This window comes from Pseudorca crassidens, chromosome 12, assembly GCF_039906515.1.
Source record: "Pseudorca crassidens isolate mPseCra1 chromosome 12, mPseCra1.hap1, whole genome shotgun sequence".
NCBI classification, from domain to species: Eukaryota; Metazoa; Chordata; class Mammalia; order Artiodactyla; family Delphinidae; genus Pseudorca; species Pseudorca crassidens.
The window spans coordinates 59,192,617-59,480,974 of NC_090307.1; the positions used below are offsets into that span (position 1 = coordinate 59,192,617).

Genomic DNA, 288,358 nt, shown 5'->3' on the forward strand with positions numbered 1-288,358 from the left:
AAGACTGGAATAAAGACACATACCTACTAGAGAATGGACTTGAGGATATGTGGAGGGGGAAGGGTAAGCTGTGACAAAGCAAGAGAGTGGCATGGACATATATACACTACCAAACGTAAAATAGATAGATAGTGGGAAGCAGCCGCATAGCACAGGGAGATCAGCTTGGTGCTTTGTGACCACCTAGAGGGGTGGGAGGGAGGGAGTCGCAAGAGGGAAGAGATATGGGAACATATGTATATGTATAACTGATTCACTTTGTTATAAAGCAGAAACTAACACACCACTGTAAAACAATTATACTCCGATAAAGATGTTAAAAAAAAAAGAGAGGTTCCCACTTCAAGGAAAAATACTTCAACTGAAATTATTTTTGCTAATAATGCAAGTCAAGCTTTCAAGTGAAAATGAGAATGGAAAACTTGTCTTTGCCACTGTAAGCTTTTCAGCTCTCTAACCCTTGAAGATTTTAAATATTGTGACATTAGTGGTTATACAAATGAAGGAGATTTTTTGGTATTGTATAATGAAATATGTCAGTGCTTAAAAGATCTGCGTAACCCAGTGAACGGTATTTTCCGAATGACCAATGCATAATATTACAATCATCACTTAAATCATAAGTGCAAGATACAAGTCAATGTACAATAATGTGATAGAGTGTGAGAAGTATGTTGATACGGCTTCAGAGTCCCCACATATCACGTGTGCAGTTTTGGTGTCATATTAAAGAATGCAAAAAATTTTGTGAAAAATATTCTTTCCTTTTCCAAGTATTTCTGTGTGAGACTTGATTTTCTTCATATACTTCAACCAAAATAAGGTATTGTAACAGATTGAATGCAAAAGCAGATATTAAAACTCATCTACCTTTCTATTATTCCAGACATTAAAGAGATTTTTGAAAATGTAAAACAATGCCAGTGTTTTCATCTTTCGGTTTTGGAAAATAGACCTATTTTTAATAAAAATATGCTGTGTATGTTAACGTAAATTGGATTTATTATTTAAAAATAGATGCATATTTTTAACATTTCTCCCTTTAAATTTCTAACAACATAAATATTAGTAGATATAACTGACATAAAACACCTCTCTTTGGGTCCTCAATTATTTTTAAGAGTGTGAAGAGGTCCTGAAACCAAAACATTTGAGAACCACTGGCTTGGGACTTACTCTGCACTTTACAAAACAGAACACCATGGACAGCTCCTACAGCCGCTTCAACACCACAGGAAATACCTAAGGTCTAGCACATAATAAAAAATGATAGAATTCCATGTGTTCACTCTATCAATCTTAAACATTGCAGGCCAGGACAAACTTTTCAGGGAGTTTTAGAAAAATATTTCAGAACTGAACTTAGGGAATATTTATTGCTACTGATCTGTTCCTTAAGTGGACATTAAATTTATTTTTATTTAAAATATCTCACTAAATGATCTAAAACTGCCAGAATGACACGTTAGGTGATAGCATGCTATATTGTTCATAAATATGAATAAAACGTAAATCGTGTTTAAAAGGCATAGTCATCTGGAAGAATAGTTTTATTTTAAAAAATGTACTGGAATTATAGGAACAGATGCACTAATTGCTCTTTAGTTGCTATGCAAATGTTTTTAGGGTAAATTTTATTGTTATATAAACCTATCTACTACTTGTAGCAGGTGCTTATTTTTTTTAAATTTAAAGCCCGCATCACTGTGTAAGAATGTGGAATGAAACAACATGCACCGTGATTGGATAGGACAGTTGTTAGTTGTAAAGTCAGGCACACTAATAAAAGCATCTAAAAATAACTACCCCAGAGCGCTTCCTTCCAAACTCTTCAAGCTGCTAAGAGTTTGCTGTTATCTCTAGATTAGAAATGGCTGTGATCATTCTGGTTTTTTAAAATGGCAACAATATCCCATTTCAGTAAATTCACTATTAATATTTTATTTTAAGCATTTCCCCCATATCATTAGATAAGACATATATGAGAAATTTCCAAATGTTGTTAGATAATTACCTCCAAAAAATTGCATCTAGTTCACTTTTTTGAATTACTAAGCTGATCTTCTGTGACCAAAACAAGTGAGATAAAAAAAAGAAAATATGGATAATATTAAGCAATTTTATTATACATGACCTTTCCAAATGTTGATCTCTTTGTTGACTTCTGGGGGTTGTAATAACCATCAAATTATATTTACATGTGAGTGAATAGAATGATATTGACATGGAGTGTATAAATATCTAAATATTGGCTTTTATGACAGTTCTAACATTGAAGCTTCAAAGATACACAGGAACAGGCTTTGGAAAAGAGGAACCAAATATACTGAGGTCATTTCCTTTTGGAATTACTCTGTTATCGCTGTGGGTTTCCCTTTAGTCACTGGAAAGACATTCATGTAATACTGAATAAAGATTTTCATAATGAGATCTCATGTTTTTAAACCATATTTCATCCAAAGAATCAAATCTAATCTTGAATGTTTACTAAACAATGTTCAAAATCGCTCCCTGAAGCAGAGAAACTTAACTCTTCTTACTTAATAGAAAGAAAACTAGAGATCATGAGACAACTGACAAGTACTTGCATTACGGTGTGTGCTCATTGCCATGCTAGGTAGATATTGCTAGGTTAACCCCTATATTGAACATATTCAATATTCATATATTGAATACATGACCCCAACCTGCATGAAACTTACATCTAGTTGAGCAGTAGATGAAAAACATAGAATAGAGACAACTTCCATCCTAAATCTGATTAAGAACACAGACAAGGAGGCAATCAATTTGGATTACTTTACACAGCTGAATAAGCTTTACAGACCGGGAATCCGAGTTCTGCAAGCATGTATTAAGTGGGGCAGGACATGGGAATTTAGAAGTAGACGGGATATCCACTCTGACCACTGAAACCTTAGAGTCTGGTGGGAAAGACAAAGCAATGCCTTCAATAGAATATTCTACAACTAACAGCAGACGAATGCAAAGGGGCCAGTTTGGGGTGTTGCCCATGATGCCTGGGTCAAGCCCTGAAGAATGAGTAAAAGTTAACCCATTAGAGAAAATGGGACAGAGGCTTCAGGCAGAGGGAGCAGCGTGGATAAAGTCGCAGAGGCGTGAGATGGGACTTAGTATGTAGAGAACAAGAAGTTATTTACTTTAGAATAAACGCAGGCAAAGGCTGATGCCACATCTACATCTGGCTGTGCAGGTAGTGGGCAGCGGGTCAATGAGGAATGGGGGTCAAGCTGGAGATGAATTTGGGTCAGGGCTGGGGGGACCAAGCCTTTGGAGGGTGACAGGGGACTCCTGGTGTCCTGAGCTCTCTTTGACCCAGTCACACCCTGCACTCACATCTACATAATATTCTAATTATTTCAGGATCTCGGTTGAGAAAACCTGAGACTAAATGTTCTTGCTGGTAGGAATGGGGGGACCACACAGAGGAGGACCCAGGAGCCACTTTTCCGGGTGGGACAAGTGCAAAGGCGGGGGGGCAGAGGTGGCTGCCTCAGTCTGAACTTCCCTAGGGATGAGGATACAGCCTGATGCTGTCCCTTGTACGTGAGAATAAGCAGAGCGAGCTTATTCGTGAGATGCTGGGATGCAAGAAAAATCATCTCATTTCAATAATGTCGAAGCTCAAGAATCCTGGTGTGAGGGTTCAAACTTGGTGCTTTGATTCGCGGTCTCTGGACTCCCGGGAAATTAAAACCTGAAACAGTTAAGGTCCCTCTGGGCCTGCTTCGGCCTAGTCTCTGGGTGCTTCAGAGCAGAACTTCCTGACGGGTACATGGGAGCAGGTGTGGTGTGAAATGCTGATTCTCCAATAGTCTCTCGTCTTCGGCCTGGATTATTGTGAAGGCCTCCTAAGGCCTCTTTCTGCTGCAATCCATGCCCCTTTGTAATCTGTGATGGTTCATTTTCTGTCAGCTTCACGGGCCGAAGGGAGGCCCAGGTAGCTGGTAAAACATTTCTGGGTGAGGATGTTTCTGGAAGAGATTAGCATTTGATTCAGTGGGCTGGGTAAAGACATGTGCCCTCACCAGTGTGGTGGGCATCACCTAAGCCACGTGGAGCCTAAAGAGAAATCAAGGTGAAGGGAGAGCGAATTTTCTCTCTCTGGAGCTGGAACGTCCATCTTCTTTTGCCCTCGGACACCAGAGCTCCTGCTTCTAAGGCCTTTGGTTTCTGGGGCTTAATACCAGCAGCCCTCTGGTTCTCAGGTCTTTGACCTCAGACTGGGAGTTACACCACCAGCTCTGCTGGTTCTCTGGCCTTGGAACTTAGAGAATGACACGCTGGCTCTCCTGGTTCTCCAGTTTGCAGACGGCAGGATGTGGGGCTTCCTGGCCTCCGTAACTGCCTGAGCCGGTTCCTGTAGTAATAAATGTCCTCTTCCACATACCCCTGTATGTCCGTCGCTTCTGTTTTTCTGGAGAACCTTGAGTAATACATGCTCTATCTTCAACTAGCAGAGAAAGTCATCCTTTAAATATATATATGTTTTATCCCCCCTCCGCTAACGCCCCGCATCAGCTTCTCACCCAGTTTAGAGGAAGTCCTCACAGGGGCCTACAGAGCTCTCTGTGGTCCGACCTCCGTTATGTCTCAGGTTTCATGTCATACTACTGCCTGCCATGGTTATTCGGCTCAATCTATGACTGTCATCAGCGTGTTTCTGGACCAAGCTGGACACACTCTTGTCTCACACTTTGCATATGTTCCTTATGTCGGCCTGGAACGCTCCTCCCACACAGCCTCATCTTTCCTGGGTCTTTGTCCAAATATCACCTTCTTGGTGAGGTCTTCCTTGACCATCCTATTCAAAATTGGCCAGCACCACCATTGCTAAATATCCCCCATTTTTTTTTCTCTGTATCATTTACTACCATATAAACATAATAAATATTTATTTTGTTTATTGTTTGTCTCCCCTGACTAGGATGTAAACTCCATGAGGGCAGGAATTTTTCATTATTGTTTTTGTTCAGCACTGACTCACTGGTATCTAGAACCTGACAAAGAATAAAAGATCAATAACTTTTTTTATATGAATAAGTAAATCTGACCTAATTGATATAAAAAGTTCAACTGGATTTTAAAATCCATTAACCTTATCACAAGAACTTAAAAATTACACTTGTCGGGCTTCCCTGGTGGCACAGTGGTTTAGAGTCTGCCTGACGATGCAGGGGACACGGGTTCGTGCCCCAGTCTGGGAGGATCCCACATGCTGTGGAGCGGCTGGGCCCGTGAGCCATGGCCGCTGAGCCTGCGCGTCCGGAGCCTGTGCTCCGCAACGGGAGAGGCCACAACAGCGAGAGGCCCGCGTACCGCAAGAAAAAAAAAAAAAAATTTACACTTGTCAATAGGAGAGCTGTTGCGATATTTAAATATAATATCCTTATAATATAAATTACATAAATTTAAATATAATAGCCTTATAAATTAAAAAACAAATTTCACAGTGGCTTTATTTATTTTCAAAATTTATTTATTTTTTTGGGCCACATGGCTTGTGGGATCTCAGTTCCCCAACGAGGGATTGAAACCGCACCCTCGGCAGTCAAAGCACTGAGTCCCAACCACTGGACTGCCAGGGAATTCCCGCCTTATAAATTTTGAATGATTGTAAAACCAATGACTGATACATTTTTCTTACCTATTGATTTAAAAAAAGGTTCTCATCAAGGGAGACTATTAGAATTTGAAGAAATCATCAATAAAATTTCTTGTTCAGGAATAACACGGAAACATTTCAAGCATACAGATATTAAAAAATACATTCATAGAAATATGAAACCATGTAGTTTATCACTAACACTGAAAATATTTAAAAATATTATTTAAAAATCAGAATTATTTCCCCTAATATACTGTCTTTACATTTTATCATGATTCTGTAAATAAAAAATATTTTTTTCACAAAGCTCTACAGACATCCTCAAATCCTTCCATCTTACCCCATTTGCCATGCAAAATTATATGTGATGTGTGCTATTAAGTAAATAAGGTAGGGATGCACTAACATAAAGGGCTCACCATCAATGTCCTGACGTGTGAATACAGGCTTGAGAGATGGGGACCCAATGTGTCTACACTCTAGGTCATGGGGTGGGCTGGGAAGCCTGTGGTGTTGAAGCTGAGAAGGTGGGTAGGCTCTGACTGTGCGTGGCCTTGAAGGCCACGATGAACAGTTCGGACTTTATTTTATGGGGGTAGAGCAAGTGGTGGCAAATGATGTTCAGAAAATATTAGACCATGTCTACAGCATTCCAAAGGCCAAATGATCTATCGACATCCTCACAGTGGTCATTATTTGCATAGAACGTGATTTTCATTTCATTGAGGCCATTTCATAGGTCTCACCCTTTCGGATTCAAGCCCAAATCCACTCCCTGCCCCTAGTCTATACCGTACCACCTCCTGCACGAAAATCAACCCGATAGAGACAGCTGTCTTCTACGTTTGTCAATTAGCCTTGACCACAGCCTGTTTAAACTTGGAGGGCCATGTACCCAGAAAGCCAAAGCTGCTTGTTCTTCTTGATAAAAGTATGAGAAGGTTCTCTTTGGGGAGGAAGGGGCTCCCATAAATTCTGCTGTGATTATCCAAGTATGGGAGATTTTGCTTCAGGAAAGAAGTGGCCCTTTCAAGCGGAGTCCAGGCCTCCACGATCAGGACATTAGCAGCTATTCCAAGAAAGGAGGCTAAAAGAGGGAGCTGCCAACCTCAGAAGCCCGGACGGCATCCTGCAGTTCCCTACACTGTAGCCGACCTGAGTTACCACCCCTGAAGGCAAGGAGTCTGTAAGCGTGGCCCTGTCAGGAATTAGAGAAAAGCGTTAGATTTCAGGTACTATAGAGGATGGCTAGGAATGCTGTCCCTTCCAAAAGACTGGAAAAGTTTCTAGGAAAAAGTAAGAGCTGGTGATGTCCAGGCTGAGCAGTCCTGATGAAAGACAAGGCACCTGGTGGAGGAGACGGGCCATCACCGGATTGAGCTGATTGATGACAAGCTGGCCAGTTGCAACCCTGAATCATCTAGGGTGGTCTCAGCGCATACATGAAATCAGAGTCAAAACCTCAATCTAGACAAATAGCAAAGTGATGATCTTGACATTGGGCCTCAAGATTCCGGGGCTGGATCATGTTGAAAGACTTGGGAGAACGGTGATGGCCCCATGGGTCCCCCCAGGTGTAAAGCTGCTTGGATTCTCTCCAGAATGCCTCTGGGCCCTTGATTCAACTCAGGTGGGCCGTCCTTCCTGTCCGGGAATCAGGATCAGATCTCATCAACTTCAGTGATCACTTCAATGGTTCAATAGACATACGTATGTCAGGCATTGCCTTTGCTGCTGTGAATGCAAAACATGATGTAGTGTGTGTCCTCTCAAAAATGGACTGCCTGGTGGGATTCTAGACTGCTGACTGAAGACCAGTGACCGATCCTGCTAGGGACATTGGAGCGGGAGGGGGGTGGTGAGCCCCGGGAGGGAATTGGCTCCATGTTCACTTTGAAGAGAGGTATTTTGAGCAGGATCTTGGCCACCTCCACGTGGGTGAGCTTGCCAACTTGTGGATTTGAGGCTTTCCTACGCCTGGGCAGCCGTGGTGACTGTACATAATCCAGACTTAGGGTCTAAAGGTGAACCCTGGTGATTAGAAGCTTGAGATTTGCTGATAAATAGCTTCTTTCCATTTATGCTTTGCAAAAAAACCCTCAGAGTTGAGCCACACTTCTTGAGTAGCAGTTCAGAGCTAACTGTTAACACCTTATCAACCAGAGATGTACCCAAACGTTGGCCAGAGACATTTCAATATTCACTTACATAACACATCGTCAGCCGCAGGCGTTAGTTTCTGCAAATATCCCCCAGTCAGTGGTTAAGAATTTGCCTTCCAATGCAGGGGACGCAGGTTCGATCCCTGGTTGGGGAACTGAGATCCCACATACCACAGAGCAACTAAGCCCACATGCTGCAAACTACAGAGCCCATGGGCTCTGGAGCCTGCACGCTGCAACTAGAGAGACGCCCTCGCGCCGCAACGAAGAGGCTGAGCACTGCAACTAAGACCTGATGCAGCCAAAAAAATAAAAATAAAAATACAGCCCAATACCTGAGGCTAATAAAAAAACACCTTGAAGTCATCACGCAGTACTAAGTCTGAGCTTTATGAAAGGCCAGACTCAGGGTAGCAGTTAGGCAGGATCCCCACACTGAGTCGGGAGGCAGCCAGCTAAGGGTCCTTCTGGTCCCAAAATACCTTGTTATCATTTGGCTGCTCAATACTGGATGACAGCTTTTCTGAAACCAAACTAGGTAGCATTCCCCAAATAAATTCAAGCCTCCTGACAAAACTGTTGAAAGCAGAGCAAAACGATCCCTGAAATATAGCAATGTCTTGCAACATTGCTGCAAATACCCTGGAAAGTGAAACGTTATATGAATCTGACAACATTTAAATTTAGAATGCATGTGACATGTGCGTGGGCTAAACCTCCATCAGGCAGAAGATGCCTAGGGAGACACTAAAATCTGGTACTGGTATTTTCTCTTCTTTGAGTTAGGAAAAGGAATTACACCACTGTTTGAATTACCTTGCATATGCAAAATTATATACTCTTAAAATACATGAGTACGCTAAGTTTGCATTTAAGATATCGTTTGGAAATGCACACAAACTTTCTCTGTGTAAAAAGGAATCAAATTTATAAATCTACAATGACCTAACTGAATGCAAAATGAAAACGTTGATGGGGGGACGAATTTTCATAGGCAAAAAAGAAAAAAAAGGTAATTGGGTGAGTTGGTTTATCAGGCCCTATCTCATTCCCAGAACCAGCTGGATAAGTCCATGAGTTATGTTTGTTGAATTCATTCTGAATTATGTTTGCTGTTAACCTCTTCCTTCCACTCACCCTATACCCATAGTATAGGTGGGGTGGGTGGGTTTTCCATCTCTTAGCAACAGTGCAAAAAAAGTGTTTCCACTTTAAACTAATTAATATGCTCCACCAACCCTGGGCTTCTCTTGTTAGGAGTTCATCCCTAATGTATCAAAATTTTGCTGATGTGAGAAGGAAGCCATTGATCCTTCCAATAGCGGGACCCCTGAAGGATGCCCAGCCTGCAGAGTGTACGTGGCTGGAAACTGTTTCTTTGACAACAGACTTAACAAAAGTAAGGGAAGGTTTGGCCTCATTAGTACCATTCTTTTTTTTTTTTTTAAAGCAAATAAAAAAGGCACCATCTCCTTTGCCTCCTTTGTCCTTCAGCATATTATTTCAGAAGTTCAAAAGGGTATGGAGGTGTTTTACCTTTAACTTGTCTTAATTCTTCAAAGTTACAGGTCTGCTTCAGTTCTTTAATATTTCATTTTCATAAACATGTTCTCAATTTAATTCAAAGGTGAAGGGAACTAGAACCTGGCTGGGACCTAGTATTGAGGGGCAGCATTCAGAAAGTTTATGACAAACCTAGACAGTAAAGAGGGGCCTCAGAGAGGTTCTGATGGTATTTAGAAGTGACAGCTTACGTAGGAAGCACAGAGTTGGAAGACCTAAGCTGCAAAGAACTAGGACAGTCGGTGGAGGTACAGGTACACATGCATGATTTCACTTATCTGGAGTATTCCTATCCATGGAAAATTATCCCCCCAACACACCCCTGGACAACTTAAGCTACGCGCTAGTTTTGTGTGGGTCACATTCAGTTCATCAGATAGCTCAACATCCCCACCCCTTAAGCCCTGCAGGTTACATTTAATTTGTAAGAAGTATGAAATACAGAACACAAGTTCCAAAAAACCAAAATGACGCAAAGGTTCTTGAACTTATAGGCCAGCGCACAGAACCCCACTTACGGGGGTAACTGCAGCGGAGTCAAGTATTAATGTTACTAAACCAGGTTCGTTTTGCCCAACGCCCAGCGAGCCAAACGCTGAGATGCTGAGCTTCGCAGCAGTGAGAGAGGGTTTATACACAAGGCAGCTGAGCACAGAGACGAGAAAAGAAAGCCTCATACCTGCCTCCCGGAAGTAAGGGCCTGGGGTGTTTACGGGATGAGCTGGCGTCTCGAGCGTGGGGAGCGTGGGGAGCGTGGGGGGCGTGGGGGGCGTGGGGAGAGCGGGGGCGTGGGGAGCGTGGGGAGCGTGGGGAGCGTGGGGGGCGTGGGGAGCGTGGGGAGCGTGGGGGGCGTGGGGGGCGTGGGGAGAGCGGGGGCGTGGGGAGCGTGGGGGGCGTGGGGAGCGTGGGGAGCGTGGGGAGCGTGGGGAGCGTGGGGGGCGTGGGGGAGCGTGGGGAGAGCGGGGAAAGGTGATGGGAAACAGGTGCGTCATCCTCGTTCTGCGCAGGCGCAGCTCAGCCACCGCCTCTGCTTGTTCAAATACCGAGGCGCTTGGCTCCATCTGAGGGTGGTTTTGAGCCCTCTGACGTCAAAAGGTCATCGAGCGGACATTCGCGCATGCCCAGATGGAGGGTCAGGGGTCCTATTCAGTTTTAACCAACTCAGCTCCAACTAGACACAGCTGATCCAAGTCCCTGGAAGACAACTTGGGCAAACGTCTCGTTGTTTATAAACTCCGTGCAGCTCGAGGACAAGCAGGTCTTTTCCAGCAACCATTAAAAGGACCTTGATTAGTGAAGGCAGGTTACAGATAAAATGGATTGAACTGGTGATTACCCACGATTTCATCACCGTGATGTAACCGTCAGGCAGAACATTTCTAGGAAAACATTCTGTTGCGAGATGCCAGGAGCACACTGCCCGCCACAATGGGAGTGGGGGGGGGGGGCCTTGCACTAGACCAGCGGGTGGTGGGCATGGAAATCCCTGGAGGGCCAGGCCAGAAGAACAGGGCCATGGGGTTGAAAAGCAGTGCCTCTTCCCTTCCTAGGGTTTGAATTTGCCTCTGGGCTCGGTTGGAAAGCCCTGCAGTACCTGAGCGGTGTCTGCCTGGGATGGGGCAGGAGGCAGCATCACAGACTGCTGCCGTTGGGCAGAGACATCATTGATAGCACCCGAGCATCCTAACTAGAAAGGCGCTGCTTACAGCTTGCCGGGCACTATTTGAATCGTTTTACATTGAAGTCATTCTCACAGCATATGACACTGCCATTTCTGTAGGTCAGAGCGGGTCACACATTGTCATTTGACATTGTTCAGATGAGCACTTTACCGACTCCACCTGAAGATGTGAAGGGAAGCTCTTAAATAACTGCCCAGCATCACAGAGCTACTAGGTGGCTGCACAGGTCAAGTGTTCTTGCAGGGACAAATGGCGCCCTCAGAAGAGCATGACGGAGACATTAAGGAAAGACTGTGTACAGATGGGGTTAAGTGAACTCAACAAGAATGGGGAAGCTTCTGGAAAAGCCATCCTAGAGGGGTGTGGTGGGCACCAGCAGATGGCTGGAGCTGTAAGCAAAGGGCTGAGGGGTGTGTGTGTGTGTGTACGTGTGTACGTACAGGAGGGGCGACTTATAAGTCACCTCTCATTGTGCATGGCCTTATAAATAGTGCTAACATTTTTCTTGTTTCATGTCAAAAAGGGCTGAAGTCAGGTGTTTATTCTTTATAACATATAGCACCTGTCAAAAAATTCTGTAGGAGCCATTCTGGGCACAGCAGGGCCATCTCATGGACCACGGCAAGGGAATGACAGCTAGATATTAGTCATGGGTTCTTAAATAACACCCACTTATCATCAACCCTTTATTAATGGGTACCCAACTGCCTGGCACACTCAGCTAGACTTCTGCCTCCCCTTGGTCTCCTGCTCCTGCCAGATCACGTGTAGGAGGAAGGGGGATGAAAAGCAAACACGCCAACACCAGAATTTTCAAAAGCCGTCTGCACGCAGAGCAGCCAGTCCTTGGTAAGTTTTTGGACTCTGCCCATAAAGCCCGACTTCCCTCTCAACCTTCCTACTTTACTCCGTCTCTTGCCAACCCTCCTGCCGCTCTGACTTGCTGTGTTTGTGTGCTCTTACCTGTGACTTTCACCTGGCCCCGGGCTCGCAGCATCCTCTGATTCCTGCCAGGTAACTCCAAGCGCAGACCCAGGCTATGCTGGCTGGTCCCTCTCGTCCCGGTACCCACCTTCCAACATGCTCCCTTCCTCCACCGACTCCCACCCACTAACCCTGATGGATGGAAAAAGTTCACTTTCTCAGAAATGACTAGAAGAAACCTGAGAAATGATTCCTACACAAGGAAGCCAAGCTGCCCCACCCTGAATGTTTGAGGATGTCATCAATCCTAAGGGTAATTTCACCTGCTTTAGAATCTAACCGAACATCCCAGCCAATACCAATGAGACCCAAAGCTGGCTAGATTTCCCCAGATGCTCCTGGTAATAGAGTTCTCTCCAAACAGTAGGGGGAATGTCATGCTTCAAATGGATCACCCCTGTATCTTTTTGTAGGAAACTCCCCTTCACCTTAAATTCAAGTTTTTAAAAATTCGAAGTACCTAATGTTTGCACTTTTCAGAAAGTCACGTAACAAACAGGCTGTTACAAGGAATTTATTCCAAAAAGTAACTTTCAGACTCTGAGGTCAGTGACGGCCATCTCCTTCACCTCCTGTCTCCACGACACTGTGTAGTGAGCAAAATAATATATGAAGGCTCTGAAACATGGAAAAATCCTTAAAGAGTGCTTTGAATTCTCAAAAGAGAAATTATTCACAGTATTATTGGCATTAAGTATGTTACACGGTATTGTCAGCCTTTAAACATTAAGTCATGTATCAAAGATATGGCAAAAACTCAGACTGTCTGTCCCACCTATTTCTGGTAATTGAGAGGTTTTATACAAAAAATTCCATTGAATTCTTAGTTCTCTCTTTTCAAAGAGTTCCGATAATTCTCCTTGTACTTGAAGAACATGCTCTTCTGTTTTTAAACTTTCCTTACATGGCAAGTTACCACTTCTGTAGATCTAGAATTATAAAGCTGGAAGAACTACTGGATAAGAAATTCAATCCAGCTCCAAGCTTCTTGCAGGGTATCCTAAGCCAGTCCCCAGAGCTGACATCTTTTGTATGTTTTGCTTTTCCTCACCATTTCTAGAGAGGAGATTCCCCACGACCTCCATCAACTGCTCCAAGTTACAAAAACCCTTTCTTCGCCCCCACCTTTCTCTTTACAGCCCTGACTTTGGACTTCAGCTGTGGCTCCTTCTGGGGGTGGGCACTGCAATCAGTAGCCCTTTGGTGACTCTTGGTCACTTGTACTGGCATTGTCACTCTGGGGGCATTTCCCTTAGACCTCTGATGGTATCCCTTGTCATTTAGGTTAACGTTTCCGCAGTTACCAGAGCAGAGGACAGAACTGGTAACAGACGGCTATTTGGAATCATGAAATGCCAGCCCGAGGAACCATTCCTGCATGAGAAGCTTCTAGCATTTCCTGTGTCCAGGTCCTCACCTTCCCACCACCTCCTTCGTCTGGTGTCCGGTGGACGCTCCACATCCTTTAAGGGTCGATCCCAATGTTGCATCTCCTATCCCACCCTGGAGAGGCTCTTTCTCCTTTGGGCTAATGGTCAATCACCACTATTACCCCTCCCATCACATCTATTGCATACTGATTTTTCTGTCTGCTTGCTCACCTCTTTACGAGCGTCCTTCTGAGTGGCCACGATTGGTTCTTCTCTAGTGTAGTTTATTTCAAGGCTTTCTGAGCCTATAGACCTGTCTTGGGTGATCATAACGATCTAATGCTGAAACACTGTGAGGTGGGGGGGCATCACTGCAATATTTTAAAAATCATTTTTGGTGCCTCTTTTGGAAACTTCCTACTTTTCTGTCACTGTGGTTATTCTTATCAATGTTTACAAAGCAATTCCTGATGCCCCTTAAACTTACAATTTCTTCGGCCGGAGTCGTTATTTCCAGCCTAACTACAGGTGGTACTAGCGATGCCTTCATGACGTTACCATAGTGCTTCTCTTAGGGTTCCTGGGGGCCACCCCCTCTGTATCTCTCAAGCTCCCAATACGTGGGGGAGATAATAGTATTGCCTTAGGCTTATTCAGCACTAGAAACATTCCTTATGTGACTCTGAAAACACTGTCTCAATAAATCTTCACAGTAATTTGTATGTGGATAAGTTAATTTCCTTTTCTAGAAGATGAATCACAATAGGTCAAGAAACTTGCCACCCAGCTGTTCTCCTAAATCAGTGCTCTTTCTACCAGGCCAGTAGTTGTCAAAGTGCCATCTCCAGATCCCTGGCATCACCAGCACCTGAGAACTTTCTAGAAACGCTCATTCTCAGGCCTTGCCCCAGACCTACTGAATCACTCACTGGGGGGCGTCCGTGTATTCCGACGTATGCTTGGGTCTCAGGGCCCCTTCACGAGGCCAGTGAGTCCCCATGCTGGCCGTCCGTGGCATTTGTCTGCAATCTCTCACAAAGTAGTAATGCTGGGTCCCACCTCCAGACCAATGAACTCAGACTCTCCGGAAGCTCAGACTTCGGTATCTTAAAAAAAAATCCCCAAGTGATTCTAATGGGCATTTAGGCTTAAGACCCACTGCTCTGGAGGACGCAGAGCCTGTGCTGCCCGTGAATTCCTTCTTAGTCCTTGGGAAGCCTCCCCAGGAAAGGTGTCGGACGTGACCCAACTCAAGCACACAAATGTTCTGTTATCACTTATCAACTCTCTCTCTATTCATACAAAAAGGGCCCATGCAAATATACAATCCCTCTACAGAAAATTAATATAGTTAACCCACTAATATGTGCACGCCCTTACACACACACACCTTACCTGACAAGTCACGCAAGAATCTTACGAACGTGCACGTGTAGGTTTTGGATTCATGCTGAACGTTGCGAGGCATTGTGCTGGCTGCCTCGTGGGCATGGTTTCATTGACAATATCAGCTGAATTCTCACCATAGGAAAGCATGAGGTCATCATAAACACGCGTTTCTTTTTTGCCCCTCTGAACAAAGTGAACATTGACCTGGATACAGGGAAGGATCCTAGCTAGGGTCACTCCCATTGCTTGAATCCTAACAAGAAAAAGATTTTTGCAGCTTCTGAATTCTCCCCAAGCAGAGAGCTATTTTTTTCTCAAGCAGAGGCAATTTGCTTTTCCTGAGATAAACTAGTTTGGATTCTCACGTACAGAATAAGGGATGCGCAGCGTGGAGGGGAGAGGGGGACAAATCAAGTCATTACATCAAACTGCCGTCTTCTATTTTACAAAGAACTTGTTCGTGTGTTCCTATTTGGTAAGGTACTTAGTCAAAGAACCGAAGGGTTTTCACCATAACAACCCTGGTAGTTGGCTACTGTTCTCTTTTTGAGTCAACCGAGGCTCAAATGCTTAAGGCACTGCCTTAAGGTGACAAAACTCATTACGTGGCAGCGACTGCTGAGTCCAGAGTTTATGGGTTTTGTTTTAGTTTTTGTTTTAGGCCATGCTTGCTTAAAGAAGACAGCGCTGGTGAGAGGTTTACGGAGAGAGAAGTAAAAGTTAAGCAAACCCAGAGAAGCGCTACCTTTCAATGATACTGTGGTAACACTTAAAGATTACTTGCATGGTATACTAAATTACTACCCTTAAAAAGCAAACGCACTGCTGAAACCAGTAATGTGCAAATCCAAGGCAAAGCTTATTCATTTGGAAAGATCTCACACAGAGTGTTACTATAAATAACTTTAATATCTGTAATAGAAACTCATCTATCACCATTCTAATTAGAATGTGACTAAAGAAATCAGTATTGAACAAAGGCGTTTGTAACATTTGGTGCGGGTAATAATGGCTTTGAAGTTCCAGGAAAAAGTCAGTTTTCCAAATTTCTCCTCATTTACATCTCACTCGGTTCCCAAATAAACTGCTTTTAAAAATATGTATAATGTGACAGACACTTGAAGAAACTGGAAAAGTAGAATCGCACAAAGAAGAAAACAAAAATCATGACATTTTCCCCTCAGAGAGAGAAAATCACTGCTACCATTTTGGTAGATGTCTCTGCATTTTCTGTGTCTAGATAAGCAATTTTGCCTACTTAGCACCATAATGTATAAACTGCTTTTCCCACTTTTACACTTATTAGGATTATTTCCTCTATCACGTTGGTATTCTACAATTTTGGGGGCTTGCACAGTATACTATCTTATGTAAATATCATTATTTATAAATTTTCCACTGTGCTGAATATTTAAACACTTTTCTATGAGCAACACTGCGTTCAACAGCCTTATACGTTAATTTCTGTAAAGCTCTGTGCCTTATTTAGGAAAAATTCCCAGAAGCGGATTTGCTAGGTCAAAGGTTTGTGAAATATTGAAGAATATATGTCTTAACTGATTCTACCGCAGACAAATTACCAACCTACAATCCTACCACAAGTGGCTTTTGCTTTACATCCTCCCAAAGCTTAGAATTACAATGATGTTTTGGCCAACTGACGGTTGGAAAATCATACTGCATTAAACTCTGCATTTCTTTATCATTGCTTGTCTTCGGGGATCATTTAGATTTTTTTTTTAACATCTTTATTAGAGTATAATTGCTTTACATTGTTGTCTTAGTTGCGGCTGTATAACAAAGTGAATCAGCTATAAGTATACATATATCCCCATATCTCCTCCCTCTTGAGCCTCCCTCCCAGCCTCCCCATCCCACCCCTCTAGGTGGTCACAAAGCACCGAGCTGATCTCCCTGTGCTATGCGGCTGCTTCCCACTAGCTATCTATTTTATGTTTGGTAGTGGATATATGTCCATGCCACTCTCTCACTTCATCCCAGCTTACCCTTCCCCCTCCCTGCGTCCTCAAGTCCATTCTCTACGTCTGCATCTTTATTCCTGTCTTGCCCCTAGGTTCTTCAGAACCATTTTTTTTTTAAGGTTCCATATATATGTGTTAGCATACGGTATTTGTTTTTCTCTTTCTGACTTACTTCACTCTGTATGACAGTCTCTAGGTCCATCCACCTCATACAAATAACTCAATTTCATTTCTTTTTATGGCTGAGTAATATTCCATTGTACATATGTGCCACATCTTCTTTATCCATTCATCTGTTTACAGACACTTAGGTTGCTTCCATGTCCTGGCTATTGTAAATAGAGCTGCAATGAACATTGTGGTACATGACTCTTTTTGAATTATGGTTTTCTCAGGGTATATGCCCAGTAGTGGGATTGCTGGGTCATATGGTAGTTCTATTTGTAGTTTTCTAAGGAACCTCCATACTGTTCTCTGTAGTGGCTGTATCAATTTACATTCCCACCAACAGTGCAAGAGGGTTCCCTTTTCTTCACACTCTCTCCAGCGTTTACTGTTTGTAGACTTTTTTGATGATGGCCATTCTGACCGGTGTAAGGTGATACCTCATTGTAGTTTTGATTTGCATTTCTCTAATGATTAGTGATGTTCAGCATCCTTTCATGTGTTAGTCGGCAATCTGTGTATCTTCTTTGGAGAAATGTCTACTTAGGTCTTCTGCCCATTTTTGGATTGGGTTGTTTGTTTTTTGATATTGAGCTGCCTGAGCTGCTTGTATATTTTGGAGATTAATCCTTTGTCAGCAAATATTTTCTCCCATTCTGAGGGTTGTCTTTTCCTCTTGTTTATGGCTTCCTTTACTGTGCAAAAGCTTTTACGTTTCATTAGGTACCATTTGTTAATTTTTGCTTTTATTTCCATTTCTCTAGGAGGTGGGTCAAAAAGGATCTTGCTGTGATTTATGTCACAGAGTATTCTGCCTATGTTTTCTTCTAAGAGTTTTATAGTGTCTGGCCTACATTTAGGTCTTTAATCCATTTTGAGTTTATTTTTGTGTATGGTGTTAGGGAGTGTTCTAATTTCATTCTTTTACATGTAGCTGTCCAGTTTTCCCAGTACCACTTACAGAAAAGGCTGTCTTTTCTCCATTGTATATTCTGGTCTCCTTTATCAAAGATAAGGTGGCCATATGTGCGTGGGTTTACCTCTGGGCTTTCTGTTCTGTTCCATTGATCTATATTTCTGTTCTTGTGCCAGTACCATACTGTCCTGATTAGCATAGCTTTGTAGTATACTCTGAAGTCAGGGAGCTTGATTCCTTCTGCTCTGTTTTTCTCTCTCAAGATTGCTTTGGCTATTGGGGGTCTTTTGTGTTTCCATACAAATTGTGAGCATTTTTGTTCTAGTTCTGTGAAAAATGCCATTGGTAGTTTGATAGGGATTGCATTGTATCTGTAGATTGCTATGGGTAGTACAGTCATTTTCACAATGTTGATTCTTCCAATCCAAGAACATGGTATATCTCTCCATCTGTTTGTATCTTCTTTAATTTCTTTCATCAGTGTCTTACAGTTTTCTGCATACAGGTCTTTTGTTTCCTTAGGTAGGTTTATTCCTAGGTATTTTATTCTTTTTGTTGCCATGGTAATTGGGAGTGTTTCCTTCTCTTTCAGATTTTCATCATTACTGTATAGGAATGCCAGAGATTTCTGTGCATCAATTTTGTACCCTGCTACTTTATCAAATTCAGTGATTAGCTCTAGTAGTTTTTTCTGGTAGCATCTATAGGATGGTCTATGTATAGTATCATGTCATCTGCAAACAATGACAGTTTTACTTCTTTTCCGATTTGGATTCCTTTTATTTTTCTTCTCCTACTGCTGTGGCTAAAACTTCCAAAATTATGTTGAATAATAGTGGCGAGAGTGGGCAAGATTGTCTTGTTCCTGATCTTAGTGGAAATGGTTTCACTTTTTCACCATTGAGGACGATGTTGGCTGTGGGTTTGTCATATATGGCCTTTATTATGTTGACATACATTCTCTCTATGCCTACTTTCTGGAGAGTTTTTAATCATAAATGGGTGTTGAATTTTGTCAAAAGCTTTTTCTGCATCTATTGAGATTATCATATGGTTTCTATCCTTCAATTTGTTAATATGGTGTATCACACTGATTGATTCGTGTATATTGAAGAATCCTTGCATTCCTGAGATAAACCCCACTTGATCATGCTGTATGATCCTTTTGATGTGCTGCTGGATTCTGTTTGCTAGTATTTTGTTGAGGATTTTTGCATCTATGTTCATCAGTGATATTGGCCTGTAGTTTTCTTTTTTTGTGACATCCTTGTCTGGTTTTGGTATCAGGGTGATGGTGGTCTCGTAGAATGAGTTTGGGAGTGTTCCTCCCTCTGCTATATTTTGGAAGAGTTTGAGAAGGAGAGGTGTTAGCTCTTCTCTAAATGTTTGATAGAATTTGCCTGTGAAGCCATTTGGTACTGGACTTTTGTTTGTTGGAAGATTTTTCATCACAGTTTCAATTTCAGTGCTTGTGATTGGTCTGTTCATATTTTCTATTTTTTCGTAGTTCAGTATTGGAAGGTTGTGCATTTCTAAGAATTTGTCCATTTCTTCCAGGTTGTCCATTTCATTGGCATATAGTTGCTTGTAGTAATCTCTTGGGATCCTTTGTATTTCTGTAGTGTCAGTTGTTACTTCTCCTTTTTCATTTCTAATTCTGTTGATTTGTGTCTTCCTCTTTTTCTTGATGAGTCTGGCTAATGGTTTATCAATTTTGTTTATCTTCTCAAAGAACCAGCGTTTAGTTTTATTGATCTTTGCTATCGTTTCCTTCATTTCTTTTCCATTTATTTCTGATCTGATCTTTATGATTTCTTTCCTTCTGCTAACTTTGGGTTTTTTTTTTTTTTTTGTTCTTTCTCTAATTGCTTTAAGTGTAAGGTTAGGTTGTTTGAGATTTTTCTTGTTTCTTGAGGTAGGATTGTATTGCTATAAACTTCCCTCTTAGAACTGCTTTTGTTGCACCCCATAGAATTTGGGTCATTGTGTTTTCATTGTCATTTGTTTCTAGGTGTTTTTTGATTTCCTCTTTGACTTCTTCAGTGACCTCTTGGTTATTTAGTAGTGTACTGTATAGCCTCCAAGTGTTTCTATTTTTTACCATTTTTTTCATATAATTGATATCTAGTCTCATAGTGTTGTGGTTGGAAGATACCTGATATGATTTCAATTTTCTTAAATTTACCAAGGCTTCATTTGTGACCCAAGATATGATCTATCAGGCTTCCCTGGTGGTGCAGTGGTTTAAAGTCTGCCTGCCAATGCAGGGGACACAGGTTCGTGCCCCAGTCTGGGAAGATCCCACATGCCACGGAGCGGCTGGGCCTGTGAGCCATGTCCGCTGAGCCTGCGCGTCTGGAGCCTGTGCTCCACAACAGGAGAGGCCACAACAGTGAGAGGCCGGCGTACAGAAAGAAAAAAAAAAAAAAAGATATGATCTATCATGGAGAATGTTCTATGAGCACTTGAGAAGAAAGTGTATTCTGTTGTTTTTGGATGGAACGTCCTATAAATATCAATTAAATCCATCTTGTTTAATGTGTCATTTAAAGGTTGTGTTTCCTTATTTATTTTGATTTTGGATGATCTGTCCATTGGTGAAAGTGGGGTGTTAAAGTCCCCTACTATTATTCTGTTACTGACAATTTCCCCTTTTATGGCTGTTAGCATTTGCTTTATGTATTGGGGTGTACCTATGTTGGGTGCATAAATATTTACAATTGTTATACCTTCTTCTTGGATTGATCCCTTGATCATTATGTAGTGTCCTTCGTTGTCTCTTGTAATACTCTTTATTTTAAAGTCTATTTTGTCTGACATGAGAATTGCTACTCCAGTTTGCTTTTGATTTCCATTTGCATGGAATATCTTTTTCCATTCCCTCACTTTCAGTCTTTACATGTCCCTATGTCTGAAGTGGGTCTCTTGTAGGCAGCATATATATGGGTCTTGTTTTTGTATCCATTCAGCCAGTGTACATCTTTTGGTTGGAGCATTTAATCCATTTACATTTAAGGCAGTTATCGATATGTATGTTCCTATTATCATTTTCTTAATTGTTTTGGGTTTGGTATTGTAGGTCTTTTCCTTCTCTTGTGTTTCTTTTAGCATTTGTTGTAGAGCTTGTTTGGTGGTGCTGAATTCTCTTAGCTTTTGCTTATCTGTAAACGTTTTAATTTCTCCATCGCATCTGAATGAGATCTTTGCTGAATAATCTTTTTTTGTAGGTTTTTCCCTTTCATCACTTTAAATATGTCCTGCCACTCCCTTCTGGCTTGCAGAGTTTCTGCTGAAAGATCAGCTGTTAACCTTATGGGGTTCCCTTGTATGTTATTTTTTGCTTTTCCCTTGCTGCTTTTAATATTTTTTCTTTGTATTTAATTTTTGATAGTTTGATTAATATGTGTCTTGGTGTGTTTCTCCTTGGATTTATCCTGTATGGGACTCTCTGTGCTTCCTGGAGTTGACTATTTCCTTTCCCATATTAGGGAAGTTTTCAACTATAATCTCTTCAAATATTTTCTCAGTCCCTTTCTTTTTCTCTTCTTCTTCTGGAACCCCTATAATTCGAATGTTGTTGCATTTAATGTTGTCCCAGAGGTCTCTGAGACTGTCCTCAATTCTTTTCATTCATTTTTCTTTATTCTGCTCTGCGGTAATTATTTCCACCATTTTATCTTCCAGGTCTCTTATCCGTTCTTCTGCCTCAGTTATTCTGCTATTGATTCCTCCTAGAGAATTTTTAATTTCATTTATTGTGCTGTTCATCATTGTTTGCTCTTTAGTTCTTCTAGGTTCTTGTTAAACGTTTCTTGTATTTTCTCCATTCTAGTTCCAGGATTTTGGATCATCTTTACTATCATTACCCTGAATTCTTTTTCAGGTAGACTGCCTGTTTCCTCTTCATTTGTTAGGTCTGGTGGGTTTTTATCTTGCTCCTTCAACTGCTGTGTATTTTTCTGTCTTCTCATTTTGCTTAACTTACTGTGTTTGGGGTCTCCTTTTCGCAGGCTGCAGGTTCATAGTTCCGGTTGTTTTTGGTGTCTGCCCCCAGTGGGTAAGGTTGCTTCAGTGGGTTGTGTAGGCTTCCTGGTGGAGGGGACTGGTGCCTGTGTTCTGGTGGAGGAGGCTGGATCTTCTCTTTCTGGTTGGCAGGACCGCATCCGGTGGTGTGTTTTGGGGTGTCTGTGAACTTATTATCATTTTAGGTAGCCTCTTTGCTAATGGGTGGGGTTGTGCTCCTGTCTTGCTGTTTGGCATGGGGCGTCTGGCACTGTAGCTTGCTCGTCTTTGAGTGGATCTGGGTCTTAGCATTGAGATGGAGACCTCTGGGAGAGCTCTCGCCAATTGATATTACGTGGGGCTTGGCGGTCTCTCGTAATCCAATGTCCTGAACTCGGCTCTCCCACCTCAGAGGCTCAGGCCTGATACCCGGCCAGAGTACCAAGACCCTGTCAGCCAAACGGCTTTGGAGACTGGTATCATGAACACTTACTGCATCATCCTTGTGTTCAATAGTCAAACATGAGGTGACTTGACTTAGCAAATGTCTTCTAAACTTCATGTTTTCAGTGTTGCCTGAGACATGACATTCATAATTATCTATCTCCCAAGCCTCCAGTAAAGACTCATAAGATGTATGGTAAATCCTTTTAATTAGTCAGTTTTCCTATCACATGCATGTCACGGCAAGGTGACTTAGATTTCAGTATTATTCAAAGAGAGTGCGTAAGCCGGAAATTCAGCCCCCAAATACTGTGGTTCCTCCTTGTTGCATGGGGTGCTGTGAAAATCCCCATGTTATCTTGGCTGATAAGCTCGCAATACAAGAACCTGTTCAATCTCTTAAAAGATTACATTTATCTCAAAGAAATGTGAGAGGCTATTGTGAGTGTGCACGCGTGTGTGTAACCACACTCGTGGGGAAGCATTAACTCCGACACTCTTCCTCAGAGTTAATCAGCTCTGATAAGAAGCGATTTGTCAAAATGAAATGTCATTTCTGAGAATACAATTTTACATGCACCAATGGCCTGCCACAAAAATGTATTTATAAAAAAATGGAATAACCCAGTTTTACTTAATGAGTAAATGCTCATTCAAACATGAGGCCGCCTCTGTGGCAAGGTCACAGCAGACACTTCTGACACAGGTTAATTTACTGGAGTGAGAAAGATAAAAGAGCATTTGTGGAGGTACAGCTAACCCTCGTTGGTAAGTTAGAGCAATTTTAGATCCCTGTTCTAGACTCCATGTTGATTTTTTAAAAATAGCTAGGATTGATCCTGACTTAGAAAATAATATAATAGATGTGCTAGAAGGAATGAAGGAAATGGATTAGAGTAATTGTTAAAAAAAAAAATGGACTGAACAATTCTATAAGTTGCATGATCTAACTCACTGTGTCCAGCAGGAGGGACATGGTGGTTCTGGGAAATCTGAAAGGAACAGGGAAGAGAGAATGGGAAAATTCTTCTGGGAGAGTGAAACTGCATGACATCTCCACATTATTAGCGCTGCCCTCATTTCTCTCGCTGGGGCAGTGATGTCTCAGCATCAGTGTAGCTCCATCCATTAATCGCAATACTGAGGAAGGAGCAGAAGCGTCCACACAGGCTGGGGCCTCACTACTGGGTTGAGCTCCATGCTGGCCGCAGTGGACAGAAAGCATGCAAGGAGGGCTCTTCCCTCGACTTGATAATTCACTCTATGACTCCAGAGAAAACATCATGAAGATTCTGAGGGCTTGGCAACTCCACAACGAATGTTTCTGCAGATCCCTGTGTGATTATCATGGAACTGCAGGCTATCAGTAGGCTGGACCACAAAGCCTTTAGGTTTGAACTTGTTTTTCTGCTCATTTGAGAGACCCACAAATTCCTGTTTTCTTATGACTCTAGACCTGAATCTTAGAGCAAACTAAGAAGCAAACATTTCTTTTCTGGGAGGCAAAGAGCTAGCTGTAGTAGAAATCTTCAGTTTCTGCAAGTGTAGTAACTAGGGTATTTTATTCACCTCACACAATGCAACAGTTTTCTGTATTAGTAGTAATGGCTAAAAACAAATGTTCTGAGATTACCTAAGAGTTTAGCAATAAGCACAAGCCAGTTTTATACATTAGTGGGATCTAGCTTTAAAACTGTTGGATTAGGGAATGTGAGATAGTGACTGATTAATCTCCAAATCTGAATTTTAAATTTGTTGGTGCTGTGAGCAGAACCGGTGACTTGCTTGTGATCAACGGACTATGGCAAAGGTAATGGGAAGCCCCTCCCTTGATTACGTTATGTTGTATAATACTCTGTGTTTTGCTAGCAGACTCACTCTAGGGTGTCCTCCTCCATTTCTGGCTTCAAAGAAGCAAGTGTCCAAGGGTCCTACACAACCACAAGAAGATGAATTCTGCAAACAACCAAAGAGAACTTAGAAGTGGATTCTCTGGGGCTTCCCTGGTGGCACAGTGGTTGGGAGTCCGCCTGCTGATGCAGGGGACGCGGGTTCGTGCCCCGGTCCGGGAGGATCCCACATGCCGCGGAGTGGCTGGGCCGGTGGGCCGTGGCCGCTGGGCCTGCGCGTCCGGGGCCTGTGCTCTGCAGCGGGAGAGGCCACAACGGTGAGAGGCCCACATACTGCAAAAAAAAAAAAAAAAAAAAAAGAAGAAGTGGATTCTTGGGACTTCCCTGGTGGTGTGGTGGTTAAGAATCTGCCTGCCAATGCAGAGGACATGGGTTTGATCCCTGGTCCGGAAAGATCCCACATGCCGCAGAGCAACTAAGCCTGTGCGCCACAACTACTGAGCCTGCACTCTAGAGCCCGTGAGCCACAACTACTGAAGCCTGTGCGCCTAGAGCCTGTGCTCTGCAACAAGAGAACCCACCGCAATGAGAAGCCTGTGCATCACAATGAAGAGTAGCCCCCGTTCTCTGCAACTAAAGCCCACGCACAGCAACGAACACCCAACGCAGCCAAAAATAAATTAAAAAAAAAAAAAAAAAAAAGAAGTGGATTCTTCCCCAGTCAAGCCTCCAGATGATACCCCAGGCCCAGCTGACACCTTGAATGGTAGCCTTACAGAGAGGACCCAGTAAAACCATGCCTGGACTCCTGACCCACAGAAACTGTGAGATAATATATGCATGCTGTTTTGTGCTGTTAATTTGTTACTAAAGCAGTGAAAAGAAGAAACAGATTTTGGTTCTAGAAATAGGACACTGCTGTCACAAACACCCAAGTATGTGGGAGTGGTTTGGAAAAATTCTGAGGAGCATAACAGAAGGAAAAGAAAGCTGAAAATGTGTAACTCCCTTGATAATGTAGAATTTTATAAAAATGAATGGGACTTCCCTGGTGGCACAGTGGTTAAGAATCCACCTGCCAATGCAAGGGACACGGGTTTCAGCCCTGGTCCGGGAAGATCTCACATGCTACGGAGCAACTAAGCCCGTGCGCCACAACTACTGAGTCTGCGCTCTAGAGCCCGTGAGCCACAAATACTGAGCCCACATGCCACAAGTACTGAAGCTCACATGCCTAGAGCCCATGCTCTGCAACAAGAGAAGCCATCCCAATGAGAAGCCTGCGCACCACAACGAAGAGTAGCCCCTGCTCGCCACAACTAGAGAAAGCCCACGCGTGGCAACGAAGAGCCAATGCAGCCAAAAATAAATAAATAAAAATAAATTTTTAAAAAAATTGTAAAAAAAAAAAAAAAAACCCAAGAAAGAATGAGCCCTCACTGCTGAGGACAGAGAAACCTGAAAACACTAGGTTTGGTAAACACGGCAAACATGGACAGCATGGTGACTATAATTAATAATAGAAATATATAGTATTATATATTTAAAACTTGCTGAGAGTAAACCTTAGAAGTTCTCATCACAAGAAAAAAAACTGTGACTATGTATGGTGACCGTGGTACCCAGCTTTATTGTGGTGATCATTTCAGAATATATACACAATATCAAATCATTATGTTGTACCGAGAAAATAATATATGTCAATTATACCTCAATAAAAATTTTAGAAAAATAAAAGAGTGAACTCTTTGGACACAAAGTAAGCATATCAGATGCAGGCATATCAATAAAGGGTTAATTTTCATATCAAAAAAGTGTTAATTTTTCTCAACACGTTTCTTTGCATTGGCTTTAAACACAATGAAAATGATGCTTCAGTTCCTAAAATGAACACTTAGTACTGACAGCAAGGACAAACTGAGAACTCCTTCAGAGATAAATGACAAGACTGACGCCCCTCAGTAAAACTCAGTAAAAGCTCTGTGGTCAAATCTAGTAATTTTCTGAGGAAGAATAATCCAGAAGTGAGGTAAGAAATGGCAGCGACTGCATTTAGGCGTTAGGTGGGCGGTTGGTAACAGAAAGGCTGATTCTTAGTCCCCGGCATGCGAGCAGCTGGATGTCAATGAGCTGCAGGAACACTCATCGCCCTGCAGACCCAGCTGCTAACCTGCTCGTCTCTGGAGAGGATGTGAGGCAGAGGTGTCTCTCTGGTAATTAAAAACCCCCAGAAACACTGGGATTAGAGCACAGCCTCTCTTCTAACAGAAAAACGAACACTTTGAAAATGAGATTCTGTGGTGCCAGTTGTGCTTTTCAAGGCCTGCACAGGCAACCCACCATTTATCTACACGTACTTTGTTCCCCATCTGTCTACACTTTTTATCCTGGAAAAAGACAGGCTTTCTCTACCCTGAAGATGAATGAGGCCTTTGATGGCATGCAAATGTTAGCTCTGGGCCAGACACGTACAATCCTGAAAGTAGTACACTTAGAGAATAAGAGGTTTAAATGCATTTACCATTTTTATTTTGCTATGCGGAAACATACATTCACCATGGCTGTGCGATGTGGTTGACAGTGAAATGGAGAATATAACTTTTTGAAGGCTATTTATAACTAAACACTAAATAGTTTTATTACAGTGGAAATTCTGTACAGTTTAAGGCTTGGCTCTGAACTAGACTGCAAATATGGACCAGATTTGGAAATAAAACACTTTTTTTCAAGTAAAAGAAGAAAAATCCATTAAAAAAAAATACAAGGACGAAGAAATGAAGAAAGAAAACAAAGCAACAGGAGCCCAACGGGTTTTCCCGGAGTGAAATTTCATCATACGGTGAACTAACAAAAATACAGGTCTTCTTTCCAAAATAATGACAATTTACATATTTAGGACTTGTTAGGGAACTCTGGGAGGCTTTCCAGACTGAACGCAGACCAAAGCGGACGACGGGGAAGAGATCACACTGATACGCTGAAGTCAGTACTACTTTCTAACGGTTAAATTAGATGACACAAAGCAGGATTGTGAGCGCTAAATATTTCCAGAGGATCGGAGAGTCGTTACTGCTGACAGGTGAGAGTAATAAACCAGAGGAAACAAGTACAAGATTCAAGTTATTTAATGAATAAACTCGGTTATTGGCACATCTAATCTGGGAAAAACCTGACACACGGGACTAGACAGCTTCTAGCAGTTTAGGGTAATCTTTGTTGATCTGTAAACAAAAGATCTGTCACCTAAGAAACTGCAATTTTGTTTAGACTTTAATAATAATCAGCTATGAAAGGCATGGATTGCTTTATGTGTTACATGAGATCACGGTTTCTACTGTTGGTTATGAACGTGCAGGTGTAGCTGAGAATTCAGACACTGTGTGAAACGTAAAAATGCTGCTTGTTTTGTAATTGTATCGTTGCTTCATGCAATGTCAGTTTAGTGAGCCTGACTCAGATTGCTTTATTATGGGAAGGTCTCTGCCAGCGTCTTTATTAAATGGTCAAGGTCAGTTCTTCTGGATTGAAATTGTCCATGGGCAGATGCAAATCAGTGGGTTAGAAGAGGAAACTCCACATAGACTCTGGGTTTTCTAATGGTTTGCGTGACTGGCTTCAGGTGCAGCCTAGGTTATTCCTGCAGAAGAGAGATTTGATCAGTTACTCGTCTGAAAACACCTGAGAGTTTCCCTCAGCTCGAGGTCATGGGAGAAGTATCTTGTACGGTTATGAAATGCTCTTTTTGACAAGATACTGTAAAATACCAGTGTACGCCACTGACAGGCTTTCTCTGAAATAACCACATCGTCACCCAAGTGGCTCAACTCGCTGAAGAGAACCTTCTTTTGGTTTTTTTTTTTTTTTGCTTTCTATCTTCCAAATTACCTTCTTAATTTGAATATAATGAGTGATGTTTATATTTTTTCCCTTTGAGAGAAGCCACTCATCAGTCAACATTAACCAACGTTAGAGAACGTACTTATTTCATTTATACATGTAAAGCATTTAAGAGACTTTTATCACATAACCAAGTGTGCAAGGAGCTGCATTCAGCATTCAAAGCCTTCCAGGGATGCTCAGGGCCCCTCGAGTTCTCGAGGGGCGGGTTAGTATGCATGACAAGTCTGTGCACACACAGAAGATGCTGTCTGCTCATGATGTCGGCCAAACAGTGGCTGGAAAGGCACGCGCTTTCTGGAGGAAAGCAGGACCACAAGACTGCATTTTTGCTTCCTCCTGAGACACGATACTACACTCGGGGAAAAAATCATCCCAAAGAATACAGGAAATAGATGACATCCACAATGAGAGTGAGTGCTCTGGTCTCAAATTGTAAAACAAAGCAAAAACAAAAACATAAACAGGCTAGCACCAAACACGGTGGAAGAGAAAGCTTACAATGGGATAACGCAGCCAACAGGAGAACAGGCTATATTTTATTTCCCTAGTATTTGGAACACGCGAATTGCACCTGTCAGAACAAAACCATCTTAGCTCTGATTAGGCTACATGGCAAGTGAAACCAGATCCGACCTTTCAAATGTGGATAATGGGAGGAGCACAGAGCATGCATTAAGAGGGAACATGCGCAGGACCAGGCAAGCAGACTCTGCTTCCTCCTTATCCTCTAACTGGCAGGGGAGGTAAAAAGTCCACAGTATGGAGCCTCCAAATATGAAAGAAAGCAGCAGCCGCAAACCAATTTTCCATCCTCTTGATACCCAGAGCCCTGCAAATGCCAGTGAGAGAAAAAGGAGTGGGAAGAGGCAGGGGGAGGGGGAGAGGGAAGCCCTGGGCCACATGCCAGCCGAGGCCAAGCCTAGAGAACCAGCGCCGCCTCTTACCTGGGCTCAATCCTCTCCATCTTCAGGGGTGATCTCTGTCTCTTTATGGACCACTACTTTGGTCACTGACATGTCAGGGTGCTGCTCTTTGGCCTCTTTAATTGCCTGAGCCAGTGCCTATCCCCAGGAAATCACAGAAGGGCAAAGACAAAAAGGAGGCGGGACGTGCAAGATCAGAGCCGGGTGGAGACTCGTGAGCAAGATCTATATACACAAGTTACAAATGGGATACAATGACTGCAAAGAGGGTCATATGCTGCATACTGCAAAGTTAATTCAGAAAACTGTTTAGACTACAGGCTGGACTAGAAGGACAGCTCTGGGAAGAGTACGACCAGCTAGTGTTTCTCTGTCTCCCTGCCGGGGTATCTACCCTCTGTCACACGCTACCTGGTCATGGTCAATGTCCGCGTCTCCCGTGATGACGATTCGCTTCTCGATTCTCGTCTCTGAAATGCCTCCTTTCACAGTCTGAAAGCGACACATAAGCATTATGAATTTGCCGTCACTGTTGACCGGGGGCAACGGCGGGAAATGCCGACACAGCTTTAAGCTGCGTCATTCATTCTTTAAGAACTGAAACAGAATCCTATGGCAGCTATTCACAATGGTTCACTTCAGAAGTGAAGCCAGAATAGAGTCCTTCGGGTTTTGGCTGGCTGGTGTTTCCGGAACATCTACCATATGCTATGCATTGGAGTTAAGGGTTATGCAAAGGGCATCGGAATGCATATTCTTAAACGGAACCTGGCATGTGAGGACAGATGTACCACAGATACAGCAGCCGTGAGAGCTCCAGTGCAGCTGCCTGGCATCCTGGTATTCACCTATCCGCTGGTGCGGCCCAACACAGAAGCTCTGAACGGATACCTTGCTGTATCCGTTCCCGCTCCACTTACTTTGGTGATGTGGGTGGTGGTCGTGGTGCCAGTGGTTTCAGATGTGATCGTCTGTGCGCTCATGAGCACACCTGGCTCCAAATCGGCACCAAGATCAACCTAAGCAAGCAAAGGGGAGACGCCACTTGAATATTGATGTCACCTCTCCAGACGGCTGCTGTCTTGGGTTAGGGCATGGCGATGAGTTAATTATCTGCACAATCACTGTGCTGCTCCATCAGCATCCGGGAGCTGCCACAGACTAGGGACCGAATCAAACTTGGCCACTGTTAACCCTCATTAAAAAGCTGGGACTTCAGAAATGTGAGCAGGGGCTGGCTGAGCTAGTGTTCTTCCTTATCTATGGCAGGGAGATAGATTTCTGAGCCCCTTTCTACATTTCAAGTTATGTGAAGACCTGCTTAAGTCACCTGCTCTTCCTTGATCGGTAATAAAATTACAATTACTGCACCGTTCTTGACAGAGACAGTTGGGTCCTCTGAGTCTCACAAATTAAATATCATGTAGTGACACTTAAATGCATGAAGCCATTCAAGGGGTAAAACAGGTGCCAGGGCTCTGGCCTTCATAGACTGTCTTACCTGTGATGATTCATATGTTATGGTTTTTGTTTCTGTGTGAACTACAGGCACTTCCTTGGTGGAAATTTCTAGCTTTACTCCTCCTGGTGAAACACTGCCAAAGCTGACGGTTTCTGTCTTCACAGTAGATGACTATACCAATGGGAAGCAGGCAGAGTGGCTATTAAATTTTGCAAACACATACCTTTGTTTTTTTCCCTCCCCTCTTGGTGGATATATATAAGCACAGGTTGGTATGAAATAAATGTTTACATTTTACGTGGAGGGCAGTTGGGGAATGAGGCACACAACAGATACATGTCAGTCTCCCAGAATTCATATGGAATGTTTCAGGTACAAGAAAATATTTCGAAGGAAATGGAAAAAACCCACTTTTTTATATTCCCTCTCCTCTATCTCATAAACTAATTTTAATAGATTAAAAAATCATAAATTAGCCTTTTATTGAAAAACTTCTTAGACAGAAGGAACAAGTAATAAGACATTGAACTACCACCCCTCACCCCGCCCCCATGTACTTCAGGAATTTCAATAAAAGAGAATAAAGAATAAATTCTAGCACTTGGTGCCTGGGCAAGCCTGGTTTTGGTCCTTCTGGATAAGTACACTGATCAGAAATAAATTTATCAAGTTTTCTAATATCTTGGCAGGCTATGCATCTCCCAGATTTATTGCCAGTTACGGTAATTGCAAAGAGAGTGGAAACCATTTCCTGGAACTTTAGATTGTGAATAATCATTATATGTGTTTGCATGGGACCCCAGACCAGCATGGAGACCCCATAATTGCCATGCAAAAAGGCAACCAGAGGAGAAACAAACTGCTCTTGGAAAAGGAAGAAAATTAAACCTAGCCCTGCCTTTATGCTTAACTAAATTTCAGGGACTTACTTCAGCACTAAAAGTAACATTAACCGCTAGTTACCTCAAAATGAGGTTTTTCTTCCGAAGCTTCAGAAACGTGGATGGCTGCACTCTGCTCCTCCTCTGGCTCTTGGGAAGCAGCTGCCATCTCTCCCTGCTCAAGGACAGCTTTGTCGGCCACCTCCCCTTTTTCCTCCTTCGCTCCCTCAGTCAGAGCAGAGACCTCCTTCCCTTTCACATCAGATACATCAGCAGATGCTGCCTGGGTCACAGCATCCATGTCATCTCCAGCTGCGTAAGAAGCATCCCCACTTGCATGCGCATTCATCACCTGTCTTTCCTCCACCAATGCCGTTTCCTGCACAACCTTCTGGGTGCTAAGTGGCTGGGGGTGCTGGGTTGTTTCCGTCTCTATTTTGCCAGACTCCATCTTGGTTTCCATTTTCTGCATGGAAAAAAAGTTGTGGTGTCAGTGTGACTTTCCACAAAGCAAAGGTCAGAAAGCAAAAAAAAAAAAAAAAAACAACAAAAGCAGCCACTCACCAGGGTACCTAAAGCCAGTACCAGTGCTTATAACCAGCAACGCTTAGAGAAAATATAAATTAGCTTTCATTCCCCCCACCAGAGTCTTTGATGCCTGCCCTCTGCCTGACACATAGCCTCGAACCTGTGCTGCTTCTTCGGATGTTGCAAAAGAAACGAGAGTGCAGTATAAAACGCAATTAAAAAACCAAAACAAAATCAAAGCATTGGAGCACATGCATATTGGTTTTGGCTGCTTCCTTAGACCTAACAGGTGACATAAAATGCTTTAAGAAATTAAATGCTGTTAAAACGTCTCAGCACGATTGCTTTCTGAACATCTGAAGTATGTTCTTGTAATGGAACTAAAGACATGTGATGCAAACATGGGACAGGCACAGAGGGGTGTAAGTGGAGACCCCTCTCAGGTGTTTAAAGCAAAGCCACTTGGATGCAACACACACACACCCCAAAAAGGCACAAAGAAAAGGCAAAGAGGCAGAGACAGAGACACTGAGGATGGAAACAGATGGCCACCTGCACCCAGCTTTGAGAAGTGGAAGTAACCCCTCCTATGAATTCTGTCGGTTTTCTCGCAGACTCTAATAAGCTGAAGATTTCAGAGCCATCCATGAGCTTTTCTCCAGAAGACTGTTTAGTCTGAGTGGACAGAGAAATGGAGAGTCAAGCACAGAGGTCGGGACACAGGAGGGCATGTACTCATTCACAGCTGGTTAGACAGAACTGTAGGCGCGGGACCCAGGGCAAGGGATGGAGGGATCTACAGACAGATTTGGAAACACATAGGGATGGGAAATCAACAGCAAATTGGGGTGAGCAGGGGCTCTGGTTTGGTAAAGCGGAGAGAGTTCCTGGGGTTAGGGCGGTGCTGGGTGAAGCGGATCCCTTCACCCGGCACCGGCACCTCAAGCCCCGGCAGCACCACCCCACCTCGGGGACAAGAGCTGGAAATAAAACGGCAGGTATCTCAATGCTCACGTCAGACCGCGGTAGTGACTTAACCATGAAAACAACAGAAAAGCTTGGGTTGGCGGCTCTCAACATAAGCCAAACAGCAAGAGAAATGGAAAGGCTCGGGGTGGAAGGGCTGCCTTGGCAAACGTCATGCTGGAATCGGAAACGGCGGCCCAAAGGCAGCACCGGTTACCACGACTTGGGACGTGGCCGACTCTGTGACAACGTATTGGGTGGTGGCGACGGTGATGGCCGGTTCCTGGGAGTATCTCCACTGGGACAGGCTCTTCCTGCGGGGACTGAAGGGCCCCACCTTCCAGGTCTCGGCCTCGGCCTCGGCCTCGGCCTCGGGCTCCGCTCTGCCCAGCCGCTCGCCCTCCAGACTGGCATCCCTCCCGGGCACGTGGCTTTTCTCAAGAGCATCATCCTCGGGGCTCTGCAGCCGGGACTCGGCTTCCCTGATGGGGGCCAGCGACTCCGACAGCCTCCGCTTTGGAGTGTGGACCTCAGGCCCCCTCCTGGTCCTGTCCTCGGTGAGGACTCCCAGGACCTCGAACTCTGCCAGGACACGGGGGGTCTTCGTGAGCTCGGCTAGCCCTGGCTCAAGAGGGGAGGGGGACACCACCTTCTCCCCTTCTTTGACTTTTCCTGTCATAGTGACAATTTTTCCAGACACGGTATCGTAGGACTTTCCGAGTGTGTATACTTTCTGTTTGTTCTCTTCCTTCAAGTGCATTTCTCGGGCCAAGTCTTCAAAGCTCTGCGCTTCAGTGGCGCTAGATCCTGACGAGTCGGCGGGGATGTCATCGGTTCTAGCGCTCACGGTCACCACCTTGTACGTCACAATCTTTTTCGAATCACCATCAACTACCTCAGTGGGTATTCTGTCTACAATAACCCAGTCCTCTGTGCCCTATATTTGGAATATAAAAGCTAAATTAGAAGTTCTGATGGTATCTCATTTCTAAAATAAGAATCCTTTAAGGCAATCAGGGTGAGAGCTACACTCAGGCCTGGGAGGTGACTGCACAGGGCTGGGGTTATTTTTATTAATTATGGCTACAATCTCTTCCCATCTGAAATTTATTAACTCTAACCTGCAACTTGGAATACGGTCTGCGTGTACACTCGCAATTTCAGATTTCTTGAAATACTTTGGTGGTAAATTTTGCAAAGACTATATCTGATCTTATGCTAAATGTCTGATCATTTTGTATGTCAAGATTAAACAACATTTTTGAAGCTGTTGTACAAGTTATTTAGCTTTACTTGTGTGGACATAGAAAAGACAGTTTTCCATGTGAAATAGAACACTGTGCTTCATATCTGTTGTTCTCACAAAGAACGTGCCAGCATTTCCACAAATTTCTGTGAAAACCATTTTCCATGTTTGTGAATTATACTTCCTTATATGGGAGGACGGAATCCACTCTAGCACTTATTATCCAATAAGTATTCAGTGCACCTGTGTTCCAGGCATTGTAATAAACTATTTCCCACTGTTAGGACACTGTCGGAGCCTCTTAGAAACAGGTCACAGTGGTCTGTACATTGTTCCGATTTTATTTACAACCGAAGTTCATCGTCTCAGGAGTTTCTTTGCCAGTTTCCTTAGTGTTAGTTCCAATAAGGCAGAAGAAATGCAAGTTATGAAACTTCTGTATTTGGGGAGCCTACCAGGACGTTAGGAGGTAACTAGTCTAACAGGTTACAGAGGGAAGAGAAACCAAGCCAGGAGCAAGGGAGCACCTTGGTTTACATTTTAAACTTGGACGTTTGCTACTTTCGTATTTATCCTAGCCTGAATCTAGAAACAGGTGGGCCTTAAGAAAAAGGAGTACAGATCCATCTATAGGCTGGTGCCGGATTAAACAAAATGAAGTGAAAAATAACCTCTAGGGTGGATGGGACAGTTTTCTGGAAAATGATTTGACGAGAGGTAACCACAGAGCCTCCTTCCTGAATTCTCTTTATCACACTCGGCTAGTGGGAAAACCAATAAAAGTTCAGAACTTTCAAAATCAGTCAAGGTCATCTAAATAAGCATCACTCTATGGGTGAAAGAGGTACTAAAAGGTCCAGTAATATCATTACAAAGTATAATCATAATGCTTCAATGACCACACACAGATATAATCACCTAGGAGCAAAAGCCACAAAGAAATGATAGCTAACGGATAACTAAATTAGTAACAAAATTCCCTACTTCCCTCCCCAGAATCTAAGCAAAAATGATATACCTACCTTAGTGGCAAACAAGGTAAATTTTAAAAAGAAAGGAAAAACTACAGACATTTTAATGACACTGAAATCTGAAGAGCAATTTCCTTCTGGAAAATTCCTTAATGTTTTTTACCTGAGACTCAAAGAATGGAGAGCTTCCTTGCTGCAAAAATAGAACCTTTTCAGAAATCTCTCTTTCTTCTTTGGTCTGTTTGAATAAAGGGGGTTGGGTTGGAGAAGAGGAAGCAGACAGTTTCCAAAAAGGCAAGTTAGGAAGAGAGTTCTTTTCTTGTGCTACACATATAATACTCATTCATTTTTTTTTTCTGAAGAAGTAAATTAGTGCCTATTAATTTGGAAAATGGTCGGAAGCCATCTCAACATTTAACAATTATTTCCAAGGAGTAACAGATTATGTTTTGAATCTCCGGTGTTTTTAGGATTCAAACATTTCTCATTTCTACAAACACAGAATATGCAAGAGTGGCATAAAGAGCTTTCTGGCATTTCAGTAGTGTTCATATGTCAGTGATCTGCAATACTGTAAAAGTGAGTATTAAAATGAAAATGTTAAGATTTAAAAAAAATTAAGTGAGGAATAAATTCTCACTTCCATGTCTGACAAATTCTTGATCATATTCCCTACTGAAGTGCCGCCTGATACAGAGAAAGGAAACACACGTGGGTCACTGCATTAGCTACTAATCTCAACAACCCAGTTATGCCCAGATTGATGTCTTTATTCCACAAATAAGCATAAGGTTATAGCTTTATTTGAACTTTTATAACATGGCAAATAATCCTGAAAAGTCAACTTCAGAATATCTTGGTGAAGAAATTAAGTATTTGAAGTCATGCTTGTCTTTAACATATAAAATTTAAAAGGACATTACGTACGTTATGTTAGAACAGTTTTTTTCCTTTCATCTTTTTATTGCTTCCTTTAGTATTAAACAGGCATAATTCAAGGGGCAATACGTTAGCTACCGAGCCTGTCTCTGTGTACAGCACACGACTGCATAGAATAGTGAACAAAAGGATATTTTGGTAAAGTCATCTAAAAATAATAATAGAAAAGTTCAAAGTTTCTAGACGAATGGAACTTTGAAAATAAACCCTCTTGTTGATGATAAGCAATATAATTTTATGAGAGGTATTTAAAATTCCTAGGTATGTATCTACAAAGCTATCAGTACTATATTTAATCGTTTGCCTGCAAGAGGTTATAGAGGAGCATCTGGAATGTTATCTGGAATGACCTGCTGACAGATTTTGATAGCATCGTCCTCATATGCTCCTTTTAAATGAGCAACAAATAAGACATTTCAAAGGGGGAAAAAAAAATCCCTGTCCTGTCCCATTTTGGAGAAAGATATTGCAAGAGACAAAATGTACCATGTGGAATCATTCAATGTGGATTTATTTTTTAAACTTTCAATCATAGCCTCTTTTATAAACAGAAATAAGAAACAGGAAGTCAAAATTATAGACACTTTTCAGAATACCACGGCTAGGCCTCTAATTATAATCACTGAACTAAATATTTTCCTACAATGAGAGCTTAAAAAAACAACAGCAGTAGTTTTCAGCATATCCTGTTATCTGACATCAACTAATTTTAAAAACGTCTGTGTCTGTAAGTAAAAATGTCCACACTGTCTGCATCCAGAACTGTGCATGTCCCATAATAACGGAAAAGGGTAACATAAGGGGATAGATGTTATCATTAAATCCTGTAGACTGTCAACCCCAATCCAGTGAGTTCTGCTAAAGTTAAGAGGTACTGATAAAGAAAAGCTGATAATCTAAACATTTACTAGGGGTTAAGACAGAGTCAGATGCACGCCCTGACTATTTCATTTAGTTCCTTAAACGTTCATGCCTGTGTCATAATTGGGACACAAGGCCCTACAGTGGCATGCAAAATTCACAGAGGTGTTACTTGCTCAGATGATTAAGGGTCTCTATGGAGCTGGGACTTTCGTTTCTGCTCGGGCCAGGGGTTCTCAAATTGGGCTGTGAATTAGAATTATGTGGAGAGCTTTTAAAAAGAGTAATGTGTGGGGTGCACCTCTGACTAATTAAATCAGATTCTGAGGTAGAACCCAGGCATCGGTATTTTATAAATCTTGTAGGTGACTGTAATACGCGTCTACAGTCACACCCCAGGGTCTGAATGGAAAGTCACAGAAGTCAGATTCACAGAATGGAGATAATTCTCTCTATCCATGAATAGATGATCCACAGTGAATGTGTATTTTGCCCAATTTAAGGCCCATCCAAGACCTGAATAGCAAAAGTAAAGCTGGACAAGAAAGCAGAAAAATGCATAAAGAGAGTGGATTCTAGTTACTTATGGCAGTTGTGTTCTATAAAGTTGCTGTGAACACTGAATTACTGAGTACTGAACCACAGCTCCTAGGGGAAAGACAGGGTCAGGTTCCTGGGAGCTTCTGGTCATGAAATTTTTGTCAACTGATCCATGCATAACCTTGTTTTATGTGTGTTTCTGTTTAAAGACCCCTTATTTAATATCTATTATTGATCCATTAACATCAAACTCACAGCCAGCAGCACTATAACTTATCCTGAACAAAGCGTATCTGACACACATATTTTCCTATAAGGCACATCTCAGCCTTCTTGTACTTGGGAACACTAGACAGCACTTCAGCACTATGCCTGGAGATCGTTTTAAATAGCAAAATCACCAACAAAAAACACAAAAAAGCAAAAATGTGGCACTAAACAGGCTGTTGCCTGTTCACCTTACCTGGGAAGGTGTGCCTTGAGCAATTTTTTTTTTTTAGGCCGTGACAGTGAGAGTCCCGCGCACCACGATTTAGAGTGGCCCCCGCTTGCCACAATTAGAGAAAGCCCTCGCACAGAAATGAAGACGCAACACAGCAAAAATAAATTAATTAATTAATAAACTCCTACCCCCAACATCTTCTTTAAAAAAAAAAAAAAATCAGGAGTCATCACATTTTTTTCAAAACAACATTGTATCACTGAGATTCCCCAAAAAATCCAACTAAGTGTGGCGTCACTGAATCAGTTTCTTTACCCTTCTGACACAAGCAATATTACTTTGAGAAGTCACTTTAAAAAATTAAGTTACATATTTTCTTTTAGAAATAATTGGACCTCTTTCTAAACTGGCCAATTATTGTTTAATTAATTTAAAGTGGGTCATATTAAATAAAAGGATAACATCAAATGAGTAATTTACTTAGAAAAACACCTCCCCTCTAAAATGAAAATCTTTTGTTTAGGTGTTTTTAAACAAACATGCTTTGTGTATGCCTAGCTGGCTGGGAGGATAAAATTATCTTTTGTGCTTTTCACAAAACCAATAACAAAAGCCAATATTAAGTTTTAATATAGAAATGAACAAGAATTTGGAGCATAAGAACTTGCCGGGCTGTTTCCAGGGCCCTCAAATGGAGGATAAACTGGGTGTCACCAAGGGCTCCGGGAGAAGGGTCAGATGGGAGCCCCAAGGCGAGGGAAGCGCGCATAGCCCTGACCTCCCAGAAGGGACCTCTCTTCCTCTGGGACCTGAAGCTCCTTGGAGCTGCTTTTTCAGAGCCCCTCTGATAACCAGGGTTATTAGCCAGCCTTGTTTTTAAGAAGCTCTTCTTTACATCTAGCAAGTCTCCCAATAATTTCCTCCCTTGCCGGTGGCAGTGGAGTCCTAAGGTACAGCTTCTGCTCACCACTCAGCAGACACTTGAAAGCAGTTACTAAGCCAGCTGCTGGTCTCCAGTCTACGTAACCAAACCACTTTGTGCTTCTGCAGAGGACGTCTTTCCTCCATCCTTTAATCCTTTTAAAACAGTCCTTTCTTAGGTCTACTGCAGTCTCTCTGCACCGACAGGGATAAGGCATCCACATCGAGGGTAAGTTCAGCGTATTCAAAGCATCACCTCTTAAGTTATTAACATTCTTTGGGGTCATCACCGTTATTCTCTAAGAATCAGAGCATTTAATAAGTGAAAACAATTTCTTTTACTAGTCTAATGACCTAGACTTCGACAGTCCCTTGTTTATTATCACCACCTTTAAACTTCTCCAAGCAACTACCCGAACTTCCATTCAAAGGGCTGCTACCTCGCGTGTCCCTGAGTGACAGCAGGGGAGGAGAGGCCTGACTTTTTCAGTGGCTATTTATTTTGTGTTTTTGTAACGTAATCCAGTATCTGCCATCTTCAGAGCCAGCACGTCCTTCCTTATTTCCAGCCCTCGTAGAAACAGGGTAAACCAAACTTGACCAGTTACAATAAAACTTATCTGACCATAACTCATAAGTGGCAGTCTTACTAATGCAGGAACTACAATATTTAAATCAATCAGGAAAATCTGAAATTTTTGTGTCTTGAAACTCAAACACTCTGAATGCAACCGATGTTTAACGGTACAGGAATACTTTGGTCACAGGACTTTTCATTTATTCTGCATAAAAAGGCCCTTTACAAAGTAATTCAAATGGTGATATACCTTGTCATTTTTTTTTAAGTGGGATTGGAACTGTCATGAACATCGTGATTGTGGTCACTTTAGATAAACAGCTTTCAAGGGAAGAAAGAAGTTAATATTATACTAGAAAGATGCCATTTTAAAAACTACTTCTTTTGAAAGACAGATAAAGTAAGATGATATGTAACAGCTGACAGTAAGATTAGTACCACTGCCACTGTGGGTCCCACACAATGGGAGCCTTGAAGTAACACCAGCTGAATCCACTATCTTGCTGTACATTTAAAGAGCGATTTCCAACATGGAAGACTTACTCAAAAAGACATTCTGGCCTTTACTTTCCCCATTAAAAACCAAATAAAAACTGATTATAAGTCATAATATAATATATATGTTTATATATATAAATCAGTTAAAATAAACAATTTTTAAAAATATATGTATATGCTATAAATAAAAATGAAATAAAAAACTGAGTATACCCGTAAAAACCTGGTGTAGTAGTCCCAGAGTAAAGTATGCCCTGAAATGTTATCAACTTCAGAACACTGTTTAGTCAAACATTAGACAATCTCAATAGGCATGCTCATCTTGCAACTGATGAGAAACAGTCATGAATTTTCAAGGCATTTCTTAAAGTAGCGGAAGTACATTCAGAAAAACTGTTGGTTCATTAATACAGTAGGTCAATGTCTCCCAGCTGTGAATCTAGAATAAGCAGATCTGAACCAGAGTTTCCTTGTTCGTTCCAAAGCACCACGGGATGCGATTACTCACTCCTTGGCCACCTAACATTGTACTGGCTATACACAGACAAGGGGTGAGATTCTCTACTCAGAATCCTGCCACATCCTTTCCCTGCAGACCCTGCAGAGGAGCGAGGCTAGTGGACAGAAGACAAGTGCAACCCAAAGCCTGAATACCGACCTCTTCAGGTACCAGCGGCTCGATCATGGGTGCCTCCTCCTGCCGGGCGGCTAGTCGCACGGGGGAGGTGGAAAGCCTCTTTTCCCATTCGTTCGTGATGGCAGTGTCTGTGGAGGTTTCTAAAAAGGTTCTTTTCAGCTCACTAATATTGGTCTGATGTTTCATCAGGTCATCTTGGGTTTTATCTAGCTCCTATATTCAGAACATAAAGAATCCAACAGTCAACGTTTTACGTTTGTTTTCCTTTCTGCGTGCTCTCTCTCGTTTTAAAAGTTAGGTCATTATCTCATTAGTAGTCAAAATAAAAGAATTCTGATCAGGGCTCATGACACTACCACAAACACTCTGGTGAAAATGTGATATTTCCGAGGGAAAACAAAATCTAGTTCACGCAAGCATAAAAATCAAAAGTTTCAAAGGTCGACTGTTAACAGTGTAATTCACATGTAACCAGAGAATTAAAATAAATACACACGGAGGAAAGGGGATCTACGTCTAGGAGAGAGGAAGGAATCAGAGGAAGCTGAGAAGTCAACCGCAGGTATTCACAGGTGAGGACACACCCTTCATGCATCATGGTACGAGCCCACAGGTTAAGCCACTAAAGGAAAACCAACACACACAAGCATGCACTGGTATATACCAATACCAACCTCTAACATAAGATTACTATGTTTGACATACACATTTTCACCCTTTATTCGCTTAATCAGACTATTCTGAAAAAAGTGGAGAAGAAAGGAAGGTAAGGGACATGATAGTCACATGAACAAGTGTCATCCTCCACACTGCACCAGCACACAGTCACCACCACAGAGCATGCTGCAAGATCTGGACACCACAGACAATGACTTATCACACGCTGGTTTCTGCTTTTGTGTTTGGTTTTGAATTTTCTACCTGTGCCTTGAGCTCTGCATCTTCCTCCTGGTCCGACTGCCAGCATCAAGAGAGAGTGGGAAATAAAGTCTTACCATGCCATCGACTCTAAGATGGAAGGATGGGTCTACATAAGCCAGCTACACGGGGGTGCTAGTTTGCTCTTATGTGAGAAGACATTTCTTTCTTATACATAAACCACAACGTTCTCACACACAAATTGTGAAGCTTAATAAGAAGACAGGAGCAAAAGATTCCTTGCCCCTTGGGTGTTTGACATTTTAACCCGGACACTTCCAAGCACGATGAGCCCACACGTGTGCTTGGGAGGACTTGGGAGGACAGCTAGGACTTGGCGGTCTGTCCTTAAAAGACGTTAGCAACGGTTCAGGAAGTGGGGGAAGCCGACATCGAAATTAAAATTCACAGAAACGGCTATGAATACCCAATGATGAGAGCTCCCTTGGAGTGTAGGAGTCCTCACAATAATCCTATGAGGTTAGCTATTATGATCCCCAGTTTGTAGACCAGAGAACTGAGGCACAAAGAACTTAACACAGAGGCTGGAGAACTGAGGCACAAAGAACTTAACACAGAGGTTCCCACATTAAAAAATTTCTTGGATCTTTGAATTTCTTGAACCCACCTACTTAAAAACAAATTTGGGAGAGGAGAGGGCTGATACGGATGGGGTAAGTGAGGAAATTAAATAGACTACCATCAACTACAAAAATCAACTATAAGACGTGGTCCAGAGTGAAATTATGGGTGACAAGTGGGTGATGCCAGAGCACATGGCCTTCAGCAAATGGATCACTTTGTCTGGGTCTCAATGGGGACCAGACTCTCTAACCTACACATCCCACCCTGCACTGCTGTTACACTGGCTCTGGAAAAAAGAGAAGGGGGAGCGTTTATAAGAAGCGTTAGAGGGCTGGAGGCATGCTGATTCTACAGAGGTGGTGGGTTCATAGCTCTTCATTTTATTTTTAAGCTTCATAACCTACCTATGTTATACGTCTTCGTTTGCATGCTTAAAATGTTGTATAACAAAGTTTAAAACTGCTAGAGAAATTTATAGTATTTTATTTTCTCATAGCTGAGTCATTTGTTTTTAACATCTTTATTGGAGTATAACTGCTTTACAATGCTGTGTTAGCTTCTGCTGTACAACAAAGTGAATCAGCTATATGTGTACATACATACCCTCCCTCTTGAGCCTCCCTCTCCCCCCCCCGCCCCATCCCATCCCTCTAGGTCGTCACAGAGCACGAAGCACAAAGCTGACCTCCCTGTGCTATGCAGCAGCTTCCCATCAGCTACCTATTTTACACATGGTAGTGTATATATGTTAATGCTACTCCCTCCAATACCGTATATTAACGCATACGGATGGAATCTAGAAAAATGGTACTGATGAACCTAGTGGCAGGGCAGGAATAGAGACGTAGAGAATGGACTTGTGGACACGGGGAGGGGGAGGGGAGGAGAGGCTGGGACGAATTAAGAGAAATTTAAAGTAGTAGTATTAAAATATTTTTCATTTACAGCATACCTTAGGATTACAATGAAATTTACTGAATGTATCAGTAGTTACATATAACTAATTCTTACAAAATTAAGATGCAATTGTTATATTTGGTATAGAAAATGATTACCCTATAATCAGTTTACATGTGACTGCTTAAAAGAACCAGTATGATAGTTTTACAGTATTATCTCTAAATTAAAAAATGATGACTTCCAAACTTTGAACTGAACTCTGGCATTTCCAAAGGAAGAAACAATTAAACTCCATTTTGAAATGTTTTTCTGAACATATTTTCAATGAAGTGATGTGTAGATACTACCTATAACATTTTTAGTTCTTCCTAAATACCCAACTAGAAAATATTGTTATGACTGGATAATGGAAAAAACAACCTAATGTTAAACACTATCACAAAGTAAAAAAAAAAATTCTGTTATTAGCACTTTAGGAAATGAACATCTTGACTTCCACTGCTATAGATAAATATTGTTTTTACAGAAATTTTAATTAGTTACTGGTAGAGAAGATTTAGAAAACAACGTAAGCCATACACATATTTAATGAACCCTAAAGAATTAACAAAGGATAAATAAGAGCATAGTATCACTGGTCAATGTGATAATTTTTTTTCCAATAAAGTACTGACAGTAATTTGTTCATTTTCTTTTCCTTGGAAAATTCATTTCTTTTGAGTGACCCAGACTACATCCAGGCTATGAAAAATGAGTTAAGAGAAGTAGTATAATGTTAACAAGCATTTTGACCATTTGGGATTTTAAATATATCTGTATCTAGTCAATAAGCTAATTACATAAATTGTACCACCCACCCCCAATTGTGGCTATCATGCGTAAACATTTGGGATAAGGGAATACATTTAAAAAAATATACACACTACTGCATATAAAATAGACAACTAATAAGGACCTACTGTATAGCACAGGGAACTCTACTCAATACTCTGTAATAACCTATATGGGAAAAGAATCTAAAAAAGAGCGGATATATGTGTATGTATAACTGGTTCACTTTGCTGTACACCTGAAACTAACACAACACTGTAAATCAACTCTACTCCAATAAAAATTTTTAAAAAGGTATTACCAATTTAGCCAAGGGTTCTCAAAATGTGACCCTGAAATGGATAGAGTCACTGTCACCTGGGAACTTGTTAGAAATGCAAATTCTCCAGTCCTACCCCAGACCTTCTTCTGAATGTGAAACAGGAGGATGGGCACCTCCAGATGACTCTGATGCAGGCCAGAGTCTGAGAACCACTGGTCTAGGCAGCAGAATATATTTAACTCCTACTGTTAAAAGGAGAATTTCTCTCCACCCTAAAAGGCAATATGCAAAGTTCCTAAAGGCAGAACCAGCATTTTTGTTAGGCAACGGGCGGCACCCACAGTGACTGTACCAACCTCAGTGGCGGTGGTTTCCCCATCAGCCGCGGTGTCTGTGCGCTCACTGTCGGTCTGTGGATCACAGAGGTGATCAGGTTCCAGGAGGAAGGCAGGAAGAGAAAACAAACCATCTCGTCAAGCGGGCAAGCCTGGGGCCTACAGTTCAGTCCCTTTTTCTGTGATCTGTATCGCACTACCTTCCCAACAAGAATGCAGGTTCAAACAAAAGCCAAAGAAAGGCCAGAGCTAGGTTCCATCAGCAGAGACACTCAGAGGAAGACCAGAGGCACACGGCCTGCGTAACCACAGGACGTGTATTAGCCAAGCTGACATGTCTGCTGCCATGTCATTCTTTCCCCCATTTTTAACTGAAACCCCTAGAAAGAGCTCCTAGAAATGTTTAATGCAAATAAAATTGCTGTTTATATATTTTAAAAAAAATTCTAGGAATAGGTCACATTTGAAAAGTAACTTAACATGTCAATTTAAATAAAAAACTACTATTAACAGTCACTGGACTTTCAGCCCCTCATTTACACCATTTTGGTAATTTGCATCCATCTGAGACCATCAGGCTGTCTGCATTACCTTTTGATTATAAAAAGCACATGCCAGTGACTCACAGGCATATGTTTTATATATGAAAAATGTAACTCAATTCTCAAGTAGGATTGCTAACTAGATATTTTTTAAGACTATATGTTGTTTATTTCGTCCCACCCTCCAATAGAAAGAGGTATAGAGAAGTATGTAATTAAATATCTTGTTCCAAAATAAACATTCAAATGAAGCAAATAATAGTAATGAAAAATAAGGAGAGGAGGAGGGAGAGAGACATCTACTTGGACACAAATAAAACAAAGCACAGCATTTGACAGAGCCTAGGTTTTCAAGGGAGAATTACAATAGTAATTTCAAGACTGATTTTTAATCTGTTTTTATAGCGGTTTATGATTTACAACAAAAACTCTTTTTTCTCTGGAGGAGAGATGAGCCACAGCCATTGAAATTGGGACATCTCAACGTCCTATATAATATTACCTGACTTTCCCTTCTCAACTCTCAAACTAGTCATTATTAAAAGTCCTTCGAGCAAAGTTGTGCGATTAGTAATTTGTCAACAAAAATCCATACTGGGGGCTGTAAGGTTGTGAATCTGTCTCTTAAAATAATCTCTCATTGCAAAGACCATGGATTACCAGCGGGAGGGCTGAGACAGTGCTCTTTATGTCTACATGACTCTGGCTGGGTTGAATTCTTGATCCTCTCCCAAACTTTCCTTTTCTATATTCCTAAAGGAAAAGGAGTTGGAACTCATGCTTGGCCTGTGCACCTGAGGTCTCCATCCTGGCAGACCTGTGCCTAAGAGGGAAATCCTTTTCAGTAGGTTGGTAAAGAAAGCATGCTGAGAGCTTTCATGACCCGACCACCTTGGCAACACCTGGAAGGGGGTGGCTATTAATTTTCTTATCAGGGTGATCACTGCTAGGGCATTAGCATGGCTTCACCAACTGACAGTCTAGGGCAAGGCCAGTTTGATTTAGGAAGAGAAGCAGGTGACTGTTCAAGGGTATGGGATAACCCGAGGAAACCTCAGGCTTTCAAGAACCAGTAAGAACGACTTGGGCTCAGTGCGCTAACTAGTTGTGTCAAAGGCCTCGAAAGTTCTTGAAAGTTTTTCTCCTCCTACTTTGATTATCTCCCTTATGGCTTTAGAATTCACTTCAGCAGCTTTCCAGGCATCTTGGCACTGGAATTACCGCCATGGTTAAGAATGAGGGGGTCTCAGGACAGACTGACATCAGCTCAAATCCTTGCTATTTATTTAACTCTGTGGCACAGGGGGCAGGTTTCATATTTTAATCCCAATTTCCTTCTTGGAAAATGGGGAAAACCATAGCCCTAACTGTATCAGGTAACAGATACTAAGTCTTTATGTGATGCCTGACACATACACACAGCTAAAAATGCCTATAAAAATCATAAATATTGATAGCAAAACGTTATTTCCTAAGTATTGCTATTATTTTTCCTAGCTATACACAAATAAATAGCAGCTTAGGCCATATCTAAACTCCCTCAATCCCCTACTCAGCACCTAGTCAGTCAGTCATTCAACAAACATAATGCCTGATCAATATACAGTTAATGACTGAAGTCTTAAAGGCTGAATAAAGCAGCTTTTATAGCAACTTTTATTTATATAATATCCTATGTCTAAGAAAAACTGCAAAATGTATGGCATGCCATGGACTATCATATAATGTGTTTACACCATCTAAAATGTTAAATCAAGTGATCAATCTTTTCCTCTAGACTTCATCAACCTCCTTTCTTGGTATTATCAAAAAATTCTTCACAAGTTGACACATAATTACGGTGAGCTAAATTCATCTTACGTCTCTGGACAGATGTCGATGATTTAGCATTCGGCCCCTCCTTATCTGACCAAAATTCTAGAAGGACAAATGAAAAAAAAAAAAAAGCTAACAGCTCTGTAGTTTGAAATGATTACAGCTCTCTGCACTGGGTTTCACTCTTGAGAAGGGCTGGGACTAATTAAGCCACTACCACACGTGACAGATGTAAGCAGTGATGATAAAATATTTAAAAAGAATTAGAGTCATTAGTGATTTTGCAAAACCAAAGTGACGGAGCTGAACCGTATGTTACAGAGTCACTCGGTTTAGCTGCCAAAGCGCTTGAGGCCCAGGGACTAAAACAGGCCGTGTCAACAAATGGCGCGTGTTTTTTGTTTTGTTTTTTTTTTTACCTGAATGACCTACATCTGAGTTCTCTAGCTCAGCTTGAACCAGAGCTCACAGCTCTTAACACATGGGGTTGAGACGACATTGAACAGATGGCCAAATACAAAGTCATGTGGCAGGAGAGCCGTCATGGGTGACCGAGGCTGGAGCGGAGGACAAGAAAGGCCGCCTCGGCCAGAGCTGGTTCACGGTCTCAGAGGAGGGTTTACATGTGGGGAACACCAGCCACGCGGCCTCCAGCTTGCGAGGAGTAACTGCTGTGATTTGTTTTGCTGATGTAATGCAGACATGCCCAAGTTGAACATTAATTTTCATGCACTGATTACAACAAGATGTACACCCTGGATTAGGCACAAGATCTGTGTGGTTTGCTACATAAAAGTTCAGTTATTTAAAATGCAGAGAAACATAAAATGGCAATCTTTTCGCCTTCTGTTAGCTTGATGCCTAGCTCCACTGCTAAAGGAACAAAGATGAGCAGGTTGGAAACCAGCTAATATTATAAACAGTTTTTGTAGATAATACTGCGTTCGTCATAACTGTAGGTTTGGACCTACGTTATTTGATTATGTTGCTACTATGAGAAACGGTGATATTCAAACCTAGGATTTAGAGTGGTTTTTCTCTTAAAATATTTTCCACGTACGAAAATAGTTACACATAGATAGATTTGGAGCTAAGTCACAGAGGATCCAAGAACCTTGCAAAGGGCTCTTAGGCAACATCAAATTGAAAAGCCTAAACTTTTCTTGGGAACGTCTTGGAGACCATTCCCACTTCTTTCCTGCTGCTGCAAAGAAAGTCATAATACCACTAAATATAGATACGTACCTCACAATGCTATCTACTCACAGGTGCAGCTCGGATTACCATTTCTAGCTGAGCATAGGACTGAATAGACTTTCCTCTTTTAGTGCTGCTTTGACTTTGCGATTTTCTTTTTGAATGCTAGGTGTATTGGGTTTGGCTCCTGACACAAAACCCTCCAGAACTGCTGGAGGAGCGGGGGGCAGGCGTAGGCAGGAGGGTGGGTCTCAGCCAGGGGCCTGCTGGCACTTCTGTTCTTTTTCCCTGCGTTCTATTTAAAGGCTGCACAGAGGGAAACCGCTGGGCTCTTCACAGGGTAATGGAGTGGAGGGAATGGGGAGCAATTAAGAGGAAACACTACCTGCTAGGATGTCACCTCCCCCAATGGCTCGGATGAGGGACGGGGGACTGACAGGCAGCCTGCTTTCACGGATGGAGGCTGAAGGCTCAAGTCCTTTCCTGGTCGCTAGCCGCAGAGGCCCATCCAGCTTCCCCAGCCTCACGCCGGAACTGAGAGAATGGGTGCCGCCCAACACATGCCTTGGCATTGCTCGTGTTCATGAAATCTCAGCCCATTTTTACAGCGTGTGGAAACCTAACAGGAGTCTTTCCTGATTGTGTTTGGAAACTGCTGTTTTCAACTGCCGCTCTTTCTGGTCCTGTTTCTGGCCCTGCCAATGACCAATGTCACGGAGCGTTTTAAACTGCTCAAGCCCCTCTTTCTGACCCAACACACCCACGGGATCGGGCTCCCCTCATGGAGTAACAATGACGGTCTGGTAATGACAATCAAAGAGCAGCGGGGGCATTTCAGATCTCCAGGGAGGAGAGGGAGGCATTTACAGTCTTGGAGAGCTGCCCCGAGGGTGGTGGTGCACCTCGACGGCGGTGCTCTCTACCGCCGCGCCCTGAGCATCTTTACCTGGTGCGCATCACCACTGTGCGTCATTACAGCAGGGTACATTTTGGTAACCTGCCGCCAATCTAGTTGAAAGTTACTCATCCGTCTTCTGTGTCATTCCCTTTATTGAATGAGAACTGAACAGAGCCTTTAAGTCGACCCTGAGTTCTTACGGAGCTAACGGGTTATTTATTTACAATTGGCTCACGGCTGAGTCCTTCCCCACCCGCTGGAGTCGGTGGGCTGGCAGTACGGTTCCGGGCCGGGCTCAGCCTGCTGCATCCACATGGTGTTGTGCCTAACCCCGGGGCCGGGTCGCACCCCCTGCACACAAAACCTCTGCACAGATTGGCACAGACGATAAATGAGGCTCTGAAAGTAGGACCACTATCGCAGCAGCCGTCTGAGACTGTTTCGGACCGCGGCCCCGAGCACGACAGGGACGTGTGTTCTATGCCGCGGTACACACCTCTTCCTCTGAACTGTCACTCGGGTCATTGTCTAGTGAGGCACTCAAGGAGGCCGCCTTGGGCTCCAGGCAGCAGAGGCACAGAGCCAGAGGGAAGGAGAGAGTGAGGGCGTATGGCACTGAGAAGGAGGCGGAGAGCAGGAAGAAGAAGATGAAGAGCACGCAGGGCACCAGAGAGGGCGAGCGGATGGGGAGGTAATGCCGCAAGCTCTGGGGCAGGAGGTGGCTCTCGGAAAGGTTGGGGAAGGACAGGTAGCCATCGTCATCCAGGAGAGAGGGGAAAGACTCGGGGAGTTGCAAGGAGAAGGAAAACAGCGTGGCCCCTCTGCCCGGCCGCTGTTTGCAGCTAAAAGCCACATCATGGTCCCCCAGGCACGGCTTCCCTCGGCCATCAGAGTCCGAGGCGGGCTCCCCGTGCAGGTGCCCGGGGTCTCTGGCCGGCTCGACCCCCGGCGGGGGGTGCCCGTTCTCCTTACACCTCCTGCGGAGCCCTGTGGGAGATGCAGGGGGAGAGCGGGCTGATGGGGGGGAGGGGGGACATGAGTCAGTGCCAAGCCCGGGTGACTGATGTGAGAGAGACAGCGAGAGAGACAGAAAGCAGCGAACAGAGGTGCAAAAGGACAAAAAGAAAACTGCAATTAGTTAATTTTCTTATGGGTACCGAGAAAAAAGTCGTCAAACAAGAATTTCAGCACTAGGGTTGTTGGTGAATTTTAAAGTATTCAAGCGGCATGCCAACGCTGCCACGAATGGCCATCGTCTTCCCATTAGACCCTCAAGTCAAACACAGGGTGGGCTTGAAAAAAAAATCAGAACCGAAGATATCTGTGGGTAATCTCAATGACTACGTTTCATATGATCCAAAACTTCTGTTTAGACCAACAACTCTAGAAATTTTTAGGATGCTGAGAGCAAATGTAACTCTCTGATAACTTAAAACCAAGACTTTCAATAACTTCTCCTAATCTCCAGCGACCAGATCTGTTACTAGGGTTCAGTTAGATTAAAATGACAATGAATCCAATTTTAGATTATTAAAACCAAAATCTCTAGCATTACTTTTCCTTGGTTAGTCAGTCATAGCCAAAGCAGGTGGGTTTCCAAATCACCAAGTTTCTGACCCCACTCCTACCCATAAGCAGCTCCAATTAGGGAATTCCACAATGAACTCCGCAGGAACCTTACCTCTCCATAAAGCACCGAGGCTCTTCTGAAAACGACTATGTTGGCCCCTTACCCATGATGTACACGGGGGAGCTTAAAGAAGGGTTTCAAACAAGCCAACTAGCAAAAAAGAACGTGTTTTCTTGTGATGTGGTTTACCAGCACTTACTTTGTATTACTTGTGGTCCGTAAATAATAGAAAGATACAATTTCCCCACCTTCCGGTTTTTCTTAGAGGAGCCGTAGGCTTAAGCCGCCTGGTTTGAGTCCTTAAGGGGACGATCAAGGCAGGCAACCCCACAATAGTGCTCCTGGGGAGGGGCATGCAGGCTTGTGCAGGGCAAGTAAGGTTCTTTACACCCTTCCTGGTCCCCGCAGTCTCCGTGACCACAGCCAGCTTTCTCTGCAGGTGGTGGAGGGATGCTGAGCGAGAGGGGTGGAAGAGACAAGCAAATGCCAAACAGGACCCAGGGCCAGCGTGGAAGCTGCTATAGCCGAGTTCAAGACAAGGTCACCTGGAGCCTGAAGATGACTGAACTTCTGCTCGCGTGTGTGTGTGTGTGTGTGTGTGTGTGTACTCACATGCGTGTTTCTGCCTAGTGTCCTGAGAGCATGGACATTATCTGGTCTGCTTTGTGACAGTAATCCAACCCTGACTTGGTAAATATAGAGACAGAGGGTAAGAAAATGCACAAATAAAATTATATCATGGATCTAGTAGAATGTAGAAGTGTCTCTTTTTCGGTATCAGACAAGTATGTCTTTTCCTAATACTCACATCTGACATTAAACACTGTGTCTTAAACAAGACGCTGCACAAATCTCACTGAGCTGAGAATAATGTACAAGTTACAAGCTGCCTTCTGCCCGTGGAGGCTGCCCCGTCACCTGGGGTGATCGTGAGTGGGGAAACACACCTCCTCTCAAAGGAATCTAGGGACCAGTCGCTTAAGAGCTATTTTCAGTAATACATTTTCATCTTGGTTAAAAAATAAGCGCCCTCTACGTTACTTTTTGAAGACAGAGAAGAATGAAATGACGGCTTAATCTTCCATGTTGCTGATTAGAGTGGTTTTTAGAGCGGCTTTTTTTAAAAAAATTAATTTTATTTATTTATTTTTTGGCTGTGTTGGGTCTTCGTTGTTACGCCAGGCTTTCTCTAGTAGTGGTGCGCGGGCTTCTCATCGCGGTGGCTTCCCTTGTTGCACAGCATGGGCTCTAGGCACGCGGGCTCCAGCAGTTGTGGCACGCGGGCTCAGTAGTTGTGGCTCATGGGCTCTAGAGCACAGGCTCAGTAGTTGTAGCTCACGGGCTTAGTTGCTCCGCGGCATGTGGGATCTTCCCGGACCAGGGCTTGAACCTGCGTCCCCTGCATTGGCAGGCAGATTCTTAACCACTGTGCCACCAGGGAAGCCCTAGAGTGGTTTTTAAAGACAGCTTTGCAGCGGGGGAGATGTAGACAGCCCTTCAGCTCCTTCAGCACAAGGCCTCAGCCACGACCTCTCAGAAGGCATCAGGGTCACAGTGCTGGCTTCTCAGAGGCTCCGACTCTAAGAGAACAGTCTTCTTGGTCTTTCTAATCTCCCATGGCATAAAAGGCACCCAGTGATGCTGGCTTAGGGCTCCATCTCACGTAAACAAATTGCTGATCTTTTAAAATCAAACAAAGTGGGAGTGGAGCGTTTATGGAGCAAACGACAAGTCATTTACTTTTATGGGGCACTTAATCATATTTACACAGCCCTCAGAATGGAGTGTTGGCCTGGGCGACTTTCAGAAATCATGGGACACATTGGCTTTTCAAGTATATCATCTTCTGATCGTGACCCAGTTAGAACCCGCCTTAAACGAAACGAGTGTAAAAACAAAATTCAGAACAAAGCGCATTTTAACAGCAAAAGTGATCCAAATATCCTTCCATTATGTCCTATCCTGTTTTTATTTTTGTGTTTGGCAAATAAATAATCTTACCCTAAAAAAGGATGATGGATTGGGTCATTGGGATAGTCTAACATAAACAGAATGATGATACGTTTGCCAATCTGCCCATTTAGAGGTCACTGTTAAATTCTTATCCAAAGGAGCATTTTTCTACAGAGCCCCAGCTGATTCTCTGCCCCGTACTCTGCATTTGAAGAGCCCACGTGCAAAAGAGCACTTCTGAATCAAATTTACCTAAGTTTTAGCATAACCTCTAAGTTATACGGCATTTTTATTCTGCTGTTTCCTTTCACTCTGTACTCTGTACATTCCAAGACCCACTCTTGTTTTTCCATTATTATTATGTATAAACCTCCCGGCATGTTCTTTGACTTTTAGGGAGCTGCTCTGCGACATACAAAATCCCGAACCAGAAGCAGGTTGTCTACATGTTTTTTGACTTTCATTTTCCTGGAAAGTTGCTTTATAGTGATGGACCTCCAGAAATAAACATAATATTTAAAAATAAATTGACTTTTGGATGAAATGAAGTGACCAAGTTCAATGAATAAAACACCCTGGAAAAATTACTGCCAAGTTCGCCCTCCGTCTTCCCTTGCAAACTTTGGCCTTAATATCCCTTTTCCAAAACACATCCACTGGCTACTCTGATGGTTAGGTTAAGATGATAAGACTGAGAGAGAGAAACAGTGGAAACTGTGTAAGTATGCAGGCTGTGGTCACTCAGCTACCGGCGGTCAGAAGAAGGGCAAAGCAGTTACTGTGCATCTAGACAAATACACAGCCCTGGGTAGGAGGATGGGGCCAGAAACAAAGAAAACAGCTTTAGTGACAGTTCTGAATTGTGAGCCCAAACAGAAAAGTGTAATTCACTACCAAACGTATTTCTAAGATCTACAGACAGGACAGCTGTCCTGAAAGTCTCACGTAGCACCTCAGTTGTTCAATAAGAATTTCCCGAAAGTTAGAAAGGGCTTTTGCAGAGGAAAAGTGTTGACAGAGGACATACTAATTTAAAAGTTGACAACATGAAGGTGACTAATGCTGAGATACGAATTAGCCTAAGTCTTATTCACATTCCTGGCTTACGTCCTCAGTCTTATTCAGGAGTTCTTTAGAGAGTGCACAGGTCGGGGAGACAGCGGGGAGATGTACCTTTCCCTCGGGCCGTACGGCAGCGACGGGTGTGGCTTCCTCGGCCTTTTGCCGTCTGTCGTCTTCCTCGCCCCGCTCCTCCTCTGCCTTTTTCTCCGGAGTCACAGTGGTGATCAAGTTGGTCTGAGAGATGCCCTTTGTTGTCATGTACTGGCCAGTACCAACCTCTGCAGCAGACACAGAATCCTTCATGTATATTTCATGGTTTTCATTCACTGATGCTAAAAGCAAATACAATTGGAGAAATAAAGACCAAAACAGTTAAGTCAGAAGACAGACGGACACCACCGATTGCTCCCGTTACAGCAAAAATCCCCCCATAAAATACCAGGTTTCTCTTCAAAAGACAGGTCAGCCCTGCAGGTACTCTCATCTAAGCAACGCCACAGATTCATCCTTCTGTTGTCACCCATAACTGCGTTTAAGTGTGATTTCAATGCTCGTCTCTCAAAGCCACCAGAATAATTTCCATCCACTTCTCAGGCTCTCTGGTGAGGATGTGTGTGAGGGTGGAGGTGAGAGGAAGGATGGGGGGCTGAGTGCCACCGAGGCTGTTACCCACAGAGTAACTGGCGGGGCACCAGCACCAGACACTTGGGGCAAGTTCCACAACTAACAGTAGACAGACAACTGCCCTAGTGCACTTGACTTTAAACAGAGCTTTGCAAGTGCCACTCATTAAGGAGCACTGAAATGTTTTTTTTAATTATTATTACTATTACTACCACTATTAGTGCTTGGAAAGTCTATCATTTCTACAATATAAAAGCTACATAAGTAATAATGAAAAGTAACCAGTTACTGGACAGAGATTATAGAATTCAGATGGTAACTCTGTTCAACTGAAGTGCAGAAATGTTTTAATTTCTACTGTGCTTTAAAAAGACTACCACGATATGCATACATTCATTCATCTCTAGTATTTTGGGAAAACAAGACAAACGCTGCTAATGAAATTCATGCAAGTGCAAAGCACGCAAACGTAAGAGAGAACACCCAGCCTTTCGTCCCAGCTAAAATGTCTCAGTGAAAGAGATGCTTAATTTAGTTAGACTTTTGAAATTTGGTACTCATTCTTTTAGGTTTTAGGTACCATAAAATTTACTGAAATTTAGAAAGGCTGCTTTTCAAATCGTAGGCAAAATTTAATCTGCTTTCATATTTTAGGAAGTTTAAAACATAAATGTAAGAAAAAGCTCTGAAATCCTTTGAATAATGAACCGTTTTACTAAAATACCTTCACTAAGATATTTTACATCTCTTACTGATGATGAAAAAGCTCATATGAGACACAGTTTCCTAAAAGGCTTGTTAGGCTGTTCTAACAGACGATGCAACCTTGCAAAAAGCAGTTTCTATTCCAACATGCAGCCATGGCCCCCCCGAGCAGCAGCTCAGAAAACATACGAGAATTGGCAGGACCCCAAGGAGTGAGAGACAACACATACTAACATCACTTTGGGGCAGGGAGAAAGAGACAGCATGGAATTAGTACATTGATTTCACAATTGTCTTCTGTCTTCTCAGCAATCATTATCACACAGAAGGTCACAAGGAAAACAACATTCACAACAAGTGTGTCCCCTTGGGTTCACATCGCAGGACAGAGTGGATGACATCCGGGAAAAAAAGCTGTGATTCCACACAAGCTCCTCCAGCACTGACTTAGAGAACACACACCAGTTTACACAGACTCTTCAAGGAAGAGGAGATGAGGCGCCGCCAAAAGAAAGTCATTGTCAATGTGAATTTTCCAGTATCTTAATCTGACTCAAAATGGTCCTAATAAACAGTTTTCCCCAAAAGTTTGGCTCTCAGAGATTCTAAAAACGGGACATTGTTATAGAAGGTAGAGAATGGTAAGACTGACTTCCTAGGCCAGCTCACAAAAGCCTAAAGAATGATTATCAATATACCTACTGAGATCATTATGATTACATCTGTAACAAGACTGCTTTCACCTACGTCTTATTCACTCTTCGCAACAACCTGTCAGAGGTGGCCTCGATCCCACCTTACAGATGACGACTAAAGCTGGGACCTGCAGACAGTACTTCATCCACCCACCGCTGTACAGAGAGACGGTCTGGACATCGGTCTGAACTTATCTACCTACGCTAGGCGAGCATTCTTCCCACTTCGGTAATATAATTTATAACAACGATACAGCACTAATAACACAATTTTTACTTCCTCTAAGTATCCCTTTGGGACAGTAAAGTCTTCTAAATCCGGCGATCCAGGGAGTTCGCTTCCCTACAAGCCACATCGGGGTTTGGCCAAATGGAAGGAAGAACTGAGGCTCCATGGTGAGTGGGCAGCAAAAAAGGCCAGGAGGGAGGTGATACCAGGCACCTGTAACTTTTATTTGTTTCTATTTATGCTTTTGCTTATTATTAAAACTGTACACATGCTAGAAACTTCTCTTTTTATGTGCCCAGGATAAGTCTCCTATAAAACATCTCACCCCCAAGGAGCTCTGGATTAGGAGGCAGAGGTCTGGCCACAGTCGTGCCCTGGTGTCTGGGGGGAATGGTTCTGGGGCCCCCGTGGATAACCAAAACCCACGGATGCTCAAGTCCCTTACACAAAATGGTGTACGTCGTACAATGAATACAGTTGGCCCTCGGTGTCTGTGGGTTTCACATCTACGGATATAGAGGTTCCGACTTTCCTACAGCTGCCATGTCTTGGAGCAGAAAGTACATCTGCATGTACCTCTGGACAGCCACAGAAGACTGCTCCACAAAACAAAAGCCTGCAAAAACCTCACTACTATGCCTTAAAAATGCTACTTAAGTGATGCAGTGACTCTCTCCCTGTGGTACTCACACATCTGACTTCACGGTACAGAATATTTACACAGCAACGCTCTCCCAGTCCAGCTGGTGTAGTAATTAATATTAACCAGGACAATTTCCTTAGAGCCCTTTGCTCTGTTATTTGAATGTCATCCTTTCTATCAGCTATTATTCACTGACTGATAAAAGTCACGTTCTATTCATAACATTTTTAAAGAAACAGAGATAAATCTAATGCACAGTTTTCTTTCGGAAACAAATCATCTAAAACCAACCTGATAATCATTTACCATCTGCTGAAAAGAGAAACAAATTACTTATAAGTATGTGATTGCTATATTTAGAATGAGAGCACCCTTCTCCAAATTCAGGGTGCCAGCTTATGAAAGCCACTTCATTCCCCAAGTACCATTCTTTTGTGTGATTTTATATAAACCCACCAAGAACAGACATAGGACTCCCACAGGCACCTTTTCTGGGGGGTTGGTTAAAATGTGCCACTCAGCCGAAGAGCAACGAGTGCTCTTCCTTTCATGCGATCGCAGAGCACCTGTGTCCATCAAAGGCTCGCGATGGTTTCTCGCTGCTCGGTAGCCACTAGCAATCATTAAGGGGAGCAGTGCCTACCTCCGTCCAAGCTGCGAGACATGGTATAACGTTTGCTGGACGAACGCTCGAAGTAAGGGGCCGGGCGGTCTATCAGTGCACTAGCTCTCCTGGTTTGGGCTTGTGTTCTGCCACTGTAACGAAACTTGGACCCCAAGGTAAGGAACTTCTTTGGAGGTGCTTCTGGTAACAACAGTCTGGAGATATTAAAGGAAAAACATCAGCAAGACTATTAAGCCACATACTAAGAAGGCTAACTTATCACTCTGTTCTGAAAGGTAAAGTGCTTTGTGTACTCAGGGTTGAACCCCCAACCTGCCATTCAGTGAACCTGGTTTTATAAGGAAAAAAAAATCACTTCACACAGTGTATATCAACTAGGGATGTTGTAGAGAGGCTAGAAGCACAACAGGGGTGGAGCTGGACTAGGTGAATTTGAACATCCTATGGAACTGGAGAGTCTGTGGTTCTACAAACCCAGAGAGCAATTAAGTAGGGGATGTTAGTGAAGAACAGTGACCATTTATTACTTTGTAGACACAAATCTGAGGGCTTTAGTACTTACTGGATGTGGGCAAAGGGGTGCATGGTATTGAAAAGCTACTGAAAGAGTAAGGAAGGGATTGGACATCTGAAGTGGATGTTCTAGAAAAATAATGAAAAACCTCTCAAGATAATGAAGGGGAGATGAGACAGATAAGTATCCAACAAATTAAGGAAAATCCTTCAAATTTCGTCGAAGTTCTTTTAGGATTTATCAAGAAATCTGGCGGCAACGAACTTGAAGGAATAGAAAGGATCTTGTGGTCACATTCTTCTTTCCAACAACCTCTTATCAGTGTAGGTGATTCCAACCATTCTACTTCTTCCTTAGGAAAGACCAAAGTGATCTCTACCCACCTGAAAAATGTATGGTGTTCCACACACACTTTCCACAAACGCTTGGCCGCTCTATGGTTGGGCAGCTTAAACCCAATGGTGCTTTCAAATTGTTCAAACTAAATTTAAAAGACATATTGAAGAGTAGAGTGAAGTTTGCAATCATAAATAACATGAAAGAAAATAATAGACAAAGTCAAAATACCACCCACAATTTTTTTCTTTACTCCCTAAATCAATTGCTATACACAGATTTCATGCTATACACATTCACTCGTTTAAAAAAATCTCCTATCTATCTCCTTAAAATGCTGCAGGTACAGACAACCACATTATGCATGTAGTAAAAGTTTCATGTACAAGGATGAATCTTATGAAAACTAAATGCAAAAAAAGAAGAATATTTGTATTCCTTCCAGAGACCAGTTTGTCCTGATCTGATTTCTAAGCCTAATCGTCATAGTTTCTCTCTGACATCATGACTTCAGCTGGAACGCAAAGAAATGAATAAAACAGCATTCTCAGGATGACATTTTCTCCTTGTATCTGGTCTGGAAATATGCGCATATCCTAGGTATTTGATGACTTGGTATCAGATACTGCTGATTTTATTTGTGCATTCTAATATAGATTATCATGTTAAATGCTAACGTCTCTCAATATTATACAGTCATCCCTCAGTATCCAAAGGGGATTGGTTCCAGGACCCCTGTGGATACCAAAACCTGTGAATGCTCAAATCCCTTACACAAAATAGCATACTATACACGCATATAACTTATGCAGCCCTCCCATATACTTTAAATCATCTCTAGACTACTTATAATGCCTAACACGATGTAAATGCCAGGTAAACAGTTGAAATACAATGTGAATGCTACGGAAACAGCTGCCTGCATGCAGCAAATTCAAGTTTTGCTGTTTGGTACTCTCTAGAATTTTTTTCCCGAATATTTTCAATCCACAGTTGGTTGTATCCACAGATGCAGAACCCTGGGATACGGAGGGCCGACTGCATAAGGTCAGGGATTGGGAGAACACATTTTCATATTTTTCAGCATTTAGAGTTCAGATGATACTCCATCAGCCATCTGCTTTTTCAGGGTGAGGTAGCTAACTTCCTGAGTAATATATTTTCATATTACTATGGCAGATACGCAAGAAATATTTTTTATTTTCTGAATACATCAGGCCACCAGAGGGCAATCATCTTAAACAGTAAAAGCCTTCCCCAAAGAGCTCAAACCCCCCAGACTACTGGTATAATTGATAGCAAAAGTAATTTATGCGGCAAAGAACCAAGGGGAGGGGTCCTGTGCGAGGTATGTGAACTTTAGCTATTCCGGACCTCTGTTTCTTGTTCACTGAGTGGGACTGGCCAGGGGGAGAAGGGCAAGTACATGACGGGTGGCTCTAAATGCAGTCGCCTTCCCCATTTTCTCCCTCTGTCTGACATTCCTGTCCAGGGACGGTCATGAAACTCACCCCCGTCCAATGGACCCAGTCAACCGACAAGCCAGAGGAAGGGACCTTGACTAAATCATCCACCATTTATTCATCCTGCATCTCACATGGACGACACGCCATGCTAAGGCCAGGGGTTTTACAGAAGAGTCAGCTAGCTCTTCCCGGAAGAAGCGGGAAGCCGGGAAGATTCTTACTGCTCTGTCCTACTCAGCACAAAGATGAGAGAGATCCCTGCACTTTTTGAACGTTTATCTCTCTCTCTCTGTGCTCTGTATCCACTTCTTCCAACCGCTTCAGAGCCTTCGTGCCACCAGTAATTCCTTCTCCTTCTCATTCTTCTCAGCCTATGAATATGGTTGTAAAAAAGGGGAGGAAAACGACTTTCTCTGAGCGTGTTTCTGCAGAACCAGAATCACTGCTAAGTGTCAGGAAGGGAAGCCGCTGCTACTTCACTCCTCACCTTGCTGCTACCCGCCGGGGGCTCTAGCTCTTTCCTGAACCCTTACTGCCGCGACAAGACCTGATCGTCAAGTTCAACACACTTTCCTTAGTTCTCATCCGAGTGAACCAGGCTCCCTGAATCTCATCTTCCTTATTTATCATCCATGACTCTTTCTGGCCCTTCTTCTCCTCTCTGGTTGTTTTTCCTCATCTGCCTCTGGTCCTTTTCCGCCTACCCCTCCCTCAAAAAGTGGTATTATCCAGAGTTTCTGTTTTAAGAGTTTTTTCCCGTCTAAATTCCTTGTTCTTGGTAATTTCTTCAAGACCTAAGGCTTTGAATAAAATGTATTATACAGCTGATGACACTGTTTAAATCTTATATTTCTTACTATGCAAGGATCACCCCCCCGCCAAATTCTGTCCCAAAAGGAATTTCAATCTTTTTTTCTGAAATTCTCCCTTTTTCTCTCTAGTAATATTATCACCATTGACTTCGCTCATGCAAACCCAAAACCCTCTGATTATCCTGGACTCTCTCCTTTCCTCTTTTTTTTTTTTTTTTTGCGGTACACGGGCCTCTCACTGTTGTGGCCTCTCCCGTTGCGGAGCACAGCCTCCGGATGCGCAGGCTCAGCAGCCATGGCTCACGGACTCAGTCGCTCTGCAGCATGTGGGATCTTCCCAGACCGGGGCACGAACCCGCGTCCCCTGCATCGGCAGGCGGACTCTCAACCACTGCGCCACCACGGAAGCCCTCTTCTTTCCTCTTTTGATCTCTGCCCCATCCTGTCTCCAGGACCTACTGGTTCTGCCTCTGAAACCTCTCTCTCAAATGTGCTTCTTCCATTCTATTCCCACAGCCTCTGCCCTAGTTTAGGTCCTATCACATCACATTACTAAGCTGCTGAATTTCATCCCAAAATATCCACCGAGTATGTCACATCCCAGTTTAAAGTTCCCATGGCTCACTGTGGTCTCATGATGCACTGCTCCAACTTCCCCTTCTGGCCCCTCACAACATCTACGCTCATTTCACGTCTACAGAATATTATCACACTTGCATCGTGATGCTGTAATTGCAAGTGTATGAGTCTTCTCTGCTGAACACAAACTCCCTATAGGACAGGAATAAGGTCGTATTTATCTTTCTATTCTCAATGCCCAACACAGAGCTTGGCAATATATAGATGCTCACTTAATGTTTCATAAATCAAACGTATCTTGGTTGTAAGACATGCAATCTTTAGGAAATATTAAAAAATGACTTTAATTTCAGATAGCTCGTAGAATATTTCAGTCTTCATAGACAAGTTTGATTTTATATTTACGTTAAACACGACTGCTTGCTTTATAGTCGTAGTCTTTAAACTTTTTTTGTACTGAGATACAACTGACATATAGCATTATATTAGTTTTGGATGTACAACATGATGCTTTGATATTTGCATATTTTGTGAAATGACCACCACAATGAGGCTAGTGAATATCTATGACCACGCAAAGTTACAAATTTTTTTCTTATGATGAGAACTTTTAAGATCCACTCTCTTAGCGACTTCAAATACACAATACAGTGTTATGAACTACAGTCACCATGCTGTACATTATATTCCATACAGTGATTTTTAAATTGTGTTTTCCACCAGTGGTGAGGTTAATTCTGAAGACAGGAGATAATTCTATATTGTACCAGAAAATGTTCAGAAACTAAACGAGCTGCAGTCTTAGAGCTTCAACTGCCTCCATTATATTAACTATACTAATTAGAACTTGGACATTATTTATTATCTATTATGAGAAAACAGCAGATATTTACTATATATTATGTCAAACCACTAAGGAGGACATAAGTTGACCATGGATGGATGCTTCTGCCTAAGGAGCAAGGATTAATTAACAATTTTGATTCTTTCATTAGCCTCTCTTGATTGAAAAACAAAGGGGAGAAATACATTAGGCTACAGAACTTGCATAATTTATACCTGGTGTCACTTGTTCTAATCTTTCTTATACTTTGAGGCATGTTACCTCTAAGCTATTCCCTTTAGGGTACTATCAGATTTGGAGGACAAGAGAGGAGACACGGAGACAGATCAACAGGACCGATGGGAAGAAACCTATTCTCTATTCACAAAGAGGTTTAGCAACTAAGAGTTTCTTTGATACCGCAGCTTGAAAAATACAAAACATTATTCATGAATCTTGATTTTCCGCTGAAATATGTAAAAAGGAAAGCCTTTCAATTAATGTATGCAGTGGGGAAAAACTAGAACAACACAATAAAAAAGAAGAGAATATCTTATTTATTACTGTTTATTGGACAAACCTACAATAAGTTCTCTTAGGCATTTAGCTATAACTCATTATGTCCTGCCATGTTCAGAACGTGTGAGCAGGTAATTTACGTTTTTGTTTGCTCTTGGGTAACTTTCTTCCCGACATACATGCAAATTGGGGTCTACTCACCTCTCCCGGCCGGATCTTAATGTAAAAGTTGCTCCGTTTGTATGAAATCTTTAGAACCTTTGGCCAGGCAAACCTGTTGATGCGTAGTCGGTCACGATATATCAACAAGCCACTTGCACACACTCCTAACATGATTTCAACTCCCTCAGAATCCTGGAAAATGGCAGCAAGAAACGCTGGATGAGCATCTCACCTATTTCCACTTGTGGCGGGTACACGATTTAAGCCTCCAGGTCAGAACCTGTAATTAGCTACCTGCAGCTCTCATCTAAATATGCAAAGTACTGTAGCACTTTAAAAAATATTCCCACTAAATAACAGCCTTTGAATGAAGATATTTATCACTATGGAGGTTTGTTAGTGTAAACTCTGTTCACCCACGGAACTTGGACTTACACAGCATGTCAACACTGCACACAGAGAAGGTCACCCAGGTGAAGTGTGTTAGTAACAGTAACGATCAGAGCCTCAGTTCTTATTACTGAGTGCCAGGCACGGCTCTGACCACTTTACGTACATTGTTCATCTTCACTAGGATAATTCTGAGATAGCTGCTATTATGATTCCCACTTTACAGGCAAGAAAACTGAGGCACAGAAAGGTTAAGTGTCCATCCCAGTTGAATATGGGCAGCCTGCTTCCAGGGGCAGGGCTTTTAACTAATACGTACACTAATAGAGAGACCCCCATCATTTCCGATGAGTGTTTTGGGGTTTGTTCCTTTAAAAAGTCTTGATTCTCTGGGGGCTTCCCTGGTGGCGCAGTGGTTGAGAGTCCGCCTGCCGATGCAGGGGACACGGGTTTGTGCCCCGGTCCGGGAAGATCCCACGTGCCGTGGAGCGGCTGGGCCCGTGAGCCATGGCTGCTGAGCCTGCGCGTCTGGAGCCTGTGCTCCGCGACGGGAGAGGCCACAACAGTGAGAGGTCCGCGTTTTTTTTTTTTTTTAACTTTATTTTTATTATTTATTTAATTATTGGTTGTGTTGGATCTTCGTTGCTGCGTGTGGGCTTTCTCTAGTTTCAGCGAGTGGGGGCTACTCTTCGATGTGGTGTGCAGGTTTCTCATTGTGGTGGCTTCTCTTGTTGTGGAGCACGGGCTCTAGGCACGCGGGTTTCAGTACTTGTGGCTGGCGGGCTCTAGAGCGCAGGCTCAGTAGTTGTGGCACACGGGCTTAGTCGCTCCGTGGCATGTGGGATCTTCCCAGACCAGGACTCAAACCCGTGCCCCCTGCATTGGCAGGCGGATTCTTCACCACTGCGCCACCAGGGAAGCCCTTGATTCTCTTTTTGTATACTGTTACTGTCAGAGTAAAATTTGAATATAAAATAGTCTTTTTAAAGTACAAGCGTACTCCCCAACAGCACCCCAACACACACTCACCACCCAGTGGTGCTCACTTAACCACTTGGCTCACATATATAAATATAGATGCATTTAATATATGCATATAGATTTCTTTTCCAACAAAAGTGGGATCATGCTATATTTGCAACTTTCTTTTGTTGCTCGCACAGTCCATCTCTGGGTCATCTCCTAGGGATGTGCAATGAGGGGTCCCAGAGGTCACCAGAGATGTTATATAAAGCTCAGGAGATACCCCACGAGCAGTCTATGCCCCCTCAATATCGTGTCCCAGTGAAATTAGCGTAAAGAGAACATCTGTGGTGGTCTTGAGTGGGGTGAGAACAAAGGACAGAAGGCGGTGCTGTGTGTGATGTGCGGTCCCCACCCCCCGTGTCTCACTGGTTGTTGGAAGCAGGGTGTTGTGGAGGCGAAGCTGAGGTCTGAGACACAGTCATCGGCGGGGCTGTCCCACTTTGAGTCACTGCAGCGCCAGCAAACGCGGGGAGGGAGACATGAAAGAATCCAAAAGGGGGCTTCTGACTCATCTGTACGGGAGTGGGAGGGACCGACTTCCTAAATCCCGCCAGTGCAAAGCACAAGACAAATATTTCCAGAATCAGAAATAAATATTTTGGTCCCTCTCTGGGAACTGTGAGGTTACACATACAATTTAACTGATTTAAAATGAAATATTTTTCCTTGGAAACGTATCACTCCACTAGACACGAAAATCACTCTATGGAAGTGGAAGGACTTGACGGCAGGATATTACAACATAATCAGACTTGAGGGGAATTCAAAGGCTCCGCCACCATTTATCAAGGGTTTTAACCTGAAAGAGCAATTTACAGAGCTATGACCTGATGCCGGAAGTAGGGCGGTGGGTGGGGGGCACGATGGACCCTGAGATCTAGCCGACCTGCTCCCAGGACCACACAGGCGACCCCCCAGGTCCTGAGCAGAAATGTCTGCGCGAGCAGGGCTGCTGGGGTAACGGCTCCTTGAGTCACTTTCTTTGTGATGAAGAACGTAAGTGTAGCAAGCACTCTGGGCATTCACAACCTCTTCCATTATTACCTACTTTAAATCACTCCTTAGTATCTTTGAATCACAAGAAGGTGGAATCCGTTTGTGGGGAAGATGGGAGGCTCCTGCAATGCATCCTCCCTTGCCGTCTCCCACACACACTTCTCTGGGTCCCCACAGCATTAATATCATCAGCACAGCCCGAAGCCCGAGCCAGCGGTGCTGCCACTAACCCCATTCCTCTTCCTTCTCCAGACCCAGGCTGGTGGAGAGCAGCCTCTGTTTATCCTACTGACCTGGCCACGTGGTCAGCACAGCGCCTGCCTAGCACGTGTTAAGCCACTACTTGTTTGCCGGAAGAAAAGGCAAACGAAGAAAGAAAATGGCAGGAATAAGTGGAGCTTAAAATTGATGATCGCTTCCATTTCACTCATGGCACAGCAACCAAAAAAAGGATACTTTTGATATCAAGGTTACTGCCGCAGCCCATAGCATTGAGGTAGTAGCTTGATAAATCTTCTGTATCAAAAGCTATGACCAGGGCTTCCCTGGTGGCGCAGTGGTTGAGAGTCTGCCTGCCGATGCTGGGGACACGGGTTCGTGCCCCGGTCCGGGAAGATCCCACATGCCGCCGAGCGGCTGGGCCCGTGAGCCATGGCCACTGAGCAGCCCGTGCGTCCAGAGCCTGTGCTCCGTAGCGGGAGAGGCCACAGCAGTGAGAGGCCCGCGTACCGCAAAAAAAAAAAAAAAAAAAAAAAAAAAAGCTATCATCGTGGTCTTTCTTGGGGACATGTGTTTCCCTATCAATAAACATATTTAAGGCTCCCTTTAGCAGGGAGCATTGAAGGAAGCCCTGGACAGCCTCAGCCTATCTTAATTAAAATAAACGAAGGTACTATTCTCTTAACTTAAAATCGCTGTTCCAACTTTCCCATCCTTTATTATCTCCTGGTCCACGGGATACCCGATATGGATTTATAACTACATTTCAGAGTCTTATATGAAATAAATGACTCTGACAGAGCCTATTCAGAGTGACATTAAATGACAAACAAGCAGAGACCGTCTTCCTAAGACATTTAGAACAGGTTTTCCAAACCAAGGGACCTTCTTCACCTAACATGGATATTTATTCTTCATACAGAGCTGTGGAGTCCAAGATCACAGTTCCGAATTTCTAACTAGGTCCTAGAGCCCAGGGCCTTTCAATACTACCAACAGAAGAGAAGCATCTCACTTATTAACTGGAAATTAGCTCTAATTTAATTCAGTAAACTTCCTTCTTGAAATGATGGAGCGCGTCTGCATGAGAAAATGAAGTCCATAACCAAATCATTTGTTATGCTTAGTATTCACATGAAATCCTATCACAGGCTGCATTGGCACTTCCTTAATTCTCTCTCTTTTTTAATTGGTTTAATTGGCATAATTTCAAATCACATTATTGAATGACAAAGCAGCCATCTATTTTAATTCAGTCGCTGCAGCCATGTTAAGTGATTTCATTTTTCCTGATAGGAACACAGATACATGCTGAGTTGCCCTTCTCCTACATGGAGGCCCTCACCTTTTATTTATTTATTTATTTTCCCCTGGGCAGTAACTGAGTCGTCGTGTGTAATGTAACTCAAAAACAGCTTTCGAGTCACGCAAATTTCCAGGCTACCTTCATTTCTGTCTTGTTTCCTTATCTTTTAGCCACGTAGGGAAAAACTCTAAGAGAAACACAGTCTTAGTGCGTGTCCTTATTTTCTTTTTAAATCCTCATCCTACCTTATATCTGGCATAAACTATAAAATGCTATGTTATCCGAGCACAAAGTAAGTGAAAACATGTAATAATTAACTGGCAAGTAAACAGAGCTACACCTGCTGCTGTAATTACACACAAATGTCAATGAGCTTGGCTCTCCGGTGCCAGCATCCCTGGTGAGAGCCAATCCTCAGAGATTCTGCTCTTGTGGAGGCCTTCAGGCCTCAGAAGTGCTCACCCTGAGTGATGTACAAAATGATCCACAGACATAACCAATTCGACCTGCGTTCATGTGATCCTCACCATCGTCTTGTCCAAACTCACTTTCAATCTGTCAGGTCCCCAAATGCAGCAGCAACAGAACGTAGACATCACAGATTTTCCTCCTAGGGGTCCCCAGGGTTGTTGAGACGTTTGCCTAAACAAAGCTGGCTGAAACCCTCTTCATTTCTTGGCCCCAAACTTGACTGTGTAAGACACTCGCTCGGCTGGCAGCCTGTTAAGTGCATGTTCTTGTGAGCCCCGGACTGTGTGATCATGACCACTCTGTCCACCCGAAGTAAAGCCACATCCCCACCCAGGAGCGACATCCTCGTGTCAGCCCAAATCAGAAGCTGTCCCCGAACTTCAAGTACTGATCTTTTCAGTGCTGCTGAAGTACCAGAACCTATCCCTAAGAGCCTAACACACTTCCTATGTTTTGCTGATAGAAGTTTTTGGGAAACCTTGCCTCTGCTTCCATGGCACTTCTATTCACAGCTGTTCAGATAATAGACTAACAGTCCATACGCTCACTCTCTCACTGCTGAAAGATACAGAGATTCTGGAAGAAGTGTGACGTGGAGTTAAAGCTGCTGACACATCCTCCCAACCCAATCCTCCAGCCCAATCCTGACTTCTCTCTTCGCAAGACTCTGGAACCAAGATACAGCCTCAACAATTCACCCGTCGACTAGGCAATCTTTTCTTTTTTTTTTTTTGGACAGGCGGAGAGGATTTATTTGTAGCAGAATTATTTATTACAGAGAATGTCCTGAAAATAAACTGACCAAACACTACAATGAACGTGCTGTATGTAAGGATGGAGAATCCGTTTGATTACACGCAGTGACTGAGAAAGTTCAAAACAAAACAAACCCAAAACTATAGTGCTTGTCCAGTTCTCTCTGCTCTCTTATCTCTTCCCTCTTTTTCTTTCTTTAAAAGACAAGTTAGGCAAAAAAATAAATAAAATAAAATGGTGACAGTGACGAGATGGAGAGCAGGGCTATTCTGGAACTCAGAGCTTTTATCAGCTCAGAAGATGGATCAAAGCTGTCCCCAGGAGAAGTCACAGAACCACGGCGACAGGCTAGGCAATCGTAGCCTGGCTGGTTAATGTTAACTGAACTTCAAAATAACCATCTTATTTCAAAGCACTGATGATTTGTCACAGTATCTAAACTTTATAGAGAGCTTTTAAAATTGAACATGAATTTTCTGAGTGCCTGGTGGGCGTCACACACAGTACTTGGCATACAACGTTTGTGACAACTGGGTCCTGGACACTGTTAAATAAAATTAGATAGAAGGCCTGGAGTTTAAAATATGCGTACCTTGGCATGATGCAAATCCACCCCATACATGGAGAGCTTTTTGGCATTTTCCAAGAAATACATCTCTGCTTCTGCGGGCGTCATGCCTCTGATAAGGAAAAATGAGAGGTATTACAATGCTGGTTTTTTTTTTGTTTTTTTTAACCTGGTGGAACCATAATATTTTCCACTTAGCTCCCTTGCAAGTTCCCACAGAGGCACCAAAAGATTTGTACTCTGGGGGAGGCGGGGGGAGAATACCAGGAAAATGGCTTTTAGCAGAAACATCACAAGGACGACCCGAGTAGGAGTCTGACTACCCAGAACTGTACCAGGCCTAGAACCTCACTCTGCTGAGTCCCACCCTTAAGGCACTGACTTCAGTCCCGGGAGAAGCAGGTGGTGCAGGGGATGCCCACCCACTGAGCACAGCTTAAACGGACGCTCTTGGGGTTCCTGCCGCTAACCTGTGGCTCTTGTGCAGCTCGATGACTTTGTCTTCTAGTTCTTTTGTGTGGTTTGGCGCGAAGCGGAACTCGTTGATGTAGTCACTGCCACACTCATCTGGGTCGTAGTCTCCCAGTTCTGACTGGACGGTGTACGAGCCCAACGTGGCAAGGGTGACAGAGGAGCAGGGCAGCCTGCCAGACACGATGTCATCGCGCAGCTGTAAGCAGAGGTAGTACCTTCCAGGAGCCAGAGGACGGGCAGAAAGCCAGCGTTAGGAGACTGGAAAGGAGACTGCCCAGTACAAAGTGGGCGGCAAGCAAGCTCTCCCTGCAGAACAATCCACTAGGACACATTGTCTAGCATCTGGATCTGGATCTATATACCAGGGGAAGATACTTAGCTACAAAATACAATATCTAAGGGCATATAGAGGCAAGTTCATAATAATACAGGGATTCATTGATGAGACACAGAATAAAAGAAACCTACAGACTATCTCTCTAACATTAAGATAACGCTGAAAGTCAAACAAAATCTCTGGTGGCGGAAGTTATAATATAAAAATGGTGCTCTTAAATATAACGATTAGGCCCCAACTACCTAAAGGAAGTCTCATTTTGCTATCTAGACGAAAGGTCCTGCCACACGCCCAAGACAAACTGCAGGTAACTCAACGGCTGCGCCGTCATGAACACTACCTGCCACTTCCTGCGTTCCTGACGAGAGGAGCTTTCTCCTGGGTCAAGGTCTCATTTTCTTCTTTAGATAACTTCCTAGAATTCAACCGTTACGAAGACTAACTTTGAAGAATTATTACCTTAAAATCTCATCACTAAAAGCAAACAATTCTAAACTGGGGGACTGTGAAACGTTTTCCATAAAATTTTGCCAACATCATATGCAAATATCTCCATTAATAGCTGACTTTTACCTTCCCTGTTATTCTGCTTCTAAGAGTGACAGATATACTAACAGTAGAAGACTCCAAGGTAAGTGGGAACATTGGTGAATTTTATTAACAGTCTTCATGGCCCAGCATACGAGTATAAGAATAAAATATACCTTGTACCTTTCACACAAGAAACGAACCGTTAATCTGTTGAAGCTGAGGACTATATGATAAAGCGTTAAGGTCCCCTCTAAATACGGTTTTAAGCTGATGATGGGAGTAAATGCCATGTAATCCAGATACAAAAATTCCTACACATTTCATAGGCCCTACACACACGACACAAATGGAAAGGAATCATGCACTAGATTCCAACTCACAGTGTATATACGCTCTCTACCCATAAATTAGCCACCATTAAATAGTCCCTCAACTACTAAAAAGTATCTTTATATAAGAAATTACAAATTGTGTTTTGATTTAATGAAAATATAAAAGAAATCTTCTGGACCTAGTTTTTCCCCTTCTCCTAACATGTCTGCTGAAACGACTTTTCATCATAGCAAGTGACTAAAGCTTTTTGAGCGATTTCTCTTTCCTGAAAAGCCTGCCAAGAAGGGTTGTAAGGCCACACTGCACAGCATTACTCTGACTGGCTATAAACTGACTACGAAACACAGTGAAGAAACCAAGGATTCCAAAGTAGAAAGCATTAGAAGAGGCCTAGAGGGACACACAGCAAACCCAGAATGGCTTCCTAAAGAGATTCTTCCTTATACTCAAAGCTCAGTCACCAGGCCAGACTGTTAGATTCCCTTCTTGATGCCTTTTCTCTAAAACGAATGAAACGTCTTCCTTGTATACAGAAGGTGTGGAAGGTACACTCTTAGGCGTGCACGTGTTTATGTGCATTTGTGTGTGTGTGTGCACGCCTGTGTGATTTTTGAAAACAGCCACCACGTGTCAGACTGGTTATACAAAAAGGCATAAGCATCCGAAGACACACTTTTGCTCTAAGTTTTGAAGGAGGAGCACTAGGAACTGTCGTATCATTTAAGGCTGAATCCCGTCGAATTTGACTGTGGTGGGTAGACGACAGCAACTCAATTCTGTGTGTTTTCCCACCAGGGTCAGGCAGAGGGAAGTACCAGCTTAGCACCAAAGATTCAACTGGGAACAGATACAATCTGGCAAATCTTCTCATCGGATGTTTGCTCTCATTCAGTTGCCTTCTGTTTGCCATTTCGGCATGGATGACTGTAAGGTCACCAGATGTAAGCCCGCCCTCCGCCCGAGAATTTAACAGGAGCACGACTCCCAACATGCCTGCCTTTTTCACTGCCAACTTTCAAATACCTGGTGATATCTTCAGAGAGCTGGGAAGGGTCTGGTGGGTAAAATTTCACATTAAATGAAAAGTGCCAAGCACCACCTGCGGAGAGAAGAAAAAATCAGAATAAAGTCTCAGACGATCCCTTTGTACTTATTATACTAAGCGGTGGCTAGAACGGCCCTAACCCCAGTCACTAGCACCCAGGCAACTTTTAATCATCAATGGAAAACAGGGAAGTCTCCTTTCAGTGAAATTCACAGGTAACTCTGAAACTTCCTCCAGTTTCTAATCTTCTGCCCCATCAAATCCTTTGCTGGGGTTTATAACTAGCAAGGAAATTGACTAAACTTCCTCCCTTTCTCAGGGACAAAGGCCTTGGGAAGAGGGAAAAAAAGTAAACGAGACAGATAAGCCTCAATCAGACGAGTCTAGGGCTCACTGGACCTATTCTCTGAAGTTCTGGAGAGCTCACATACCAACATTACAGACAGAATCCCATTTCCTTTGTCCTTTCTGCTTTGTTATGACAGGTCAGATCCCATAATAATACATGTCAAGGATGTATTTATTTTATGGGAAAGGTTTGCTGTCATATTAAGAGATGAGCTGCTCTGTGGGCCATTCGGAAAGTTCTTTTCTTACTTGGGGAAATTTCTGATGGAAGAGACAGTGGGGGTATGTACTGTGCATTACCAAACCCAGCCCTCCACCTCAGCCCCTGATCAGGACGGTCCTCACTGCACGCGGCCGCCGCTCCTCCTGTGGCATCTCCTATGGCCTCTCCAGAGGGGAAGGGGGTCACCCAGACGCCAGCTCACAGGCACCTGCTCCCCAGACCGTCCGTATGTAAACGTGAGACATTACAAGCCTTCCTGAGTGCTCCGTTTTATCCATGCATTCTCTAGTTGTGTATACCTAACCATGTTTATCACCGTAAATGAGAATAAAACCCACCTTTTCTTCTTTTCGACATTTACTCTCTCTGTGATCACCCCTGTCACTTATTTTCACCTTGGTCTCTCTGTCTGGCCTTTCAATAAATGCGGTCCATTACTGAAGCCTGGGGGCTCCTTCGCCGGGAACTGTTTCCATTTCTTACCCCCACCCAGTAAGCACACTCCAAGGGCCCAGGCCCTGCTCGCTCTGAACAGCGGCTTGGAGGACCCTCCTGGTCTCCCAGCTTCGGTGCTGGAGGCCTTTCCTCCGAGCCGTGGTCTTCCTTTTGCTCTGTGATTCGTGACCTCGTGGTCCAGCCCTCATGCTTCAGATGCCCTCCTAAGACTTCCAAACACCCCCTTCTCCCATTCAGTGACTCCTGGAAGCTCCATTCTCTCCCGAGTCCTTCCCAAACATTCACAAGAAAGGGACAACACCCTAAGTACCTCCCGGCTCCTTCCTTTGAACTGGTCTCTTGCTTGAGTAGCAAATACTTAGCTGCAGAGGTCACCTGTATTCCTGTCGTCCATGGCACAGTCCGTTCGCTAATTCTGGTTTACTCTGCACACCACTACTCATATTACACTGAGAGGTCCACCTGGCAGGGACACCATTTGAGCTGCCTTATAAAGGACTTGGTATAGGGACCGGGTATTACTGGGTGTTTCGTGTCATTTCTAAACCACTAAGAAAATATTCCCCAAACGTGGGCTGTAAGAATTACGAGCCATAAAATATCTGGCAATCAAACCTATTTCTAGCGATTATTCTTCCCACTGTTCTCAAAAACGTCCTCTTGTTGTTCTAAAATTAACAAGTCTGATTTGGTTTTACTTTCCTATTGATTCCTATTCACCTCCTGCTAAAATGGAATGCTTGCCAGCCATGAGGTTCATAATGAGAGCTGGTCTCCCCGCAAGCAACTGGAATGAAAGCTAATGGATTCGTTATGGGAAATGGATTTATTGCTCTTTTATAATTTTTATCCACTTCAAAGTGAATCCAATGAATCGTTTAGCAATGCAATTAAACTCATAATAAATTCAGGGTAAACACTTGAAGTTGGAAACTAAGAGGGAATAAAAATAGAAGAAAGATATTTCGATGCAAAAATCCTCATTACAGTAAAGTGACTTTCAAATGATCGTGGGCCTAAGAAGCATCGGAGGGGCTTGTTAAAAACGCCAGTCCCTAGGCTCTACTCAGAGGTTTTTATTCCAGAGATGTGCATTATGGTCCAGGAACTTGTGATTTTAATAAACACCCTAATGGTTCTAATACACTTGACCGTACTTTGAAAATCACTAATCCCAAGGAATCTACTTTCCTAAGGTTATAACCCAATCAAATATGAGGTTTTGCAGGACATTATTTTGAAACGGTGGGAAAGTTTATGGAAAACACAATCTACACCACAATCAAGGAAAAAAAAAAAATCCAGTGAAATGAGGTGTAACATTTGAAATTAATGAGAGAGGCAGATTAAAGCGGAAATACATATCCTCGTAAAGAATCTGGTGGAAACGTATCACTGGGAGGCTATAGTTATGCCATAAATAGGTTTGCGAGCCTGTGTCTGATCAGATGATGGCTCTGGTTAGGGACGGAAATGCAAGAGCTTGAATGCATTAAAATGACATCTATAATGCTGATATAGGATTTTAAATTCCAAATTTATGATAATCAGAAAACTGTGACACTGAAGAGAATTCATTCTTATGAAAAAGTTCTAATTTTAGTCTTCTATGTCTGCCAAATCTTAAAATTTCTAAATATACTACAGTTATAGCATAAATCACTATATATCATATATTCTATATCATGAAGTTACTATATCATAAATATACTCTATATCAGAATATATTTAGAAATTTTAGATCTGCTAGGCGTAAAAGATGACTGGAATAAGAATTTTTTCATAAGAACAAACTCTTCAGGCTCAGGATTTTCTATTTCTCATAAATTCATAACTTAAAATCTTTTTCAGCTTGACTGCCATTTGCCATTCTCTTGAAGATCTCATTCTAGAGACCTACTGTGGACCTACAGCATAAAAATAATGGAAAGATCCTTTTATTGTTGATATTTATGTTCAGAAAGAGGAGGTGATTGTACAATAATTACATTAGCTCTGATAATACTTTTCTGCCTTGATAGAATGTCCCTTTTGTGGAAAGAAGGCATTTTGTGCATGGGAAACAATAAGGAATATAGATAAAAACACCAAATTCCATTCCTAAAAATTTCCAATTTTTTCTTGTCTCCTCCTTTATCTGCATGATTGTCACTTGGTTTTCTTTATGTTGCTGTCACAAACACTGCCTAAACTACATGAGGAAAATATCCTTTAAATCTCATGTTCCAGTTGTCCCCTAAACTTCATCTCTTAGAAAGGAAGGCCGGAGACAGCATAAATGGGAAATGAAGGAAAAAAAGAGTTCCATTAACAGCAGAAAAGAAAATTAACTGTTGTTACAGCCTTTCTTGTAACAGTATAATGACTTATTCTTGAACATGTAATATATTTTCAAAGTGCTCTGTAATTATAAAATCAACCAAGTACGAAAAAGCGTTTTATTAATTAGGTGAATACAGGGGACTTAAAGCACATGAAATGTTAAGATATTCAGCACATCTGCTTTTAATAACTCCATAAAAAGATCCTTAGAACATATTCATCATCTTCAAGTTTTTACTAGGACTCTGAAGTTTTCACCTTCTTATCACAACTGTAGCTGTCCCTGGTTTTAATCCCAATTTAGTTCTATCAAACTACTTCACTATCAAGTTTCTGATTAGTGACCACACCAAATTCCTCTCAAAAATATGGTAAAGATGTTTTCGTTGTACAAAGAATCATCAGACTCTCTAATATCTAGAAGCATAGTGAATTTTTTGCTTCTTTTGAGATATTATCTAGTATTAAGCCATTTCAAACTGCTCGCTACTAATTACTTTTTATTAGCATGTAGGGTATTTTGAGACCTCAGAGCATTCAAAGGCACTAGAAAGATTTGCTCTCTCTTTTAATAGTAACTTTGATGGGAATGCTGTTCTTATTAATAAATTGGTCTTAAGTTTAATCTTCAAATAGAATCAGTTGTTCTGGAAAATTAAACTAGATTTTATTGATAAAAAATGAATTGCTTGAAAAAAATTAACTAGTTAGTTGAAATTATAAAGTATATCCATGTTTTACCATTTATCCATAGTAAAAAGCAACAGCTACAGAAAAGGCTTAAAAATAAAAATGAAAAAATTCCTCTTTCTCAACCCCCTACCCTGCAGTGCCACTTCTGGAGGTACAGGTATTTCCACATACCTATATATGCATAACTCATTTTAAACAAATATGAATTATTTCTCTAAGGTCTCACTAATGAGAGCTAAAACATATTTATTCTACCTCATTCTGTTTAACAGCTACCTAGTATTTCAAGGTATGGCTATTTCATGATCGATTTTATCATTTCTTTATAAATGGATATTTAAGTTGCTCTGAGTCTTCTTCTATTGCCAATGGTATGATAATGAACTTTCCTACATGGACACATATGTACACACTCCTCTCTTAAGCAGACACTGGATATATTTCTACAAGTAAAATCAGGGGTCAAAGAATAAGCACATTTTAAATTTTAATAAAATCTGACACAAAGTGCCTTCTTAAAGGGTTATATTTCTACCAATTGTGTACAAAATTGCCAGTGTAGGGCATCGTTAAACTTTTAAAATCTTTGCTAATCTGAATAGGTGAAAAATGTCACATTTTAATTTGCATTTAATTATTACTAACGCTTAGCACCTTTTCTAATACTTATTAGCTACCTGTATTTAAATTTTCTGAGTGGCTCATGTAATTGATTCGTGCGCTAGGAAATGTCCATTTCTTAAATTGCCTTTAGGGCTAAGAAAAGAAGATGTCATCAGACAGTAAACTGCAGTCTTACTGGTTACCCCATTTCTAAGCTATTAAATGACTATTACTTTTACTGCTTGCCTTGCAAACTTTGGTGGCAGTTAGGCTTAATACAACATTAATAATTAAGTCTGAAACTTTTAGATGATTGTCAACGGGGGCATCACTTGATTAAATCATATCTCACATCTCTGAACAGGCAAGGAAATAGGTCAAGTGTCATGTCATTTTATTCCCGGGTCGCAGTAATTGCTAATGGGTATCTGAGCGAGACCAACCTGCCAAAGATAAAATTTGAGATCTTAATCTGTTTTTCAAAATACCGTATTCACACCAGCCATGTGGGTATGAGCTACCATTTCAGATAACCCCACTCTTTGAAAATCTTCCTATTTCTACACATAATAATCCAAAAGAACTTACTTCGAATCTGTTTTTTAATTTCCTTAGCAGGGTCCAACCAATTCTGAAAAAGAAGTGAGAGTCTGAATATGAATCAGAGAAGAATGGAGATGACTTAGTGTTGACTGGGTAGAGATGAACTAAACGTATTTGAGAAGGAGTGGCTGCCGGAAGGGTCCCCCAGCTGGGTCCTTCCCCTACATCTGGTGCCCCTTCGCTAGTCCTGCGAGGGCCCAGGCTCTGGTCTAATGAGAAGATGTGTGTGCACACAACTCAGGCTTGACAAAGTTCTTTTCTTTTACAACAAGTGCCTTCAGGGATTCAAGCTAGCACAGAAACAGAGGAGAAAAAATGGTGGATTCTATGTTCAAACAAGTTACAAGCATGAGCTAAAGATACAGTCATCCTTTGGTAACCACAGGGGATTGGTTCCAGAACCCCAGGTAACACCAAAATCTGAGGATGCTCAAGTCCCTTATATAAAATGGCACGGTACTTGTATATAATCTATGCAACGCCCCCATATACTTGAAATCATTTCTAGATTATTTATAATACCTAATTCAATGGACACGCTATGTAAATACTTGCTGGTGCACTGGAAAATTCAAATTTTGCTTTTTGGAACTTTCTGGAATTAAAAAAAATATTTTTGATCTGCTGTTGGTTGAACCTGCACATGCAGAACCCAAGAACACAGAGAGCTGACTCTGCATGTAACTTGACCACTGATGTCCTGGCCGTTCAGTCCCATGCAGCGACTTCTGTGATTATAGATTTTAAGGCACCTTCTCAGAATGCTTTCCTAACAAACGAACACTTGCCACTTATGACTTTCCTCATTAGAACACTCAGGTGTTTAATAACGAAGTTAGACATCATCCATGGAATTCAGTAAAGATAAAGTATGATTCACTAACAAACGACAACGGAACAAGCGACATTTAATGAGCACAATTGCTGTGGCTCAGTTGCCAGCATTAAGGAAACAATTTCTTCCTCCTTATCTTTCAGGCAGTTGGGGGGATAAGTGAGATAAAGGCCTGAAGAGACTGCAGCAGGTATAAGAGTCTACAGAGGTTTTACATGTATCATTAAACGCGGACTGAATACATTAACTGCTTGCCTCGTACATCAGGTCTGTACATGATTCATCTCACATTGTGATTCAGCAAGAATATGAAAGTGTAATAAGATGAATTAATAAGATGGCATCCAGTGAACATGTTTTCCGTATAATTATCAATTTATGTGATTCCCATTGGCTCCAATCCATGGAAATGTATCATCCCCCCAAAGCACCATATAAAATGCTTTTCTGGAACCATAAAGAACTCAAGCATGAAAAGCAGAAACACTGACTGACTGACTGTTTCCAAAAGACTCAAGATTAAAGGAAGTTGTCAATAATTTCCTTCATGAAGAAATAAGGTGATTAACAGCATTTAGGGCCTTGGATAATAAATCTGAGGGCGTGGGAGTACGAGGGGAGGTGGAGAAAACGATTTACCAATTCAGTTTCAGTTCACTTTCTTGCAGTGAAGCGCAGTTGAAGCCGCAATACTTTGTACTGCTTTCAACCACTCACCTTCTGGCTTTCAGCATCTCGATATGTAAGCCCAAAATAGTCTTTTTCTAGCAAATTCAGATGTTCACATACTTTATCAAACAGCACTTGGCCTCTGGAGCGTTTCTGTGGAGAACAAAACAGAAAAACAAGTCAACACACACCAAAAATGTTCTCTCAATTGCCACAAACAAAAATGGGTAAAACGTAAAATATTGCTCATCGTAACTGTTCAGTAAACAACAAGCAGGTTTGATCACTTTACCAACTCCTTTTTAACTAGAAAAAAGGCTCAATAAAGTGGACCTAATCCTATAAGAGGCAGCTCCTACAGAACAAACAAATAAATAAAAAAATAACTCCTGTCAGTGAGTAAGTACAGGCGACCTGCGGATGATTTCGAAACGGAAGTAGTTGGGGAAATGAAGTGGTGCTCGAAGCCTCAAATATGTTGTGAAACATGAAAATCCTGACGGTGAGAGCATTAAAGGGCCGACCACAGCGGTGTTTCAGAATACCCACGCTCACTCCCCCCCGTGATCAGGTTCTGAGCCTGAGAAGAACTAACCCCATTCCTTGTCTCAGGCCGAAGTCCCCTGCAAACTTTCTACCCCAGTCCTTACTGAGAAACTCTAGCTGTGGATCACTTTCTGGAGCCCGTTAAACTTCATTAGTTTTTGTTTACAGCCACAAATTTCAATTTTGTATCACAGAGTTCAACTTTCTCTGAATTTTTTTTTTAGAGAAAATCCTTCCTATTAAACATAACAAACATGTTCATTAAGTTTAAAGATTTAAATGATCATTTATAAATGTAAGATGTAGACATATGTGCTGTATTTTTGGCCATAAAGCAGTCGATTGGAGAAAGAAAAAAGGCAGTCATCTGGGGAAAAAAATCCATCAGCTTAATTTATGGTGATATACAGTATCATATTTTCATCAAAGGTCTTTTAAACTTGGCCTTGGAGTCTGAGATGGATTAACTGGAAGCAATTAAGCTAAAGTACATTTTGTTTGTGCAGTACCAACATTTCACATCTCGTACCTTAAGTGTATTTGTCTTTAAGATTTAATGTAGTAAGAGAAAAATAAGAAAACTGATAAACAATGGGCATACCAAAGAGTACGTATCCAGAAGACGTGTAAGTGGTATGTATTACTGTGCAACCGCAAATATACTGGAAATTACTTAGTCCCCTCAAGCATGACTATTTAGGAGAAAAGATAAATGTAGGATACAAAACTGAAGCCTGAATTGTAACCAGCTGAATAATCAATGTTGTATTTGAAAGAAGTTTAATAATGTATGAAAATAAATTACATGTTAGCTAAACTGTGTAACATTGTTCAATGGATATAAATAAATGGTATGACAATGAAATGCTGCTCGCTGGTTTAAATCCTTTATTTGTAAATAACAGCATATTGCTTCTGAATAACGCTTAACAAATTATAAAGTTTGCACCAAAAAAAACTGGTTCTTCTGATGCTTCCATTGGTATGATGTCCAGTTTAGAGATAAGAACACAGAGGTCCAGAGGAGTTACATGGGAGAGGCAGTCTTAGTGCTGCCTATGACGGTGGCTTTAACAGGTAAACCTGGCTTTGAGTCTTCCTTATGTCCCTTGCAGCTGTGCGGACCTCGAAGCTTTCCCTCTGTAAAACAGGTATGAAACCATCTACTTCTTTGTAATGGTTGACATTAAAATGAAACAAAGTATTCCAACTTGGTCCAGTGATAACACGTCAAGCATCCCACAAATGTCAGCCATTGATATTATCAGCCTACGTGATTGATAAATGGCAGAATACGTAATACAGAACTCACTAGGCATTTTTGTGGTAGGAGCACATATATAGCTCCTTGTGGTACCAATAAGCATCCTTAGTATTAATATGCCCTGCTCTTTCTTCAGATATCAATTATCTGCTTACTGTCTAACTGCTTTAACTACAACACAACACACACACACACACAAATACATACCAGCGTCTGGCCAAGTACTTTCTCAATGAGTAAAAACAAACCAAAACAAAACAAATACAATAAACCTTCCTCTACAAAGCCTTCTACATCCTCTGAGCCAGCAGCAGACCCCAGCCAGGCCCTCAGTGGAGGAATTATTCTGGTCACGCTGCCGGCGGCCTTGGGCATTGTTTTATTAGCTGTCTTCTGGCTGCTGTCTTCTTCCTTTTGTCTAACAGGTGGAATGATTAGCTCAAGCACAGACCACTGTACTAACTGGTTCTTAATTTTCTGGCTTCTCACCATTTGATTACTATTAATGAACCACAGCTCTCTCTTGAACAGACCGGATTTTTTCTTACTATTTTAAACATATTTGAACACTATAAACAGTCCTTAAGACAATAACATAGTGGTCCATTCTTCTCTCTGAAGGGTTTTTGGGTTTGTTTCTGTTTGTTTGTTTTGGCCCTAAGAACTAAGACGGGTTGTCTAGAATCCGCTATAGATGGTTATATGTAAACAATGAAATTCCTATCTGCCAAACATCACCATGGCCGCCGGCCAGCTGGATGACACTGGAAAGGTCTCTCACGTTATGTGGGCCTTCACCTTCTCATCCTTGAGTGAGGATATATGACTCCATGGAGCCAGGTGATCACGGGCTTGAGGCTGTAACTGGGCACCTGTGCTCATGGCCAACATCACTAACGATCACAGCTCACTCCCCCGTGCAGCCCAAATGCGGCTTCAGAGCCCCACCGCACACGTGATGACAAAGACCCTGGCGATGGATGGAGTCAGTACAGGACACCAAATGGGACTATTCTGCAGCCCCAGACAGGATCCCCTCCGCAATCACTCCCAACTCCCCCAGATTCTTGATTCTTCTTACTCAGGTCATTTTTTTCTAGTGCATTATCTAACTTCTCAAGTCAATTATTTCTACATGTTGACACTGTGTGCATCTTTAGGTAGTAACATCTAAAATATGACTGAAGCTCAACCGTCACTGGGCCTTTTAGAGAATTTATGTTAAATATTCGGTTCCCAAAGATAGGATGTTCATTAAGTCATCAAATCTGGGCATCTTACTTTCATTGGGTATGTTTATAACAGCTATAATGAGTCAAGAATTCAGTAGAAGATAGTGGGAAGCAGTTGCATAGCACAGGGAGATCAGCTGGGTGCTTTGTGACCGCCTGGAGGGGTGGGATAGGGAGGGTGGGAGGGAGGGAGACGCAAGCGGGAAGAGATATGGGGACATATATATATGTATAACTGATTCACTTTGTCATAAAGCAGAAACTAACATACCACTGGTAAAGCAATTATACTCCGATAAAGATGTTAAAAAAAAAAACAGAATTCAGTAGATTAAAAAACATTTTTTGGACAGAGGTATTCTAAAATCAATGGGTAATTTACTTAACTGGAGACGATGAACAGCTTTTAGTCTCATTTGCTGTTTCCTGTGAGTTGTTAAGTCACGTCTCTGACTCAGATGCATTCGCAGTCTACATAACCATTGACTTTTAACACCTGGACGTTAAGGAAAGTGGACTTTGCTTTCCTGGAGTAACAAACCAATGGTGGACTACCCTCTCTCTACCCTCTTTTTCCACTTAAAATTGGGTTTCTCTTTCAAATAGAGAAGACGAGGATACGTCCATCATCACCACTCAAACACAGCAGATGAAATAAGCTTTTCTGCAGCATTAATGAAACTTCCTGCAAGTCCAAGATAATTCAAGATTTTTACAATGTTGGTAAAACACTGGTTTTCAAGGTCTTATCAACCGGCATCACCTGAAAGTTTACATTAAATTTTTTATTTGTACTTTTATTTGTCTAACAACTTAAAAAAACTAATTTCAGAATGTTTTAGGATGGGAGAATTTCCAACATTTCCCAAAGTAGAACAGCATCACGAAAGCCTGCATACTCATCACCCAGTTTTAACAAATGCCTCTGAAGACAATTTTGGTTCCTCTGGAGTTCTGCTCCACTCATCCTCCCCCTGGGTACTCTGAAGCATCTCAGCAAATAATTGTGTCTCTATTTATCTTAGTATGTAACTCTGCTCTTTTAAGAAATGTAATCTCAATAACTTCATCACATCTAAACAAAAGTAGCAATCAGTTCATAATATCACCAAATATCTAGTCAGGACTTTAATTTCCCCAATTATTTCAAAGATTTTTTTTTCTTTTTCATTTTCTTTGATTAGCCCATACACCGCAATCGGCTGACATATCTCTCTGGTCTCTCTTAATCTGCAAGTTCTCCATTTATGTTGGTTTTCCCCTTGAAATTAACTTGTCTAGGAGACCAGGTCATTTGCCTGTAGAGTTCGCTCAGTCTAGACTTGCTGTTTGCATCTCCATGGTGTAATTTAACATGTTCTTTTGTCTTCTGTATTTCCTGTAAACTGACAGTGAATCTAGAAGCTTGACCACATTCTTGTTCGACTGGTTTCCATAAATGACGCTGTGCAATTTCACCACGAGGCATAAAGTTAACTCTTGCCTTTTTGTGATATTAGCAGTCACTAACGATCGTTGCCCTAGACCCATTAATCTGAGGTGGCAAGATGGGGATATTCGAATCCGAACCTTGGTCCCCCATTTATTAGTTGGAGTATGTCTATGAAGAGACACTTCTCTTTGTCAGAATTATTTATCTAGTGACACAGTCTGATGACGGAAGCCAGGATCAATGCTCACACCTTTTCCTTTACCCAATTTCAAGATAACGAGTTGGCTTTCTAGCACCATCCAGGAGTCACCAATCAGGATTTTTGTCTTATATCATCGCTATGAACCCACGGGCTAAATCAGGCTTGACGTGTTTCAGTCCATTACAGGTGTTACCCATATTGATGCTCTAAATGTCCCCAGTGCTCTGCCTTACATTTTGCCTGTCAACTCTCATCCTTCACAATGCTTCTCCAGTCCCACTTCTTTACAGCATTTCCTGTCCTCCCAGCCAATTGTGACTTCTCTCACCCTTGGACATTAGAGCACTTTATGGTACCAAGAGGGCACCTTCTATATTCTGCCTTCTGTCACAGCTGTCTCTCTGTGCGCTCGCCTTATATCCCGACTGACTATAAAGACACTCCTGGTGGCAACGTGCCTCCTATATTTATTTTTTATGGAGCCTCATTTTGGTCCAATGCCATTAAGAGAATAAAAAGGTAACGTGATGAAACTTAAAATTTTTCTCACTAGCATATCATAACCAATGTTGCCAAAGCAAAATTTTAAACTAGTGGTTTTTCAACCGTGGAGCCTGGGAGCATCTAAAATATGCCAATATCCAGGAACCCACCTCAGGTCAAATAAGTCAGAATTTCTGAAGGTGGGCACCAGGCCTTTGTATGTTTTCAAGATCTCATTTGCAGGCATGGTCGAAAGGTACACTTAAGTTTACAACTTAAAAATTCTTAAATGGAGGACTCTAAAGCAATTTTTCTTTTCTTTTCTTTTTTTTTGAGGAAATGTGTAACTTCTTCAGATTTAGATCCACACCAGTTTCTTTCAGGCCTTCTTGTACCAACACTGATAGCTGCATTATGATCAACTTTATTTACACACACACACAGTCTTAAAATCTTAAGACACGCTTTCCAACAAATTTTCTTAAGAAACGTTAATTTCTCAAGAAATGAAAAACGAGCCACATGCTGAAATAAAATGCTACAAATGAGCAATGATAAACCACCAACCTATAAAACCAACCAATAAACCAGCCAAACAATGAACCTGCATTTAAAGCTATGAACGAAATACACAAAATAGAAATGTTTTTGAGTTCGAATTTTTTTTTTTTTAGCTCTCCCTCGGTAGAGCTAAAACATACAGACTTTAACTCAAGAACCTGCTACCTTACTAAAAAATGACCCAGGTAGGTTAACAAATGTCTTGATTTCCTCTTTTGTGAACAAGTAAAAGAATTCACATCTTCCCCAGCAGGTTAGGGAGGTGATGGAGAGGAACAAACACTGGGCACTGAACCCAGGGGAGGATGGAGGGAGGAGCTGCTGTTGATTGACAGCTGACCAGGAGACGGCACACCTGTGGACGCGTCCTCTGAAAATGAGCGCCGCCTTGATCCTCAAGTCCCTGGAAATCGTGTCTTGGTCTGTGCTCAAGTCATGAGCGCACAAGCAGGTAGCACAAATTGTACTAAACCCCAGCACAAGACTTCAACAGAATCTGTCTTTTCTTTCAGTCTCACAAAGCTATGAATCAGCCTGGGGAAAGGCTAAAAGCTGAAATTAGAGAAATTTGTAAAGTCAAGTATAATCTTCTCGTCTTAGAAGGACGGGCTGCAGTTCTTATTTATCTGAAGCTGCACTATCACAAAGAAAATGAGGCAGAGCACGTCGTTCTGCCTGAGAACTGGAGCTAATCAATGGTCCCTACTTCTTGGGCGGGGGGAAATGCGGAGGGGCAGGGGAACCAAAGCCATCAGCACCAGGGCGTGTGGATATATCCTTGAGGCTCCGCGGGATCTATGTGCGCATTTCTTTAAACCGTCACTGAAAAAAAAGCCTCTTGTTACATTGGTTCAGGCTTATACCACGTGCGTTAATACAAGGAAACATATAATATTGAGACCCTTCGGGGAAATGGACACTTCCGTACCCTTATTTCAGCTGCTTTGAAATTTGAGGGAGCGCCAGCCTGTAAGCACTTTATTCTTTCCATCATATATCTTCTTCAACTGGACTGCTGATTTTCTTCTGAAATTATATCTTTCTGTGTATTGTTGCACTTTGTGAACTTGTATTTCTGCTCCCTGAGGACAGGAAACTGTGCAACCTTTTTAATGCCCCCGACAGAGTGTCCTAAACACAGAAGACATTCAACATATGCGCCTAATAAACACTCCGGGCATGAATCTGAAGGAGGAATTTCTCCTCACATTATCTTCGATTAATCTCGATGAAAAATGCCATCATTTTTTTTTCATGCTTCCTTCCCTAATTGCATATTTCCACACTGAATGCTTTTCCAGTCTCCTCACTTCTCAAGGTCAACTGGAATTCTCTTCATTTCTAAACGATGGCAACGCAATTTGCCTGGTGTTATAGGAGCACGTGGAGAGCTCAGCAAACTAGCTAAGCTTAAACTTGAGCCTAAATCGGACACCTGGACTCTGTGTAGGTTATTTTTTCCTGGGTCTTCTTTTTGCTCTGTCAGATAGAAAAACGTTCTAACACAGTCTGCCCTGAAATTTAGGTGGATTAAAAAAAAAAAAATCTACACTTAGAAAATACCAAGAGGAATAAAAGATGATGATGGTGTCTGGTCTGTGACAACAGTCCAAAAACACTTGCGATCTGAGGCCAGGAAGGTCTAAGAAGCAATATATGGCCCCAGCTGCCCTGTGCGCATCTACTTCCATTTGGGGCTTTCTGTCTCAAGTGTACTTTCAATGCCAAGTTTAATAAGCACAGTAGGAAGTCCATTATCCCCGTCACTACTGCCAGGATCCATGCCCAGAGGGGCAGGACCTAGTCTATGTACTAAATCCCAAGCGTGATCCGGGCAGTGAATTCAGAGGGCTGATGTGAGAAGCAGAGATGATATTTTTCTGCCTAGATGTTACATATCTTGCTAGCTCTTTCTTTAAATTCACAAGCAATCAGCTTTTTAGAAAACCATAATAGTTCTTTTCACATTATTAAGTCAATCAATGATTATTCTGTCACTTTCTTAAACTCAGTTCAGTTAGCAATAAAGATCTGAAGTGGCCTGTTAAAATATGAACCTGGGACCACTTCCTGGTCTTGCTAAGTTTTTAAACACAAGAGTGATTTATTTATTTATTTATTTTTTGCGGTACATGGGCCTCTCACTATTGTGGCCTCTCCCGTTGCGGAGCACAGGCTCCGGACGCGCAGGCTCAGCGGCCATGGCTCACGGGCCCAGCCGCTCCGCGGCATGTGGGATCTTCCCGGACCGGGGCACGAACCCGTGTCCCCTGCATCGGCAGGTGGACTCTCAACCACTGCGCCACCAGGGAAGTCCCACAACAGTGATTTATTTCCATGTCTCAACTGTCTAGAAACTGAGAATTCATCTAGCATTATTTAAATATCTTCAAAATGTAATTTTAAAGATATTATTCCTATCCAGTTCAAGTCGGTTTTCCCACCATTCTATTCTAAGTGAGGCACATCAGACAACCCCAATGCTGGACCCTGGCTCTACAACTAGCTGGCTGTGAGGTGAGACGGTCACTGAACCTTTCTGAACTTCACTGCCTTCATTAAAAAATGGAAATAATATTGGTCCTTACTCATAGGATTGTTGCATTAAATAAAACACAGGAAAGCATACGTATTGCCTAGCCCATGGGAAATGATAACCAATAAATGCTGGCGATTATTAGTAGGCCCTTTTCATAAGAAGCCCAATACACTTAGGTTTTCTAATGCTGAAATCTGGTATAGAGATTGACATACCACTGATGCCTATTTCATCTGCAGTGAAATCATCCCATGTCTCTTGTGAAAAATAAATCTCACTGTACAGGTAAAAGGGAGAAACGGTTGAAAAAACTATTATTATCAGTAAACCAAGGGTACATTCAATTATCCTTTGCAAACACAAACAAAATGGTTTTCAGCAGGCACTGGGTATACTGGCACATTTTAGTACATCCTAGGCCAAAACATGATAGTTACATATTATCATAGACATGGCGTGCAGCACAACCAAAACAAGTAGGCAGAGTTCAAATGCAGTAGAGTCGACCTAGGTTTGACAGAGATTCTCTGAAAAAATACTTTTAGCACATACACGGCAAGAGTCCATTTGCGCACGTGAAGCCCCTCCGCCTTTTTTTAGAAAGATGCCTTTTTCTTTCAGCCACAATCTGTTCCTGTCTTCATTTGTTGTCACCATTTCAGCCTCTGTTTGAAATCAGACTTTTGTGCCCAGAGCCATGTACCGTGGTAGATGATAGCTTTTCAGTGAAGCGTGCTTCTTCCTGGCAAAAACATTGGGCTCGCTTTTTCACAAAGAGTTTCACATCACACATATGAGATGTTGGCAGCGTGCGGGCAGACAACATTTCCTGCTGTTAATCTGCTAAGGATTCAGGTCACTAAGCCAATGTGTGCCAAACGAATGCAGAGAAGGAAGCCCTCGGGAAGAGGGATGTTTGAAAGAGACAGACTTAAACCTGAATCTTGTAAAAGAACCTCAGGGCCTAATTCAGAATGATGTGGGACCTTGTGAAATTCTTCCTGGGAGAGGAAGTACTTATTTCTCCTTCCCAAGACAATTCTCAAAAAAAAATCAAACAAAACCCAAATTGTGGTTTATAACTCATTTGGTCAAATAAAGCACTGTAGGCAATGCAAATGTTGACAGTGAAAACACAACTTTTAATGATATACATTTAACGAGTATGGATTTGTAGAACGGCCACTTTTCAGTCCTATAAGGCACTGAAGATCAAAACCATATAATAACAGTAAGTGCTTTAAACAAATAAGTCTTAAGTGAACCAGTGTCCATCAGCTGTTTCCTCTTATTAACAGGACGAGGCTGTGAGTAAGCACACAGAGGAAGGATTTCAGGGTTATCATGCAAACTACTCACATAATTAAAAAATGTAATTCTATCATTTCGCTAGTTAAAATAGAGGTTTTAAATTAAAATAATTGTAAAACCTATGAAAGACCTATAATGAAAACATAAATAAATAAAAAAATAGGACAGCTGATGACACTTTCAATGACACTTAGGGTCGGTCTGGCCTTCACTGAAAGCATATCATCTTTTGGATTAGTATTTAAAATCCAGTAGCTGGGGAGAAAAAGCCTTTGTAATCATCTAACTTTTTGATTCTACTCACATGTTCTCCAGCTTTGTCGGACACGTGCAATAGCCGGCGTGGACCACCTGGGGTACCAGCAGGTCTACACGTCCAAGGCTGGGATTGCTTTTGGACCTCGCTGTCTCTATCGGGGGCATCCTGAGCTCCTGAGCTCGCAATCCTGAAGAGCCAGCATTAATCCTATCGGCCCAGCAGTTCCCACACCTGGGAGTGGGGGTGGGAGGAGCCTGCTCTGCCCTGTGAAGAAGCGAGGCCCAGGTCTCATTCTAGAACCAGAGCAGACTCGCCCCCTCGGGTCAGCACAAGGTCCCCTCACTGCAGCCGTCCCAAGAGCTGGGAATGTTGGTCTCTGCTGACTCCTGGATCTCAGATGGTGATTTCTTTGAGCTTTGTGGTTATTTACTTTTAAAGCATGAACTGCATCAGCAAATGGCAGTAAATAACACTCACATAAAAAACTGAAATGGTTAGGCAAACTGAATCCAGAAGACAAAGGGCTTTCACAGCAGGTACAGCCCTTTGCCCTAACAAACAGCTGTAATGTTCTTTCACTGACAGGAAAACTTCAAACCGTTCTGTTCAAGCAAAAAGTAAAGTACGACACACTCAGATTATTCTGATTTTTCTTGGGCTCACAAGAATGCCACTGTCTTTCCTGGATCTTATCGGTGTTCAGAGCTGAACTGGGAGGTTCGGGGCTGAGGGACTTTGGGAAGTTCTTCGGGACCTGAGTGATGCTCCCCCTTCTCTGAAGGTTGAGCCTCTAAGCCAGTCCTGCCAGCTCCCTCCTGGCTTAACAAGGACTGAGGGCAGCAAGACGCCTGCGATCTTGGGGGCTCAGGAGGATGTCAAGTGAAATTCAAAGGAGATGACCCCGAGATTTTATCAAATGTACTTTCACTTTTGTCTTTACATTCAAAAACTCTTTGTGAGAATACACCCATGTGGGAAGACCAGAAGTTGGCTATCAGACTCAGCAGTGAGAGCACAGACAGCCAGACTGAGGATGCGGTCAGACCCCATCATCACGGTGGGGGAGGTCCCGCCTGCCTCTTTGGCTCCCACCGCCGTGCCCCCTGGCCTGCCCTGACCCCCTACTCCATCACACAACCTTCCTCCAGCCCCTCTCCCTAGGCTTCCTCCTGCCAAAGTCTGCACAAGCCACCTTCACACCCTGGACCCTTCCACCCGCCCAGCCTTCAGATCTCTCCTCAAGCACCCCTTCCTCAGGACTCTGCCCCCCCCCCCCCCACATCCAGGACCAGGTCTCAGAGAACGGGTTTTTATATCTTCTGCATCGCACTTGTCAGGGTGGCAATTTCACGCTGCTTTGTGTTGTAATTTGAGTAATGGTAATGCCAGCCTCTCAGGTAAGCAGTTTCTACCTGCAAATGGATTCCCAACACGTACCTCTGAGCCTGGCAGAGAGCAAAATTAATATTTTTTGAAACAGGAAAGAAAATCAAGCGAAATAAGTGCATCTGGGGTTTATTTCCTGTTTCAAAGCTCTTCAAAAAACTGCTACGTTCTTTGAAATTTATTCAGGAGCAGTTTATTTATATTTTTCTACCACGTGGGTATAATCTGCTCTGGCCAGATCTAGAGTGTTGGATTTTTTCCTAATTTCTGCAAGAAGACAATATTTCATCCCCGCAGGTGGTAGACCTATTAGCTTTTTTTTTTAAACATCTTTATTGGAGTATAATTGCTTTACAATGTTGTGTTAGTCTCTGCTGTATAACAAAGTGAATCAGCTATATGCGTACGTGTATCCCCATATCCCCGCCCTCTTGCATCTCCCTCCCACCCTCCCTATCCCACCCCTCTAGGTGGTCGCAAAGCATCGAGCTGATCTCCCTGTGCTATGCAGCTGCTTCCCACTAGCTATCTATTTTACATTTGGTAGTGTATATATGTCCATGCCACTCTCTTATTTCGTCCCAGCTTACCCTTCCCCCTCCCCGTGTCCTCAAGTCCATTCTCTACGTCTGTGTCTTTATTCCTGTCCTGCCCCTAGGTTCTTCAGAACCATTTTTTTTTTTTTAGATTCCATATGTATGTGTTAGCATACGGTATTTGTTTTTCTCTTTCTGACTTACTTCGCTCTGTATGACAGACTCTAGGTCCATCCACCTCACTACAAATAACTTAATTTCGTTTCTTTTTATGTCTGAGTAATATGCCATTGTATATGTGTGCCACATGTTTATCCATTCATCTGTTGATGGACACTTAGGTTGCTTCCATGTCCTGGCTATTGTAAATAGAGCTGCAATGAATATTGGGGTACATGACTCTTTGAATTATGGTTTTCTCAGGGTATATGCCCAGCAGTAGGATTGCTGGGTCATATGGTAGTTCTATTTTTAATTTTTTAAGGCACCTCCATACTGTTCTCCATAGTGGCTGTATCAATTTACATTCCCACCAACAGTGCAAGAGGGTTCCCTTTTCTCCACACCCTCTCCAGCATTTGTTGTTTGTAGAGTTTTTGATGATGGCCATTCTGACTGGTGTGAGGTGATACCTCATTGTAGTTTTGATTTGCATTTCTCTAATGATTAGTGATGTTGAGCATTCTTTCATGTGTTTGTTGGCAGTCTGTATATCTTCTTTGGAGAAATGTCTATGTAGGTCTTCTGCCCATTTTTGGATCGGGTTGTTTGTTTTTTTGATATTGAGCTGCATGAGCTGCTTGTATATTTTGGAGATTAATCCTTTGTCAGTTGCTTCATTTGCAAATATTTTCTCCCAGTCTGAGGGTTGTCTTTTCCTCTTGCTTATGGTTTCCTTTGCTGTGCAAAAGCTTTTAAGCTTCATTAGGTCCCATTTGTTTATTTTTGGTTTTATTTCCATTTCTCTAGGAGGTGGGTCAAAAAGGATCTTGCTTTATGTCTTGATTTATGTCGTAGAGTGTTCTGCCTATGTTTTCCTCTAAGAGTTTTATAGTGTCTGGCCTTACATTTAAGACCCATTAGCTTTTAAAATTCCACCTCAAATGTTGCAGGTTAACTTCCTGATAAATTTCTCAATTTCTCCTGAAGGGCGAATGGTCCTGAGCTGGGGCTTCACTCCATTACTTTCATTTGATACACGCTCTACCCCTCACGCTGAAATAGAAAAACCCAAGGTGGGTTATGGTTTCTAAGGACCTTCCGTGACTAAACTGCATGAGATCAGCCTGAACTCCCAGGTATCAGTAGTCCTGCACCTGCTCAGTAAGTCTGTCTGATGAACGTGGAGAGCACTTCCATGCATAGGACTGGGATGCGTCCTGGATTCTCCTTTAAAAATTCTTTTTAAAATGCCTGGTTAAGTAGCAGATTAGAGAGTTAACTACTAAGCGTGCAATTGGTCCTGCCACCTAAAAACTTTTCTCAAACTGAAGTCAATATTTTCGTAGGAGTCACAATATTTAACGGCTTACAGTTAATAATCCTATAAGGGGAATGAACTCATTCACACACCTAGGCACAGATTTTCCTGTGAGGTTACCTTGAAGAGTACAGAGGAACTTATACTGCTCAAGCTTTAAAGTTTTTCTGAGCTGAAATCATTGAAGTCCTGCTCTGTCCACAGTGTCAGGGCCCTGGGCATCCTTTGTGTCCACACTGGCCTAGATCCAAATGTTTGAGGTGTGTCTTAACCTCACCCTCAGGCATTTTTGTGGCCACGTCCTTGGAGAAGGTGGGTGACAGTCTTTCTGCGAACACGCTCTCATCAAGCCCTCACCTCTTCTGAGATGTCAGTAGCATCCCTAGCTCTCCTGTTAAAAAATATAGTTCTCCACTGAGCCGGCAACTTAGAAAGCTGCACATCTCGGATACTTAAAGAGAAGCATCATCTCAAACAAATCGTTACTTAGCGCTTCTTTTTTTAAATTTTATTTATTTATTTATTTTTGGCTGTGTTGGGTCTTCGTTTCTGTGCGTGGGCTTTCTCTAGTTGTGGCGAGCGGGGGCCACTCTTCATCGCGGTGCGCAGGCCTCTCACTGTCGTGGCCTCTCTTGTTGCGGAGCACAGGCTCCAGACGCGCAGGCTCAGTAGCTGTGGCTCACGGGCCTAGTTGCTCCGTGGCATGTGGGATCTTCCCGGACCAGGGCTCGAACCCGTGTCCCCTGAATTGGCAGGCGGATTCTCAACCGCTGCGCCACCAGGGAAGCCCAGTTAGCGCTTCTTAAAGGTCTGACTGAGAGAATCGACCACCACTGAGACTTTCCTGACGGCTATTCCTAATCTCCCAGAAGAAGCTGACAGAGAGCTTCTCTCAAACGGCGGAACCCGGAGTGAAAATTCTAGCCAGCAAGTGGAGTGCTTTTACTGTGTGGACGCTGTGAGACGAGCGCTCTGAACACACGTTCTGTGGGTTCATCTCTTTCTGGCTTCTTCCTCTCATTTTCTCTTGGCCCCGCTTTCTGCCTATTTATCTTCTTCTCATTATATTATGTGTATTTCTGTAAAACACCTTAAATCCTCGTGAGAACATGGCTGGGTATACATCGTAGAAGCCCCAAGTTAAAATCAAATGTTATTTCTGAAACAAAGTACCTTTACAATTTGGACGGGGTTTTTTCCCCTATGACGACGACTTCTTGACTATTAAGGAAGCTCAGCAAAACCTGATATTCCCGATGGTGCCTTTTTTTTAAAAAAAAAAAAGAATAACTGGAGATATGAACTGAAGCATTTTGCTTGGGGTAATCCTTGAAAACCATCCCGTGTGCTTTACAAGTTCAGTATAGGGGCATCTCCCTAAAGAACGTGGTGGCTCTTTCAGTGACTTTATTTGCCGTCACCATGGCATCCCATAAGAAATAACAAGTCTCTTTATTCCTTCCAGTTTCCCAAACACCATCCTAAGAACCAATTCTTGTGTTGGCTGTACATCCGCATACCATCGCTCATGCTTACACGCAGCCGCGGGGCGAATGAGGTGCATTTCGAAGTGTAAATATGACTTCGAGATCAGAATTTCTTTCACCCGTATTAGAAAGTGACCCCAAATGTGCATACCAGCTAAACACAGCTGTCTGTCACGTGTCCGACACAGCCAAGATGTCTTGTTTGTCAACGAGAAGAAACCCCCACTGATCAAAGCCTTTCATGAATTAATACCTAACCCGGCCATTTAAAATTGCCATTTGTAGAGACATCCTGGACCCGAACTGCAGGAAACAGTCACTAGGCAACACCAACAAAATAGATTGGTCTTGGCAGGAGAAACAAACGGAAGACCCAAATTCCATTTATCTAGAAATAAAATACCCACAATAGTCATCTGACAAGGGAAATCGCACCAGGTTATAGGAAGCTAATGTTCTTGATGGAAGTGTGATGTGTTCCAACAAAAAGATCCCATAACTTAGAATCTGTGACCTCTTCTAGAAGAAACAAAAACTTGAAAGTGTTCTGGCTGGTCAATACAACCCACAAAATTGAAGAGAAAAAGGGTCCTTGGCTTTTCGGCCGTCGAGAGAGGGAACCCGGGGCTCAGCACTAGATGCCCCTCGGCCCCGGACCCGAAGGAGGCGGAGGGTGGGGTATTTCCTGAATGAACAGCAGGGCGTGACCACAGCCCCCGAACTGGAAAACTGCGGGCGGCTACGTATGGGGGTGAGGGGGGCGCGTATTTTTTTCTAATCTGAGATTAAAACGTTCAAGAAAACTTTCCGAATACACCATCCCCTTCACAGTTACTTAAAGATCACGATGACACAGCACGCTAATGTAAAATTCGTCCTAACAGCCTTCTTACATTGTTCCAAGAAACAGGGATCAGTCGTTCCTTACAGGAAATATTAATGTTACAGTTCTTAACACTTTGTATAACTGAAATTCTAATGTACAAAAGACAGCAAAAAGCCCAACTAAAGAAACAAAAGGGTGGCACGAGAATCCATCACAATGAGCGACGCTAAATTACTTCTCGGTGGACAGCGCCTGCGGCAATCCCGGCCGCCTGTTTTCTACGTTCAATAGCGCCACGCCTGGATGGCAGTTAGAAAGTGACACTGGGAACGCCGGCCTGTGTAGATTCTCTCTTGGATCTGTTTGAAGGAGACCCACTCGACCATAATCACTGCTGTAATGTCCCCATGGGGGTCAGGCACGCCCGGTTCCTAAGCTGGGCTACACTCCCCACCCCAACTCTAAGCATGAGTGTTGCCCAGAGCTCTGCTGTTGATGCTCTTCGCACTCATTCACTGGCCCTCTGCACGATCTCATTCACTCGTGCATGTGAATTAGTGTGAGAGATACTGGCTCCCACAGAGCCTACCAGCCTGACTTCTCTTCCAAAGGCCAAACAATGTATCCAATTGCAAAAGCAGATTGCTACTTTCATATTCCAAGCACCCTAAGTTCAATAGGTTTAAATTAGATTCACTATCTTCCCCCACAAACTCTTCTCCTTATACTGTATTCTGTAAATGTGGACGCCATTATCAGTTACTGTCTCTTCCACTACCGGCATCCCTGCTCACCCATCCAATTAATCAAGTTTGCTCATTTTCAAGACAGTTCTTTAAAATCCATTCTCTTCCCTCTGTCCCACTTTAGTAGAAGTACGTTTTCAAAACACAAATGGCCAAATAGCTCCCCTCAGAAGCACCCCATCACCTATTGTGATTTCTCCTCTCCCTGGTGTACACGCCCCACGTGATCCCTGGGACTGCGGATAGAGTGGATCTTACTTTAATCTAATGATGAGGTTACATTAGCTGGCACAGCTGACCTTGTGATAGGGACATTATCCAGGTAGTCCTGACCTAATCGGGCCTGAGCCCTTAGAAGCGGAGAGTTTTCTCCAGCTCATAGCAGAAGTGGGGTTGGCAGAGAGACCTGACGTAGAGGGCTCTAAGGTGAGTGAGGTTCTCTGTTGCCAAGATGGAGGGAGACTCACAGACCGGACAGCCAACTCAGGAGCCCCAAGTGGTCCCCAGCTGACAGCCACCAAGACAGTGGGGACCTCAGTCCTACAACCAGGAGGAAATACATTCTACCAACAGCATCAAAAAGCATGAAGATGCATCTTTCCCTAGACCAGCCTCCAGACGAAGATGTAACCAGTGCCCAACATGATTTCTGCTCTATAAGACCCTGGGCAGAGGACTAGCCAAAAACTGTGAGGTGATAAATACGTGTTGTTTTACGTCTCTAAGCTTATGGTAATTTGTCACACAGCAGTAGAAAACCAACATATACAAACGATACCCAACCTTGTTGGCAAGTCAAGCCCATCCTCCCTCATGCGCCCTTGGTCTTCCTTTCCAGCCTCAGCTGCTCCTGACATTTCAAATTCTCCCTGTGTGCTTTTCACATCTCCTTATCTGCCCAAATTCTAAAGAGAATTATGTAAATATCCTGAGTGTAATTAGAATTATTCTGGAAATATAAAAATAAGTAAATAAGGGAATGCCGCTTGACTTAAATATCACTGCAGGGAAAGTCAGCCAACATATTCTAATAATAAATATCTATCTGCCAACAAGTGATTGGACACGTGCTCACCATTTTTAACAGCATGAACCCCTGTTGAGGAATCTTTGCTTGTAAGGAAGTATTTACAGACAGCTAAAGCTCTGGAGTCATGCTTTTTATACATCAGCCCTATTTCAAAACCTAGATCCTAAAAAAGAAAGAAGAATCCAAGAAACGTGCTTCAAACAGCCACTCCCGATTTCTTCAGGCAAGAAAGCTCTCTACAATAGCAGAGGATCCGTCCCAGCATGAAATGGAAGTGAGCTGAGTAGATTTCCAACTCTTCCCTTTTTCTGAGTGGCTCCTATTGTGTCCCTAGTTATTTTATTAAAACCCAGCACATCACAAAACTCCTAATAGGGTAAGAGTCAAAGACTCCCCTATTCTCTACTTGCTACACAAGGGCAAATACAGGATGACCTGCACTTTATAAGACACTTAAAACCGAATAGTAAAGAAGCCTCTTCGAATACACTACTCAGAGTTGCTATGAAAGAAACCGGAAAATACAAAGAATCAAGGCTTAGTGGAACTAGAAAGACCATTAAGGGACTTCTGAAGGGAACGAGCGTGAAGGAAAAGCAGTGTGACCTCGTCAGACCCCTTCTCTAATACTTTCCTATACACCTCGAGGAGTTCATCACCGAAGCCAAGGACCACTGCCTCCTCACTCACCATGAAGTGGGAGTCCGCTCAGGAAAAGAAGCTAGCACTGAAAGCCAGAAAGGGGGTGTGTATAATTATTTTCAGTATATATTCAGGCTTGTTAAACACCTACTGCTTCTGACACAACAGCAACAGACCCTTAGCTGCATCTTCTGTCTGATCTCAGCAGGTGTAAGCCGGACAGTGTGAGAAAAGCAAATTTCCTGTTTTCTAGCTCAGTGTCTTAGTCCTAACAAGCTTCTAGGTAAATGGGTGTTAAATCTTAAAACACAAGCACAGTTACCTCCTGTTCCTATTTAATACGATCATTCAGCATTTCCCGAACTGTCAGATGAATGATTAGCTGATATGGAAGCACTGATAATATTCTTTCCAGGTTGGGGAAAAAACCCTAGAAAGGGAGAGTCAAGATGAAATTCACTTTCTTGCACTTAAGAAATACTTTCCAGTGTCTAATATACTATTAGGTGATAAGAGTTAATCTCTAAACAGTGTGGAGGCTAGGATCCTGTGGTTTTGTTGTTGTTGTTGAAAAGACTTAACATTTTTAGAGCAGTTTTATTAGGTTTGCAGCAAAACTGAGGGGAAGGTACAGCGATTTCCCACATACCCCCGGCTCACATATATACCTGTGCCCAGCCTCCCCCATCATCAACGTCCCCCACCAGGTACATATATTACCATTAATGAACTTACACTGACACGTAACACACCCTAAGCTCCTAGTCTGCATTACAGTTCACCCTTGGTGGTGTACATTCTATGGGCATGGACAAATGTATAATAACATCATTGTATCGACAGTATCCTACAGAGAATCTGCACTGCCTGAAACATCCTCTGTGCTCAACCAATCCATCCCTCCCACCTCCGACCCAACCCCTGGCAACCACTCATCTTTTTCCTGTCTCCATAGTTTTGCCTTTTCCAGAATGTCCCAGAGTAGATGGCATCATACAGTATGTAGCCTTTTTCAGATTGGCTTCTTTCACTTAGCAACATGCATTTAAGGTTCCTCCGCATCTTTTTATGGCTTCATAGCTCATTTCTTTATAGCGATGAATACTATTCCATTGTCTGGGTTCTAACACAGTTTATTTATCCATTTACCTATTGAAGGATAAAAGCAAGCCTTTAAAATGTATGAAGCTATGACTCTGTTTCTATGTTAAAAACCTACCACTCTCTATACAGAGTCTTTTATATTTATATTCTTAGAGACAAGGCCCAGAAGGATCGGCCTTAATGCTTTATAGCATGAAAGGTCCATAAGGTTAGCGAGCCTTTCAAATTAGCCAGTCACTGTAGGTCCAGCAGGGACCTACATTACAAACAAATGGCAAACCAAGATGCCACCCAGGCTGGCGCTACTATCACATACCGCCTCCCACAGTTTAATATTCTTAGGCTCAAAATTCAATTCTTGGGCGCAATTCTGGTGGCACAGTGCTTAAGAACCTGCCTGCCAATGCAGGAGACACGGGTTCGAGCCCTGGTCCGGGAGGATCCCACATGCCGCAGAGCAGCTAAGCCTGTGCGCCACGACTACTGAGCCTGCACTCTAGAGCCCACAAGCCACAACTACTGAGCCCACGTGACACAACTACTGAAGCCCGCGCGCCTAGAGCCCATGCTCCGCGACGAGAAGCCACCACAGTAAGAAGCCTGTGCACCTCAATGAAGAGTAGGCCCCGCTCGCTGCAACTAGAGAAAGCCCACGCGCAGCAACAAAGACCCAACACAGCCAAAAATAAATAAATAAAAGAAATAAATTAAAAAAAATTTTTTTTTAATTCACTTTTTTAGAGAGTCAACTGAGAAAACGTATTCTACTGTACAACAACTCTCTGGTCTGCTTTGATTCGTGATACCTTGATATATATTCAATTATTAAGACACCTGTACATTATGAGTTTCATAAACACATTTGTAAAAGCCTGGGTGTGAGTGATCCTTTTTACTAAAACACTACATGCCGGTTCCACTGCTGGATGAAGGGATTAAAACTAAAATTAGAGTTCAACATTTCCACTATTCTTTCATGGACATATTTCGAGCAGTGCAGCATATTTCGAGCACTGCAGCATAAAAACTGACAGGGCAAGGACCTACTGTATAGCACAGCGAGCTACATTCAATATGTTGTAATAATCTATAATGGAAAAGAATCTAAAAAAGTATATACATATATATCAATATATGTATAAGTGAATCACTTTGTTGTATGCCTGAAACTAACACATTATAAAGCAACAATATTTCAATAAAAATTTAAAAAGAAACTGACAGAACAAGTGTCTTAGCACAAGTCCCCAGTTATTTAAGAAAGTTAGAAATTTGACACAGCTGTATCCAATTTTAAATTAATTTTGAATTTTTAAATGGCCCTCTGTTTACTGGAGCAACTATAGATGATCTGAGCATGTCTGTCTGGTACAGAAACCTTGAGAGAATCAGTAAATAGAAGGAAAATATAAAACCTTGGCAAGAATGATTAATAATACCTTTTCCATGTATCGATATCCCCAAAGGAAGCTTGCATTTAAAGCTAATACACTATTAGCCTCGAAATAAGTGCCCAGACTAGCCAAGGTAATTTATTAGTTTATGGCCAATAAATGTCAGGCATGGCATATGTGTTACTAACAAAAAAGCAGGGAAGGAAGCTCTTCAGTTTCACTAGGTAACATTTTAGCAGAGCTTTTCCCTCTCCGTATTTCCTCATTGACTTCCCCATCTCCTATTATTTATTTGCCATATCCAAACAGCAGGACGACTGGGCTGAAATATCACTAGGATGGATTTTCCCTTCTTCCTTTGCTATAGACATTAACATGATCATAGGAATACCACAAAAGGTATTCATGAGTGCAGTTGAATATCTCCTTTTAAGTTACAACATTTTTCAAACTAAGAAGTCCGTATTCACCACCTTTCTTGTGCCAATGAGACGCTGGATCATAAGGCGTCGGTGGCAGCTAAATCCTGACGCTAACTGCTGCCTGTGTGCGCTTCCCTTTTAGACCAGATCAGCTGGTGCGTGGATGCCAGTAAGTGTGTGCAAGCTGGTTCTCTGTAGCTATTTCACCGTGTCCCTATAACAGGGCCTCAACATCACACTGTCCTCCAGGCTTCCTGAAACTACCTCTGTATTTTGTTGGAATGTGTGTGTACACACACACCATGTACATATTTTGCAGGACTGAACTAGAGTTCACGCCCTCCTCCGACCCTAAGAACCTGTGATTCTACAAGACTTCAGCTCTGTAGTCAAAGAGGTCATGGGCGCTGTTCGTAGGCGGTGGAATTTTGAGACAAGGTCAAAGACACCCGCCTCTGAAACTGAAGGTAACAACGATAAAAAAGGTAATATCAAATTCAAGAGATGATCCACCATGTAGAGATCTTCTCAGGTTATTAACTAACTTTGAAATGATTTTCCCATCTTGTAGCCGATACCAGTGGTCTTCTTCCTAAACTTCCTGCAGAGCCAAGACCACGTCTGTGAAAAGAAAGGCATCTATTTAAATGCTAACTAAAGGGAGATGCTATTATCTTGAAAATTACAACCTGTCTTTCACGGGGGAAATGCTGTAATTATGAAATGAAGTGGCAATTGATCAGGAAAACTAGAAAAAAAACATCACTGGTGAAAACTGCTTCTCTCCAGAAGGCATGGAGACTATGGGCCCAGTTCAGACTCTGAGCAGGATGGTGTAACAGCCGTACAACTTGCTGCAAGTCATCCTGTGTCAAGGCAGCGAGGGGAGTCGAGCCTGGAACTCTGCTCCCTTCCCCACTTTGAAAAGCTTCTGCATCATACCTCCCCAGCTGTCTTCCCCTTCTTACTCAAAATATTATTGTTTTTCTACTCTTCATAGAGTATCTTTTTTATTTTTTTAATTGAAGTATAGCTGATTTACATACAGTGTTGTGTTAATTTCTAGTGTACAGCAAAGTGATTCAGTTACGTGTATACACACACACACACACACGCGCGCACACACACACACACACATATAAACATATATATTCTTTTCCAGGTTCTTTTCCATTATAGATTATTACAAGATATTGAATATAGTTCACCGTGCTAAACAGTAGGTCCTTGTTGGTTATCTATTTTATATACAGCAGTGCGTATATTTTAATCCCAAACCCCTAATTTATCCCTCCCCTCTTTCCCCTTTGGTAACCATAAGTTTGTTTTCTATGTCTGTGATTCTCTCTCTGCTTTGTAAATGTTCATTTGTATCATTTTTTTTTAGATTCCACAAATAAGTGATATTATACGATATTTGTCTTCGTCTGACTTGCTTCACTTAGTAGGATAATCTCTAGGTCCATCCATGTTGCTGCAAATGGCATCATTTCATTTTTTTTATGGCTGAGTAAGTATTCCTTTGTATATAAATACCACATCTTCTTTATCCCTTCATCTGTCAATGGACACTTAGGTTGTTTCCATGTCTTGGCTGTCGTAAACAGCACTTCTATGAACATAAGGGTGCATGTATCTCACAGAGTATCTTATTTCATGATAGTACAGCCGAAAGCAAAGCCTTGGCAATCTTTTTGCGAAATTAGGTTTAAGAAGCCTTGAGAAGGTAACATCCTTTCTACTGACTCAATCTGTCTCCTGGATAAGATCTGCCCGTAACCTCAGGGCCCTTTTGTTTCCAGGGAGGAGGCCTAATTACACCACTTCAGGCCAGAGTCAAGTTGCCCCATTTATTAAAAGGAGAGCCCCTTTAGCGTGTCTGCTTCCGGCTGCCAGCAGAGGGGAGGGGAGGAGAGAGAAGGATGTAGGGGTGAAGCGGGGGAGAAGGAAAGGAGATGAGAAAGTGAACAGAAGAGGAAGCCCAGTGTGGCCTCACTTCCTTCTCCTTACCCCCAAACTACATGCATAATATAAAAACATAAAGTAGAACTTGAAAGTTTCATCACAAAATTTAGAAAAACTGGTCCATTTGATGTCAAATGCTCACAGAATTAAAACTAAAGTAGATAGTTAAATACATTATTAAATAATTTGAAAAGCGGATCTTTCTCCTTCTATTTCTCTTTGTGTCCTACTATTTCACAAGTCCACGCTGGCAGTAAATACTATATTTCGGTTTGTTCTGTCTGCTGCTACAGACTTTGGATGTTGTGATGCCCCCAGTAAAGAGCGTTCTGGAGCAGAGGGTAGCAGATGTGGGTTCTAGCCCTTCTCGGCCCTTTCTGGGCTGTGTGTCCTCTGGCACACCATGAACTGCTCTGGGCCTATTTCTTCTTCAGTGAAATGAGGTAGGAGACAAAGTTATCTCCAATGTCCCTTCCAGACCTAAGACTGTGGACCCTATGAGGAAGACACTGCCCTATCTAAGCTTGAAGTCTTTGTCTCTCTTGGTTTTCAGTGCCTGGAACGTAACAGGCCCTCAAGAAATACTTTATATCAAAGCCTCTGCAAAATTGGTAAAACTCCTTGGCATCTTTTGTACACTGTGTGATGTCAGTTCTAGGGACTGGAACTGTTGTAAACAAGAAAAAAGAAGGTTCGTTAAGACAAATCATAATTAAAACTTGAATGAAGTGCTCCCTTGTTAAAAACTATTTCGGTGCCTGCCACGTACAAATTGATCAACGTCCTCAAGAAAATACAGAGATTTGAATGAGGTGCCTGGTGGAGACAACACCTTAAGAGATTTTTGGAAGCTGTAATAAAGGTCCAGTTCTAGGAAGAAGGCTGAAGAAGCTCACTGGTGGCAGAGACTCCTGTCCGGCTTGGCCCTGTGTGACTGCGAGGCTGTGGTCGCTATATGAGGGATCGGCTGCCGTCCAACAAGCTGGGGAATGAGAAATGCCTTGGACTAAAGCAGGGAAGAACTTCCCTTGCTTCTGGGGCTATGGCTGAGTTAGAGTGGACACGAGCTGGCACCTGGCATGTGAAACAGAATGGTGCCAGGCAGGATGACGCTGATTAGGAACTCAGGAGCAGGGTTTCGGTCCTTCGCACCTAAGAATAGCACTTGGAGTAACACGTATTCTTTTTTTTTCCCCCAAAGATCAGGAACAAAACAAGGATGCCTACTCTTGCCACGTTTATTCAACATAGTTTTGGAAGTCCTAGCCACAGCAATGAGAGAAGAAAAAGAAATAAAAGGAATCCAAATAGGAAAAGAAGAAATAAAACTGTCACTGAGTGCAGATGACATGATGCTACAGACAGAAAATCCTAAAGACGCCACCAGACAACTACTAAAGCTCATCAGTGAATTTGGTCAAGTTGCTGGACACAAAACTAATATACGGAAATCTGTTACATTTCCACACACTAACAGGTAATTCTGTCTTTTATATGCTCTTTCCCCAAACCTCAAGTTAAGCCTGAACCCAGGTGTGCTAAGGGGACGTATTTCTGGAGAAGCAGCCACGAGAGCGCGGGACCCTCCTCCGCTGAGCCCAGGGGAAGGTGTCAGTGGCTGATCCATCATCGCCTAAGGCCACAGAGTAAAGGAAGTTAAAAGATTTTTTTCTAGAGCACATGTGAAAACTCTCAGAGGGGGAAGATGCTGAAGGAGGCAAATTTTAAGCAAGTCAACTAGATATAAAAATACCAAGTAAAACCTCAAAGTTCAATCACACGATGGTGAGAACTAGAAGACTTGGATTATTCTTAAACCTGGAAGATTGCTTTCTTCACCAAATAGGTAATGAATACCTACTATGTGAAAGTCAACCACCATGTTATACGAAGGACAAAGATAAATAAGACACTGCACACTGGAACAGGTAAAACTATGCATGCACATTTCGCTTACGAAGCCCCTCTGCCTGAACGCAGAGCACGGAAGTTCATTTCATCAAATCAGCAACACAAAGTAGTTGGAAAATACAACGAGACAGTCAAGAGTTAAGGGAACAGCAGAGTGAAAAAGCAAACCTGGGGTTTCGGCACTGCATGTCAGAAATATTAACACCTGGAAAACAAATCTCCCATCGGGCCTTCACTCCATTTGACAACTGAGAGTGAAGTCAAAAAGAACCCCCCAGGGATTATTACCTTTGATAAACAATCACCCCAGTGCGCACTCAGGTTCAAATTCACTCAGCTTCCAAAACATAACCCACGGTATGTGATATGCCTCAGGGTTTTACTAGTTTTATTTCTCGACAAATATACTTGTGGTTTTTTTGCGGCACGTGGGCCTCTCACTGTTGTGGCCTCTCCCATTGCGAAGCACAGGCTCCGGACGCACAGGCTCAGCGGCCATGGCTCACGGGCCCAGCCGCCCCGCGGCACATGGGATCCTCCCGGACCAGGGCACGAACCCGTGTCCCCTGCATCGGCAGGCGGACTCTCAACCACTGCGCCACCAGGGAAGCCCCTTATACTTGTTTTTAACCTTCATACTATGTAGAGTGTTTACTAGACCATGCCTGCACTCATGAGGGATTATCAGTCTGTTACTTTTTGAAAATGAAAACCAGGAGAAAAGTTTTAACAATTTTAGTAAAAGGGTTTGTTTTTCTTAATCAAACCTTCACGAGGTCATATCTGAACACCTTGGGAAGGCTGAACATTGACTATGTCAGGTAAATAAGCAGGTGCCTGTTAACTGTCCTTGTGTGTAACTGTTCCTATGGTTGCACCAAAGAGTCATCACACAAGGGAACCGAGTTAATTAAAGCCCTGCCATGGTCGGGCGTCCCCGGGGCCCCTGATCTTCGCAGGAAAGCTGCTGCTGCAGGACCGGGCCACTCGGTTACAGCACGTGGCAGACGGTCTGGTGTAGTAAAGACATAAAGTTGAGCGCAGACCCACTGAGAGGTTAAATCGTAATTTATACAATTACACAGAATCAAAACCTCTGACTTATGTAGTTGTTGAAAGAACAATACTTGCAATAACAACAAAAATTCTTATTTTGAATTTTTTACAATTACTATTTCTTATAATCCATGAAAGGCAATAGGTGTTCTAGTCAACTTTCTGGATTATGGCAATTCTATTTGCTGTCTAGTCAAGAACTTCTGAAGGGATCATAAGGCATTTTAATCATGTAACCTAGAGAAGCTGGAAAACTCAGACACTGATTTTGTTTCTCCAACCAAATCCCAGTTAGTGGAATACCTGAAACAGAAGTATGACTTGAAACGCCAATTGCATCACGGGCAAGGCACAGCATTTAGAGATTTTTTAAACAGTCCCTCCCTGACCAGTAGTCAAAAGGTGACACAAGCACATTTAGGGGACGGAGTGCCATAAACTCCCTTCTCTCTGGCCCCTTGGGAGCATCTCTGGGTGGCATCCAGAAGTGCTTTTTGGAGTGAACGCCACCGTTTCTCCGATTCCGGCAGGATCTGAATGGTACTCAGTCATGGAGCCCATCAACCAGCAGGCCTCTGGACACAGCCAAACCTGAGGGAGGGGGTGGGACAGGCTTTTAAGGTTTTACTGCTGCACTTGAGTAGCTTTCAGATTTGCCCCAATCTGGATGCAAGGGTCTCTCCAGCGTGGCTGAGTCACTGGCATTTCCCTGGAGTTCCAGGCCCACGTGGGGTCGCCTGGGGTTCAGAAGCACTGAGTCTCGCTCACTACTACAACGGCAACGTGCGGGGCTCAGGAGAGAGCGCCCAGGTCCCCGCACACAGAGAAACAGGGTGGAACCTTGTGAGAAACACCCGGTCCACCTTCCGTCTCTTTTGCAGTTATGCTCAAGCCTCCTCCACCGGTGAGGTTTCGTACGGAGAACAAACCAAACTACGCCCCAAAATGGCTTAAAATGTTCCTATGTGCAGCTGCACACCTATATTAGGAAATATGGACTCGAACTTCAAATCCTGACTTATTTTCCTAAAACCATATCAGACTAGATATGAATGAAACATTTCTAACTGGATGGTCATCAGGAAATTCATCATACTCTAATCAGACTCAGATGAGTCCAGGAACCCAGAAGTAATGGGATTGAAATAAACGTGAAATAAACATGGTAAGCACTGCTTCCACTGCTGCTGTGAAGGGGGTACTTTTATTTTCTCTTTTAAAATTCATGTTCAAGAAATAAACAGCAATGATGATGACAAACTGGCCATAGGAAGTAGCCTGCATTTTCTAATGGTCCAGTAAAAATGACAAGAAGGGAACAGCAGTATTAGCGATTATGCTGGCGTATGTGACAATCCGGGAGCTGCAAACGTTGCCCAAACGTGTATATCAAATTACTTATTGTTAAGACCCTTTCTTGTATTTTACTCATAGTTAGATCTTTTTTCTTTTTTTAATTAATTAATTAATTTTATTTATTTTTGGCTGCGTTGGGTCTTCATTGCCGTGCGCGGGCTTTCTCTAAGTTGAGGCGAGTAGGGGCTACTCTTTGTTGTGGTGTGCGGGCTTCTCTCATTGCGGGGGCTTCTCTCATTGCGGTGGCTTCTCTTGTTGCAGTGTACGGGCTCTAGGCTCAAGGGCTTCAGTAGTTGTGGCACGCGGGTTTCAGTAGTTGTGGCTCGTGGGATCTAGGGCGCAGGCTCAGTAGTTGTGGCACACGGGCTTAGTTGCTCTGAGGCATGTGGGATCTTCCCGGACCAGGGCTTGAACCCGTGTCCCCTGCATTGGCAGGCGGATTCTTAACCACTGTGCCACCAGGAAAGTCCTGCAAGATCTTTTTATATTTTAGATAATCAAGACTAAGAGTTTGAAAAAAAATTACTGAGGAAAAACATCTCTCAAATGGAAAAACACCGAATGCCGCAATGATCTAAGCCTATTGCTAGAGGGAAATTCGAAAACTCCAGGACAATCGGTAAGGTCCTCCCATCAGAACACCGGGGGCGGGAATTGCAGACTTAATCAGTGTCCAGTCACTGCTCTCAGAAAGCAACTGCTTCTTGTGTCTTGCTTTTCAGGGTCCTGGCTTTCTACCGCTGTAGCACTGCTGGGCAAGGGGAAATGCTACCTTGTGCTTTCAAAAGAAAAGAGAACTATAATGAAGGCATAAAATAAGCCACAGGGGAATAACAGCTAGGCATAGAGAGTTCATTAAAATAAAATGCCTTTTTTGATGCCTTATTCAATGCAACAAACGTTATGCCTGTTATTGTCTCCTGCATCCTGTTCGTAATTCACAACCGCACGTGTTGGGGGCAGGGGTCTTGGAGGCCATCCTGCTTCTTCGTTCAGAGCTTGGTGCCTCTTCTCTCCGGGATCTTAGAGCAGGAAGGGGTATGAGAAGCCACTGGGTCTGAGATTACACCCAGGAGCTGCTGGTTACCAGAGATGCACCTGTGCTTTCTGCTGGAATCCCAACAGCAGAGCACACATCATCACGAGGTTGACAATGACCACTTTAAAACATTCTTTTTCTGCTTATTTAAAATCTGACTTCCTGTAACTTCTTCCTAAGTTTTACTTCCTATACGTTAAAAAATGTTATGACGTTCAATGACAACCCTTCCAAGTAACTGGAAGTAGCTATCCTGTCTCCTCCTAACCTTTTTTCCATCTTCAACACATTCTTTCTCGAATCATTTCGCATGGGAAGGTTTCAAACTACTCACCATCCTGTAATTCTCTGCTGAATAAGCTTAAGTCGGAGTTCACTACTATTATCGTTGTTAAACTGGTACCATTTATCAATAATCTGCTACATCCCAGAGAGTGTACATCAGTTATCTGCTTTCATCTTCCCAACAATGCCTTATTTCACCCCTATTTTCCTGGTGAGGAAAATGAGGTTCAGAAGATTCAAGAAGTTCCTGGAAATCACTCCCCAGTCTGGCGGCTCTGGAGCATGTGTACCACGTGTGAATTACACAAATGGGACCTCCCAGCAGTGGAACGGGGACTACTCACTGCCTTCCACAAACTAGACACTACACTCCCTGGAAGCAGCCTGTGATTTCCAGAACATTCCTGACAGCCACACTGCACTGCTGGTTCCTGCTGGGTTTGTAATCACCTGAAACCCAAAGTTGAGTTTCACCCGAACTGTTACTAAGTCTGCCTGGCCCTTCCTCCAAACCTATTTCTGTTTTGCACTTGATCTTTAAAAACAGAGAGAAGTTTTACCTCCCCTCCTGCTAAATGTTATCTTGCTACTTTGCTTCAGTGTCCACACCATCCATTTAAGAAACCTGGGTTCTGACACATGGGCTGTTCCTTGCTTCTAAAGCCCTTATCACTTAAAAAAGTTGTCGAGCTGTTTTTGCGTGTGTGCTGTGCCTTCACCCAAGATTCAGTTAACAGCTCAGTTTTGAGGAGAGTAAAGGCTGAAGGACACCTTCTCTAGGACAATGTTTTTCAACCTCTGTTTACCTGCTAGACCCCGTGTACCTCGCCAGCAAAGCTTTACTTTTCATAGTTTGTATCTAAAAGCAGAGGCATTTTGTTTTTGTTTTGTTTTGGTTTTTTTTTGGTGCGTTGGGTCTTCGTTGCTGCGTGCGGGTTTTCTCTAGTTGCAGCAAGCAGGGGCTACTCTTCGTTGCAGTGTGCGGGCTTCTCATTGCAGTGGCTTCTCTGGTTGTGGAGCACGGGCCCTAGGCGCACGGGCTTCAGTAGTTGCGGCACGCGGGCTCAACAGTTGTGGCTCGTGGGCTCTAGAGCGCAGGCTCAGTAGTTGTGGCACACGGGCTTAGTTGCTCCACGGCATGTGGGATCTTCCCGGCCCAGGGATTGAACCCATGTCCCCTGCATTGGCAGGCGGATTCTTAACCACTGCGCCACCAGGGAAGTCCAGCATTTTGAATCTGCTTTTTCAACTAGCATCTCATTGCCACCTTGAGAACCACGTCACCGATTCACGACCCATTTTTCTTATCCAGCTAGTAGGTGACAGACAAACCCATTTCACTTTAGCATCTCCATCTTCTCCATGGCTGTCAGGATGTCAGTAGCGGCCACACCTTCTTCTGCTGTGACACTGAGAATATTCTGCTGACAAGGATTTGTGTGTCCCAGAAAAAAAGTTACTCTTAAGAATCTGTCCAATTCATAAAAATACCTTATTATAAAAGAAAATAGCTGACCAACATTGCCATGCCACTCACAGTCTTCACAGTGACGTTAAAAGTAACACTGAATGGTACCCAGAGTTAATTACAAACCAAAAATGCTGTACTGAAAAACACAGATTAGCTGGAATGACTCTGCAGCACGGGATATAAAATAAATTTAGCAAAAGGATCAGCATGACGTGCACTGGGGTCAGCCCTGAGGCATTTATTCTCCCTACAGGAAACACTATCAACTTTCTTCTAGACTGTTCTTTAGAAAACTCTGGTAGTCGTGACCAGAGGACTGCCAGGGAACCCTATTTATCCCATTACATAAATACAATCGGTAGAAAGACTTGCCTCCAAGTTAAGGAAAAAAGCTCCTCTTGACTTCGATGAATTTTTCCGGAAGGGAGATCCACACTGGAAAAATGCAACCTCGCTAAAGGTTACAGAAGTGCTTTAAGCTTCATAGTAAAACCCAGGTAAAAGTAGATTATTGGATCTTCTCATTTCCAGAATAAACATCTAAATCAATAATCGAACACCTTGGGCTAAGAAATTAGCCAAAATCAGAGCCAGCGAAATGCAAGAAATGGACCTGTGCACTGCAAACCTTAGAACGCATATTTTATTCCCTGTAGTAACCCACTAATATTTGTCAGGTTATAGGATAACAAAAATTCTCTAAATTAATATATGGTAGACTGAATCTCTTTTGATCTAAGAGTTTATCTAAAACTTTTTTTCTACGTCCCTGCAATCTGTAATAATTTGATAACCCACCCCCACCCTAAATCACGTTATCAACGTGAAATGGATTTGAATCTTCTGTTCCAAGAAAAGCACTGGTGCACGAGTGCATTATGCAAACTATAAGGAATGAAACGGGGGCTGCAGGCAGAGAAAGAGGAGACAAATGAACGTGGACCATGTGGGATCAGGTGGGCTTACTGCTGGCTGTGTCTTGAGAAAAGAGAAAAGGAAATGCATGACCACACACAGATGTACGCTGGCTGCGGAGCCAGCAGACTCTCAGCACCCCGGGCAGAAGAGGGGACCATTGGAGGCATGTGGTGGGCGGGGCTGGCACAGAGGGATGTGCGATGCCCATGTAGGACCAAGGGCAAGGGGATGGAGGCGGGAGAGTAGCTCTCTGAATGAAAATATTCAATCTGAAATGGAATCAACTTGCAGAAAGAGCAAGATGCTCCCTCCCAGCTGGGGGAAAAAGACGCGGTAGGTGGTGGACAGGGCAGACCTGGTTCTCCGGCCAGAGTTCACACCTGGCCTGTGTCCCCGTGATACCTGGGAGCTCAGCAACCATCCACTGCCGCCACTCTCAACAGCCTGTGTCGCTCTCACTTGTTAACTTGGTCTGGCCAAACATCTCTGACAAGAGTCACTCACCTGCCCCTTCTCTCAGAAGAATTTTTGTTTTCTTTACAAAGAAACACAGAGGAGCACACCCCTCTACACTCGAGCTGCAATGCCCACCACCACGTGCATTTTAAAAACTACCCATTCTCCAAGCAAGAAAAGGACATTCACAGTTCAAATCATCCTACCGCTCCTGTATACAGAAATCTCCAAGTTTCTACAAATTAACAACTTGGCCGTAAGTTACGCAAACAGAAAAGGTAAAATTCATTTAAATGTTAGCTCATAGTCAAGATATTAAAGAACACTTGATTTCTAAGGCCTCCAAAATGTCTTTCCTACCATGGAAAGTATTAGAGATTTCTTCTTCTTCTTCTTCTTTTTTTTTTTTTTTAAACACCACATTTTTCTCTCGATTGTAACATTTTGGGGACTTTATAAGTATTTTCAGTAATTTGATCCTCTGTGAGAGACTTCGGAAATAATTTTGTGTTTAGAAACTGGGTCTGAGTAATTTTCCAGAGTTCTGGAAAAACAAAGAGGCATCTTGTATGCTTTACAGCAATATTTCCCAGCTCTCAATATCTGGGACAAAAAAAAGTTTTAAAATATACATTTACCTCTACATCGCAGGTATATTCTGATCCATCCAGAAGTATCACTTTGCACTGCATGCTTTTAGGCTTTTTGACAATCTTTAATGGAGATCGAGATAGTTTGCTGCTAGATGATTTCTGGGAAAGTTTATCGTCTTCAAATTGCTGATATTCGGGCTGTTTGGCAGGTCCGGCGCCAAACTCCTGGTCCTTGTCAGTGACCTGCGAAGAGCAAACAATGGACAGTTTTCACTGCAAGACAGGAAATAAATATTGCATTGCTCAGGCAATAACAGCACACTTTAGAAACAGGCTTTCCTATTTCCTAAAGGATGAGGGATGTCTGAATTAGGATATTAGGAATGGATATACATATACAAATACTTAGAACGCTAACAGTTACACTTAAGTAACTCCTGCAGTTTAAAAGTACCCATAGGGCCTTATTTCAGTTTGACTCAAGGATTTACATTAGCAGTGCTAAGCTCTTAGCAAATGCCACCAAGGTTCCACTAAGCAAAGGCGGGTACAAAAGTGGGCTCCTGACTTTCTAAAAGGCATCGGCTTCCACAGACACAGTGAGAGGACTTATGGTTACTGGAGGGGAAAGGGTGGTAGAAGGACAGATTAGGAGTTTGGGATTAACGAAGATACACTACTATACATAAAACAGGTAAACAAGGACCTACTGCATGGCACAGGGAACTATATTATCTATAGCAACCTATAATGGAAAAGAGTCGGAAAAGGAATATGTATATATATGTATAAGTGAATCACTTTGCTGTACACCTGAAACTAACACAGCATTTATACTTCAATTGGGGGGAAAAAAAGGCACTGGGTAGTATAAGCCTTAAAAACAAATAAAGCATCTAAGATTTAACCTAATGTATTCTGCTTCTTTCATTCACTGGATCCTCCTTTATTCCATGACCCATAACTGTCCCATAAACACACCAGGTATCTTATAAATTGTAAGGCGTACATAGATTCAAGTATTAATCTTCTCAGTAATTTTACAACTGTTAAAATATTTGATTTAGCTCTAACTCAATTCAATGTAGCCAGCAGCACTGAAATTCACTACAAAGTAATCCCTTAAGTCTGCTTCCCCCTTCACTGTAATGAGCTAGTATAAGAACAGATCAAACCTGTCCAAAAGCTTTAATCTGCTTTCAAATCACAACAGTCCAGTCCAAGCTAGACTCAGAACTGCAGAGGACATCCTATGAACAATAAAGTCCTCCCCTCAGTCAGTCCCCTTGGCAGTCTCCCTGTGCACTCCCCTCCAACAACTCTTTTTCTGCCCTTTTTCTATGTATTAAATGACCGTCAACGCACATTCAACCCAAGGGCCAGACCACAGCTTCCATGCTTCCATGGTCTGCAAATACACTCTGAAAGTCCAAAGGAAGATATGTTTTGAAACTCAGTTTGGGCCCCTTACATAAGCACGAAATTTCCTCTCTCATGAATATACCACCACCCTGGTGGCTAAAGTTCATGGGCTGGAGAGTAAGACCATATTGAGAGTTGCAGCTTTCTCAAGGTCACCAAACTAGTCAACTGGAATTCAGATCCAGCCAAAGCCCACACTTTAATCATCACGAGATACCAAAGCACACTTCATTCTACCTCGAACATAACTGGGCACCCGGCGTGAATGAGAGAATCTGAGAGTGGAAGAATCTTAGAAAATTATCTTTTCTGATCTCTTCGTTCTGTAAATCAGTAAGCTGAGGTCCAGAGGACTCGGAAGAGTTCTGAGACAACTGAGATAACCAGGGGGGAGGCAGGGCTAAAGTCTCGTGACTCTGCCGCCAGTCACCTTTCCCTCCAGTGGCTTCGAGTCACTCCTCTTTAGTTTCAAACGTCTGACTACAGAAAGTCAATCCATTTATTAAATACACATGTCTAATCGTGCCTGGGTATGGAAACTCTTCCTTCTCTCCGATTTCCCCCACTTTCACGTTTATTTCATTTCAGAGTTAGGAAAGAAGAGAGAAAAATCCAGTCTAGTAACTTTAAATTTCTGAAGATCTGAAAATTAACAAACAAAACACTACCACCATCACGTCTCCACAAAAAGAAAAGATAAAGGAAAACCATGATGACAGCACCTGTTCCTTTGACAGGTTGAAGGATAACCCCCAGCTCCCTGCACAAAATGTCTGAGATCAGACAGAGCATCTATTTACAGAGCATGAAAATAAACATTACTCTTTATACCATTTAAAAGCGGAACTTAAATACCATGGGAAAAGAAATAAAATAATCAGGCTGTAAACACACAGTAGTTTAAGGCTATACCAATGTGTTGTGTTTTCCAAAGACATGCCACTTCCTTCATGTCTCTTAACATCTTCTAGAATTTCTGGCTTGACACAAATACTTCCAACCTGTAAGAGGTCAACCATGTGTAGGGACTCCCAGATTTCCTTAACCCATGAGTCGGGACCCTAAAACATGCTGATTCCTGGTTTGAAGTTTCAAGCCAAAGAAATTTAAACACGGATTCATTCAAGGCCCAGGTATAAATCGTGCTTTATATTTTGTAGGAAAGCTTTTAAAAGGAATAATCACATATCCATGACAACTTAAACATGTTTAGGTAACAGAGTTGAAAATAGACATGTCCACGGGAGATGGAAAGAGGCACAAACACCCACTGTAAGTAGCTGGCAACTTTGGGGTCAGAGTGGCCCCAGGGAAAAATCACAAGAGCTCTGAACCCAAGGCTTAAATAAACAACCGGGCACATAATTAGAGCCGCCAGAGCAGTGTCTAGCCTCCCCGTAAACCCAGACAAAAACCACTGACCTGCAGTCCAGATTTCAGTGTGAGTTCAAATGCTTTCATCAAAGGAAGGCGTCACCAAGCAAGGCTGTGGAATGTCATTCACTGAAAGCCTTAAAATAGCCTAACTTTCCATCTGCCCAGGACCAGAAGGGGCCAAGCAGATGACCCCTGGTGGTTCTCTCTAGTGCTAAGAGGCCAAGGTCAGAGCAGAGCCTGGAAAAGCTCAGCAAACATTCTTTCATGGGTTTTGGCGGGGGGGGGGGGGGGGGGGGGATGCTCGCAAGTGCGGGGTAGTCCAGGCTCACCTCCTTCCTCACGGGCGTGCTGTGCGCTGCCGCCTCCTCCAACTGCTCCAGTGCCTGGGGCTGCTCTTCACTGCCTGGCTCAGCTCCTGGCTGCGCCCCCAGCTGTGCCCCCGCGTGACCCTCCTGGGGCTCGGCCTCCGGCTCCGGCTTCGATTCCAAGTCTGATCCCGATTCGGTTGTCATGGTCGATTGTTCTGCAAGCAGAAAACGGGAAGGGCCCATCACTTGGTGCCGTGACCTCCCCCAGGCAGGCAAGAAAGGCGGGAGGTTACAGTGAACGGCTGAAGGAAACCAGCACAGGAAAGATGGAGAAACGCTAAGAACCAAAACACGATCCCACCACACATACCTAACAGCCTTGTCCAATTCACCACAAGGACGGGTGCCCGTCGACGTCTCAAAAGGAACATTTAGTAGTAAATGCTAATTTGGAACGATCACAGGCTTTATCCCTATTAGATTTTTGCCACAGATGACCGTGAAATGACATCACTGTCATAATAATTACCTAACTTAGATACGTTTAATTTCAGAAAAATGAATTTTCTGAATCAGCTGGAGATACATTTCAATCTCTGGCAACGATGATCTAGTAATGGAAGCGGATGCTCTTTCTCATTCCCTTTCCCCTTCCCAGGGGCCCTGCTCTGCCCTTCCACACCCGTGAATCCATCCATTCTTCTGCGAATAAACACCCTCCCCCTCTGTGATTTTCCCGTAAATGTTATTCCCTTTTCTTCTTAAATAAATTTATTTATTTATTTATTTTTGGCTGCATTGGGTGTTTGTTGCTGCACGCGGCTTTCTCTACTTGCAGCGAGCGGGGGCTATCCTTCGTCGCGGTGCGCAGGCTTCTCATTGCGGTGGCTTCTCTTGTTGCGGAGCATGGGCTCTAGGCGTGTGGGCTTCAGTAACTGTGGCTCGCAGGCTCTAGAGCACAGGCTCAGTAGTTGCGGCGCACGGGCTTAGTTGCTCTGCGGCACGTGGGATCTTCCCGGACCAGGGCTTGAACCCGTGTCCCCTGCACTGGCAGGTGGATTCTTAACCACGGCGCCACCAGGAAGTCCCTGTTATTCCCTTTTGAACGAGTAACCACAGTACATCAGCGGCTTCTTCGGTGTTGAGGAACCTGTCCCGCACTGGACCACCCCTGGCCACGGTGGAGGGAAGTCGGGTAGCATCACCTCTCCCGCTCATCACAAGTTCACTCTCAAAGGCTTCTTCCTGGTTCCCTCCTATTTCCCGTGAGTGTTGAAGAAGTTTGTCCTTCTCATATCCCATCAGGAACTCAAACAACAGATCCTGACATAGAATAATCTGCTCTCACATCCTAAAAAGGATGCCGTAAAATATAACTGCCATCTCCTTATAACTTACTCGTCAAGACATAAGTATTTTGTGCCTCAGTTTCCACATCTGCCAAATGAGATGTGATCTCATGTGAACATCATCACATCTAAAGAACCTCTTTTTTTTTTTTTTTTTTTGCGATATGCGGGCCTCTCACTGTTGTGGCCTCTCCCGTTGTGGAGCACAGGCTCCGGACGCGCAGGCTCAGCGGCCACGGCTCACGGGCCCAGCCGCTCCGCGGCACGTGGGATCTTCCCGGACCGGGGCACGAACCCCTGTCCCCTGCATTGGCAGGCGGACTCCCAACCACTGCGCCACCAGGGAAACCCAAGAACCTATTTCTTGCTGTTACCTCTTCCTACTACTAATAGACATACCACTATAATTAAAGCCATTTTTTGCTCTAAGCAGCAAGAGAGCTGCTATACCAGTGGTCACCATGTCATTTTAAGTAATTTCTCATCTTAGCTATGTGGTAAATATCTCAAAAATGAATATCTCAGATAATCACATAATTTCCCTTCCTAATTCTAATTTTATGGTAAAAATACCATGAGCAAAGGGCTAGTGTAATACTTTAAGCAAATGATACACCCGTTAGTATGAGTAGAATTTTTATGAAAAATAAAACTCCGTAGTAAAACTACCAGTTAGTTCCTATTTTCACAATACACATTGGAAGATGCTTAATAATTTGAAGAGGGAAACATTACAAATACCAATCTATCTTATAAACTAAATGTGGTATCTGTGCTTTCTGTTTAAGGTTACTTTTTACAATCACCAGCTATTCTGTCTGTTGAATAAAAGACCTGTCAACCTGGCATGTGCTCAGTTACCCAATGTAAATGTAAATATCAAGTCCAAATGCAAAGCCAGATAGGGATCTACATAAAACTAAAACATGTTTTCTTTCCTTCTTACATTTTACATTTTCAAGCAAATCTTGAAGGCAAATATGATATTCGCATTTTTATGCTTATACCGCAAAGTGTCAAGTCTACAGAAAAAACAGTGGAGGGGGAGGCAGAGGTGGTGACTGTGTAATTCAGAGCCTATGGTTGAATTTTACCATTTAGGAGGGGGAGGATTAATTTTAATAATCAGTTCAACTCACCCAACCCTTACTGAGTACCAAATATAAGTCAAGCACTGCTCCTGGTTTAGAGGCAGAGATAAATATGTTGTAACTCCCTACACCCTACCTACCTTCAAGGAGCCCAGAGTCTGTGGCTGAAATAGACTCTCTCCAGAATCTACTTTTTCCATCTTTCTTTTAGTAATCAAATTTTCCGTTTCAGCTGGCACGCCTCCACCCAGGTGGAGACCACAGTGAGTTGGGCCGTGTGATTAAGTCTGGACCCATGATACAATGGAGAAAATGTATTCAATATTTAGGTTATCTTCATAAAAAGAAAGCCACTTGCCCTAGATTTCCCTTTCCCATTGTCTGGAAAATACTGACTGATGTCATTACTACAGACCTGATCATGGAAGCCCCAAGTTGAGGAAGATGCCAGAGCCGCCCCCCTCAGCCGGGGTCCCGGGATGACCTCATGGAGGGCAGCCCACCTGCTCTGGATGGTCACACAAGGCAGAATCCTTCTGTCTTGTTTGCACCTCAGTAAACCAGCCAACACCGAATCTAATACACATTCTACAGATTAAAATTCTACCCAAACCCAGACTTGAGTGGCTCCCATCTTACTAAAACAAAGTAGCCTTCTCTTGATCTCACATCCTCTGGCAGCTACCACCATATTTCCCTGCTCTCTACCCATAACTTCTCAAAAGTCTTGTCGACCCTGTCTCACTTCCTCATTTCTTCTTCCTCTGCCACCACTCCAGCCTGATTCCATCGGGGCTGCTCTTGTGGCCACTACAGAGGATAATGCACTCTTGCCTGTCCTTGTCTCACCTGACCTCATAGCAGCCCCAACTCAGGTGATGAGACTTTACTTGTCAACATGATTCAGAACACCCCACACTCTCCTGCTTTCTCCTATCTCTCTGGCGACTCCTCTGCATTCACTGTTACAGGTTACTCCTTGTCCAACCTCTAAATGTGGGAATGTCCCAGAAAACTCACTCCTAGGCCCTCTTCTCTCCTCTATATTTTTTTTTCCCAGAGCTTTAAATACTTCCCACATGCCAACGGCTCGCATATTCACATCTCTGGTCCAAACCTCTGTCCTGAGCTTTCAGACTAGTGTCCAGCTGTGCACTGGACGCTCCTCACTGACACCTCACAGGCACCTGCTGATTTCTCTCCCCTCCTCAATTTCCCCACCTCAATAAGTGGCAATGCCATTCCTTCCAGCCAGAATTGCAGAACTCACCCCTGACATTTTCCTTTCCCTTGTCTTCCTTATTAATATACAACAGAAAGTTCTGCATCCTTCAATAACTCCCTTTTCACTGCCTCGATTCCTATCCACCTCTATTCTGTTGACCTTCATAAAACATAAATCCAGCCACGTCACTCACCACAGAAAATCCTTTAATAACTTCCCAATGTGCTTGAAGTTAACATCAAAACTCTTAATTCCCATGGCCTTCATGGCTAAGCTGAGGCCTCAACACCCTACCGACACCCAGCGGCATGCCCATCCGGCCATCCACCTGAGATCCAGCCACGTGGTCTCCTCCGGTGTGTAAACCACATCAGGGCTTTGTTCTGCTTCAGGGTTTTCTGGACACGCTGTTCTGTTTGCTGAGAACATTTTTTCCTCTGCTCTTCAAGCGCCTGACTCCTCATTCCTCAAGTGTTGGCTGAGAGAGGCTTTCCCTCGTTGCACAGTTATCCTAATTGTGCCTCATTGTTTCCTTCCCATAACGCATCAAATTTTATTATTACCCAGCCATCTCTCAACCTCCTCCTCATATACTCAAGGGAGGAAATCACGTTTGTTTATATCTGAAAACTAGAACATAGTGGGTATTTCAATAATAATTTAATGAATGACTAAATAAAATCAACCCCATTTATTATATAACTATGCATTTAAAAGTGTAATAACTCTTCCTTGTAGTTTTTAACCACTGTAAGATCTCTCTTAAGTGGGTGGGTAAAGAGTAGATATTTCTACTCTTTAGAAATAGAAAACGGAACTCAGTTACAACTTTCAAAATCAAATCTCTCAAGGTAATAGACACTATTGTTCTGTTCACAGTCTAATGCTTTTATCAGTAGTTGTAAAGGTCTTCCAGAAACACAAAAAAGAAAATGTTCAGGTGGTTTAGAGAATCTCTATAAAAGAGTAACCTAAAAGCCACTAGGTCATGAATTTACAAAGTAAAACATAAATGACTATTAGAAAAAGCATATTTTAAGAAGATGCTTAGTTTTTCCTAGACAGGACAGTTCTAGCATATAAATCATATTATTGAAGAAATTTGAATACCTTCAATATTTTCTATCTTCTATGAATAACCTACTTAGGGTTCTCTGTTGTTATTATCTGTGTTTCAGCAGATAATGGCTATAACTTAGTAATTAGATGTCAAAAGTGTCACAGAAGCAGAAAACCAAAATCATATCTCAAAATTTAAAAATTACTTTAAAATCTATGTATAATCTTTATAGATACAATACAAGAAAATAATCAGCAGCAAATAAGTTGCCATGTATGGTCTTGGGTGACTAATTTTTTTTTACTCTCCCACTTCCCCTTCCATAAAACAAGGGGTTCGGACTAGAAATCAGTGATGACTAAGTGAGGTGGGGGTAGGGGATGGGCTGGGGGTGGTGCAGGGGGCAGTGAAAGGCCGGAAACTTGAGATCTTCTTTCTGGTTAAGCTGACAAACCTGTTGCCTCTTTCACCATCTTCTCCCAATTTCCTTACTACTTTTTAAACCTAAGGACTTTTTACACGAAAGTCGTTGTGGTATTATACATCTCACATCAGTGCACTCTAAACTTGAAAATGTGGTTAAATACGTGTTAAAATAAAAACCTTTCTAAACATGACATTAGCCCCAGGATTCACTATATATGAAATAGAAGAGCAAAATCAGTAAAGGAATAATCCCAGTTTTGACTTTCACTATGAAACCATTCAGTACCTGGCTTTTGTCTTTAATTCTATACGTTGTCCCGAAGGCAGGGAGCCAGCTCTACAAACGCTGAATAAAAATGCAAAATGGACGTAGCCCAGGAACCGCCTATCAACTACTTAAACAGTAAAATAATCTACCATTATTTTCTACCTATGAATACACCGTATAAAACCTTACCTGTCACACATCACATAAATCACAGAACCTCAAACCTCAAATAAAATCCTATGCCCTTGTCAAATATTTCCCAGGTATATCATTTCCCCCAGCACTATATGCATAATACAAGGAATAAAAATCATTGCTGTTTTTTTGACTAATTGTAATAAAATAAAACTTCCCTTGATGTTGAGAGAGAGTAAAGTAAGAAACCTTAAAAATGTAAGGCTTTTAAATTCTGGAATCTCACTAGAGTCAATATTTAATTCCACATATCTGAAAGGGCATACGTTTACCTATGAGTAAACAGTATCGACAGCCTCAATCGGTAAATTCAATTTCAAAACATTTTTTTAAAATAATCTTCCTCCCTACCCACAGGCCGATATAAGCAAGCAATAAACTGATTTTTAAATGGCACACAATGAAAATCATAAGCATCTAAATACAGTCCTTACTTTAACTCATTACTTTAATAATTCTATAGTGTACACCTCCAATCTTATACCCAAATGCCAAAACATTTTTTAAAATGAGATTTTCATATTTACATTGTTTTGGGTTTTGTTTTTTTTCCCTAAGATACTCATTCCCTGCTTTCTTGGATGACCCTTGCCACTTGAAATTGCACATTTTCCTTTCCGACTCACTACAGATGACTATTTTCCAATGTTCCCTTCTCTTCTGATAGATTCACTCTGGACTACCTATAACTGTCAGTCATTTGTTACTGGAAGTAACACCATCATCTGCAATCACAAACGGAAAGTGAAACAAAATGCTTATGCTTAGCTTTGGCTTAAACTGTGCCCTTTCTTTATATTAAACTTACCTTGTTAATTGTGTTTTGCTTCAGCTTAGGAAGGTCTGGAATCCCAGGAACTCCAAACCCTAAAAGCTGGCGTAAGGACATTTACTACGTGTACTGGGATAATGGCGAGAGGAGTCCTTTATCTTTTCAAGAAACATAAATTGTATTTCATTATGCCTCTCCTCAGGGATGTATTTATTAAATGACTACCAAAAGAAATGGTAGTCAGCTTAAAAGGCGGCATTGTGCAGGTGTGAATGAAATCATGCCCAATTCCCAATTCATTTCACCTATAAAAAATGGTCATTGGCATGCGTTTCAGGCTTTGTTCCTTTTCAGCTCTAATTTTTTACTCTGCAGAAGAAAAAAGTCAGTTTATCCTCATCTTTTCCACTTTTAGAAGTAGCATCTCTAAATTTAACATCTCCTAAAAAATGACTGCTAAATTAGCTTCTGCATTCAAATTTACGTATCTACCTCTCTTGCAGATAAGAAAATTCAGTGACACAGGAAAATTCTATTAAAAGACACAGACCTAGGACTTTAGTGCAGGAAAATGCTCCATAAAAATCTCTGTCCTTTACATATAAAACAGGATTCCTACAGAATAACAAAGCACTTCATAAAGAAAAACCCTTCACACCAGTTACCTGCCTAGAGGACTGTAAGACTAACAGATAATTCTTTTTTTAAAAAAACACAAGCTTTTCTCCCCCCTTTTGTATTTCAAACATAAATGTACAGAAGAGAGGCTAGTAGACCTTTATATACTCAGCGTAAGTATTTGGGACTCCTGGATACCATCCACTGATCCACCAAAACCACCAACGTCAAGCAAGTAAAAGACAGTAATATCCCCTGACCCCTCTACCGGATTCTATCTGCATTAAACAAAAGCCCCAGTATCACCCATTAAACACACACACACACCCCCCACACACTCACCCCAAACAACTGCTCTTGACCTTGCCTTCTACCCTCCTACAACCCCCACTTCCACCCCTCCAGGATGGCCCTACTTCTCTCCTCTTCCTCACAGCCATACTTCTGGAAGGAATTTCCTCCCTGTGCTGTCACCAGGCCCTCCCTCCCACTCACCGTTCAGAGTATTCCCCATTATTCTAGTAAATCTTACTAAGGTTACCGGCCACCTCCCTATACGGCAATAAATCCATGTGACGTCCCTTCCCATCTCTGACTTCTCCGTGTTTCTGACACACTCTTGATGTTCCTCCTCCTTCTGCCTCACTTCCATTTGCTCTTCACACCCACCTTCTCATCCTGTTTCTAAACTCTGCAGGTCTTTAGAATCAGAGCTCCTTCACTCAGTTTCAAATACAACGGCACATCCAAGATACAGGTTCCTCACTCTGACCTCTCTGAGCTTCAGATCCACAGATATGACTCCACTGCTCTCCTCGCTTCCTTGGGTGTTTCAGAGGCACCTGACACTGAACACTTCTCCATCCAAAGCACTGACCCCCACCCCCGCCCCCGCCCTCCCAGCCCCCCATCTGCTCCACTTCTGTCTTCTCCATGTCAGTAGGTGTCCATCTGTCCAAGCACAGGCCAACAATTAAATCTGAGTTTCTGCCTCTGATAACAGAGCTCTTTCTTCCACGCAAGTTCTGCGCTTCGGTAATAGCAATAAAACCTACTCTTAACCTCCTGTTCTTATTTCAGAAGTAGACAGCTTTTCAAAATCACTGTCTTATGTGATCATCTATAATTCACGATGCTGATACGCTACCTTATTCTTTTATTCAATGTAAATCAAACATGAGTAAATTTAAACTTCTGTAACATTGTATTTTGTTTTACACACTATTTTCACTACTACTTACTTTTCTTTATGCACTTATCTTTACTACTTAATCTATCTATATCTATATATAAATATAAAACATCACAATTCTAGTTTCTCATCTAGTGCAAGCCCTTGAGATTCTATAGCAGGCTGCCAGCTAGTTTCTGGAAAACAAACAAAATGATCATTGTTGCTTCTAGAGAAAATACGAATGGTACCTACCCTGCTTCTAGAGTCTCAACAATTATTAACTTTCCACTGATGGTGGCTTTAAGCCTCAAATGGATGTCTAGATTTTTACCAGCTCCAACTTTAAAAGCGTTGTTTGTGGAGGGCCTCAAATAGACAAGATGCCATCAACATACGTTTCAAGTTATAACTGTCCGACTCCATTGTTTAAAATTTTCAAGAATTCAATGGCTAAAATTAAAAGAGGAGAGAAAAGGAGATGATGTGTTTCTTCTGTACTGCTGGCCAATTCTATCTCTGGCGAAGAACTTATTAGCAAAAATATATCTTTGGCACCTTAATGCAGGAGCATATTTCTCTATTACCCAGCATCTGACTCTGCATCTGTGAGAAATGAGGTGTGAACCAGAGAGAGTGAATAAATTAAAACAGAGTCAGACCCTGTGTCGTCGTCCACCACCGACAAGAGCTGCCTGGCTCTTTCTGAAATGGGTCTCTCTCCCCCAGAACCATTCATTTTCAAAATAGGGGCAAGGTTATGGCCAAAACCCCCAACCTTTGCACCTTAGTGAGGGGCAGCATCCCCTCTGGTATCTGGGGGTACCTGGTTGAGAAGCCAGGGTTCAGGCTTCTCTAGAGGCTAGGGTTCAGGACAGCTGGGACAAAAAGGGCTTGTCTCAAACAACCCTTGAGACAACCCTTGTGCTCTGATCGCCTGTTTATCCAGGAAAATGCTTACAACCAGATGTTGAAAAAACGAACGAACGAACGAACGAACAGTATGTGTTTCTGGGCCTCGTGAATACAAGGCTGGTCTTCCTTTCACCTAAGTGCCCCGAACATTCAGATGAGCAACAGAATGCGGATCTGGCGGATTCATTTTCTCAAACTGCACGCATGTCTCAAGGCTTTTATCTCTGTGGTTAGCTCCTAATGGCAAGCTTCATGCAGGCACCAGAGGGAATAGTCACCAGAGGGACACGTGGTGAGAATGAGAAGGGAAACCAAGGGGAAAGTAGACGCTGTTAAGGACCCGGAAGGTAAGCTGCCTGTAAATATTTGTATCTTGCCTTTTAAAGGAGCCTGGGTGGTAGGGATTTGAAGACTCACAGGGCACAGATAATGTTTGATCGAATCAATAAAGACATAAGGAGAAAAAAAGGCATTTCCAGTGCTGAGAAAAGGAAATCAAACATATGGGAAAATTCCCGGCAAGCCACTATTGTTTCCATTTAATACTTACAAGATCATACAAAGTAACCATTACTGTCAGCCCTGTGGTCATTAAATACAGGCAGACCTCACTGTATTGCTTCACTTTGTTGGGCTTTGTAGAAAATGTGTTTTTTTACAAATTGAATGTTTGTGGCAACCGCGCATCAAGCAAGTCTGTCGGCACCATTTTTCCAACAGCAACTGTTCACTTCGTGTCTCTGTGTCACATTTTGGTAATTCTCACCGTATTTCAGACTTTTTCATCATTATTATATTTGTAGGGTGATCTGCTGAAAGCAGCCCTTTACCCCGTTTCCTGTTTGCCCATTTCTATTCCCTTCTAACCTTGAAAGAACCTAATTAACCTGTTGATTCTTTTCCTAGATAAAAAGATGAATGAACAACTCAGGAGTTCAAGAATGACTAGCGCTCTTCCCCCAAAAGCCCACTAAGCAATCTGAAGGTAGATCACATGGCTAAGACAACATCTGAAGAGAGGGTCAGCCAGCCTGCGCGCAATGGAGAATGATGCAGACCCCAACCTCTTGCCTGGATGATTCACTGAGATTCTTCCACTCCCCGCCCCACCATTTTTCCGTTTAAAAACTGTCATGGCTGAGCAGAATCTTGGGAGTTGGTCTCTGGACACGAGACTACCTTCTCCCCAGAGGGCCGGCTTTTCTGATTAAAGCACGTTTCCTTTCTATTGACACTTGCCTCTTGAATTACTGACTTTCGAGCAGCGAACAGCCCAGCCTCAGTTCAGTAACGCTGTGATCTGTGATCTTTAATGTTACTATTATGACTCACTGATGGCTCAGGTGATGGTTAGCACTTATTAACAATAAAGTATTTTTAATTAAGTTTTATACATATTTTTGTTTATTTTTTATTTATTTATTTATTTTTTTGCAGTACGCGGGCCTCTCACTGTTGTGGCCTCTCCCGTTGCGGAGCACAGGCTCCGGACGCGCAGGCTCAGCGGCCATGGCTCACGGGCCCAGCCGCTCCGCGGCATGTGGGATCTTCCCGGACCGGGGCACGAACCCGTGTGCCCTGCATCGGCAGGCGGACTCTCAACCACTGCGCCACCAGGGAAGCCCTATACATATTTTTAAAGACATAATACCACTGCACACTTAACAGACTACAGTACAGTATAAACATAACTTTTATCGGCACTGGGAAACCAAAACACTTGTGTGATGGTGCTCTACTGCGGTGGTCTGGAACCAAACCGGCAATATCTCCGAGGAATGCCTGTATATGAATGAATGACTGAATACATCAGCCTCATTTAACATAAATGTCCCCTAAGTCACGTGTCCACAAATAATGTCTTGGGAACTCAGATCCAATTGAGTCCGACTCCTAAACCCCTGGGCTCTTTTGTGGTTTACTGCAATGTACAGGAACAAATACAGGTTAAAAGCTCTCAACTCTTCCCCGCATAGAATATGCTAAATTCGATCAGTTTCCCTTTTAATGCTCACATTTTCTGGGACATATATGTATTCCAAAGCCAAATTAATAGAATTCGGTTTTCACCACAGCTCCATATCATGGAGTCTCTGCCACCGCACAATTAACTAAATGTTCCCAACTCTTACAGGGAGGAGGAAATGGGCGCTCCTCTGGCATTCTGCATCCTTCTGCACTTTGGGATCTGATAGGCTGTTGAGTTTTTTCATCCTTAAATACAAATGTGAGGCCAGGTATTTAATTATTCTGTTTTTACCGTAAAGTCATCAGCTTTTATCTCCATGCTAGCAATGGATGAAGATTACAAAGAACGTTCTTAAAAGAGCTCCCTGGCACACAAATGAGCTGCTTGGAGACAGTGCCTGGTCCAGTTTTCTGAAGGCGCTGATAAAGAGGATTCTCTTTACTCCAGGGCTGTTCCCTGGGTGCCTGTAGCACTGAAAGGGTTCTCCATCTGCACCACAAATCCTGTGTAATTAAAGCTTTAGGAGACTGGCTCAGCCACCGCCTTCCCCTCCTGCACACATCCCCCACCTCCCCGCTCCAGGTGACTCAGTAGATAAAAACGCAGCCTGCTGGAGCCGCCTTCCAATCAGATATTCTGACTGGGGGGTTGAATTTCCCACCCAATGTACTAAAAATGACAGGGGTGAAGTTCCATTCAGATTCTTTTTCTCTAACGGGGAAGTAAGCCAAAAAATAGCTCTTTCAATTTTTAAATCCACACATTTCCAGTTCAGTGCGGATTAACTTAAAACCTTACAGACAAAAATAAATTTGAAGAAAAACAGAAAGGCTGAAATGAAGTTCATCTTTAAAAATTTTCGTACATTCTTTATGGTCTAGGTTTTCAGAAAAGGTTTAATCACGGCAGAACCTGCTTCACTTCAAACACTGATAATTTTTTAAAATGACTGCACTTTTCACAATGAAATTACTTTTAAATCCTTTAACCTGTCTGTTTAAAATGAAAGCAAAATAAATCTCTCTAGCTGGCAGCTTTACATGCAGTTAAAGAAGCCACAGGAAGTCCTTACTTTAAAACTCAAATAGGCTGGGAAAGGGTGTTTTCTCCCTCAAAGTAGACTCTGCCAGGGTCCGGCTGTGAAGATGATAAAGGTCTCAAGCCAGGGTACAAAAGCAAAATGGACCAATAAGAAGAGAGGATGACGTCGGTTCTAACACGTTTACCAGGAAGCTCTATCTTTACTGGAAAGAGTCACACAAGTTCGGGACGGAATGAGAGCTTTCCGGCCTCCCAGTGATGTTTCTGACCTACAGTAGGAAAAATGAAGGGACAGAGGAAGATAAAGTATTCTCTGAGGTCGGGGAGGTAACAATGCTTTCTGATGGAAGGAGTGGGCGAGCCATGGAACCCAGACAGCTGGGGAGGGTAGTGGTAATGACTAGCCCTGGTAAGGCTACAGATTAAGCCTGGGGTTTTCAACATCCAGACTCACCAAGACAAGACATATTTGAGTGATAAACCAAAATGTTAGGAGAGATCATTTCTACATGGGTGACTCTGTCTTTTTCCGTTTTTGTACAACAGTATTATTTTTATAACCAGAAGAAAACAAATCAACAAAATATTGCTTCTTAAAGAGATGTTTATGACATCTTTAAAATACTCTTTTATCTAGGTGACTATCCTAATATCTTTAGTTTTTTTATTTAAAAAAAATGGATTCGTTCTAATATAATTTTGTTTCAACACTTCGGAAATATGCCTATTTATCCGTCACTAACATAACTTGGTTCCACCATTCAGCGGCGAGAGCAAACCAGTGAAGGCTTAAGGTTTGCACAGGCTGGTACTCAGACCACTTGGATCATCATCGCCTGGGGCTCTGGTAAACTTCCACAGTCCTCAGAATTAACCACAGGTACAGAGAATCTTCCTCACACAGATGCCTGGGTTCTACCCCCACAGTTCAACCAGAATCCCTGATGGCAGGTCTTAAAACCTCGTTAATTTTTAAAAACTACCCTGGGATTCTAAAATGCAGACTGGATTGAGAAGAGTGAGATTAGCATTTCTGCACTTTTAATAAGCACCCAGGTGATTCTTGCACTGAAGTTTGCTAATCAATGGCCGATCAGGAAACTCACAGCCCGAAAGTCATTGAGCGACTGCATTTGGAGACAGAAATGACCAGTAGATCACAATAGCTCCTTGGCCCTGGTCAAGGTCATCAGCTTCTGCTTACTTTGATTACGGTCACAGAATCGGCCCAGCAACCTTACTGTGTTTTGCGTCTCACGTATGTATATGCCATTTTGGTTTTGCTAGTTTACTCAGAAGGTATATGCAGACTATATGCTTTTGAATGTTAAGATCTCCACTTCGATAAGAAAGCAAGGCTCATTCCAAGCTCTATTTCACAACAGTTATGTTCTGTCTCAGTCACACGCAGTCTTCTTCCTAACAGACTATTAAGCAGTAACTGATGGAACGAGTATTATCCACCTGTGTTAGCGATGACGATTACTGAAACAAGGTTGAGAACATCTGACTTGCTTAACGTTGAGTGAATCTTATTTCCTCTTCTTTCCAAAGAAGCACCTCCCTTAACTTGAAATGGGCTCCCAGTGAGGAAAGGATGAACGAGGAGTGGACAGAAAAGGGAGGAAGGAAAACCCTGCTCATTAAAATTCAGAGGCCTCCTTCAGTTTCCGCCGTAGTGAAATCTGGACACCTACCAGCCTTTAGCCCGTGTTTTCAATTCAATTCCACATAAACTGCTGAGCACTTACCCCTGAGTCAGGGTCTTGGTCATCTAATAGAAGAGGTAACAGATACATCAGGGTCTTTTTTTAAATAAAAAGCCCCCACAACCAAAAACCTTTTATTTACCCAAGGCTGAACGTCAAGAAAACCAGACATGGGCTGGGATTATAGCTCGAGGCCCTGTGAACTGTGTGTGCTTGGGCTGCATGACCGCCCGAATCTCAGGTTCTTCATCTTTAAATGAGCAGACATCCACCTTAAGAGGTTGTGCAACACCTGGCGTGCAGCCAATTCTCCGTACATTATAGCTATTGTTGTTGTTTCTCCTACTAATTTCTCAGAATGTTCTTAGGAAATTACCCACTGTGGACTACTCCTTAATAGAACAGGGCGTGGGACAAAAGTCTGGATTTAAAAGAAGCTTTGGTCCAGTGTGAGAGAAAAATATATCTGGGTCCTTAGCCAGAGAAAGCACGGTCACTGTTATCTCTAGTGGCGACACCTTGGAAATTGGAGGAGCGGAGCCGGTTCCTCCAGACATGTCTCAGAATCACAGACGTTTCCTCGACTGGCATGGGTTCCTTCTTTAGGGCCCCTCTGGACCAGGCCTGAGAGACAGCATGAGGGTCTCCAGAACTGAGACACTCATGCTCCTCAATTCCATCTCTGAGGATGGTCCCCAAATGCCTGGAGGCTGCAGGGCAGTCTGGATGCGTTGAAGGAGGCCAGGCCACTGGACAACCCAGGGAGTAGCTGGAATTAAAAGCACAGTTGACCCCTGAACAACGTGGGTTGAACAACAACCCCACACATAACCACAGTCAGCCCTCCGTATACCTGGTTCCCCGTGCATCCACAGTCCTGCATCCCTGGATTCAGCAAACCTCGGCTGAAGGAGTAGTATGTACCACTCAAAAAAGTCTGCATGTAAGTGGACTCCGTGTACTTCCAACCCACGCTGTTCAGGGTCGAAGTGTCCTTGTACACTAACCATGACCCCTATCTCATGCAGAACGTACCACCTGCTCCACATTTATCTAAAGAGGAATACTCCTTTCTGTGTAAAATCAAGAAGGCAAAAATGTCTATGATATCCAGAAAAATGCTATAAAGAGTGACCCATCCATCCCAGGTCCTGACCCAGTTTCGGTTATGACACAGGCAGATCACTCCTGGTCCAAACTCATAAAGAACCACAGAGCAAACAAAGGACACAGAGAATATCGATGTGAGGTCCAAGAGGCAGAATATAACCCACCCTGCCCATATTCAGCGTTAACAGTTTGAGAGAAGCCTCCTCTCTTTCAAGGGGATTAACAATAAAAGGCAAAAGGACATTATTAAGATATTTTGAGAGATACTAATAAGCACAATTAATCACTCTGGCCAATTGGGATCCGTCACCGATCTCCTACAAGGTGTTCAAACCTAACAGATTATGTTAAATTTGAGCTTTGTCACTTACCAGCTCCGTGAACTGGAGTAAGTTACTCAAATTCTCTAACAATCCATTTTTATCAATTGTAAAATGTAGGTAAAATACCTCTCATGCTTGCTGAGAATTAAGTAAAATAATGCATATAGAGTAGCATTTAATACAGTCCCACACACACACAGAGCATTCAATAAATGGACCATCATTTTGAAACCAGTCGAGCAATTCCTGTTGTTACTATCTCCTGGTTAGAATTTATTCCAGTATTAGTGAGGGAAAAAAATTAACATTTTGTTAAACTCCAACGATGATTTGGGCAAAGTTCCTTAAAACTTATGAAATGTTATCTCCTCCTTTACAGTTTCATAGGATCGCTAGTGCTAATATATTCATAATTAATACACCAAATGAAGGGACAGGTTCAATTCTCTCCTGGCTACTCTGTCAGAAAAATCACAGCCGCATCTATCACTTCTGTGCACTTGTCATTTCCAGTAATGTGCTTACATGAGCTCCGCTGCAAATCTGAGCTTGGGAGATAATTATCCACCCCAGGACTCTCTCAGGAGAGAGATAAGGAAAAGGAGTTCAGACAAAGGTTACACAGAACAATGATGCCCTTGGTCAGCCAGGAAGACGATGAAAATAAATGTTCTGGGTATCCAGGAACCACAACTATGAAATCGTAATTACTAGAGTCTAATCCTTATCTGGTCCTAAAAATATTTTGTCTTTTTCATTCAGCTTCCAAAAGCCATGATAAAACAAAAAGAAAACATACTCCACTTTCCAAGCTATGTTCTCCCCCTGGTGATGGGGAAAAAGAGAACAATTCACTGCAGTATAGTTTTTTATTAACACTGTCCACAGCAGAAGATACACCTCCCACTAAAATCTCTTCCGTTTGCTCTAAAATTTTTGCAAAGTATTCCTGTCTTCCACCTTTCTGTTTTCCCCATACATTCACTCATTCCCCATCACCATGTCTCTGCTTCTTCTGCAGAACCGTATCTAAGAAGAACCACAGCTATTTGATGTGTCCATTTCTTAAGTCTGATAGCAACACACAGACTAGTGAAGCAAAGATCACACGTAAACATGAAAAAGCACACGGCGCTCAATCGCGAGAACAATGATGATATTTATTCTAATCAGCGCCATCAGCCCTGGAGAGCTAAAAGGTCGCCCATGGAAGGATCACAAAGACCAACCTAGAAGAGGCCAGATTTCAGAGTCCAGTCAGGCAATACCTCAAGGTAATAAAAGCAATAAATTTCATAATCAGAGACCAGCCGTGCTGAGAAATTCTTCACAAACATTCGAACTGCCCGAGAGGACGCTTTAACTGTGAGAAGAGCAAATAAACCAGAGGACACGTGAGGCTGTTCCAGTGGCGGAGAAGGGCTCAGGTCCTCACCGGGCCCAGCAGCCCCCCTCCCGACCTCCTCCTGAGCATTCACTGCCTCGGACGGAGGACTGGGTCCTGAGGGTCCGCAGCAAGGCGTCCCCTCCTGGTGACACTTGGTCCGTCAGAGCCATGGCAGTTGCCTAGGACAGCAGAGATCTGAGGGAAGAGAGTTAAGTGTGGCAGGAAGAAAGGAACAGTTGGAGATGTAAACAGGAGTGGAGACATTCATCTTCCTACTGCACGGTTTGCTACTCTGGAATCACGCTAATCTGAAAGGAGTCGAAGGAGATCAGCAAGTTAAGTCAGCAGGCCCCCAACCGGATGTGCTTAGACCAGGGGCAGCACTCACACAGAGAAACCGTGAAACAGCCTCAGATGGCTCTGCTCACCTGCTTTTCCAGAGCACTTTGGGCAAATTTCAACTAATAGGATTTTTGTTGTTTTGCTATTATTCTGCTCTGTTTCGGTTTGTAAAATAATTATTCTAATCATTCTCTTTAGAGTCTCCCTTCATTCTGAACCATTCATGCCTTCAGTCTATCATTCAGCAACATTTATACGCTATATGCTGGGTCCTGAAAATATGAGACTGATATCTTATTTTTGATTTGGCTATTTTTTTTTCTTTTCCATTATGGTTTATTACAGGATAGTGAATATAGTTCCCTGTGCTATACAGTAGGACATTGTTCATCCATTCTATACATAACAGTTTGCATCTGCTAATCCCAAACTCCCAATCCTTCCCTCCCCCACCCCCTCCCCTTTGGCAACCACAAGTCTGTTCTCTATGTCTGTGAGTCTGTTTCTGTTTCATTGTAAGTTCATCTTGTCACATTTTAGATTCCACACATAAGTGCTATCATATGGTAATTGTCTTTCTCTTTCTGACTTACTTCACTTAGTATGATAATCTAAGTCCACCTATGTAACTGCAAATGGTATGATTCCATTCTTTTTTATGGCTGAGTAATATTCCAGTGTGTATATATACTACACCTTCTTTACCCATTCATCTGTCAATGGACATTTAAGGTTGCTTCCATGTCTTGGCTATTGTATACAGTGCTGCTATGAACACTGTACCTCTTCAAATTATAGTTTTGTCTGGATATGTGCCCAGGAGTGGGACTGCAGGATCATATGGCAACTCTATTTTTAGTTTTCTGAGGAACCTCCATACTGTTCTCCACAGTGGCTGCACCAATTTACATTCCCACTAACAGTGTGGTTGGGTTCCCTTTTCTCACAACCTCTCCAGCATTTGTTATTTGTAGACTTTTTAATAATGGCCAATCTGACCAGTGTCAGGTGGTACCTCATTGCAGTTTTGATTTGCATTTCTTTAGTAATTAGCAATGTTGAACATCTTTTCATATTGATTTGGCCTATTGTTTATATTTACCACTAAACAACATGTTATACATACACGGTAATCGTTAAAACAGCTAAATACATCAAACAAGTTACTTACAGCTAACCATCATCAACCTAGACCTAGGTCAGGAGGTACCTGTACTCCTAGAACACACATACTTACCCCTTAATACAGAGGCAGTACTTTAATATGGAAATCAGGGAAAGCTGATATTGTAATATCGGTTTTAAAATAATATTTGAGGGCTTGTACTTCTGAAAAAGAACTCTTTTTCACATCAGGAAAGGTGTTAATGTGATGTGACTACATATGAACTATATGATTTTGTTACGAAACTAGTATTGAGGACCTAGGGGACGCTTGCATCTCTAGGTTATCTGGTCTACCTACAGGCCCCATGTCATGTAGTCCAAGGAGGGTTAAGATCTGACACACTGTGCTCAGGAACAGTGATAAGAGGCCCCAGAGGTCCCAACTTCCTTCCTTAAGGACCCAGGTGAAGCATCAGCCCTTACATAAAACCAAGCCCAACTCCCAGGCAGCTGGGGAGCCCCTCCCCTGTGCTCAGGAGCGGCGCCCACATACTTACAACAACTGCTCTGCCCTTACCTAGTGCCCACCCTGACCACAGCCTCTTCTTCAGCAGGAACAAGCAGCTTTACCTTTTTATTCCAGTGCTTCGTACCCAGATCACGTATTTGTTCAGTAAATGTATAATGAAAATTATTCTAGTAGTTGATTGATTGATTGATTGATTTTTGCGGTATGCGGGCCTCTCACTGCTGTGGCCTCTCCCGTTGCAGAGCACAGGCTCCGGACACGCAGGCTCAGCGGCCATGGCTCATGGGCCCAGCCGCTCCGCGGCATGTGAGATCCTCCCAAACCGGGGCACAAACCCGTGTCCCCTGCATCGGCAGGCGGACTCTCAACCACTGCGCCACCAGGGAAGCCCCAGTTGTTTTATTTTAAAGTAGACTTAGCCTCAAATTTTATCTGATAAAATGTATTAAATATATATCAATATTTTTTTCTTAAATGTTAACTCCATTCACCTATTCATTTAGGAGAGGAATGAAACATTCATTGCAGGAATCAATCTCCTAAAAAAGGAGTGTCTGATGGGACAATACTTGTGTGTTGTCCCTTTATGCAAGTGGGCAATAATTTGGGTCCACAACCAGTCAGCATTCCACAAGTCCTGAGATACGTGTTACACAGTGAAAGTACAAAGAACTGACAAATCTATTTTGACCAGAGACCTTCACTCCTAATAAACCCAGGGGCAGACAGTGGATTGTCACCCACGTGCCTCCTCCAGTGCTTGCCTGCTGTGGACCTTTTGTTGAGTTTGATGTGTACTAGCACTTCCATTATAAGGGAGGGGGGAAAAACAGGAAGTGTGTGAAAATCAAGTGAATTAATCTGACTTTTCTCCAATATCTCCTCAGAAAAACTGAGTTGAAGAGACAGTAAGAGACAAAGGAACTGAGTCCCACCATTTTTTTTTTTTGTCCGCCTTTTATTTTTATTTTTTTTTAATTTATGTTTTTTTGGCTGCACTGCAAGGCATGTGGGATCTTAGTTCCCCGACCAGGGATTGAACCCGTGCCCCCTGCAGCGGAAGCGCGGAGTCTTAACCACTGGACAACCAGAGAAGTCCTCACCTTTTCTTTCAATGGCTTTTTTCCCTATGTATTCCCAACGTTCCCTTATCTGCAGACATAATCAGAGGATCCAATTCTGGTTTTTCCCGTCTTTGAAGAGAGGAGACTTGGCTCTGGCTGAGATTTCTGAGTTTTTTTTTTTTTTTTCACAAAGATTCTAACAAAATCAAGATACGTTTCAGTCAAATATGTAATCTGTATTTCACAATACTACACTGAAGCTTTTCTCAGGTTTCTTTTTCACATTTACCATCTGAAACACTGACTAATTTTCAAAGTGGTGACTTTTTAAGGGTCCTCAACATCCCAGCCTTCCAGACCACACAGGATGCCCCCCGGGTAGAAATGTATGCCAGGAACAGGGCTGAAAAATCAGGAAGGGCCACCTGGCTAGAGATGAAGAATGTATGGAAACTAATCTGTACCCACATCATTTCAAAAGGTTTTCTGAATAAAGTAATATCTGAGAATAGCTTTTAGTAAAACAAGGAGATCCTGGAGGAGTTAGAACTTTCTTTCGGTCAAATTCCGCAATACAGGAAAAGAGGCACAGCTTTGGAAGAAGAACGAGGGGGCCAGCCGACTGGATTCCACTGCCTGCTCAGAGCTCCTTCAACCACCTCTGCACAATGTGCTAACGCGCGGGGGACAAACGATACACACAAAAGACATGGATATAAATGCCCCCGCCCCAAAGATCTCATAGTCCAGAGAGAACACAGACAAGCAAATAGTTCTAAAACAGAGCTGAGAAATGCCTCGCGGTGGGGACATCCCAGATGCTGGGAGACGTGGGGAAGGGGCACCCAGCTTAATGAGAGACCAGGAATTCCTTTCCAGGGAGAGTGAAATCTGACACCCGAAGAAGAGAGCAAGGCCAGGAAAAGAGTGTCTGGGTTTGGGTAGGAGGTTGAGGGTGAGGAAACCCAGGAGGCTAAGGAGGCCCCAGGAGCAGATCACAAAGGGGGCTGACTCAGCGCGCATCAGGATCAAAGGAGGACAAGTTCGAGGTTTGAAGGCTTGGAGTAGACAGGCCAGACTGGTGTGTTAGACACAGCACACAGGCTCGAAGGTGCAGAATGGATTAGGGAGTAGACCTGGGGTTTAGCCCAGTGAGGAACGTGTTAACGGCGATCCAGGCAAAAGAGGAGGGCCTTGATAATAGCATCGTGGAAGTGGAGAAGGGTCTGGGGTGGGGAGAGCAGGAAGGACGGGGAGCTTTAGCTTGCCCCCTCATCCCCATCATTTACAAATCCCCCCACAAGCCACCTCCCTCCACACCCTCCCCCCAATAATCTAAGTGAAAAAGGGCTGGCTATGCAAATGCAGGTACAAGACAAATCTTCTAGTTCCCCACTTCCAAAGAGCGTACCTGGTTACACCACTCCAATATAAAAATGCTGGAGCCGCCAGTCAGGGGACAGGAGTGTATTCTGCAGAGAAGGGATCCACAGATACAGCGGGACAAGGGAAACGGCAACAGGCAAGGTGCCCGGGCCTCAGTGGATGGTGTGTGTGGAGCTCCTGTTTGGGAACTTGGTTGTGCAGTTAGCAGAGCTCTCTCCCAACTAACTCTCGTTCACCTCTTTCCAGGCGCATAGTAAGACTGCATATCCTTGTGAATCTGGGTCCCTCAGTTACTGCCTTGAGTAAAGACATCTTGCCAAACCACAATGCACATATAGCTCAAGCAAGAAATGAACCTTTGCTCCGTTAAGGTGCAGAGATCTGGGGTTGTTATAGCAGCATCACCTTACCTACCCTAACTGTCTGAGCATGAAGGCCACACGTCTGGTGTAATGAGGGAAGAGAAAGCCAGGTATGTTTGCGCTGGGTTTCAAGGACCCAGGAAGATGGAAGGGTGGCATGACCAGATAAAACTGAAGGTGGCAGCCTAGCAAATGGAAAGACTTTTCCCTCATTCAAATACTTATGGAGCACCTCCTCTGCAACTGCAGCAGGGAACTGCTCACACCATTTATTGGTCTCTATGCGTTATGAAGACACAATACAACAGAGAGGGTATAAAACCCTAAAGTCAGACCACCTGGGTTCAACTAGCTCCATGATTAATCAGCTGTGTAACTTTGGGGAAGCTGCTTAACCTCCCTGAGTCTTAGTTTAGTAAATAGGAATATTAGTCAGATCTGCCTATCTCACCAGCTCACGAGAATTAACTGAGATAATTTATACAGTCTGGCACATGTAAGTACACATTAGGTACTCAAACGTTAGCCATTGTCTGTCATTTATATTTCAGATTTCTAAACCCAATATGTACAGAATACAGTATCTACAGTTATAACAGCTGATCCCAAGTAGAAAACAAGATAATTTTCATGTATGGCCTAACAGAAATCGGATGATAGAAAAGACACGGCAACACTAAAGCTGCATTTTTAAACTCGAAACTTCCTTCAATCAAAAAGTAATAATGACTTTGGTTTGGTTAATGCAGAGGCAAAAGCATAATTACAAGGTTGCAAAAGTGGAAGAAAATGAGCATTTCCCTCAGTGCGTCTTGTGTATTAAATTACAGCGACATTGCTGACACCGACACTTATGCGCTGATTATTTCAGTATGAGGCACTCTTCCTTCCTGCCCCAACCTAACCGAAACAGAACGCCAGAGCAGCTGCTGGCACAGTACAATCCTCACCACTGATTACACTGCGAGGTTCATTTTCCCTTTACAGGAGAAAGCAACAAGAGAAGTGGCGTTGATGTGCATTTTGATATCTGAGGCCAATCACAAATGGCGTAAGTGTTCTTGCACTTTTTACAAGAGTAATTTTGACAACATAACCAAAGTAAGACATCACTTCACGTAAATGGTAAAAATACACATTATAGGAAAAGATCACTCTTGAAATACATCTTCTCCCTCCATTTATGCATAAGCATTACAGTCCACCTGCAAATAATTATTCCTTTTATTTCCAAAGTAGTTTTCTCCTCTTTAAAAGACAAACCTAGCCTTACTTGCACCGCACATTATTAATGTACACATCCACTTTACTTTTATCAAGGAATGTCAACACATTAAGGAAAGTTACAAAGAAACAATATATTTTCAAATGAACCTCCTATGAAAAATGCTAATAAGCCCAAGAAATGTATTCCTTCCGAAGACTCATTAGCACTTTCTTGGTATGACTTTGGTGCTGGTGGGTTGTTTTTAAAAAAAACAGAGGGACTATTTCTCGCACCATATGTTTCTGACAAGAAGGTGGGATTTCCTCGGTCCTAGAATCCATTAGTGCAGCAGGGCGCAGCTGCACCCAGAAGATTCTGATATTCCACATCACAGGTCTAGAATGTTGACTTCCTCCGCTATCTTTAAACCAACAGACACAGAAAAGTGTCTCAAACACACAATTCTGGACACTCAAAGGAAGGGACATGTTCTCTTGCCCACAGGGTTTGAGGCAAAACTACTACAGTGATGGACCACCGATGTATTATCACTAAGGAGGGTAATTTTCACATGTCTAAGGCCAACATCTGCTGGACAGGACACTTTATTTTTACTCTCTCTGCACTGTGGCTCCCCGGTGCCCAAGGCAAACAGCTGTCATCTACATGCAGGCCTTCTGCTAATACTTTCTGTAATTCCTCAGGGGCTTCCCAGCCTATAATTAGACTTTCCAGCTGCTGCCCTCAAGGCTGCTTGAGGGGAGCTCAGAGAGCTGTGCCGTACAGAAGTCCCTAAAATGTCCCCTTCAAGACGGTGCTGTTGGAAGAACACGGAGTGGAATTCGGTCTGGAGAGCAAGTAAGCATTCTTCCACCGCTTGCTATGGGACAGATCTGTGCTACGAGCGGGGTCTGCTTTAAAATGCACTGAGCCAGCCATGTGGGTAGGGACTTGAAACTAGGCATGAAAAATGGGTAAGTGCGGAACCATACGAGAAACTTCCTGATTCAAAGCTGCAGAGCGCACCGGCACTGAACCCACTGCGACAGCTTCCTTGGCCTTTTACGTAATTCTCCTTTCCAGGCACCATCATCAAGGTTAACCAAAACAGCACGGCCAGGAGGAACTAAGAGAAAGCAGGCAAAAATCCCACCCTGTCTCAAAATCCTCAAGGCCAACAGCATTAGAAACGAGAATAGTAAGTCAAAAAGTAAAGGAAGGCAGCAAGCTTTAAGCTGGAGTAAGTCTTTCAAACAAAAAGCGGCCTGAGTTTTAAGAAAATGAGAACATTTTCAAAACACAGAGCACCATCCACCACCACCCCTCTGATCTACTCCAATATTCCTAGGAAACAGGGACAGAAGTAGATTTTCCCAACAGAGAAGGACCTGCTGTCCTTGCAGAGGGAGACCTGTGCCCAGGGTCAGCCTCAAACTCACGGAATCACTGTTTCCCTGACGAGAAAAATGACTATTACAATGGACCGAAACTCAAATGCCCATAAAAAGTCAGATACCCCAAGAGCTGATGACTGATACAGGCAGGGTCCTCTGGGCAGTGAGATGCTTTGCACTCACAAACATTTCGGATGCTACAGATGCCTCTGGTCTGTGGACCACCCTCAGAGCCCCAGGCCCAGGGGTGGATTTCACACAATCTATGGATGCTATCCTCCTGGGCGACTGACACCCGGGCACAACTGGGAACATACCTCACTACCGGCTTCTTCAACTTGAAAGCACAAGAAGACAACAACTAAGACCAAGGGCTCATCCATGTTGTGGGCTTTTGAAATGCCAAAGACAAAATTAAGAGGATACTTTAAGGACGTACTGAAAGAATGGATGTGAGGACCAACCCTCCCACCCAAACAAGGACCCCGCTACCGAACTCTGTTCTAGGAAGAAGGCATCTGGAAATTCTTGTTCCACTCACTTTACTGACCGGAAGTCACATGGTCAAGGAAACACTAGAATGTCCATGCTGGTTCCTGACATTATCAGCTGTTTCCCATGTGAATGTTTCCATAAACTGAGGTTTTTTTCCTTCCAGTCCCAAAAAAGGGCTTTAAAACCATCTTTGATGTTAAGAACTCTCAGTGTTCCTTATAATCCATGACTCCCTAAACCAGAAATGTTCAACACTGAACTGCCGGGACCCCCTTTCCACAGCATGTGGCTAGACTACTGTCCTGGGTATCGGATCGTGTGAATCTGGGGAATGTAAACACAGCTTAAGATTTACCTAACTAATGAGAACCTACTGTACAGCACAGGGAACTCTACTCAGTGCTCTGTGGGGACCTAAATGGGAAGGAAATCTAAAAAAGAGGGGATATATGTATAACAGATTCACTTTGCTGTACGGCAGAAACTAACACAATATTGTAAAGCAACTCTACTCCAATAAAAATTTTTAAAAAAAGATTTGCCTAAGCAAAACAATTGAGACAGATTTTATTTTTTTTAACTCCAGCGGTCAAAATTCATGCATTTACACTACTACGTACGCCTAGAAGGAGAGATAACCAAGAGTGGACTGTTTTACAAAATCTGCTGAATAGATTAGTTAGAACTCGAGTACGGGCATTTCCCAATTGCCAGTTAGTTATAGTCCAAAATGTAACCTGTAAAGTGGTGGTTTCAGCGGTTGCCGAAAGCCCCAAATCCTGTTTTCCACACAGATTACTAGTGTCTTAAATTACAGTTAGGCTTCAAGGACTGCCTATAAAAGTCTGAAGCCAGAACACGCAAGAGAACTGTATTTTGGTGGAATCCCAAAGACCCGTGGGACTCCTTAAACCCAATGGAGATGAGTCATGGGGGAGGAGGGCTGGGTATTGCTCTTAAGACAAGAAATGTCGCTGTGCCTCTGGCTTACGGCTCCATCACCAAACATTTCAAGCAGTCCTCGGCACATACCAGGCACACAGTATTTGTGGCAGCGTGAACGAATGAATGAGTGAATGAATGAATTGCACCCGTGAGTCTGACAGGGTGAGGGTCTGGCATGATCCCACAAGAAGAATACCTCAAAGCAGAGCCAAGGGAAGAAAAGAGGAGAGAAAGCCAAGGGTTGCCGTCAACTCCCACGTTCTTATAATGGAAACGGCTTAAAAACTATGACTTTTAAACTGAAAAAGTCTCTCTCCCCTCACTGGAGCCCCAGTAGGCCTCCACAGGGGACACAATGTCAAGTCTTTTGGGTATTTCCCCAGAAATGTTCTAGGCATAATGGAGCACCAATATGGATACAAACCCCTCCCCTTTAAACAAAACAGAAGCATCTTGTACACACGACTCTGCACCATGCTTTATCCATCACCCGCAAGGGGCACAGTTATCACCCCCCTGCCCTCCAGACACTTGCTCCTTTAGGATTCCTGGCCCCAGGCTCCCGGTTTGCCCTTCCTCTCTGACTGCTCTATGGTCTGCAGACAATGGAGAGCTGCAGGGCTCAGTCCTTAGAAATATGCTCTTCTCCACCTACATTCAGTCTGTGAAGAGCTCAACCATCCTGCGATGCTACCCTGGGATGCTTTTCCCTCCACACCCACGGGCCTCCCTGTGTCCCCTTCAGGCTTTGTTCAAATGCAACCTCTTTCCCTGAAGCCTTCCCTGAGTACTGCACTCTCTCAAAAATGCCAACCCGCCCTTCCTGTCTCCTCTCGCCTGCTGTGTTTTGTCCGTAACACTAAACAGACCTCGAATACCCTTTATTAATTTGTTTGTTTTCTAGAGTATAACTTGCAGGACAGCAAGAATTTTTATTTGCTTGTTCCCATTTCTGTCTTGGGTTCCCAGAATAATGCGTGGCACTCGGTAAATCTTTTCTGAATGAATTAATGAATAAGCAACATGTTTTGAATACTATTTCTTAACAGTTTTCTTATTAGCTGGAGAAAATGATCTCCATGCATTTAACATTTAACACTGCCTCGTTCCCCCACCCCAGGGATGGTAAGCATTTATGCAATCGGTCCCCTCTGGATGGACCTTTAGGGTGTCTTATTCTTTCGCTACTTAGAAATAATATAAACTTCCTTCTATGTGGACACATTTGCAGATAAAAAGGAAGATTGGAATGAAAAGAGTTGAGCTTTTTCTTTGGGTACAAATATCTCAAAAGGTAACACGAATAAGCAGAGGCTCGCTCAAGTGTCTGAACCCACTTGTTGGGCAAACGAGCAGGCAATGTTTTTGCTCGGCCAGCACGGCAGCTCAGATGTGGGTCAAGTGACAGCCCACAGAGAATTATTACAATAAAATTATAGGGTTGATCAGAGAGAAAAATTGCAGGGAAGATGACTCACGCTAGGCTTTGAGAGAGGAAAACAGGACTGAAACAACAACAGACCCTCAACAGTTGTTTTCTGGTGAAAGCACACAGCATGTTCCTAGCAAAGCCAGTCCATGTGGCAGTGCGGCGCAGCCCGTCCGCAGGTCCAGATGCAGACGGCACGTGTATGTCCTTGGGAAGATGGTAACACAGCCCAGAACTTCCAGTAAAGAGGGGACTGATGATGACGAAACCCTTTCCTCTTCAGCCCTGTTCTCCTCTCCATCTTACATCTCAGTAACTCCTGATATGTCGTTTCCCCTTGTTTTCCTTTTCAAACATTCTCGGGGAAAACAGTCACTTATAACCAAGAACTGCAATAGAACAAATCTAGCGCCACATACATTTAAGAGCAGAGGGTGGTGCCTCTGAACTGCTGACCGCCTTTGTCAAGAGAAAGTGCCGAAGCCACCAGCTGTGTCCTGCCCAACTCGGGGTCCCTAAGGAGGCTCTGCAGAGCACCACGGGGACATCCCGCCTCGGAGGATGCCTCTGCAGGTGTCTCCTCGCTGAGTTACTGCTGGACCTCTGCTGCACGTGACTGTGGGATCATCTTACTTTCAACCTCGAGGTCCATCTGACACACAGGATGGTCTTTGTTCTTCCTTAGAAAGGATTTACCCTCCTTTCCCTGCACTGAGGTGGATTCAGCTGAGCATCCCTGATTCCCTTCCTCCCATGGTTAGTTATCCCCCAGCTTCGCTCTTCCATCTTCAGGGAAACACTGGGAGGGCGAGTATCATCCCTGCACCACGCTCCGCAAATGTTACAAACGAGCACAACCCAACCTAACGTGTCTTCAGGGATCAAAGCCGCAAAGGCGGCTCAGTAATGGGATTGTTTCCTTTTGAGGCAAGTCAAGGGTCCTGTCCGTGATCCCTGGCTGCAATTCCTACTTCCCAGCTGGGCATCATGAGATGCTAATAATACTATCTAGTAATCGACGATGTTTCAAAGGTGTCAAACCAGAGATGCCCCCAAAAGAAATATGCTTTAACTCAAGGAGAGAGTAGCAAGGCCAAATAAACTAGGTCAGTAGATTTATTCCTGAGTTGAAAAAGTTGGACGTGTTACCGAGTCACAGAGTATTAATCAAGGAGAGACAGTCAAGCTGCTTGCCTCCTAAAAGAGAGGACGGATCCAGGTCAGGGTGGTAAGCACTTCCCTGGGAGTCAAATTCTGCTGGTTAGAAAATGCCCAGGTATAATAATATGTTTTCCATCAGAATACTGTTTTGTTATTAAGTTTACTGCCCATCAAATAAGAAAAGATAAGTAATAAAGTGTTCTTCCACTTAAAATATCTTCCAGGAATTTAAACCTGATGTTTCCATGATCAAAATGCTATTTTAAAAAAATTATCTAAAAACTGGTAATGTGAAATCCGATTAATAATAAAATAGGTCAAAACACTTTAAACTAGCTCCTCCCCAACTATGTTACACAGGATGATGTTCTTCTTGACATATATTATTGGGGGGAACAAAATTAGAAAATGCTGCACTAAATAACTTTGATTTTATTTCTCTTCCACGTAACATCACCCATGCACCCCTCCCCCACCGCAGGGTAAAAAAGTATAAAGCTGGAACTTCCACTCCAGACTTACAGACAGGGGGTAATACCTGTCCAAGAAAGGTATTGCAGGCTTAGAGATAACAGGAGATTAGACTAGACTATAAGCTCCATGTAGGCAGAGATTTTCTGGGTTTGTTTTTTTGTTTGTTTGCTATGTTTTTTGTTTGTGTTGTTCACTGCTAAGTTGAAAAGTGTCTGGCAAATAATAGGTACTCAAGAAATGTTCCATGAATGGGTGAATGAATGTAGATGACTAACACAGCTGGCACTCAAAATATTACTGGGATTAACTTAGTCATAAAATATTGAAATACTGGCAACTATTCTCACATTAGCCATAAAAAAACCCCTTAATCATAATATACGATATTAACAGTTAAAAAATTAACTTGTAGCAAGAATGCAATTAAACAATCAAACAGGGGACCTCAGGAGGTTGTTTACAAGTAAAAGAGTTATCTTTGTAGAGCAGAAACATACTCCTTTCAATGCCAAACAGATGTTTATAGTTACAGTATAATAAAATAATCAATGTATATCTCTAGATATAAATGGTGATCGAGATGAAAGAAGGTATTGGTCATGCAAAGTATACTCAACAGACTACCTTTCAGAGACTGTATACATTTTGTCGTTTTTGCACTCTACTTAGCTTCAAAAGTCATCAACCCTCTCATCACACAGTTTCCCTAGAGTTCAAAGCCTTCCGAGCACACACCTATTCCTTTAGTTTTCAACCCGGGGCTAATTTCAGTGATCTGAAAACATGAATAACTAAAATTGCTCTTAAAAGTCATCCCAACTGGGGCCAAATCTTAAACAATGAAACATAACAAAGCAAAGCGACAGATACAAAATAACAGGCAAGTTTTCTATTTGATTACATACATCATAAATCACGTTATATTTCAATATTGAAAGATAAGTAATAGTAAGGACCTAGCATCAAAAACATCATAGGTTTAGCAAACAGGGACATACAAAATGAGTAATTCCCATTAAAATCTTTGATAAGGACAGACATAGATACCATACGCATCATACAAGGGCCACAAATGTCATGAAAGCAGTGGTTTCCATACTTTGATTTCACAAACCGGAAACTGACATTATTGAACATGAAACGGTGTCAGATGTAGCTGCTGAACCCAAAGTCACCTGTAATGGTTTCCGAATACAAGCTGCTCAGAAGTGGGTCCCTTCAAGTTCTCCCGTGCCTTCCTCATCCTCCTCTGATTCGGGGCTACCACGCCTCCTCCTTGTGAATTCTCCTCTTTTATTCCTCAAACTATATAAATTGGGCTTTTGTCAACTGAAACAATAAACCAGCACTCCAAATCGGAAAAGGATTAATACTATAAAACTGATATAAATAAATTATGTATAATCTTGCTGCAAAATAATGTAATTTTTCTGTTTGAATTTTTAAAATATATCCAGCTTTTAAAAATTTTAATACCTGTTGGTATAAGCTTGATAACCTAACATTTGGAAGAAGGATTGTCCAAGATCATGTCCTTACTACTTTTTTAATTTTAAAACCTTTGTTAAAAAAATAATTTTTTAAGTATGCACGCATCTTTAGAATGCCCCCCAAATATTTAAATACATATTTTAAATGTGCTTTATATGAAATATGTATATACATATATATGTGTGTGTACACACACGCAACACACACACATATTGCCCTAAAAATGTTAACTCACTTAATTCTCACAACAAACCTATGATGTGGGTACCATTATTTCCAATTAAGGAACGTGAAGCACAGAGAGGTTAACTTTCCCCTGGTCATGCAGATAGAAACTGGCTGGGCTCTATATTATATATACTATATATATGTAGAGTGTGTGTGTGTGTGTGTGTGTGTATATATATATAGTATATATACTCTACATATATACAGTATATATATACTATATATAATATATATAACTATGCTATATAGTTAATATTATATATTATGATTATACATAGTATACTATATTATACTGTTAGCAGTTGTTTTCCTACTATCCTTAGAAGATATTAACAACAAAAGTTTTGGCCATTTCCACTGGTCATTTGCAGGAAACAGAGCAGTTCACCAAACACCTCGGGGATTCTACTTGGCTAATAACACATAATCTCACCTCTCTTGTTGACATCACGCTCTCTTGGCCAAGCAATAATGTCACTTTCTTCGATCTCAACCACTCAGAAAGTTAAAGCCACCTTCCTCTAGCCAAATGGAAGATCCCAGGGGAACATCACATACCCAGGAAAGAAGGAGCCCAATGCCAAGGCCTGGGTCACCTGCCTCTCATTTAGCCAGGGAGCAGGAGGCCAGTACTGACAGCCCCAAATTATCCCAAGAAAGGAGTGAGGAGCAGTTCTCCAAAGCCACGGGGAGGAGGCGTCGGTCAGAAAGAAAGATGCCCACCATGAACGTCGACGGTGTGAGATCAACCGTCCAGCTTTTTTCACTTCTTTACCTTTAAATCACTCATTGTAGGAAACCCAGTTTTAACCCAGATATGCCATATTTCATTTCATTCCACGTACGGTGATACACAAACATGAGAGCAGCCAAGCAACAGAAGTCCCCCCATTCTGTGCCCTTTCCTACATTTGCTCCTTGCTGGGCCCAAGAAGGCCTGACGGCCCTGGGGCCACCTGCTCTGAGCGGTCAGCAGAAGGCCCAGTCAACCACAGCCACGGGGAGTGTATCCGAGAGGGGCACCATGGCCTAGGAAAGCTTTCACATGGACCAGCACAGTCCTGGGGACTGGCATTCTGAAACCAACTCTGCAAAGTATTAGGAATATTAATAACAATCCTCACAGTAACACAGTGAGGTCAACTTCACCACGATTCCCATGTTGGATCTGCACTTTGCAGCACATAAACTTCACATGCACCCAGCGAGGCTAGTATTACCAGCCACACTTCATAGGCGAAGAAACTGAGATGAAGAGACATTAAGGAACTTGCCTATGACTGCACTGTGAGTAAAAAGTGACTGAGCTGGGATCACCATATAACATATAAAGGTAATTTACTGCATATCACAATTCTGAGCTAAAACTTCCACACTGATTATAACACCTAATTATAATCGTAACACATATATGCAAAATACAAGTGATTATTATATATTCTTACATATGTAAGAGATAAGAAAAATATATGAAATAAAGATTGACAAATATCTTCTCAGAACTTAAAGACGTGAGGAGAATGGTTTTAGAAGGCATACAGGCCTCCTAACTCTTCTGCTATTAGAGAACACCCAAATTGATATTTACTTTACCATGCAATCCTCCCTTTTTCAGACGTCTGGATTAAAATCATTGCACTGTCCTCGGTACATCCTCCAAGAAGACACCTTGTATAGGAGAAAGAGTCAGTGCACATTTAATGCTTACAAGGACTGTAATGATGCTGGTATTTCTACTGAAACGGTTTTCCACCTCATCCTCTTTCCAGTATCAGATAAAGAACGCCAAGAAACAAGACTGCTCTGTCAGGTAATCCATTTCACTAGAAAGCCACAAAAACAATTATCTCCGTCATTACAGACTCTTTAAAAGGAGTTTCAGAACATCAAAGTTGCTGATCTGGGCCTGAGACAAAAACCTGACTGCTCACGCTCAGGAATAATGGCTTCAAATTGAGTCCTGGCTGTCATTAGACCTCCTCAAGTCAGAGAAGCCAAAGACAGACGGATCCCAAGAGGTGGGGCACCTGTGCATCTTGCTCCGAACTAGCCTGTGGGTCGTGCACTGAAGCAGGTCACGAGGAAGGATGATGGCGGCGGGGGGGGGGGGGGGGGGGGGGGGGCGGCGGGAGTACAGGCGTCCAACATCCTCAGTTATTAGAGAATATCTAAGTTGCTATCATCTTTACCACTCAATCAACTCCCCTTTATCAACCGACACGTTCAACTCATCTCGCAGATCGCAAAGGCTCATCCAAGAACAAGTCACCACTGACATTGAGAAGAAAGGAACAGAAGTGAAAACAAATCTAACAACGATGAGAAACCATTCCATTTCACCTGGAGGTACATAAACGCTTCCTGAGTACCTGGAGGTAGATAGAGGGAAACTGCAGATCTCTACCCTCGTGAAGTCTAGACAGAATACTCAGATTTAGAGAAAATTTTCATTTTTTACAAAGAAGTAGAAAAAAGGCAGTCATGAAAACTTTCTTTTAGATAAGAAATTCTTCAAAACCAAGTTATAAATGATTTTGCCGATAGGACAACACGACTATCCATCCTTATATGTCAGTCATTATCTACGGCGGCCCAAGTGGACGTTTATCATTCATTTTTCTTTAATTAGGATGCACACCTAATCAAAACCTCTCTTATCTACTTCATGTTCAAAGAGCTCAGAAAACCAACCATGCTTTGATTTTTCCCAGCACTGAATACAAAGAGTGAAAATGAGAGGTGTGCAAATTATCTTCCAAATTACAAGAAAATGGAATATTCATTGGTAAGGAAGGGAAAAAAAACCTGTTTACCTTTGACTGTGCTAAAAATGGAAGGGAAGGAAGGGGGCAGGCCAGATGGCATGTCTGGGAAGATACTGATGATGCATAAGTGTTAATTCCTGGGGAGGGGAAAAATTACTATACTCTAACGAGCGTAAAGAATTGCAAGTCCAAACTAACTGAAAATGACTGGAACCCAACTGTCACTCTGGGAGGCATGGCCGAACTCACCACTGATCAGAGCAGGAAGGTCTTGATCTGGTTCACATACCAATTCTCTCACATCCCAGAAAGACCCTTCAGGCCACACAAGTGACCTCTTCTCATCAGGGAGTCTCACTTGTTAAGGTTATATTTACAACTTGACATTAAATCATTTTTCACAAAATCATATCCACTAAATGAAAGTTAAAAGTGGATTGAGAATTCTCCTTCATAAGGTCAGATCACATTTTAAATGACTCCTTCATTTACTATTTACTGAGCACCTACAACGTGTCCAGCACTGTTCTCAGAGCTGGGGTCCACGGTGAACAAAACAGATTAAGTCCTGTCCCCATGAAGCTGATATTCTGGTTGGGGAATGCACACAATAAACATAAATAAGTAAAATAGGTAGTGCCATGAAGAAACAGCAGCAGGGAAGGGGAACAGTGCTGGGCGGGGTGAGAGGTGGTGGGTGCGTGTGTGTGCAGAGCAAGCTTTGTAAACCTGCTGGGGAGGATGTCCAGGCTGAGGGGCAGCAAGGACGGTCGTCCCTTGGTGTCTTGGGGGGGGTTGGTTCCAGGACCCCTTCGGATACCAAAATCCACGGTAGCAAGTCCACGATGCTCAAGTCCCATAGGTAAAATAGTATTTTTTTACCTAAGCGTAGTATTTGCTTAACCCTCTGCACACCCTCCCATATACTCTAAAACAGCAGTCCCCAACCTTTTTCACACCGGGGACCGGTTTTGTGGAAGAAAATTTTTCCACGGACCGGGGTGGGGGGTGGTTTTGGGATGATTCAAGTGCACTGTATTTACTGTTCACTTCATTTCTATTATTATTACATTATAATATATAATGAAATAATGGTACAACTCACCATAATGCTGACAGGAGGCGGAGCTCAGGCAGTAATGTGACTGATGGGGAGCGGCTGTAAATACAGATGCAGCTTTGCTCGCTCACTCGACCGCCACTTACCTCCTGCTGTGCTGCCTAGTTTCTAACTGGCCTGCTACCGTGGCCCGGGGTGTTGGCGACCCCTGCTTTAAATCCATCTCTAGATTACTCACAATACCCAATACAATGCAAACGCTATGTAAATAGTTGTAAATACAATGCAAATGCTATGTAAATAATTGATGGGGTAAATTCAAGTTTTGCTATTTGGAACTTTCTGGAACATTCTAAAAAAATATTTTTCAATCCATGGTTGGTTGAATCCAGAGATGCAGAATGGGAGGATACAGGGCAGCCGGCTGCACCACGTTCTGAGGTGGGAAGCACAACCTTGTTCAAGGCCTGGGGAGGAAGCCACGAACCATGGTTAAAGCATCGGTTTTCACACATAAGAACTACACCGTGGGCTCCTGGAGGTGTCAGCAGACAGGAGACTCCAGCATGTGCTGCATGAACAAAGCAAGCTGCAGAAGGACAGGTACAGGACACCGTTTAAAGTTGCGTAAACGTGAAAAACAACACCACAAATAATTTAGTGATGCTATAAAGAGTGAGTGGGAAAGGAATAAAGAAATTTTATGGTTACGATAAACACCAAATCAGAAGAATGGCCGATTCTAGGAGGGAGGGAGGTACAACTGTGGAGGAGAACTTGGGGAGATAAGCAATTTGGGGTAACATTTTATTTCTTAAACTGGATGTTGGATACACAGGTGGTCATTATACTACCTTTCAACCTTTCGTGTATCAGAAATACTTTGCACTATTTTTTAAGAGGAATCTTCAACCCTATCTCAGCATCCTCTGGTCTCTTAGTTAACCATCCGTGGGTCATCCTGACATGGACCTCTGCGTAACGGACAAGGCGGCACCAGTATTTCTGTTCCGCTGTGATTAAGAATACTGTACCACCGGTGGAATCATTTCTGGTACGAGGAAAAAGGGAAGAAATTAACGGAATGAAAAAGCTGTCATCACTTTTCTAGCACTCTGAAACTACACATTAGAACCGTTTAGGGTCTACAGAAAAGGCTGCATAAAAGAAAAAAATGGCAAATCTATGTTTAGTGCTTTAAACTGAGCTGCCTGTCACCAGTTTAGACACAGCCCCTTATCTACATAGGAGGGAGGTATTTTTAGCAATGTCACCTTTGCTTCTCAATATACTTCTTTAAAAAAATAAAATGCCACGGATAAAAGGACATCATATATCATATACACATGTGTATTTCGCAGCTCACCGGCGTGTGGAAAAGCAGCCGTGTATCCAGGGCTTTTCCCTGAGGGATCCCTGGGGGCACTGGCTCCCCTACTTCCTGCAGTCTGCTCCATCCTAAGGACCACAGGAAAGTGAACAAGCAGAAGCAGCAGGTGCTCCCTGGGGAAATGGGTCCCGCACTCTAAGCCCCTCGCCGTGAGACCACCAACATCATAGCAGCTGAACCAAAGGTGTTTCAGGCACAGAGAGGGCCTGGGTGCCCGGGAGCCCTGGGCACTGCTCCTTCCAAAACACGTTTCCAGGTGTGATGTCACACTTGCAGAGGAGGGATACAATCGAGAAGGAAGGACTTAATAAAATGTTAAACATCCCCAAATGACAGTATCTGAAGTAGCCCTCTACACCCATCGACACCGTGACCTAGTCCTGCTTCAGAGCATTCATCCTGATCTGAAATCATATTTGTTTATTTGTTTATTGCTGGTCCCCCAGCTTAAAATACAGGGTCCAGGAGAGCCGAGGCTTGGTTAAGTCCTGTTCTTTGCTATAACCCTAGCACCGAGCAAGGTGCCAGGTACCTAAGAAGCATTCTGTAAGTATTTGTGGAATAAACAGATAGATGGCTAATGAAAAAAGGAAGAAAACTTTACAAAGGTTCAAGGTGTCACATCATCAGTCTTTCCAGTTTAGAACTGGATTTTGGTATATGTTAGTGACTCTTTTAAAATAAATTATTGCTATTGGCAAATGAATATCATGCCTGGAAAAAAAATCATAATTTCAACGAAGTCTCTTGCTCATGGCCAAGCAGTAGATAAGAAACACTGGCAGTAAGCTTTGGGGGGAAGCTGCGTTAAAAGATGGGTTGGTTTGGGGGCTTCCCTGGTGGCGCAGTGGTTGAGAGTCCGCCTGCCGATGCAGGGGACACGGATTCGTGCCCCGGTCCGGGAAGATCCCACATGCCACGGAGCGGCTGGGCCCGTGAGCCGTGGCCGCTGAGCCTGCGCGTCCAGAGCCTGTGCTCCGCAACGGGAGAGGCCACAATGGTGAGAGGCCCGCGTACCGCAAAAACAAAAACAAAAACAAAAAAAGATGGGTTGGTTTGTTTTGTTTTGCTTATTTTGTGAGGCTGGGAGACACTGGAACTGGATTCATTTGGAAAAGAGAGAATTCGGACAGAAGCTGGTCTGAATGGAGAAGATGTGGATCCATCCTGGGGGCCAGTAAAACAGTCACTGAGGTAGGGAGGGTGGGGGGACGTCCTTCATCTGACCAGCAACACAAGCTCTTCAGGACTGAAATGGCAAGGTCAAGGGCGTTTACAATTCTAGCCAGGAGGAGGGCGAAGGCAGGGAGATCACCAACTTGCAATCCAACCCTTAAATAGGAGCATTTAGAAATAACAGGTATGACGGTAAACCGATAAAGCTGATAACTGTTTCAGAGGAACATTCTGCCAGAAACTGAGTAGAAAAAGAGAGGTTACGAAATTTAGTTTCCTAATCTTTGTATATTACATCCTTTACCTTTTACATACATTGTCCTAATGTTAAAACACTCTGAGAGGTGACTCCAAGATGTGTGTCTGAAGGTGACTGGAGAAGGTGCAGTGAGAGGGAGAAAGGCAATGCCTGATGGGGTTTTGATAATTCATCTGACTTACTGGCTCTCTACCGAGACAGGGCCAAGCTCTCAGGAAAGCTTCTGAAGACTCTTAAGCTGCAATGCAACTGGAGCTCCAAAGACTGCAAGCTCCCTCTTGAATTTGTCTTTGGGTCCTAAGAAATCGATGCAATTTAACGGTTTTGTTTTGTAGCCCCTATATGAAAGTTAAGAACTTCAAAATATCTTGAAAATATCTGTAAGATCCAAAGTACTCGGTATGATTTTGATCAGCAGAATCACATTTACTCATAGATGCATCTCTTCTTCACTGATTTCACTCCATTTTTCTATTATCAATCATAAGGAAAGAAAACTAACCCCAACTGAAGATGTATTAGAGAGCCACATATTTTCACTTAAGATACTCATTTCATACTCCCAACCTTTATGCTAAATAATTACTATCATCCCTATTTAACAGATAAGAAAACTAACCTTTAATCCTACTTCCTTAACCTTTTAAATTTTACATAATTTCCTGGGGCCACAAAAGTGGTAAGTGGGGACTTCCCTGGTAGTGCCATGGTTAAGAATCCGTCTGCCAGTGCAGGGGACACAGGTTCGATCCCTGGTCCGGGAAGATCCCACATGCCACGGAGCAACTAAGCCTGTGCACCACAACGACTGAGCCTGCAAGCTGCAACTACTGAAGCATGCGCACCTAGAGCCCGTGCTCTGCAACAAGAGAAGCCACCGCCGTGAGAAGCCCGTGCACCACAACGAGGAGTAGCCCCCGCTCGCCACAACTAGACAGAGTCCATACTCAGCAATGAAGACCCAATGCAGCCAAAAATAAATACGTAAATAAATAAAAACAAAAATAAATTAAAAAAAAAAGTGGTAAGTGATGGACCAACCATAGCAAAACCCAGGCAAGGCTCTTTCCTCTATGCTAAGCGTTCTCTCGACCATTAGTACCATTTATTTGCAGTGTATTATCTTTCCAGATGTTTACCAGACACTAGCCAGTAAGCTGGAAAGTCACTGAGATGATTCCTTAAGACAGTGATCTCAGGATGCGGTCCAGGGATCACTGCATCAAAACCCACTGAACTTGCTGGACATACAGGTGCCTGGACCCAACTCCAGATCTACTGAGTGAGAACTGTGGATGGGTCCTTGGACACTGCTTTTTAACAAATTCCCCAGGTGACACTGTTTCACATGAAAATTTGAAAACCGCTTGTGGCTAATTCTCTGAAAACTTCAACTATTGCTATTTGCAGTTTCAAATTTGACAAAATTTTGTGTTCTCATTGAGGGTCATCTTTTGGATGATGGAGCTTGTGGTGGAATGTTACAAAATTCCATAGTCCCCTTGAGGATTTATCTTTAGAGCCTCACAATTAACGTAGGTCCCTAGGAACTTGCAAAGCAGGTAAACATTATGAGCTGAAATGGCAGAACATTTATGACATGCCTACTTGGACTCCACACTGCTCTAGATGTCTCCCAACACAGAAGTTTCCTTTCACCCTTGAGGTTGCACCAGCATCACCATTTCATTGCCCAGAGAAATGGAGTAACCTGTCCAAAGTTACACACCTGAAGGTTGACAGACGTTTCAATGTATCTCTTCTAAATAGCTGTATTTCCTTTGTTCTACAACACAGCTCCTCCCCATGAATGACTGCTACCCAGGGTTTAAGAATGAAGGGGAGAAACTTTCTAAATGTCCTGAGCAGACAAATCAGTCAACCTCTATTTTTCCAACTTTATACGCATTCCACTAAGAGTATTCCTCTTAAACTCAAGTCAATAAAAGTCAAAATCTAATAGCACAAAAGAATGGTTATCAAGTGGGGGAATTCTCTGTAAGGATATTACCAAAACCTCTCTATATCTCTGTGATGTAATTCTCCATATGAAAACTGCGTAAGAGCCGGCCACTCCCAAGCCCGTGCCGAAGCTCAGAGTCCACAACGGCGGGGGCTAGGAGAATTCCAGGTACCATGCCCCACAGCGTCACCTTCGGTTCATAAAGCTGTCTTCCTCAACTGCATGAACGTGGGGGAAAACAAGACTGGATTTCAGGTAAATCTAAGGTCCATCCAAACCATGTGCTTTTCAAGAACGTGACAGAGCAGCTCATGCGCCTGGAGAATCTGCATGGAATCTGTGAGGTGAGCCTGACCTCTGCTAACCCCCTGCCGCAGAGGAGAAGGGGAGGCTTTGGAACTCAGAACAAGGCCAAAGGAAGCTTAGTATTTTCTATCTCTGGGCCAGCGCCCCCGTAACTCCTAGTATATCCCAGCCTCTGAAGCGTCTTGACTCCGAGTTCAGGCTGGTTTGGGTTCAGGCTGTGGTGTCTGCTGCCCCTTGGGACGTGCAGGAGGCACGTGGGAAACGGTGGGCACCAGCCCCCCATGAAGAGCCTCTACACAACAGTTCCAATTAAGAAACTGGGAAATAGATGGCTGAAGGCTGGTTGTTTCAGTTAAGACTAAATGTTTACGCACAACATTGAGATGTACACAGTCATCGTCAGGGACTTTAATTTTGCGTGAATGTCCTGCTTCACCACAGCTCTCTGATGGCTGTGCTGCAGGACAATGATGAAAAGTGTAGGCAGTACATAGCAGGAGGGGGAGGGACTGGATGACAAGGCTTCCCATCGACATCGTCAAGATAATGATGCTTTACCAGTATTGCACAGGACCCAAAGAAAGTATTTATCTCCCATTAAAAATAATGATGCAGATAAAGACTGGTATAGATGAAAAAGCTCCCCAGAACATACTGTTGCATAAAAAAGAAAAAGGTTACATATTAGTATTTAAGTCAGAAGTCTCCTCATGCCAAATATGTAACTGTCTACAAATCTGTACTTGTGTCGAACAAAGCTATTGCTATTAACTAGGTACTTGTGATGTACCAGGTACTATGCCCAGTGCTGTGCATGTATTATATATGTAATCCTCATGTCCTTGAGGTTTAGGCACTGCAGCCATTTTGTAAGTGATTAGACTCAAGAAGTCAAGAGAGGGCTTCCCTGGTGGCGCAGTGGTTGAGAGTCCGCCTGCCGATGCAGGGGACGCGGGTTCGTGCCCCGGTCTGGGAAGATCCCACATGCCGCGGAGCGGCTGGGCCCGTGAGCCATGGCCGCTGAGCCTGCGCGTCCGGAGCCTGTGCTCCGCAACGGGAGAGGCCACAAGAGTGAGAGGCCCGCCTACCGCAAAAAAAAAAAATAATAAAATAAGTCAAGAGACTTGACCCATGACACAAAGCAACCACATAGGAAGACTGGGAGCCCAACCCAGGTCTGTCTGATTCCAAGACCCACTAGAGTCTATTACACACTCAAAGAGGCAGCTTTGGGAGGATTTTTGCCAACATATCTTCAGTAGCTATCTCTAGACAACAAGATTTCTTCTTCTTGTTTTTCGATATTAGAAAATATTTTACAGCGAGTATGGATTATTCTTAACACCTGAAATAACAAAGATGTTTTAACTGGAAGGATAAACAGGATTGAAAATCATTCTATCTTCTGAACATCTCCTTTTCCACCCTAAACGGTCCAAAAGTAATATTTAATCTTCAACTAAATATGAAGTATTTAGTAATATTTAAGTAATATTTAACCTTCAACTAAATATGACCACAAAAATTATATGTAGTGAATTGCCAAAATATCCATCATTGAGAGGAGTTAGCGTTACAGTCAATTTCTGAAACTTTCTGGATTACTCCATTAACAAAAGACCATCTGTCTCCAGACTCCTGTTCTTCCAATACACCCTACATTTATCACCAAGCATCTTCTTTCCGACTCCACTACTTTCAATGGCTCCCCAGTACCTAGCAAAGTCCAAAATATCCCTTAGCTTCATATCCACGATCAAGCCCCACGCTCCTTAGACTCATCTCCTAGTACTCCCCAGGATAAAGGCTACATTCCAGTTAAATGTAGGCCTCTTGACTTCTGGAGTGTTCTATCTGGAATGTCTGCTCAATGACTAGTCAAAGTCCAACCATCTTCCAGGGACCAAATTGGAAAAGCCAAAGCAGAAAATGAAGACCGCTCAATCGATTTTTCCTACAAAGGGATGCGCATAAGAAACATAGTTACCAATACATAGAAGGGGCCATGTGAATAAGCACTGAACATTATAAAACATTTCTTAAATTTGCATAGCCAAGTGACAAACCATATTTCATAAAATTCATGATACCGTTAATTGTAAGAAATAACAAGATATGTAGCACTCTGCAAATTAAGAGGTAACTCAAATGTTGCAATTTTAATTTTCTATTTAGAGAACTCTTTTAGATTTATTTAGATATTCTGTGCATGCAAAAGAAAAGAGAAACAAAACATACTGGCCAAGATATTCAAAATAATTCTTTACAAGGTCAGAATCCAACTCTCTTGAATTGCATGCCGACTCAGTTACTGTGCTCTATGTTTTTACACAATACCATCTATATTTCTTCATGGGTGATGCACTATTTCTTAAGAGTGCTCCATTACTGTCTCCAAGATTTTCTTCCAACCAACTGACATCCCATCTCCAATTTTTGATGCGTGTGCCCCATCAACGAATTCTGTTGCCAGCTTTCTCTCTGCCATATGGCTGAGAGCAACGGTAAGACATTTCCCAATTTCAGAGATGTACAAATGTGAAAAAAAATAGGTTTGTTTTAGAAAGGATGAAATGTGGGGCTTGACTAAAACACACAGAAAGTCACTGTTGGAGAATGTAAACACTACATAGAAAATGACCAAAGAAGAGAGATCTACAAGGGAAAATAGTTTTTCTCTTTTTAGTTCAACGTCAAGATCAATATCACGGCCCAGCCCTAATTCAGCTTTTGTCACTCCCCAATCTGATCCCTTTCCTCCTCTTCTGAGTATTTCCCCTCTACTGATGTCTTCCGTGACACCAATTAGAGCTGGCAGGAAGGGAAGCAGCCCACCTGCACATCTTCTCTCAAAGATCCCATTCTTTCTTCTCAGGGAACCTGCAGTATTCTCTTCTCGGATCAGACAAAACCTCTAGAATCTGTCTAATCTGAGCTATGGACAGAGCAGCAAACTTGTTATGAAGAGGATGGTGCCCTTAAAAATAACAACTGCATACGTGAGTCCGATAATACTCAGTTTCAAATAAGTGGCCGTGCTTTTTAAGCCTTTTCAAATATTTTTTGTAGGGAAGCGTAAGTCACACACGGCCTCATTTTTTAATTCAATTCCATAAATATTTACTCAATACCCTAAGTGTTGAGACCCATACTGGTCTGGGGATCAAACTCCAAGGGAAATAATTTCCTCCAAACAACAAGCACTCGCTCAACGTAAGTGGAGAGCAAAACAAGCACACACGGCAGAGTAAACATCACATCTGTTTTCTAGATTTAATAGAAACCTTTCTGCTTTCTCTTTCTTTTTTTTAAGTTTATAAGGAAGGGTTAAAAGAACAGTGTATCAAAATGTCAACCACCTAAAAATTAAGTTGTCGGCTTTTTCTCTGTATTGCAAATTACCAAAGAATTAGGGGTTTGGTGCTAATAGAAGCTTACAACTCTAAAGTGTGCAATTTAACCAATCACTGTAAAGTCTAAAAACGCAGTACCGAAGACATTTCAACCAAGCAAGCTGCAGGTCTGGTACCTAATTTCAACTTCTCTATTTGTGCCATTCCTCCCTTTTTCTTTTTTCCTTCCCTTTGCTTTGGAAATGTGTTTTGGGACAGTGACATGGTTAAGTGAGAAGTGCTCAGAGGTCCCACATTCATAATACACTCATGTGAAAAACGGACAGTCATCCAACCAAGGAGGGGGAGAGAAGACCTCGGGCTGCGGCCGTTCTCGGGTCTTCTTTATGCTCACGTCACATTCAATTCTGGACTCAAAACACGAAATTTGCTTTACAGCTTCCGAATTTCAGACTTCCTTTTGCAACTGACTCATCACTAATTGGGGTGCAACGTGTCTGTGATCATCTCTGCACTAGAATTCTCACTTCAGAGAATTCTAAAATGCTAAATTATAAAATAATTTGCAAATAAAGCAAAAACTTAAACAGAAATCAATTACCCCAAATCACTGCAGATATCTTCTACACTTGTGAAACCTCTCGCTTCCCCCCCCCCATTTTTTCTAATTGCCAACTGCAAACACATCACTTAAAAATAAATCGGAAAGAACACTGCCTACCCAAAAGAGACTGTATCTTGACAGACAACACATACTTTTGAAAGCCAACACCAATAACCTAAACCGAGAATATAGCAAGATATTTGGGTACAAAGGAGAGTAAGAAATATACTGACGCTTTACATCAATATAGACTCGTTACTTAAATACAATTTTTAAGTAGCCCTTTAAACAATATTTTCCTCAGTAAGAAGAATATTCAATGATTTCTACTACTGCACACACAAAAAAACCTCTTCCCTGATCTATGAAATGCACTTTCCCATGCAGGCTTGCATCCACGTCTAATTCTCCAAACAATAACTTACTGCGCAGTCCAACTTGAGAAATGAGAGTCTCATTCATTTACCAGGCAAAGTTAAAGCCAGCAAGATGCTTCAGATGGTCTGGTTTTGCCTGCCCCACCCTTGTTTCCTTGGAGCCATTGTGATGTCACAACACCAGGCAGGGTAGTGACTTCACTGCTCCAGCCCCTGCTTCTGAGCACACAATTCTCTGAAGCCCCGGCAAATCAAATGACAGCAGAGCCCTCCAGGAGTGCCGGATGAATTCCCAAGAAACTAGCAGCTACGGAGCCTTTCGAAAGAGAGGGATGTTGCAGTGGCACCGTCAAAGATCTCTCTCCAAATGAAGTCGTGCCAAAGAGAAATCTGAGTCATGGTTTTCAATAGTAAGTCTATATTCCATAATAAAGCTGACATTTAGAGGAAGACTGTGGTTGGATACTTGGAAGAGGCGGGGGAGGAAAGATGACCAGGGTACTCGAGGACTTAAGAAATCTCTCTCCATTACAGTCAAATTCTCATGGAAAAGAAACATGTATTTATTTTTCAGCCTACTCTTGGAGTTCTATTTTACTGGAGAGGACTTGAATTCTAATTCGTGAATTTTAGGCTTTTTAAAAAAATCACTAACTTAAAAGATAAATATGTTTTACAACATGGAAGACAATACACTGGACAGCATATGCCTGTCCTAAACCAACAAACAGTAAATCCAGAAAGGATTCACAAAGTACTGACAATATCACATCTCCTGGGACATGAAGGGCTGCCCCTCTTCTACTTGAGTGGCCCCTGGATGCATCTGACCAACCGATGTTTCAAGACCAATGTCTAGATAAAATAGCATCTGATCAAGTAAAAAAAATCCCAGATCTATCTGAACACAATTCAAAGTTGGCCCAAGTCCAAGCACTGTGCAAGAAATGACACAAACTACTTTTAACCTAAGTTGCATTCGTGCAGAGGAAATGACTTAAAAATTAAATGTAGGGCTTCCCTGGTGGCGCAGTGGTTGAGAGTCCGCCTGCTGATGCAGGGGACACGGGCTCGTGCCCCGGTCCGGGAAGATCCCACATGCCGCGGAGCGCCTGGGCCCGTGAGCCATGGCCGCTGAGCCTGCGCGTCCAGAGCCTGTGCTCCACGACGGGAGAGGCCACAGCAGTGAGAGGCCCGCGTACAGCAAAAAAAGAAAAAAAAAAATTAAATGTAAACAGTTCCCTGTGATAGACCTTTGACCTCTATCTTCTCAATCCTTCACCTCAAAGGGGTTTACAAATTAAATTAAGTGTCTTCTCTTCTGCTTCTTGATAAATCATTCACAAAACATGTTCTGTGTTGCCAAAATTATTTGCCTAAAGTGTATTAGCTCCATAAACTGTATGCAGTAACTGGTGCATCTGGTATTTTGCTTTTCTAAACCACCAGAAAATCATAATGCAAATGAGACTATTTACTATTCAGCTATTTTATTTTCATCAATGCCTTCTGAAGTTAATAAAGTCACCCTTCTCAATGTAGAATTTATTTCCTCTCACAAGGACTTTGTTACTCCAATTAAAATTTTAAAAGTCTGCTACCAAAATTAACATGCATTTTTTTAAAACACTGTTTGAGCCACGATACAAATCAGCTCCCATTCCCCAGAGTTCACTCAAGCTTTGATGTGCTCTTTTTTCTTAATAGGGCTTTTCTGCTTAATTTTCTGTAATTGGTGCTGCGTTCAGGGCTCCCAGATCATAAATGGATGACCATAAATTATCATTTTTGTTTCCTTGAGACATTAAAAATCAGTGTAAAACTCAAAAAGAACGTTTTCAGCACTGGATTTGTTGACTCTACTGCTAGGAAAGTTAATGCTACCAGGAGAAACTCCAACGCACACCTGGCCGCCCCAGAGAGCCTAAAATGGGCCAAAAAAAAAAAAAAAGGACGGGCAGGATATCTGCAAAAGCAATTCCGCAAGCCTAATGTAAAAAATCTGAAACCCCAACTTAAACACGTAATGCAAGCGCCGCATCAGCAGGAGTGACTGACCCTCTCAGGATTTCTCAGGCCGGCCTCCACGCGTAATTAAAACCACATGTTCTCTTTATCTTTCTATTTGTTCTGCAACAATCTCTCCCTAACTTTAACCCTAGGCTGGAACTGGAGAAGAAACCCCTAGACAACTTTGTATCCGGAAATCTGAAAACCGAAAAGGAGAGAACGCTCCGGCGGCAAAGGACCACAGTGTCAATTTACTAGGTAACCACACCCACCGCATTGCAGAAGCCGTGAACTTGGCGGTTGCGGGGGGGGCGGCGGTGAGATGGCGGGGCGAGTTGGAGAGGGGACGGAAAAGGGGGAGGGAAAGGAGGGCGAGAGACGAGGGGAGACCCCAGAAAGCCGGCCCCCGCCCCAAGGAGCCGGGAAGCACCCGCCAGGAACTGGCTGAGACCCCGACTCCCGCGATTCCGAGCCCCGGCCCCCACCCCCCGGGCTCCCCGCCCCCAGCCGCCGCAGAGCCGCCCGCGCACACGCCTCCCGAGGTAGCGGAGCCTCGTGGGCGCCAGGTGAGCAGCGCCGCCCCTGGCCCCTCGGCCCCGCAGGTGCCCCAGCCCCGAACCAACCCTTTGAGACGCTGCCCCCTCCTCCCCGGCCGCCCGGCTGCAGCCCCCGCCGCCGTCCGGGGGCCGCCGCCCCACTTCGGGGAAGCGGACAAGTTACATAAAAGCGGCCAGCCGCTCCCGAGCGGGGATGCTTTGTGCGGGCACACCTTACCGGCCCCGCGCCGCGCCCGGCCGCGCCGAGCCTGCAGCCGCCGCGCCCAGGCCCCTCCGCCGGCCGGCCCCCGCCCCGGGCGGCGCCGCAATGTCGCCCCCGCGCCCCTCCCCCACCCTACCCCGAGGGGTAACTCAAAACATGGCGCCCGGGACGGTGGGGGGGTGGGGGGCGAGGAAACTGACAGAGCCGGGGCGTGGGGAGCCAGCCGCCCCTCTCGGCCATGGCTCGGAGGGAGGACCCCAGGCCGGAGGCCAGGGCTCAGGCTGCGCGCCGGCCCCGCGATGCTGCAGCGCGGCCGGCGGAGCGGGCACGTCCCCGGGCGCGATACGCGGCGCTCGGGCTCGGCCCGGCGGGGGTCCCCGCGGGGGTCCGGGCGGGGCGGGCGCCAGGCTCCCGCGGTTCGGGCGGACGAGCGGCGCCGGAGCCACGCGTCCGCCGGGCCGCCCCGCGCCCGCCCACGGCCCGCCGTGCGCACCTCGCGACCCCAAGCCCCCCTCGGATCCCCTAGCTCCGCAGGCAGAAAAGTTACCTGGCCTGGGCCGGGGGCCCGGGCGCGCCGCGGCGTAGGGACCGGGCTCGGGCGCGCGTCCTCTGGGCGCTGCGCGGAGGCTCGGGCGTGGGGAGGAAGCCGCAGACTCGGGCCGCTCGCCGCGCTCCCCGCCCCCTTTTGCAGGAGCCACGGAGGCTCCGCGGGCTGCGGCGGGGCACACGCCCAGGGACGGCGCCCGGCCAGGCTCGGCCGCGGGGGAGGGGGCGCCGCGGGACTTCAGGACCGTCGCGCCGCGGCTGCCTTCCCCATCGTGGCGCAGGGTCGCGCTCGGGGACGACGCCTCCAGACCGTTGCCAATCGCGTTAGCCTTTGGATTTCCACTGCGATTTCTGCCCGGCTCTCTATCCCTCCCAGGCACCCCCGGGAGAGTGGGGGGAGGGTTTTCTGACCTTCAGGTGAGTTATTTATTGGCTTAGGGACTGCAGGGTTTCCCCCCCCCCTTTTTGAAAGAAAAAAAGAAATCAAATTGGCGGCGTTTTGCACAGGGTGGGTGCCCCAGAAATACTAAATTAATGGAGAAGATCTGAATTGAAGGTTGAGGGAGGAGGTTTCCTGTCTTTGGGCAGCCCCCGCCTCCCCACTGTCTCCCCCTTCCCCACCCTAAACCTGCAGTTACAGGTGGTCTCCTGGGCTTCCCAGCCTAAAGAGAAGTCATTATTGATAACGCTTCCCACTGAAATGGAGGGCGGGGTGGTGCACAACGACTTGCGGGCAAAAGAAATTATTCCTGGTCTCTCACAGAATCTAAGCTCTAACCAAGTAACCAAGGCACCTTTATGAAAATGTTAAGGGCCTCTCCATTTACTCCTAGTCACCCTTCCAGGAGCTCCCGACTCATTTAGGGAGGGAAAAAAATGGATTTACAGAAGTATTGCATTTGCAATCCAGTGCCAAAGATGTGGTGCAGAGTTAAATGGCTGTGGCAGAGCTTCTGGACCTGCTCTGTCGGTGAGGCCCTGGGAGGTGGGAAGACTTGGCCTGTGTTTCCGGGACAGGGAAGATGGCAATAGGGAGTGGGGGGGCTTATAGCACAAGGAACTCTATACTCTATTCAATATCCTTTAATAAACCATAAAATGGAAATGAAAAAAAAAAGAAAGGGGAGGGGGCATTGTTCACATTTTTCAGGTTGTGTAAGAGAGAAGTTTGGAAAATTGTGGTTCCTATGTTTCTGTGGAGTTTATGGATCTGTATTCTGTAGATAGGCAGCTTTGAAAAATTTTTGAGGAAGAAAATGTGACTTAAGTCATGTTATAGGAAAACTATTCTGATAACACTGCAAAGACTAGAAAGGATGGGCAAATACCAGAAGCTGACAGGAGGTGACTATGGCATTGTTCCAAGTACCAGAGATAACACAGACCTAAACTGTCTTTCAAGTGACAGGTAAAGGGTCAGTTCAAATACTGGATGCATTTGTGGATGATGACCTGTGTTAATTTCCTATCGGGGGCCACAAGTGTTAGACATATATATATATATATATATATATATATATGTATCACATCTGTACATATATGCTGGTGTGTGTTGCATATAAGATCTATGAATAAAGAAAGGATTTATTTTCCTTTTTTGATATGCACACTAAAGCACTTTCCTTTTTTTTTATTTATGTAGGTTGTTTATTATAAAGGATCCATTGTTTTTATTAACTGCATAATGTTAGGAAGAAAATGCAAGGAATACTAGGATTAGGGACAGAAGTAAACCTGTAATACCAAGCTAAGCCTGATATCACATAAATCCAAAGTAATTCTCAAAATTGTTTTCATATCAATTTATAATTCTCTTTTACATGAAGCAATATGTTTCTCTTTTATTTTTTAAATTTATCTATTTTTTTCATTTTTTTAACATCTTTATTGGAGTATAATTGCTTTACAATGTTGTGTTAGTTTCTGCTGTATAACAAAGTGAATCAGCTATATGTGTACATATATCCCCATATCTCCTCCCTCTTGCATCTCCCTCCCACCCTCCCTATCCCACCCCTCTAGGTGGTCACAAAGCACTGAGCTGATCTCCCCGTAAAGCACTTTCCTTTAAAAGTGGAGTTGAACAAATTGTATTGTTTACAGTATACACCACATTGGCATTATCATTCGAGACAGAGATGGTTTCATATTCTCATTCATTTTATTGCTGTATTTTTTTAAATTGAAAGCGAACTGTTTTCTCCCTGACTCATGAATCTTAATCTTTCTAGTGATGGAAAAAATCAGCAATAGTGTATGAATGTCTATTTTCTTGGGAGAAAATGTTCAAATACTAAATATTATTTTTTTAAAGTTAGAAGTACCTAGCTATTTATCCTAATACTGCATAAATTCAAAATTTGGAGTAAAAACCATACTGCTTCACAGTTTAACAGTAAATGTGAGAAGCAGTTACTATGAAACCTTTTGGGTTTGACCAAGGCTCTCCGCTATTCTTTTTTTTTGTTTTTCCTAGCACACATATGGAGAAAAAGAAATGCCAAATGAAAATTCATGAGCAGCACAAAGCTAGCTCGTCAGTAACTTGCCTGCATCTCTGTAATAAACTCTCTTCCTTCTACCTTGTGAATATCCTGCCAAAGCCGCTGCTAGTCATCTGTCTCCCCACAGTGCCTCACTGGGTACATTGCAAGCAAGCATTGAACACTTTTGCTAAATGAATGAATGGACGTTGAATAATGAACTAAGTTGTCACTTGACTTTGAGGGTTCCATTTCCTCACATATAAAATAAAGGACTATTTCCAAAATTCCTTATGTTTCAAAAATACTAGGGTTCCATAAAATAAAAAGACATTAACACATATTAATACCTGCTGAGTAAAAGCAATAAGGGAAAACCTACACTTTAATGCTCATCAGGAAATAAAATAACGAGCTCTTCCACATGGAAAAGAGAAGGAAAGTAACAAAGGAGAAGACAAGGTGATGATACCATTATAGTTGGATCTGCTTTGTTTCATAAAAGACCAACGTCACCCTGCATCCCTCTCGCTATCAAAAATAAAGCCACTGTACCCCCAGAGAACTTTTTATTCTTCTCAGCGTGAGACCCCTCATGGTGCTGTTTCAGTGGGTTACAGAAAAGTAGTTCTTGGATCAAAGGAATGCCTTTCAGTCCCAGAGGGAGTGCAGATTTGGCCTGAGAACTCAATCAGATTCTAAATTTTCTGTGTTCACACAGGAAGTACCGAAATACTCCATGAAATGTGGGGAACGAGTCCATGACTCCAAGTCCAGGTCTCAGGATGCCCATTCTGGTCTCTACCACCATAACTAAGGCTTACCCTACAATAGGCTTCCTGAAATTGATCTACTGTAGGGAAGATACATCACTGAAGGCCAACAAGCCATCCAGAGAAAAGGGACACAACTAACTTTAGGTAAGATAAATGTGTAACTTCATCCCAAGCTGTAGAGACAAGATTCCCCACGAACCTCCATCCAACCACAAGCATCCACAGCATACCGACTCCTTGGTACTCACTGGTACCCTGCTACCTGATGAGCAACGATAACTCCAGGGCATTCCCTAGCGGTCCAATGATTAGGACTCCAGGTTTCCACCGCAGGGGGCACCGGTTTGATCCCTCGTTGGGGAACTAAGATGCCGCAAGCCGCATGGCGTGGCCAAAAAAGAAGAAGCAAAAGAAAAAAAAATGTTAACTGTGGCCTGACAGCCAAGGCAAGGGCAGCATTTGCCGGTTGTATTAGAGCCTCATCAACAAGATGTCAGGGTGTATTGTCAACCTCATCAACAAGACCCCAGGAAGAGATGATGGAGAATCTATCAAGTGATCCCATCAGAACGCTGCCCTCCAACACGAGGACTGGGAGAACACTGAGGCTTGACCAAACCCTACAGATGCAGCAGATCGAACAGGCATGCAGTCCTGTCGACAGTCTCAGACTACCCTTCATTAAAGCATGTGGTATTTAAAAAAATCTCCATATTCTTCAGTCCTTTAAGTTGACTGTTTCTCATAGTCAGTTGCCTTAGTAAAATGTTAACAACAGGGCTTCCCTGGTGGCACAGTGGTTGAGAGTCCGCCTGCCGATGCAGGGGACATGGGTTCATGCCCCGGTCCGGGAAGATCCCACATGCCGCGGAGCGGCTGGGCCCGTGAGCCATGGCTGCTGAGCCTGCGCGTCCGGAGCCTATGCTCCGCAACGGGGGAGGCCACAACAATGAGAGGCCTGCGTACAGCAAAAAAAAAAAAAAAAAAATGTTAACAACACTTGCAGTAGCTAGTTGAGACTTATTCTATGCTCAGGATAATGTCAGGCACCTGAATTGCATATCAAGTCCTTGAAATGAGGACACACAGTCTTTAGCCACGGCATTACCAGGGACCATAAATAAGGGAAACACAGGGATGAATGCATAATTCAAAAGCAACAAGCTTATTCTTCTGAAATAAAAATTCATTTGAGAGTTTCCAGGTTCTAAGAATAGTGTCAAGTTAACAGCTCATCAAAGCTTCCAGATGCTTCCTTCATTCCAAGTTTGTATACATCATTTCAGGGGTCTGCATACATGCAGAGCACAGATGCAAAATGAAAATTTAAAATGCCAATAAGTACAAATGCACCACAAAATATACAAAAACATGTACATATGAGAGGAAGTACATATGATGTACTTCCCCCTGCTAGTACATCATTAAAAAATCGTTCCCCACAAGATTCAGAGCTCTTTTCTACCTTTTTTGTTAAGATATGGAACAGATTCAATGCCTTCAAAAAATCAAAACATAATCTTAATGGAAAATAAAATGATTTATATGCAAATCAAAACTACAGTGAGGTATCGCCTCACACTGGTCAGAACAGCCATCATCAAAAAGTCTACAAACAATAAATGCTGGAGAGGGTGTGGAGAAAAGGGAACCCTCCTAAAGTGTTGGCGGGAGTGTACAACCACTATGGAGAACAGTATGGAGGTTCCCTAAGAAACTAAAAATAGAACTACCATGTGATCCAGCAGTCCCACTCCTGAGCATATATCCAGAGAAAACCATAATCTGAAAGGATACATGCACCCCAGTGTTCACTGCACTGTTTACAATAGCCAAGACAGGGAAGCAACCTAAATGTCCATCAACAGAGGAATGGATAAAGAAGATGTGGTGTGTGTGTGTGTGTGTGTGTGTGTATATATATATATATATATATATATATATATATATATATATATATATATATATATAATGGAATATTACTCAGCCATAAAAAAGAATGAAATAATGCCATTTGAAGCAACATGGATGGACCTAGAGATTGTCATACTAAGTGAAGTAGGTCAGACAGAGAAAGACAAATCTCATATGATATCACATATATGGAATCTAAAAAAAAATGATACAAATGAACTTATTTACAAAGCAGAAGTAGACCCGTGCACATAGAAAACAAATGTATGGTTATCACAGAGGAAATGACAGGGGGAGGGATAAATTAGGAGTTTGGGACTAACATATACACACTACTTTATATAAAATAGATGATCAAGAAGGACTTACTGTACAGTGCAGGGAACTCTACTCAATATTCTGTAATAACCTATAGGGGAAAAGAATCTGAAAAAGAATGGATATATGTATATATATAACTGAATCACTTAGCTGCACACCTGAAACTAACACAACATTGTAAATCAACTATACTCCAATATAAAATTAAATTAGAAAAATAAAAAATCATTCCTATTCATCAAAATTCCATATTTGCCTCCTTCCTGTCTTTGTACTCTTGTAAATATATTAGTCAAAAAGATGGGACTAATATATATCATGTAAGTTTCATTGCATTAAAATATACCCTTATTAAATAATTTTTTACTTTCTCCATTTGTAGTAAATTTTAGAAATCTCAGCCCTTTTAAATAGAATAATTTCTGGTGAATTCCCTAGTGGTGCAGTGGTTAGGACTTCTTGCTCTCACTGCCAAGGGCCTAGGTTCGATCCCTGGTCAGGGAACTAAGATCCCTCCTGCCGCGCGACGCGGCCAAAAAATAAAAATAAATAAATAGAATAATTTCTAACAATACAATTTTAAGGGTTATTCTAATCCTCAGTCCTTTATAAAGTTTAAACGCTGAATAACTATCCTCTTCCCCTTAAGTAAAAATAAAGAATATTTTATATTTGGGCATTTTGTATATAGTGGCAAAATATAAGTAATGGAAGTTGGTAACCTGTAATATTAGGAAATTCAACTCCCAAGCGATTCACCATCTGAGACCATATTGATACCCCACACAGATGCTCACTACTGTATGATGCCAAGACAGTTAACATTTTAATCACTTCCCCCGAAAAGACATAAAATGAATGGCAGCGAGCCCCTCAGTCTCCTGTAAAGTTGTAAAGAATCCTAACTAGCTATTGCATCCGAACAGCAATCAGCAAGAATGAACCGAGGAAGAAAAAAATGGTCATAAGACACATGCAGATGTCTGGTTTATTAACTTGTTGACTCTGTCTCCAGATTTATGTTCTCCTCTTTAGGCAAACACGCCATAGTTAACTTTGTAAACTGAAGAAACATGCAGCTATGACTACTCCAAGAAAAACGTCAGCTTTGCTGCTCACTTTGATTCCTGTTGTCCAGGACTTTTATTTGCTATGTCCAGTGTCTCCCTGTGCATGCATACTTAGCAGTGTGGGTACAACCTGAAAATAGTCCACAGCTTCCAGAATGTTCCGGGAATCAATGAAAACATCATTAGACTATCTTTGCCCCTAGAAATAAATTTGGTGCTTAATAGGTCAAAGCCATCTTAAAGAAAGCTTCTGCTATTGACTCTCTCCTGTTCAAAATGTTTATCAGGCACTTGTCAGAACATCAAAAAAAGGGCTTATTTGCAAATGATAGAAATCTGAGAAGGGCGCCAGAGTTTCTCAATCCAGGTGGTTTGTGAAGAGTTTAAGTTTTATACTTGCGTGTCAACAATAATCTTGGAAAGCAGTAAAAGCACCACTTACATCAGAATCCCTCGGAGTACTTGTTAATAATGTTGATTCCTGGGTCCAGCCCCTGGAATAAGCAAACCAGAACCTCTGGGGTGGGATCCAGAGAGCAGGCACTTTTAACAAGCTCCCCAGGTGATTCAAAATCACACTTGGTTTTGAGAACCATTGATCTAGGTGAGCAGGGTACAGCAATAATGACACAGGTCAAAAAGTTGGTGTATTGTTCACACCAATGTTTCACAAAAGGTGGGACAGAGAAAAGTGAGAAGACAGCCTCATTCAGCCACGTAGGTGCGCGGAACTGTAGGAAGCCTACACTATGGCAGTCAGCACACGTTTTGCCAGAAGAGTTACTGTTTGGATCCTGTCGTCGTATGCATCAATTTGCAACAGCAGTTCATTTGCAGTAAGTACAGTAATAAATAACAATGAAAGATTGTTCTGTACCCAGTTCCAGCAATAATTGGATTTGACGCCCATTTATCCAAGGTTGCAATAACACTACAACTCTGACCTTAATTTCCAAGTACACAAAACATCTTGAAAAAGTTGCCAAGAAATGTCTCATTAAAATGGTAAATGGAAAACTAATTGTTGGCAGTTTGAGTTAAGTTTGAGATTTGACTTTCCCAAACCCAGCAAATGGAAACCTTAAGTTATTCATACCTTTTGCTATAACATACATATACAGACAGGCATACCCTGTGCTGATTAGTGAAAGCTAGTGAACCAAATTAAAGAAATCGACCAGAGGCTACATCTTTCTACCCTTAAGCACAACGTGAGGGATTTTATTTGGGAAAAGCAAGATCATTAATCCCATTAGTATGTTGTTACTTTATAAGTCTTGTATTTTTCATATCATTTGTAAGGTTAGTTTGGTTTTATAGTTGATGAGAACTACAGCATGATGAATTTAAATCTAGTTTTACATCTGTATATATTTAAGTAACAAAAATAATATAAGGTAATATGGGAGGCATCAGAAATATTTTCTTTCATTAAAGCGATGTTAAAGAATGAGATTCCAGCTCAATAAAAGATAATACTAATATGGACCCGCTGTCTTATGAGCAGTGGGCTCTCCAGCTAGAAGGATCAAGGAGACACCATGTGACATCTGTCAATAATGCCCCAGAAGAGATTCCTCTTACAGATGGGCAACTGGGCAAGAGCATATTTAAAGTCCTGTCCATCCCTGAGATCAAATTGTTTTCCAAGTGTTTGCCACCCAGGAACCAGGGCTTGCCCACTATTTTTCATTGTTTAGGTAGCAACTCAAATCTTGACTTCATTAAGATATACTGAGATATATATAAACACATACGTGTGTGCGTGTATACATATTATGGAATAGCCTACAAAACTTCTCCATTATAGGTTGAGATTAATCTGCCATTGGTTCATTACTTTTTCTCCATGAATCTGAAGATAATTTCCATGACCAGTTCCCTTCCTACATGACCTCCACTTGTCCCATCCTTGCTCATCAGACTTTTATCTCTGAGTTAGGTTTTATTGCGTTGCATCCAGCGGGTGGGCACCATATTGTTTGAGTCAAGGTCTAAAGATTCTAAACAGGAAGCCATTATATTTCTAAGCCCTTTTCTGACATGTTCCCAGGTGTTCCAACGCCCATCCCCAAACTATTCCACTCTTTAACAAAATCAAGCAGGCACACACTTGCCATACCACATACGTGTTCAAGAATGCCATTATGGCTTGATGAACAGAGGACTGAATGATGTCTTAAAACTGTTGTGTGGCCTTGAACAAATTTCAGCTTCTCTTTTTATTTTTTTGGCTGTATCATGGGGCATGTGGGATCTTAGTTCACTGAACAGGGATCGAACCCGTGACCCCTGCAGTGGGAGTGTGGAGTCCTAACCACTGAGCTGCCAGGGAATCCCCATATTTAAGCTTCTCTTGATATCAATATCCATTAGAAATATTCCTTCCATTTTCTATCTTATTAGAATAGAGCCGTGGTTCTCAACCATGGCGGTGCATCAGAAGAATCACGTAGGGGAGATTTTAAAAAATAGCAACTGAAGTTCATTATCATGGTGGCGTGATGAATACATGTGGGCTTATTATTCTAATTCTCTGTACTCTGTGTACATTTGAAATATTTCATAATAAAAAGTTTAAATTTAAAAATATTTTAAAAAATAACTGATGCTTGAGATCTCCCCGAAACCAATTAGATCAGAACCTCTGAAGAATGAAGGGCAGGCATCAATATTAACATTCCCCAAGTGGTTTTTAAGGGTAGGCAGAGTTGAGAAACAAGAGCAAGAGAAGACTGAAGCATAAAATTAAGTGAATATTAAGAATTCCTCAAAAGAAGGACGCCATAAAAATAAAAATTCATAGAGGTTTATATCTGTTTATACCTTCAAGCAGAAGCCACTGGATTAAACATGCATGTACCTATCTGTCCTCTGTGAAGCTAGTTGCTTCTTGAACACATCTTCAGTTTCCTTAGCAGTGCCTGCCATCAGATTTGTTGATACTCACACTCTTTAGGGGAAACTTATTACTGTAGCTGGCTGCCCGTTTCATAGTAACGTGTCAATAAAATGCTGGCATATTTAACAACAGGCATAAAGAACTCATAACAGTAAATACCATGACTAGAATTTCAACAACTCTTCAAACACCCCAAAGGAAAAAAAACATCATTCAGTTTTATTCCAAGTTCCTCTGTGAAGTAGAGAAAATACACTTACACACTCATAAGTATCTTAGGTGGTGGATGATAGAAGATTCCAGCATGTAATCAGAGGGGTCTAGTAGGGAATCACGTCTGAATAAATATAATCTTAACATTTTATGAACTGGAGCTAGTGATTTCCCCCAGGGGTGTTCAGGCATTGGGCTTCAACATCATGGTGCCTAGCCCAGGGATCACTATTTTTACTAAGAGCCAAAATTTACGGAGCATTTACCTTGTGCAGGGAACTGTTTTACGAGCTAGTCTATGAGAATACCTTGTTTCACCATCATGAGAAGCTTATGAGATAGATCCTATGATTGCCCTTATTTGACAGAAGGGGGAAATGGGGCAGAATCAGGTTCAACAATATGTCCAAGGACACGGCCATGACCAGTAGAGCCAGGATACAAACTTGGGTGGTCTGACTCCCAAGCTAGACCCAAAAGGCTTCTACCTCTACAGTCAAATGTACATATACGCACACATACGCATATTTGGTTAAATCTCATGAAATCGGCAATCTTCAATTGTTTTTTGACTTTCAAAAACAGTAACTTTACAGTAATGTATGCAATGAGAAGACACTGCATTAGCTATGAAGCCAGAGAAGCATGGGGTTAAGGAATGACTATTTCTACTACCATGGACATATTAGAGAACAGGAAAAGTCCACTGAAAGTCTCTAAGAACGTGAATATAGAAAGAATACTCTGGTTGTTTTCAGTCTAAGACAATTCTAAAAGAACTTAAGGCAAACGCTAGTAAAATAATTATTACTAACTTTTCTTTAATACCTACCATGTGCCCACACTGTTTTAAGTGCTTTATATCTCTATTCCTCACAGTTCTGTGAGGCAGGAACTCTTATGATCCACATTCTAGAGATGATAAAACCAAGGCCACTGAGCAACTAAGACACTTGTCCTGGTCACACTTTGGGAAGTCGTGGACCTGGCAATTTTATTTTGGAGGCTGTGCTCTTAACCACAATGCTCAGTTGTTCCTACAGAATTCCATCAGTTCAGCTGAAATTTCCTCTACATAAAGGAAAATATCAAATTAAAAAAGCTGTACCCCACATGGAATCCATGTATACAGATGGATCTATTTTACTAAGAAGTGCATTCTATTGCTATTTCGAGTCTGAGAAAAAGGCCAAAAGGGAATGCTCTAATCCATGAGTGAATTTTAGGGGCTCTACCCTCAAAATCTATCCAGAATCCCACCACACCCACTGCTAGCACTCTGGGGCAAGCCATCACCATCCCTCTCTGGGTTCCTGCAAGAGTGTCATCACATCTCCCTCTTCTGCCTCCCTGGGACCTTTGTTGTCATTCTCCAAACAGAAGATACTGTGATCTTAGTGAAACAAGCCAGATCACGTCACTCACATCCAAAGCCCCAAAGGCCTCCCGACTGTACCCTCTGCCCTTACTGTTCTGGCCTCTTCTACCAACCACACTCCCAGTGCCTCGCTCACTCTCACCTCCTTGTAGATCCTCAAACAAGCCAGGCACAGCCCACCCTCGCCTGCTCTCTCTGCTATGCTGACATCTCATCTCCTTCAAGTCTGATCACGTGCCACCTCCTCAAAGAGCCCCTGCAGACCTGATTATAAACTGACCCAGCTAACCCAGCACTCCCACCCTACGCTACTTAAAAAACAAAAAACCTAACATACCCAGCATTTCCTTACTGATTATGTTTACTGTCTGTCCCCTGACATTCTCAATGTGAGTCCCACAAAGGCAGGGGTTCTGGGGTCCCATTCACTGGGTGTCCCAGCCACAGAGAACAATGCCTGGCAGAGGGGAGGCTTTCAATATGTGTTTACTGAATGAAGGAATGAAGAAAGGAGCAGGGATTATAAAAGATGGGACTCTGGGGAGAAGAGTGATTAGAGGGGCAGAATCACAGAGTCAGGTTGCCCAGGACTGGGATTGAACACCAGAAGGAAGAGATCCAGAAGGAAAAAACTAACTATAAGGAGGAATGGATATATGGTCCAAACGTGTGCAGAGTTATATGCAGCATACCTCCTCCAGATCCACTAGTGGAGCTGATTTGGGCAGAGTCTCCCCACCACCCTAAAAGATTCCCCATCCTTACCCCAGACCAACACAGAGGACACCAGCAGGATGCATCTCTCGCCACATCCTCAGAGAAGAAAATAAAGAATGGTGTAGCCACCTCCCCAAATGCCACTTAACATCAGGGGGCATTTAATGGGCACTTGTCTTCTCAGGACAAAGGAAAATATCACAAGGCCCAGGTAGGACCCTCCTCACTCATCTCCGCGAACAATGGAAATGACCACTGCAGTGGGAGTTGTCACATCAGCTGGAGCAGAAGTGTCCAGGCCAGTACCGTTTTTCATATCAGTGGTTGCCATGGTGATATTAATAAAGATGTAGCAGTGATCAGGCAGTGGATACTTTTAAGAGGCTGCTGGAGGGAAAGAAGTCCACCCTCCGTCTTCACAAATCACTCTCATCCCACTTGCCCCCAATAAATGGCTCAATTCTTTTGACTGCACTTGGCATGCCCATGAAAGGTGAGTCTTAGATTCTGTAATTTCAGGCTGGAAGCCTGTACCGTGTTTTTCCACTTGGCCTGCATTATGGTCTTATTCAGTGATTCACAGCACCTTTTGACCTTTTCAATATGATCACCAGATCATCCCTTTACCTGCCAATAATGTCTCCTAATCCCCAGCCTCTTCCTCCCCCAGGGCACCCAAGTTCTAAGACCTCCCAACCCCTTTGGAAGAAGCATCTTTGTGTATTACCATTGCCAAGTTTATGCCACAGCCATACTTTAAACAAATCTTAGGAGACAGAATAGCTTCAACACTCCCTCCCCCGCTCCGTGATTAGATTGCAAGCTCTGTGAATGAAGCAGGTATCTCTTTCTCATAGCTGTACTTTCCAGGATGGGTATCATGGCACATTAACCCTAAATAAAAGCCCTGAAATAACTCCTAGCACCAGGTACTAGAGGGCTCAGTGAATGACCCCACTGTCTCCAGTCGTGCAAGTCAGAAACCCTGGTGTCTTCCTGGCACCTTACTCCATCAGCTCCTTTACCAGCTCGGTCACCAAGTTCTTTGCATTTTACCTTAATCTCCTGGATCTGTGCACATCTCCCCTCCCCACCCTCCATCCTGTAATAGTCCCTTCTCGGGTCTCCAATTCCCCTCCCCCCCACACAACAGTGAGCTCTCAGAGACATAAGTGGGATGCTCAGAACATCTGCATCTCAATGTTCTGAGGGCAGGGACAACCCCCTCTAACGCAGCCTCAATGCCCTGAGTTCTCGCCGGGCTCCTGAACCACGCCCCCTTCCTCTGCTTGGTCAGACTGGCCCCTTTCCATTCCTCTTTTCCAACTGCCATAACTGGGTCATACACCCTCGTTCCGGGCTCCGGAAGTACCACCATGGCAACTACGCATTGTGGTGTGTTTGATGAACCACCATCTCCCGTCACTAGAATCAAACCCCAGGGCTGCTGCTCACCACTGTGTCCCCACCGTGCACACTGCCTGGCACGTCAGAGACGCTCAGTGAACATTTATGACAAATGAACGTCACGAGACTGTCGTCATTGGAGACGGTGCGGCCCATGATGGTTAGGTGTCTGTCTGCACAGGTGGTACTGAGGGGCTCACTACTTCTGGATGCAAAGGAAAAGCAAATGCATAGACCCAGACTCAACGGGGACACTTAAGTAAGGCTCACAGCAGGCACTCAAATATTTATCCATATCATTTGCAGACAGGGACTGAGCAGGAGCTAAAACCTTGCCATTTCTCCCAGCGGTGTGGCGGCAGTAGGAACATGTGGCGCCCGAAACGCTGTCCCTACGGTGGGGAGAATGACGCAATTCTTCCTCCGCCCAAAGCATCAGCCTCTGAGCTTCGCCACTGATTCACATTCACTGTCTGCATTTCAGTGATCAATCCAGTTAGAGGAATTAAAGGGCAGGCAAAGAGGAGCCATCGGTACGGCCATTGGGGATGGACTGCGGGGAAGCCTGGCAGACACCGAGTCTCTCCATCTGTCCCTGGCCCTGTGTGCTGGACAGAGCATCGGGCCTGGAGTCAGTCCACTGGCTCCTCCATGCGCCTGCGTCCCTGACCTTGGCCTGGGCCGTGTTGCTTCATCTCCTTGTATCTGCTTTCTCATTTCTAAACTGAGTGACTAACCTGCCTCAAGGACCGTCGAGAGGACTGAATGAAATAATGTAGAAAGCACTTAGCTCTAAGTTCATGTAATGGTGGTGGCATTATATGCAGTTATGAGGGTAGCTCACAATAATACCTGTTGGCCACCCTGCCTCGGCCAGTGCAGCCAGGAGCCCCTGAGGTCTCCCCACCTCCGTCTCACCTCAGTGGGCTCCAAGATGCAGAGCAGGGTGCCCCTGGAGAGCCCGCCTGCTTGACAAGGTGAAGAAGGATGGCTCTCGACCTACAGAACGTGTGTTGAACTCATAAATCCAGTTCACAGAGGAGCTGGGAAGAAGCAGCCAGGAGCCCTTAACAGCTAATCTGACTTGGTTATGTTGCCCGATGGAGAGGGGTAAGTGCAGTTAATCACACCTGCTTCGAGCTAAGTGCTTATATATTAACACGTGTGCTGCTCCTAATAAGATTTTTTTTCCCCAGTCTTGTCGCCATTGCTGAAAGCATTTTTTTTTTTTTTTTTTGCAATACTTGGGCCTCTTACCGCTGTGGCCCCTCCCACTGCGGAGCACAGGCTCCAGACGCGCAGACTCAGCGGCATTGGCTCACAGGCCCAGCCGCTCCGCGGCATGTGGGATCTTCCCGGACCGCAGCACGAACCCGTGTCCCCTGCATCGGCAGGCGGACTCTCAACCACTGCGCCACCAGGGAAGCCCTGCTGAAAGCATTTTTAAAGCACTTATCTGAGAAGTTCTCAAGCGCACCTGTCTCAGTGTTTGGGAGCCCCATCAAAAACTGCAAATACTCATGCTGTTGAAGATGGATTTTTTTTTTTAAGGAGGCAAAATGATTTAGCACCAGGCTAATGAATAAAGGGGTCAACTGGGATCAGAACCATTGGCCATCAAAAAAAGAAAAAGAAAGACACAAAACCCTGAGTTTTAACTATAAACACTTTCAACTGAGTTCTTAGAAGAGGTTAATGTGCTAGTTTGGAAGGAAGTTCAAAAAGCAGTTGCAAAAAGACTTTGACCCACAGAACCACTCACGAAAAGAACTCTCATTTATTGAGAACTAGCTATCTGCCAGGCACTTGGTAAGTATTTTACAATACACTCTATTACTTAAGATTCAGAAAACCCCTAAATCTATATTATACCATTTTTCTTTTAAAGCTTTTTATTCTATATTGGAGTATAGCCGATTAACAATGTTGTGATAGTTTCAGGTGCACAGCAGAGCGACTCAGCCATACATATACATGTATCCCTTCTCCCCCAAACTCCCCTCCCGTCCAGGCTGCCATATAACATTGAGCGGAGTTCCCTGTGCTATACAGTAGGTCCTTGTTGGTTATCCGTTTTAAATATAGCAGTGTGTACATACCATCTTACAGTTGAGAGGTTCAGCACCTGCCCAAGGTCACAACCAGGTAAATGGTAGGACTGCACTTGTCTGCAGAGAGGTGTTTACTCAAATCCCTCTCTCCTCTCCAAGAAGAGAGCATTCCTTTGAATGAATGCACTCTGATATATTTGTAAAAAAATTTTTTTTAATCATATAGTGGTCAAGCTTTTTTAATCCATGCCAAAACAGAACCCTGCAATAAACATGCAGGATTAATGGAACCTGGGGCCTAAAGCACTTGGAACAGGGCTTTGCAAGTGGACAGAAATCCTCTGAGACCCTTTCAAATGGGAAGAAGAAATGAACCTAAGAAAAACCCGGAAATGGGTAACAACAGGGAATGGCATGTGTATCCAGGTACCATTATGCTTATGTGGAGCGTTTAAGCTGGTAGTATGGAGAATCATTATGTATTAGATTTAATTATATAGAAGCTGCACAGTCTAGGTGTTAAGAGCTGAGTTTAAACCTGGCTCTGGAATCTCCGGGCTGTGCACTAAATTATCCAAGGCCTCAGTGTCTTTGATGCAGAGTGGGAATGACCACGTCACCCTCTTCCTGAGATTGCTTGAGAATCAATATGTCAAGTGTACCTAGCACAGAGGAAGCCCACTGTAAATGTTAGCTATGATTATTCACATTGATGTAAAAATACATTCATTTTCCCCAAGGGTCATAATCTGGCAGAGGGTACCACAGGACAGACATTTATATTCTACAAGTGTACTTAGTTTTTGACAGTGGTGCTTTAATTCAATTAGACTACATCAAGTCTGAGTGTTTTGAACTTTAGGAGAATTTTCCTTGCCAACATTACACAGTGTCTGAAATTAATTAAATGATAGTTGCTAAAGTGAAAAGTTTCCAGGACCCGTTTCTGTAGAATACCTCAAAAAAGAAAAATTTGGCATGCACTCCTTACGAAGATGAATATACATTTCTTGTTTCCTGCGGAGGACTTTGTGATCTTCAAAATATTTGGCTACAGTTTTAGTTTTATGAAGTTGAGGCAGCCACAGTTACTCCAAAGTTGGAGATCAATAGAACAGACGATGGTGTTTTCTACCATGAAATGTTCTCATATTATTAAGTCTGAACTTTTAACAGCCCTATTTTCAAATGAATGGAGAAGAAAAATTTCCCTGGGTTCCTCATTTAGAACACTGATTTTATGCAAAAAGAGAGAGAGACAAAGTTATGGGTACCTGGAGTATCTACCTCGACTAGAGGAAGTCCCTGCTTTCATCAGAGTCCTGCTGCTTCCCCCATCTTAGGACACCAGGAAAATATTATATTGGGGCCACCTGTGAACTCCTAGCTAACTCAACCTCCACCAGAGATAGGACCCCAAAAGCAAAGCTTCGTAGCAGCCATGCGAAAAACATCAATTCAGTGGAAGTGAAATACTACAGTTTATCCATTCTTCAAATGCATCGTGGATGAAACAGACTTCCGTCCAGTTACCCGGGAAGCCAACCACTACAACAATCTTTCTATGGGAGATTGTCTTCTGAGTTACAAATAATCAATCTACAAATGAACTTATGGCTGTAAGTGTTTATAAATTCATGGTTCTTTGGTTTAATTTGAAATCTTCTTGCAGTTCATATCAATCATGCAATATTTACTTGGTTGCTTCTCTAGAAAAAACAAGGAACACTAAACACAATTACTGACAGTTTAATTACTATCTCAGATTCTTGGTATGTGATCTAAATGAAATATTTTTCACCTACCACATAATTAACAGTTTTTCTAGTAATACGAGAGAAAATTCATTATACTGCACGTATATTATGACATCAGTTATTATACTCAAAATTTCGCCTTTATGCATGCTAAAACACGAACATCTTATTTAGCCTACCTCTACAGATAGGCTAGTTTTCTTTTCCATCTTATTTTGATCTTTGTCTCAAACACTATGATACCATCCAGACATGAAAATATATGCACCTCCACGGACTGTCCCCAACATGCTCCTGTCCCTACAAATCCTCTCAAAATCTTGTGTTCTCCTGCAACTCTGAGTTTCAGAAATGTTGAAAGTAATCTAAGGTGTTTGTATAAAAGGGTAATATAAAAATGGAGGTAGCACAAGAGCCGATTAAAGCTGAACCTAAAATTAGGTGGGTTCCCGTGATTAATTGCATAGCAAGAGTCTGATGAGTGATGGATGGGGGACAGCCACAGTCGACATCAGCCTAGATTCAGTAACTTTAAGAATGAAGAACTGTCGTCCGTAGCTTAAAATTAATTTGTAAGTAAAAGCTCCCCAGGGAAGCATTTAGGAGGACGAAACAATTCGGGCAGCACAATCTGCCTGATGAGAGCAACTTTTTAATTTTAACTTTTTCAAACTTAATTCAAGAGACAACGGGTCACTGAACTAAGTCAAAGCCTCAGGTAAAGTACAAGTTCATCTAAATACGGGAATTAGAAGTTCCTAAAAGCGGATCCTAAAAGTTCTAGACAACACTGCAGGATACCCCACTGCACCCTTCTGAAAATCTACATTTGTTTGGGTACATTGATCAGGAAGGAGAACGTCTGCACGTTTATTGAAAGGAAATTGAATGGTAGCCCTTGTTATGTGGCTTGAATGTTACATTCCATACTTTACAGAGTAATTTCCATGACTTTATATTGGGGGAAAAGAACAAAGAATGTAGTATCTTCTGTGGCTTTCTTATGGCCGCAGGAGGTAAATCCTTCATAAGAGGCTATCATTGGACTTAATGAGGTGTCCAATGAGAAATTTTAATTTTCAAGTAGGATACATAGTTGTAATTAACGTAAAAAATGTGCTTCATTTGCTGAGCCTGAAGCATCCTTAGGACTTTAAGGTCAGAAAGTGCTAAAAAATAAAGTTGGGGGTCATATGGAAGGGACACAGGAGCTCCTAATGGCCAAGGCTGGAACAATCTGAGCAAAAAAAAAAAAAAATAAGAATAGTATTGGATTATAACCCAAAGAATCAAGTAAATATGCACGAGTCTGTACTATCATAAAAAAATGACCAAATAAATACATGAAAGTAGAAGGAACAACTCTTACAGAAGAATTCCAACTAATAATTGTAGGCTGAATGAAGGGAATAGAAAAATCACCATTAGAAAGCCACAGGAATAATGGCTCCAGGCAGGATCAATTGATGAATGCTAAAATTAGGGGGTAAAAATGTAAGTTGCCTAGTTTCCAAGTATCCCTCCACATATATTTCTTAACTACAAAAGGATACGTGCTATCCTCACAGTCAGAACCACCCTGACCAACTGATGAAAGTTAACATCATCAATAATAAGATGTTAACACAGAGGTCACGGGCCCCCTGACATGATGCCCTGAGAGGTCACGTCACCTATACAGGTTTTTCTCCTAAATGCATAACCTCAGTCTAATCATGGGAACACGTGAGACAAAGCCAAATGGAAGGACGTTCTACAAAATATCTAGAGTTAGTCTTTCAATGTACCAAGGCCATGACAGACAAGATTAGAGGAGATGAAGGAGGTCGCATTAAGTCAACTAATGTGCAAGGTGGGATCCGGAATGGATCCTGGAACAGAGAAAGGACATCAGTGGAAAACTGTGAAATCTGAGCAGTCTGTAGTTCATAGTATTGTACCCACGTCTTAGTTTCGATTATTGTACTATTTTTATGTAAGTTGTTATCATCAGGGGTAGCTGGCTGTGGGATACACGGGAACTTTCTTATTATTTTTACAGCTCCTCTGTTATGTCTAAAATTATTTCAAAATAAGAGTTAAACAACAAAAGAGTTAAAAATTTTGCTTAGCTGCTCTGTTTACAAACTGAATTGTTTCTTGAAGGCCGAACAGGAGTTAAACAGTGAAAACGGGGATCGTCACTAGCTTAGATAAAAGAAGAATTAGTCATATAACCCACTTCCATTCCTCCCTCAACCAGTTAGGAGCTGTGTGACCTTGGGCAAGTCACTCAATCTCTCTAAGGTTCAGTTTCTTCATCAATAGACAGGGGACAACTCAGGGTACCTACCTCACAGAGCTAGAAAGATGATTAAATGAAACAAGCCGTGTCTGGTACATCACAGGGACCCAATCAATGTTGACTGTAGTGATGGTGATGACAGAGACAACATTGACAATGACGATGATGAACAGCCTGTCTCTGACTGGCCACCCTGTGATATCCCATCCCCATCACTCAGCCACAGAAGTCCCCAAAGCTCTTGTCTGCACGCCACCACTTCGGGGCCTGTCAGAGCCCCCTGGCACCTTCCCAGCCCTGTCTCTATGCAGTTTTCTTCTGATGTTTTTATTGAGCATTTACCATGTGACTTAGTACTACTTAGTACTTAGCAAGGACAAAGAGAGCTGGTCTTTGGTGGGAGAAATAGACTTGTTACTTGTCCAGTGGGAGAACAGACATGTGAACAAGTCCTTTCACTTCACTTGGGGATGCTCAGCTGGAGGTAAGCCAAGGTGCTATGAGAACACCCAGCCCAGCCTGAGCTGAGTGTTACCGGATGAACAGGGGTTTAGACAGAAGAAGGATGGGATGAGGATGGGGAATGGCGTTCCAGGCAGAAGGAACAATTGAATTAGAAAAGACACAGGATCTTTGAAACAGTCAGGAGTATGGGGAACTCTGTGAGAAGGGAGGATGGGAAAAAAAATTGAACAGAGGCAGGTAAGGCCGAGGTGACTGATGATTCTGTATATTAAGGTAAGTCCTTGAATTTTACCTTTGGGTGATGGGTGGTAGTCAGGGGAGCAACGGGATTAGATGCGTATTTCAGAGCTATCATTCTGAAGGCATTTGGGAGAAAGGATTGTTGAGATTAAGACTGCTTAGTGACAGGGGCCCCAAATAGAAGAGCTCTGCTATCCTTTCAGCAAGAAATAATAACTCATAATGTTAATAAATGAGTTATCGTCATGGTTATATTAAGTTATTATTAGGGCACTAATAGTAGGGATGGGAAAAATGAGATGGATTGAGAAATATACAGAAGGCAAAACCAACAGGACTTGATGTCCCATTTCTTGACACAGTTTCCACCCAAGGCCCAGGTTTTGACTGAATTAACTGTGTGACTATGAGAGGAGGGATCTGTGATGAATCTAGGTGTCTAGCTTAGGGGACTATGGTTGGTGGTGGTGCCATTTATTGATAAAGAAATGGGGCGGGGCTTCCCTGGTGGCGCAGTGGTTGAGAGTCCGCCTGCCGATGCAGGGGACGCGGGTTCGTGCCCCGGTCCGGGAAGATCCCACATGCCGCAAAGCGGCTGGTCCCGTGAGCCATGGCCGCTGAGCCTGCGCGTCTGGAGCCCGTGCTCCGCAACGGGAGAGGCCATGACGGTGAGAGGCCCGCGCACCGCGATGAAGAGTGGTCCCCCGCTTGCCACAACTAGAGAAGCCCTTGCACAGAAACGAAGACCCAACACAGCAAAAATAAATAAATTAATTAATAAACTCCTACCCCCAACATCTTCAAAAACAAAAAAAAAGAAAAACCACATCTTTAAAAAAAAAAAAAAAGAAATGGGGTGAAGAAATACGTTGTTGGGGGAGGTGGGAAAGAATGTGAGATGAATGATCAATTACGTTGTGTCCGTGTTGAACCTGAGTTGTGTGCGAGGTATTGAGCTCATATTTCTGACAGTCAATAAAATATTTGCTTGAAGATCAGGGGATATTAGGATCACAGAGGCAACATGGATAAAAATAAGGATCTGGGCCAAAGATAGAACCCTTGGGGTCACTTACGGTCAGGGGTTGGGTATGAGAGAGGATGGCTGTGAGGAAACCCAGGAGGAAACTGTCAGGGAGAGACTACGTAGGGCTAGTTATGTCATCCACAAAAATAGGGATTGAGAAGAGTCCACTGGATTTAAAATACAAGTGTCACAAGTGGCCTTGCCAGGGCAATTTCTCCTGACCTTTGGGGATAAATAATTCAGTGGATTGAAAAGAAAGAAAGAAAGGCAGACATTTAAATATCCATAAACTTGGCTAATAAGAATTGCTAACCCGTTGACGTCTTACAGGGGAAGACAGGGCTCTGGATCTTCTGCACGTATTAGTTCATATAATTCTCTCAGTAACTCTATCATGTAGCTACTATTATTACTGCCATTTTAGAGATGAGGAAGTAGATAAGGTAAGGAGAGAGACAGTTGCTAGTAAGAAATGGATCAAGGAAAGGGGTTGATGAGGATGAGATAGCCTTGAACGTGATCGTACCTCAAGGGGAGAGAACCACAGAAGAGAGGGTGGAATAATGGAGCAGGTGGTGGGTCCCCGGGCAACATTCTGGAGGAGATGGATGGAGGACAGGTGGAAGCAACGTCCTTGAGCTGAGAACGACCCCTCATCCTCAGAAATGAGAGGAAGATGGGCTTAGGTGTAATATATATATAAGTTTATAAGTAATGGGTCAGGAAGTCGAGGAAGCTCAACTTTGTCACCTCACTTTTTCATCTAAGTTTCCAAGGGAACAAAAATTCTCATTTCCTTTCCCAACTCCTCCACTCCTACTAAATTCCTTTGTACCAGTGGAACCCCGATTCCCTGAGCCTTTCACATCCTCTATCAAGTTTGTGTATTGAATAAGAGGAGCGGGGAGACATCGGACAATGTGGGGTGGGACACAGACATCAGAATTCTACCTAATAGGGCTTTTTTTTTCAAATAATGGTGACATTGATAGGACAACTAAACACATCATCAGAACTTTTCCCTCAAACAAACTACTGCATAGCAAAATATTTATCATCTACAATAATGCTCTTCAAACTGGAATACGGATGCCTCCAGGAGCACACAAAATTATTTTGAAGGAAGATGCTGCCACAGTTGTAAGGGACTCAGTTTCTGGATTCTTAACCTCCAGACCCTAAAACGGATCTGCCTGAGAAAGCGTCTGCATTCTGAGGTTCTCCTTTCTCACCTCCTATTTCATAAGCCCCTTCCTCCCACTGGACAAGGCAAAGGCAAACCAGCTCCCATGCCTAAGCTGTGTAGCATGTCATCCCAGGATGTTGACCCTCTGGAGGGCAAGAAAGGGGACTAGCCACAGACTGCCAAAGTCAAGTTCTTCACTGATTGGAAATACTTAGGTGACTGATTAACGAATCTTTCACAACTCAGGTAAATTCTCATCTTTTCCACTCAACCAAACTGAGGAAGGGCAAAATGAAGTAGCTCACATCATATCATATCATATATTATATATATTATATTCAAAGAATTGGGGAACATTTGCTGTAGTATGGTTCTTCTTCCATTTACATCTACTTTTGTACCTCAACAATTTTGATTGTGTTTAGCTACGAAATGGAGAAAGAAAAAGAAGAAAAAAGGAAGGAGGGAGGGAAGAAGGAAGGATTTTGCTGAACCTTGTCTCATCTTAGCACTATGTAATATTTACCCACAAATATATAAACTAACAGAAAAAAATGCTCTGTCTTATAAAGAGATTAATTTCCAATAACATTTTACTTTTTATGCTTGTTTATCATAGTATGTAGTATATTGGTGTTGTTTAGATCAAAGCATCTACTGCTAATAATTAATCGCTTAATCCAGAAAATATTTTTCAAACTTAGAACGTTATGGTCACATAAAACGAAAGTTCAAATTTCAATTTATATACCCATTTTTTGCAGACAATTATGATAGGTAATCAATAAAATACTTTCAAGCATAAAAATATCACGTGAGGGTTATATTCTGTAGAGGAAGTAGAAAGAAATAAAAGTTTAAGGAGAAAAAGAAATGATGCAAAATACCTGTAAGAGAAAAGTTTGTTCCTGTCATAAAATAGATGATGACAGATAGCAAATTGCTATGATATTGAAAGATACATATAAAAGAGTGATGTACTTTTTTGATTATGAAAAGTATAATATATGCATGATAGCTGAAACCACATGCTGTATAACCATTTAAATTTAACATAAAAGCATTTAGGTGTGAGCCTAAAAATGTTCAAGGGGTACGTAGTTTTTCAAACTTTTTTAAGGTGAGACAGAAGCAAACAAATGTGAAGACTGCTGGTCCTCCATGGAGTACCATCCCATCCATACTCAAAAGCTTCCCATCTCCTTCCACTATGGTTTATACCAATTCTTCTAGACGGTTAAAAAGAAAAAAAAAAAAAAGTCAGGTATGAGAGAAAGCAAAGGCTTTGTCGAAATATCAAAGAAAGTTTTTGAAACACTCAGTGTGAAAATATGGATCTAGATTTCCCAGAGGTATCTCCGTGTTTGCTAGGAGGCTCCCCAGGGAGCCCTGATTAAATGCAAAACATCTGTGGGTGATACTGATTATTTGTCAACAAGAGGAGAGACTAAGGAAGTTCCAGTAACCTTCCCCAAGGCATCTTCCCAGCAGTATATATACAGATTATTCCCAGGTTCTCTAATGGAGGAACCAAGTGAAATATTTTGCTCTTCAAGTCCGTATTTTCAGACCCCTGAATTTCCAAATTAAGAAGTTGTGATTGAATACATTGTTGTGTGTTAACCACTTATTCAAAGAGCCCTGGCATAGCCCCGACATACTTTGAACTTACAGAATTCTTTAAGAAACTCAAGCTGAAAAATTAGAAAAAGAAAACCAAGACTTTCGGTTATAAAAACTTGAGGAACTGCTTAAAAGACTGAGCTTAGTGCTGGTTACGCCATCTCCTAAGGAACTTTTCCATAAATACAATTTTATAAAATGTATCTTTTTTTTTTTTGGCTGCACGACTCTGAATGTGGGATTTTAGTTCCCACAGCCCCTTCATTGGAAGTGCGAACTCTTAACCACTGGACCACCAGGGAAGTCCCTATAAAATGCATCCTGATTATAATCTGCAGATTTGATTGGGTAATGTTTCCTTTCAACAGGACTGCACAGCTTTTTAGGACAATTTTCAGTAATCTGGAATAGGAATGCTCAAAATTAGCCCTTCAGATCTAGAGGCAAACTAAAGGAAAAAATAAGGAGACAAAATAACTGCAGAATCTGTTTTGGTGAGCAGAACATTTTTAGTTGGATGGCTGCATTTTAAACAGGGTAGTCGGCTCCCTCCAAATATTTTTACCAAGTATTGGTACTTATTGTATGAAGTTAATCAAATGTTTCAATCACTCACTTTTTGTCAATCACTCACTTTCTAATTTGGAATCACTGTCACTGCTGTGTGCAGGACCAAAACAGCAATTAAGAGTCAGCAAGGCTTGTGAACAATTAGATTAAAATGTTGCTGAGGTGTAATATACAAAGCAGTCCTCAAATCTGGGATACCCCCATTGTGAATGAGTAGCCCACCTGAGGGATGAGAGGGAGGGATGAGAGAGGAGCATATTCTTGGCCTCTTAAGGGGTAAATGTATTTTACTACACAGTTCATAACACTAGGTTTGGTGACTAACCCAGAGATGTGTATTTCTCTTCTGCAGAAGTGAAAATCTTGCTTCTTTTCCTCTGTGTATGTCCCAAGAGGAGACAGCTTTCCATAGCTAACTTTCAACGCATCTGAGTGGAGGATGTTTATCTGGTATCCCTAGTTGGAATTCTTAATATATTGATATTTTCCCATGGCGATATATTGGTATAATTCATACCAAATCATTGGTATAATTAAATTGTGGTACTTCTATAGCAAAGTCCAGCTATACAGCTAGATGAACTTGGCTTACGGCTGAAGACACACCCCTTCACAACTTGTAGTCAGTGCTGTTTTATATATTTACTATTTATGATTCAAACTTTCTAAAATGTACACTGAGTCTTTTTTTGTGCTCAAAACATTGGAATTTATTTACTATGATCAATTTTTTTGATAATTCACTCTTTTTAAATTGAATTATAGTTAATTGACAACGTTGTGTTAGTTCCGAGTGTACACAAAGTGATTCAGTTATAGATACTTATATATATATTTTCAAATTATTTTCCATTATAGGTTATTACAAGATATTGAGTATAGTTCCCTGTGCTATACAGTAGGTCCTTGTTTATCTATTTTATATTGATATATAGAAGTGTGTACATGTTAATCCCAAACTCCTGATTTATCACCCCCACTATCCCCTCTGGTAACCATAAGTTTGTTTTCTATGGCTGTGAATCTATTTCTGTCTTGTAAATAAGTTCATTTGTATCATACTTTTAGATTCCACATATCATCATATGTGATGTCATATGATATTTGTGTTTCTCTTACTAATGAGTCTTTAAAAAGAGTATTATTTGTTAGTTATGGTACAGTTGTTATAATTCTCATAAGGAGGATGCTTAGAGGTAGAGGGGTTTACTACCCATCCTATTCACTCTGGCTAGGAAAGGTGCTACTTTTCAATCCTTCAAGAGCATCGGGAATTGAACAGACTTACAGTGGCTGGCTTGGGTGCTGAATGGCCACTGATAATATTTTTAACATGAAAAACAGTATTTAAAATTCTAAATGGGCAGTTCACCCGCTTAAAGAATACAACCCATTCTTACATAGGAAACTTTCCTTACTCACACAGGTTTTATTTCTCTGCTGTTGCCTGGCAACAGAGATGTGGTAAGAGATGTCAGGTTAGGGAGCAGACTGAAGTCATTATGGAAAGCAAGCTTATCAGCATTTTCCATCGAACTTCGTCATACTTGAAATAAAATAGGTTTCATTGTATTGAATAGTCTGTATTTCTTTCTTATCAAACACCAAGTTTTTAGAGACTTTCTTTCTTTCTGAATATAAGTGCAGTACACATGGAGAATTTAAATTATGTGCGTTTCTTTGAAATGGACTTCTCCATTACACTAGCACACTTTGAAGGGTAAAGTGGAAAACTTCTGGCATTCTGAAGTTAGGTACTCTGAGAAGAGTGGTTGTGAACACGTCTGAAAGCATTCCAAGAGGTATCAGAAATACATATGGGCTCTAAATTTCCTCACCGTTGAACCATTAGTTTATGTCAAATAAAATTCCATTTTCAAATACACTGACCTGCTTATTAAAAAATTATTCTTTAGAGAAAGGAATGCAAACGTTCTATAGGTTGGCTTGCCTGTATTTTGAAATGAGCAGGAATGTGATCCAAATTTAAGCATCATGTCTGGGAGTTTATTTTTGCAGCCTGTTCTGTACCAAATGCTAGCCCCTGAGGATTCGTTCCTCATGGGTAGTTCATTGCATTTCAGCATGATGCATTTTAAGACTTCCTTTCCAGTGGGCATAACATACTGTGCTTTTAATGACATTTCATTTCTGAGCAATGTGGTTGTTCCGTGATTCCTAGCCCAAATTTTTAACTTTTCCAAATAACTGCTATAAAGGTAAGACAACCTGAGATAGAATCATGTTCTCTGTTGGTTTGAAGTGGATCCAGGACTATTTTTGGAGGAAGATGTTTATCTCTGCTATGGGTCCTCCCTTGTTTCATCCCTGAGTGAAGCCACAGTGACCATCCATTTAGAGATGTGTTCTTAAATTTTGCTATAGAAAATTAACTGTGTCCTTCTGTAGCCGAGTAGGACCCTATGGGGCCTTCCTGGAACAGAGCTCCCCCCCACCCCATGTCCTCCACCTGCCTCTTGCCTGTAGAAAAACTAGCCTCCTAGGCCTTCCCCGAGTTCCAAAGAGTAAATTTAATCAGAGAAGTGAGAAAATGCAGAAAGAAAGGTAAACAGTCAAGCAAGACACAATAATAATTGTTTAGCCATTAAACAAAGTCAGGGACCTTTACTTCCTTCTCAAGGGCTATAGATAATATTCTGAGCCATGTTCTTTGAGCAGTTTTGCAGATACTCAAACACCCACCAGGTGGAAGAAGCTAACTGCATGCTGCCCACAAGTGTGCGGACCCCAGACCACTTGGAACCAGAAGGTTGATGATGTTGATTCCCGATTATCTCACTACCAACCAAGCAGAAGACTGTCCACAAGCTGATCACACACCCCACAAGCCCCCTCCCCTCCCCTGTCTTTAAAAAATTTGCCCTGAAAGCTTTGGGGAGTTCAGGCCTTTTGAGCACGAGCTACCTGGACTCCTTGCTTGGTGCCTGCCATAAATGCTGCACTTTCCTTCATCAGAACCGGTGTCAACAGATTGGCTTCACTCAGGCGAGCGGACCCAAGTTGGGTTCAGCAACACTTCCTCCATTGACCCCCAGATACTCTGGCAACACTGCCACTCCTGGTTTTAGTCAGAGATAATAAACCAATATTCTGTGTTGAGTAATTCTTATTAAAATCCCAGTTGGGAGAAATACATCCATGGATATAATCACCCAAAGGATACAGGGCTGCCTATTCCTCTGAATTTCCTTAATTTTACTTTTGGGCAGGACTGTGTACTGGGAATCGGTGGTCTTTTTAGAACTGCTTCTGCTCAAGTAGGTTTGTGCAGCATATAAATAAGCATATATTGATGCCATCCTGGCCAACAGCCATATGAGTCTCACTATCTGTTACAGGGTGCTGGTGAATTACTGTCCTTTACCCTTAAAGAGCATCTACAGAAGAATCTCCTCTTGGGTTTTAGGATTTGGAAAACTTGGGTTTTTATCTTACAGATATTTCAAATCTGTCACTGATCATGTTTTCCTCTTCACTTTCCCTGCTAGGAACCTAAGAGCCAAACCTGCAACCTACCTCATCCACAAGGCATGAAGGTATACACCTCTCAGACTCATCTAGTCCTGGCTTTGCTTTTTCATTCCCATATTGTCTTTTAACTCTGACTTCCTCAACCATTTATTCTATTTGAACAATTGGTGTACCTAATTCAAGTACTTAAGAGCAACACAGGATGTGAGTTTTAAAAATTCACAGCAAACAAAACAGTCTCGTGGAAGATAAAGAAGATAATCTTCTTCCTGTTTTTACACCTCCACTTTGTGAATCCAAGTAGAATGAAGGATGCCCCATCCCACCCCCCACTTACGGGAGTCCTGACATTTAAAGCAGATGGCAAGAGTTCTGAGGAACAGGAGTAGGTGGGGTGGGGAGGCTTGCCAGAAGGAAAGAGAAAAATCTCACTCTTGAGCAGCAAGGAACTGAAAGTAAGTTTCCATAGCTACGTGGTCACTTCTAAGGAAAGTCGAGAAAATGCCAGTCAGGAATTTCTTACATTAAATCCGAAGGTGACATTTAAAATCATGACACATCCAATTTGTATAACATAAGAATGTCGTCTCCACAATACATATTTAGGAAGTAGTTTTGCCCAACTCCTGCATCACATGTGTCCCCCACACATGCAAGTCTAAAAATTATCCCAAACCTGTTACTATACTTTCTGTGCCCACAAGTGAGAGAGAACCTTCATTAAAAAAAAAAAAAAAAAACATGTAGAATGAAGAAATGTTGTTTTGGCTAAGTGAAATGATTATTTTTCTGATCAAAAGCAGTTATATTATAATCAATATATAGGACTTGGATATTTAATGTATTAACTATGGGGAGGAAATATAACTGTGGACTCTCAGAAGCCATGTGGCTGGAGATACGGCACAGAAACCTCTAGGGGATTGCTCACAGGCTACTTCTTTCTTACTTGCAAACACATAAGAAAACATGAGCTATTTATGTTTTTAAAAAAATCAAGATGAGATTACACAGCTCAGGTAAAGCGTTCCAACTGTCAATGAGTGGTAAGGAGAATAAAAGTTGCTACAAATAAATACTTTTAAATGACGTGAATACTATTTCTAGGTTAAAATTATGTCTGTTAACAGTGTCTCCTTCACTGCTACTACAAGTCAAATTTTCCTCTCAACACTAATTATTTTATTATGCGATTTACTCTACTTGTCTAATCATGACACAAGAATATACTATGGACGTGAATTTCATGCTAGAATCAGTTTTTTAAATAATTTACCAATATCTTGAATGTATTTCATTGGTGGTAAAATATGCCTATTTTATAATATATACAATAAATATACATATACTTTGATTACTTTATAATATATAATATACATATTATAATATAAATATATATTCTAAACATAATATATATGATTTATATATCAAATCAATATATCCAGAATTTAGACTGTTTCCCTCCCCACTGAGTGGCTCTACCTAAGTAATCCTCTTCTGCCAGAAAAAGACCTACCAGGTATTTCTTTTCCCAGACTTGAAAACATCTTCCTGTTCCCTCCTTCCTTATCTCCAAGCCATTTATTCTCCTGGCCAACTATCTCTCACATCTATCCCTCCTCTTTTTATTCTCACACTGATAGCTGAGATTTGGACTGGATTATTTCCAATCTCCCGGCTCCACTCTGTTCTCCACTCCACTCCAGTGGAATCTTTTGAACCATGGTTTTCAAGGTCACCGTAGCTGTTCAATAACCTACAACAGCTCCTGTGCACAGCAGGGCTGAGATGCTATCCTTAGAAAGCCCTGCTCGCAAGGGTGGCCCTTGGCTGGTGCTTGATTGGGAAAGAGTTCCCTTTGCTCCCAGCTGATCAGGTGACTTGCTGGGCCCAAACTGTTGGTACAAACGATGTGGCTTATGCCGAACGCCCGCTTTCCTTCTGGGAGCCTGGAATTCTGATGGGTACTCAGCAGAGGATGTCCACGGGACCAGCCCCCAATAAAACTCCTGCGCGTGGAGTCTCTAGTAAGCTCCCAGGTGGACAACATTTTCCACGTGTTGTCAGTTTGTTGCTGGAGGAATTAGGCATGTCCTGTGTGACTACATGGGCAGAGGACCTTTGGAAGCTCAGGGCTGGTTTCCCCAAGGCATCACCCACGCACCCTTTCCCTTTGCTGCTTTTGCTCTGCAACATTTTGCTGTAATTAATCTCAGCTGTGAGCACAAATGGATGCTGAATCTTATGGGTCCTCCTAGCAAGTAACTGAATTTGGAAACCCCCTGACACAACTTTTCTCATTTCTAGCCTCTTCCATCCAACTTGTAAAGCCCTTCATAACCTGACTTTATCATAACTTCTCCAAGTGTGCCCACCAGATTCCAGTGCATGCCTACTACTTCAGTTAGACCACACTGGTACCGTAGGGCTGGCAGCTGGTGCCGTAGGGATGGCTACTGGTGGGGAGAAAGTTCTCAACCTGGAGGGAAGAGACTGCTTTCTGTTCTTAGGTCCCTCTGTTTGTTCCACTATTTCCTGTTTAATTCTGAGTCATGCAAACCTCTCTGGTTCTTATTCTCCTTACACATAAAGTGTGAATAGGGACTTCCCTGGTGGCGTGGTAGTTAATAATCTGCCTGCCAATGCAGGGGACGTGGGTTCGAACCCTGGTCCGGAAAGATCCCACATGTCACGGAGCAACTAAGCCCGTGCACCACAACTACTGAGCCTGCGCTCTAGAGCCCCCGAGCCACAACTACTGAGACTGTGTGCCACAACTACTGAGCCGGCACGCCTAGAGCCTATGCTCTGCAACGAGAAGCCACCGCAATGAGAAGCCTGCTCACCACAACAAAGAGTAGCCCCCGCTCGTGGCAACTACAGAAAGCCTGCACACAGCAACAAAGACCCAACACAGCCAAAAATTAAGAAATAAATAAAAAATAAATAAATAAAACCGAACTTTTTTTTTTTTTTTTTTTTGCGGTACACGGGCCTCTCTCATTGCCGTGGCCTCTCCCGTTGCGGAGCACAGGCTCTGGACGCGCAGGCCCAGCGGCCATGGCTCACGGGCCCAGCCGCTCCGCGGCATGTGGGATCTTCCCAGACCGGGGCACGAACCCCTGTCCCCTGCATCGGCAGGCGGACTCTCAACCACTGCGCCACCAGGGAAGCCCAAAACCGAACTTTTAATAAATAAATACATAAATAAAGTGTGACTAAAACTACAGGTACCAATAACAACAAGGGGCAAGATGCGGATTTTCTGTACAAATAATTTCTCACCAATTTGAAACTAAAAGGTACATTCTATCAAAGTTCATTTGAAGCAAAACAGCTCTATTAAGAGAGGCCTATTTTCTCTGTAACTTCCATAAGAGAAAGTTAATTTTTGTATAGTTTTGCAAAAATTTCTGGATTCACTGAAAAATTAATGTAAGAAATATTTCAGAAGCAGACAATCAAAGGAAAATATAATGTGGTACAATATAAGGATAATACTCAAAATATCACACCAAAATCTCCCAGCTAATAATAATGTTTTTGAAAGTTACTATCAGAAAAGGAAAGAATTAAGAGAAATTAGCAACTCAGTAGTTGGCAGGAAAGGGGTTACGTTCCTGTTCATCCAAAGCCCCGTGTCTCTCAGGATGAGGAAGATGACAGATAGGAAGCAGCCCCTTTGGAAAGATTAAGAACCCTCTTGATTAAATACATGTCAAGATCAATACATTTCAACAGGAGAAGAGCCCACTGAAAACCCTCTCTGAGTTTCTGTATACATACCTTGCTAATTAGTCACTTCTAACACCAATTATTGTTAAAATTCATTTTCCCAATGATCAACAAAAGACCGACAAAAGCCACCGAGGGAGCCAGACATGAGACTCTCCAGCCTGAAATAGGTTCCTGGCTTGACTGACAGCTTCATCCCTTTGAGGTATATGTATCATCCATGTTTTAATGAAGTTGTTTTTTACAATTACTTACGAAATAAGTTAAGTTATATTTGACTCTTCGTCTGTGTAATTCTTGGCACAAAGGAAAGTGAATTACAACTTGGGAACCGCAAAACCTGGGCATAAGCCCGTGGCATTCTTGTCTTTGGAGAGCATTCAAACTTTTCTCTTAACCATTTCTTCAGCTGAAGTTGCCATCACAACTAAAAGCTGTTTCCAAACTCTCTAAGATGTATCCTTAGAGCAAAGAGTTTCTGATGAATCAGACTGGCGGAGACTAAGAAGGACAAAGGGAAAGGTGAGATGACATTGTGGCTAAACCTCGTCTGTTCCGATTTCCAGATTTTCCTACTAAAAACTGAAAAGCAAAGCTTTTAAACCAGAGGAAAACTAGAGAACAATCAACATAGCAAAGTCATGAATGAACCAACATTTTCAGAGGCATCGGGCACTAAAGAAGAATTTCCACATTTCCCTGGTTGAATTTACATGTGGACTTGCTTAAATATTTATCCAATTAAGAGTAAATCCCTGAAAACGGTCATCTCTCGTAAGTACTATTCATGTTAGGAAGACGAAAACGTTACCTCCAAATCCTAAGAGGGACTTTGAGCACAGATAGAGGCAGATGAAGGACGGCATACTGCAGTGCAGTGATTTCAAAGTGACCGGAGCGCTGGCATCCTGGCTTCTATTCCTCCAAGAATAGACTCAATGATACACAAACAGAACCACGGTAAAGCAATTGTTTTCCTACCACATCCAGCTACTCTCCTTGAATTCAGCGCTTGAAAAACAAGCCAGGAGCAGGCAGAAGTCACTGCACAATATCTTACAGTGTCTTTCAGATCTGTCTCCTAATGGTCTTGCTGGTTCCCTCGGTAGCTTCTCTGCATGACTGCAGCACTCGGAAAAGTGCTGTGGAAGGAGCTTCAGCAGCAGCAAACAGAACACCTCAAGTCACATAGGGCTTCCTATGACCTCCGGCTCCCAAGCAGCACCGCAGAATCTTTTGCTTAGTATCGAATTTTCAGTTTAACTGTGTAGATGAGCATTTAAAAACTCCTTAGTTTCCCCCATTGCCATGTGAATACACACTTCAAACATCTACAGACAGGGCTATTGAGAGCAAAATGGAATAGTGACACTGATGTTTTTTCTCCTTCATTTTTCCAAGGACTCCACTGAAGTTCTGCCCTTCCACTTTCTTTCCCTGTATTTCTTCCAAGGGAGTTTGAGTTCATTGAACTGCTTTATTCCCTAAAGTATAAAAATATTAGGAGGACTACACTGCCCAGGCCAATAAGCAGAGATTCTCCAACTAAGCAAATGGGGCAAATTCCAACAAAGCCAGTCTACCAAATGGAGGGTTCAAAGTTAGTTTTTGCTCACTAAAGCAGAGAGCAAGAACTAACTTTCTTTTTTGATCATCTGTTGTGCTCTATGTCAGCATTTACGGTACCATATGTAAACATGAATCCGAAAATCAACCTTCTGAACACCGAATTATCATCCCCATTTTTTAAAAAAATAAATCTGTTTATTTTTGGCTGTGTTGGGTCTTCATTGCTGCGCGCGGGCTTTCTCTAGTTGCGGCGAGTGGGGGCTACTCTTCGTTGCGGCGTGTGGGCTTCTCATTGCGGTGGCTTCTCTTGTTGCGCAGCACAGGCTCTAGGCACGTGGACTTCAGTAGTTGTGGCATGCAGGCTCAGTAGTTGTGGCTTGTGGGCTCTAGAGCTCGGGCTCAGTAGTTGTGGTGCACAAGCTTAGTTGCTCCGTGGCATGTGGGATCTTCCCGGAGCAGGGCTCGAACCTATGTCCCCTGCCTTGGCAGGCAGACTCCCAACCACTGCACCACCAGGGAAGTCCCATCCTCATCTTTGCAGATGCAGAAATTATCTCAAAAACGATTAAGTAACTTGCCCAACATCTCCTACAGACCGGTAAGAAAATGACAACCCAAGAGAAAAGTGATCAAAATATATGAAGAGACATTTCATGGCAGAACAAAGACATACGGCCAATAGCATGAGAAGAAGTATTCATCATCATTAATTGTCAGAGAAACGTAAATTAAAACCCCAATGAGATAACCATTTTATACCCATTCAATTAGCAAAAATGAAGAAGTCTAACAATTCCAAGTGTTAAAGGACTGTGGATCCATATTCCAAGGAGAGTGACAATCGGGGCAACCAACTTTGAAAAACAATTTGGTAATATATCCTGAAGTTAAACATTCATCCACCCTATGATCCAGCAATTCCACTCCTGTCCAAGAGAAATTCTTGGACATGTGCATGAAGAGTTATGTTCAACAATGTCAAAACAGCTCTCTCCACAACAGTAAAATCCTGAAGATACACAAATGCCCCATCAACATGTGAGTGTATAAATAAACTATGGAATGTCTTATACATTTGAATATTAAACAATAGAACAAAGTAAATGTAGTACAGCATATCAGAATGGAGCTGAATCTCCCCAATAAAAGGCTAATCTCAAAGGATTACATGCAACATTATGTCCTCTTCAGAAAGTAAAAAAAATCATGATTAAAAGTGTCTTTTTCAGAATACTTATGAATGCAATAAGATTGCATGTACAGGAAAATAAAGGAGTAATAAACGTGAGATTCAGGATGAGGTCAATGCAGGCGGAGCTGGGATGACATGAGGGAACAGCCCAATGGTTAGATGGTTTACTGGGTTACTGTCAAATCCTAGCTTTTGTTCAGGAACGTGGTCTCATTGCATTTAAAAAATAACCAAATAAATAAAGAGGGAACACAGATGAGAGTGTATCATTAACCAAGGATTACTAGAAGTCCAATTTGTACATCTGAGGTTCTAAAAACACCCAAAGAAGCAAGAAAAAAGCAACAAATAAACAAAAGTTGGGCCCAGGTCATACAGTGCTACATTAAGGACTCAAATTCAGGTCTGGTGGACTCCAAAGCCCACACTGCCCAGGAGAGGGACCATTGCCCTGTTCTCAACTAGAGACGTACAAACAGTGCAAGGGACTCCCATTCACCCATGGTGATGGAGCAACCTTGTCTACAGCTCATAACCAGAGCCATCAACTTGTTTTTTCCAGATCGTGTAGAAAGGCAGCAAAGATGTCACAATCTAACAGATACTTCTGGGCAATACACAGACCAACCGAGGCTAGCATCCTGGACCTACAATGTACCGCCTGCGTCACTGGAAGGGGGTATCTCACTCTCACAGCCTCAGCGTCCTCAGGACACGAGGACTAGAGATGGCGATGAAGGTGACGATCGTGATGACTAATGCTTTTAGCTGCTTATAAGCCAGAGCATTACCAACATCTTTCGATATGCCCCTCACTACAACCTCTGAGGCATGAATGATTATTATGTCCAATTTAAAGATAAAGTGATTGAAAGGAAAAGAGGTCAAGAAATTTCTCCAAGGTCGCACAATTATGATGGAAGAGTCTTAAACCCAGTTCTGTCCTGTTCTATTGCCCAAGCTCTTAATGGCAAAGATACACACATATATATATATGCAAAGATACATACATAATACAGATACAAATATCCATACATGAATAGACACACAGCCATAGAAATGCCTAGATACACACGTGTAGACACACTCGTACACACGTGTATGGACACTATATGTATAGATACACACTCATACGTATGTACAGACATACATACATGTGCATAAACACACATGCACAATTTGTATTCAGACATACATATATACACGTATAGGCACATATGTATATAAACTCAACAACAGATACATACTCATGAACAGATAATACTCATATGTATATGCTTAGACATATGTGTAGACACATACCATATACACATGTATAGACACATACATGTACAGGCACACACTCATGCACTCATACGTACAGACACAAACACACAAAATGTTGCGGAGCTTTTCCAGCACTGCTCAAGACTCATTAATTATTATCAAAAACTACTGTGTTCCTTCCCTCCTCCAGTATATGTCATTGAGTTGTCCAAATGAGAAGCAACTTGGCTTACATTGAACACGATTCCTTTGGAGCACCTGGCCCATGACTTTCCTCCTGGGGCTCCTGGTTATAATCCTTGTTTGCATTTTCACATATGCCTCCCAAGCATGCCTGTCCTCCACATCCTCGAGCCTTGGAGCCTCTGGTCGTACCTCACTTTCTGCTTCTTCAGAGGGTCAGGCCCACACTTGCCAGTGGCCTCACAGAGCGACTGAGTGCAAGCGTATCTGTCACTATTTGTAATCAGATCTCTTTAAATTGAAAACAATCCATTAAGCCTTTTTGGTATGACGCAAGCAAACAAAAAAACATTTCGCTTTATTGTTACTGATATATAGCAGATGGAGTCTGGAATGTAACCAGCACGTAATGAATAGTACCAATTATTATTATAAAAATAAGACTCACTATTATCATCACTTATAGAGGGTCTAGCCTTCCTAAATTTGGTTTCTGAGATCCTATTTTTGGAGGCTTTTAGGTTGGGGCATTTCCCCTTACAGCGTCTAAATATGAAGTTCTCCCTTGAGTTTAAGTTCAGTTATAAGAATATTCTCTCAAATTGGATTTTAAGAGCTAGGCGTTCCAGAGAATAATGAAAGAGTAAACAGGTTACAATTTTCAGTACTTTCTGTTGATGTAAATAAGTAAGATGGGTATGAGAGTTGGAAGTGGGATGCAGAAACACACACACAAAACAAACAAACACCAAAAAACAAAAAAAAGCCAAAAACAACAACAAAAAACCTCTACAAACTTTGAATCTTTAAGATAGGTGAGAACCAGATATATTTACTACTAGGGGAAAAAGTGCATGGGACCCACTTTCACCCATTTACACACACATGCGTGCACACACACACACATACACACACACTCTTCATGATTTAGCTCCGTGACATTCCGTCAAACGTCACCCAGATCTTCAAAACACAGAAATTTAACCTTCTAAAAAACTTAGATGTTGTAGTTTCACTTTGTTAAAAAAAAGAGACAACAGGCCCAAAATGCAGTCCCCTGTACTAAGCCTCACATAAGCAAACCGAGACTTCATTCCCAACCTAACTGCAGTTTCAACTTCTCCCAGGACTGTAAGCTTAAACCAGTCAATCTGGACTTGCCTGGTCAGCAGTAGTAGGTAATCCACTGATTACGGTCCCACCCTCCATCCCCCAAAGGAAGTGAGGGAATCTGCTCTTTCCTCGGCCCTGCCCCCTTCTACTTTTAAAGATCTCCCATTTTGTTCAGCTCCTCGGAACATTTTTTCTCTTTGCCAGATGGGATGCCTCCTGATTCATGAATCATTGAATAAAGCCAATTAGATCTTCAAATGGACTCCACTGAATTTTGTTTTTTTAACAACCTACACCTTTCATAGAAAAGGCAGAAAAGGAAAAGCAAAAGAGAATAAAGATTTGGAATGTTGAGTTTTTACATCAAACTAGAACATTTTCCTTCATGGCATCTCAGTAGAAAGCCCCCCCCCCGCAGTGATTTCAAATCCAAAGACCATCAGGGTTTGCTCTCAAATCGAATCCCGAGGCCACGGGTGTCTGCAGCCACTGTGTTTTGCTCTTACATCAGAGAGTAAGTGCAGTGGGAGGCTGTAAAATGATCCCAGGCTAGAAAAAGTGCTAAACACAGGAGAAAAGAAGACACCTGAGCCGGAACAACTTCCCCAAATCTTCATCCCACAAAGACCAGAAAACAGGTAAAGGAACACAGAAACCTGGGCAGCCGCCTCCAGTCTGGTTAGAGATCTAGGCTTTAAATAGATGTTTCCACAGACAACAGGATCACATCTGCAGCCTACAATTTGATTTCCCCCAACATCAAACAGATGCTTACTTTTAAAATGCTAAACAGCATACGTTTAAGGAGATTCTAAAACTGTTTTCTAAATATGACAAATGTGACTTCGTATTTTCTTACACCAGCCAAAATGGTTTTAACTCAGAGAATGTTAGTGCTGGAAAGGACCAAAGAAATAAGCTCTTCCAGCCCTCATTTTAGGAAGGAAGAACTGAGACCCAGATAGTTAAGTGACTTATTGACTGTATACAAGTAGTTTGTGACTGAGCTGGAAGTGATGATTTTCACTTGTTTTAACCTCTCATAAAAACTTAAGTGTCCCCCTGGAATTACAGGAGCTGTCATGAAAGTGTGAATGCCAACTAAAAGCAGTCCCCCGGGGATCCCTGAGGGACGTGAAATTTGACAGCACTGATGCTGGAGTTTCAGCAAGGCCAGCGAAGGGTCCCCAGAGAAGTCGCTGGCCTCTGCCAGGAATTGAGAGCCACTGCTGACGTCATGGCAGGGACCCAGAGCAGCAGAGGGGAAGGTGGCAGATGCCACAAGGTAACTAAGGACCCCAAGCCCATGAGATGTACCTTACATACTCCGGAAGAATGATGGTGACTAGAAAGAAGAATCTGGACAGGGTTCTGGAATTCCTGAGATTCAGGCAAAGAGTTGAGTCAGGGAAATAATGTTTTCTGACTCTTTTAGTTACTGTTGACTCCCAGGCAGGGTGGCTGAGACCAACAGGTCATAAAACCATCATAGAAAATGTACAGCAACAGTCGTGACCACCTGGCAGGGTACCCCACCCAGGTGAGCTCTTCTAAATGTCCATCAGCCTTACAAGCTAGGCCTTCATCTGCCTGCTGTATTCATGAAGCCTGGGCAAGTTCACAGGCATTGTGGCTGAGCCTTGATTTTAATCCAAATCTCGGGAGCCAGCCCAGGAGAGCCCGGTGCCCCAGGCATGACCCATTTACCCATTAGAATCACGGTCTAAGTGGGTCATCCAGAACAAATTCAAAATCAAGAGGACATTTTCTTCCTCTTTTTTTTTTTTTCAGAATTCATCTGGATACAGCTGACCACAAGGAACAAAGTTTACTTCCAGAGAATGATGTCACAAGAACTCTTTATTTCCTCATTTCTACCATGTGCTTTTCTCTGAACATTTCAATATCGCTGAAATTGGGATGTGAAACTAATTCGTATATATAACGTGATAGTGTTTTCTTCCCCCCGAGCTGTTATTAAATCAATGGGCTAACCACAGAGCATCTGAGAATTGAAGAGACATGGTATGTTTTTAGAGGATAAACGCCTCTGAAAATTTCAGATTAACCATTTTAAGGGACATGGTCCTAGAAAATAATTCTTACATGCTTATATAATGTGTTTCTGACCTGGACCATGCCTTGTCTATAGGTCTCTATCCATAAACCACTGGAAATGAGGGTATGGTATAAACTGGCGAAAAGCTGGGGTCTTTATTTCCTAGATGCAATCACTATGGATCAGCTAAGGCCTGTCTGTGGCAGATCCCAAATTCGTTGAATGAATCTGTTGCAGTAGAATGTCATCCCATTAAAACAGGTGTGACCAGAAAGACTTTGATGCGTGGGGTGAGGCATATTTTGTCGTTGTCCTGGTACTGAGTTAGTTTAACATTAGCAGATCATCTCATTTTTATTGGAGAGACAGCAAGGTTTAACTTAGATATTTGCTTCATTTCATAGTTTTACAATGTCACTTGAGTTCTCTCGATCTTTTTTACTCATCTGTAAAGTGAAATTAATCACGCTTACAGCATAGAGCCATGGTAAAGATCGTGACCTGTTAACAAAATTATTCTAAGCTTCTTTGTGAAATAAAATGAAGGATACAGAACAAAGAGAGAGATGAAAAGATTGTGGAACGTAATAGGTGTTCAGTAAATGTTAGTTACCTTCCCTGAGTAATATTTTATGCTTCTTCCCATCAGAAAAGGGAGAATTTCAGCACTCTAATCAATAAATATACAAAAATAACTCCCAACCACCAATGGCAAGACACCCCAAAGTATCAAAGTATTTCATCTCCTTCAAAGTGAAAATCTGTAGCAAATTAAAACCGAAGGCAAAGAGCTTCAAAGAGAAGGCTGACTTGAATTTAAAAAGTGAATATAATGCTAAGTCCAGCATGAGAGGATGACTCAGAAAATTGGACCGTGGTATGTGTGACTCTTACTGTATAGTCAATGGCTGCCTTGTGTAGGGGAGGGTGTAATCCCCCCAGATTAATAGAAGGACCCTTTTATTCCTTTAGGAATTGTGTGAAACTTTTCAAGAAAGACAACGTGCAAACTGAAATTTAAAAGAAAGGGGAAAATACATAAACATGCTAGTTGCAGTCTGCATTTCAGTTTTTGCTCTTTTTTGAGTTCTGGTAAGTTCACTTAATTGGCTTCTGCAGTTGTAAGTTACAAGAAGTAGATGCCGTTGCCAATAAATGATCATCTCTCTACTTGTCCTGCTACTCAAATAATATAGAAAGATCTTAAATATGTATCTTTGAAACAAGTAATGCAAGTACAGAGCTATTTAAAAGATACATGATTCTATTGCGTACTGTCTTCTAAACATGTTTACCAATAAATTTCCTCAAAGGGAACCTCAAAATTCTATCATGCTACTTATTCTAGGGACCCAGATCCATTTTCTACTTTGCTTTGCTTGGTACCAGGGAGTTGGGGGTTGGGGGTTGGGGGAGGGTCCACTCCTAGGACCTGCATCACTCAGGCTGCTGGACCCTCTGCTTGGGTTGGCTTTGACATTGGGAGGATGGGAGATGGTGTCAGGACTCAAGCAGAGGAGAGCGAGGCTGGGGTACTTAACCCCGGCTTCCTCCCTGCTTTGGTGCCATGTGCCCCCCAGGGGCAGCATCCGTCTCCAAGGACCATTCTTGTTGGACGGCTTCTCTCCTACCCTTCAGCTCATGGAGGGCTCTGTGAACAGCTTCTTCCCCTCACCATTTCAGCCAGGGGTGGTAACTACTGGCTACTCTTCTGGTCCTGATGCCTCCATACCCCTTGTTGGCTTCTGTAAAATTCCCTGTGTTACCTTCTCCAAAATTCACAGTTGAGTGTGCCTCCTGCTTCCTGGGATGGTCTTGATTCATAAATCCATGAATCAAGCTAATAGATAACTAAAAGGTGTTCCCTACTTCAATCATTCAGTTAGAGCAAAATTCTGTATTTTGTCATATGGCATTTTTTTTAAAGTCATTTATTTGACCAAGCCACATCAGACAGAGAAGCTGAAAGATTCAAGGATCATATGTTATGAATCAGTAGTCTAAATATTCTTAAAATATCAACGAACTGTATTGCATTGTGTTTTTCTGTGTGGGGTACTGTTTATGATAAACAGGCTTTCCTCGTGGTCATTTAAATGATTTCCGAAGATAATTATTTGGCAGCTTGGTTATTCGGTGGGTCCATGAAGCCTGACAACGTGACACAGCTGGTATTCGAACCCTCAGTGTCCCAGGTAATTATAGTCATTTTTTATCTCTTCAGAACCTTCACAGTTCTTTAGCTCTTTACCTGCACAAGAAGGAGCAGCAAGACCTCAACTTGTTCAAATGTCCTGAGCAAATGTAAACAAATTACAGATTTTGCTTCATAACATTTAAAAAATTCATTAGAACAGGTTTTAACAGACATCTTGGAAATGAAATGTAAGCCGTATCGGTCACCATCCATGTCAGAAATCATTTAGTAAGGAGAATAATTTTATGCAACTTTGAGAAGCAAGGATCATCAGGAAGCAGGTAACGGTAGAAATTAATCAAATGACGATGGGCCTTAAAACCGGAAAAAGACCATCCCGGGGTAAGTGCCCCAGCAACTCAGACCACGCACAGCCTTAATGGTCCTTCTTCCCTTCCTGATTCTGTTTCCTCATGTGACATCCATGAAATTTCCATATGATGTAAAGGCAACCAATGAAAGCTTAAAAGCCTGAGAGAGAGACCGGAAAGGGGGAGTGAGCGAGATAGGGAATTTTAAGTCTGGAGAGCAGCTAGAGTTTGTTTGACTCTTTTTTTTTTTTAATTAATTTATTTTATTTTATTTATTTTTGTTTGCTTGGGTCTTTGTTGCTGCACGCGGGTTTTCTCTAGTTGTGGCGAGCGGGGGGCTACTCTTCGTTGCAGTGTGTGGGCTTCTCATTGTGGTGGCTTCTCTTGTTGCAGAGCCCGGGCTCTAGGCGCGCGGGCTTCAGTATTTGTGGCTCCGGAGCTCCACAGCATAGGCCCAGCAGCTGTGGCACAAGGGCCTAGCTGTTCCGTGGCATGTGGGATCTTCTGGGACCAGGGCTCCAAACCGTGTCCCCCACATTGGCAGGCGGACTCCCAACCACTGCGCCACCAGGGAAGCCCCTGTTTGACACTTATAATCTATTAATGGCTCTAACTTAATGAAATAAAATAATTCTGTAGGACATGAAAATGAGAACTAAGATGAAAATAAAAACAGATGCAATGATCCAATAAATTTCTCCATATTATGAATGTAAACCTCTTAGAAATACCTACTTAAATCCTTTAAGATAATATCTAATCTCAGCTTAACAAGAGTAAAATGCAGCTCACACCCAGAGGCACTAAAATAACACACTTTGAAATGATATTCAGCTTCGCAGACAACGAAGGCAACACACATTTAAATAAAGTACCATCTCACACTTACTGAGCTGGGATTCGCAAATTAAAATAATAAATATAATGTTGGCAGAAGTTGCTAGGAGTCCTATAAATTCCTGTAAAGAGTGCAATAGGGACTTCCCTGGTGGCACAGTGGTTAGGAATCTGCCTGCCAATGCAGGGGACATGGGTTCAAGCCCTGGTCGCGGAAGATCCCACATGCCGCGGAGCAACTAAGCCCGTGCGCCACAACTACTGAGCCTGTGCTCTAGAGCCCAAGAGCCACAACTACCGAGCCCACGCACCACAACTACTAAAGCCCGTGCGCAGCAACGAAGACCCAATGCAGCAATAAATAAATAAATATTTTTTTAAAAAAGAGTGCAATAAACTTGGGAAACAACCGTGCAATCTTCAATAAGAGTCAGGATGTTGATCACAGGCTGGGACCCAGTAATTCCAACTTTAGAATTGGTACCCTCTAGATGCAACGGAAAGGGAAAAAAATTGTATGTGTAAAGATGTTTTTAATATGCCTTCAGTAATGTGGAAATGGCTGTTTTCCAACTATAAGTAACCTAAGAATGATATATTGTGATAAAATAAAATAATTTGAAATTTGAAATACATGAGCTATGTACATCCTGGAAAAGTATTTATGAAGTCATTTTGAGTGAAAAAGAAAAATTTAAATGGTAGATCCATTCACTTATTCAATAAAAATTTGTTAAATGCTTACTACTTGCTCATACCCCGGGGATTTAATTACATATCCCATCCTCATTTGCCATGAATATTTCCACGTTAAGCACATAGACCAAGGTCACAAAGGTTTTGGTGGTGTGCAAACATGAGGAATCATTTGCTTGGGAGAAAAAAGTGGAAGAAATATTAGGAAAGTAAAATTTCAAATGGCATGTGCAATGATTGGTAAAAGTTTGAATATGTCATTTTTCTTTTGTAAAAACTTGTGTGAGAATCTCACCTTTATTTGACTACTAAGTATAAGGTAAAAAGAAATGTCAGGAGTGAAAGAAAAATGGAATAGAACAAAAACTTTCAAAAGGTTTCAATATGTTGTTTTCCGGAAAGGGAGAACACCACAAAATAGATGCGTGATGTAATCTTTTACAGCCACTCCCCTTCCTAGAAAAATGAAAGAATTGCCTATGAAAGAATGCTAAGCTAAACAGGGACTAGACTTAAATAAAAAAATTTTTTTTTTTTTGCGGTATGCGGGCCTCTCACTGCCGTGGCCTCTCCCGTTGCGGAGCACAGGCTCCAGACGCGCAGGCTCAGCGGCCATGGCTCACGGGCCCAGCCACTCCGCGGAATGTGGGATCTTCCCGGACCGGGGCACGAACCCACATCCCCTGCATCGGCAGGCGGACTCTCAACCACTGCGCCACCAGGGAAGCCCAAATAAAAATGTTTTAAGCAACAGTGAACTTCCTCATTGTCTCTCATTTTTGAAAAACAAACAAAAATGAGCTAATTAACTATATAAATAATTTACCTAAAAAGTTATGCCACCAAAAAACTCTAGAAAAATCATTCTCATCTTTAAAAGAGAAGCTAGATAGACTGCCAACCGGTCATTGCAAGAATGGCCCTCAGATGTCTGGGGATCCTGGCGGGACTGGCGAGGGAGGCCCTCAATGGTTCCTCCGTCTAACCTTGCAGCACATACCCAGGAATGTGTTGGAGGAGGGAAGGTTGCACCTGCAGCAAACAGGTAGCCAGGCCCCCTCAGAACAGAGGGGGAGGGGCATAGGCATGGGAAAGCAGGAACACAGAACTCACGGAACAGTGATGCTCTCTGCGCCCAGAGACACTCACTCCACATGGGCGTCATCAACCCCAGCTGTCCATCACTACCGGGAACTTTGGGGGCCTGGAAAGTCATACCTCTGGCAACACGCCACATTATCTTCTGCTTTATGTAATAGTCTCTGGATGTTTTCGAATCAATTGCCATTAAAGAAAAAACATATTTTCTAGTTGTAGCTGTTGGCATCTTTCTATCACATCACCACCCAAATGTGACAACCACGGCAGGTCTCAGGAAAACAGTACATCTCAGCAATAATTGCACTTGAGAATCACCTGGGAGCCTTTATAAACCAACAACAGGGCCCAGGCTTTGGAGATATGGACTTAATTGATGGGACCCAGGCAGCAATATTTCTAACTCGCGGGTTGATTGTAATGATGAGAACCACTCACAACACCATAGACCATATACGGTTTGATATTTTAGCATCCTATAGACATGGTTCCAATCCATAACTTATCCCTACTACACTCTAAACATCTGTTACCCACTTTTCCTATGTTGGTGCTAATACTTCATTAGGTAAGACCTTGGGATTACTTTTAACTCACGCAAGTAAGGCTACTGGACTTCCTATTCTGTTTGACCTAGTATTAACAGGTGGAAAGAAAAACACTTTTTATTTTAAAACCTTGGACTGTAATAAAATGTACCAAAAGACATAATTTGTATCTTCCATAAGAGTTCATTTAATTGGTGATTTTAACACAGGCTATTTAGCTTTTAATTATGTCATCCTGAATTCTGATCTTCCACCTTCAGACAAGGCAATAGCATCATTTTCCTTCACTCAACTTTTAGGAAGAAGACTCAAAAACAGCCCTTTAAATTGTTGTTCCCCTTGCAGGGAATTTAAGCAGTCTCTGTCAGTAATGAAGTCCTAATATAATAGTCTGGCAGTGAATACTAAGGATGAAGATTCAATCAAATCAGAAGACGCTTTTGCACTGCCCTATTTCTTCTGAAATTAAACAACCAAGAAATGATGGGCTACATGAGGTCATCAAGACAAAACTGCTGTCATTAGAACTGAAAAGGTCTAAGAAATGAGTAGAAAATTATCTTTCTTGCAAGCATTAATTAAAATCGTGTTAAAAGACTAAAAGGCAATGCCTTATGAGCACCTGCTAAGTACACAGAATTAATCAATTCACACGAGGCACACTGAGAGTAAGCAAATGATTAATGACCCAACTTTTAGCTTCTTGAAAGTTGAAGTGAAAATAGAGCTCAAAAGTCTAAGAAATGTGTTGTGGGCAAATGGTTATAACTTGCTCTTTCAGGAGAGCAGCCCAGTTTAAGATCCAATATCCTCAGTTGCAAGACATTGTTTCCAAGAGAATCCTTGGCGCCAAAGCAGAGAAGTGACAACTGTGCATGTCAACATGAGTGAAGGAAGGAAAGGATTCTACTTCATCTCTTTCTAGAGATTTCCATGTAGCCCCTGAAGAAAACTCAGGAGCCATGGGTTCTTTGTGGAAAGCTCCTCCATCCATTGGGACTCTCGAACGACCTTTGACCTCCAGCTTTCCCTCCTGCCATCCTCTCAGCTCACAAATGCCCATCTAGCTCATCTCCAAAGACCAATTCACGTGCCATCTCTTTTGGGAATTCCCGCCCCCCATTATATTCTGGCAGAAGGAATCTGTGGCCCATTTGGTACTTGTTCTGGCCACTTTTGCATATAATTGTGTGAAAACTCACAGTGAATAGCATATATCCCACCCCAGGACTTAGAGCAGCGCCTTCCCTATCAGTAAGTGTTTAAAACGGATTTGACAAACAAATGGAAACTGGAGGAGATGTATCGAATGAGTCTCTCCTTTAGAACACCTGGAAAAGTGCTTATACTTTCCTTAACAATTTACTGAAAATTTTCTAAGTCAGTTTTTCTTAACCAAGTCTGTGAGGACCAGGGATGGGTGTTAGGGCATCTGTGGACCTCTTGAAATTGTGTATAAATTTAATGTTTATTCTAGTATGTGGCTCTCCTCCCCTCCAACCTCCCCACTGGAGAATCTTTACAGCTTTTTTTGAGTCTTTAATGTAACCATAATCCAAAAATCAATTTTAAAAATCAGTCCTACATATATTTTTATATAAACAATAAAGTATAAGAGCTTCTTGAAACCGTTAAGTAATGCAATGAGCCACCTAGGGCAGTTGCCACCTTGGATATCTATTAAAGAAAAACAATTCTCTGTTCTGATTACTCCATACAACTATTCCCTGAGGGCCAGAATGAACCACATGACTCAGGATCTTCTAGTATTGAAACTAGAAGGGGCCTTAGAGGTCAGCTAGTCCAGTGGCTTGAAAACTTTAGAATGCACAGAATCATCTGGAGAACATGTCAGAACACTGATTTCCGGGTCCTGCTCCTACAGTTTATGCTTCAGTAGGTCTGGGAGGGGGCCTAGGAATGTATTTCTAACCAGTTCCAGGGGCTGTTGATGCTGCTGGTCTGTGGACCACACTTTGAGGACCAATGATCTAGTCTTATTTCCTACTGTATATATGACAGAGACCTTCAGAAGCTGGGTGTGACCTACCCAAAGTAGCACAGCCAAGTTGGAGACCTGGGTTCTAACCACACTCTGATTAGCAGGGTTCTCTTAGGCAGGTCACATCTGGGTCTCTGAAGCTTGTAGATGACTAGCACAGACACAAAAATCTGTCTTAGCTGGAGACATTCATACTGGTTGGCAATACTAGTTTCACCTGAAACCACAGAAGTTATGAAGAGAAAAGAATTTCTTATTCCGCTCATCCCAAGCAGAAAATTAAGTTTTGTTGATTTTTTTTTTCCTCTAAATGATAAATCTCTGTGGCAGTTTTATTGCTGTGGCTAAAATGTTCCTTTGAAACAAAAACATTATGTCATCCTTCTGACAATGCAATAAGAATATTCTTTTCAAGGGGTCACTTTCATAGTGTTCTAATAATGACATATTTTTCTATAAACCTTTTAGATAACTTTTTTTTCCCAATTATTTTTAAGGAGTATATTTTCCAGCATTTGGAAATATCCTCTCCCAGTCCTCCCTATAACTAAATAAGACCATAGATAAAAGCATGATCTACAAGATTTGGCTTCAACCAAAGTTTCACCTCTGTCTTGTCCCATCTTAGACTGCCAGGGGTCTAACTTCAGTCTACTGTTTGTTCCTAACCTCCCCCTCAATGCCACCAGACCCTTCCCAAGCCTGCTTTGGTTTACACGCATTGGTCTTCCTGCTTCTAGGATCTCTGACCGGTATTCTGGACCTGTCTTGTAACCCTTCTGACTCAGGACATGCAAATTCATCTTCCTGTAATACGACTTGGCTTTCAGAGGAACAGACTCCATTGTCCTGCTTCATCCGGAATATAACCTTTTAGTATCACGTGTCAGACTGACAGTACTGTTTCCAAAGTGTTGTAGAAGAAAATGAGCAGAGCACATTATAGTTGAAATGTGCTTTACTCAACACTACCACGTACGAAACTGCTGAAAAGCATCTGTAAAGCCTTCCCAGAATTTTTAAAAACTTGTTCCAATCCCACAGTACTCATTCTCTACCGTTTATGAAAAATTGCAATTATTCATTATACTTTAAACAGTGAACTTCATATCAAATGTGAATATAAAATACGAAACCCCATCTCTGTTATATTTTCTTCCAGTCATAACCACCATCACAAGTTCTCTAATGTAGTGTATTCAGAATTTAGGAAGATTGTACGAAAAGCCGGCAAATCAGCCTCATCCTGGATGGGAAGGATATCAAACTGAATGGACCAAGCTATATAACCTAGGAATGAGACGGATCCTGCTGTGTCCATAGTATCATTGTCTTCCACAGAGTTTTACTTCTAGGCACCCCTGAGCTGAGCATGACTTTGTTTTCTGACTCTGGGCTTCACATCACCCAAGACCAGGGGAACAGCAGCATTTTATTACTGATATCACATCCACACCACAACCATCTATTTGAGTGCCTTCTCTGTGCCAGATCCTGTGCACACATTGCTTCAAAGGTTAAGTCACTTCCAAGGGCTTCAGATCTGGGAAGTGACAGACCTGAAGTGATATTTGAATCCAGGTCTCATCTCACTTAGACTAGCAGTTCTCAAAGTGAGGTCCAGGAACCCCTTGGGGGGTTCCTCAAACACCCTTTCATGGATCAGCAAGGCCAAAAGAATTATCTGAAAAGGCTATTAAAGTACTTCTCCCTTTTCCAACGATATTTCTGTGTGAAGCTGGATTTTCTCGCCAGACTTCAACCAGAACAATGTATCGTAACAGCTTGAATGCAGAAGCAGATGAGAATCCAGTGGTTTTCTTTCTATTAAATCAGACATTAAGAAGATTTATTAAATATGTAAAACAATGTTACTCTTCTCACTCAATTGTTTGGTTTGGGAAAACAGGGTTATTTTTCATAAAAATATGTCACTTGTGTTAACATGTAACACGGGTTTACTAATGTTATTTTTAAATGGATTAATGCATATTTTAAAATATTATTAGTTTTGGCTTCTAAAGTGGTAAATATCAAAAGGCATAGATTACTTTAAAAAAAGCTCTTTGTGGATCCTCAATAATTTTTAAGAGTGCAAAGGGGCATCAACTGCCCAAACTTTGAGAATCACTGCTCTTATATAACACTCTGATTCATCTTGTCACCTCCATTGTAGAAGGAAAGTTCTCATTGCTGGAGAAGGGGGTGGGTAGGAAAGAAGACCCCTTGCTTTTAGAAATCCAAATTCCTATTGCACTTATTATGTAGACCATACACCAGGCACTTAACTAAATGTAGAAGGGAATAAATGGTCTTAGAAAATACACCTGTGCTCAGCCCCTTCAGCTAAATTGCAAGTTTCCCGAGGACACAATAGTATTAACTCCCTTGGAATCTAGAACATATTCAGTCTTGAATAAAAATAGTGATTAACTGGAAATCTAAAAAAGAGTTGGCATCATGAAGGATTTCATAAGTTTTACATAGGTTCATAATAGGCTGCCAAGGAAAGAACACACATAGTACGGAGAGACATAGTCTTGAGTTCAAATCCTGACACACCTGGATAAGTTATTTGATTTCTCTGAGCCTCAGTTTCCTTATCTGTAAAATAGATCTGTGTTCTTAATTCACAGGGTGTGAGGAAAAGTAGATACATTGTATATGTATAACATCCGTCATGTAGGAGGCACCAAAGAAATATTATTCCTCCTGGAACCACAATGGGTCAGTTCTAGGGCAAATGCAGCACATCTGAAAATCCAAATACTCGAGGGGACGTTTTTCTCAAGTGAATTTCTCAACTCTCTGCATCTCTTGGCTGTTGATGTCATCAAGCTAGGTCAATTTCCTGCAGGTGTCACTTCAGTCTAGTTTTAGTCCTTTAGAGACATACACACATTCTGCTCTTGGAACTCACTGGCAATAGATATAAGCACTGGGAATTCCCCTCTATGAGAACAAAATATAAAGAAACTGAATATTACACTACAGTGATCTTTTCAAAGTTGTAAAAAATTATATTATCGACAGTAATACAACTCCACTTAGCGGTTGCTAAGTAAAAAGTCGAAATCTTAAAGCTGGATGCAATATAAACACTTTCAAAATATAATCAAATGGTATTATGGAAAGTATTAAATTAAAATGTTAGCCTAAAATTTAAGTCCCTGTTTATTAAAAGAAAAAAAAAGCAATTTCAGGTAGTAAGTCTAAGTTCACCAACTGTGAAGATATCCCAAAGTGTTTTATTTAAGATTCTTGTCTTGTTACACCACCGGGAAATTGGATCTAAATCCATTTACCATAGGCAAAGAAAATGTTTACAACCTAAAACTGTATTTACACACAGCTGTAATGTAATTTTGCCTTAAAAAAAAAAGGTATAAAAGTAAGAATTTGTGAGGGGCTTCCCTGGTGGCGCAGTGGTCGAGAGTCTGCCTGCCGATGCAGGGGACACGGGTTCATGCCCCGGTCCGGGAAGATCCCACATGCCATGGAGCCTGCGCGCCCGGAGCCTGTGCTCTACAACGGGAGAGGCCGCAACAGTGAGAGGCCCGCGTACCACAAAAAAAAAAAAAAAAGTAAGAATTTGTGGAAAACGAGGGAATGAAAAAGAATGTTTCTATGTCCCTAAATTCCATGAAGCATTTGGAACCACAAAAGCATTTTATGAAATTATCACTATCTTTTGTTTTGCATTCATATCATAAAGGAGTCCATTCAGCTAATGTTTGCCCTTTCCTTATAGATATACTATTTTTTTAACCTAAAACTTACACTAGGTGGAGCCCCATGTACAAGATTTAGAGTGATTTAAAAAAGGGAAAGGAAAAAAAAATTAACAATTGAAAGCAAAACCCAAAAGGCACTCATATTTTCTCATTTTTTAAGAACGTACCCTCAAAATCTACAGTACCATCAGAAAAGAATTTTTCTTTCTAACAATTAAAACCATGACAGTGAACAGGACCATCAACATTTATTACAGAGAAGCACTGAGTGCAAAGCTGCTGGTACAGTCAAGAGCTGTAAGGTTCTGAATTCAATGCAAACATCACATTTCCTCTGGGGAGGAGGTATACGGGGCATGGGAGATAAATCTTTTCTGGATCCTTGTAAAAATATTTTGACAATGTTAATGTTCTCCCATGTCTAAAGTGGGCACAGTCCTCAGATCCGTCATGACATTCCAATTAGAGATACACTGTTGTGAAAAACAAGTCTCTTAAAAACATCAGAGCATGCGTAAAAGAGAAAACATCCAATATAACAGCACAGGGAACTATATTCAATATCCTGAGATCAACTAAAAGAGAAAAGATTATGAAAAAGAATGTATATGTACGTATAAATGAATCACAGTGCTGTACAGCAGAAATGAACACAACATTGTCCATCAACTATACTTCAATAAAATAAATAAAAAAAACAAAACAGAATACGTTCAAACCTCTAAGCTGTCCATGACGCAGAAATGTAGGGAGCCCTAATCACACATTTAGGAATGTCTGAGGGGCTTCTGAACTGAAAAAACAAAAAACAAACTATTGCATGTTCAATTATGGGTCGGTAGGACTTGCTGTTAAAAATAGGTTCTAACTACTCTAGAGCCTCTCGGTGGACTCAAGCTGGAGGAGATAAGGCGTCAGAGATAACCCGCCAAACTCAGTCATCACTCACTGCAGATGGATAAAGGCACCACGATTGCCCCACAAATATCTCCCTTCATCGTTGCTAGGTCAGCTCCCCCGTGCGCTATCTCAGGGCTGTCTTTCCAACGCAACGTGCTCGAAATGCAAAGTTCAGGCCAGCAGCAAGAACCCTTGCCCAATTCCCCAACGCTTGTGCTGACACAGCTGACGTGATTCTGTCAGTTTACTAGGCAGTAAAATGTTGCAGAGTCTCTTTAATTTTTTTTTCCCTAGACCTATACAAAATCTTGGGCCAGGCCGGACCTAGTTCTGCTGACAGCTGAATTATGTAGCAGAGTAACCTTTGAACAAGTACAATTCATTGACCTCACATAAATTCTCCCCCAGAAAGTCCAAGAAATGGGTTCAATCAGGGTCAGGTAGGCATGGAGGCAGTTAGCACCTACCCCAAGAAACCAGCATCCATCATAACTGGGGATTTATACCTGTTCAACCAAACAGTTATGAAAAAAAGAAAATTATGTTCTTTGATGTTTGCTTCGTATTTTCCACAGGCAAGCTGATTTTGTCCTTTGCAAGCCATTTACTAAATTCAAATTATTCTGCTACATAAATAATTTATAGAAGCAAAGCTAATAGGAGTAAAGACGAATAGCACTTTGGAGTGGATAATCTTTGATGACAGAGGTGATTTTTTAAAAAGAAGAGAAACTATCTGAGCTTTGGGTTCTCAAGCCATTCCTTGGTTAAAACAAAGACTGGATGAATTGGACAAACTACATTAAATAGAGAGCCTTTTTCAATATCTATAAAACTGACAGCTTTTATGTAAAATCAGTCATTCAACTTTTCATATTTTCATATCAAGTTTTCATGTTGATGCAAAGCTATTTGTCCTTCTCCTCCAACGTGGTGGAGTTTTCCAATTAGTTTTTCAAATGGAAAGAGGGTGGGACCTGCCCTGTGGCACAGAAAATACACACTAACACATTTCCCCCAAACACTGCACTTTCCCCATCCCTCTTGCCAGTCTTGTAGCCAGTATTAATACTATGATAATAAGAGTCTTACAGAGTAAAGCTTATATTGTAATTGTTCCCTAAAAGATAGAGGTTAGCCAGGCACCTTGTATCTACTTCCGGCATGATGGATACAAGGGAAGTGATGCTAAATCCAATAGGGAAGATCAATACAGACTCGACAGATTTACAGCCCTTCAGCCCTCCTCTCTTTATCTCAAGGGTAACATCTTCAGAAGAGTCAGCAGAGGAGAATGGGTAACTGATGTTTTAAAACTTTTAAATATGGGACTTTAGGACCATCAGAAAAAAAATGGTTGATAGAGAAAACTACAGACTAAAGTAGACTGTAGAATAACTTTGCCGAGCTAATAATCTCACTCTCTATATGCCAGGGAGGGAAGAACTTGATGAATCAATTGTTTTCATTTTGCTGACACTCCGTATTCGTCCTGAGAACAATTTCTTTCTAAGCAAAGTAATGTTTAACTACTTCCTTATCACCAACACTGCCTTATAAGCATAATTTAGAACTCTGCTATTATAATTCAGTTTGCTTTTTTTTCTTTTCACTAAAGCTTTGAGAGAGAGACAATGTCTTCTTCATCAGCACTGTCATCATCTTAGCAATTAAAGATGAGGTAGAGAAAACAAAGGAACTACATGTACATAGAAGTCATTAAAAGGAAGCAGGGGTCGCCTTTAAGTGAAAGGTGAACAAAGACACTTGCTTTTAAAAAGACAGTGGAAATGAGCTGAGGCACACCTCCATCCTGCACGGGGCTCAGAGTCACCGGTGGGGACAAGGGTTCACAGTGAACCTGGGAGGTGATTAGAAGCCAACATCACAAAGCAAGACCTGTAGGGCTTCCCTGGTGGCGTAGTGGTTGAGAGTCCGCCTGCCGATGCAGGAGACAGGGGTTCGTGCCCCGGTCCTGGAAGATCCCACATGCCACGGAGCGGCTGGGCCTGTGAGCCATGGCCGCTGAGCCTGCGCGTCTGGAGACTGTGCTCCCCAACAGGAGAGGCCACAACAGTGAGAGGCCCGCGTATCGCAAAAACAACAAAAAAACAAAAACAAAGCAAGACCTGCAGGCGGCTGTAGGCCCAGCCCTGGAACTGAAATATAGCCCCATGTTTGGTGATTTTTTTCCCTACAGAAACCAAGCCTGAGAGGCACAAGCATTATTTCATTTTCAGAGTCTGGAAGTGGACTAGAGAAGAAAGAGTTATGATTCTCATTTCACTGGCCATTGTAGGTTTTGATAAGAGCACCCCTCCTTCCAATAAATAAACGTCATAGGTTGTAGAAGCTATAAAAGTTGAATGAGATATTATTTCAGGCAGAAAAGTAAAAGCTACCATTTCCTGGAAGAGTCAAACTCAAGTCTCTGGAGGTTCAAAGCTCAGCTCGTATGACATCTCATTCCAAAGTTTCATTCTGCTTTGCATTATGATCAATCCTCTAGACAGCTTTATCTACCAATGGTTTGAAATCTCCTTGATATTTGATTTTTTCTTTAAACAATTTTTTTGGGTCCCACACTGGCTACTATAGTGCTGTGTATCTTTCGGGGAATCAACAAATATTTATGAAATGAGGAGCAGAAATGTCAGTATTTGGAATAGTTACAAACAATGCATTTGCTGCTTTTAGGGCTGGAAGCCTTAAAGCTTAAAGGGTCTTAAAAAATCGTATCTCCTTATTCAGAGAAAAATCCATTTTATTAAAACCATTTCTATTAATAGAGCAGATAGAAATCACCCACGTGTTTCATTTCCTCCTCTTATCCCCAATTTCCCAAATTCACAGGCATTTTCTCTTCTTCAGTTAATTTCACAAAAAAGTTCTGTGCCTATACGGTGGACACCATTGATATCCTGCCCAGATCCCCTTACAGGGACAAAGGATTTATAATCCTCCAGCTTCTAGAAATGCTGCCAAAAGGCAGTCTTCAGCTGTCAGTCCTTTGTGGGGTTGCCTCCACTGAAGAAAACTGTCTTGCACAGGTCACACCTCCTTCCAGTAGGGGTAAGGATGCTCGGGCCATCTTGCTCTAATTGGGAACCACCTGGAGGTCATTCCAGCTATAGGGGTCCCCATAGGGTGAGCTGAGACCTTTGTGGGGATCACAACTTCTCCTTCTTCCCAGTCCTGCTTTCCTCCTTGGCCTTGGTCCCAGGAGCTCTTGCTAAGAAACACCACGGCCGCCAATGTCCATTTCATAATCTATCCTCAAGAAACACAACCCGTGACAGCCCTGCAGATTATAGGCGTTAGGCATAAGGAATTGTTAAAGATGAAATCCCGGTTCTTTCTGATTTTATAAAACCAAAGAGGGCATATATAGATAAATCCATCACTCCCTTATGACATGCAAAGACACAGGGAGACACATGCAGGGTGCTGTAAAAGTCTGATGGATTCTTATACCCAGTAGGGTGGGAGGAGAGGATGCTTATCTGGTCAGAATTCTTGCAGGAGCTGTGTGTAACAGACAAGCAGAAGTTACTAGATAAAGACGAGGGAAGGAGCGGGAAGCAGGAGGAAGAAAATGAGAGAAATCATGGATACATGTGAGTTCCTGGGATACTAATGGCAGGGACACAGCAGGAGTGACAAGTGACACAAGTCTGGGGCTAAAAGCAAAGTGGCAGATGCATCTGGTAGGTGGTAACAGGATCGGGGGAAACTTGTGGGTCATCCTAAAGAGCTTTGTTCTTGACCTTTTTTTCAGACCGAGACACAAGACAGATGACTTTTCATGCATCTTATACTTCCTGATTTTTCCAACTCCTCACCTCTAGCAAAATTACTTGGGAATAGAAAGCAAAAAGCAGCACAGACATTTCAGGAGGATGAGGGTGGTAGGGATAACACCTTATATAAACATGTAAGTACTAACATCATCTACTATATACAGAATCAGTCATCTTATAAGACAAACCTTCAGTGCATAAGATTTTTCAAAATATCTTGTTTTATTTTGAAAGAAGAACCTTGCCTTTTTTTTCAGACCTCCATTACATGGGTAATATTAAAAAAGTAAATAAACATGGGCTCTTGAAGAGTAACTATGTTATTTTTTGTTATTGAAACAAATGAAATGTACAGGTTTTAACTTTTTAGTTATATGATTTTTCCTCCTGCAAGTTCTACTCCTTATCACCACTTTGATGTTTACTTGGTCATCAAAAATTACTGTCATTACGGGTCAGAATGTTCATAACATCACTGCATACAACACAATGTCGGAGCTCTCTTAATCTATCCTTGCCTTCCTTCTTACCTAGAAATTTTCCACGAGTAAAATTACATTGCCCAAGTTAATAACTACAAAATCACAACTCACAAGCACTACAGAAACTCTTGATAAACAGAATTATTAGCTGGACACCAGGAACCATTAGGTGATAAGACAGATAAGGAGGGCTGATGATTTTATACACAATCCCCAGCACATAGCCAGATGTGGCATCCGATAGCTAGACAGACAGATAGATCTTTATCTATCTTACACACAGAAGAAATAATATGGAATAAAAGTGAGTGCAAATAATAGTGCCATAGAGGTAAACTTGAAAACAGTCTATTTTACTTAAAAAAAAAATACTTTTTAAACTTTAATACTTAGACTTATTATTAACAGCCCCTTACCTGTGACACCCAGACAAATGATTAATGCTCACCAGGCTGTTGCCAAACTACGGTGGAGAGGCAGTACCAGAAGCAAGATGGAACCACTGGGGTGCTTAAAGCAAGAGGGAGGCATGGGCAGATTTACAGCTTGGCTATGTCTCTCTGGAGCAAGATGGAGGATGGTATAAAGATGAAAAGAAGGGTTTGGCAAGCTGCTGCAAAACTCAGGTAAGATGTTATGAGTATCTGCACACCTTGGGTAACTGGAAATCCCAGCATCTTGTCCAAGATGTCTGTGGCCAGGCTCCAGCAACTCCTACCCTTGTCAATGGAGACCCTTGGGAGATTCAAGCAGGGTGAGCTAGGCGACCAAGATAACTTTCTGCTTTTTATGTCTCTCTGATTTTGAGAAGGGTCTTATTACCCTGACTAATAAAGCAGAAAATTAGCTATTAGAGAAGTACTCATGATGGATTTAGAAGCTCAATAACCCTCAAAAGCAAGAGTTGGAAATCTAAATGGAATTTGTAGGTACAGGGTTTATATGAATTGGGAAAGAATTAAGCTTCTGTTCGATTTTTTTTCCTGCAAAACTACTATTAGTTCTATCAAAATATGATTATATTGTCAGATACAAAGATATCAACTCCTCTTGAAACAGAAATCTCTTTCATAGGGCAAATCACCCTACTAATTGACAAGTCTTTTACTATAACCACTCCTGCCCCCACTTCACTCCCTACCATGACTCATGAAAGAGCTTTACATAACTGCCGGATAAAAGACAAATTTCGTTGTATGGGACAAAGTATTGTCTGAGATGCACCAAAATTCTGTCTTTGAAGGTACAGAAGAGTCCAAGAGTATATTAAAATGGTTAAAAGGAAATGTGTCTAAATGAAAAGATTTTATGACTAGGACCCTGGTGGCCTTCAGGAGGTCAAGCTGTACCTCAGTTTACTCATCCATAAATTCAGATGATAAAAAGTTCCTGTGTCATGAGGGTGTTAGGAAGATTAAATGAGATGCATGTGGAGTCCATCAGCCAGCACCTGGGAAAGAGGAAGTGATGAAGGTGAGGCTGAGAATGAGGGTGCTGATGACATGTGATTGTGCACATCCCCAAAAGTAAACCATGTCAGGGTGACAAACCCACTAGCTATTTTTTTTTTTTTTAAGAAAACGATCCCATATTGACCAAACCAGTAACTCTTTAGGCTGCAGAGCCAACCTATCCCCTCCCTATAAATGGAACAAAAACAGATTAAAAAACCAAATGACCCCACACATCAAAAGATTCCTTAATAGACTAGAAGGGAGCCTTAGAAAGTGAAGGAAAAGGAGAGGCTGGTGGGAACACACATGCCCTACAACAGAGTCCGATGAGAAATAATAAGCAAACACCCTGACTTGTACTTTGCTGCTTTTAGGACCAGAGATTTCTGAAGATTCCCAGAGCATCTCACAAATACAGTGTTATCTTCAGAAGGCTTTCCAGGTCCCAGACAAAAGAAGAATTCACAAGATGTGGGGCATGATTAATTTAAAAGAAGTAGGTTCTGGTTACTGATTATTATTGGAAGAGAAAGTGAGATTTTAAGGATGGTTGACCAGTGGGGTTATCATTTACGAGAAGGAGGGCGATGGAAAGACCCAGAGAGACACACAGAGGAAAACACACAGTGTGAATCCCAAAAGGAGATTTTAGATGCGGAACTGAAAAATGATAGCATAACCCAATAGGCAAAATAGCTGATTAGGTGGTAATTGTGTCAAATCAACTACTCACAGCTGAACAGAGTAAACTCAAATGATACATATTCCTTAGGATATTTACGGGCAACTAAATCATCTAAGATAAGGATTCGCAAATTACTTACACCACAATAGAAAATCTTACAACCATCCATGCCAACTTTCATGCTAACATTCAATATAATTTTAGAGATTCCAGAAATAACAGATGGCAATAACAAATGTATTTGCTCCCAACAAGGGAAATCCCACCAGCTCAACTGGCTAAGATGGCAGTCTGAAATTTATTTGAAATTTATGCAGAGGGAGACCCAAGATGAAAGGGGAACTGATAACCAAGACAGTGATTTTCCTATGGAAATATACCCCAACTGATTTCTTTTTTCCGGGAATTAGCCATGCTAAGTACTTTTAAAAATGGATAGAAGCTATTGGACCAGCCACTTCTATAATATCAGGCTAATCAAAGGCTTTTTAAAAAATCTTGCTTCCCACATGCTTGATAACTAGAAAGAAATGTAACTAAAAATCTATTTTTTGTATTCAAAACCTGCCTGTCGTCTGGTCTCCATTCCACAGCAAGAAATCCACCAGCAGACATCAACCCTCTCTCCCTTCCCTGGTCCTGCATGTGCAATAGGTGAGTGCCCAGTACATCCTTATTGCCCAGTTTTGGAAGAGCAAAGTTAGAATTTGATATTTAACAGTGTTGCTACCTTGCGTTTTGAAACCATCGACTGAGAACCAATTAAAGTGGGAAGATTTCATGTCAAGATTCATGACTCATTTAATATAAATACATCAACAATGTATCATTTCCAATGCCTTTATATTAAAAACGATCCCAGCATTACAAAAACAAACACATTTATATCTGCCGTAAACGGTAATTATGAATATTTGCAGTGTGTGATTTATAGAAACAATTGAACAAGAGCCTTAGAAAATTCCATTTGATTTGTTATAAAGAACTATTCTTCAAAAATCATATAGGGCTTCCCTGGTGGCACAGTGGTTGAGAGTCCGCCTGCTGATGCAGGGGACACGGGTTCGTGCCCCGGTCCGGGAAGATCCCACATGCCGCGGAGCAGCTGGGCCCGTGAGCCATGACCGCTGAACCTGAGCGTCCGGAGCCTGTGCTCCGCAACCGGAGAGGCCATGACAGTGAGAGGCCCACGTAAAAAAAAATCATATAAACCTTCCCCTTCCAAAAATAAAGAAAACCAACGGCAAAACATTAATGTGCTTGGGGTGCACGCACATGGGCATTAAGATGCTAAAGATATTGTCGCATCAAACAATTTCACTTGGCAATTTTTTTCTTCCCCAGACAAGAGAGAGAAATCAACAGCTTAAACATTAATTTCAGGACTCACCCACATTGCCCGTGTCACATGCAGAGATAACAGTTTTCCAGGTGATGGGCAGGTCACATGCCATGTTCCGAGGGGCAGCAAGACAGGGAGGGTGAGCAAAAAGGAGAAGAAAACACAGATTAGAAATAACCCAACAACTGGTGGTAACTCACCCCTATTCTGAGCATGGTAATACGAGTTCTCTCCTTTCTAAACCTGCCCCATTGCCAAGACACTGTGGGTTAAGGACAAAGTTGCTATAGAAAAGCAAAGGTAGATAATTCCCAAGAGATACAAAGGGATCTCTTGTTAACATTTTCATTGAGCAGCTGCAAATGAGAGAAAATGCATGCAGACCACATTTGAATATGTAATAGATGTTTCCAGAAAGAGACCATGAAAGAGTTGTATGAACATATAGGGACATAAAAATAATTAAAGCAAGTCTGGACTAGAATGGGGGGGACGGGGAGGGAGTTTGAGACTGTGGCCAAGTAAAGACTTAGGCTAATTCAAAATCAAAATCAGAAAACCCAGTAAAATTATTTACACGTTCCCACAAGCATTTGACTAAAATAATTCCAATTATACATTTTCCAAGAATATAAATTATAACTCATTTTAGAATGTGCTGAAGGTCAGAGCCATAAAATATAATTTGAATTCATCAATAAAAAGACCAAAGAAATAAGTTATTATTATCTTTTTTATAGAGGCCATGAAAAACTTTTACATGGCATAAAATTTCTAGGCTATGTTGTTTTTCAACCCTACAAGCCATAATAGTTGCTCTGTTAGGGAAGAAATTTCACAGCGTAAGGTCACATAAAACATAATATCAAGTAGATGGAACTCCCCAAACAGGCTTCATTTAAGACAGAGCATCTGTCACAGGCTTTCCACATGACAGTCACCTTGGAAGACCAGGCAGTGCCAAGGTCATGCTAGAGGAATTCTGTGATCCTTGGATCAACCAGGGCCTCCTGGGCCTCTGCCCTACAGATGTAAACTACTAATCCATGACATCAAAAGCTACTATCAACTCAGAAGAACTGAAAGCAAGGTCTCGAAGAGACACTTGCACACTTGTGGTCATAGCAGCCTTGTACACAATAGTCAAAAAGTGGAAGCAACCCAAATGTCCATCAACACATGATGGATAAACAAAATGTGGTCCGTACATAGACTGGAATACAATTCAGCCTTAAAAAGGAAGGAAATTCTGACATGTGCCCCAACATGGATGAACCTTGAGGACATTACACTAAATGAAATAGGCCAGACACAAAAAGGACAAATACTGTGTGATTCCACTCCTACGAGGTCCCTGGAGTAGGCTCATTCATAGAGAGAGAGAGTAGAATGGTGGTTGCCAGGGGCTGGGGGGAGGGAGAAATGGGGAGTTGAAGTTCATTGGGAAGATGAAAAGGGTCCTTGGGAGCAGCTGCACAGCGATGCAAAAGGATGTAACGCTGCTGAACTTAAAGATGCTTAAGATACTAAATTTTATGTTATGTGCATATGACTACAATTAAAAACAAAAAGCCGGGCTTCCCTGGTGGTACAGTGGTTGGGAGTCCGCCTGCCAATGCAGGGGACACGGGTTCATGCCCCGGTCCGGGAAGATCCCACGTGCCGCGGAGCGGCTGGGCCCGTGAGCCATGGTCGCTGAGCCTGCACGTCCGGAGCCTGTGCTCCGCAACGGGAGAGGTCACAGCAGTGAGAGGCCCGCGTACAGCAAAAAAAAAAAAAAAAAGAATTGGGTTTATGTGGCATGGACTTTTATTTGTAAGTGAATTAAAAATAAGTATTTAAAAAATTTCTCAGCTGTATTTTCCAATGCAATACATATCAATAAATATACCATGCATAAACAAAGTTTCCTTGTGGTCTTCCATCATTTTTAAGACTGAACAGAGGTCCTAAGACCAAAATGTTTGCGAACTGCAGTGTCGAGAGCACAGATCAGGAGGGCAAAGGATGAGAGACCAGGCTGCAGAAGGAAGCAGGAGACCCCAGAAGCCACGTGTGGGACTCTGGTCTTTACCTAAGAACAGGGTCAGACTAGTCTATACGTGTAGAAGGCTGCAGTCACTGTCTCTTTTCTGGTACGCGATAGATGTACAGAATCACTCACTGTTCAACCTACGTTTCCAGCCTCTAATGATTCATTATAGAAAATGAATTCATAAGGCTCCCACATAGAGCTTCATCAACCTATAATGAATCTCAAGGTTGCTTTCAAAAAGAATAACTTCCTCTACATGGTCAGTGCAGTGCCTGCATTGTGCTTACCTTTTAAAACCCACGTTATGGTTAATTGGGAAGTGGCAAATGTTTATAGAGGAGCCCACATTCCAGTGGAACCAAAAATCAGGCTCAGAGCTCTAAGGATGCTCTGTGGGGTGGGAGGAAATGGAGCTTCCTGACTTCAGTGAGGCCCTCCCCTGCTGCTTGCAAACCTTCTCTGCTTCCTTGTTGGCCTTTTGGTACCTGTCCCCTCAGAAGTGGTTGCAAGCTTTATCCACCCTCAAGTCCCTTCTGCATTCCCCTAACTCTTAGGGAAAAAAAAACCTCACTTCTCTTTTCACCCAGGAGCTAGAGGCAGCCAGCTATGGGGTTAATATCCATGACTATAAAATAAAATTTATGAGTTGTTAACTTTAGTGTCGGCAAGATAAAAATAATCTTAATATGCAGTTTCCAGGAATAAGTAGCAACTGAAAGCATGATTATGATTTTAATAACAAGAAAATAATTGTATGTTCGTAAAATCAGTGAGAGAAGACAGATCTAAGGCATGTCAAGGTAAGGAAATGTGTGTGAAGGGGACGATGGAACACAGCCAGGAAACAAGGCCAGTCATAGCAAACATTCTTATCCAAGTACATTTCCAGGGACGCCTGCCGGAACAGCATCACTGAGGGGACAGCCTGTACCTTAAAGAGAGCAACCGATAAGGTGCTAGAACCTTCCATCAAGACTGAGATGGTAGAACATCAGGAGAGGAGGGCACGTCTTTAAAAATGCTAAAGACATATGAGCAAAAAATGCATGGAGTTAAACTTCTCAATGGATCTAATTATAGCTTTTCTTTAAAGGTGCTTTGTTTTAAGGGTTAGGGGTAGGGTTAGGGTGTGAAGGAGGGAACCGGTATGATTTCATAGAGATAGTCTGTATTTGTGTGTGTGTGGGGGGGTGCACCACGTGGCATGCAGGATCTGAGTTCCCCCACCAGGGATCAAATCCGTGCCCCTTGCAGTAGAAGCGCGGAGTCTTAACCATTGGACCACAGGGGAAGTCCCAGACAGACTGTATTTTTGAATCAACTTTGGCTTGGTGAGTCACTTGCTCTGGGCAAGCCTTGATTTTGTTGTCTCCACATTACTACAGAGGTGTGGGAAAAGCCAGAAATAAAGGCATTTTTCAGCTCTTTGATCAGAATACTTGGAGCATAGTAGGTGCTCAGTAAATGGCAGTTCCTTTTCTTGGTTTCTTCCCTTTTTTCTTCCCATCACAACTGGCCATCCAAGAGCTGCTCAACTTTTAGGTAACTACGACGTATATGTAACAGAGAGAGAAACAGAAACGGAGTGAATGAGTATACAGCGAAGACGGATGCCTGTAATTCATGAATAGACTAAAAACAGAATCCTCTAACCCGTGATGATTTGGTTAAAACGCGCGTGCGTTTATGTGTGTGTGTGTGTGTGTGTGTGTGTGTGTGTGTGTATATATACATCACATCTTCTTTATCCATTCATCTGTCATTGGACACTTAAGATTGCTTCTCTGTCTTGCTTCCAGTTCATAGTGCTGCTAGGAACACTGGGGCACATGTATATTTTTGAATTAGAGTTTCATCTTTTCCAGATATATGCTCAGGAATGGGATTGCTAGATCATATGGTAACTCTACTTTTAGTTTTTTAAGGAACCTCCATACTGTTCTCCATAGTGGCTGTACCAATTTACATTCCTACCAACAGTGTAGGAGGGTTCCCTTTTCTCCACACCCTCTCCAGCATTTATTATTTGTAGACTTTTTGATGATGGCCATTCTGACCAGTGTGAGATGATACATCATTGTGGTTTTGATTTGCACTTCTCTAAAGATTAGCAATGTTGAGCACCTTATCATGTGCCTGTTGGCCACCTGTGAGACATTCTATTTTTTAATGCAAATAGCATGAAGGGTTATGGGGTTATCAATCCCTTGCACACATACAAAAATATGATTAATTTAATCAGGTGGCTTTCCTACTATTACCAGGTTAGAGCAGCAGAATTAAGAAAATGGTAGTTTTATTTGAGAAAGAGAGAAGGTAATACATTTGGAATGAGGAATGTATTTTGGGAAGAAAGCCTAACTATAAGCATAGAAGTGTGACTCAAGATAGTATGTGGACATCAGAGCCCAGAGAAATGGGCAGAAGATGGATGAGGGATTCAGGAACGGATGCTATCTGTGCATCCAAAGATTTGCGCCTTCAGCTGCCCCCATGGCTTCCTGGGGCCCCACTGGCTTCCTGTCTGAGTCCCACCACTGGCACTAATAGTTTCAAAATTTGCTCATGACATAGATTGAGTATAGTTGTCTGAACTAGCCTGGAAACCTAACCATAATTTTCAACATCTTCTCTCCGGGCAAAGAATTCAAAATTCCAAACAAATACTGACAAATGCACTTTTGGAAGAAGGATTCATCTGTAAAATGGGGAATGCCTATATTCCAAAAGTAGGTCTCTGCCTTTTATCAATCTAATCTTTTCACCCGTAGGACCGAAAAAGCCAAAGGCTGAAGAACACAAGCATTTCTATGCTCTAAAAACCAAAATGCACTACAAACATTAAATGACCCTGTGATCATTGCTTGCCTTCTGCTTTGAAAAATAACTCAGAAAAGGAGAGTCAAAACTTGCCAAAGTATGAGATTTGCGGGCATTCCTTATGGGGGGAGGTGCAAACGTTCCAAAGGCCATGGGCTCAAATGAAAAGGAAGACTCTGTAGGCAGCATTGCTCAACCTGTTCCAAAGGGCACAGGACTACTAAAGCCAGGCTTCTCCCCGGCATGAGTGCAGTTGAAAAATGAAAGGCTTCAAGATGTTCAGAGGTCACTGACCTTGTCCTGTCCATATCTTTGATGCTGGCTTTCATATCAGGAGCAAACTGATACTTTAGTAGGTCAATGCCAAAAAGCATATTTCTGAATTCAGCGTGTCTCTTTGTGAACAAAGAGTCAACACAAAGTGGGGGAGAACCACACCATAGATCTTGAGCAAGCAACCCCATGCGGACAAATTCAGCTTGTGGCTACAACCAGGAACGCATCGGACCTTGAAGAGAAGGCATCTGGAATGCAGCTCAGTGTTTTCAGCCCGGGTGGAACGCATGTTCTCACAGCTCTCTGACTATTGGGTGTTAAGGGAAAATCAACCCCCTCGCTGAAGTTACAAGGAGAGGTTTAGCAGAGACAGGATCTTTAAACTATCACTCTGATGCACTCAGCCACTTAAACTTTTTTGAAAACGAGTGAACGGATGTGCTTCGTTTCCATCCCGGTTCACGACGCTAAATCAAGTCACTATGGTTCTTTGCATTTATTGAACACCCACTACGTCCTCTATGTAAAAGGACAGCCCCACAAAAATCTGGCTCTTGGCTGTTATAAGAGAGTTTTGGGATCAAGAGGTAGAAACTTCCAGCTGTAAAACAAAGGAGTCATGGGGATGAAATCCACAGCACGGGGAATACAATCAGTCACTATGTAACATCTTTGTGTGTTAACAGAGGGCAACTAGACTTATCGTGGTGATCGTTTCGTACTGTATTGAAATACCGAATCACAATGTTGCGTACCAAGAACAGACATAGTGTTGTAGGTCAATTATACTTCCAAAAAAAAAAAAAACAAACTGAGAAAAAGAGATCAGATTTGTGGTTACCTGAGGTGGGTGTCGGGTGAGAGGGGGAAATTGGATGAAAGTGGTCAAAAGGTACAAAGTTATGAAATAAGTAAATACTAGGATATAATGTACAACATGATAAGTACTATTAACACTGCTGTATGTTATATATGACAGTTGAGAGAGTAAATCCTGAGAGTTCTCATTATAAGGAAGAAAAGGGTTTTTTCTCTTTTTACGAAGTAATGGATGTTCACTAAACTTACTGGGGTTATCATTTCATGTTGAATGTAAGTCAAATTATTATGCTGCACACCTTAAACTTTTACAGTGCTGTAGGTCAATTACATCTCAATAAAACTGGAAGGAAAAGAAAAGAGTTTTTGTTTGTTTGTTGTTGTTGTTTCAAATTTATTTTATTTATTTATTTTTGGCCATGTTGGGTCTTCATTGCTGCGCATGGGCTTTCTCTAGTTGGGGCGAGCGGGGCTACTCTTTGTCGCGGTGCGCGGTCTTCTCGTTGCGGTGTCTTCTCTTGTTGTGGTGGCTTCTCTTGTTGTGGAGCACGGGCTCTAGGCGTGCAGGCTTCAGTAGTTGCGGCACGCAGGCTCAGTAGTTGTGGCTCATGGGCTCTAGAGTGCAGGCTCAGTAGTTGTGGCACATGGGCTTAGTTGCTCCGTGGCAAGTGGGATCTTCCGGACTAGGGATCAAACCCGTGTCCCCTGCACTGGCAGGTGGATTCTTAACCACTGCACCACCAGGGAAGCCTGTTGTTGTTGTTTTGAGGTAGGGACTAGGGCAATATTCAGAGGCAGTGGGCAGAGAAAGAGGGAGAGCATATTTATTTGACACTAATTTTCTATGAACACAATGCAACTTTCTTTATTGATACCCAGCACTCACTTTCATTGGCATCCAACACAGTGAAGTATAACGTGAGAGAATGGTTATTTTCCTTGTTTCATTTTTTTTCTATTCTCAACTCTCTTTCTCAATCTTGTTAAAATTATACTTTTGGTCAGAGCAATAATTTTATGGGTCAGATACTTTTTCCACATCCACTCATTTCCAGGTAGTAAGTGAACTGCACTCCGATAGGATGTCACCGGTGGCTCAGCCCAGCTGTTCTTTGGAGCATCATACAAGCAGCTCACCACTAAAGCCACTTGCTACATTTCCAGCCCTGCCCAGTGGATCCTTACCTTCCACTAGACTAACAGCTGTCAGATGTAACCAACACCCCATTTCCTTAGGCCAAATGGAGTCCAGGAGAAAGCATTTTGAAAGATGTGCTATACTTTAGCCTGTGCTTATCACTTCAATAGATTTTGGTGAAAACCACACAGATAAATCATCTTGCCAGACTTTGTAAAGATTATTCAGAATATCTCTGAGATCATCCAAATCTAGGCAGAGAGGTGAAAGGAGAGGAAAATAAACATGAAATCCTGGGTAACATGGTTAAACAGGGAAAGTGCCGAGCCAATTCCAAAAAACGAGACATTGACTGTCGTCCGGCTAATGTGACCAATTATCCGGAGAACAAAAACTATATTACCTGTGCTCCTAATAATGATACTATTACTATTATTATTGTTATTAAAGAATTCTTTAGTATATATTTTGTCTTGTTTCATTTTTTATTTTATTGAAGTATAGTTGATTTACAATGTTGTGGTAATTTCTACTACACAGCATACTTAGTATTTTTGTACAGCAGACCCTGTGCAAAGTGATATTTTCATTTCCTTGGGCTAACATTGTGTTTCAATAATGCTAACATGTAAAATCTATCATGAAGTTTATGTGATGTTATCAGGCTTAAAAAACAAAAGGTTTTTAATTCATGATGATGCTTTAGGATCGTGGATTCGAAAGCTGGAGCCGCTGTAACTCCATCATAAAGATGAATAGACCATCATCTTAGGGAAATTAAGTGCTGATGAACCCACAACCTGGAAAATGACATCACTGCTTATTTTTCCTGAAACACACTCAGTTATCTTCTAATCATATCTAGGGGCGAGCAAAGCTACACTTGAGACAAAATACTACATGAAATAACCTGAAAGACAGGCATATACTCATATATCAAAAGTACGAGACATAAATCAAAACATCGTGATACTTTTTCACTGAGTGAAAAGGTTTTGACATCTGGGTCACACATACACTTCAGCAGCATTACTCACTGTTGAGTTACCTAATTCATTTTTATCTTTAATATGTTTTTCAAAGGAAGCAAATAGCTAAGAATAGCACAAGTTACTCATCCTTTATAAATACAACGTATTCCATAGATGACGTTGGAATATGATAATATTCCCCAAGATTCATAAAATTTGTGAAAGTATCTAAGCCACCCAACCTTTGAAGAATGAGATCTTGACATTTGTAGCTTTTGTTATTCCAACATCTAACCATAGGAGAAAAAGTTAGGGGCCTCCTGGGAAAGAACCCAGGTCAAAGGAGAAGAGAATCAAGGTCCCAGGTTAGTGTGGGGTGTGGTGCTTAGGTGGGAAAGCTTCCTAGTTGCCCACCTAGCTTTCTGTCCTCTTACACCATCAAACTCACCCCACCCATAGCTAGAGTAAGTTTTCTATTTCTAGCCTCCTGTATTACTCTTCTGCACACATCCCTCCCGTGGTTCCCCACTGCCTATTTGATCAACTCCAAGATTTCACAAGCTTGCAAGGTGGGTACACCTGTTCACGCGTTTGCTATGTGCCAAGGATTTCATGTGAAACCCTGAAAGCTGGAACAGATTTGGAGTGTGCTACAGAGTATGCCTGGCTCCATCCTCCATCCTGACACCCAGATGCTCGTGCCTGGGTCCTGAGTGAAAGAGCCACTTCACCTCAATCCCAGAATCCACCAAGTGGCACTGTTGTGTGGTGGTGTCTCCAAGAAAAGGGGATGAATGCCGGACCTCCCGGGCCACGGGGATAACACAGCCGACTGAGCAGTGAGCCAGAACCTGCACCCAGTCCAGACCTCAGGAGAGCTGAGGTCGCCCCCTGGCCACGTGGGTGCCTCTCTGTTGGGTTCAGGCCACAGTGGGTTTATCAGCATCCTTTGGTGCATCTGGGATCTTTAGTGTCAAATGTCACTAGCGTGGCTTGAATAAAAGCAAGTGAAAATGGGGGGGGGGGTACAGACAGCACAGAAGGGATGTGGTCTTGGAAGCAGGGGAGGGATTCCCCAGGGATTCCTAAGGTCAGTTAGGAGAAATCTGACTCTGTTTAGAATTACCACAATTGCAGGTGGTGACAGAGTCAGTTGTCTTAAAGTTATTAAGCTTTTTGGCCTGGAAAAAGTTATATCCACTGATATAGCCACTGAAAATTAAACTGCTCTTCCAAGAAATAGATCAGCTCTGTCCATTTTACCTAATTATCTTGGTGATTAAAGGGTCAACGTTCATCACCTCAAGATCAAGGCGTCCACATGAACTTGTCATGGATCATCTTACTGCAGACAGAGGATAAATGTCTACGCCACTCATTATTGCAACATGAATGAGGCACATATAGAGAAGGTATGAACGATGCATCATTCATAACAAATAATAATAATATAACAATAACAATTGTTATACATGACAAAATAACAATGTCTAATTGATTTTAAAATGCAGAAACTTTTGCAGTAGGATTATCACGTTTATCTTCCTAACTGCATTGTACTTTGGTTATTCTTTTTTCTTTTTTTTGCGGTACACGGGCCTCTCACTGTTGTGGCCTCTCCCATTGCGGAGCACAGGCTCCAGACGCGCAGGACCAGCGGCCATGGCCCACGGGCCCAGCCACGGGGCACGAACCCATGTCCCCTGCATCGGCAGGCGGACTCCCAACCACTGCACCACCAGGGAAGCCCTGGTTACTATTTTTTCAAAAAACTTGAAAAATGCCAAAAAGAAAATTACATTTAAATATACTCAGGATTACAGTTCATTTTTTAATGATTAAAAAATAGAGTCAGAACCAAAAGTCTGAGACACAAATATTGAGACTAAAATTTGATTGGTTAAATACAAATTTCACGCTGAATTAAATGTTAATATAATATACATCATAGGACACAAAGGAATGGGTACACTTGTTCAAGCACTTACTGTATACCAGACATTTTATAAGTATTTTTCCTAGTCCTAATAACAACTCTGCTAGGTAGGTATGACTAAACTAGTTTTGCAGAAGAAACCTAGACTCAGAACACTTAGGTGATGTGTCCCCAGACATTCAGGAGAAGCTGCGGGCACAGGAGTGCAGCTGGGTGAGTGTGGCAGCTTGACTGTCCCCACTTGGCACTCAAATCCTGATCTCAGGCTCTGTTTCCAGAGAAATCCAGAATAATATATCTCCACAATATAGAGACACTGACATATGTGTATGGGCAGGGGATGGAAGCTTACTTCACAGACGTGTAGAAGAAGGTGGGTGAAAGCAGGGAGAATGCTTTCCAAAAATGACATTACTGTATTTAAACAGTTTCTAAGGACCCGTGTTGAAAGTCATTGTGAAGACTTCGATAAAAGGGTGTTTCAGGAATTGGCATGAAAGGAAGACACTGAGATACAGAGGGAAAACAGGCAAAGTGTGGTACCTCATACGTGTTCCCAGCCCAATATCCACCCACATATGATCGTTGTTTTCCCCTCTTTCCCAAAAGGTACGCTCCGTAGAGCTCCTATACAGTGGGATGGGCACTGACCATAACAGCAAGGCTCTCCTGCTCATTTTATGTTGTATCACCATGTTCACACTGCTCTTTAGGGTCTGCACGTGATGCATTTTAAACATTCTCATTTTGTATAGATATTATCTTATCTATAAGACAGATTTCTATAAGAAAGATAGATTTTGGGTTTTTCACAACCCAAACTAAAAAGGGCATCCAACATTTAAAAAAACAACTATCTTCGGTGGAATGCAAATGTATCTCGGTCTGTTTTAACGCAGACCTCTAGCTTATCCAAACAGTCTTTGCCCGCACGGGCTCCTGGTTTGATGATTTGGCGCTGCAGAATTTTGTGGCTGCTGGGGGGAAAGAAAGACGTTCTCTTTTGAAGGTGAATATTAGTCTCTGACTAGATATTTGCTTGCATTTGTGCACCCCTATGTTCACGGCAGCACTATTTACAATAGCCAAGACATGGAAACAATCTAAATGCCCCTCGACAGATGAATGGATCAAGAAGATGTGATATATGTGTATATATACACACACACAATGGAATATTACTCAGCCATTAAAAAGAATGAAATAATGCCATTTGCAGCAACATGGATGGACCTAGAGATGATCATACTAAGTGAAGTAAGTCAGAAAGAGAAAGTCGAATACCATATGATATCACTTATATGTTTAATCTAAAATATGACACAAATGAATATATCTATGAAAGAGACTCACAGATATAGAGAACAGACTTGTGGTTGCCAAAGGGGATGGGGGGTGGGGGAAGGAAGGATTGGGGGTTTGGGATTAGCAGATGCAAACCGTTATATATGGAATGGATAAAAAACAAGGAGTAGCACAGTGAAATATGTTCAATATCCTATGATAAACCATAATGGAAAAGAATCTGAAAATGTATATATATATATAAAACAATCATGTTGCTGTACAGCAGAAATTAACACAACATTGTAAATCAACTATACTTCAATAAAATTTTAAAGAACAAATATTTGCTTGTATTTGAATTAGTTCATGTGAATCTTCCATGATGGACTTTTATATCGAAGAGGTTAAGAGATAGAGAGATTTGTACGGCGAAATGCTGATTTAAAAAAAAACAAACACAACTATCAGACTAGTAATTAAAATATTGTGTCTCACTTTGAGATGCCATTTAGTTTTTTCATTTTCTCTGTGATATAGTAACGCTATCGTTTCCATTAGCCAGTATGGAACAGTGTCCTGAATAAGAATCACACATGTGGCCAAATGTTTTCACCCAGTGGATGACCAACATCTTTTCTATTTTGTAATATATTTATGTAAACCCTATAAACACTATGTGTGGGGACTTCCCTGGCGGTCCAGTGGTTAAGACTTTTTGCCCTCCAGTACACGGGGTATGGGTTCGATCCCTTGTCAGGGAGCTAAGATCCCACATGCCTTGCAGCCAAAAAACCGAAACATAAAACAGAAGCAACACTGTGACAGATTCAATAAAGACTTTAAAAATGGTCCACATCAAAAAAAAAATCTTTAAAACACCATGTGTCAAAAATTATATAGCGCAGATACAACAGCCCTTGATCACTTAGATCATCCAATTGCTCAGATTCTAGAAGAGGTTTGAGAGTATAATTCCAACATTATATAATAAGTGTCTTAGTCCTAACTATTCAAAACCTCAGCACCTGATCATGTCCTATTTTTTTTCCTACTTGTTCCTTCCTCGTGTGCAATGGCTGTTTATTTGATGAGGATTGATTTATCCTCTGAAGTTTGAAGGCTTGTATATTTAAGAGTGTTTGGAAGCATTTCTCTTCCTAGAACAAGCAAGCTGGCAAGCTTTTTATAATAATTTGTTTTTCCACCTGTCCTCAAACATATTGTATACACAAGAGGATTGGCTTGGTCTTTTTATTCTTCTCGATCAGAAACATTCTGACAACTACCCATGCTAATTAACACATGCATGATTATATATTTTGATAATATAGTATGTATATTTTGCAAATCAAGGAGCCATGAGAGGAATCAGATGAAAAGCTTCCTAAAAGGAATTCTACATCAGACAAATTCATGAGCCCCAGACAAGAATTCTTCCCTCCTTCTGGATACGTTCAGCATTTACAGGCATCTTGCCCAGGATATCTGTTTTCTTTCAGCCCCAGTCACTGTCAGCTTTGGCTTCCCCACATTCTGGTCTGTTTTGGAAAACTCCGTCCAACTCACATGACTTAGAAGCTCATTTCTACAATGAAGAATGTCAATAATGACACAGATTCCTCCAGCTACCAAAGCTTAAGTTATTCATTTAATTAGACAAAAAGGACGTAGAGGGTAGTGTGTGACTTTCAGATAATTGCCTCTCTTTCACTTCACCCTCGAAGACCCGATCAAGGGTTGGCTGCTTCTTCCTCCCTACGGACTTGACTTGGGTTTGGAGCATCCTTCTTTCGTTGTGTTTCTCAGGCATCACAACATAACCATTCAGTGAATGAAAAGTGATGGATCCTCCACTCTGGGCACCACTCAATGATGAATACAAAGATGAATAAGTCGTCCCATCAACAGGAACACACTACAGAATAAAGACCTGGTACGTGCCACATAAGAGGAAAACGCAAAGATCTGCTGAAAGGGGAGGGAGCCCTTCTGAGAACGATCAGGGAAAACTTCAGAAGGGAAGTGGTATTTGAGTTGGACCTTGAAAAACCGGTGGGATTTCAAGATGAAGATATGGAGAGGAAGGGTATTTCCGTTGAAGGAAGTGGATGGGCAAAGGACGTGGAAATAAAATTTAAAGGTGAGCATCCAAGACGGGGACGGGTGCGATGGGTTTCCTGCCAGGGCCAGCGGGAGATCACACTGAGTGTTGGACACAGGGCTGTGAACACAGACCTACAGGGTTGAGATCTTATCCTTCAGGAAATAGGAGAGACCTGAAGTTTGGAGCCAGGCAATGACGTGATCAAAACTGTCCAATCAAAGGACTGAGCTGGAAGCCCGGGTTAGGGGGCTGGGATGAGAGTGGGATGGGATGATGACCACAACGGTCCAAGCAGGAGGTGACAAGAGTCTGGGGAAGGACTGGTAACAATAATATAGAAAGGAAGTGACAGTGGGAGTCACCACAACAAGACCATTGGCATTTCTGTGTGTCTCCAGGGCAGCAACATTAGAAGAAGGTGTAAAAAATGAAGACCAGGCTTCCTGCCTGGCGACTCAGGACATGTACTGGGATAAGGGAGGAAAGTAGGAAATTGATGAATGAAAGTTTTAGACCTATTCAGTCTGAGGTGACTGTGGACCAGCTGGGTAAAAATATCTACTTGGCAGTTGGAAATGTGAGACTGGATTTCTAATGGAGGCTGAAGAGAAAGACCTGGTGATAATTCATCCAGCCAGCCTATACTCCTGGGTCTACCAAACCGGAAGCTTGTTGCCAGGGTAGCTAACCTAAGAGCCAGAAATAACACGCCATAATAACAAGTCAATGTGAGGTATTTACATGTGATTGATTCCTCACCAGGAAGTATCCTTATCCCTATTTTACTGATGGGGTCACTGTGGCTCAGAGACGTTACGTAACGCGATGGAGCAGCAGTGAGGGGTCTGAGTTCTGAGTCCTGCCCGCGCTTCCCCACCACACTGAGACACGGCAGCTCTCTCCCTCCTTCTGTTTCCGAATTCCCAACGTGAGTACTACTGGGCATTCCTTCGCCCATTCATATCTTTCCTCCAGTTCTGATCTGGGTTCATGCCACTTGACTGAAATCCTCCTAATCGACCCCAATTATATGCAATGCTATTCCCTATCACATCACCGCGCTTAACCTAGTTAGCTCCTCACTCTCTCGCTACTGAGGATTCCAAGATACTGTACTTCTAGCTCCGGTGTCCTGATTTCTGTCCGCAATCCCACCGGGATATGAGCCTCTGTATTAGCTTTGGGCTCTGTGACCGGTGGCCCTTCAGCACACAAGTGGCCCATCTATCAGGCCTGCTTTGTACCTCATGTCATCATGACACTGAATGCTGTCAAACAAAAGCCTCACGTGCTACTCAAGTAGCATTAAAACACAAATGTTTTCTTCCCCTCAGTAATCTGGTGGCTGCTTTGATTTCTCTATAGCCATTTCCCTGAGTCCCTGGCAAAATGACAAATCAGAAACTTTCTAACAGCCATTGGTGTTCCTCCATCTTTACTGTGAAGAGCACGGTTCGATAGCTTTTACAATCTCCAGCCCCTTAAGCAGCTCTCCGTGGAAAGTCGTGTTTTCTAACTAATTGTGGGTCTTGCTGTTCTTGGTTAACTGGTTCTGAACTGGAAAATTCTACGTTCCATGTGCTCGCTCTCACAGTCTCCATCCCACTGCCTCTGAGAACGCTGGAGTCATAAATGGGTTCTCACCGTGTGGCAGGTGAAAATGATGAGCAAGTGGCTGCCCACAGTGGACCGTGACTCATCCGGCTCCCTGGATCTTTTTTTTTTTTTTTTTTTTTTTTTTTTTTGCGGTACGCGGGCTTCTCACTGCTGTGGCCTCTCCCGTTGCGGAGCACAGGCTCCGGACGCGCAGGCTCAGCGACCATGGCTCACGGGCCTAGCCGCTCAGCGGCATGTGGGATCTTCCCGGACCGGGGCACGAACCCGTATCCCCTGCATCGGCAGGCGGACTCTCAACCGCTGGGCCACCAGGGAAGCCCATCCCTGGATCTTTTTAATGAACCACTCACCGCCAACCGCCCTGACTTCAAGTTCTACACAAATCATTCCCTGCTTGAGTTTTTGCTCCTCTTTTTTCTTTTTTTAAAAATTTTCAGAGATAGCATGTTAATATTCAGTGTGTTGTGAGCAGAGCTGGCAATGCGGTGTTGGGGATAGCATGAAGAATCTTAGGATTCAAGAAGAAAAGGAACACAGAGGCTTGGAGACGGCTCTTACATGTAAGAAGCGTGGGCGTGTAGGAGAGAGAGAGGGCTGAGTGTTATAGCTCAGGAAATGGCACTGGAAGGAACAGATAAGCAGGCCGAGCTTCGAGAAAGTTCTTATTAGTTTATAGAGTTCTCTTCCCCCTCCAAAGCCAAAGCACAGGACCATCCTCAGTCAAGTGCCCCTTGCTGCTGCCACTCAAAGCGCTGAGATCCCTTGACTTTCCCCCGTTGTCTACCCAGTAGCACCAAAATCACATTTCCTTTTTGGCCCTGCCAACCAGCATGTATGGGCAGAGGCCCTGTCACGTTCAACCTTGAGTTCCTAACATTTGAATAATGAGTTTACCTAAAGTGGATAGAACCCTTGTGAAAGTAGTGAGATCTCCATTTCTAGAGGTATTCAATCCGAGACTGTCACAGAGGGACTTTAAACATGCAATGGTCGTGCTGTTATTTCTAAACTTCCTAACACCTTAAGTGCGTTTTTATTTAAAGTGATTTCACAAATCCCAAATAGTTTAAAAATACAGGTAACCAATGACATTTGGCCTCATAATGACTATTATAATTGGTTTAATATTCTGATTTTGAAAATGACTGACCTTAGAAATTATTAAATGTCTTTTCAGGCCAACATTTTAAATGATAAGCATCAGTCTGTATATGTTTGTTGAACACCTGCTATATACCAGGCCCTGGGGGGAAAACGTGAGACAGAGCCCTGCTCTCAATAACGTACACCACAGTCTGGAGGAAACCTCCCTTACTGGGGCTGAGGTATCACAGTCTAGTTGTGAAATTCCGCTTTCCACCCCTGCTCCTCTGAACTGAGAATGTTTTCCTGAGGGTACCACAGCTCTAAGAATCCTCTTTAAAAGTCCTCTTTGGAAACTAACGTTACAGGAGAGGATCTTTAACCCCCTGGTGTCGCTTAAGTCTCTGAACGTATGTAATTGATCCAGGTGGGAAATGCCTGTGGCAGGTAAGAAGGGGAAGAAGGCCTGCAAGGTCATTTCCAAACCAACCTGAACTTGACCGCTTCCCTGCTGTAAATTAAGGGTATGTGCACCCGTACTCCCACCCCTTCCCAACCTCCACCTGCAGCACAATTCCAGCTTGGGAAGGACGAGCCTTGCCGGGCCCTCCAGTCACTGTCATTAGGAGAAATGCACCCAGACCCTGCGCTACCAGATTAGAGTCTGTTTCTAATCAAACGGAATTTAGATTTAAACCGGAATTATATTTGGGATTTACAGTCCTTTCTACTTTCATTCATTTCATGGATTCCAGCCCTCTCCCCGCCCAGTCTTAATCCAATGCACTCCGGAGGGAATTATACAGTTGTCCACGAGCCCGGGCTGGGGGCGCAGGAGGCTGGAACCCTCGGTCCCCTAGGGAGAGCGGCGCAAAGGCCCAGGAGCCGGACCTCTTGCCTGGGTCAGCCTCGCCTTGCCTCGGGGATCTTTGGCGCTCAACGGCTTTACCCGCCGGATCCTGCGTTCTCCCTTTCCGACTCTTTTCGTCGCCGCCCTCGCTCCCCGGAGGATTTCGCCTCCAGCACCCCTGGCTTTCGGGACGCAGAGGCTTTACTTCTGCAGAATGAAAAGCGAAAGCCGCGGCCGGCGGGCCGGGGCGCAGACCGAACGCGCCACGTGGCTGCTGCTCGGGAATCCGCAGGGGCCGGGAGGGCTGTCACCACGCGGCGCGGACCCCGACCTCAACTTCCAGCGCTAGTCGGGCGCCCCCGAGCCCACCGGCAGCCCCGACGCGCCCTCCCACGCCGGCGCCTAGCCCTCCGGCTCCAGCGGCCCGGGGCGCCCTCCGGCAGCTGGTCCCCAGCCTCCTCACCGCCCGCGCAGCGCGTCCGCACGCCAGCCCCCGGTTCCTCCGCCTCCGCGCAGGACGCGCCAGAGGCAGTTCGGATGCTCAGCGACCCCAACTTCGGCTTCCCGAGTTACACGACACCCTCCCTGGGGTGCGGATTCGCCTCCACCAGCCTCTACCCGAGGTCCTCACAGCCGAGCCGCGGGAAGATGAAATGCCCGGCGAGCGGCGTTCCTCTGGATTTTGGAAACCTGTCCCATTCGCCTCGGGAGCGACTCGATTCCCCCACCCGCACCCTCCGGCCAGATGATTTTCACCCTGGGTCGCGCCTAGGTGGGGGGCGGGGGGGGCTAGCAGCTAGAGCGGGAGGAGGAGAGGGGCCAGCAGCGCTGAGTTGCTGGCATGCAGCTGCGCGCCGCTCGCGGCGAGGGGCGGCGGAGCCCTGCGGCGCGGCGGGGCAGGAGAAGCGGGCTCCTGCGCCTCTGCCTCACGGAGGATCACAGACACACACACACAGACACACACACACACACACACACACACACAGACACACACACACTGCCGCCAGCACCCCCATGCTAGAGCCCGTAGGCGGAGGTCAGAGCCAATGTTCACTTCACGGCAGGGGCTGAAACGCCCAGATGGAGGCAGAGGCTCCCGCCTCTCCTTCGAGGTTTGCAACATCCTAGGAGGCCCCCAATTTCCCAGAGCGAGCAAGGTCTGGCTACAGAGACTCCGCTCCCTTGGCCAGCGGTTCAAGCTGCAGGGGGTTGGGGATGGAGACAGCGAGCACTGGAGAGCGAGCCCGCGCCCACCCCCGCCCTCGGCGCAGAGAACTGGCCTGCCCCACTCGCCCTCAGCGGACTGCTAGGGGAGGCAGACCCCGGGGCGCTCCATCTCCGGCGAGGGTTAGGGAGGGGAGTGACAGCAGCAACGACTCCGCGCGTTGGCCAAGACACGGAATCTCCGAACAGGCTGCGCCGCCGGCGCGGAGGGGTGGAGGCGAGAAGGGGCGGAGGAGGAGTTGCGGGGCAGAGAGGGATGACGTCCTTCGGCACTCGGGGCTCGCAGGGACTTAAGATTCGTGCGCTCGCCTAACCCGGCGCGCTCACTCCGAAGGTTCGCAGAGGCGCCGCGCCCGGCTCCCGCTGCGGCTCCCGAACGGCGCGCACGGGGGCGATTCCGGCCCGCTGCGACCAGGGTGTCAGCCCTCCGGCCACCGCCGAGCCCTCTCTGTCCGTCCCTGCGGATTCCAGGCGGGCCCGGGAAGGCAGCCCCCGGCCGGGCCAGCCTCGCCCCTTCCTCGCCTTCTCCCTCCTCGACCTCGAGCCAAGGGCAGGCGCCCACGCACCAGCCCCTGCCCACCCGGAGAGCTGGAGTCCCGACCTGCGACCGTCTACGAAGAGGGATGGGGTAGGGGAAGGAAAGGGGCTCACCTGGGTCACCGGGAACGTCCCTCTCCGGCCCCTCCCGGAGCCTGTTCGCCGCTCCCCGGCACAACCTTCCTGGAAGAAAAAAAGTAGCGCAAGGGCAGAGGAGAGGTAGGGCTGCTCACAGGTCCCTGCGCAGCGGCTTTTTCCTTCGGATTGTCCCGGATACGGACTCGGGTTCGGCGGCGGGAAAGGGCTCCCAGAGGTTGGAAGGGGCCTCCAGACCCGGGCCCTCTCGCGGCGGCGGCGGTGGCACCTCCAAGTTGCCACCTGCAGCGCGCGCCGGGCGCCTGTGACTGCCCGCGCCCCTCGGCCCGCGCCGGCCCGCCCTCGCCGGCCGCTGGTTGGCTGCGCCCCGCGCCCGGGCGGTCCCCGCGCTCGGCCCCGCCCCGCTCCTGCCCCAGAGCCGCGGTTCGCGGTGCCCGGCTCCTGCCCGGCCACCCCGGGCTTTATAGCTGGCGAGTTCTAGGAGCTGCTCCGGCTTTTGCAAGCAGGGCAAGGATCGGGCACACATACTAAAACACGCGTAATTTTGTGTCGGCTGCGGATTGGAGGAGAGAGAGAGAGAGAAAGAGGATGTGAGAAATGCCCTTAGTGTGCCTGAAGGGGACCCTGTAACTCGGTTTCGTTTGCTGGTATTAAATGTGTGCAATCCCTGAAAAGAGTTAAAGCCACAGAGGCAAACATGCAGGGATGTGAGTCGGAGAGTGGTTGGAGGTTTTTGTTTTTGCTTAAGCTTCGCACAAGTTCACACGAAGCGCTAAAATATGAAGATAAGTCCTGGGTCGCAGTTTTTTCTCACCCAACCTGCATCAGTGCCGCGGAGGAGCCTTGGGCTCCAGCGGCCCCTGAGCCACCCACCCGCACTGGTGCCCACGGAACCTCCAGGCCTGAAGGCCCAGCGTTATCAGCCACGTGCTTGCTTGATTCTACGCCTCGGAGTCCAGGCCATGAAAACTCCTGCCGGTGCACATAGGAGGCCTGCGTTTTGCACAACTCTTGGGACTTTTAAGTAAACAAAGGGCACATTATCTTTCTTTTCCCTCCCACTGCTGCTCCAAAGACTGGGACAGGAGTTCACTGCGCCATCTCCCAGGGCATTCATGCGCACTCTTCCCTCTGCAGCTTACTACCTCCTGAAGTCACGCTTTCTGGAAAATTCAGTGGGTAAAGTCTACCGGAGGAGAAAAACATATAAAAAAGATGGAAGTACCACTCTGGAAAGCTATCCAATCAACCCAAAACGTCTCACTCCTAGGTGTATCTATGGGAAAGAGGTACATTGCCAAGTACCTATTAGTTTAATAACATTTCAAAATTAACTTCCAAATAGCACATTTTATAGCCCATCAGGGACACGCCTGTGTTTTGTGAGCACAGGTGTGGCACTGTTAAGCGTGACAAGCGCGCACACGTGGTCGTGTCTGGCTGTGCTTTGTAGACTCCTCAGTAGGGGGAGGGGGGAGGAAAGGGGATTCATTAAAGGAAGTCAGGGGGCAGTTGGCACCGGTCAAGTAGCCACTTCCTGTCAACTGTGGCTAAGTGACTTGGAATGCTGCTTCATGGCACTAGTTCCTTGCATCTTAAGGCAGATTTTGTTTCATGAGATCCTAACATCTTGGGTCCCCTTTGGAAAATAATAGCCAACTTTTTTTTTTTTCCCTGCAGCCAAGTGCTAACGTTTACCTCTCTCAAGAAGAGGCAAGCCTGTCCTTATTCATCTTCTCGAAACCCAAGGAGACTAGGGCCACGCAATTCAGAGGCAAAGCATTCACGAGGAGATATTTCCATACTCCACGTTAAGTGCTTGCTAAATGCACTGCACTTTGACCTAAACTGGCTGAATCCCTGCGTAGAATGAAGGTGTGGCTTGGCTCAAGTGTGAGTGCAGCTGAACTCAATACCCGGAGGTTTACCTGATAAGAGGTGGGGTGGGCTGGGGTGTGGATGGCAGCCGTAGTGATATTAATCCATCTAAACATCTGATGTGTGGACAGCCAGGGAGGCACAAACAACTAGACAAGATGCACTTCCTTCATAGCGGGGAAGGAGCTTAAAGGCTCAAGTGGATGAGAAAGCAACAAGAGAGAGAAGTGGAGCATCTGTGGACAGTGAAAAGAAATCAACCGATGGTCTTTGGTCCATTGAACATGCCAGTGGCTCAAGATTCTGAAGGAGGAGACAAGAGAGAGTTGTTGGGACTCAGAGGCAGGAAATATGAAGCTAAGAGTCCTGGAGTGGCATACAGAGTCAGCACACATAGGGCTGACTCCAGGCTCCAACACTTCTGTGTGATGTGTTTGGTTTCCAAGTGAGACATGCTGTTTAAGTTTCATTCTCTTCATCTGTGTGAAGGGGATCAGGGTGCCTGTCTGCTAGAGCCGTGGGAAGGATTAACTGAGATAATGTGTCTGTAACGCTGGGCATATAGAAAGCGTTCAATAAATTGTAGGTGTTATTGTAAAGTGTTTAAAAGGGGCTTAAAGGTCACCTAAGACTTTTAATATTTGTTTCTGATAGAATATTTCTGGCAGGTGCTCACCCTGCTTCTGCTTTCCCTATGATGAGAATCTCACTAACCCCAAATCCATTCCCTCTCCCTTACTTGAAGATGAAATGTGGAAGAGTACTTTTTTTTTTTTTTTACTGGTTGGTTCTGTTTCTACCCATGGTGGTCGTATAAATGTCTAAGCCCTGCTTCACAGGAGAGCACTCCAGATCGTTTAAGACAAATAACAGGTCCCCTGCGTGAGTTATTTTGTCCAGACTAAAGTGCCCTGGGCTTCCAGCCTTTCCTCATATGACCTGGTTTCACAATCTTTCACCATCTCTTACCCTCCAAATTGCCTCTGACCTCCTTAAAAAAGAACGCAGTGCTCCAGCCCCATCTGCCAGCAATACCTTTCTCAATGTCTTAGCGAGGCCTGCATTTTTGTACCCATTTTGAATGGGAGATTGACTCTTTTTTTTCTCCTCTTAAGTAAGTATTTAATACATTGGTTTTCAGACTTTAGGCCAAATCTAACAACTTTGTTTGTAAACCTAGAAAGCTAAAACTAACCATGCTTTAATATTCTTGACTTAGAGACTGCAAACTATTCCTTATGAGCTAAGTCCTCATTTTTTTTTTTTTTGAGGAAACAGTTTCCCTAATTGTTACCATTTTACATTGATCTCTCTTTTTCTCTAGATGGATAGATACTCATGATCAATATTCTTTTTTCCAAACCATTTAAGAGCAAGTGTAGACATGATGCCTCATCATCCTTAAATACTCCAGTGTGTATATTTCCCCCAAACTGGAATTCTCTCCCACATAAGCACAGAACAACCAATCCATAGAACCCCTTCAGATTTCACCAACTTTCCACAGAATGGCTCTTTTTCATTTTTGGTCCCGAATCCAGTCTAGGATCACACATTACATGGAGGTGATGCGTCTGGTTCTTCTCCTTTAACCTGCTACAGTTCTTCCATCTTTCCTGTCTCTCATGCCCTTGACAGCTTTGAAAACTACATGCCTTTCATTCTGTAGATTTCAGAGATCTCAACCTGGATCCATGTGATGTTTCTTCATGTTTGACCCAGGTCATACATTTTTGTCAGGAATAACAAAGAAATGATACTGTACTCTAGGCAGTTCATTTACATTAAGAAGTATTCCATCGTTGTGATATTAACCTTGATCACCTGGCTTGGCAGACGCTGGAATCCTCCAGTATGAAGTCAGCATTTTGCCCTGTAATTGATAAGTATTTTGTAGGGATATACTCCTAGGCTACATCAATATTCTGTTTCTCATTGAAAATTCACTCAACCAGACTTAGCAGGCATTGATGACTCCCGCCTGAATCAGCACCCACCCCCACCACGATGGTTGCCAAATGACTATTCCCCATTTGCTTCATTCCTTTTGCAACTATTAATCGGCATTCTTCTGTAGAAAATATTTCCCTTCCCTGCATTTATCTATTTATGTCAGTCTAGACTCAGGAATTCCTATTCCATCCAATGAATCATTTTGTTACTTTCATTATTTATCTTGATGCTCAAATCACCTAGATTTGGCCAAGGGGTGTCTCTTTAAGATGACTCTTCAGTCCCTCTGGCATGTCCCCATTCTTTGGGTACCTTTGGGTACCTTCTAACTTTCTGGCACATCAAGATGTTCTAGGATCATTTTGGAATCAGCTCTCCAAGGAGCCCTGGTTCCTTTCCATGGAGGATGGCATTTAGGAATGAGATCTGGGCACCCAACATGCTCACTGCTACTGGCATGTCGTAACCTCTAGGTTCTCTCGGCGGACAGAGTAGGAAATAATTGACAAATGTTTACACACAGGCACACGTGCATTTATGTCTACTGCTATGTGTGTGTCTATCTATGTATCTATTTCTCTATATAGCCATTTATAACTATATACCTATGGAAACATATAGAGGGAAATCTATCTTAATATCTATTATATAGAGATATATAGATAGCACACCAATGTTGGACTCCTGTGTTGGATCTTGCTTTCCTAAAGACTATCGTCAGCCCAGCAGCCTAAATCATGCTTTCAAAATATGTCATATCATTTTCACTTCCCTCTCCATGGCTTCTACTTTGTCAACATAAAAATTCCAAATCCAAACAGATCTGCCTCTTTGGTCTCAATGCCTCTTTTTCCTCATGTCTTCCTGCTCTCCACCTTGGGCACCCACTCCAGGTTACTGGCTTCCAAGATGCTCCTGAAACTTGCATTCTCCTCCTTCTACCTGAGATGCTCTTCCTCAGGGGTCCCTCTAATTTCCACCATCTCCAGGTCTTTGCTCAAATGTGTCTTCCTCAGTGAAGCCTTCTCTGGGAGCCATATTTGAAATTATACTCCCTCCTTCCAACCCACTCTCTCTCACTGCTTGATTTTTCTCAATAGCATGTATTATAGTCCAACATTGCATGGATTGTCTTATTGACAGTCTGCCCCTCCCCTGCCATGACTATAAACGCCACAGAAAAGGAAATTTTGGTCTCTTTTGTTTCCTGCTACACCCTCAGTGCCTATATCAGAGCCTGATATACAACAGACCCTCAATAAATATTTGTTAAACGAATGGGTGAAATTCCGGGAACACATAAACACATTTACAACTGACTAGATACACCCACAGGCTAAGTGGTTGCCAATGTGACTTGAGAAATTGAAGCCTAATTGTGTAAACGTGAAAGGTTTCATAGAGAGGCCTATATAATTAAAGCAGAGTAAATAAAAGATTATCAAGGGTGTAAAGACAGAAAAGGACTACGTGTTTGATGAATATGAGGTAAAGCAGGTAATCTGGAAACAAAGTGTTGTTAGGTATCATCTGACCATTTAGTGGACCAAAAGGTGAAAGTACATACCACCAGACATCAAAATGAAAAGTTCTACAGATATTTCCAAATATATTCTTTAAGATCACGCAGTCTGTTAAGAGGAATTTGGATATTTTCCTCTTGTGAAACAGGAGTCTTTTGGAGCAGAAAGAACTCATTAAAGGGGTTAATGATATTTCAAATTTAGCATCATCTTTTTCTAAAGTGGCAACTCAGCTCACAAGGGAAATGAATCCCTTTCTCCTACTATTAAAGCTCTGGGTCCAACTTGGGCCTTATAAGCTGAAAGTCCTTAGAAAACATTTATACAAAATGGAATGGAAACTCATCCATATTGGACACATTTTCAGCATCAATTAGTCATCCAACTTTTAATGTACCTTATTCTGCATACTTTAGGAGAATCTGAGTGTACATTTCAGAACTGTTCAGAGAGCCAGGTTTGACTGAGGCCAGTCCTACTATTATTTGACGACTCTGCTTGGAGACAACACATATGATACAGTGATTTATATTTGGAATTGCAAAAACAGTTATTTTTATTTTCTGTAATTCCCTCAAGGTGTCCGGGTAGATATTGCAGTAGAACACAGTGAATTGAATGAAAGATACAGCTCCGATAGAAATTTTAGGTGTTCTAACTTTTAAAGTTTTTCAGCACATCCTTAATGGAATGAGATAGTTGGAAAGAGGTTTATTTCTCTTAAATTCATCTCATTAGTGGGAGCCTTTGAGATGAAGTTTGGGTTCTGCAGAAATAGCTATCTGGCTTATGCATTCTTTCGAAAGGAAGACCTTTCCATGTTTTCTCGAAGGAGTCATCCTTGCTAACACAAAGGCTGGCAAAACTCAAGGCCTCCTGATGCACAAGCTGGAGACTGGCCTTTGCAGCATAAATCTTTTCCTCCCAATACTGATGTCCTGCTCCTTCAAGATGTTAAGCAAAAAGTCAAATAAAGTTGTGATTTCTTGGAATGTCTTGCAACTTCTTCCCCAGTGCTGTTTTTTTTTTTTTACCAGCAGTGTAATCTCAGGATTAACCTCTCTGAATCTCAGTCTCCTTAGATAAATTGGGAACGGCATGGAGGACCTCATCCAATAGGTAGGATTAAATGAAATAATTTGATGAAAGGGCTTCGAAACTAGAAAGAGCCCTAAGAATGACAGTGTGCTGTCATCACCGCCCACCATCTTCCTTCTCAAGCCACTTGTATTGAATAACAGCTGAAGTTTAAAAACACGGATGTGAAGCCTGTACTTTTTTTCTTTTTTTACAGTCAGATACTCCCATCCTCCTGACCAGCTTTTCCCCCAAGTGAAATCCTACTGTAATACTTAAAACCATCGAATCTCCCATGATTCCTCCAGAACTTGCTAGGTTTGGCATGGCATAAACCAGCCCCAGAATGGTTTTCCTTTAAAAAGAAAAACAAAAAACTATACATCATAAATAAAAGTTTCACCAAGTTGCTGAGAGCAGAAAGTTCCAGAGTATGCTCTGCCCTTGGCAGAAAAATATCAAACAGCAGTGACTGAGCAATAAACCTTCCACACAACTGCAGATCATCAACTCATTGTAAAGATTTAGGACCTGACGCTTCCTGCTTCTTGGCTTGATGCATGCCAGCCTGTGAAAAAAACACTCTAGATGCAGAAACTGTTTAGGTTATTTTCTGATCTGGGGCAAGGCATACGAACTGAGCAATACGTTGGAGTTAATTATCTGAAAAGTGAATTCTTTGCCACGTTTTACAAAGCAAGAAGTTTTCGAAATACAATATAAGATGGATTTAAAATGGGCCGCTGTTGCCATCTGGCTCACCTTAAGCCGGTGCTGATAACTGGACTGAATATTAATCTGGTTTCTACTTTTGTCTTTTTCAAATCAGAGCTACATTCTTTGCCATGAGGAGCCACGTACTGTAGCTGGTTGGTGATGTTTATTTTCATTAAGTGAGATTTAGTAAGGCTCCTGGACCTTGTCAGTCTCTGTCTCTGGCCTCACCCTGGCTCTTTTCATCCTGTCAATTATTTGGGTGCTGGGGCCGTCCACTGGGGAGGGGCCAGTGCAGAACTTTGCCAGACCCAAGGTGCCACAAGAAGGATCTGACAGAGGTCTGGCTCAGGCATCTCTAAAACACGAAGGGCTCCTTTGGAACAGTAAGGAACTAGGTTATAAAGAGTTTCCTAGGCAGATACTGTCTGAGTGACACCTGAAAAGGGTAGGATTTGCTGCAGAGGTTTGCTCCATCATCAGATTTTAAGCAAACTTGTTAACGTTCTCTTATTTCACATATGGTTGATCCATGAAAAGAACAATGCTGATTTTAAAAATAAAATCCAGAATTTCAAATCTGTAAGAAAAGGATATTTACTCCAGTGTTTCAGGGTTTTCCTGGGGCTGCCTCGAGTCACATGGAGACCTGTCAGGTTTGGCCAGATCCGCCCCCAGATCATTTCCTTAACGTGTCCACCTCTTCTATCGCCACGGTTTCCAAACCCCCGTCTTCCCCTGCCTGGGCTGTCAGTAGGCTCCTAACTGCTGTGGGGTTTTTTTTGGGTTTTTTTTTCCACCCTTGCTGCCTCTGGCACATTCTTCTCATACCAGCCCAGGGATTCTTCCTTTGCTTAGTTATTTTCAATGACCTTCGGTTCACCCTAGCTAAAATTTGAAAATGCCTAAAGCAACCTAGTCTGGGATTGCTGCCAGCCCACCCAGCAACTGTATCTCCTCCCACTGCGCTCTGCCCTCGCTTGGAGTCCAAGATGGCAGTGAGCGCTTGCCCACCTTTTCCAAGCCTCCTTCTCTGGACTTGCCCTGTTCCTTCTTTTGCCATCTCTTCTTCCTGCCAAAGCCCCTTCAACCCACGAGGCCCAAATGAAATGCACTTTTCTGAGAGGACTTGCCTCATGCCTTGCACCTCTCAATTTAAATCAGATTCCACGTAACCTTCTGTGCGGTTTTCCAGCACTCACCATTCAGTATTGATTGATTGGTGTGCTTTTCAGACTAGACAGTAAGTTCCGTGATGACAGAGATGGGATGGGTTTTTTTGTTTGTTTTGTGTTTCCCTTTATCTACAACTTCTGAACCTAGAAAGAAGCTATCCTGTGTGGATTCTCACCCAGCTCTGGCACCAGACTGCCCCCAGGGTGAATCCTAGCTCTGTCTTTCTGACCTGGGCTAACTGACCTAACACCTTTGTTTGTCAACTTCCTCAGCAGCGAAAAGGGACCATTGAAATACCTACTCGATTGGATTTACCCATCAAATTGGGACACAGCAGGAAATTGTGAGGGTTCACTTAGTTTATAGGCACAAAGCACCTAGAAGAATTCTCTGTGCATGAGAAACAAAGTTATTATTTCAGCAGGCGCTCAAAAATATTTTGGATAGAATGGATTCATTCATACTACTTTGGTCACAGATTTCCTCATCATTTGGGAGAATTCTTCCTTGATTTAAATTATATAATACAATATAGGGAAAATAAAATTCTCCTGGTAAACAGAATTAAGGGTGACAACCTTCCCTTTATCAAAAAAGATAAGCACAAACAACATCGAAAGTACCAGATCTGCCATATACGTCAATTCATACGTGGTCATGGATTTTTTTTTTTGACCCTTTCTTTACCTTTCCTTCACAAACGAAGCCTAAAATGGCTCCCACAGAATCCCAAATTTGGCAACTTTTTCTTCCCCAGCTTTATTGAGAGACAAATGACATATAACATTGTGTAAATTTAAGGTGTAGCACGTGATAATTTGATACACGTATTTATTGCAAAGTGTTTACCACAATAAGATCAGTTAACATATCCTTCATCTCACAAAATTACCATTTTATTGTTGTTGTTTTAGCCAGAATATTAAAACTCTACTCTCATGGCAACTTGCAAGTATACAATACAATATTGTTAACTATAGTCACCATGCTGTTCCTTAGATTCCCTGGAACTTATTCATCTTATAAGTGAAAACTTCTACTCTGACCAGCATCTCCCCATTTCCTCCACCCCTCAGCCCCTGGCAACCACCATTCTCCTCTCTGTTTCCATCAGTGCAATCTTTTGGATTCCACATGTAAGTGAGATCAAGTAGTATTTGTCTTTCTCTGATTTATTTCACTTAGCATGGTGCCCCAAAGATTCATCCATATTGTTGAAAATGTCAGCATATCATTTTTTATGGCCGAGTAATATTCCATTGTATAGACAGACAGATGGATAGATAGATAGATACCACATTCTTGGAGCCCTTGTCAAATATTAGTTGACCGTATATGCGTGGGTTTATTTCTGGGCTCTCAGTTCTGTTCCATTGGTCTTTGTGGCTGTTTTGTGCCAGTACCATACTGTTTTGATGATTTTAACTATGTAATAAAGTTTGAGGTCAGGAAGCCAAATTTGGCATTTCTTTTGATGAAAAAATGAAAGAAGGGTCTGGAAAATCTCAATTAATAAAGAGAGAAGAGATATTTTGTCCTTTTTTTCAGATGATTTTATTGTCATCACAATGTATTTATTAGAAACATTACCGTGGAGAAAATCAAGGACAAGCTGCTGGCTTCTTGGCTGATGTCAGGAAAACCTGCCTCAAGTAATGTTAATGACCTATATTTTTGATATTTCTTTTTCTCTTTAAATGAATACATCCATGACATGGATTGGGAGAAAACTGTAACAAATAACATTTGTATTGCTCAAATCTTACTTCTCCAGAGTTGTACTGCCTCTTTTTAAGCTCAGTGCATTTCTTATGGTTATTTTACAAAACTTGTCCATTATTCATGACAACATATTTATCAGTTTGTAGTTCACAAAGTTTAGAAAAACCATTGTGACCCTTAATGCTAACATAGCCCGTTGTGTTGGAATGGCTTTTCTAATAATATACTGATAGCTATGATTTAGATGTACAATTATATACCTTAGAATTGGGCAAAATGATTGAGTAGTTTTTAAATGCCATTATACCATACATCCTGGAACAATTTTTTAAAAATAAAAAGCGTACATATTTGTGAGTAGACTTCTCACTGGATATTGAAGAAAAATATCCTCTGATTTATAATGTTAATAGTTTCCAAATTCTCTTAAGACATGAGTTAGTTGTCTGCTTTACCACATTTTGAAAAGCCTTTTGTATATAAAATTATACCTTAATTTGGGGCTTCCCTGGTGGTGCAGTGGTTAAGAATCCGCCTGCCAATGCAGGGGACACAGGTTTGAGCCCTGGTCCAGGAAGGTCCCACATGCTGTGGAGCAACTAAGCCCGTGTACCACAACTACTGAGCCTGTGCTCTAGAGCCCGTAAGCCACAACTACTGAGCCCACGTGCCACAACTACTGAAGCCTGCATGCCTATAGCCCATGCTCTGCAACAAGAGAAGACGGCAATGAGAAGCCCGCATACCACAATGAAGAGTAGCCCCACTCACCGTGCAGCAACTAGAGAAAGCCCATGCGCGGCAGCGAAGACCCAGTGCAGCCAAAAGTAAATTTAAAAAAAAAATTATACCTTAATTCAGTGAGTCAAACCCACACCTATTTTGGTTAGAAGACTGGAACACAATTAATGTCCTCAGTTGTTGGCTGGTTTATCCTTGGCTAAATTTAGATGCGTAAAATCATTTTATATTAAAGGCCATTTTACTTGTTGTTTGGTAAGTTCCATTTCTGATTTAAAATAAGACTGCATATCTTTCCACACTTCCCACTTCCCATCCGCAGATTATCCCACTATCAAAATTGCTGTTTTAAATTTCTGACAAGCTTGTGCTTGTATATATTTTTCTAAATTCAATAAGAACGCTGTTTTACTTATTTTTAAACGCTGTAGCCCTGCATCTCAGGCCATATTTCTCAAGGGCTCAAGTGTTAGAATACTGACTCTGCAAATCGATACCTAGATATGAGTCCAAATAGTCCAAACAGCTGCACAAGTGTTGCAGTCAAACCTGGATGATAAGGATGGCTCATACAAAGTGTTAGATTGTGCAAATAGCTCCCCAGTAAGGCAAGGGCAGTCCAGGGTGCAAAAGTCTGTTGTTCACTATGTGATGATTTTTACAATACCTACATATGCGGTGATTAAAATAATCTCCGTGTTCAGAGTACAGATGTATATCTATTTTACTGCCCCAGTGTGGATCTATGCCTGCTGATATCAGGCCGTATCAAATGTGGTTTGGCGTGTTCCACCTGCCTAGCCCTGGAAATTGTCTTGATTTAGGCAGCTCAGAGCAAGGTTGGAGTGGTTTTCCTTTGCTACAACTTGAGTCCCTTCTTTTTTATTGTGGTGTAATGTACATAACACAAAAGTTACCACCTTAACCATTTCTAGACACACGGTTCAGTGGCAGTAAGGACATTGACATTGTACAACCACTGCTTGAGCCCTTTTGAGTTAAGTAGTAAGAAGACCATCAGGGTTTCTTTGGGTGCCTTTTCTCTGTCCAGCAGTGGTTGCTGAGAACACACAGCTAACCACAAATACCTGGAATTTCTGGATATTTGAAATGTCCTTCTGCATAAAGCATTCCTGATGTTGTCTTGAATGACTGTTTAGAATAATTTGGAGTTTCTCAGTTACTACTTAGAGGTACAGTTGACCCCTGAACAACATAGGTTAGAACACAGGTCCACCTATCTGTGGATTTTTTTTCACTAAATTTGAACTACATGATCTGTAGTTGGTTGAATCCAGGGATGTGGAACGTTGGATATGGAGGAACCACCAACTGGAAAGTTACACGATTTTCAACTGGGGCAGGGAGAGCGTTCGGCCCCCCAAACCCTCATGTTTTTCCAGGGTCAACTGTATAGAGCTTTGTAGAAAGCTGATAACGTTAAGTACATCCATCAATACCAGGAGATAGCTTTCACTTTCCCTTAAGAGTGGAGAGAACCATAATTCAAAAAGATACATGCACCCCAGTGTTCATTGCAGCACTGTTTACAATAGCCAGGACATGGAAGCAACCTAAATGCCCATCAACAGAGGAATGGATAAAGAAGATGTGGTACATATATACAATGGAATATTACTCAGCCATAAAAAAGAACAAAATAATGCCATTTGCTGCAACATGGATGGACCTAGATGTTGTCATACTGAGTAAGGTAAGTCAGAGAAAGACAAATATCATATGATATTGCTTATATGCAGAATCTAAAAAAAGGGTACAAATGAGTTTATCTATCAATACAAAACAGAAATAGAGTTACAGACATAGAAAACAAACTTACCAGGAGGTATGGGGGGGTAAATTGGGAGATTGGGATTGACACATGCACACTACTATACATAAAATAAATAACTAACAAGGACCTACTATATAGCACAGGGAACCCTTCTCAATACTCTGTAATGGCCTATACAGGAAAAGAATCTAAAAAAGAGTAGATATATATGTATAACTGATTCACTTTGCTGTACACCTGAAACTAACACAACATTGTAACTCAACAGTACTCCAATAAAAACTAAAAAAAAAAAAAAAGAGTGGACACTTTATTCTCAACTTCCCAAAGTTCTAAAGAAGTTAATACATCAGGGTTACTTCTTATTTTATCAGATAATTGCAACCTTCGGTGCAAACAAAACCACCAAACGTAGTATTGTTGTTTGATGGCATAAAGAATATCTAATCAGGCTGCTTTTGCAAGACAGGCGATGAGGCAACCTTGAGAAAGAACTGCTTCACTCGTTCTAGGAGCGCCTTCCTCGACAAGATGGAACCGGCAGGCTCTGCGTAAAGGCAGCTTTCCTCCACAACTGTCATTTGGAGGCAGGAAGAGCCCGTGCCAGGCAGGCATAGCATTTGCCTCTGATTTGGCTTCTGGACTGAGGTGCTGCAAAATAGACCCGCGTCTCGGATTGCTTTCCGGGACTTGTGCGTGGCCAAACGAACCCAACGTGTGTGGACACGCACTTTCATTTGAATTTGTCATTTGACTTCCCCGTCTAGATCCACTCACTTTTGCTGAGTGTTTGCTCTGAATGAGTGTTCAGATCGTAGGTAGATTACTGCTCTTTTCTTTTCATCGCTTCAGTTTGCTACTGTGTGTGCAGAGAGCCTGCCAGAAGTGCGTCCCAGCCCGATGTCCTCGGAGCGTCTTTGGGAATACCGGAACTCATATTACTTTTCCTCCTGTGACCTTCACCGGACTCACCACCATGGTGACATGGTACCTTCTTTCGGGATATTTCACGAGATACCAATTTCTAATGAGCAAGTCTTTCTTGGAATAGCAGCTCGCAGACTTTGGTTTTACAATCTTTTTACATTCTTAAAAAACTATTGGGGGGGCTTCCCTGGTGCCGCAGTGGTTGAGAGTCCGCCTGCCGATGCAGGGGACACGGGTTCGTGCCCCGGTCCGGGAAGATCCCGCATGCCGCGGAGCGGCTGGGCCTGTGAGCCATGGCCGCTGAGCCTGCGCGTCCGGAGCCTATGCTCCGCAGTGGGAGAGGCCACAACAGTGAGAGGCCCACGTACAGCAAAAAAACAAACAAACAAAACAAAACAAAAAACTATTGGGGATCCCAAAGAGCTTTTGCTTATGTGGATTATATCCACATTTATCATATTAGAAAATAAAAGTGAAAATTTTATTTATTTCCAGTTTTATTGAGAAATAATTGACATCCATCACTGTATGAGTTTAAGGTGTACAGCGTGATGGTGTGATTTACATAAATTGTGAAATGATTTCCATAGTAGGTTCAGCTAACACATCCATCTTGTCATACAGATACAATAAAAATAAAAGAGAAAAGAAAGAGAAAAGGAAAACAATTTCCTCCTTGTGGTGAGAACTTTTAGGATTTGCTCTTTCCAACTTTCCTGTATATCATATTGCAGCATTAGTTACAGTCATCTCATTGTACATTACATCCCTAATACTCATTCACCTTATAACCAGAGTTTGTACCTTTTGACCACCTTCCTCCAATTCCCCCTGCCCATCCTCTGACTCTGGTAACACAAATCTGATCTCTTTTTCTATAATCTTGGAAGTTTTTTGTTTGTTTGTTTTCGATTGCACATATAAATGAGATCATACGGTATTGTCTTTGTCTGACTTATTTCACTTAGTATAATGCCTTCAAGGTCCATCTATGTTGTCAAAAATGATAGGATTTCCTCATTTTTTGGCTGAATAATATTCCATTTATATATATAATGTGGTGTATATATATACACACCACAACTTCTTTATCCATTCATCCATTGATGGACACTTAGATTGTTTTCATTGCTTGGCTACTGTAAATAGTACAACAATGAAATGGGGTACAGATATTTTTCTAGTTAGTGTTTTTATTTCCTTTGGGGAGATATATATATATATATATATATATATATATATATATATATTTTTTTTTGCTTTATGTGGGCCTCTCACTGTTGTGGCCTCTCCCGTTGCAGAGCACAGGCTCCGGACGCGCAGGCTCAGTGGCCATGGCTCACGGGTCCAACCGCTCCGCAGCATGTGGGATCTTCCTGGACCGGGGAACGAACCCGTGTCCCCTGCATCGGCAGGCGGACTCTCAACCACTGCGCCACCAGGGAAGCCCTGGATATATTCTTAAAAGTGGAATTACTGGATCATATGGTAGTTCTATTTTTAATTTTTTAAGGATCCTCCATACTGTTTTTCATAGTGGGTGTACCAAATTACAATTTAAAAAAAACATCAAAATACAAGCTGTCAGATGATGTCATTCCATGCCACGTAGCCTCCAGAAAACTGGATTGTACTCATGAGAGAATAAGGGTAAAAAAGATAACAATGTCTTAATTTTGTTGTGAAGGTTGTTTGAACTCAGCAGTCGCCCTGAAAGGGTGTCAGGTACTGCTCAGGGTTCCCAAGACCACACTTTAAGAACGATTTTCTGGGAATAAATAAATCCTCTTCTTTTTTTCCCTTTCCTTTTTTTTTTTTTTTAAAGCTCTTTATAGTCTTTATAACAGTGCTATTTCACAGACTCCAAAGGATATATTTTAGGAAAAGATATTTGGTAACATTCTTCTTAACTTGGAATGTAGGTGGGAAAGGTGTTTGGAAAAGGAAGATTTTTAAATAACCCTTAAGATACTTTTCTCATAGTTAGATGAAGTCTATTTTTTTCCCACCTCCTACATCTCACAAAGTTAGTCCTCTGTCAAGATCAGAATCTTCATAGTTAAAGAACTCTAGTATTGAAATAGCAGATAAAAATTCATAGAAGCAAAACTTCTTAGTTTTACCACTGTGTTGAAGTTCAGTTAATGGGCTTTGTGGCTATTTGAGCCCTGTGTCTGAAATGCCATCAAAATAAGGACAAAAAAAGGTCTTCCTTTGATGCTCATTCTGCAGGGAATGGGGGATGGGTGGGAATTGATGACTTTTCAGGAAAAAAAAAAATGCCTTCAGAGCTGCTTGCTGCTGGAGATTTCACGGAGAAGCCACAGGGAACCAGAAGGGACTGAGCTGTAACAGCGACAACAAACTCAGAGGAAAGGTGGTGGATTTAGGAATTAGAGGGACTGGGCTAGCACGTGGTGGGGGGGGGCGGGGACATGTGTGCACAGATCTATATTTATACACAGTGAGTAGCCACTCAATAATGCAGGTGAGAAGTAGCCTTGTGAAATGGAAAGATTTGAGTTTAGAGGTCAACCTTTGACTGTCTTGACTTCTACTTACTAACCGTGTGAATCTGGACAAGTGACTTCGTCCCTCTGAAAGTATTCTTCTCACCTGGAGAATGGTGTTCTGATATGTGCTATGCCAGGTGATTTTAGAAAAGGTGAAATAATAGTTTCTGCACAGGTAGATGCTTAATAGGTGATAGCGGGGAAGATGGCCAGGAAATGAAAAGCCACCTGGCTAAAAAGGATAAGCCTGATTGTCTACTCCCTACCTGCCCCTCCCCCCCCACCAGACCACCAGAAGTCTAAGGGACAGGGGAACACTAGCAACTTCACTGCCACCTAGGTCCCCAACTTGGCCTTGACCACCTGAGATCATCCCCAAGATTCTACAGGCACAGCTGAGCCCCGTGCTTCTCTGCATGATGTCGGGCTGAGGGGTAGATAGCGAGGGCTCACACTGTTGGAATCTTCCCAAGACCAGCTCTGCAGGGGCCAGGAGAGTGGCTCCTTCCTAGCCAGACTCTGCCTTCCAAAGTCACGTGCAAAATCACAGTATTGGTTGGTAAGGTTCTTTCGCTAAAAGGTCAAGGCATCAAATGCCTCCACTGAAAATGCCACAGGCCAACCGCCCTGGCATTTTACACCAAGAAATATGGAAACCAGGTCTTGCTGCAGAGTTTTGTCCTCCCTGGCAGGATTATTGTGTGTCTAAGTTAGGGTGCTAATCCTTCAGATGAGTCACTCATGTCAATGGCTAGACATTTTCTCATTATTTATTAAGAACGGTGTGACTTTTTATTTCCTACCATCTTCCTTCCCTCTCTGAACCCTTGGCAACGATCTAATTTGTCAGCATTGGCAAATTTCACTTATGTGCTACTTTCTGCATCCCTCAGATAATTAACAGGGTGTAAAACATGAAGGGGAGACCAGAAAGAAGTGAGACACATTTGGGGAGTTTTTAATGACCTAAGACTACATTTAAAGATGTGAAAATGACTTTAAGAAAAAAAGTGTACCTCAGTAATAGGACTCTCAACTCTTTCCAGCCAAGGTTATTATTCTGAGCAATGATTAACTGAAACTTTTCTCAGAGAAAAGGCATGACTGTAAAACATTAGATTGTTCATTAGATGTTGGTCAGGGTGCACAGTGTCAACTTTCCTCTTGCTAGGTGATTCAGGAAATGACACCTGACCCTCAGGTAATCTAGGGACATCTATACAGGGTTCAAAGAGAGGCAGGGAAGAGATAACAAGTGTTGGTGAGGGTGTGGAGAAAAGGGAACCCTGGCGCACTGTTGGTGGGAATGTACGTTTGTGTAGCCACCGTGGAAAACAGTGTGAAGGTTCCTTAAAAAACTAAAAATAGAAGTCCCATATGATGCAGCAATTCCACTTCTGGTTGTCTATATAAAGAAAATGAAATCACTCTCTGGAAGAGATATCTGCACCTTCTGGTTCATTGCAACATTACTCACAACAGCCAAGACTTGGAAACAGACTAAGTGTCTGTCAGTGGATGAATGGATAAAGAAGATACGGGATGTATACAATGGAATATTATTCAGCCATGAGAAAGAAAGAAACCCTGCCAATCGTGACAACTTGGATGAAACTTGAGGGCATTATGCTAAGTGAAATAAGTCAGATAGAGAAAGACAAACACTGCATGATCTCACTTACATGTGAAATCTAAAAAAGCCACATTCAGAGAAACAGGGAGTAGAGCCAGGGGCTGGGGGATGGAAGAAAGGGGGAGGTATTGGTCAAAGGGTACAAACTTTCAGTTATAGCATTAACAGGTTCTGGGCATTTAATGTACAGCACGGTGATTATAGCTAACAGCATATTAGATTCTTGAATATTGTTAGAGGGTATGTCTTAAATATTCCCACTGCAAAAAAAAGAAATGGTAATTATGTGACAGGATGGGAGTGCCACCTAATGCTAAGGTGGTAATTATTTTGCAATATATGAATGTATCAAATCAACACATTGTACACCTTCAACTTACACAATGTTATATGTCAATTATATCTCAATAAAGCTGTGAGAGAAAAAAAAAAGAGAGAGAGAGGCAAGGGAGATGGGAAGGAAATTTAAAAAGTCAGACCATTCTCAATTCACCAAGACTTGGTGAAATATGTTACTCTCTTTTTGGCTGCAAGTCAGACTGTTCTTTTGGAAATGTCCAGTTTCACAGGAACTGGCCAAGTGACACGGGACACATGAACTACCTGGCTTCCCTTTGAAGTTAGACAAACTGAGATCACTACCATCTCATTTTATGCAATGACTAGAAGCTATGATCCCACAGTAACCAGCAGCCTTGAAACTTAACTTGTCAGCTGAGTGCAGTGGACATCAGTGAACTTGCATCAACAAAAGACTGGGCACCTCCTATGTGATATTCCATTTTTGCCACTGAAAAGACTTATTCCCCTTAAGAACATACAACATATTTTTAAAGAATGTAAAGTAGGGGCACATGACAAACTGGACAAGGATAGTTGTCCCTAAGGGCTCTCAGGATGACTTTTGTGTGTGTGTGGTATGCGGGCTTCTCACTGCTGTGGCCTCTCCCGTTGCGGAGCACAGGCTCCGGACGCGCAGTCTCAGCGGCCACGGCTCACAGGCCTAACCGCTCCGCGGCACGTGGGATCTTCCCGGACCGGGGCACGAACCCGTGTCCCCTGCATCGGCAGGCGGACTCTCAACTACTGCGCCACCAGGGAAGCCCTCTCAGGATGACTTTTTGAGGTGAAGGAAGAAAAGACCAGAAGCACCAGTTTTTAATTTCAGTGAGAGCTGAAGGAGGGCAGGAGAGGAAGAGGTCAAGGTGGGCTCAAGCCAGGAGGTGAGCAGGGGTGGGATTTGAATGGGCAGAAGAGAAAGGGGAGAGTATTCCAGTCTAGAAGACAACATGAGCTGAAGAATGGAGCTGGGTGGCCATCGAATGTTCCTGAGACCAGGAGGAGACTATCCAATCTAGGGAGGAGGGAACAGATTTGAGAGGAGAGGTGGTAACAGACCAAGGTTTGTAGCCAGGAGAGCACCTGAACCATTGCTGCAGGTGAGACCTCACAGGAGGACATAAAGAAAAGAGAGATTTAGTATTTAAGAGTTTTGAACTTGGCTCTGACAGGTTGAAAGTCATGATTAAGGAAAACTCACTGGCCAGCAGAATAAAACCTGGGTCGAAGGGGGAGGCACGAGGTAGGGATTTTCAGTAGAAATAATGGACAGAAAGTGGAAGCAGCTGGTATCCAAGGGGTAAAGGAGCAAGGTGAGTCACACATGGTTCTGGGTTAGGGTCTAAGATTATCCTCAAGTTCATTGTCCAGGAAGATCCACCCAACAGAGGACAACAAATGCTGAGCAAGCCCAGACGCTGAGTCAGATAGACCCACTTCTAAATTCAGGCTTTGCTGCTTACTCCAGCTCTGTGACTTAAGGCAAGTTACTTTAACCTCTTCAAGCTGTTTTCTCATCTGTAAAATGGGGATAATAGTGCCCACCTTGTGGGATGATGTATAAACGAAATGGGAAGGTGCACTTAAAGCCCTCTCAACATACTTAGCGCTCAGTACGTTTCTTTTAGAATTTTTAATAAAAATTGATTTTAATTAAAACAGCAACAAAATATAAATATTAATTGGATTAGATGCTCTTTGAAGAAAACCGAAGAGACACTAATTTTCTATTAATTTAATTTCTATTTCTTTGGTTTATTTGTACCAACCATTCCATTGCATTCAGAAGGCAATGGTTCATTTTCACTCACGCTTTCTTGTTTGAAAATCCTGCCCCACTCCCACCTTCCTCCGTGGGCTCCTATTGCATGAGTGGTAATGGCATTCATATTTACCAGGTTCTTGAACTTCAGCAGGGCTCATTAAAGCATAGATTGCTGGGGCTCACCAGGAGTTTCTGATAAGATCCCAGGCTATGCCAGTGTTGCTGTCTGGTCAGTCTTTGAGAACCACTGCTGGAGAAAAGGGCCCTAAGGTTTTCTTCCCAAATTTTCTTCAGCTGATGGAACGAGGGAGTTAACTCCCTCGTTCCATCAGCTGAAGAAAATTTGGTGGTGATAGTGTTTCATGGGGGAGAGAAAGGTGATGTATTGTTTTTACTTCCTTGGTCTTAGCTTTGCTACTCTTTCTTGTATGTGGAAAAGCAGAAAAAACAGAAATGCATGTACACTTTTTTTTTTATCACATGGGACAGTTACAACAAAGTTTTGTTTTTCCATCAGAAAGTAATCTCACATACTATACATAGAGAATACTAAAGATGCCACCAGAAAACTACTAGAGCTAATCAATGAATTTGGTAAAGTAGCAGGATATAAGATTAATGCACAGAAATCTCTTGCATTCTTATACACTAATGATGAAAAATCTGAAAGGGCAATTAAGGAAACACTCTCATTTACCACTGCAACAAAAAGAATAAAATACCTGTGTATAAATCTGCCTAAGGAGGCAAAAGACCTGTATGCAGAAAACTGTAAGACACTGATGAAAGAAATTAAAGATGATACAAACAGATGGAGGGATATACCGTGTTCTTGGATTGGAAGAATTAACATTATGAAAATGACTATACTACCCAAAGCAATCTACAGATTCAATGCAATCCCTATCAAACTACCACTGGCAGTTTTCACAGAACTAGAACAAAAAATTTCACAATTTGTATGGAAACACAAATGACCCCGAATAGCCAAATCAATCTTGAGAAAGAAAAATGGAGCTGGAGGAATCAGGCTCCCAGACTTCAGACTATACTACAAAGCTACAGTAATCAAGACAGTATGGTACTGGCACAAAAACAGAAAGATAGATCAATGGAACAGGATAGAAAGCCCAGGGATAAACCCACGCACATATGGTCAACTTATTTTTGATAAAGGAGGCAAGAATATACAATGGAGAAAAGACAGCCTCTTCAATAAGTGGTGCTGGGAAAACTGGACAGCTACATGTAAAAGAATGAAATTAGAACACTCCCTAACATCATATAGAAAAATAAACTCAAAATGGATTAAAGACCTAAATGTAAGGCAAGACACTATCAAACTCTTAGAGGAAAACATAGGCAGAACACTCTATGACATAAATCACAGCAAGATCCTTTTTGACCCACCTCCTAGAGAGATGGAAATAAAAACAAAAATAAACAAAGGGAACCTAATGAAACTTAAAAGCGTTTGCACAGCAAAAGAAATCATAAACAAGATGTAAAGAAAACCCTCAGAATGGGAGAAAATATTTGCAAATGAAGCAACTGACAAAGGACTGATCTCCAAAATTTACAAGCAGCTCAATATCAAAAAAACAAACAACCCAATCCAAAAATGGGCAGAAGACCTAAATAGACATTTCTCCAAAGAAGATATACAGATTGCCAACAAACACATGAAAGGATGCTCAACATCACTAATCATTAGAGAAATGCAAATCAAAACTACAATGAGGTATCACCTCACACCAGTCAGAATGGCCATCATCAAAAAATCTACAAACAATAAATGCTGGAGAGGGTGTGGAGAAAAGGGAACCCTCTTGCACTGTTGGTGAGAATGTAAATTGATACAGCCACTATGGAGAACAGTATGGAGGTTCCTTAAAAAACTAAAAATAGAACTACCATATGACCCAGCAATCCCACCACTGGGCATATACCCTGAGAAAGCCATAATTCATAAAGAGTCATATACCACAATGTTCAATGCAGCTCTATTTACAATAGCCAGGACATGGAAGTAACCTAAGTGTCTGTCAACAGATGAACGGATAAAGAAGATATGGCACATATATACAATGGAATATTACTCAGCCATAAAAAGAAACGAAATTGAGTTATTTTTAGTGAGGTGGATGGACCTAGAGACTGTCATACAGAGTGAAGTAAGTCAGAAAGAGAAAAACAAATACTGTATGCTAACATATATATATGAATCTAAAAAAAAAAAAGGTTCTGAAGAACCTAGGGGCAGGACAGGAATAAAGACGCAGACATAGAGAATGGATTTGAGGACACGGGGAGGGGGAAGGGTAAGCTGGGACAAAGTGAGAGAGTGGCATGGACATCATATATACACTACCAAATGAAAAATAGATAGCTAGGGGGAAGCAGCCGCATAGCACAGGGAGATCAGCTCGGTGCTTTGTGACCACCTAGAGGGGTGGGAGGGAGACGCAAGAGGGAGGAGATATGGAGATATATGTGTATATATAGCTGATCCACTTTGTTATACAGCAGAAACTAACACAACATTGTAAAGCAATTATACTCCAATAAAGATGTTAAAAAAACCCAATGATGTAATATAGAATTAAAAAGAAAATCTATATTACATAGAACTTGTGATGCACATTTTGTAGCATTTCTCCAGGGTCCTGTTCAGAGAACCTGGAAGCAGTTTTTAAATAGATTTTAAGAATATATTGTGTGTCCAAACTGCAAACAGAATCAGAAATTGGAAAATAGAGATTGGGGAGACAACAGAAAAGACTTCATTCAGTTGATGTACTGAAAAGCAGTACTGGGCATTAAAAAATGGTATCACACCTAACACTAGAACTTTAAGGAAGCAGATCTATGATAGTAATAGAATTCCCACATTGTTGTGTGTTTTCGCATACCAGCAGAAGAGGCATGGTTAATGAAGAAGGAGTAAAATATAATCTTTTTCCTCCATCATCCCCCACCATTTAGTACCCATGTCAAAGGTTTAAAATGTCTCATTGTTAAACGCAGTCTGTATAGCAGGTGTTAATACAATGCCAATGATTTCAACTAAGATGCTCATCAAAATTATGTGGAGTCTTTTTTCAAATACACAGGTGTGACCCCCCACTGTCAGGAATGTGGTTTCAGTAAAACTCAAGTAAGAATTTGGACATCTCTTGTTGGCGAGTTTTTTAATGTATTAAGACAGTTAAGATATTACTTTTTTAGACTAGTTTTATGTTCACAGCAAAATTGAGGGGAAGGCACAGAGATATCCCATATCCCTACGCTGTCATGTGCAGTCTCCCCCACTATCAGCATTCCCCACCAGAGTGGTGCACTTATTACAGTTGATAAACCTACATTGACACATAAGTATCACCCAAGGTCCACAGTTTCCATTAGGGTTCACTCTTAGTGTTGTATATTCTGTGAGTTTGGACAAATGTATAATCACATATACTCTTCATTATGGTATCATATAGAGTGTTTTTAGTGTCCTAAAAATCCTCTGTGCTTCTCCTGGTCATCCCTACCACCACCACCCTCCACTTAGCAACCACTGATCTTTTGACTGTCTCCATAGTTTTGCCTTTTCCAGTGTCATACAGTTGGAATCATTCAGTATATAACCTTTTCAGATTGGCTTCTTTCATTTAATAATGTGCATTTAAGCTTCCTCGTGCTTTTCCATGGCTTGATAGCAAGGAATTATATTCCACTGTCTGGATGTACCACAGTTTATTCATCCCTTCACCAACTGAAGGACATCTTGGTTGCTTCCAAGTATTGGAAATTATGAATAAGGCTGCTATAAACATCCATGTGTAGGCTTTGTGTAGACATAAGTTTTTAACTACTTTGGGTAAATATCAAGGAGTGAGATTGCTGGATCATATGGTAAGAGTATGTTTAGTTTTGTAAGAAATCACCAAAATTCTTCCAATGTGGTTGTACCATTTTACATTCCCACCGGCACTGAATGAGAGTTCCTGTTGCTCCACAGTCTCACCAGCATTTGGTGTTATCAGTTTTCTGGATTTTGGCCATTCTAATAGGCGTGTAGTGGTGTCTTGTTTTAATTTGCATTTCCCTGATGACACATGATGTGAACCATTTTTTCATATGCCCATTTGCCATCTGTATATGTTCTTTGGTGAGATGTCTGTTAAGGTCTTTGGCTCATTTTTTAACTGGGTTGTTTGTTTTCTTATTGTTGAGTTTTAAGTGTTCTCCATATATATTGGACAACAGTCCTTTATCAGATGTGCCTTCTGCAAATATTTTCTTCCAGTCTGTGGCTTGTTTTCTCATTCTTTTGCCATTGTCTTTCACAGAGCAGTTTTTAATTTTAATGAAGTCTAGCTTATCAATTACTTCTTTCATGAACTCTTGCCTTTGGTATCATACCTAAAAAGTCATTGCCATAACCAAGGTCATCTAAGTTTTCTTATTTGTTATCTTCTAGGAGTTTATAGTTTTGTGTTCTACATTTAGGTCTGTGATCCATTTTTTTTTCTACTTAATTCAATCCTTACAACTGCCTGGAAGTTTGGTATTATTATTATTAATTAATTAATTTTTAAAAACATCTTTATTGGAATATAATTGCTTTACAATGGTGTTAGTCTCTGCTGTATAACAAAGTGAATCAGCTATACATATACATATACATATATCCCATATCCCCTCCCTCTTGCATCTCTCTCCCACCCTCCCTATTCCACCCCTCTAGGTGGTCACAAAGCACCGAGCTGATCTCCCTGTGCTATGGGGCTGCTTCCCACTAGCTAGCTATTTTACATTTGGTAGTGTATATATGTCCATGCCATTCTCTCACTTCATCCCAGCTTACCCTTCCCCCTCCCCGTGTCCTCAAATCCATTCTCTATGTCTGCATCTTTATTCCTGTCCTGCCCCTAGGTTCTTCAGAACCTTTTTTTTTTTTAGATTCCATATATATGTGTTAGCATATGGTATTTGTTTTTCTCTTTCTGACTTACTTCACTCTGTATGACAGACTCTAGGTCCATCCACCTCACTAAAAATAACTCAATTTTGTTTCTTTTTATGGCTGAGTAATATTCCATTCTATATATATGCCACATCTTCTTTATCCATTCATCTGTCGATGGACATCTAGGTTGCTTCCATGTCCTGGCTATTGTAAATAGAGCTGCATTGAACATTGTGGTACATGACTCTTTTTGAATTATGGTTTTCTCAGGGTATATGCCCAGTAGTTGGATTGCTGGGTTGTATGGTAATTCTATTTTTAGTTTTTTTTTTTTTGCGGTACGCGGGCCTCTCACTGTTGTGTCCTCTCCCATTGCAGAGCACAGGCTCCGGATGCGCAGGCTCAGCGGCCATGGCTCACGGGCCCAGCCACTCCGCGGCATGTGGGATCTTCCCGGACCGGGGCACGAACCCGTGTCCCCTGCATTCACAGGCGGACTCTCAACCACTGCGCCACCAGGGAAGCCCTATTTTTAGTTTTTTAAGGAACCTCGATACTGTTCTCCATAGTGGCTCTATCAATTTACATTCCCACCAACAGTGCAAGAGGGTTCCGTTTTCTCCACACCTGTGATCCATTTTGAGTTTATTTTTGTGAAGGATGTGACATCTGTGTCTGGATTCACTGTTTTGCATGTGGCTGTCCAGCATCATTTGTTGAAAAGACTATCATTGCTCCATTGTATTGCCTTTGTTCCTTTATCATAGATCAGTTGACTATATATGTGGTTGGCACCTGTATTTTTAAAAGGCCTCAAGGGGCATTCTATGAGCACCTTCTAGGTGCCCCAAAGGAAAGTTTCGCCAGTAAGAATTATAATAAATAGCTGTTCACAAGTCAGGAAATAATAGAAAGAAGAATGTTTTCTCTTTTACTTAAGTCAAACTTGGAATACTTCAGGACATTAAAGATAGATGCAGTAACGTTATCTGCTATATTTGGATGGAATTGAGCAAATCTAAAGAGCATAAGTTTTGCAGGTTATTCTTGGTGTCATCTTTGAAAGAATTACATAAGGCACATGAAAATATTCCTCTGATGACAGATAAAGGACCTAAAAATCCAAACATGCATTTTATTCCCTTTCAGACCCAGTAAACGAGAAGCAGATTTCAACCACATACAGAATTTAATATGCACAGAGCTGCCTTCACTCCCTGGAGGCAAATCTAGTTTCTGGTTGAAATCATGTTACCATTGTAGCTGTTTCTGTTCTGCTTATCGAGAGGGTTCTTGCCACAATGGTAGATGCTAAAATAGACTTCTCATGAGCTGGATCACCATCAGACAAGAGCAGTAGAGGTAGAAAAGGCCCTTGTGAAAAATGAAGAGGAAAATCAACTCCTGACCTAGTTCCCATATATCTTTTCCTTCTGGGATCAGCATCTTATTCTCAGTTTGCACATTTGTAGAGTAGCCCTCTCCATGGAACTTTCTTGACTGTAAGAACCAGCTACATGAGTTGGTTAACTTAGTTACTTGTTCCATTTGAACAGTCAAGTGCAAACCAGGAAACAGAAAAGGAGGGTAATCTTGGAACCATAATGATGTCCTGACATTCAAAAACTTTAATTCCTATTGCTTCCATTACCGAGTGCCAGAACAGAGTCATCAATGCAAGTGATCATGCCTGAAAAAGCTCTTCCCCAGTGGCATAAAAAACTGAGATCTTTTATATTCATTCAATGCTTGAGAAATGGGTGAATTAAGTTTTGAGTGTAGAGTAGTTGGAAAATATTCTAAAGCTAAGATGATTGAAAAGATTGGAGATACAGATAAATTCTGGAAACTTCATAAGTATGAAATGATATAGCTTTCAAATATTTTATAATATCAGAAAATCTTACCTTATAGTTTTTTCTTGGCCTGCAAAATCTTTCCCAACAATCTTTGATTTTCCAGTGTTAAGACTGTCTGGTAAATTTGTTATCAGGAGAAATAGAGTAGTAACGCTGACAGATGTTACATAAACTTCTATTAAAATCATCTTACAACTTTTAAAGTTGAATTAATATCTTTCAGACCATGAGCCTGATTTCAATTGCACAATGGTTAACATTTCTCTGTAGACAATGTCTATGACGAAGTGTGAGATTTTTTTTGTAATCAAAATGACATTAACAATGTTATTATGATATTTATTTATGCAGATAGTCCCAGTTTTAAAGCAGTACCTTTGAGATACAGGGGAGCAGAACAATGTAATTTTTTAAACTGTTATATATCATTCATTAAAAGTAGATATTCCTCTAGGCTATTAGACATGGTTAAAACTCTATTTTGAGCTCATTTTCTGTTTCAATGGAATCCCAAACAAAATATTAGAGGGTTCAGGTCACACTTTCTTAGGGATTTGATCCCATAGCCCTTAGAATGATAGATGAGGAGACCAAGACATCTCACTGTTGTCTGTAAGCTCATCACGCATTATCTGCTTTCCATAACTCTTTCCCTGGACTTAAATTCTATGGCAATGACCAGAGGCCTCTTCACACGGAATGGGCCAAAAATCTAGTTCCATAGAACTAGAGTCCTTTTTCACCAGACTGAAAGGGATGTGATGGAGTGTTAGAAATTATTTTGGAGCGAGATCTAGCATATTCTATTCTGATTCACGCTCTGAAGTGAGCTGGACGAATGCATGCTTAAAGCTGGACAATTTATGAATAGAATAAAATTGATAACACTGCCAGCCTCAAGGCATTCCTTTTCTGGAAGAACTGTTTCTAGACCAGAGGGAATACAATGTTAAGGGGAAAAGGGAATAAAAATAAAGGGAAATGGCCAGTTTAAGTTGCTGCAACAGCCCGTAAATGTTGTAATCTACCAAGAACATTTCTTTGCATGAAGTGGAAATGGCTGGATTATATGGTAATTCTACTGTAAATTTTTTGAGGAACTGCCGTACTGTATTCAAGGGAAGATTTTTTTCATAAAGATTATTTTTGTGTTATTTTATTCCATGTTTCATCTTGATAAGACTTCTATGTGTTGCAGTTCTACCATCCCTATTTCAGCTTAGATAGATGACAGTACTTGAGGTTGACGCTATTAATTTTTGCGATCGTTTCATGACAGAAGAACTTCGGTGGTAAAAACCTAAATAGGCTGAAGGAAATATTAAAATGCTACAACAAGAAGAGCGGAGACACTAGGACATCTGGAAATCATTAGCATCCATCAAGAAATTGTTGCTTTACAAATCTTGCTCTGAGTATTCCTTGTCAGTTATAAAAACTAGCTATCTGGGAGGAGAAATGAAAAGGTAGTTTTGCTGAGTTAAGAGCAATTAGCTTAGACCCCAAGGAGAGCAGATGTTGGCTTTCATTTTTTAAATACCAGACTGGAAAGTCTTGTATTATGGGATCAAATTATGATATTCCAGGCAAGGCACTGCCAACAGTGTTCTCAGATTATTTCAGAGTAGAAGCTGTACCACCTGAGGTCTCACGGTGACACATAATCTGAATGGAACCATGTAGTAATAGCAAGGGGCACATACAGGAAGTCCTTATTTTTGAATTTTTGGGAAAAAGAACAAATGTCCATTAGGGATGAAGCCAATTGATAACCAAAAAATCCACTTTATTTCATCCAATCAGAAATTTATCTGAAATGTCACCATGGTGTTGAAGTGTACACTGCACATGAAATAAAGAGAGATGGGGTGGTCTTCTTCCTCATTAGAGGAGAATTTTAGGTGCATGTAATTTTTGTTAAATCCTTGGATATTTTGTTCCGTAGAAAAGATCAAAGTGGAGAATTCAATGTTTCCCGATTTTGTTGAATATGTATTTGAAACATCTCAATTTCCAACTTCCAAAACAAGCTAATGACTTTTCAAATGGCTTTGTAACCTTTCAACCTTAGACAAAGACGTTTAGAATTGATTTTTCATAGGAGGAAAAGAAAAGGAATTTCATAGGAGAAAAAAAAAGGAAAATGTTTCTGTTAAAATCACTTATTGTAATACAGTAAGTCATTAGCTTGTTTTGCTTTTCTACGGAGGTGGTTGGCAGTGAATAAATTTCGGTTCCAATGTGGACCTAGATTCAGTTCTCAGTGGTTCACCTGTAACATTGTAACTTAAAACACTGATGCAGACTCTCAAATCTCAGCCCCAGAACATACTCAGTCCAATCATCTGTCCTGGCAACTTCTTTTCTTTTCTTTTTTCTTTTTTTAACTTAAATGTCTCTCTTTAAAATTTTAAAAAAATTATTTTATATTGGAGTGTAGTTGATTTACAATGTTGTGTTAGTTTCAAGTGTACAGCAAAGTGATTCAGTTATACATATACATATATCTATTCTTTTTCAAATTCTTTTCTACAGAGAAAATCTACAGGACATTGGCAGTCACAGAGGGAGATTTCACAAAGGATTATTATTTGCCACTTTAATTCCCACAGAAGCGAAAAGAATATTTAATAAGTCCAATTATTAAGGTTATTGGCAAAAAGTGTTTTGGAAATATATATATTCACATACACACTGACTACATTCTGCTAAAACACTGAAAGGTGTGGTTGTGTCTATTTGTACAGTTAGTGCTGGCTCTCATTAAGTATCAGAAAGGGAAGCTTTACGGTGTTTTATTTGTAGCTATTAAATAGTTAGGACTGAAATATGAACGATTAAATGATATGCTTTTTAAAAACGTCCCCCATCTTAAAAGTTGGAAATGGTTGATTTTACAGCTTCAGTGCTTCCTGTAGGAGCCCTTCACATCATGCTGTAGAGTCTGGGGAGAATAGTCCATTTTTATAGCTGCTGAGCAGATGCAAAGGAGTACTTCAGTGATGGCTTCAGCAAGTTGGCTTCACCACCACCCAGCTGAGCTTCACAGCCCCACCGCTCTTCTCAGCTGCTTGTTGACTGACCCAGACATTTAGAAATTAGTCCTTGTGAGCCTGCTCTGTACCGAACACGACGGCAGCTGCTGAGTCACAAGAAAAACAAGGGAGGAACCATGCCTGCCTTCAGGGAGCTGGCGGTGGACAGAGAACTACAGCACGTAAATCACATCCCTTGCTGAGAGCTTTGAAGAAAGGGTTCAGGGGCTTTGGGAGTTCAAAGAAGGGGGCATCCAGTGCAGAGAAGAGATTGCAAAGTGGACACCTGTTGGGAAGCCGGGAAGAGAAGCCCAGTGTGTTGCTCTAGCAGTTTTAGAATGTAACTCTTCCAGGGCGACTTGACTGAGTTGAATCTCCTGAACCACAGGGCAGAGTGCAGGGGGGTGCCCTGGGGCAGGATGGCCTTCTCAGAGCCCTTGTATGCAGCTCTCTGTCCTACTCCACTCTGGGCCACCTGAAAAGCGCTCCATCCTTCCTCTCAAAGGTCACCAACGTCACCCTAGATACAGATTTCTTAACCACTTTTACATCTTTTACATAGTTGAATACTTAAGGTCTGTTCTCAATTTTAAACCTAATTCTTATCGGCAAAGCACTTGAGGCAAGTGCCTTAGACTCTCACAAAATCAGATTCATTTGTCCGATGAGGCTTTTCTTTATTGTGGTAAAAAATATATAGCACTAAATTTTCCATTATAACCATTTTTAAGTGGACAGTGCAGTAGTGTAAGTACATTCACACGTTGACAGCCAATCTCCAGAACTCTTCATCTTGCTGAAAACTAAAACTGTACCCACTGAATAACTCCCCATTCCCTCTTCCCCGCCAGCCCCTGGTGACCACCCTTCTACTTTCTGTCTCTATGAATCTGACAACTCTAGGTCTCTCATGTAAGTGGAGTCGTACAGTTTTTGTCCTGGCTTATTTCACTTAGCATGGGGTCCCCAAGGTGCACCCATGTTGTAGCATATCTCAGAAATCCATTCCTTTTGAAGGCTGAATACTGTCTGTATGGACCACATTTTTTTTTCACATTCATCCGTCTATGGACACTTGGGTTGCTTCCAACTCTTGGCGATTGTGAATAATGCTGCTGTGAACATGGGTGAGCTGGTGACCTTTTTTTTTTTTTGATGTGGATGATTTTTTAAAAGTCTTTATTGAATTTGTTACAATATTGCTTCTATTTTATGTTTTGGTTTTTTGGCCACGAGGCATGTGGGATCTTAGCTCCCCAACCAGGGATCAAACCCACACCCCCTGCCCTGGAAGGCGAAGGCTTAACCACTGGACCGCCGGGGAAGTCCCAGCTGGCAACTCTTTAAACAATCATACACCTGAGTGAGTTTTCACCTATACGTATAGAGTCAATGGATGAGATAGAAAGAATTGTTGGGGAAAAGATTCAGGAAGGTTGAGTGTGAGATCCAATTGGATCTCCTATTCGATGTGTGACTTTGGCCCAGGCAAGCCCCTCTTTGGGCATCAGCTTCCTCGCCTAGGAAAGCTCCATCGCTAAGGTCCACACATGAGACTAACCAGCACTCAGAAGGCAGTGTAGGGGGTAGCAAATTAAGGGCTGGGTTAACATGGACGCCATAGAATGTCTTTATTAATTGGGCTGTCTTTAAATGACCTCATGCACATGTGAGTCTCTTTTTTTTTTTTCTCTTAATCTTCTCATCCTGGGAAAGAAGGGGGAAATTAAGGTCAGCAACTTTTCAAAGGAATTTGGAAGTGAGATAATAGGAGCTTTTTTCTACGTGGGATCCTATGAAAAGAATGATCCTTAACTTCCCCTTATGAAGTGACACATGCTTAAGAGGGTCTGTCTAATAGTAAAGCAATTTTCATTGGAATATAAGTGGAATCCTTTGTCTCTGTCAAATTCAGTTTAGTGAAATGGCTACAAAAAGCCCAAATTTAGAGCATATGACAGTCCTAGTTACAGACCCAGCTAAGATCTTCATGGCCTATGACTTGCATTAATCCCAGAAGACTGGATCCTCGCTCTGTTTCACAAGTTGTGAGTGAAATGGAGAGAGAACCATCTTTTCATGCAACCACAGAATCTCCTATTTGCCCTTACAGGTTCCTTTAGTGTTTTTCCTTGAAAGATGGTCTATAGGCTCATTTCCTAAGAATCAAGCATGACACTGTCCTGTCAAAAACACTCTTCTTACACACAGAGAGAGGCTACATTTCAAAAGAAAATATTCCAATAGTTGAAATTTTCTTGTGCAAAAACACAGAATGTCAAGGAAGCCAGACTTACTGGGTTTGTATGTTAACCTTCAATTTACAGAAGCTTTCGGTTTGCCAGCTAAAATATAGGACACCCCATATGAATATCAGATAAATAATGAATTTTTTTTAGTATACGTATGTCCTAAATAGTGCGCAGAACATACCTATCCTAAAAAGCCGAACTGTTATTTATCTGAGATTTAGATTTAACCTGACATCCCGTATTTTTACTTGCTAAATCTGGCCACCCTGAGGCTGTGTGAAACATCATGGTTGATTTGTTCAGTTTCAGAAATGTCAGAACTGTTAAGAGTAGGGGATTTATTATCTAAGAGGCCCTCATAAACATGTATACTCATTTAAACCACGCTTTACTGATTAAGACACAAAACTGTAGCAGACTAAGACTTTTGTATGAATTTTAAAATAAAGGCTTTTTAAAAAGATAATTGAAAATCACAGTGCAATGTATAAAAATAAATATGCCTGCCACACTAAAAAATACCCAGAGGAAGTGCAATCAAAATCAGGTAGAAGAATTGTTCTAGATTCTATTTCCTTTCTCTTTTTTTTTTTTAATGGAAATCTACATTTGTGGAGTAACTCTAAACAACAGCTGAAGACAGATGTTTCTCTTCTCTTAGCCCAGAGTTACATAATGAATTAGAAAGAGTATAGAATACATTTTAAATGGAGAAGATGGTTTTTATAGATGTAAAAGTTTGTGGTAAATGGAACAGTCAAGGGACTAATAGCATTTTTACAAACCAATGATTTAAAGATTTTCAAAACCACCTGAACAGGTGCCTCACAAGCAATTCGCTGTTGCAGAATAGCTCAGAATATTTGACTTGGTCCGTGCATCAAGTTCCAGCATCCCCTCTACCTGTTTGCAAGTCAACTCTTAGAAGCTTGACCAATCCTTCCAGCCAACGATGGGCTCACAGCTACAGGACTGTCCATTAGTCGTTGGTGATAAGCCAGGACTATAGCAGACAATGTGAGATTCCTTGAGCCCAAAACTACAATTGAATCAAAAAGGGACACACTCAACTGCATAGGCTGCATTACTGTAAAACTATAGGCTCCCAACCTGGCAAAGAAGGAAGGGCCCTGTCCCTTTGGAATGCCAACTTTATGGATGGTGCAACACTGATGGGAACGAGGTCTTGAGTTTTAAATGTTTATTGATCAGCTGTGTCCAAGAGATGAGCTAGCATCTGTTTCAAGCAGGAAAAGATTCTGGTTCTTCCCCCCTTCTCATAAATGAAATGAAAGGCTGAAGAAGGCTGAGCCAGTGACGTACACCTCACTAGGCACCCGATATTAACCAAAGCTAACCCCCCAGCCTAAAGCAGCTTCCTACTGGGGAGTAGTATAATGAATGAGTATGACAATGAATGTCCTGAGAGTTCTGGAAAGATTTTGTGTCTTCCTTTCTGGGAGGGTGAGGAAGGGGAGGGGATTCATAATGAACACTTTCAAGATCAAAGAAAGGGGAAAGGGTTCCCTCAGTCCTTGGAAAAGAAAATGCAATGAACTGCTCAAGTCACACAGCTCCCTTCATCCTTGACTCCCCTTCACTCTTAAGCCTCTCACCCAATATATCTCTACATCTCTTACTCTCCTCACGAGATTCTCTCAGATACACCCCATCCTCTCTGCTGGCCCTTGCCTTAGACCAGCCCTTATCATCCGTTCTGTGACCTTCCTCAACGGCCTCCTTATCAGCCTCCTTCCCACAAGGTATTTCCACTCTTGTGTACACTACCTAGTTATTAAAATTACATTTCTAAACAAACTTATGGTTACCAAAGGGGAAAGGGGGGGAGGGATAAATTAGGAGATTGGAATTAAAAATATACACACACTACATTTAAAAGCGATAACTGGGGGCGGGCTTCCGGGAAGATGGCGGAAGAGTAAGACGCGGAGATCACCTTCCTCCCCACAGATACACCAGAAATACATCTACGCGTGGAACAACTCCTACAGAACACCTACTGAAGGCTGGCAGAAGACCTCAGACCTCGCAAAAGGCAAGAAACTCCCCACGTACCTGGGTAGGGCAAAAGAAAAAAAGAAAAAACAGAGACAAAAGAATAGGGACGGCACCTGCACCAGTGGAAGGGAGCCGTGAAGGAGGAAAAGTTTCCACACACTAGGAAGCCCCTTCGCGGGCGGAGACTGCGGGTGGCGGAGGGCGGGGGAGCTTCGCAGCCGCGGAGGAGAGCGCAGCAACAGGGGTGCGGAGGGCAAAGCGGGGAGATTCCCACACAGAGGATCAGGGCCGACCGGCACTCAGCAGCTCGAGAGGCTTGTCTGCTCACCTGCCAGGGCGGCCGGGGCTGGTAGCTGAGGCTTGGGCTTTGGTCGGAGCGCCGGGAAAGGGCTGGAGTTGGCGGCGTGAACACAGCCTGCAGGGGGTTAGCGCGCCACGGCTGACCGGGAGGGGGTCCGGGGAAAAATCTGGAGCTGCCGAAGAGGCAAGAGACTTTTTCTTCCCTCTTTGTTTCCTGGTGCGCGAGGAGAGAGGATTAAGAGCGCCGCTTAAAGGAGCTCCAGAGACTGCGCGAACCGCGGCTAAAAGCGCGGACCCCAGAGACGGGCATGAGACGCTAAGGCTGCTGCTTCCGCCACCAAGAAGCCTGTGTGCGAGCACAGGTCACTATCCACACCCCTCTTCCGGGGAGCCTGTGCAGCCCGCCACTGCCAGGGTCCCAGAATCCAGGGTCAACTCCTCAGAGAGAACGCACGGCGCCTCAGGCTGCTGCAACGTCACGCCGTCCTCTGCCGCAACGTCACGCCGACCTCTGGTGCAACGTCATGCCGTCCTCTGCCACCGCAGGCCCGCCCCGCACTACGTGCCCCGCCCCCCCCCCCCCATCCGGCCTGAGTGAGCCAGAGTCCGCGAAGCAGCTGCTCCTTTAACCCCGTCCTGTCTCAGCGAAGAACAGACACCCTCCGGCGACCTACATGCAGAGGCGGGGCCAAATCCAAAGCTGAGCCCCTGGGAGCTGTGAGAACAAGGAACAGAAAGGGAAATCTCTCCCAGCAGCTTCAGAAGCAGCGGATTAAATCTCCACAATCAACTTGATGTACCTGCATCTATGGAATACCTGAATGGACAATGAATTATCCCAAATTGAGGAGATGGACTTTGAGAGCAAGATTTATGATTTTTTCCCCTTTTCCTTTTTTTGTGAGTGTGTATGTGTATGCTTCTGTGTAAGATTTTGTCTGTATAGCTTTGCTTTCACCATTTGTCCGAGGGTTCTATCCGTCCGGTTTTTTTTTTAAATTTTTTTCTTAATAATTACTTATTATTTTAATAACATTATTTTATTTTACTTTATCTTCGTTCTTTCTTTCCTTCCTTCCCTCCCTTAGACAACGAGTCATCACAAATTGAGGAGGTGGACTTTGAGAGCAAGATTTATGATTTTTTCCCCTTTTCCTCTTTTTGTGAGTGTGTATGTGTATGCTTCTGTGTGAGATTTTGTCTGTATAGCTTTGCTTCCACCATTTGTCCTAGGGCTCTATTCGTCCGTTTTTTGTTTCTCTTAATAATTATTTTTTATTTTAATAACTTTATTATATTATATTTTATTTTACTTTATCTTCTTTCTTTATTTTTTTCTTCCTTCCTTCCTCCCTCCCTCCCTCCTTTCTTTCTTTCTTTCTTGCTTGCTTTCTTTCTTTCTACTTCTACTAATTCTTTCTTTCTACTTTTTCTCCCTTTTATTCTGAGCCATCTGGGTGAAAGGCTCTTGGTGCTGCAGCCAGGAGTCAGTGCTGTGCCTCTGAGGTGGGAGAGTCAACTTCAGGACACTGGTCCACAAGAGACCTCCCAGCTCCACATAATATCAAATGGCGAAAATCTCCCAGAGATCTCCATCTCAACACCAGCAACCAGCTTCACTCAACGACCAGTAAGCTACAGTGCTGAACATCCTATGCCAAACAATTAGCAAGACAGGAACACAGCCCCACCCATTAGCAGAGAGGCTGCCTAAAATCATAATAAGTCCACAGACACCCCAAAACACACCACCAGACGTGGACCTGCCCACCAGAGAGACAAGATCCAGCCTCATCCACCAGAACACAGGCACTAGTCCCCTCCACCAGGAAGCCTACACAACGCACTGACCCAACCTTAGCCACTGGGGACAGACACCAAAAACAACGGGAACTACGAACCTGCAGCCTGCAAAAAGGAGACCCCAAACACAGTAAGATAAGCAAAGTGAGAAGACAGAAAAACACACAGCAGATGAAGGAGCAAGATAAAAACCCACCAGACCTAACAAATGAAGAGGAAATAGGCAGTCTACCTGAAAAATAATTCAGAATAATGATAGTAAACATGATCCAAAATCTTGGAAATAGAATAGACTAAATGCAAGAAACATTTAACAAGGACCTAGAAGAACTAAAGATGAAACAAACAATGATGAACAAAACAATAAATGAAATTACAAATACTCTAGATGGGATCAATAGCAGAATAACTGGGGCAGAAGAACGGATAAGTGACCTGGAAGATAAAATAGTGGAAATAACTACTGCAGAGCAGAATAAAGAAAAAAGAATGAAAAGAACTGAGGACAGTCTCAGAGACCTCTGGAACAACATTAAATGCACCAACATTCGAATTATAGGGGTTCCAGAAGAAGAATAGAAAAAGAAAGGGACTGAGAAAATATTTGAAGAGATTATAGTTGAAAACTTCCCTAATATGGGACAGGAAATAGTTAATCACGTCCAGGAAGCACAGAGAGTCCCATACAGGATAAATTCAAGGAGAAATATGCCAAGACACAGATTAATCAAACTCAAAAATTAAATACAAAGAAAGCATATTAAAAGCAGCAAGGGAAAAACAACAAATAACACTCAAGGGAATCCCCATAAGGTTAACAGCTGATCTTTCAGCAGAAACTCTGCAAGCCAGAAGGGACTGGCAGGACATATTTAAAGTGATGAAGGAGAAAAACCTGCAACCAAGATTACTCTACCCAGCAAGGATCTCATTCAGATTTGATGGAGAAATTAAAACATTTACAGACAAGCAAAAGCTGAGAGAGTTCAGCACCACCAAAGCAGCTCTACAACAACTGCTAAAGGAACTTCTCTAGGCAAGAAACACAAGAGAAGGAAAGGACCTACAATAACGAACCCAAAACAATTAAGAAAATGGGAACAGGGACATACATATCGATAATTACCTTAAATGTAAATGGACTAAATGTTCCCACCAAAAGACACAGATTGGCTGAATGGATACAAAAAAAACCCCCATATATTTGCTGTCTACAAGAGACCCACTTCAGACCTAGAGACACATACAGACTGAAAGTAAGGGGATGGAAAAAGATATTTCATGCAAATGTAAACCAAAAGAAAGCTGGAGTAGCAATTCTCATATCAGACAAAATAGACTTTAAAATAAAGACTATTAGAAGAGACAAAGAAGGACACTACATAATGATCAAGGGATCGATCCAAGAAGAAGATATAACAATTGTAAATATTTATGCACCCAACATAGGAGCACCTCAATACATAAGGCAAATACTAACAGCCATAAAAGGGGAAATCGACAGGAACACATTCATAGTAGGGGACTTTAACACCCCACTTTCACCAATGGACAGATCATCCAAAATGAAAATCAATAAGGAAACACAAGCTTTAAATGATACATTAAACAAGATGGACTTAATTGATATTTATAGGACATTCCATCCAAAAACAACAGAATACACATTTTTCTCTAGTGCTCATGGAACATTCTCCAGAATAGATCATATCTTGGGTCACAAATCAAGCCTTGGTAAATTTAAGAAAATTGAAATTGTATCAAGTATCTTTTCCGACAACAATGCTATGAGACGATATATCAATTACAGGAAAGGATCTGTAAAAAATACAAACACATGGAGGCTAAACAATACACTACTTAATAACGAAGTAATCACTGAAGAAATCAAAGAGGAAATCAAAAAATACCTAGAAACAAATGACAATGGAGACACAACGACCCAAAATCTATGGGATGCAGCAAAAGCAGTTCTAAGAGGGAACTTTATAGCTATACAATCCTACCTTAAGAAACAGGAAACATCTCGAATAAACAACCTAACTTTGCACCTAAAGCAATTAGAGAAAGAAGAACAAAAAACCCCCAAAGTTAGCAGAAGGAAAGAAATCATAAAAATCAGATCAGAAATAAATGAAAAAGAAATGAAGGAAATGATAGCAAAGATCAATAAAACTAAAAGCTGGTTCTTTGAGAAGATAAACGAAATTGATAAACCATTAGCCAGACTCATCAAGAAAAAAGGGAGAACACTCAAATCAATAGAATTAGAAATGAAAAAGGAGAAGTAACAACTGACACTGCAGAAATACAAAAGATCATGAGAGATTACTACAAGCAACTCTATGCCAATAAAATGGACAACCTGGAAGAAATGGACAAATTCTTAGAAATGCACAACCTGCCAAGACTGAATCAGGAAGAAATAGAAAATATGAACAGACCAATCACAAGCACTGAAATTGAAACTGTGATTAAAAATCTTCCAACAAACAAATGCCCAGGACCAGATGGCTTCACAGGCGAATTCTATCAAACATTTAGAGAAGAGCTAACAGCTATCTTTCTCAAACTCTTCCAAATTATAGCAGAGGGAGGAACACTTCCAAACTCATTCTACGAGGCCACCATCACCCTGACACCAAAACCAGACAAGGATGTCACAAAGACAGAAAACTGCAGGCCAATATCACTGATGAACATAGATGCAAAAATCCTCAACAAAATACTAGCAAACAGAATCCAACAGCACATTAAAAGGATCATACACCATGATCAAGTGGGCTTTATTCCAGGAATGCAAGGATTCTTCAATATACGCAAATCAATCAACGTGCTACACCATATTAACAAATTGAAGGAGAAAAACCATATGATCATTTCAATAGATGCAGAGAAAGCTTTCAACAAAATTCAACACCCATGTATGATAAAAACCCTGCAGAAAGTAGGCATACAGGGAACTTTCCTCAACATAATAAAGGCCATATATGACAAACCCACAGCCAACATCATCCTCAATGGTGAAAAACTGAAAGCATTTCCACTAACATCAGGAGCAAGACAAGGTTGCCCACTCTCACCACTCTTATTCACATTGTTTTGGAAGTTTTAGCCACAGCAATGAGAGAAGAAAAGGAAATAAAAGGAATCCAAATCGGAAAAGAAGAAGTAAAGCTGTCACTGTTTGCAGATGACATGATACTATACATAGAGAATCCTAAAGATGCTACCAGAAAACTACTAGAGCTAATCAATAAATTTGGTAAAGTAGCAGGATACAAAATTAATGCACAGAAATCTCTGGCATTCCTATACACTAATGATGAAAAATCTGAAAGTGAAATCAAGGAAACACTCCTATTTACCACTACAACAAAAAGAATAAAATATCTAGGAATAAACCTACCTAAGGAGACAAAAGACCTGTATGCAGAAAATTATAAGACACTGATGAAAGAAATTAAAGATGATACAAATAGATGGAGAGATATACCATGTTCTTGGATAGGAAGAATCAACACTGTGAAAATGATTCTACTACCCAAAGCACTCTACAGATTCAATGCAATCCCTATCAAACTACCACTGGCATTTTTCACACAACTAGAACAAAAAATTTCACAATTTGTATGGAAACACAAAAGACCCAGAATAGTGAAAACAATCTTGAGAAAGAAAAATGGAGCTGGAGGAATCAGGCTCCCAGACTTCAGACTATACTACAAAGCTACAGTAATCAAGACAGTATGGTATTGGCACAAAAACAGAAAGATAGATCAATGGAACAGGATAGAAAGCCCAGAGATAAACCCATGCACGTATGGTCACCTTATCTTTGATAAAGGAGGCAGAAATATACAGTGGAGAAAGGACAGCCTCTTCAATAAGTGGTGCTGGGAAAACTGGACAGGTACATGTAAAAGTATGAGATTAGATCATTCCCTAACACCATACACAAAAATCAGCTCAAAATGGATTAAAGACCTAAATGTAAGGCCAGAAACTATCAAACTCTTAGAGGAAAACATAGGCAGGACACTCTATGACATAAATCACAGCAAGATCCTTTTTGACCCACCTCCTAGAGGAATGGAAATAAAACCAAAAATAAACAAATGGGACCTAATGAAACTTCAAAGCTTTTGCACAGCAAAGGAAACCATAAACAAGAACAAAAGACAACCCTCAGAATGGGAGAAAATATTTGCAAATGAAGCAACTGACAAAGGATTGATCTCCAAAATTTACAAGCAGCTCAATATCAAAAAAACAATCAACCCAATCCAAAAATGGGCAGAAGATCTAAATAGACATTTCTCCAAAGAAGATATACAGACTGCCAACAAACACATGAAAGAATGCTCAACATCACTAATCATTAGAGAACTGCAAATCAAAACTACAATGAGATATCATTTCACACCAGTCAGAATGGCCATCATCAAAAAATCTAGAAACAATAAATGCTGGAGAGGGTGTGGAGAAAAGGGAACCCTCCTGCACTGTTGGTGGGAATGTAAATTGATACAGCCACTGTGGAGAACAGTATGGAGGTTCCTTAAAAAACTACAAATAGAACTACCATATGACCCAGCAATCCCACCACTGGGCATATACCCTGAGAAAACCATAATTCAAAAAGAGTCATGTACCAAAATATTCATTGCAGCTCTATTTACAATAGCCCGGAGATGGAAACAACCTAAGTGTCCATCATTGGATGAATGGATAAAGAAGATGTGGCACATATATACAATGGAATATTACTCAGCCATAAAAAGAAATGAAATTGAGCTATTTGTAATGAGGTGGATAGACCTAGAGTCTGTCATACAGAGTGAAGTAAGTCAGAAAGAGAAAGACAACACATATATATGGAATTTAAGAAAAAAAAAATGTCATGAAGAACTTAGGGTAGGACAGGAATAAAGATGCAGACCTACTAGAGAATGGACTTGAGGATATGGGGAGGGGGAAGGGTAAGCTATGACAAAGCGAGAGAGAGGCATGGACATATATACACTACCAAACGTAAGGTAGATAGCTAGTGGGAAGCAGCTGCATAGCACAGGGAGATCAGCTCTGTGCTTTGTGATCGCCTGGAGGGGTGGGATACGGAGGGAGGGAGGGAAGGAGACGCAAGAGGGAAGAGATATGGGAACATGTATATATATAACTGATTCATTTTGTTGTAAAGCAGAAACTAACACACCACTGTAAAGCAATTATACTCCAATAAAGATGTTAAAAAAAAGTGATAACTAACAAGGACCTACTGTATAGCACAGGGAACTGTACTCAATATTTGTAATAAACTATAAGGGAAAAGAACCTGAAAAAAAATATATGTATATATAACCGAATCACTTTGCTGTACATCTGAAACTAACACAACATTGTAAATCAACTACGTTTCAATAAAAAAATAATCTAAGAAAATTACATTTCTAAACTGTATGCTGGGTCATTAGACCCATTTTCCCATGAGGTTCAAATTCCTCATCATGACTGTAGAGCCCTTTCTTACCTTTGCAGCATCTTTTCTACCACTACCCTCATTCCTGAATGCTATGCTCCAGGTATTCTAAACACATCCCCCAACTGTGTCGTGTTCTTTCAGGCACAATCCTCCCAGCCCTCTGGCCTCTGATGAACCGGTTCTTCAAAACTCGGACCAACAGCGTAACTCCCTGGAAAGCGCAGTTACAACTCTCCCCGCTGGCCCTGCAGCTCCCTCATGGTTCTCAGATTGTTTAAAAACTACTTGTAACACACTGCACATCACAGGCCTTGGAGAACATTTGCCACAATCGAGAAATAAATCTTGATTCTTTATTACATTTCCTCTCTTAAATGCCAGCTTGGTGGTAAGATGTGTAGGAAGGGCCCTTATGTGTTTATGCCTCCTTGATTCTCCTCTGCCTTCTCGCCTTCTCCCCAAGCCCTTCCTTAGCTTCACCTCCAGAATCAAGTGGCCACAAGAGTGCCCTGCAGATTCTTTCTGGAGCATCCTTACCATTTTAGCTCCACTGTCCCCCCCCAGCCCTGCTGCAACTCACATTTCTTATCACCAGGGTGTGTAACCTGAGGCTTGGAGCCAGAGTTGGACGGGGGGCATGGTATCCTCTGCCGCAGGGGTTCCCAAAGTCTGTTAACCATCACTGAAGGAGGGAGCAGAAAGGAAAACACCCAGACAAGCCAATGGGATGGGAACTAGGGAATCAGCTCATCTAAAGCCGAGGGAAGGGAAGCCAGACAGAGGGGTGGTTGCCCCTGCTTTTTGGTCTCGTGGGGATTCCGGCGTCAGTGGTGTAGTAGCTGTTAATGATGCTAACCCAGGATGGATACCTTTGGTGTAACCCAGCGTGCCAGCAAACACTATTTTCTGCCTGCATCTCAGTCACCCTCAGAGATTCTGTCTTCACTTCGCTGCAGAGCTTCACGTAGGTCAGGTCCTGGGCTCACATATTCTTGTGAGATGAAAACAAGATACTTTCCCGCAAATTCTGCAAATTGTTTTAAAACCCGGTCTAACGGACAAGGACGTGAGTCCCCTTTCAGCGTCGGGCCACCTGCTCTGCGAAGTTCAGAATGGAATGTAAAAGATGGTCCCTGCAGCGCTGCGCTGGGGAGAAAGCCGACACCCGCCGCGGCTCATCCTTATGAGCTTTGCACGGAAGCAAGGTTAATAGTATGTTTTACGCAGCATTTTTAATGCCAAATTTACCTCGTCGCGGGCTGGAGCTGGAGCTTTTGGACACAAACACGAAGGCCCAGGTCTCTATGTGGCCTGGCCGTAGGGAAGTCGGTGAGCGACCAGCCTGGGGCAGGGACGCTGCTCTCTGGACGAACTTCCTGCCCTGCTTAGGATCCCGCCCCCAGAAGGCCAGTGGGAGGGGCCAGGAGGTCACAGCGCGCCTGTCCAGTCGCCCTCGGCCTCCCGGGGTCAACGTGCTCACCCTCTGAAAACCATCAATGGGAGGAGAGTTTTATCTCACTTTCCCTCTCAGATAAGTCTAGGTATAAACTCACTCAGGGACTCTGCGATGAGTCCCTGAGTGAGTTTATACCTAGACCATGGTCTGGGGACCATCAAGTCTTTGTTGCCAGATGTGCAGAACTGGGTTCCTACGTGGGGAAAGAATCGCGGAGGCTCTGGGCTTTCTCAGAGGGTGGGTCCTGCCCCTATGCTGGGCTTAGGGCTGCCTCACCCATGAAGAGGCTAGACATGAGTATAACTGGAGAATCCAAGGACTCACAAACATCGCCCGTTTGAAACTCTTATTCATAGATTTGGCCACATGGACTTTGTGAGGATTTAATCATACAAAATAAAAATTTTGAGGCTCTCATGGATAAGGATAGGGTAGAGAGTGACACTGATTACCTTTTGTGAAAGGTTTGCATAAATGAGAGCGTCACGAGCAAAAAGAAACAGGATTTTCTGTCAGCAAGCTTTGGGCTGACGGGTGCTTCTGGAGTGAGTCCTCTTCCAAGCGGGATCAACATGGCAGCCAAGGTCATCTGAACCTGGAAATGCTCTCTTGACGGGGCTGCTTCAGAGTGTCTTCTGTTTTCCCAGCCTTGGTATAGAGCTGCCAGGATCCCTAAGGAACTGAGAACCCACTCATCATGTCTTTGTGTTTAATAGGGCTCCCTTCCCACTGAGACTTACCCAATCAGACAAGCCTCCCAAGACCCAGATGGGCTTAGTGAAGAGCAGATTTCCCTAATTAATTGTCTGATGTACTTGGCAGGTCAAAATGTCAGTTACCGTCTTCTACGAGTAACGCACCCTGATTGTGCTGATCATGAGTAGACTCATTGAGAACAGAAAGAAGTCAAGTGGTTTCTCTCTTAATTTTCACCCAAAGCTAGATTATTTCTTACTTTTCCTTCTTAGCTCTGCATATTTGCGGGGATTCGTTTTTTCCTGAGGGATAAATCATAACCACCATCTTGGCTCATATTCCCAAATCTAGACCTCAAAAGAAACTCAAGGAAAGATCTTTCTTGCTCTTGATATTATTCCTCTTCTAGTTCCGTTCAAATCCGTAAGGGAATTTCAGACCTTCATTGTAAATCTTATTGACTAGGTCTGTATGATCTCTGTGTGCCTACTGTTAGAGAAAACTCATGATAGCTCTGAGCTTGCTGGCCTGAAGGGCATGGGGTAGATGGGCAGATAGGGACTTGTTCTGGTGTGTGTGTCTTCCAGATAGCACATGCTGTGTTGTCTCTTTTAAATAAGCCACACCTGTTTCTCCTTCTATTTTTTTTTTTTTATCCCTTATGAGGGATCTGAGAGGGACAAGAATGCCCCCTTCTCTGTAGTTCCAGGCATCAGAGGCACCACCACGGAGTGCAACACTCTGGGCTTCATCTAGGGAGAAACTGGAGCCCAGCCTCTGGTGTGATGGGATTCTCATCTGTGGAGATCATATGCCTATAATCTCTTAGGTACCTAAAGAGCTTTCAGGTTTATCTTCTCATGACTGGGTATCGCTGTCACTATGCCGCAGGATGAGCTCAAGCTTGGGTCTCCTGATTCCAGATCCAACGTCCCTTTCCACTTCTGGAGAACACTTGCCATTAGTGGAAAACACACAAGATGAAGGAGCTTCTCACTTCAACGCAACAAGCACTTGCTGAGTTTGGGGCTTGTACACCAGCAGGGCAGCAAGTTTTGTCCCTGGGGGAGGCCCCAGTTGGAGAGAGACAGGCAAGTAGGCTGTTAGGTCAAGTGACAGGTGCTACACCTGAGTGGGACAGGCGAGGGCCAGTGTGACATGAGCACATGAAGAGGGACGATTGGGGCACGGGGAGGCTTCCTGGTGGACAGGAGGGCTCAGGACACAGGGCACGGACAGCATGGGGGCTGGGAGACTTGCATCTAGCTTTCTGTGGGTCAGAGTGGAGAATCTGGGGGGTATGGAGTCTGGAGGGGTGACCTGGATACATCATCCAGGTTCTTTTCAGCCAGGCTAATAAGAGCACAGATTTTATCCTACAGACAGAAGGGAGCCATAAAGCCTTAAGCAGGGGGTGGCTTGAGCAGGATAAAGCTTTGGGAGGATCCCCCAACCCCAAGGAAGAGCTCTGCTCCTCCTGTTGGCTCACAGCCCCTCGCAGCTTCGCAGGGCTATGCTTGGTGCAGGGGTTTAAGCATCACAAAAGTAGTCTGGAATCAGCCAGAAGAAATAAGAGACCCGTGACCCGCATTAGAGAAAAATTTCTTAAAAAATTTTTTCTTTATGGTTAAAATGTTATAGTTTCTTTTTAAAAAAACTTAAATATTTTATGCGTGTCTCTCCTTGGATCATGTACTCCTTGCATTACGCCCTCTCTACCCAGCACAGCACCCTAAAAACATAATAAATATTTCAGAATGTTCTATATTAGATGTCAGAGACTGAACACTGCTCTCCACCCTGGCCTAACCCAGCCTGGGAGCTCATGGGAGAGGGTCAGGGGCGTCTTCTCTCTGCACCTCCCTCCCATTCCCAGACCCAGATCACTGAGAGGCGAAGTTATTCCTACCAAGGGAAGCGTAGGATCTTAAAGTTATGAATTAAGTTTTCTCTCCTCTCCATCTGCAGCTTCAAACCTAAATACTATCTTGTACTCAGTTGTTGAGGCCATCGGATCCCAACATCGTAGTAAGGACAGTGAGGCCCAGAATTAGGAGAGCAAAGGGTCTTAACGTTAAATATAGAGAGGTTTTATGTATTGTTATGATTCGATGGCTTTCTGAAATATGATGGGAAGGGTTGGATTAAATGGAAAGCTCTAGAAGAAACAGACATTAAAATGTAATTGAAAAAGACTCATCAAGCCAATTGAACTGTAAATTATGGTTGACACTTGAACAGCAAGGGGGTCCACCTGTATGGGGACATTTTTCAATAGTAAGTTTCACAGTCCAAAATGAACCATATATACAAAGGGCCAACAATAAGTTATTGGAGGGCCCGTGAGCCATGGCCGCTGAGCCTGCGCGTCCGGAGCCTGTGCTCCGCAACGGGAGAGGCCGCAACAGTGAGAGGCCCACGTACCGCAAAAAAAAAAAAAAAAAAAAAAAAAAAGTTATTGGAGGATTTCTGACTGCAGGGAGTGTGGGTGCCCCTAACCTTGCATTGTTCAAGGGTCAACTGTACTTGTCTTTCCCCCTCCCTGCAGCTCTTCTTAAACTTGCTGAAATTGGAAATATGTATTCACACACACGTGTATACTTACATATGTCTGTCTCTCTCCCTTCCTTTCTTCCTTTCTCCCTCCCCTTCCCTTTCCCTATTTCCATCTTTCCTTCTTTCTTCCTTTCTTCCTTTCTTTCCTCCTTCCTTCTTTCTTCCCTTTCTTTCTTTCTTTCTTTTTTTTTATGAACTATTGCCCAGCCATAAAAAAAGAATGAAATAATGCCATTTGCAGCAACATGGATGGACCTAGAGATGATCATACTAAGTGAAGTAAGTCAGACATAGAAAGACAGGGGCTTCTCTGGTGGCACAGTGGTTGAGAGTCCACCTGCCGATGCAGGGGACACGGGTTCGTGCCCCGGTCCGGGAAGATCCCACATGCTGCAGAGCGGCTGGGCCCGTGAGCCATGGCCGCTGAGCCTGAGCGTCCAGAGCCTGTGCTCCACAACGCGAGAGGCCACAACAGTGAGAGGCCTGTGTATCGCAAAAAAAAAAAAATAAATAAAAAAAATAAAGAGAAAGACAAATACCATATGATATCACCTATATGTGGAATCTAAAAAATAATACAAATGAACTTATTTACAAAACAGAAACAGACTCACAGACATAGAAAACAAACTTATGGTTACCAAAGGGGAAAGGGGGTGGGGAGGGATAAATTGGGAGTTTGGGAATAGCAGATACAAGCTATTATATATAAAATACATAAACAACAAGGTCATATTGTATAGCATAGGTATCTATCTTCAATATCCTGTAATAAACCATAATGGAAAAGAAGAAAATTAAATTGTATTTACACAAACAAAAGCTAAAGCTATTGCAAAATCTTGGTATTGATTTTTCTAACTAGGAACCTTAGCAAGGTTTTTCTTTAAACTTAAAAAAGGATTTTTTTTTAACTTGAAAAACGAGCTCAGTATCAAAATTGATTTCAAAATTTAAGAGCTTTATTTAATAATCATTATAGATCTAGATGCCTTTATCTTAAAGTAGTCATTAAATATGATTAGCATAAAAGTAGATAGCTAGCAAAAATGTCAGTGTGACTTGATAGATAGAACTCCAAATTATCAATAATACTGCAAGTGGCCACAAACCCAAGGTTCCCTAAGTGCCGGTTAAACAAACATGAACTTGATTCTCTGTGATCTCCCCTATGCACAGAAATGGGGAACATCTCTGAACCCCAAACCTGTTCTGTAAATCCAAAGCGAGAGGCCTGGAACCAACACAAATGTGTGTTTTGCAAGGCAATCCAAGGAGAAATGAGGAGAAGATAAATGATTTAACAAAAAATTTCTGGCTGTCTGTGCCTCTCTGTAGGTGTCTGAATCTTTGGAGTATACATAACTCCATCTCTGCCTGTTTGGGTGACAGCCATGGAACATGGAGGGAACATTCTTGGAGCAGAGCAAGAGGAGGTTTTCTGCTTCCAAAGTTTCCAGTCACTTCTATGGGGGCTACCTTTCCTTTTTCACAAAACACCTTTGTCTTGAATTCCTATTCCTCAATGGGGCTTGCTAAGATTTTATTTTTATTATTCTGATGATTTTACAAGACATTATTTTTAACATTATTTAATACTGGAGAGTGGCCTTATCACTGGAAAGTGATATTATCTCATCCAGGTTGTCCAGGCAATTGCCACCTTCTGAAAATAAATAAGAGGGAAATTTGCATAGAAATAAGGACCTAGAGGCAAAAATAATTCCCATTTGTCATCACCACAAATGAATCACTTATTAGCATGGGATGAGGTAATAAGGATCGTCACCCCTGATATTGAAAGGCATTTGCCTAAAAAGCTAGCATGTTAGAAAGTGTAACATTTATGATAGAAATTCTCTTAATAGCTCTGAATATGAACGATTTCAGAGTACATTTGGGAAAACATCCCAAGGATATCAGTGTTTTATTTTATAATTGTTTTGGAACGAAATAGAATTTGGTGCCAATGTTTTTACTAATAAAGGAAGGATTCACCTAAGCAAATAGCTATAGCTGTGAAAAAGTCTATTTGAAATCCTTTTCAATGGTTAAACGTATTAGAGGCAAAGTGTACATTTCCCCCGCCCCCCCATGGCAAATTTTCAAATGTTCAGGTCACAGTGATGCAAAGAATTTAAGGTAGAGGTCTAGCGATAGCAAGTATTAGTTATATTGTCAGGGTCTCATTTGGCTGGAAGAAAATGGACTTGTCAGGAGCTCTGCCATTTTGCTATAAAGGATTATAGCAATTTCACTATAAAGGATTAGGACAGCTACCTGTTGCTGGGAAAGAAGAAGTGTGAGGACATTCCAGTTCAGCGCTTTTTCATAAAAATGCTCTGTTGCTTTCCAGTGCTCTAAGGTCTCCCCAGAGACTCTGAGCCCTCTCCCTCTCCCCTTTCACCTTTAAATATCCTGCAGCTCAGATGTTCAAAAACCCTGGAGCCACCTCTAGCAAAGTCAGAAATTGTATAAAGAACGTAGATAACATCTAGTTTTCAAGGCATGTGAGTTTCTGAGTCTACTTGAGCAAATGACTTTTCACCAGCGTCAATGTCATTTGTATTGATATATTCCAGGTACCTATTGTCTTACTACTTCCTTGCTACCCAAATTGTTGTCCATAGACCAAAAGCATCAGCATCCCCCAGGAGCTCATTAGATGTAGAACCTCGGGCCCCATCTCAGACACACTGAATCAGAATCTTCATTTTAATCAGATTCATATCACATGCATTTTAAAGTTGGGGAAGGCTTAGTCTTTTTGACCTCTGGGATTCTGCGCACTTCTCTGTCTCGGCCCCTAAAACTCGTCTTCACTTTCTAGTATGGACCCTCACATGCTGCTTACCATAAGCTTGGTTTCCTTTGGACCTGTAACAGGAGGAAAATGTGTACCTGTTTCCAGTCATGGACCAAAGCTTCCCTGTTTTTATTCCTTTACTTGAGTCATAGAACTCTCTCACCATCTAGATACATCTGAACCCCAGTTACTTGTAACCCTATTGAAGGCATATCCCATGAGATGTGTGGTCAAGAGAACATAGTTCAGTGACTAAAGAGTTCTTTCAAGATAAATTTCTAATTGTATTTCTTAAATATCATGACGTGTACACTTTAAAAAATTCCCTTTTCCTCTCACATCTGTTTTCTTCATAGACCATCACCGTCTCACCCCCGTCTCTACCTCACTCCTCCCAAAACTCTCCTCCTTCAAAGCTGAACCTAAAGTTTCTCCCATAGACCTAGCCTGCCTATTTTTCCTTCTAGCCTTTTTATCTTTTTTTCCCTCCATTTTACATCTAGAAAGATAAAGAAACCAGTTGGTCCTGATGGAATCTTCTGGAAAGGGATGGGGAGGGGAAGGAACAGAATGAACTAAGGCCACGAAGCAGAGAAAGCCTGGGAACACCTGTGTGTTACTAACATCCTCTCTGTCCCTCCCACCTCTTCCTGTCGGTATTTCTCTCTCATTTCAGCTCTCATTAGATTTCAGTTCTTTTTTCATGAGCATTCAGCTAGAAGCATTTCTCAGCCTCCTGGATTCTAGGTGGGGATATATGATTAGTTCTCAGCAGTGAACTGTGAGCCCAAGTGGGGGGTGTCACCTAAGGCCGAGGCATCTATGAGCGATGGGCCTTTTCTCTTGTCTTTTATTAGTGGTGAGATATAGAGGAGCTAGTGGAGGACAGTGGTCCTAGGGCACTGGTTCTTAAGCGAGGGTGGGGGAATAAGGCGGTGGGAAGGTAGGAAGTGGTTTTGGACCTCATGTGACATTTGACAATATCTGGAGACATTTCAGGCTGTCATAACCAAGGGTGCTACTGGCATCTAGTGGGCCGAGGCCAGGGATGCTGCAAACATCCTACAATGCACGGGACAGCCCCCACCATAAAGAATGTTCCAGCCCAACGTGTTAGTAGTGCTGAGTTTGAGAAGCTCTGTCCTGGGAGAGGGCAGAACCGACAGATGGCCGGAGCCTGGGTCCTCCCGTGAGCACCCCAAAACCCAACTGCCGCCACACAGAAGTGTGAGAGCAGCAAGAAATGAACCCTTTGTGGGTGAAGACACTGCACCTTGAGGATTGTTCGTTTCAGCTGTGAGCCCCCTCAACTGATAACCCAGAGTTCTACCGAGATCTGGGTCCCGGTGTGATCCTGCTGGTCTGCTGTGCAAACACACCTGTGCAAGCTTTATTGCAATGGCCCATTTTATCCAGAGACTTTGGAACAAGCTGGGCACTGTTATGAAAATGTCACCTTTCAGTTAGAAGCAGCAGACATTCACCACAACCTCTCCCATTTCTGTCGCTGCACACCTGAGCCCACTCCAGGGCTGCGGGCAGGTACATGTGGTTATTAAGGAATCACAGGGACTCAGGACCTCTCTGTCATCTGCACCCCCATCCTTAGAAAAGTGTGAGGCTAACTGATCCCAAGTGCCTGTGTGAAGCGGCTTCATTTGGGCTTAACATCACGGTGCCACCTCCATTTCAATACTTCCTCCAATGAGGGAAGGCATATCCTTCTATGGATTCAGACTCAAAATATTCATTTTGTCTTTATAAACATCACAGACAAGTGAAATGGAAGACACGTTGTCCGCAAGCTTCTGTAGCTTGGAAAATAAAAGGTGACCGTCTTGCCGCGGTATGGCTGTAATTGATGGCCATGGACCACCAAACTGACTCCTCGTTTTTAGATGTAAAGAGAGTGATGCCAGGTGGCCAAGGGACTCACCGAAACAGGAGGATGGAGGTCAAACCCGACATCTCTTAACAGCCCCCGTTGTCCTGGTTACTTTCAGAAGCAACGGTCCTGTTATCGTGTTTGTGCGCCTCATTTTTTCACGTGTGAAGAATTTTGCTGCTCCACAAGGCAATTAGAGAGGAAGGCTCTGCAGCGTCATATTGATCTCTCCTGTTCAGATGTATGATTAGCTGTTAACATTTCATTACCATCAACGCTTTCCCGGGTTCTCCATGACCCTTGTCTCACGAAGTCCCCAGACCTCTGAATGCTGTGAGCTAATTAATTTTGCTGTCTGATGTGAGGATGTAAAACATGGAGCCCAGAGTCTTGATAGGAAGGTCGTATTGGATAATCACATTATTCTTCATATGAAGTGAGCTTTATTGGGAACCCCGGCAGAGAACCGAGTTAACGAAG

At 42.5% G+C, this 288,358-nt stretch overlaps 1 protein-coding gene across 23 annotated transcripts; it reads right to left on the reverse strand.

The window, feature by feature from the left end:
* Window positions 1-26,644: 26,644 nt before the first annotated feature.
* On the reverse strand, window positions 26,645-237,320 carry EPB41L3 (erythrocyte membrane protein band 4.1 like 3). Of its 23 annotated transcripts, none has more exons than XM_067699634.1 (25): window positions 237,035-237,320; window positions 112,355-112,548; window positions 109,272-109,469; window positions 77,343-77,447; window positions 75,776-75,818; window positions 70,521-70,596; window positions 68,293-68,511; window positions 67,847-67,934; window positions 62,130-62,282; window positions 57,777-57,874; window positions 56,898-57,073; window positions 53,470-53,690; window positions 49,210-49,773; window positions 44,283-44,336; window positions 41,352-41,387; window positions 40,452-40,643; window positions 35,179-35,253; window positions 33,016-33,735; window positions 32,385-32,507; window positions 31,387-31,770; window positions 30,463-30,594; window positions 29,882-29,980; window positions 29,373-29,453; window positions 28,983-29,099; window positions 26,645-27,775 (listed from the first exon to the last, which is right to left on the reverse strand). In XM_067699634.1, the coding sequence occupies exons 2-24, from the start codon at window positions 112,535-112,537 to the stop codon at window positions 28,989-28,991; spliced, it is 4,131 nt and encodes a 1,376-aa protein (XP_067555735.1). In that variant the 5' UTR covers window positions 112,538-112,548; window positions 237,035-237,320; the 3' UTR covers window positions 26,645-27,775; window positions 28,983-28,988. The 23 variants fall into 23 exon arrangements, with proteins under 23 accessions (XP_067555735.1, XP_067555737.1, XP_067555734.1 ...); XM_067699636.1 differs by lacking the exon at window positions 237,035-237,320 and adding an exon at window positions 159,146-159,280; XM_067699633.1 differs by lacking the exon at window positions 237,035-237,320 and adding an exon at window positions 158,614-158,678.
* Between the last annotated feature and the right edge of the window lie 51,038 nt (window positions 237,321-288,358).

What these genes read in the sequence shown, in the direction of transcription:
- EPB41L3 (XM_067699634.1), bottom strand. Translation starts at nt 112,537, where the DNA reads ATGACAACCGAATCGGGATCAGACTTGGAATCGAAGCCGGAGCCGGAG. An exon ending in CTCTCTGAAGATATCACCAG is followed by an intron (nt 68,512 to 70,520) that starts GTATTTGAAAGT and finishes GGCTCCTGGAAG; the next exon opens with GTACTACCTCTGCTTACAGC. An exon ending in TAACATATGAATCATCACAG is followed by an intron (nt 29,981 to 30,462) that starts GTAAGACAGTCT and finishes TTGCTTGCTTAG; the next exon opens with GTTGATCTTGGTGCCGATTT.